General features: G+C 40.5%; 12 protein-coding genes across 27 annotated transcripts; 9 read left to right on the top strand and 3 right to left on the bottom strand.

The window, feature by feature from the left end:
• Positions 1 to 29936: 29936 nt before the first annotated feature.
• Positions 29937 to 31804, bottom strand: her9 (hairy-related 9). Of its 2 annotated transcripts, none has more exons than XM_063886207.1 (4): positions 31481 to 31804; positions 31274 to 31369; positions 31072 to 31159; positions 29937 to 30963 (listed from the first exon to the last, which is right to left on the bottom strand). In XM_063886207.1, the coding sequence occupies exons 1-4, from the start codon at positions 31586 to 31588 to the stop codon at positions 30389 to 30391; spliced, it is 867 nt and encodes a 288-aa protein (XP_063742277.1). In that variant the 5' UTR covers positions 31589 to 31804; the 3' UTR covers positions 29937 to 30388. The 2 variants fall into 2 exon arrangements, with proteins under 2 accessions (XP_063742277.1, XP_063742365.1); XM_063886295.1 differs by having other exon boundaries at positions 29937 to 30960.
• Positions 31805 to 66701: 34897 nt separating this feature from the next.
• On the bottom strand, positions 66702 to 75048 carry LOC134863361 (putative cyclin-dependent serine/threonine-protein kinase DDB_G0272797/DDB_G0274007). Its single transcript, XM_063881849.1, has 3 exons — positions 74739 to 75048; positions 69498 to 69546; positions 66702 to 69407 (listed from the first exon to the last, which is right to left on the bottom strand). Exons 1-3 carry the CDS (start codon positions 74744 to 74746, stop codon positions 68772 to 68774), a joined length of 693 nt encoding a protein of 230 aa, XP_063737919.1. The 5' UTR covers positions 74747 to 75048; the 3' UTR covers positions 66702 to 68771.
• foxl2l (forkhead box L2-like) lies at positions 72891 to 74269 on the top strand. Its single transcript, XM_063881836.1, has one exon. It carries the CDS (start codon positions 72967 to 72969, stop codon positions 73750 to 73752), a length of 786 nt encoding a protein of 261 aa, XP_063737906.1. The 5' UTR covers positions 72891 to 72966; the 3' UTR covers positions 73753 to 74269.
• Positions 74665 to 86600, top strand: tmem201 (transmembrane protein 201). Its single transcript, XM_063881824.1, has 11 exons — positions 74665 to 75404; positions 75984 to 76104; positions 76215 to 76403; positions 76511 to 76690; positions 77486 to 77850; positions 77958 to 78158; positions 81979 to 82199; positions 82935 to 82997; positions 83516 to 83806; positions 84015 to 84143; positions 84802 to 86600. The coding sequence occupies exons 1-11, from the start codon at positions 75295 to 75297 to the stop codon at positions 84897 to 84899; spliced, it is 1968 nt and encodes a 655-aa protein (XP_063737894.1). The 5' UTR covers positions 74665 to 75294; the 3' UTR covers positions 84900 to 86600.
• A 2710-nt stretch (positions 86601 to 89310) lies between these two features.
• pik3cd (phosphatidylinositol-4,5-bisphosphate 3-kinase, catalytic subunit delta) lies at positions 89311 to 109821 on the top strand. Of its 2 annotated transcripts, none has more exons than XM_063881811.1 (23): positions 89311 to 89609; positions 90688 to 90862; positions 91669 to 91897; positions 92787 to 93019; positions 93176 to 93352; positions 94134 to 94286; positions 94875 to 94961; positions 95940 to 96161; positions 98154 to 98250; positions 98641 to 98771; positions 98866 to 98916; positions 99017 to 99184; positions 99658 to 99779; positions 100181 to 100324; positions 100408 to 100507; positions 100600 to 100766; positions 101215 to 101321; positions 101516 to 101594; positions 101694 to 101861; positions 106119 to 106242; positions 106901 to 107046; positions 107133 to 107265; positions 107348 to 109821. In XM_063881811.1, exons 2-23 carry the CDS (start codon positions 90722 to 90724, stop codon positions 107483 to 107485), a joined length of 3117 nt encoding a protein of 1038 aa, XP_063737881.1. In that variant the 5' UTR covers positions 89311 to 89609; positions 90688 to 90721; the 3' UTR covers positions 107486 to 109821. The 2 variants fall into 2 exon arrangements, with proteins under 2 accessions (XP_063737881.1, XP_063737873.1); XM_063881803.1 differs by having other exon boundaries at positions 94872 to 94961.
• Positions 109822 to 122345: 12524 nt separating this feature from the next.
• Positions 122346 to 142534, top strand: ctnnbip1 (catenin, beta interacting protein 1). The gene is made up of 4 exons (XM_063886603.1): positions 122346 to 122551; positions 130128 to 130242; positions 130580 to 130670; positions 139534 to 142534. Exons 2-4 carry the CDS (start codon positions 130147 to 130149, stop codon positions 139590 to 139592), a joined length of 246 nt encoding a protein of 81 aa, XP_063742673.1. The 5' UTR covers positions 122346 to 122551; positions 130128 to 130146; the 3' UTR covers positions 139593 to 142534.
• Positions 142535 to 162442: 19908 nt separating this feature from the next.
• On the top strand, positions 162443 to 196330 carry clstn1 (calsyntenin 1). Of its 4 annotated transcripts, XM_063884075.1 has the most exons (19): positions 162443 to 162705; positions 175207 to 175329; positions 178612 to 178641; positions 180159 to 180354; positions 180809 to 181017; positions 181803 to 181952; positions 182194 to 182379; positions 182489 to 182737; positions 185163 to 185284; positions 185414 to 185576; positions 185936 to 185986; positions 186967 to 187124; positions 187465 to 187613; positions 188317 to 188561; positions 189542 to 189712; positions 190046 to 190191; positions 190735 to 190870; positions 191635 to 191819; positions 193052 to 196330. In XM_063884075.1, exons 1-19 carry the CDS (start codon positions 162624 to 162626, stop codon positions 193244 to 193246), a joined length of 2946 nt encoding a protein of 981 aa, XP_063740145.1. In that variant the 5' UTR covers positions 162443 to 162623; the 3' UTR covers positions 193247 to 196330. The 4 variants fall into 4 exon arrangements, with proteins under 4 accessions (XP_063740145.1, XP_063740154.1, XP_063740162.1 ...); XM_063884084.1 differs by lacking the exon at positions 178612 to 178641; XM_063884092.1 differs by lacking the exon at positions 185936 to 185986.
• Positions 196331 to 197640: 1310 nt separating this feature from the next.
• Positions 197641 to 201186, bottom strand: lzic (leucine zipper and CTNNBIP1 domain containing). Its single transcript, XM_063881939.1, has 7 exons — positions 200945 to 201186; positions 200348 to 200474; positions 200053 to 200188; positions 199798 to 199896; positions 199569 to 199664; positions 199274 to 199355; positions 197641 to 199163 (listed from the first exon to the last, which is right to left on the bottom strand). The coding sequence occupies exons 2-7, from the start codon at positions 200446 to 200448 to the stop codon at positions 199108 to 199110; spliced, it is 570 nt and encodes a 189-aa protein (XP_063738009.1). The 5' UTR covers positions 200449 to 200474; positions 200945 to 201186; the 3' UTR covers positions 197641 to 199107.
• nmnat1 (nicotinamide nucleotide adenylyltransferase 1) lies at positions 201106 to 205462 on the top strand. 2 transcript variants are annotated; one of them, XM_063881919.1, is made up of 5 exons: positions 201106 to 201252; positions 201872 to 202011; positions 202882 to 203065; positions 203801 to 203922; positions 204493 to 205462. In XM_063881919.1, the coding sequence occupies exons 2-5, from the start codon at positions 201897 to 201899 to the stop codon at positions 204891 to 204893; spliced, it is 822 nt and encodes a 273-aa protein (XP_063737989.1). In that variant the 5' UTR covers positions 201106 to 201252; positions 201872 to 201896; the 3' UTR covers positions 204894 to 205462. The 2 variants fall into 2 exon arrangements, with proteins under 2 accessions (XP_063737989.1, XP_063737997.1); XM_063881927.1 differs by lacking the exon at positions 201106 to 201252 and adding an exon at positions 201308 to 201530.
• A 1070-nt stretch (positions 205463 to 206532) lies between these two features.
• On the top strand, positions 206533 to 210241 carry rbp7a (retinol binding protein 7a, cellular). The gene is made up of 5 exons (XM_063881952.1): positions 206533 to 206780; positions 207198 to 207376; positions 207593 to 207694; positions 208034 to 208201; positions 209712 to 210241. The coding sequence occupies exons 1-4, from the start codon at positions 206708 to 206710 to the stop codon at positions 208091 to 208093; spliced, it is 414 nt and encodes a 137-aa protein (XP_063738022.1). The 5' UTR covers positions 206533 to 206707; the 3' UTR covers positions 208094 to 208201; positions 209712 to 210241.
• Positions 210242 to 211063: 822 nt separating this feature from the next.
• On the top strand, positions 211064 to 227853 carry ube4b (ubiquitination factor E4B, UFD2 homolog (S. cerevisiae)). Its single transcript, XM_063886842.1, is given in 28 exon segments — positions 211064 to 211368; positions 212533 to 212746; positions 213745 to 213798; positions 213801 to 213879; positions 214006 to 214093; positions 214443 to 214587; positions 214948 to 215173; positions 217692 to 217833; positions 218216 to 218316; positions 218492 to 218606; positions 218914 to 218997; positions 219197 to 219253; positions 220617 to 220733; positions 220866 to 220964; positions 221049 to 221162; positions 221629 to 221827; positions 222261 to 222399; positions 222518 to 222617; positions 222832 to 222959; positions 223107 to 223205; positions 223391 to 223626; positions 223747 to 223873; positions 224002 to 224146; positions 224445 to 224579; positions 224738 to 224929; positions 225442 to 225616; positions 226429 to 226575; positions 226748 to 227853. Coding segments are annotated over 28 exon segments (3546 nt in total). The 5' UTR covers positions 211064 to 211344; the 3' UTR covers positions 226813 to 227853.
• A 2693-nt stretch (positions 227854 to 230546) lies between these two features.
• kif1b (kinesin family member 1B) lies at positions 230547 to 287669 on the top strand. 10 transcript variants are annotated; one of them, XM_063890335.1, is made up of 50 exons: positions 230547 to 230788; positions 231982 to 232135; positions 246467 to 246543; positions 246671 to 246850; positions 247473 to 247541; positions 247955 to 248133; positions 248823 to 248934; positions 251111 to 251188; positions 251282 to 251347; positions 251529 to 251546; positions 251913 to 251988; positions 252480 to 252558; positions 252671 to 252813; positions 253367 to 253408; positions 255108 to 255241; positions 256575 to 256654; positions 257164 to 257239; positions 258397 to 258476; positions 258917 to 259023; positions 259284 to 259367; positions 259664 to 259844; positions 259961 to 260033; positions 267675 to 267774; positions 267887 to 267904; positions 268649 to 268797; positions 269564 to 269742; positions 270031 to 270168; positions 271239 to 271490; positions 273639 to 273757; positions 274315 to 274400; positions 275422 to 275551; positions 275865 to 276018; positions 276360 to 276450; positions 276547 to 276665; positions 276820 to 276875; positions 278002 to 278110; positions 278613 to 278679; positions 278882 to 278966; positions 279533 to 279638; positions 281100 to 281214; positions 281303 to 281436; positions 281795 to 281856; positions 281943 to 282088; positions 282259 to 282519; positions 282639 to 282710; positions 283281 to 283402; positions 283506 to 283658; positions 283870 to 284062; positions 284203 to 284321; positions 284406 to 287669. In XM_063890335.1, the coding sequence occupies exons 2-50, from the start codon at positions 232030 to 232032 to the stop codon at positions 284446 to 284448; spliced, it is 5418 nt and encodes a 1805-aa protein (XP_063746405.1). In that variant the 5' UTR covers positions 230547 to 230788; positions 231982 to 232029; the 3' UTR covers positions 284449 to 287669. The 10 variants fall into 10 exon arrangements, with proteins under 10 accessions (XP_063746405.1, XP_063746487.1, XP_063746164.1 ...); XM_063890417.1 differs by lacking the exon at positions 253367 to 253408; XM_063890094.1 differs by lacking the exon at positions 253367 to 253408 and having other exon boundaries at positions 255030 to 255241.
• The last annotated feature ends 652 nt before the right edge of the window (positions 287670 to 288321 follow it).

Here is a 288321-nt window from a genome sequence, read left to right as displayed (position 1 = left end):
GACAGCCTTGAACAAATAACACACCTTGAAAGGCACAAGCACAGGCCCTCTCTGCACACCCCTTCTCTTCATCCGCCTCCTTAAGCTCACATTGCTAACACCCCCCCAACCCTCCCAAACCACAAATCTACCTCCCTCACAGCCACCCGCCTGGCTACTGCCACTCTTAAATTTTCCCAGCCTCCCTCTCATGCACAAATAATCACCAACCTGTACTGTGTTACTGTTGTACACTTGCATATATAAACATGCTGACACACCTGTGTATATGTAAATACACACACATGCCTATTATTTCGTGACAGCAGGGCCGTAGCTGTTCTAATTTTGCAGGATTATCTTTACACACAAACAGAGCTATAGGAGAAGTACATGTATGTAATGAAACTACTTTTTTCAATTACATGCATAGACCACTGGTGGATACCATAAATGTGCTAGATAGTTTCTGGTTTGTAGCCCCGTGTTAAGATTTAGATTATATGATTATTATTATATCACCTTTACATTTAGAACAAATTAGGTTCAGTCCCAGGAAGCAGCTTCCTGGCTGGATACATTTAGCAGTGTTCATGAATGGCGAGCCGCTAAATGATGCAGGCAAGTTTCCAAGGAATGATTTCCCATTCATTCCCCATAATGTATATGTAATGCCCACTCTCTCTGCCAATGCAGGATGGAGTGTGCCCTTTAAATGGGAAGGATGAAATTGGATGGGTGGAGGTCAATGTAAAGCAGTTTTGTTGAAAAATTCTGACCAGACGTGATACCCCCATAACATAATAAACTGTAACAATGACCTTTCCTCAACCTCATCTATAAAAAAGTTACCATGAACAGAAAATTAAAAAGATTGTGGCATTGGATAAAAAAACCACGTAAAGCAATTTTAATGTCCTTATATGTTGATATGGTTGGGAGGAACATGTTTGTTTTACAGAGTTGGTGACTCTTACTGGTTGGTCTGTCTACACAAGCCGTAGGCCAAGAGTGGGATTAGCAGGAACAATGATTGCTGCATGAATAACAACCCATTCAAAACAGGTAGAAACAAAATAAGTAAATAAGGTTACATAGGCCCCTCTTCAATAGTTACTATATGGTGCATATGGGTTACTTTGGGCATCTGGACAATGTTTACGTGAGATTTGCGCGAGCGATAAATTGTTCATGGGAAAAAAAATCCCATGAATACGAGTCTGATATAAATTCTAGCGGGAGATTGTGCGCGATCTGATAACAAAACAAATGTTTGAAGTTCAGTGTGCAGATATTTTGATATACACAACCACCCCAACAATCCCTCACACACACACACTCACACGCACACACACACACACACACACACACACACACACACACACACACACACACACACACACACACACACACACACACACACACACACACACACACACACACACACACACACACACACACACACACACAACCACAAACAGATAGTGTTTACATGGCCTCCAAACCACACAAAACTTCCTGCCATAGACGGGCTGAGAACATGATGACAGTTCTCAAGCTTACTTTTAGTGAGCTCCTAATCATAAAGCATAAATGAACTTGGATAATACAAGGATAATGACTTCTCTCTCCCTGAAGTCTTGATAGTAAATTCTGGTGATTAAGACAGTCAAGCTACTGTGAATAAAAACATCCATGTCATTAGGGAAATTTTCTGCATAATATAACCAATTGTCAGCCAAGCTCTCCCTCATACAGTGAACAGCACATTCAGTGAACATCAGGCTTGATGGGCAATAACATGGCCCTTTAATAGCGAGGCTGATCCAGTATGAATTCCCACACAACCACCCACACGTGCAGCCTGATGTCTGCCAGCAGCTGTGGAATCTGGAGTTCCTTGCTCATGGTAAATCCCATGAAACATAACGCAGGACAACTTCCACTGCACTCCTCAGGCAGCAGCCACTCAAACGCAGCTCTGTTTTCATTGTCGGGAGGCCTCAGGGTACATATTTCTGTAATTTGGCTTTTATGCTCAGCAGTTTTGCAGCTGTGATGACATTTGGGTGTCGCCCCCCTGTTTCTCACGGTCCTGCTGCCAACGCTGGTCCGGCCGCTGGTCGTCAGCCAAGACTGAGGTCTGTGTGTCAGCCTCCACTTCTTGTGTACACATGGACACTGAAAGAAGGTACTTTTGAGAAAAAAAGGAGAAATATTCCAGGCAGTCGAGTTAAACCGCAGTGGGCTTTTTTTGTCTGGGTCAGTTTTCCAATCTGTACCTCAATGTTTTCAGGGGGAGGGTGGATGTTAGAATTGCAGCACATGTAACTGATAATGATGATGTTTTCATCCTTGTTATTTCAGCTTCTGTAAGCTTTGAATGTGTTGAAATATGTAGCCTGATGTGGTTTTAACTTTTGCCTTTCATGAACATATAAAATCATTTTACTTTTGTGTTATCCTGTTCTCAAATTAAATTAATTATATCATACTTAAGAGGGTAAAACGTGTACTTGATTAAAAAACTAATGGTAGGCAGTTTTATTTCACACAAACAAACAAAAATACTTTCGAAACACAAGGAAATATTACCGTAGTTTCATCAAGATATTAACATAATTGTATGTTACAATGCATAAACTTATTAAGGCCATTTGAGCTTTATGTGGAGTGAAATGGATGTACATTTTTGCCTTAATTCAAAGTTATGAAATAAAAGAAAAAACACATTTGGACAGTTGAGTTTGAACACTGACATAAGCCAGTGATATCCACCCACAGGAAGACAGGGCTAAGCTTCTCCAAGAATACCCAAGACATAAGCTGCGTTACTCCAAATAATGCCCTCTATGTCTCGTCTTCCTCTATAAACAGGAAATCTGAATTGATTCCTGGTCAGGAGGGACCAGTGGGCAAGCATGAGGCAGGTTTTAGTCTCAGGGGGGTGATAATGGTGGGTGTTCCCCATTGTCGCCCACGCTTGTTCTCAGCTGTCCCCGGAAACCTCGGTCCAGCTGCTGCCCATTACACCAGGAATGCATCCTCGGGTCACATGCCAGGAGTGTGGATGCACATTACGAACACAGTGACCACGGCCCCAGCCACTTGTGAGTTATTAACATGGCACACTCAAATCCTTCCCATGCCCCTCGGCTCCCCCTTCCTTAACTGCCTGCCCTGACAGCAGCTGCCGTAGTCTCCTTTTCCCAGAGTCAGGGAGCAGGGAGTGTGTCAGCATGCGTGTGTGGGTGTCTCAGGGTGGGGACATTATGGGATCATGGAATTTGATTAATTGGTCAGATATGCATACCAACAGTTCCTGTTTTGTCAGTCGCAGTTTAGGCTGATTTGTCTAACCGTTACACACAGCTGGGACGTTATGTGTGAGCAAAACGCTGAACACTTTATCAGTTAACAACAATGTGGGCCACTTCAATCAACCAGTCAGTTCATTGATTATTTTAGACATTGCGTCCATATAAGAGGAAGACACAATGTTAAAATTATCATGAATTACTGATATTTAAGACCATGATTTATCGAAGAGCGAGTCGAGAATGTCAACTGCACAATCTCTTAAGGGATTGCATGATTGAATGCAGTTGTGAATGAAACTAGACATTTGGAGCCATTGTATGTGATTCACTTCCTGGCTCTGCACCATCAAAGGTAACAGAAGCTCTGAAGTGCCTTTGAAATGTCCAAGGAAAAATAATAATTACTCTCATTTTTTAGGACATCTTTTTTTTTAAATGCACTCAGCATGAATGTAGAACACAGAACTGACGTTAGGAGTCCATTACTTTTCTCTGATCACCCAAATGTGAAACATGGTGGACATTGTTTGAATCGGCTTGATAGGCAGGATTTAAGGACTCCCCTTATGTGGCTGTGTATGAGCCACAGAGTGTGTTTCAAGGCCCAAAAGCTTGTGGATGGCAGTTTTTCTTTACATAGTCTCTCAACATATTCAGGCATTGAGCACCTGGGCGGATCATTTTGGCCCTAATGATATGACCTGACAACAAAACAACCTAAAAGGTACTTGAGGAAGTTTTTGGGAGTCTGGGCCTAATTACAACACGGGACAAAAAAATCAAACCGCCCTGCACTTAATTGGCTTCTTTTCTTTCATGGTCCTATACATAGCCATTCAGTCATGAGATGGAGGCAAACAAAACCCTGGCTCTCTTCTTGACCCAAAACACTCCTCTAATTGCTACTGCATGCTCAGCTACAGCTGTAGGAGGACAATCCTATAGTAGAGCACCAGAAAACCGCACACAGCACTCTAAGTTTGAAATACACTTATCATGGGAAATGTCTTTATTTCTGTACTTCAGCATCACAGGTTATAGCTAAAACTTTAATATGCTACAACACTGTATTTAATTAATGTCACATAAACGTGTTGACAACAGAATATGCTTAATGAGAGTCACACTACTTTCCTGATGCAAGTTGTTCTGCATGCCCTTATTTTCTTCCATTTTCTATTTAATACTGGCCATGTCTGCTAAGTTTCACAACAGAGTATCCACTTCAATGCTCATGTTAAAGTAATTCACTTGTATCCGAGCTTACAAATTTACAGTGTGTTGCTCTCTGTTCTCAGAAATATGTGATTTCTGTGCTCTCTTTGGTTGACTCTGTCTTTGGCTTCAGGCGTCTGCTGTTGGGGTCATGACCCATCACATTCACACATGTGGCATCTGCACCATGGCTGCATGCCAGAGCACTCCTCCGCCAGCGAGACGGCCTGCAGGACATTTGCAGACAGACATGGGCGATGAAACAGCATGACGTCCATGTATCAGGTGGCTGATTTCTAGAGTCTTCTTGGGGAGACGACTTGTAGCTATAAGTAAAATCCTCATTCTATTTTACAGGAAATTTGATCATGAGGGAAGAAAACCATAGCAGGTTTTTGATATTCTGTGAAAGAGGACATACAACACTCAATCATGCATTCAGCTTTAGCGTGTGTGTGTGTGTGTGTGTGTGTGTGTGTGTGTGTGTGTGTGTGTGTGTGTGTGTGTGTGTGTGTGTGTGTGTGTGTGTGTGTGTGTGTGTGTGTGTGTGTGTGTGTTGAGGCAGCCATGTGGGACCCTCTTTTCAATCTCTTCCCCTTGCACGGCTGCTTCTAATCTCTGACCCCCATCAATAAGATGCATTCAGAGTCCATCAAACAGACGAGCTGCTGCACAGGCAGTCGAGCACCGCTGGGGGGAGAGCCATGGGAAACACTCTTAATTGTCCCCAAACCTTTTTAAAGAATATTAAGCTGCATTAGCTGACCATGAGCCTTTCTTCGTGGGGCTTTCTTCTAGAGAGGGCTACAGCAGCCCACTCAGCCAACAGGCCATTAAACGTGAAAGGTCTTTGTGAACAACAGAGAGACAAACTCCCATGAAGGTGAAGCTAACAAACCTCTGCTTAAATAAGGGGAGGCTAACAGGTTGGCTACTCTTGCGTCTGGTTTGTATCAAGCCTGCAGTGCTGCCTGACTCGCTCCAGCAGCCTCAGATCTATAAAGCATCCCAGTGGGGCAGGTCTATACTGCTAGCCATAACTCTGGCAGGCCAGATCCAAACAGACATTATATAGGATAATTAGAGGTAAGATTTTCCAGCTTCAGTGATGTCATTACTGCACTGCTTCGCATCCTTTTATTGGCAGTGCAACCAATATGGAAAACATCTTCAGTAACTAAGTCATATGACAAAAGACTTGTTCTCTTCATTGAAGGGTAAGTATTTCCCAAATAATAATAAAGATGTATTCTTGATTATGGTGTTAGCCATCACATAATGGGGATACCATTGTTTACTTGACATGACTTTCAACTAATATAAAAGTAAGAACAAATTGTATTTGTATATACAATGTTGTAAAGTTTTATAGGCTGCAGATTCCAATTAACAGTGTAATTTTGTTGCATGACAGTAGTATTGTCTACATACATAACAATTTTATTAGCAAATTGAAGCCAAAAGTTGCAATTATTAATTTCACTTACTTTCACCTTGCAGTTACAATAAACGTCTTTGCAAATCTTCCCAAATATATTTATTTGTTTAGTTACAAGTTAGTTGTATTATTCCATATCCCTGACCCAGTCGTTATCTAGGGCACAGCTATATTGTCCGTCACATTAGCCACATTAGGAAGACTTTACGAGCTTGGATGGAGTGAGCCATGTGTTAAGGTGGGTGTTAAGCTGCTGCGCCCTTGTTGTGCTCAGGCCTGAACTCGCCTCGTAGCTCTGGTGACACTAGAGGATTTAGAGGGAATGGTCAAGCATTCAGGAAGGTTTTACTCTTATTAGAGGGGTCAAGTCATCTCTGAGGGAAAGCATTTATGTTTGGCAGATGAGTACAATAAAAGACCAAGGGCCAGATGCATTAAACTCTATGCATTTTGACTAAAACTCTCTAGCAAAGCAAGAAAGTTATCTTTACTTTGTTTAGGTTTTGCCAGGGACTGAAAGACAAAACTGAGCTTATGGGATTTAACTTGTTTGCTGAGTAAAGTTGGCTTAATTGAGTTAGTTCTCATGTTTTTATCTTGAGCACATAACCAGCAACTTAAACACATTCACTTCCCAACAGATGTTGAATTAACTGCTCTTTTACAAATGAAAAACTCATTCTGTGTCTAAACAACTCACTGTGACCTTCTGACATCATTACTCAAATGTGGTCCTCTTTTTGGGTCTTAAAAATGGCATATGTTACGGAGAATGGGCCCTTCATTAATCAAAAGCAGTTAGGCACTAAATAGGCACATCAACCCCCCCTCCCCCCCAACCACCACAGTACATATCAGCCCACTGAAGGGGGATTCATCACCTTGTCATCCTTAAATAATAAAAACCTATGAGGCTGAATGTCAGTGTAGGCTGATGGGATGGGGATGAATGTGTGTGTTCTTGTGTGAATGTCTGTGATACAGAGGGAGTGAGTACCGATGGTCAGGAATGGGCGAGGCCTTCTTGTTGGCAACACAAAGCCGTTGCTGTGCAATCAGCTCGGTGTAAAATCGCCGTTCTGTGGCCCACACAAAGGCTCACAAAGGCAGGGGGCTGGTGGCTGGGGCGGGAGTGCGGCGACACAGCTGTGAGCAGGGCCTACACATCCCTGCTCAATATGGGCCCTCCTCATATCTGTAGCAACTTGGCCCCTGCTTCCGCCAGGCCCCATGACAATGGAGGCCCTCGGCAGACCCCTTTGTTGCAAAGTTTTTCAGAGTTCCTTTTTAGCCTAAATCTTAAATATTTCATTAGGCCTCCTTCGCCCCGCTCCCTTTCTTTCACTACCTTTATGAAGAGCATCGCCAGGAGGACCTCTACTCATTACTCCCCCTTCGCTTTAGTAATGCCCAGATGACAACAAAGGGTTTCTGCCAAAACAGTTTTTGGAACCTGCTGTTGCTCATAAACAATCAGTGTTTCAAATTTAAAGGAGGAAAGTCTTGTGCTGTGTTATTTCTGGTACATCTTGAAACACTTTGAACATGTTATATTGTGCCTAAAATTAAAATGCTTTCCTTCTAGTCTTATAAACTTTAAAAAACTTCAATTTGCCCAAACGTTATCATTTGGGTGCTTCTTCCAAACTGAACCAAACTTTTGTGTACATGATTTTATACAAAACCCTCATCAATTGACATATATTAATAATGTATTCTTTTGGGCTACTACTTGTGAATGGTATTTATATTTTGTGTTAAAATATAGGTCATTTAACATGTACTTTCTTCCACAAATAGATCAAATATATAAAATAAATAATAAAAAAATCCATCCTCAAAATTAGGGCTGTTAAATCTGAATACCAGCGTTAGATACTTGATTGTCAGTGAAGTGAATTAACTCTTTTAAAGAGAGTTTGAGTACATTGAATATGATAATAAACGTTGTATAAGGGAACATTTTGAAATTCAAATATATTCATGACATATGGTCACATTAGCAACATTGACTGTCATTATTAAGTGTTAAAGACACAAGCTGTTGGTGTATATGAGGGCCACACATAAATGCCATGTATAGAAGAGGTGACCAAACACTCCCATCTAAATATTAAACACTTGTTAATACCTTTCCGGCCCTGCAGCAGAACTTCTGTCAAGATGGATAAAAAGGTCTGAAAAGGACTTGTCTTTATGCTAAGCTTTAAACCGGCGAGATTGGACAGAGTGACAAAGAGAAGCTTTTGTTAAAAAAAAAGAAGAGAGGGGGGTTGATTTATCCAACACTTTAAGGGATCCTAATGAATTATTCAGTGTTATCATTCAACTTGATGCTCGATAATAATGTTTTTCTTCTCTCTTCACACGTGAGGGACCCCGGCAGATAGGGGGTATCATGCAGGGGCACATAGGGGGAAGTAATGCGCACACAAGGACAAAACAAGAAGGCTGCAGTGCAGTCACTCTGCTGTCAGCTTGATAAATATAATGTGTCACCAATTAAATACTCATTGCTATTCTTTAATTCAGCCGAGGCCTTGTTAACCGCAGCCTGGCAGGGAGGCTGCCAGAGTAGCCACTGCCTCTGCGACCAGCACCACCATAATAGAGGCCCCTCCTTTTAAAACCACAGTCCTTCCCATTGGCATGTAAATGGGATATTCATTTGGCAGCACTTTTCCAATAGAAAAAAAATGACCATCGATGTCTTTGATTTTCATCTTTTTTTCAGGGAAAACAAAGAATTCTATAGTTTCAGATTTTTATTCAAAAAAACCCTTTTTGGGTCTTTCTTTGAGAGCATTCTTATGGTAATCATGTTGACTCAACTTTGTGCAACGTGGCTATACAACGCATATGAACCCTAGCAGGAGTCCATTACAGAAATACCATTTAGCAAGCTGTTTCTGTGAGAAAGTCAACCGTTTAAGGGGCTTTTTTGTGCCAGTTGGGAACAAGTGTCCCACAGGAGCAGCAGGAGTCCTTTGGAAACTTCAGTGAAACTAAAGGCCTCTTAGGTCTGAGATACGTCCCAGCTGAAGTCAAAAGTGTTGCAAATGCAGAGAAGCAGGTTTTCTTAAACAATGTCTAACTCCCTGTCAACCATGACTGCTGCACTATTTAGCAACTTTCTTCTCAGACACGGATGTCGGATGTCAGGATGTTGCTTATCCTTCAAAACACCTCTTCTCAAACACAAACACAAATTATTATAATATTACATTTTTCTGTGAAACATGAGACAAATATTGTTGCTGTACAACAAAAACTACTACTACAAAAGAAACACACAACAGACCATAAGTCCTACAAAAAAACAGAACACGTTGTCTGTCATTTCCTTTTCTAAAAAGCTTATACGCATATAAGAAGGACGACAACATTTGTCTGTGCCTTCTAAAACCATTACAAATCATAGTTTTCTGATCTTACCCCACTATGGTCAAGGTTTTGTTGGTTTTAAAACAAAAATGTTTGTTCGTTTTTGGGAAAGATTCTGGGATGGGTTGACCCTAAAACTTGGTTAAGGGGAGCGTTGATAACTGTTAGGGGAGAACAGGAAATCAGTCAGCATCGGTCTTCTGTGTTATGAAGTCCAACGTTTTTGCTGTCACTCACTACCATAACTTTACATGAAATCCTACAGCCACTTGTGGTATTTGTCAGTAGAACGAAAAACATTTATTGGATTTTAGAATTTGCAGGAAACGGTTAATGCTGTTATTGGGAAGACAGTGTAATAATTGAATAATGTTGTGTGTTTAATCTTAAGGCATTTTAAGGCACTTTTAGAGATCCCCAAAGAGACAGTCTGCTTCTCTCTCCACATGCATACACTGTTTGTTGATTCAGATTTCCTTCTCTCACACACCTTTTGTGTGTAACACTTTCCTCAACAGTGGGAAAGAATCCAGATTTGGAAACATTTCCAAGAGCTCAATTGCAGGAATTCAGAGGTCAGGCTACTTATAATTCTCAAACTCTCAGTGTCCCTCATCAAGCCTTTTGAACAGAAACGTTGGAATGCAAGATATTCTATTGGGTACTAAATGAGCTGGGTCATCCTGGACACATTAAAGCCTCAGTAGAAAATAAAACGAATGAGGTATGAACATTTGAATGAGCGCAAGTCTCCCTCTTCAGCCCACTACAACCCACCCTCCTCCTGTTCTCTGCCCACTCATTATCCCTGTCACACAGGACCAGGGCCCACTTGGCACAGTCTTGTGGACTTAATTGAATTAGACATACCCGCTTGTTTAGGCATTGTGTGGTGGCATGAGAATCTCCCAGCCGTCTCCATGAAGGCAGAAGAAAAGAGAGGCATCAGCAACACTTCATCGGCAAGATCTGAGAGTTGGGGATTCTCAGGAATGGAAGGGCCGCTGCGGAACGAAGGACCAGCGGTCCCCTATTGTGCCCCGGCTCATTGCCAAGTGCAGAGTGGGACTCGACCAAGGGTGTCTCTTCATTTACCCCAGAGTTGTGGCAAATTCCTGGCATCTAAAAAAACTCTTAAACCCTCTTGGAATGGGCATTGCCCATTGAAATGTTATGGGCAATGTGTAGTTAAGGGGAAATATTCATCCAGACATGCTGCACCGTTGTGGTTTAAATTTAGATGTGGCATTCAAATTCATTTGAACTCAAGCTTAATTTTTTTCTTTTAGTTGAAATAAAAAAATGAAAAAAATGTTGGTCAAGACGAACCTAAGTTACAAATGTTTCTTCAATATTAGGCCCAGCTTCAGGGTCTAATCCACTTTTTAACCGTGAAAAATCCAATGCCTAAAGCCCTGCAACAAATAAGGGTAAACTAAGGAGGATTAACTATGCAATAATCAAATCATGAATGCAAATATTTCGGAATGTTTCAGGTGACTAAAACATTGCATTTGCGATGTGTTATTATGTTAAGAAAAAGGCCAAATCAGCCATCTGTTGTTTGTTATTTCTTCTTCTAAAACTATTCTATGCAGCTCTTGACACCAGCGACAGCACTCACTGTGCCAGCTTAACCCTCTGACTTCTACTTTTTCCACCCTCAGTCCTTGAGCTGACTTTTAAGTCAAGAATCAGTTACTTTGTGATCAGAGATTTTTTTTTTCTTTCTTTTTTTTTTAAATGGAAAGAAACCTCTTCTAATGTGATTGCCCTTTTCCATTTATCCAGACGGGATCTAAATGGAGGCGCTACAAGGGGATGCCTAAGCGCTGTCACTACATAACGTCACCTCCCTAACCCCAGGGGTCAGGCCCAGATTGACACCATAACCCACAGCCCTGATCCTCCTTCAGCCCCTTTAGAGGTGCACCCGGCCGGCATTAATACGGCCCGCACTTTATTCATTTGGAGATCAGCCAAGCTGAAAAGATAAGCTCTGAATAATTGGAGCCCAAAGACCACGGAGAATCAGATGGGATCTCTGAGTCTTTAACTTTTTCTCCCTCTCTCTATACCCTCTTATAACTGGAGGACACCCCTTGTTAGATCCAGGCAGCCAGATGGGCTAGAGAGGAGTGGGATGATCTGTGATGCTTTAAAGAGAAGGATGACACTGGCTGTAGGGACCTGTCACTCACGTGCAGGGGGAGTGAATGTGGAGCTTAATGAATCCTCCACAGCCACCAGTGGACAAGACACAGCTCTGTGTGGACACCAGACAGCCAGACAGTACAGCAACCTGCCTCCTTTTCACTCTCTCGCTCTCTATGGCTTTCATTGCCTGTTTCATTCTGGCAAAGTGTTTGGAATATTATTTTGTGCAGTATACCTGAGCAGTTGATTTAATTTGAATGTGATTTGATTGTAAAGCCTTTACCTAATGGCTTTTTATTTTAAAATATGGACCTTTGTTGCATACAAGGAGTTTAAGACAAACTGTTGAGCCGCCATGCTTTCTGAGCATCCCCTCGAGACACAATATAACTCGTTAATAGAGCAGTCAAATCTCTCTGGGAGGTTGGACACTGGAGACAAACACACAACTGTGGATGCTGTAGTTAATCATTCCTCTGTCAAATTAGCATTCCCCCTGCCTTGCATGGAAGACACCATCGCAGATAGACAGGGCATCGTTAGCCTCACTGCACAACAAAGAGCCAGCAATGGGGAGGCTGCAGTTCTACTGGTAATGTCAGGTCCCAGGTCAGCTTGGTCCAGAGCCAGTATAAGCCCACGCTGCGCTCTGCCTGTCCGGTGTTGTCATAACAGAGCAGCTATACAGTATGAGGCCAGAGGGAAGACAAGACCGACTGCAGCCTCCTGAAGACAGGCAGAACAACAGGACCACACACTCGTTTCTCATTAACGTCAGCAGCAGTTGTGGTTTTGTTCTTTTTTTCCTTCCGTTTCACATGTTCTAACATAGACCTCAGAGGAACAACAATAAGTGTACAGTGTATATTATAATACTGCCAGAGGGGCTGGGGAAATTTCTTTGGAAAAGAAGTAACGTCATTTCACATTACACATTGCTTGTATCAGCTTTGTGAATTCATCAATCAATCATCAAATGCATTGTAATAACATTGATAATCCCAGTAAATCAAAGCAATCTATTGCCATTCAACAATTGCAACTTCTTCACTTGTTTTTCTACAACACTGATTGCAAAATCCCTTTAATTATGTGCATTATTATAGATAATTACTGTTGTCTACTGATATGAATCATAGTTAATGTCTTACAGCTATGTGCCTCTAATGTTAATTACAGCATGCTGGAATCCGCCCCTCTTAATGATTGTTAATATCATAATTAAAACTGGGTGAAGTACCCTAAATGCATGTGTTGACAAGCTGTGCAGCAATCAGCAGCACCGTTTAATCTGGACACTTATCCTCCGGCCCTTTTCCCCCTTTGTTGGCCTGGACTTTTGACAGAGGCCAGGCTTTGTGAAACATAATAATCCTGATTAGTACAAAAACATCAAACACTGTACGAGACCTCAAACCGAATCCAATGGCATGACAGGCTCGGACAAATCTCCAGCCATCAAGTCAGGCAAAATATTTTCTCTGCCCAATCGCAAGGGCACATTGCTTCCTGTCCTGTAGGCAGTGTCACCCAATGTCTCCTTGTTTTCCACAAACCGCGTTTCCTGTGTTACAAAACGTTTTTATGGAGAAAAAAAAATCCATTCTCCCATGAAGCACTCACTTGTGCCATGTTTACAGACGTTAAAACAGCTGACAGAGCAGAGAAAATTGGTGTAACTTTGACAGAAAATGTGATTATTGGAAGTCATCAGCTTTCCATCATCAGGTTTATTGGCCGAGAATGAATGCACATTCAAGTTTTACTCTGGATATTGATCTACATTTAACAAGGGGTGTCCACTATACGTATATACATGTAGACAATACAATAGTGAACGGCAGAATACAAAGTCAGTCAGTTTCTGAGAGTATATACAGTAGTGCCATAGTGCAAATATTTTTGAGGCTGTAGTTGAGCTGTAGTGGGCTGTGGTGGAGAGGAGGACTCTGAACTGTTGTCCATCATGGAAAACCCCACCCACCCTCTCCACCTGCAGCTGGAAGGACAGCGGAGCTCCTTCTCCAACAGACTGCTCCAGCTCCGCTGTCACAAGGACAGATACAGGAGAACATTCCTGCCTACTGCAATAACACTTTACAATAATTCCCCTCTGGCTGGCAGACAACTCACTGCTCCATAGCCTCTCTGTTAACTGGACATAACATGCACACCTTGACATTTATATATTTCTTATTTTTCATTTTTAGTTCTAATTATTTGTTATTTGTTATGCTTCTTCTTTTTGTATTTATAAAAAAAATTCCCAGTTTGGGATAAATAAAGTATTTCTGATTCTGATTCTGATATTGTTGTTATTAAGATAAAAAAATACAACATCATTTACTGCTTGTTTATCAAGCAGAGTATAAAACTGGCCTGTCAAATACGTATATTGTTAATGTTGGAATGGGGATACTGATATACTGGTGTAAGAAAGAACACAAAGCAAATAAGAGTACAATTAACTGCACACTGTTACACTACTTAATTTTTTTATTGATTATCTTGTGTGAACATTTTAGTGATTTTAGCCAAAAAAATCTTGTTGGCTCAACTTTTTAACACGGTTTTAAAGGGTCTTTCAACTTCTTTAACCATCTGACTCAGAGTCCGTAATGAATAGATGTGCAGACGGCTGAAGTGGTGCTGTATTATAAATCAATGACGGTTTGTAATTCTCTTCATTTAAACAAAGGACAAACGAATAAAAACCCATTAAGATGACATGTGAATTGGCAAACAAACTGTTTAATTTGTGTCTGCTGTGTGAAGGGGGCTTTCTGTCCGTTGGCCTGGGGGCAGCCCAAATTTACATCTGATTGGAGTTTAATGGTCCATGGCCACTTTTACGGCACAGTCACTATGGCGACCACCTTTTCTCAAGATTTTCAACAGACTAAAATGTCCTTTTTTTTGTCCATTTGAAATGTGTCATGCGAGCCAAATGGGGCTGGGGCTTGTATGTATCAATTTGTTTCTGTTGCGGGGCCCACACTAGACCTGCAATGAATATATGGGCCATTGAATCCCAGCACACAATGGCCACAGCTGATGCGGTTGCCACAGAGACACGCCCACACAAAGGGTAGGAATGATGACATATGGTCCAAACCTGCCCATTCGGTGGACCCCCAATAGGCGGACTGCATTGACAGACAAAACCCCACGTTAGCCATTTATCCGTGCCTACTCATTTCATGGTAAGATACACTTTTTTATAAAGTTTCCACAGCCAAAGCACAAGAAGTAAACGGCTGGTGAAAAAGCCACCATGTAAAGTGGGGGGAATTCCTCATTAAGTCATTAACAAAGGCTTCTTTACCACCTGCTTCTACATTAATACGGGCATTAAAGGCCCCTCTTTTTGTTTAAAGTGAAAAAGAAGAGATGGAGGAATAAAGCATCAACTTAAAGACATAATATAAAGAAGCATATGTCAGTATTTTAAACACACTGAGCAAAAACTTTGCTGCTGGATATTGTACCAACTCAATTGTAAGCAAATTCTTTCGGCTCAAACCTTTTATTTAATACTTGTTTTGACATTTCAACCAAAAGTGCAAAAAAAAGTGTCAACAATAAAAGTAACTATTTATGAGAACCTTGTCCTTTAAAAAAGGAAAAATAAAACCATTATCACGTACTGTATGTTTTAAACTCTATATTATTTGCCTTTAGTAACATTGTACAGTGTTAAAGGTGTGTGTGTTTATACCAACTAGAGTAACTTGTAAAACCTTTACATTGACAATGAAATTAGGCTTAAAAAATGGATGAAGGATTGAAACAGCTCCAGCTAATGTCACTGAAAGAGGTAGTATGAATTCAAACTTAATCAAACCTACTAAAAATAAGACCACACCTAAACATAAACAATTCCAGAAATACAAACTTTAAAATCTAATCAAATAGTGTAATGGTGTACATTTCATATTCAAATAACACAATTATGTGCTAAATTAGTTTAAAATGACAGTGGGCAAAATGAGGCGAAACAAAAAGCATTTGAGACATTGCATTTTCTTGCCTAGTGGGATGTCTTTTATAATCTAAAGAAGATCCAGTGGATCTAAAATACAAGATAATAACTTTATCTTTTATCTGCGGTGACACAGATCTGCCAACTGTTGGAGAGGAAATCCCTCAGAGAACAGCCGTGTGGGTCGAAGAGGCCTAATTCCTTTAGGAAAGATAAGCAGTGTGTGAACAAGACATTTAGTAGTGGACCTGTTTCATTACTCACTACTGAAATATGTGATGAGGTCATTACAGGCTTTGTATGCAGGAGGGCCATATGGGGTCAACCATTCACTTAAAGCGTGCAAATGGTCTACCCTTAACTTGCAGTATAAAACATGAGTGAATTACATTTCATATAAGGGTATGACCCTTATATGAAATGTACACGTAAAATACTCACGTCCAAGTAACTCAATAATATAATGGTACCTCAAATAATAACAATATTAGTTCTGAAATGAAAAAGCAATTTCTTGCAATTAAGTAGAACAGAAACAAAACAATAATCACCGACAATTTAGTTAATTTACCTGTGAAGTGATATTTGGTTCAAGGTTCTCAAAACTTAAAATTCATTTAGCTTTACATTTGTTTCTGGATGGATAGATAAAACAAACAATGTGAGGAGCCTGAGCCCAGGGAAACATTTCACAGACTCCCCATTAACTAACTGTAATGGAAAAAATAAAATAAAAAATGCATTGACCTCGAAATATGTCTTTAGTACCATTAAAAAATTGTACAATACATTTTAGTGATACACTAGCACGGTGCACATGGTAGGCAATCTGCATGTTAACATTAACATGACCATGTTATCATGCTGATGTTAACATTTAGCTCCAAGCACCGCTATGTGTGAGTACAGCCGTATGGTGCAACCTCACAGAGCTGCAGGTGGCTGCACACTCTTCATCTTGTTCTACTGGTTGCAGTACATTAGCAGGAAATCTATTTATGGATGTTGATCCTGGTGGGAAATTTCAGAGCACAGAGTACGTGCGGAGGATGTCACTAATATCAAACCATACAAAGACACACACACACACACACACACACACACACACACACACACACACACACACACACACACACACACACACACACACACACACACACACACACACACACACTCACACACACACACACACTCACACACACACACACACACACACACACACACACACACACACACACACACACACACACACACACACACACACACACACACACACACACACACACACACACACACACACACACACACACACACACACACTCATATATAAACAAGATAGGTCAAGCCAAAGTGTCACTTGATGTCAGCTGAGGTGACGAGTTGGTGAGTGAGACCCGGAAGGAGATCTCACTTGGTTTGAGTCAGAGGTGACAGGTCCTTCTGCATATGACCTGTCTATTCCTGGTTTCACCCCAGCCATCCACCCGCTGTCCCCTGCATGGACGCCTCCATTGACCGCTGTCACACAGGAGAACATTACCCTGGGAGGTCAAAGACCCCCAGGTGACCTGGTGAAGCCCCTTGGAAACACTTCAGCGGCCAGACCAGACCTGTTTTGAACGGACACTCTGCAGGCCAATCTTGAGCTGTCAAACCGGAAACAGAGGCTAAATAGACCATGAAATTTCAAATAAAAAAACAGGCTGAGGATCTGTCTCAATCAACCAGGCTTTTAAGCATGATGCACCAAACTTGTCATATTCCGGGTACACAGCAAAAATGTTCAGCATAGCCACGATGTCTAGGTGAGATTATCTTGCCAAATGTTCTAGTACCGTGATTTGACATCCTATGATCTGCTAGGAGGTCCATCCCGGCGGCAAGGATTTTGAATTGCAAATATCAAAAATGTTTCATATTTATGATCGAGTACACTTTTGTGTATGGGTAACGCCGGGATAATCATTACATGTTATTATGTGTGGGGTCTCGTACATTTGTGGGCCAGCCTTAAGAAGACTATTTCCCTTGATGATACTGATCCTGACGGAAAAAGTACGATTATGCACCCCCTCCCCTCCCCCATACACACAGACATCCTCATTGTGATCACATGAGAAGACACACAGTTTCTCACACATGTGCCCATGAGTGTACAGACTCCACCCTTAGACCCCACACTGCACAGCATTATGCAGAGCTCCCTTGAATTCACACAGTGATCTAAAAATACCCCGAGGGAGGAAATCCCCACATTCCACAGCAATGGACCTGCACTACAAAGACATCCAAACAATAAGTCTCTCCTAACTCAGAATCATCCCAGACAATATAGGAAGACTGAAGCATCAGAGAGTTGTTTTTCCCGGATAAACTGTTGTGTCTAGGAGTGGAAACCTCTGACCACCGCCACTGACTCATGGCAACTGGCCATATGTGAGGGAATGGACCGCACAATGACATAAACACACATGTGGTGGTCGACCTGTTTGCAGAAATATCCATCGACAGAGGAAAGTCAGAGGCTGTGAGAGGTTTGTCGTTGCTGCTTTCAAGACTTAGTTTTATAAATGGAAACCAGCTCATGAGAGCGAAAGCATTCAGCAGGTGTATAATTCATGAGTCAGCTTCTTCCTGTTTATTTTGATGCATCTAACATGGGCCATGGTCACAAAAGATGATCACAAATCTGTTTATAATGGGATGAAGCAGTAGATATGGTGATGCTTGATAGCTATTTCACTTAATAGGAGTGTTGATGTCATACACATTTTGGTTGGTAGAAAGAAGGTACCATTTTGATGAAAATACAGCCTTTTGATACATACAGAACCTTATTGCTGAAAACCTCTGTAGTCTGAAATCCTGTCTTGCAAGACAAAATCTGCTTGTTGCAACAAAAGAATGAAAAATCACTATATGGTTTATTTATGCACTTGCAGCATTTCTTAGAGAAAGATTATGGTCTTGGTTAAATATTTTAAAAAGCCACAAAATAGGACACACTAACTTGCTCCACATTTAAGCAATACAACAATCTTTCCTTAAGTTTAACCAAAGTGCTTCTGTTACCTACAACAAACCACAAGCAAGTCCAAGTCCTTTTTGTACAGTCACTATCCACATCAACCCACACACTTTAGACCATGTTTAGTTAAAAAAAATGTGGTGCCGTTTACAGTTGAAAAAGAAAAACAGCTGGGAATTACCTTCTAAAAATGTAATTGGGAGAACAAATGAGTTGTCTATTTATATCTATATTTCATCCGGCTGACTCATCTGTGCCATGTGCATGTAAGGCTTAACAGTTTGCTAATGTCAGAGGGTGAAGGCTGCAGATCAGATCCCTCTTTGTGGCCAACTTCATTAGGGCTCATCTCACATTCTCAGGAACAGAGATCCTTCATTTAGACAAAGGAGTTTAATGAGTCACAAGACTTTTATCCGCTGACAGCTTGATGGGCGCTGGCATTGTCAGACAGAAAGGATGAAGGTTAATACTACGAGCTATCAATTTGCAGTTAGCTTTGTTACGGAAATGTTAGTTCTTGTAGGCGGGAACCCAAAGTATGTACACTTCTAAAACAGTATCATTAACATCTTTTTTATTTAATGCTTGTCACATGTACATTAAATGATAACTGGTTACTGCTTGTGTCTGGTGTAAGTTTGCATTACTTAGGATAAATAACTTAAAGATGTAGTTACATTTTATAGGACACCCTTATACAGTAGAATCAGACAGTTCCTGCTATTTAGTACTGATTGTACTCTTAGTATGTATGAAACTCTGGACTCAATGAGAATCAAATAAGGCAATACCTTCAGCTTGATTGACAGTTTGACAAAGGCATTGGGGCAGAGTGATTTGTCAATGGGTACAAATCCACACAAAGAGCTATTGATTGGCAGGAGAGAAAGGGGAAGAGGACAATGAGTGTGGCTGTGGGATCTCTCCAAGGTGATCAATACTGGAGTTCTGCATGAGGGAGCCATCCCACTCTGTGTTTATACAGTCAGACACAGAGCAAAGATCAGCCATTGTACACCCGCACTGCTGCTGTCAGTCAGTGCAGGGCAACACTGCAGGGGGCATCTCACCCAGAAAACACACACACACACACACACACACACACACACACACACACACACACACACACACACACACACACACACACACACACACACACACACACACACACCTATACACATGTTAAAGCTCACTTTCACACTTGTCAGAATGTTCCCAGATTTTACTGTGAGTTCTTAGACAAGACACTCAAATGCATTTCTTTGATCACACAGAAAATACAGTGAAGAATTTCTTCTGTGCAATTATGTGGTTGATTCAGTTTCTCTAAAGGGTCAGTTAAAACTATATATACGAGAAATATAATACATATTTAGTTTTTACTGCAATCACACAGTTCAGGTGAACTTCAGGCTTTTGCTATGGTAATTCAAAATTACATTTACAGTGGAGGAAATAAGTATTTGATCCCCTGCCAATTTAGTTAGTTTACCCACTTACAAAAACATGAACAGTCTGTAATTTTTATGGTAGGTTTATTTTAACAGTGAGAGACAGAATATTAAAAAGAAAATCCAGAAATGTACATAAAAAAAAAGATATAAATACATTTGCTTTTAATTGTGGGAAATAAGTATTTGATATTTGAGTACTTGGTGGGCGAAAGCCTTGTTGGACTGCACAGAGGTCAGACGTTTCTTGTAGTTGCTCACCAGGTTTGCACACATCTTAGGAGGGATTTTGGTCCACTCTTCTTTGCAGATCCTCTCCTAATTCTTCAGGTTTCGAGGCTGATGCTTGGCAACACGAAGCTTCAGCTCCCTCCTGGCTAGGCCCCTCCATCACCTTAACGTGCTTCTTCTTTGGCCACTCCTTAGTTGCCTTGGCCGTATGTTTTGGGTCATTGTCATGCTGGAAGACCCATCCAGGTCCAATTTCCAGTGTCCTGGCAGAGTGAAGGAGGTTATCAGCCAATATTTTACGGTACATGGCCCCATCCATCGTCCCCTTGATGCAGTGAAGTCGTCCTCTCCCCTTAGCAGAGAAACCCCCCCAAAGCATAATGTTTCCACCTCCATGCTTGACGCTGGGGATGGTGTTTTTGGGGTCATAGGCAGCATTTCTCTTCCTCCAAACACGACATGTCGAATTGATGCCAACGACCTTTATTTTGGTCTCATCTGACCACATCACCTTCTCCCAAGCCTCCTCTCAATCATTTAGAGGTTCATTGGTAAACTTCAGACGGGCCTTTACATGTGCCATCTTGAGCAGGGGGACCTTGCGGGCGCTGCAGGATTTTAATCCATTACGGCGCAGTGTGTTACCAATAGTTTTCTTGGTGACTGTGGTCCAAGCTGCCTTCAGATCATTAACAAGATCATCCTGTGTAGTTCTTGGCTGATCCCTCACCTTTCTCATGATCCTTGATACCCCACGAGGTGAGATCTTGCGTGGAGCCCCAGACGGAGGGAGATTGGTGGTCATTTTATGCTTCTTCCATTTTCTAATAATGGCACCAACAGTTGTCTCCTTCTCACCATTGCGGATGGTCTTGTAGCCCATTCCAGCCTTGTGCTGGACAACAATTGTATCCCTGATGTCTTTAGACAGCTCTCTGGTCTTGCCCATTGTGGAGAGGATGGAATCTGACTGATTGACTCAGTGGACAGGTGTCTTTTATCCAGGTAACGAGTTGACATCAGGAGTACTTTCTTAAAGTGAGAGGACTTATTTAACTGGTCTGTGGGAGCCAGAATTCTTGTTGGTTGCAAGGGGATCAAATACTTATTTCCCCCAATTAAATACTAATTAATTTATATCTTTTTTTTTTATTTAGATTTCTGTTTTTTTAGATATATATATTCTGTTTCCAATTGTTCAAATAAACCTACCATACAAATTACAGACTGTTCATGTCTTTGTAAGTGGATAAACTAACTAAATTGGCAGGGGATCAAATACTTATTTCCTCCACTGTAAATGTTTTAATTTTTCTTAGAATTAAAGTCCCTGTTGCTCTGGATATACAGAAAATGCGTATATTGAAAGATATCAGGGACCATTTATTTTTGGTATAGTGAAAGGGTAGATAATTTTCGACCATTTCAATTTTGGACAAAATTCAGTACAATGAAACAGATATACCTAATAACATTACTGTTACTGACAAAGCTACTTCTTACTATAAGTGTATATATAGTATAGTATGTAGAAGTATATATATGTATATCATTGCATCAACAACAGGCTGCTTATGATTAAAGGTAACTCAAGACTGTTTTAAATAGTAAAGAAAGGTAACCTGAATGCATGCAAACAAAAGTTGTAGAGAAGCAAAAAGTGAATGCAAGAACAAAATTATGAGATGGATCTTTTTTTTTTCTTTTGGTGAGCTATGTTTCCTGACTTAAGTGTTGATTCTCAAAAAAGAGCTGTTTTTTTCTAAATTAATTAACTATCAAGACCTTTTTTGGTAGAAAGATCCTTACTTCGACAAGTCAGTCACTTAGGAACTAAATGTATAAATGCAGCATCTCTCCTAAGCGCCCCAAATAAAGAAAGAGACATGAAAAGAGTCGGTAAGAGACACATGGCCAGACACTCACAGAGGGAGGGATTCACTCATGAATGGGCTGCGACTGAGAATAACATGCCAGACAGTGCCGTGTGTTTGTGTTTGGCTTTGCTAATCTTATCAAGGCTCCATGTATTCATCATGAGGCCCAGTTACTTCAGCTCTCGAGAGCAGAACACGGCCTGAGATGAGTGGTGATCCATCCTGGAGCGATCACCACCAGCAGACAGAAAGACACACGCAGAGCCACAAGACGGCTGCAGAGCCACTGTTTACCTTCTGTCAGCCCTTTGCTAAGCACCACTAAAAAGCTGTTTGTTATATAGATGAGAGTGTGACAGCAGGATGACTGATGTTTGTAAGGGAGTCTGAAAGTGCTGGTAATGTGTTTTTACATTTCCTGTTATGTCAGTTGTAATATTTAAACAAACATATAATTTTTCACTAGTATTTTTCTTTGATTTTGAAATGATAGCCTATCCACCTTTTCACAATGTACGTACCGAGGCTAGACTTTATTCACCCCTACTAATTATCAATCGCTGGCAGGTTAATTATAATATAAATGCAGAAATTCTAGAATGTCCACCAAACATACATCTGTGTATGTCCCACAGGGATTATAAATAGTTAAAATGGTCACTAAAGTTACTTTATCTGCCACTACTGTCTGAGTGATGGAATGATGTTTGACTAATTCAGGGAGTTGGGCGCCAAGAGAATAAATGCTTTGTGTGTGTGTGTGTGTGTGTGTGTGTGTGTGTGTGTGTGTGTGTGTGTGTGTGTGTGTGTGTGTGTGTGTGTGTGTGTGTGTGTGTGTGTGTGTGTGTGTGTGTGTGTGCATTTGTGCGCGTGCGTGTGTGTACCCAGCTGCATTCTCAGCTTTCATTGCCCATTCTCTGGGCGCATTTGTTTGGAGTCGGCCCATCCACTTATTGACACTTGTCTCTCCTGCCTCTTGCATGACAATCCAAGCAATAAAACCATGAGTGGAGCACACACTGTTCAACAGTTACCATAAGAAAAACAAGGGCAAAGAGGATGAGTGTTTACCTTCCCAGGGCATGAAAAGAGGCAGAGAGGGAAGAAGAAAGAAAAAGAAAAAAAGACAAGTGCTCATCTCATAACTCTAACTCCCTACCACAAGCAGTGCAAATACACAATGACACACACACTCTCTTTGCCTACACTACAGTTTCAGTGTCTGCTTTTTGTCGAATCCATATGATGATAGAGAAGGGGAAAAAACAAGATGATCAAGGACCATGGTAAGGGAAGGAAGAGCCTGACAGTTTGCAAAGGTAATGGCACATTTTCAAATCCTAGTCACATCTGCTTTAAGGATTTGTACACAGATAGACTCACACAAAAGGATAGCACATATGAGATGGGACCAGAAACCAGGACATCCTGCTCAGGGCACAATGCCCTCCTCTCTACTGTGCTAAAGTGATAATGCTCTTGCAACAGTGCGGCTGTCACCACCTAGCTAAGCCAGGATCCAGAAAGGAGCAGGTCTCAGCACCGTGGGATAACTGTTCAGGAAATACAGCTTTCATCACCTCTCGGAGTAGAATATCCTTCTGTCAAAGACGCTTGGATTTCAATGGCTAAATATAACACAGGAATAGAAAGTTCCCTTGATGTTCCAGTAATAATCAAATAGGAAAATGTGTAGAATGTGTAAGAATAATCAATATATTGAAACGGAAAATTAAAGACATAATTCCCTGTCTCCGGATGGACCGGACTTTGTTCTTACGTTACCGGATGTTATTGTTTTAGCCTCACGGTTGCGTGTATCTGATACTGTATCGTATATATGAGTGGAGGGAGAATGATGCGTGGATTTACATACTAAACAAACCGCCTCTAACTCGCACTCATGGACGCTGCAATAACACTAGTACGTGTTTAATAACCAATAAACCTCAGAAAAATTATATAATAAAATATCAAGAGGAAGCATCATGACTACGTCATCAGATAGCGACGGTGACTTCATAAGAGGGCGAAGCAGAACTTGCCCTGGACCCGCCTCCGTCGACGTCAGCTAATGGAAGAAGACTAAAGAAGAGAAGGGGATATGCCCATGTGACGAGAAGAGGCCAATAGGATTCGATCATCGCCGCCAACCAATGGGAGAAGACGAGACCGGAAGGACCTGAGAGAAGAAATACTGATGTGAATAGAAGATCGAGGCCTTTTCGCCACGCTGCTGAAAGACAGCCATCCAGAGCTATATACATACTAATTATTAGTATCTATTATTAGTATCTATACAGCTGTGTTTCCTTTGTAGACTTATCATGCCGTTACGTGAAATAAATATTGTTATAATTTACAGATAAGCTTCTTGGTCTATTTAAGACCAACTCTTGAACAAAGAATATTCTTAACAAATGCTAACTTTGCACTTCTTGTAATCTCAATAGACTCAAATACATAGATAAATAAAGTGTGTGTTTTTTCCAAAAGTAACAAAATATCATATTGCAAATCATTACAAAAATCCAGACCAGGAACAAAATACTTTTTAATAGATTCTGTTTTTTGAACTGGCAAGGTGTTTGATACTGTCTGTCAATGTATTACAAATCGAATACTTAGTATTGCCCTTTCCTTGGCAGGCCTTTTGACATATCAGAAAACACTAATACTATTAGTAATGGCTGCATTCCATTTAAATGTACCAGATCCTGATATTGTGTATGTTGGCTCGCCTGCATGACTTACTGTGACATGAAAACTATGTTAAATCACTGAAATAGGTCAAACACTCTTTCTCACATTGTCTCCCAACCACACAATGCAAATGTGTGCACTCAAGTACACCGCTTTTACCCACACACAGGAGAGGAAGAGGATGAAATACACTCACACACACAAAAAACAACAGGAGGTGGCATCTTTGAGTTAGATCAAAGTGCATGATGTTCACAAGTGTCAAATTAGGGACACGTCTGGGCATGTAGGGAGACTCTGTGTGAGTCTCTCACACACACACACACACACACACACACACACACACTCACGCGCGCGCATACACATACACACACGCGCATACACATACACGTCCTACGGGGGTTTCATACACTAGGTGGTGATGTTGAGTAATGTACTTTAATTGATTTGAGTATTTTGATATTCAGCCATCCACTTAGGCACTTTAGTCGACAATCGACTTTTTTAGATTTAGATCATTTCCAATATCTTTGCTTGTGGCACAACTAGACTGCAAAAATGTCTCTTTGTTCATGAACTTATATCCCTCATTGTGTTTTGTTTTACACCAATTAATGTCTTTATAATTTGAGTGTATATCATAACATTTTAAATATAGTAACAAAAAAAAAGACTTGCAATCACTTGTTTGTCAGTACACTGAGCCATGTGAATCAAGTCTGTTATTTTTGTCCCACAATCCTAAATAAAACATTCTTCCTGTGTTACTTACAAGGGTTTTAGAAGTTTTAAACTTTGTTATATCTGCTACATTGATCTCTTCAATCAATGTAGGGGCCACAATATCCATCCGTTTTCACATCTCCAACATTAGAATATCATTAGTACTAAGTTTTGAGACTCGTGCTGCTGAACTCTTAACCAGTGCTGAAATAGAACAACAGCTGCCAAACATGCAGGGCAAAGGCTGGGATGACCCCCTCGATAGATAAATACATAAATAAAATGTGTCAACATTCAGGGACAGGCTCCATTAATGCCACCTAGGAGTCTGCAGGATGACCTCTAGCTCCATCAGGAGGACCCTTAACTTTCTCTTGTGGAATCTGCACCATTTGTCAGCCACAGGCCTCATGCCTTGAAACAGGAGAAGCTGCTGAAAAGCCAAATCTGTCCTCAGAAATACGTTCTGTAGACAAGCGGTGAGGATCAACGGAGCCCATGCGGCACCCTGACCCTGTGATATTTGATCAGGCTTGACGCGTCCCATTGCGTCTGAGCCACCGGGCCTCACCTCCTCTGTCTGCACACACCCAACACCTCACACCCAGTCCCAGGGATAAGTGGTCTCTTTCTATAAATACCGAGACAGGATGGAAGCTTGGAGGGAGCCAAACAAGTGTGGTGGTGGGAGGAGGAAGGCCTGTGTGGCTAAAGAGACATAAAAAGTAAACACCTGTTAATAAGGTGTCAAGGAGTCAAATGTGGAGTGACTAAAAAATAAGTTCAGCCAACATAATCTCAAGTTTCCTTTAAAACAACCACCTGCGCAGATGTCACCGTGCTCACACATTTCAGGGAAACTTCTGATTTCCAACTCCTACTTTCTGTCTGTGTCTGTCTGTCTGTCTGTCTGTCTGTCTGTCTGTCTGTCTGTCTGTCTGTCTGTCTGTCTGTCTGTCTGTCTGTCTGTCTGTCTCTGTCACTCTCTCTGCTTCTTGAGAAAACAGGTGCAATGAGGAGTGCCCAATACAAATAGAGGCTGACACATTAAACTCATAATGCTTGATACACGCTCCCTGCCCCGCCTTCCCCCTGAGCAGAACCTGTGGCCAAAGCATGCAAAGCATTTCCTTCTGTCCTCGTAGCTGCAGCGTCTTCAGATTGAGGAGCAAATATAGCCTGTCATCTTTGTGAAAGTGAGAGCAGTGGAGAACTCAAACAATCCCGGGGGCAGCAGCTATTGACTATATTCATGTTTAGAATACAAGACAACTGTTACAAGCAAAAATGTTCCTTGTGCTGGAAGTGATCTGCTGCTTGAAAGATATTGAGAATAATCATACATCAATGCAGAACATAGAGGTTTTCAGCCTACAATGAGAAAGAATTAACCAGGAAAATCCATTGTGGTTGCAATAAAAACATTCTGAGCACATTGTCACAGGTTTGAAATAGTTAAAAGCTATATAGGCTAAATCAAGCACAGCTCTCTCATGAGGCTCATCCAGAAAATGCAATCTTGTCCAACTTGCATATATAGCTTTGAAGTTACTTTTTTTTATTATCAGAGTGAAATATTTTTTTTTCTTTTTTAAAAAAATAAATATGTGTGTAGTCAGGCAAAAATTAAAAAGGGATACATTTTCATACAGACCTCAAGATAAAAGAGAAGCAAATAACCAAACGTTTGTTCTATGACTTTCTTAATTCAATTCAGATAAAAAAAAGAAATATATGTATCTGTCCACTTGTGTTAATTCTAACAGCTTAGCTTTTGTCTTCATTAAATTGAGCGAGGGGGGAGGAAACAAAGAGCCTGCCCCTTATCTCCCTGGAGTGTTGCAGCGCACACTTACAGTAAATTGCTTTGATAACAGCTGCATGCAAAAAGAATTAAGGGCTAGCTAAACAAGGCCTAATGCAACAATGGCAATTGTGAATTTGGAGGGAGAACTGATTTTTAAAGTTGGCGGCAACGTTGTGCGCGCGTTCCTCTATTCAGTCGCTAATGAGAATGATAATTTGTGGCTCCTCAGACGACCCCTACCCCCTTCAATAGCGACTTCTCCCAAGGGACTTGATGGTGGAGATCCCCGAGGGAAATTCAGCCCTCTATAGGAATCCTTTTCATCAGAGAGTATTCCCGCCTGTTTCGTTTTAAATAATGTTGATCATCCAAATGTTCAAACTACTACTTCTACTTCTTATAGGCTATAGTTGATCCTGCACACACGCTGCACACACGCTAGCAGAATAACAAAACCAATTGAGGAACCAGGAGCCCACAACTGGATATAGGTCTACAATAATTTCAACTGCAGGCATCTGCAAAATTTCAGATATAAATTCCGCTTCTGCTATCTGCATACATATGGCATTATGTCTGCATATTTATTCCAGTGCAACATTTATCTTAGTATAGTTTTCTCTCTCGTTGTGTCTTTAGCACTTCCCTAAATGTATGTTGTATTTAATGCTGTTGTTTCTTGGTAACCTTAAGTATTCAGTGCACACATTATGAATATGATACACATTTACATTATATTTCCAAACATCATGATAGAAACCACAGGTTTATCCTGATGTGCTAACAGACTGCAACATGTTGCTGTATAAAAATAGGATGGACTCAGTCAACCTCCAACGATCCCGTGTTTACGCCGGACCAGGCTTGCTTCTTGGCGGCCACGCGTGTGTGTTCGCCTCCTCACCTCCGCAGAGCGGCTGCACGACCCGGCCTGCCAGCAGGGATTTACTGACTGGCGCTGTGCCCGGCCACAGGCAGACTAGTTCGCTCGGTTCTCACGACCTCAGCTCCACAAAGGCATCTCTGAACTATTAACTCAGACACGAAGGCAGTATAGGGACGACCGCAGAACCCACACATGCTGCCAACTGGAGTTTCAGTATGCCTCCTCGCAGAAGGAAGCTGCTTCAGCATCACAGGCAGTGGGGTTTCAGTATGCCATTTACCGACGGTGTCATCTGCAGGGCACTGGCACACAGCAGGGTGAAAGTGAGAATGCAACTACACAAATAACAGTCAAACTGTTCAAGTTAGATGAATATCAAGAGTTATCTATACAAAGATAACATTTCAGGTCACGTAGGCCAGGTTATAGTAAAAACAAGGTTTCGTTTTTTCTATTGACAACACTTCCTTTTGTTAACGGGTGCCAGTATGTTGCCATATTTTCATTTCGCCTTGTTGCCTATTTCCTAAATAAACCCATTATCCATATGTTATCATTACCAATAATTGCGTAGACGTGGGGATACCTTCACTCTCTGTTTCTGCCGAACTTTAAGTGTACACTCTCGATATTTTGACACCAGGAATGTTTATTTTGTGTGTGCTGGTGGTCAGGCCTATGAAACACTTTCAAAACGACTTACTTGTGGCCTATGCGAGCTATGTGCACCCACCGCGCGCCGGTGCAGTATTAAATGTTGAGGGGTTTTGACCAGCGGACACCAGGCTGAAACCTAATCCTGAGTAAAGGGGCCCGCTGACTGCAAGTGGCTGACACACGGCTCGCGCATGCAACGCCGCCCTGAACAGAAACACAGGCTGCCTCAGATCCAGACCCCACTCACCGGAGGAAGATTCGTCTACACCCAGGGATAAACAGCAGCAGGAAGACATGGGGAGGGAGACCTTCATACACAGAAACTTTTGAGCCGTCAGGGGAAAGCACCTGGCCAGATAACGCCACGGACTGTATACACAACATTCAAATTCAAATGATTATCCGTGGAAGTGTTTGAGGGAATTTCAGAGTAAGTCAGGGGCAAGATTCGAATGCTTTAAGCTGAGTACGTGTATTTATAGATCTATATGCCCTCATGTTACCGAGCCATCAAACGAAATTCTTCCTCGTTTTCTCCTTTATTGAGGTTTAGAGCCACTGGGAGTGGAATTGAACAATTGATGCACAAAAGGAAGCGAAGATCCTTCCATATTCTTCTTTCACTGAGGCAATCTGTTAGTGACATTAACCCCTGAGAGCATTTCCCAGGCTCATGAATAGGGTTTAAGACTTCTTAAAGCTCCCGCTGCATACAGGATGAGACCCTTTTCAAACTTTTAATTACCTTTATAGCAATAGAAAAATACACCCCCATTGTCCCCTTGGCCAGCAGCAGGCCAGATGTAAGGAACTCCCGCCAAACCGGTGACAAGGTGGCAACTTAAAACTTAGTAGATTAATTGATATAGTATTTAATTTTTGGAGCATAGTCAATAGGGTGCCACTTCGATTAGGCCTTAGTTATAACTGCTGTGAGTCTGTTAAAAGTTTTCTTAAGTTCACAATGTGACTTTTACGCATGAATGTGCCTTTTACGCATGACTTCACAAACTACTGAATGACACTTAAAACTCTTAAATACAGTGTAATAAAACCAACATGGGAAATAACAGAAACAGGATGCCGAGAAGAAAATAATTTCTGAAAAGTTATTTATTAAAACAATGGGCCAACACCCAACTTCAGTTTTTCTTTTCAACACAAAACAATAAAGAATGTAAAACACAGCTTTGGTATAACAGTCAATAACAAATCTGTACAAAACTAAAACCTTTTCATAAAAAGTACTTCATAACAAACTTTCCTATAAATCTTTAACATTTACAGCATGTTTATCACCAAAATCCAAATGTTGGAATCAGACAATAAATTATATAGAAAAACAAACATTGGCCAAGTAAGGCGACACTTGTTCCATAAAACGAAACAATAAGAACTACTGGGAGGCATTAAGTGGTTAGAGTTACCGTCCCGTAGCGGAGTAGTCACAGGTTAAATTCCTGCAACAGTTGTCTGTGCAGTCAGTTAAATGTCTAAACTGGAAAAGTAATGCAAACTGGTTTGACGTGAGTCTCTTTTCTCTGGCGCTACCAAGGCCTCCAAACAGGCTCGTTGCCCTCCGAACCGGTGCTGACTCCGACCGGGCTGACTGCCTGTGACCCCCCGGAGAAGGAAGTCATGCCATGCACCGGAGAAGCAGCAGTTGATGCCGAGCTGCCGTGCACCGGACTCGCGTTGATGGCAACAGGCACTCCTGCGTTTGCGTAAAGTGGTATAACAGGGGATGTGCCGGAGGCAAATGCTGGGTTAGGGATCAAAAATGCAAACTGTCCATCGCTTGCAGGTACAAGCTGAAAGCCACCGAAGAGCTTAGGGGAGATGGCCTCGACAGGACTGAGTTTGGAGCCCATGGTGGCAGCGTTGATGGGCAGAGTAGAGGGGAGCTGCACATGGAGAGGTTGAGCCAGGTGCGCCTGCTGGGACACGGCCTGCTGCGGGTACATCATCTGGCCCATGCAGCCCGAAAGGTGGGTAAGGAGCCTCGACCTCACCTCCGTGTTCACCCCCTCTGAGGTGGACAGGAAGCGGGTGACTTCGTTCATGCACTCGTTGAATCCAGCTCTGTATTTGCTCAGGACGGTGGCATCTGCTGAGAGTGCTGCTGAGGGAAAGAAATAAAGAAAGCGGATATTAGACACGGAGTTGTGACTCTTTTAACAACTTCCTAATGACTTCAAAACGTTTGTCGTAAATTATTAAATTAACTTACCGCTCATTTGAACACGCTGCAGGTTCCTCAAGTGCTTCACAGTCATCTCCAGAATATCTGCCTTTTCCAACTTGGAGTGCCTGGAGCTCTGTAGGATAAAACATGAGAAGTTGAGTATGTATTCAATGCACGTTCAAAACGAAATGATCTATCAACATGAAAAAGCATAATGGTGATGTACATGACATTTATCTCAACTTACATCTTTTTTAAGGGCGTCCAGGATGAGGGTCTTGAGCTGGCCAAGGCTTTCATTTATTCTTGCTCTCCGGCGTTTTTCCATGATCGGTTTGGATGACTGCAAAAAAGAAACAATTCTACATAAATGTCTTGTCCACAATTTATCCAATTGCAAACTGCATGTCATGAAACATAGATATTATATGAAATGTCATCACACAATGTTTACCTTTCTATGCTCGCTGGCATTTTTCGGTTTGTCCGGTGTGTGTGTTCCGTTTGCTGGGGAACCGGCGATAGGGGATGCCGTCTGCTTTTCCATAGTGTCAGCAGGCATTGTTAATCAAACCAGGTAAAAGCGTAAAGAAGTAAATCCTCTGCCGGAGCTCCGAGAAAATGAAAACGTTGAAAGTTCTCCGCTGCAGAGCATAAAAGTATGACAGCCCCACGGAGCAGATATCGTTGTATCGTTTGTTATCACTGAGCTGTCATCTGAAAACAGAAATGTGTGTTGCACCGTGGAGGGCGAGTCTTTGCTTCTGACTCAGACACACGCCGTGGCCGTACTTATAGACGACTCGCGTGCTCCCAGTTCGTGTGAAACCTTCTCTGCATTCTTTCCCACACTCGTCTCAGCCAATAGCAAAGAGGACTCACCCATTGGGCGCGGGGCAGACCGCTGATTGGACAACACCCCCGCGGGCCGTCAGTCACGCGCTGCTCAATCAGCCCTGCAGGGACAAACAACAAAGCGGAGCGAGCAGCAGCGGCCGGGATGTGAAGTGATAAGGGAGGGCTGGATGTTTGCTTCCAACTTTGCCCCGTGCTCGTCAAAAATGTTATACTGCTCTCGGTGTGTGTGTGTGTGCATGTGTGTGTGTGTGTGTGTGTGTGTGTGTGTGTGTGTGTGTGTGTGTGTGTGTGTGGGTGTGTGTGTGTGTGTGTGTGTGTGTGCGTGCATGCGTGTGTGTGTGTGTGTGCGCGCGCGCGTGTGTCTACGTGAAGAATGTAGAGCCTGTGTTGAATAAGACTTTGACAGTACACCTTTAACAGTGTGTGCAGTTCATTTGAAGAGATATCTGTGTAATCATTCAGAAAGGTTTCGGCTGCATATTTATGTATGCTTCTGTGGTTATTATATTAGTTTAAATTGTGTAATTTGTGTGTGTAGGAATTTATGAAAATTCCTATAGAAAATATTATATTTTATGTTTTGGTATGCCCACTTCTCAAAGTTGGAATACCCACTGAGACTTATAGAATTTATATGTATTTATTTCAAGCATTAACATGTTTTTGGCCTCACATGAAAACACATTTTAATCTATTTTTGAAAGACTCTGCATTAAGGAGAAGACATCTGTAATGGCACGCGAGGCGGTTTGCAGTAGCACGCTGCAAGCCAATGGCATGCGGCCACTGTATGCAAATAAAGCAGAGCACACTCTCATTGGCTGTGTGAACAGCTCTGTGTCAATCATGCTGGCGCGGGAGCCGCTCAAAAAGGAAGAGAGGGAAGAGGGGGGCACATCTGTCCGCGTGCCATTCGCTCAAAGTCTCCTCCGGTCTACGCGGAGCACGTGCCATAAATTGCAGATTACATCCTGGAGACCAAGAACTATATAAAGCCAAAACTGAGAATCTGGAGGACTCATATTTAAATAATTAGTATTTCAGTACTCATATTGCCTAATAAAAAGTTCATATTTTTTTCGAGAATCGGCTAGTATCTAGAAAGCACTAGGATACAATAAAACACTCAACTGAAATACCATGTACTGATAAGGCTATTGTGTCAGTGCATCTCACAGGATATATAAGCCTATATTTAATTATAAAGGTAATTAAGTAAAAGTATCCTATGCAATTTGAACTACCAAAATACTCAAATAAACTACCTCCTAACTTTTAAGGTCCTTTCCATCAGATTTAGGCGAGTGTTTGAAACAAAGTATCACAGAGTTTGAAGGAGAATAGCACCACCTAGCGACCACTTTGTAAAAAGTTGGCGAATTTAACAAGACAGATCTCTGGGTATTTTACAAAGTAAATCAGCACATGCACTCAATGTCTAAGCTGAATAATTTGAACCAACCTAAATTATTCCAACCTAATGAAATTTGTATTTATGAAAGGTTTTACATGGGATGTAAAGATTCTATTGTGAATGATCTTCAAAAGATGTACTTATTCACAGAAGTGAATGTCCCTGTTATTTTTAAAACATGTTTTGACGTATATTTTATTTTGTGTTTGCTGTGTTATATAAACTAGAAAGACAGAGACAAATCCTCTTTAAAAACCATAAGGATCTTTTTTTGTTTTATGAACATTGTATTGAGTTGACCACAAGGTGGCACATATGTTGAAAATTAGTAAACAACAAAATAAAGCAAAGCAAATTCTATTTTGTCATACATACAGTAGGCCTAGTTTGCACCTGATGAGAATGTTTTAATAATCTGGTCAAATTAAATAAAAATCAACTTATAGGCCTATCTGACACATGGTTATGAAGTTATGCACACATTTAGGAGCTGTCAAATGTCTTTTATTACTCAGACAGTTAAAGGTAATTTATGAAATGGGAATGGAAAAAATGGGGACAATAAAAAACGTTATAGTTAGCAAATAGTTGTGCATACATTATATCACGTTTAAAAAAATAACAAGTGCAGTAGAATTGTTTATTAACAATATGGGTTTCAAAAAATAAAAGAAACTGATTAACACAGGTCTAAAAAAAAGTTGTATCCATGTCTACCAAGCATTTCTGACATATGTGCAAACATTCATACCATTATATACCCAGTACATACTGCATACATGTGCATCTATGTGAATTGTTATACACGTACCTAATCATACGTGATGTTAATTGCAAAGTATTTAGTTTAACATTAAGAGTTCACTGTTGCCATTTATAAAACAATTTAAAAAATCAGCAGAACAAACCACACAATACCACTTTAAAACACAAGGAAAAAACGAATGTGAAGTATGTTTTGTCAATAAAATGGTACCAACATGCACAAACTCGGAAAGGGTTGTCAGATTAAAATAAGGAAAGTAACACTTTTAAAAACACATGTGACAGTTTTTACATCTCCCTCCATAAATCTGCAACCGTAACACAAATGAAAACTTTTATGTGAGCGAGCAGCAGATTTCCATGTTAAATCAGTGTGTGTAGTCCAACAATAGGAGCATTACAAAGTCTAAGGAGGCGTAGATGTCATAGTAATCTTAAAACTGATGACAAAGTCCATGATCCTCTTTTGGTCAGCAGTCTATTGAAACTGGCCAAATGTAATAACATTTTGCTAAGCCCTGCTTCAGTCCAGTCTCTTGTAGAGTATCAGTCATTGTTCAGTGGCTCATGTCCCCCCCACATACATGGCTGAGCTGTGCTGAGGCATGCTGGACCCTTGTTTACCCAGGATCCTGAGTCTCAAGGGCCAGCTGTGTGTGCTTGGACACACATCGCCTCTATTTGCTTTCGGATCGGCCCAAATGATGCAGATCTAATTCTACAGAGCTCCACACAGATTATACAACTGCTCCCTGGAGTTGATGTGATTTTGGGTTGAATAATTTTGTGTAGGTGAAGTACCACCTGTTACATCTGATCCGAAGTCAGAACAGGTCTGACAACTCTTTAGTATTTCCGAACCCTATCCATCGATAATTCCCCCTCATCATTCCTGCATTTCAAAGATCTCAGGCTCAGACAACAAAGGGAGCAGGAATTCCCCTTCAACTGAAAGAAACTTTTTGAGTGACTCCATCATTAGAGCATCATTAAAGGTGATGCCGACATCCTGAGGAATGTAGAGAAAAGAAATCACTGCTGTTTTATAAGAGATGATCAGCATTCACTAGACAAGAGCCAAAAGTACTTGCTTTTTGACTTAGCTTTATGAGGTGGAGGTCTGCAGGAGGAGATGAAAGGGACCGAAAGGAGGGAGAAGCTGTGTTTGCAGATTTAGCAGAGTTCACTGGTCTGTTGTCCAGATCCGGTGAATGCTCAGCAGCTCCTTTTGACTGCCGCCTGCTTAATTTGTTGTTGTACAATGAGCCTGTGGACTTCTCCAAATCCATGTGCAGAATGCAGAAGCAGAGTCAATTATATCTGTATTAGGTGGTGTTGGCTGCACAATCCCTTTATACACACTCCCCAATCAAGAGCTAGTAGACATGTTTACCGCGATGAATCCCACACACATGGTCACAATGCCAATTTGGGTGGCTTTTGCTTTGTGTCAGATACTGTGGCTGTTTCCGAGCGGCAAAAGTAGAAAAGTGACCAAACCGGATGATACCTGACCTGTGGAAACTTCACTTTGGTGCACGAATCTTATTAAAAAGCTTTCAAATGTGGGTAACACACATTGGTGGAATGTATGTACTTCAGAACAATGATGTGGTACTTTAACCTTACCTGTATGTCTGTTTTATTTGACTTCAAAGGTCTTTCCCATTGAATTGCTGTTTCAAAGGCATTATTGTCATATACACAACAGTTACAGTGTATTTGTTGGCTAAGAAAATGTAAAGTCCCATTCATATTGAGGTCACCATTCTTAGAAACAAATCCTATCTACATTTTGTGTAACTTGCACCATCATGTTCTTAATTCTATTTCAAAGCCTACAGTGCTCATGCAGGATCTCATTATTTGTGAATCTACTCTATGAAAAAAATCAGCCAAATCCAGAGACTAGAGTTTTTTTTCTTTCAGAATACTATTACTTTTGATGAGTTCATTAAGCTAATACTACATATATACTTTTACAGAAGAAACGCTTTCAATGTAGGACACTGATAGTGGAGTTTTACTGTGGTATTGGAACTAAATCTGAATACTTCCTACAACACTGGTGACACAGTAACATCCAGAGACATGATGACTATCAGGGTGCAAGCATGTGCTTTTCTGTTTCCACATCAGAGATGACAGCAGGACTTCAAAGGTTCAGTTTGTACCAGTTAGAGCTGTGAGGTTTCTGAAACAATAAAGCCAGAAACCCAACCCCAGCAGATCTAAGCTTCTGAGTGAAAGCACACCTGTGGCTGCTGCATTCACCTCCCACTTTAAGTAGAGGGATTTGCAGAATACCGCAAACACAGGCTTGATGATTCATTAGGGAGTCTAATTAAACTCAATATTAACAAATATTTGTGTAAAAATATGTGCTCTTTTTACTACAAATATTGGCGAAAGATCTGAAGGGATTTTCCCCTGCCAGGACAGGATATTTCATGTGCGTTGTTGCTGGGGATTTCTTAAATTTGGGAGAGGCCAGACGTGTATTAAACGTTTTTTTACACCCATCATTTCAGCTGGTATTAAAACAGCTATTTTCCAGTTCAACTACTCAGTGTTTGATGTGTAACCAGGACTACAGGGTGCTTTATAAAGGTCAGAATTTGAATAAATTAATATGAATTTGGAAATATTTTCTCATGGCATTACACTGGTGGGTGCATTGAGTTAAAGGCTTCAAAGCTGCATGCTTGCACCACAAACGTGAGGGAAAATTGTATTTTTCATGCACTTTCACATTATTCTTCCTTAATCTCATTACTCCCTTGGCTGTTTTCATACCTGCAGATAAAAACCCTGAGATCAATTATATTTGCTTCACTTTTCAAGCGGCTTGTTGTCATTTTGCCATCTGCAGACCAGCATGTCCAGTACAATGTGGTGCATTCACGGAGCCTCTTTGGCTTTCTGAACAGAGAGGGACCCTTTTTCTCTTGCTTCTCGCCCCAATTCAGGGCTTTCTTCTCCCTTTTAAGTGGGCTGTTGATGAGGTTAGTCTAATCAGATTAAGTCAACTCACATTGGTCTCTGCAGTTTGTTTTCCTTCCAAAGGCGTCCTGACATCTCCTATACTTTTCTTTATCCTCCTCTTTGCACTTTTCATCCAGGCTTCCACCCAAAAAAAACCCTTTCAGCAGAGGTCCCAATGGACTCCTTTATAAACCGCAGTTCCCCAATGATATAGGTTATTTAGAATGGGTCAGTAGACTGCTATGCATGGGAAAGGTCTTTAAAGTTGTGCAATGACGCATTTGGACATTTCCACTGGTGTCTGTGTGAATGCCAGAGATTAGGTAAACACAAAGCACTAAATCAAATTTTGGAAATTGCTGGAACCTTTAATTTGATTTCGAAATAAATGTTTGAGGGAAGTTTTGTAAACTACAACGCTAATGCAATACACACTTTTATCTTGACACTTGGAAGAGAGTAAAGTTTTCACGGCCAACTTGTTAAATACTTTTTAAGTGAAATAAATACATTTATATTAGGTTGATTTCACAAGATCTGACTGCTACACTCATTTGATTAAAACATATCCGTTCTGTTTTAATCCTAAAAATCTATACTGCAAATGAAACAATCACATATTCTGTTGGCATATTTTCTTACTTGCTTTTTGGAACGCATGTTAATAAACAATGACATTAAAATAATTATACAAAAAATGATTACTACGTAGAGAGAGATTAATATTTGATATATAATATTGAAGAATTAGTGGATTCATATCCTAAAAGTTAGTTTTTGTTTTTATGAAATATGAATGTCCTGAACTGTTCTGTCATAATGAAAATAAAGTAAGACAAGAAGATCTTGAAATGTTCAAAGCAATGTAGTAACAATATTACAAAATGTATCATCACATTTAATAATAACTTTGTACATAAAAACCTACAAACTGCTCCACTTCTAAACAGATTTAGTAATTGGAGGGAGCCATTAGAGGAGGCAAAAGTGTGGAAAGTTCTTGACCCCACGGGTAAATAAATGATTTTTCTTCAAATTTGATTTGATTAATACGCACAGATGCCTATTTAAGAATATACCCCCCACCTGTAACTGTAAAATCTCTGAAGTTCTCATCAGTGGTGTGCCGTAACTTGATTCCCCCGCTAATAACAGGCTTACAAAGACAAAGAGCACAATGAGTACAGAGGAGGTCTTTTCAGATGACTTCAGAGCCCCCCCTGAGAAAAGACATGGCAGCCCACTGACTGAATGGAGGCTGTAGAACCATTTCAAGCTAATGGATCTGAGAGACTGTCCACATAATTACATTACAGCATTTCAGCAGCCCTTTGAGCTCCACACTTTCAGCTTGGGCACACCACAGCTCTTCATTCATATCATAGCTCTACACTGGAATGTGCTATGACAGATATGGCCCTCTTGGGCACTCTGGAACAAGGTAGCGCTCCATGGGACGGGCAACCCCCCCATCCCTATGCATACATCTCTTGGATTTAAAACAGAGGGTGGCCACTGCAAAGACAAAGGATCAAACGTGGAGGGCAAAGAAAATCTGAAAAATCGACTTAGTATCAAAGAAATCATGTTTGAGTCATGATTTCTTTGAATCATGAGTGCAAAACTACTCATATTTTCCTGCTAACCTTGTTTTGTCCTGTTCATTCTCCTTACTGCTGTTTCTTAAAAATGACATGCATTGCTTTACAGTTTATTATATAAGGTGAACAAGTGTATGTGTTGCAAAGGATATAAAGGAGCCAAGTAATACATATTAATAAAGACAAATGTAAACATCAATTATCAGTCCATCCTTTATGTTCTGTTTTTTTATTCAGCTTAAATCATCTTTCCATGTTTTCCTAGCCTATTGAGTAAAATAACTTGATGTAATGAAAAAAAAAACTTCTTGTGCAATATACATATTTCTCCTTCATTCAATTTGTCACTTAGGTTGCAAATAACCAAAAGACCAACTGACAATTGGGCAGAAAATCTGCCTTTTTCCAGCCAAACCAAACATGTGTAAAAGGATAACAAGACTTTTCACAGGCTGTGGTGAATGCTGCTGAATAAGTCAAAAAGACCAACACAGAGCAGAAAAGGGAACATTTTTCGGCACATTAACATACCGACTCCTCAATCAGTTTTGATTTATAAAGAACCTCTCCAAAGCTTCACAGGCCAAATTATTTAAATTTAGACTGATGTTTTCTCAATTTGTGACCAAAAGCGTAAATTTCACACAAAAGTTTCAGTCAGTCTATTCCAACAGACCAAGTGGAAAATCTCTCAAACTAATAAAACACAAAGCGTCAGTTTTGAGTTTTCTCTCTTTGAAAGCCATATTGTAAGATACCATTGATCTTTCAGTTGAATTTGTTGGTTGAAGAAATGCTTTGCTCTCAAGTCCTTATGGACAAAAAAAAATATTCCTTTTGTGGAGCAAATCAAGCCTTTATTCATTTCCCTGTGAATAATTCAATTCTTTGCACTTTTGTCTGGGGTCCGTAAGCTAAACAAAATCATAATAAAAGTGGAGAATGTGAACGTTTATTGGCCAGTGGAGGAGAGAGATGACCCCGCTCATCAGAGACAAAGACTCCTTTATGGCTTTGGTGTGAACCCATGACGCGGGCCTATTCCACTCTGACTGACCAGCACCACAGGAGATCCAACACGTGCAAAAATGGTGCCTCAGTAAAACCAACTCTTTTTACACGCATAATGGGTTAGAATCCTGAAAAAAGCCGTAATCTTTGCCCATTATTTAGTGCACGTACAGAGGGACCGGGTAATGGGCTGCAGGCTGTGTGGCAGGTTGTCGAAGACACCAACAGATTTATCACAAACCTTTTATGATCAGCCAAACAATATCTCAGAAAGTTGTAATATTAATCCAGGCGTTCATATATTTTTGACTAAATAAACGTAATGTGGCTAAGTTGCCTTAAAGGGAAACTCCACTGATTTAACACATCAAAGTCTGTTTGTATAAAATCTTTTGTGGCTCTAGAAGGAGATTCATAAAATCCGATAATACTACAAGTTTCATAAGGAAAACAATGGCGAACGAAAGTACTTATTAAATCTTTTTCAACAGTCTGCAAAGTTGACAAAGCTTGAAGCTAAATCATTTAATTGTCAGCAGTTACTGTTGCGTTTTTGACAAATAAAGACGAGATGTCTTGAACTTGTAAAACCCTCACTTCCACAGATCTTGAACCAAGATTAAAAACAAAGGTAATGGAGACTGTGACTGTAATGGCTCTTGAGCTGTGACACACCCCGCAGCATCAGATTGATTAAAATCGTGTCTTATAACCCAGTTTGAACACTCTTACAGTGTTCCTTATTAACATAATAACTCATTTGTAAGGGCAGTACTCGACTAATACAGACAGGTCACTTTACACCACTTAGGGGGCAAGAGATTCGGACTTCGTAAGATGATGGTGTCGATCCCTGGCAACATCCTTTATGTAATTGTTTAATGCTGAGGCTGAGCTCAGCACATTCCTGCACAAGGCCAGAGGTAACAAAGGTCCGGCAGGACTAATTGCTAGGAATATTTTATTTATAGAGAAAATAGCAAATGAAAAACAATTTTGTTCGTTGGTCATTGCAAATGTATCAATGGCCAACCGACTCAGGTTGATCTGAGGATAAAGGGCTTCCATGTTTGTGGTCACTACGAACATCACCCCATCATCAAAGTCCCCTCTAAACCCAAAACACCGCCGCCCTTCCTTTTCCCTCTGATGTGGAGATTCACACACTTCACAGCACGTACCCTCCCTTTAACTTTTATTTTGGGCCAAACATTGCGGAGGAGACGATTTGTGTTTCTGAAAACACCATGTATCAAACACATCAAAAGCCCAGGAAACAAAAGCGGAGGCTGGCAGTATGAGACAAACACTCCCATTAGTCACTGCAGTCTCTTTCACGTGTATCGTATCTCAGAATAAGGAGGGGTTGTTTACTCTGGAATATCTCACACTGTAAAGGCAAAGAGAACCTACCGCCTGGCCTATTCAACGGGCATGGAAACAAGTGGGCTACTGTGTAGTCAATTACAATAAACAAAGATCAAAGAGCACAACATTGACTTTATAATGCACCATGTGGCACAACCTTTTTCCTTACCAAGCCCTCACACTCGATCTTCCCACACTCATATACAAACTCACCATTAATAAGGTCTGAAAAGTGTGATTTTCAGCTCGCCCTGTTGTGTTTCTTTTCCTTGTCCCATCCCCACCCCCCTGCCTGGTGCTGACCCAGCCATCAGACCCCATCTGCCCCCTCAGTGGCCCCCTCCAACCCTGGGAAGAAGAGGCCCATGCTGGAGCTATACTACTGGGGCTCATTAGCAGCGCCCACCTGGAGGCTGGCTGGGGGCTAACAGGGGACCACAGGGGCCGAAGCCTTGATCTGTTGGCTCTGAGCAGCAGTGTGACACACAGCAAGGACAGGCCTGCTGCAGCATACAGCACATAGCACCTTCAGACATACAGTACATGCTCCAACAGCCCTCATCAAGCCTAATCTGTTTAATTGTTCCTTTAGCAAAGGCACACCTCTCCCCCCTTTCAGCAATGCCTTCTCATAAAAGTCAGACACAAGGTTTATAACTGTTTGTGTTGATGGTATCAGCACACAGTACAAACAGTCTGTAAAACAAAACTAGTACCTTTTGTGTGTACCATTCTTTGAAGTCTATCCACCTTATGCAAATGATTCATTTTGACTAACAAATCAAACCCTTTGTTTTGGGAGGGGGGTTATTTGCTATGAATCAGTATTTACTGGTGGGAGTGAGGCGAGGTATGCTGGTGTGTCTGTGGGCAATACTTCGATGGTCTGGAGCCCCTGTGGTCAGATGCCCTGGGTTTTAGACGACACAAAGGGATTCCTCTGAAGTAGCAGCGAGTCTCCTGAGTCAAGGGGCTCCAGTTAAGTCGACTGCATCCAGGGAATCACGTCGCTGTTTGACATCACAGTATCCGAACGACAGACTTTCGGACGGAATTTGGCTTTGGTGTTACATACATAGTGAATTCTTCAAATTGTTTCACATAACGTTGTCGGGAAAGAAAAGGCTGCTGTCATACTGAGGATCCTCAAAACTGATTTACTGATTTCATCTGCTCCTTTTGGTCTTGCCTTGTATCGCCACACTCTATCTGATCTATTATTAGGGACATACATTTCTAATTGTGAAGATATTTTGGTTAAGCCATTGTTATTGATTGCTTAATTATCAATTAACATACATGTATGTTTGGTTGTCCAGCTTGTTTGGGCTTACCCAAAACTAAACCACCACTAACATGGTCACAAAGTAGTTAATTATTCCAAAAATAGATTTACAAAAGATTAAATAGACTTTTCATGGCTGATATAGCTCAACCAAAGAAAACCAGGACTTGAAAGAATAAATAAACATAAAACACACTGTTTTGGTATATCTGCCTTACATACTAGCAACATTAACTGTGGTTCTGTGGAAGTAATGTGCCTGCAGGCAAGGAGGTTTGTTCCATTCATTTATCATTCATTTGCTTTGCAAAATGTGTTTGCATTGAGGATCATGCGCTCTGACATTTGCGTTGAATGAAACAGTAGGGAGGACATCATGGTTTTATTCATCTAGTAAAAACAGCAGCTGTGGGCCTCGGGCACGCGCCTCCTTCCGATCCTCAGTCCTGGGCATGCACTGTGTCAGGTGAAAGAAACCCCAGAGGGTCATCATTGGGACCTATAGATTGAATTTCATATGTTATATCCAATATAAAGATAGAATGGTTGCAGAGTTTGAATGGTTTAAGATCTGTTTGTTCAGTTTTGTGCAAGCAGTTCTTTTAATGAATGCAAACCTTCCTAAAAGTGTGATGGGTTGTAAGGAGTATTTGGTTTATCAGATCAAGGAGGAAGAGTCTGTGTTGCTTCTGCTGGTGAATTTGGACAATGGATTGATCATGATGAGTGGTAAATCTCAGTCACAGGCCACCACATCAAGAACAATTAGCATTAGGTTGACTCTCCAGGCTCACCCCTTAAGCAGGATGAAAAAAGTGACCTGCTGACTAAGCACATTCCACCTGCAGACTGCAGTTCAAAGGGCTCCCATGATGATCACCCTCTGCACCTCGCCGTTCAACTGCTATCCAGGCACAACCTGCCCTGAGGCAAAGCTCACCCTCCTCCACACCGCGGGTGACCCAGTGCTCCGTCATGAGCATCTCAGCCCATTCACAACACATGAAACTGCTTTGACTGCTAGCTGAGGCACTACCTGCCAGCTAAGAGCCTCAGGTGATGTTTGAATGGGTTTCTCTGGAGAATTAACCACACCTCTCCCCCCTCAGAGGGAAGGCACAAGGAGGCAACATATGGCCGACTCGGATGAATTCCCCTACTGTTTCAGAAGACTCCCAGAGGCCTTCAGGGTGATTGGAACGTCACGCTCCTCTTTACTAGATTAAGTCTAATAATCTCCCAGTAACGAGACTTTAAATCCAGGGTGATAAAAACACAGGGCCTGGGGGTTCACTTACACACAGTGAATGCTGTTTTCCCTTTAACACTTTATTTTATGACTGCAAGTAAGAGTTAATGATCCTCATCAACTTTCCCCTTGTATACGAGCAATGAGAGAGATTTTTTTTATATAGCTATAGGAAGAGATTCCCCAGATACAGTAACTTGATTCTGTTTGTATGTTAGAGGATCAAACCACTGCTGACAATGAAAAGTCAACATTAATGAGTTTTTATAATTAAAAGAACCGTTTATCCAACTTTAGAAGATTTAGAAAGTGCTTCTGAAGATTGTGCTCATCACAGTTATCCCTAAGATCTGACAACGTTATTTCACAATCCAAGCATGCAATGAGTATTAACCAAACCACTTCATAAAGAAAAAAAATGACAATGAGTGCACCCAAAGTGTTGGTAATATTTCACTTGTTCACAGAAAATCTGTATGCACCACAGCAACTAATGTCAAGTCCTAGCAGAACTACAAAGTCAGTCTGTTAATGAACTTTTCTTCGAGTAATTCATGCTTTTCCTTAACTTAGCAGTTAAGCTGGTGACCACATTGTCTTTAGTCATGGTCAGAAGGTTGACGTGAGTATTTTTAGAGAAATATCTTGACAACCAATGGATGAATTGCTGAAATGTTTGGTACGGATATTTAAGGTCCTTACAAGATGAGTTGTGCTACTATGGTAATTCTGTAAGTTTTTTTTGTTCTGTGGATTTTTTTTTACAAAAAAAGTCACATTTGATACATTTATCTGCTTGTTTAAATAGAGGGAAAAGAGTAGGCCGAATGGGATAATATTCATTTGATTGGGAGTCCATCCATCCATCTTCTCCTGCTTTTCCGTCAGGGTCGCGGAGGTAACAGGTCCAGCAGAGAGCCCCAAACTTTCCTTTCCCTGATTGGGAGTAAGCTCATGAAAAATACAAGCTTCAAAATAGAAAAACTTTTATGTATCTTGGCAAAATGGCAATGTGAAAGTTATCTATCATCAATTTATACTGACACTAGGACATGAAAGCCCCTGGTTACTTTTCTAAGGAATAACTGTTGAGTTCATAATGAAGCAGGACTCCCGCTGGAGTGTCGATCAGGCAGATGCCTTCACTGGGCTACAGGGCCAAGCGTCAGTCCTGTGTCCTGCCCTCCAAGGATTCAATTCATTCATTCACTGTAATTCATGTCCGACCATGACACAGGATGGGATGCTACACCCTCTTTTCTCTTTACTCATTTAATTGGACCTGGAGGCAGGAAGGAACCCCAGCAATGGGATATATTAAACTTGAATAGGAAATCCAACCTGAAAAGAAGTTTGACATCAGTTGAGAGCGTTCTCGTGATCATCAAGATGCTTCTGGAGCTTCTTCATAAGTTGTCAACTGACAGTATTTTGACAAACCTTTTTTGCATATGACCCCCACTAATCAATCGCTACGTATGACCACATGCTTAATATGTAGAGGAGTCCTGAGCTGTTCAGCTGAAGATTAACTCTCCCATTGAAGTGTGTATCGAGTGTAAACATTTTAGAGGCTTGAAGGGCTTTTTTTTATTAAAAAATGAATTATTTGATGAGTCAGAAGAAAAATAAAACAATGTTCACGCCCGCCTTTAAGGTTACAAAAATGCGCAGCAGCACATCTGAAGGTACACTAACAGTGTCAGTACCACTGACGGTGCCTTTCACTGTCACAAATGTAAGCAGTGCATGATGGCATCCCTTGTCTTTGTGGTTATATGAATAGTTAAGAACTTCAGATGTTAGTTGGGTGGTTGCTCCGTTCTCTGCATCAGGTCAGAATGAGTATGTTTTGGTTTTGCACTGAAAAACATGCCGAAGACAATAGCATTCCAGTCTGGAGACAACCAACACCTCCTCACCAGGAAAAGGGACCAAAACAAGGTTTCTCGGCTTGATGGTGTCTCTTCCGACCTTATGCCAGACAGCCGACTGGAAATGCCAGGAATGCTAGACTGCTGCTCGATAGGAGACCATGTTCCACTTATTGGCTACTGGTGTGAAGAGCCACAGGGACAATGTCCAAGATGAGTTCCCACACAATAGGAACAAGACATTTATGACTCTTCGGCCACAGAAAAAAATTAAAGGTTCACACCCAGGACACTCGCGGCTCTCGTTCTCCCACTGACACTCTGGGAGAGATGCTGCTTCGGGCAGACCCCCCTTGCATATTTGGGTCGTGTCTGAAAGGCTGAAGAAAAGGTCTCCCCTGAATCCAACCAGGCTGTCCCATTTCGGGTGATTTAAATGGCTTGTTATTACCTTTCTCAGACATTGTCTCTCTACTGGTATGCCAGTCTTGAGATGCTTTTAATTATTTGTTTCACCAGCACTCAATGGTGACGAGACAGCAGAATTCTGGCTCAATATTTCACTGGCATGTAAAAATGACTAGTGATAACCCAGGCAACCAAAGTGAGAAATTCAATTACTAAATTCTGGTAGCTAGAGAAGAAAAATGTAACAAAAGGGCCCTTGTATCTACATTTATTACATTTTTAACTCCAAAATAAATGACTGACTCATTGAATAAATCAACGCTAGAGATCAGATTTAGCCCTGATATATCTTAATCACTAAACGCTAAAAAATGTACAATCATTGAAGTTAAAAATCATCACGTTGAATTCAGTATTAAAGTATTAAAACTAAAAGCTTATATTTAAGAATGATCAATATCGTTTGTATTCTATGTAATTATTTTATGTAATTATATTGTGTGCTTATTTAAAGTCCCATAATCCATGACATGTCCTTACCTTACTGGTTGTTTATTATAAAAAGCCTTGTGCAGCAACAAAGAATATTTAGTAAGTAAGGCAGGTATAATTGAATGAAGATATAGTAAGTATCATCATTTTAAACTTGCTGTGTATAATAAAATACATAAGTACAGATGAAACATACAGATGTTAAACGCCTCAAAGCTCAGTTGGGGTTTAACTGTTCCTCTCAACACGTTTGCCTTGTCTTGGGATAGTTTTACATGTTTCAAGGCAAACTTTCAATTAACTCGGTCTACGGCTTAATGCAGATGAATAGCATCCGTTATTTTATTTATTTTATTATAATTGAAAATGATGCATCAATCACAAAATACTGACTCATAACAATAAACAATATATAGTACAACACAAGCTGAAGAAAACATTGAGCATCATTTTTGTTATCCATATTTACATCATAGCGTAAGTGTTTCATTACTTTTGGGCTCATTCAGCCTGCATTTCTGCTTTGAGACAAACTCCCTCATGTAACCTCACAGCCTTCAGACCTGGAGTGCCACCTACTGGTCTCACAACAAAAAACCTGGGTAAACAAACAGATTCTTGATTTAATATAAATAAATATAGGTTTTGGGAGGGGTTTAGTTTTATTCTTTAGTTGTCGGGGTATCAATGCAATTTTTCAGTAAGCATTATTTTGTAATCTGGATTAGATATATTTAAAGTTCACTAAATTCTTCAATAAATAGTATTTTCCAGTTGAGATTTCACTTCTGAATGCTTCTTTTCCATTTAATAGAAAGGTGTGTATTAGTAAAAGCCTCTTTTGATGCTTATTATACATTCATACTGCCAATTAGGAACATGGACGTACCGAAACCTTTTCATGGGTGTCTCATTTCCTCGCTGATATCCATTGTAGCCTTGCACTGTTCCACTGCTATTTGAACCCTCATATCCAGACCTGTCCCAATTAGACCTACCTTCCAGTCTGAGGTTTACTTTCTCCAAGACGAGGAAGAAAACAGAGTCCTTTAACAAGTGGGCCCCTCTCTCTTGTTCACATGGGGAAGTTTACCCACATCTGTTTCAGCACCTAACCCCTGGAAGAGAGGGGGTCAGAACCAAGGCTAGAGGTCAGCACTTGTCCCATTGTGAGCAAGAACCAACATGAACCCCAATCGAACACTGCGGTCAGCGGGAAATAGTGCCGGGTTGGTTTTTAAGGCCACAGAAGTGTGAACTGAACAGCAGTTGTTCATTGAGGTGGGTTGCTGCACGGAAGCATTTGAAAGGGACTCTTACGGTTACTTAATTAAGAAAAGAACAAATAGTTGTCCTGCTTTGTCACATCTTTTCTGCATCATCAATGGCACGGACACAAATAGAAAACAAAGCTGTGGCTTGAGAATTTGCAGGTGTGCATGGATGCGTGTGAATCTACTGGAGGGTGTACTACCATGCAAAAGAAAAAAAAGTTTATGTGGCACTCAAGAGGGAGGTCTGTGTGAGAACAGATCTAGTTAGGAGCGTCACAACAGATCTGACAAAACAGCCGGCCAGGTCAGCCCAGGCATGCTGCTGGGACCCAGTACTATTCAACCAAATGATAAAAAAGCAGCCTTGCTCTCTCTTCCTGTTACTCCCTCTTTCTGTTGCTCGCTTTCTTTCTCTCTTATCAGCAAGCCACCATCCATAATTGACCTGATTCCCAGATTTCTGTCCCCCTGACCACCCTTGCCGCAGCATAAAAGTTGGCAGCATAGGTGGCAGAGGACTGCCGGGCTTAAGGAAAAAGGGATGTAAAAGAAAGTATTCTTCTAATGTCTTGAAAGAGAAAGGGAAATCAGCATAATGACCGTGCTCCCCTACCACACAATCACTCTCTCACGCACACATACACACACACACACACACACACACACTCCTTCTCTGTTCAGGCCCTCCTCCCACTCCCGTCCACATCCAAATCTTGATTAACCTCCTCTCCCACTCCCCCTTTCCCACCCACTCACATTCACACATACACATGGACACAAAGTGCCTCTGAGGCCCCCTGACAGATGGGGAGAGGGGTTTCGGGGGTTCCTCAGAAACAAATGGCACCCTGGTTTAGTGTGGTGTTGTCAGGGTTTGAATTGATCCCCGGGACTACAGAGGCTTCTCTCTGCCAGTGTGTCACAATGGCAACAAGTGTGTAGAGCTGGGAGCAAGCTTGTACAGGCATGGGACCCATACCTCATGAATGATAGCTTAGCAAATGGCCCTCCTTTCACTAGCTTTCATTGTAGGACCATCTCTCGTTCTCTTTCATACCCTACTCAAAAAACTTGCCCAGCTTTGTTAGTTTTATTGGGTTTGATTGGTATGAGATTCTGAAACGTGTTGGTTTTTGTGTGATTTTGTATGTGTGAACCTTCAACTATGGCGGGAAGAGTGTGTGTGTGTGTGTGTGTGTGTGTGTGTGTGTGTGTGTGTGTGTGTGTGTGTGTGTGTGTGTGTGTGTGTGTGTGTGTGTGTGTGTGTGTGTGTGTGTGTGTGACATGTGTGTGTCTGTATGCGTGTGTTTAACATTTTTGCTTGTTAAATTGATGGGTGCTGTGGTCTCACGGTATGGTCTGTGGAATGATGTAAAGCTATCTGTTATTGGCCAAAGCCAGTGAATGTGATTCAGTTTTATATGAAAAGCACTTTCTGGGAGGTCGTGATGTTTTTCACTTGGTGAGATCAACACCAAGTGTGCAATTTTAACAGCTTTCCATAAATTCAACCAGGTACACAGCAATGAGACGTTCACACAGTTATATATCCTTTCTTGTCAAACTTCCTTAAAATGGCATCACTGCTACAAGTGACTTCCTGTTTCTTCAGAAAAGGCATAAAATCCCATCCATTTACTTTTGTTTCTTGTTTGAAAGTCGTATATTTGTCTAATATGGCCTTGTATATCAGCATAATGAGCCCTTGTCTCACCCAAGAGATAAAGCCCGGCTGAAAGTCCACTGTGACCCCTCAGCTGACCCCTGGCAGCACTTTACAGGCTGCAGAACAATCGTCCCATTGGTAGATAACAACGGCATCATCCCTCCAGGCTCATTTCGTCATTGTCACTTCTGCTCAGTCTGGTTAATGTTTCACTAGTCCTCTATTTTTTAGCTCCTTGGCCTGCAGGAGAGGGGGAGAAGGAAAAATAAGGCTTGGTTAATCACAAAAGGAAAACAGAGGATGATCGATTGATTGGTAAACAAACACACTGGACAGGCAACGGTAGAGCAGAAGGGACCCGGTGAGCCGAGCTTCCTTATCTTCCACATGTGACATCTCCATCCGTCATACCTCATTATCATAGATGTATCAAGAGGTGTTGATGGAGGTGCCTGTTATCACATCTCAAAAGATAACATTACAAGGAGGAAGTTTTGGCTCATTTCACATGCTACAATAGCATCTTTAATAATATCATCTTTGTCTAAATGGTTGCTTAACTCAAACCCCTCACCTCTGGGTAGAAATAAGGTCTTTCTTTTAAAATTTGAATTCTCAAGCCAAAGCTGAAATAACCCTGATGATGTGGTCAGTGTTATTCCTTCAAAAGCTGAAATGTAAAAAGTAGTCCTAGTGGTGAGTAAACTGCGCAGCATCAAATTGGTGGAATATTCATTTAGTGTCTTCCTCAAATATGCAACATTACTTCTTAAACCTTGGTTATGTGATGACATGAGGCCCTGTTCGACCTGTTAAAGAATGTATGATGAAATAGTGTGGAAAACGGTAGGATATCTTAAAGCACATCATTTACACATATCTTGGCTGGGGAAAATAATTAACATTAAGTCTTCACTATCCCTTACAGGTAGACTGATTCAGTCTTTTAACTGTTTAACAAGCAGGCCACACCCCAGGCTACGGTCTGGGTCAAAGAGCTAAGGTACACATCTCATACATACCTAGGTGTCGGAATGATGTGCTCCCTTGCTCGCTTTTGTGTTGTCTACTCTGCATAGCAATGGCGAGCACATTGCAATATGTTTGAGATGGAGGGGCAAGTGTGTATTGTTGAAGAGGCAAGGTCTGCATATTAAGAAAACACGGAGGGAGAACAGGCAACTGAAAAGGCTTTTGAATGAGAATCAATTAATTTTCATTTACCTCCATTAGCGATGGGCAGGGATTTGCATCTGTGAACCCATTGCCAAACGGGCAGTGGCCTTTTTAGTTAAGGGAGAGGGCCACATTAAGCTAATGATGGGGGGCAGAGCGAGAGACAAAGGGCTGTATGTGTGGTAGGGGAGTCCTGGCCGTCCTCTTCTCTCATTAGCACCACAGTGCCCTGCACTGCTGTCACACAGCGAGCCCTCACAGGCTGATCATTAACCACTAGCTGCGATGTGAAAAATACACTGACAATTAAAGAAAAATGGGCATGTTTTTTAGTTTGAGTTGCTTTTACCGAGTTTTGGCCCTTGTCTAAAATCCAAATACAGAGTACAGAAGAGCTTTTATGTTGGAAACGCTTCATTTGAACTAACTGTGAGTTACTAAAAGAAATATCTTCCATACCCATTATCTCTGCCAAGTTCCCTTGAGCATGGTACTACGCCCCAAGAGATATACAAAAAGGCTCAGTGCCTTAGAAATATAAATGACTATATACTGCATCAGTGAATAGTGTGTACAACATTTGAATCTAAATCCTTTAAATGCATTGAATATTGTTCAAGTAGAAATGGTTAAGGCTTCCTGCAAACAGTGAAATTTTTACTTAACACCAATTAACTATCTGCATAAGTTAGGAGACTATTACAAGGCTGCTGTGATCACTGAAAATGTATCAATGTGGTAACCCAATAAAAGTAAAACTAGCTATACTCCAACCATCCTTGTGAAACCCTCATCCAGCCTAACCTTAAACATGAATTAAGAAACATGAATCAAAAACAAAGCAGATTAATAACAGGGCAAAGTCACCTAAATCCTTCCTGCTAAAGAGAAGCCACCATGAAAGTACCCATAATCACATTGCCGTATCCACAAAATCTTGTGTCTATTTTCCGCTGTGCAGAAGTCTATGTGGGGTATCATCACATAATAGTTTTTGTAAAAGGAGTTTGATTTATTTTAAGTTAAGCATACAGCAGATCAGGAAAGATTTTTGTTTTTTCCATGAGTCCAAACCCAAATGGCAGAGCTGAGATATTTCAATGCAAAATGCACAAGTTAAACTGTGATCCCATCGCGCTCCAGAACAATGACTCTAAAATCCATACTCCTAATGCATACAGTTTTTTGTGTATTTACAAGATACCAGAGCTACCAGTAAAAAAAAAACTGTTCTACTTCGCATGGATTGTTTCCTGGAGTTATGATCATTCTTGCCCAACAAATTCCCTTATTTTGTAATGTTATGATGGCAGTTGAGAGTTAAAATTCTCCTATAGCTTTATACAAATATGCTGTCCACATAGGCCTTAGTTAACATATGTTAACATTGTTTTATCAAACCACTCAGTTATTTTAATTTCCAGATGGAAGCATCTGTATTCATATTACTTCCCAAATCAGGGGAAGTAATATGAATTCCTATGTTTATAAAAATGTGTCTTCTTCATCTTTGAAACAAAATGTTAGACCCAGTAATAAAGTAACAAAGTTGCACAGATCATTTTTTTCTGTGAGTTTCAAAAGTGCAGTGATGCAACCAGAGATGACTCAACCACTGAGGAAATCCACGTAACACTGTGATCTAAAGTTTTTACTTTATTACAGCATCTAAACATTTTAGGAAAATTTCATTCAGCCTGCTCATATGCACTAGACACATGTATTAAAATCAAGTCTACGTTCCCTGTTTTTCATTGTGGGTAATAACTGCTTGTCAGTGGAGGAGGAACAAATTAAAATGGGATTTGACACAAGGATCTGGTCATCCTATTGCAGCATTAAGGTGCAGAGCCTTGTCTCCATGCGTAGGGAGGAACCCAGACAGTCTGAAATGGAGCGGAAGGTATAAGAAGAGAAGAGGATGAAAGAGAAAACAGGAAAGGGGAGCAGACAGGGTCACAGATGTGACATTACACTAACAAAAGGATCGGTGGGGGTAAAAATGTGCAGACATCCCATCCTGGGCAAAGCTGTCTCCCAGCTGTTTGGTTCACCTGTCTATTAAAAGGGAACATATTTCTTGTTGTCTACGGAAAGAGACAGATTCATTGGGCCTACAAGGGGGAGGCCTTAAAGTGGATTGATTACTTGACAAGGGCTTATAAATCACTTTTCCTCTTTTATTGTCATGTCTGATTCTCCACAAGCTTGTTGATAGGTTAGATATAAAACAAGTTGTAAACTAAGGATCCCGCAAGGATTCATGAGGACATTTTTTATATCAAAAAGAAATGAAGGGGTTATGTTTCATATTTTGTCATGGACCTCTATCTATAGAGTTCTGTGTAATTGAGGACCTCATGGTGTGGGTTATTCATTGATGCACAGACAGATATTGAAGTGACCTCCAGCCCTTTCCTGTACTCAGGAGGCCCCTTTCTAAAACAAAGCGCACATGACAAGAGGACAGGGGAGAAATCCGATGGCTTAATTGTTCCTTGACAATTAGACCATCACTCAAGCGAACATTGAGCAACCCAGCAAAAGTAGCAGAGGGAGGAGACGGCAGAAGAAAGGGATGAAAGAAGAGGGCACTAAAACACCCACTGAGTGAGAGGGAGTGAGAGGGAAAGAGGGAGAGGGCCCTGCTATTGAGGGTCCGACAGGGCAAAAGGAGCAGAGAGCAGCTTACAATACTGTACAGCACTGTTCTGCACCATTAAGTGGCATGGAGGGCAGGGCTGTAACAAAAGGCTTCAGTCCCCCAGGAGAGGGCCAGCAGCTCCAGATGAGTCCTCCTTTTCAGCCCATATGTTTGTGGCCAACTCACAGGATGCTCCTCTCGCCACGGCTGCATGCTCAGCATCTGGACACACGAGGTCCTCCGTCTCTCCGCGGTGACCACTGCAGTGGGAGGAAGGGGGCAACAGGGTCGCCCTGGTAACTGTGTAGGGCTACACAAGGATCCAGGGCTGCATTCAAGATATTAAGAAAAGGAAGTACTTCTGGATTTAGTCAAATCCCAATTTTGTTGGACTTAAAGTCCCAACAAGACTAAAAAGCTGGAAACAGAATTAACCCCATGCAGATAAAAAAACTTTGGTTATTCAAAAGAAACTCACAAATGCATTAAAAACAACTTTTGTAAACTTTACAGGATATAAAACAATTTAACCCTGTGATATTTAAACAATAAATTCATAATTTGCTATGGTAATAGCTTGTACCCAGTTTCAGATTTTGTTGAATTGTACCTTTGCACATTTTTATATACTTTAAATTCTACCACACAAATACTTTCACAAAGGTTTTGTCCCCAAAAACGTTTTTTTCAAGAGACGTCCAAATGTTCCCAAACAAAAGCAGATGCATGTCTAAACCATTTATATAACTTTAGCTATAGTCTATTTTTCTCCATGCTCAGAGCAACTGTGACTGCGGTCCCATTTGGACCAGTGACAAACAGCTGTCTGAATGATGGATTATGAAGCTGCTGCCTGAATCTCAAACAAGGGACCTGCCTTAACTCCTGTCCATCCTTAAACAGACCCACAAAACCCCAAAGGAGAAAAAAATATAAGCCAAGCAACCAAGAGAGAAAAGAAGTTGGGGGTGAGCCTAGAGTAGAAGAATCTTAACAAGTGTTTACCCTCTTTCTGTTGCCAAGCTGTGGAGCAATAACCTACCATAGCGAAAGGCTGTGCCTGATCCAGGAAGAAAGGCCTCAGCCTGCAGGGTCAGGGGTCACTAACTCTGCCATTGTCTCTGACAGGGCAAGCACACTCCAGCTTTTCTCTGGCTTTCAAAGGCCTGTGATGGGGGTGGAAAGATAGGGCTGAAAACACTGGGTCAGGACCAGGGCCTTTATGGTAGTCGGGGAAGAAAGATTTGGACCCCAAAGGTTAAATGAAGACCGAAAGGGCCCTTCTGTCCAATTATTGAGGGACAAATGCTCTCTGTGACCCATCAGGGTCAGAGTTCAGCGAAGCCATTGGTAGCGGCACACTCTGGCTTTTTGTGGCTCAGATGAGATGAACCTCCGCTGTGTTTATTTAAGTGACACCCTGACCAATAGTAAAAGTATAAATAATTTGGGGGCTTGTGTGCTGCCACTTAGCGGAAATAATTTATAGGCCAGGGCTGCGGCAGGTCAGACATTTTTAACACAATACCCTGAGCAAATAAAGAAAAGTAATGTATTCATACTGTTGTTAAGAAGTAAAATGAATAACATGAGGCAAAGATTTGAAATGATTATAACAAAGTAAATAATATTGCTTTGATCGGGTCCAAAATATTTTAAAATTAATAATAATTTATGCAATGATGAATGAAACCCACCGGCAACTCCCACTTCTCAGAGCTTCCAGTCAAGCTGGTCAGAGGGTCTTCTAATCATGTGCCAATCGCAGTCTCAGGCGGCACTTGTGGCGTTAATACCTGCTGATACAAAGGCCCAGTGGAGCGGCGTGGTGAGAGTGTCGCATATCCGGAGATGGCTGGATTAGACTGAGCCACTTCCTCCTGAGTCCATGGGCCGCCAGGGATTATGTCAGTGAATTTAATCATCTGCACTTGTTAGTTTAACAAGCAAAGTGCAATCATGATTCAAGATTAGGCCAAAGTCCTTTCCTTTTCCATACTCTAGCAAGTTAGTGGATGTCAGACTTAGTCCTGAATTTACAGAATTATACTTTTTGATTCTCCCTGTATTTTAAAGGGTTGATTGCATGGGGTGAAATTACAGCTGAACTTTTGAATCAAAGAACGAACTTAAATATTTGTTATGCAAGATCAGCTACACTGCATTCATTTTGCCATTATTTAAAAAACACACCAACAATTAAAAACAGCTTCTCCTCACTCCAGCAAGAAGGTGCATTGAGCTTTAAACCATAAAATCTTCAGCAAACTTTGAAACTGAAAAGTGTCCTTGGCCCCTTGGAGATAACATATAGGACATTCACTTTTAAAACTAAATTGATTCCTGTGTTCGTACAAATCCCAGGGAAACCCTCACAGCACAGGTCCCCACTACAAAATCTCTAAGAAAATCCTGAAATGAACCTGAGAACAATCCATCAAAGCCCTGAGATGCGGCCGCGCGGAACACACTGAGCGCTATGAAAGCTTTAAATCTCTTCCTCTGCAGAATCCATTTAGCATGGCTCTGCCACACTCCATCAGGGGGGTGCTTGGGCTGGATACCAGGCGTGGTACCACAGGGATAAATTATGCATCCAGTGTTTGTGTGTGTATATCTTTGCTTGTGTTTTCTGTGTGTGTGAATGTGAGTCTGTGTGGTGAATGTAGAGGATTTTCCTCTCTCTGGGACTCCTCTCTGCAGGTCCTCTCTGTCCCTCATGAGCTAGCATAAGCCTGTTGGACACACATCGAAAGGGTGAAGGGGAGTCACTGGGAGCGAGCCGGGCTCCCAGGGTCTTACAGGCCCTTAAAAGGAGCAGGATGACCTTTAATCAGGGATCAGAAGCCCGGGCTGCAGCTGGAGGCCCACAGGAACACTGCTTATGCCGGAACCCCCAGGTCACAGTCCCAGTTGGCCATCCACCTTGAGCCAGGACACTGGGCAGCCTAAGGCCGGATGAAGGGCTCAGTGCAGGCATGAGGTGTACATATATGATGGAGTCTTAAAATTGATCTGCAAGCTCTGTCCACAGACACACATTTTGATGTGCAAGAGATCTGATTCTCAAATATTCTGGTAATGGTTTGGTGAATAGCTTTTGGGTGAACTTGCTTTTATTGTTGTCATGATTGAAGGTGATGCCAAGACAATTGGATGCATTGGAGCCCTGAGCTGTCAGAATGAAGTAAATGTGATTCTCCACTACTGAAGACAGCTGCCAGATAAATCATCACTCAATTCGCACATTTTGTTTTTATATATTTTGTTTAAATTGAATGAATTTCACTAGTCTGGTTAAAGGGATAGTCCGGAGATTTAATATTATACATTTTTATACTCACAGAAGACCAAGATTTTAGAAGAGGAGGATTTTAAAAGCAGGGGCAGAGATATCCTTTTAGTCCCAAGTATGGAGGAACTTCTAAAACAATATTGCACAAAATAAGGCGCATTGTTGAACCTCCCTCAAGAAACAAAAAGACATTATTTAGCAGTTAACAGATAAACCAATCACCATGTGTGAAATCAGTGCCATTAAACACACCGAGGTTTGACTTACAAATTGAATCAACACCCCATACATCTGTGTCCAAGTGGGTTTTTTGCTGTTAATCTAATAGCAGACGTGCAAGATGAAGATGTGTGTTCACAATTAATCTTGTTCCTGACTGGTTGCTCCCCGTTAACAAACTATGTTCATAAGGAGGATATTGTTGATTGCTTGCCAGTACTGACATTCTTCTTTCTCTCCCTATTTAAATAGTTCCCATTCGTTATATCTTAAAGAGGTAAAATTGACCGCAAACTTGCCCTGTCAGTGCCAAGCAGCAGCATCCAGGCTTTACACACCTTCACACAACCTTTCCCTATAGACACATTACCACACACATTCCTGCCACCTAAGGGAATGTAACCCCTCCTCTTGCCCTCTCTCCATCACCCATCCAGAGGATTAGCCCCCTACCCCCATCCGTCTTCGCACTACCATCCCCTCTTGCCCTATTATCATATTTGATCCACAACTACCCCCCTTTACTTATTTCACCCTCCCACAGGCACCACCAGCAAGGCATGCCCTCTTTTCTTTGGCCACTCTCAGGGAGAAGAAGAGGAGGATGAAGAGGCAGGGGCTTTCATGGGGAACAATCTGCCAGGGAGATGAAGAATGAGCGGGCACTCAATTAAGGGCTGCCCATTGAGCCTGCAGAGTGAGCCTGAATGTGGGCCCCTCCAAAGGAATGGAGTCCCATGAATAGATTGTGGGCCTTCATGAAATATTAAAGAGCGGACGGATTTCCCACAATATTTGTACACCTCCCTTTGTTGGGATTTCTCCCTCCATTGAGCCTGAAACTGTTAACACATCCGCTCTGAAGCACGGCCCGCAGACTGTGCTAAAGAGCCCCACGGTCCAAGCATCAAACGCTCCCCACCCTCACCTCTCCCTCTCGCTCTCCCTGTTGCCCTGTCCGTCTCCTTCCCTTTGTCTTTCTCTCCCTATCTCTCCATTCCTTCCTTTTCTCTCTCTGTCTCCTTGCCCATGAGCTATTCATGGAAGGGATTACAGCAGTTTTAATGACCACCTGTCCTTGCTCCAGCACTGTATTGTGCCATGCCAGGCCAAGCAGCAAGCATCCGCGTGGTATTAAAGGGTCAGATTGCTAACTGGTGACCCTTGTCTCCACCAACACAGGCCTGACAGCCTTAGCCACCCAGACAGGTAACCAGCACAAACACCACAATCTTTTTAGGTTTAAGCTTGTCTTAATCAACATGTTTTTTTAGATTAAAAAAACTGCATTTCTGTTCTGAAGCATTCTTCTGTAGAAAAAGTGACCCTGTTTAACTTAACACATGCTTTCTTCCTACAAAACCCTCTTTCCACTTTTTCCCTTTTTTATCTCTGCGCCCACCTTTCTGCCCTTTTTCCTTTTCCTCTCTCTTTATTTCTACCTCTCTCCTTCTATCTCACAAACACACACACACACGCTGGGATCAGGATGAGTGGAGTTGTATAGAGTGCGAGGGCTATGTGGTTGAGTAGGTGTTTAAAGCTTCCATTAGCATCAGAATGGCCACATATTCCTGCCATGAATCAACATTAGTTAATGTCAGAATTAAGGGGTTGAGAACGGGACAAAAATTAAAGCTCTTGCTGTAACGACCAAGTGTACTTCGTTCATAGTGTCATTGAGTCTAGATGATGTGTAAATAAGGGAGTTAAAGGTGTTCAGCCTACAGGTTGTGCAGTGCTGGAGAGGGAAAATCCTTTTAGTCTTGACACTGTATATATTTATTTGTTTAAGACTTATTAAACACAAATGTTAGTAATATTTACCTAACATGTTTATTAAAGATGATGCAGCGTGATTATCTTTCACACATAAAAAAGTCCATTATAATCTTCTACATCTGCTTTTTGCTTTGAGACCATATTAAAGTTACATAGAGCAAAATAGTGAAACAAATACATTCATTTGTCTAGTGGAACTTAAAAATCAAATGTAAAAAGTGAGCATTTCAAAGCCCTGTAGGACCCCACAGATTTATCTAGTCCTCATCACTGAAGACTTACACTGAAGTCAGACTTAGACTAACACTAAGAGAATGGATCACATCACTCCAGTTCTGAAGTCTTTACACTGGCTTCCTGTCTGTCAAATAATTGATTTCAAAATTCTGCTGCTGGTTTATAAAGTATTGAATGGTTTAGGCCCAAAATACATTTGTGAACTCCTGGATGAACCATCCAGAACTCTCAGGTCTTCTGGGACGGGTCAGCTTTCTGTCCCCAGAATTAGAACTAAACATAGAGAAGCAGCGTTCAGTTATTATGCTCCAAATATCTGGAACAAACTCCCAGAACCCTGCAGGTCCGCTGCTACTCTTACTACTTTTAAATCCAGGCTGAAAACATTTCTTTTTGCCGCTGCTTTTAATTGAAGTGTTCTTATCTAACATTGCACTTTAACTTTTATTCTGCATTGTAACTTTTATTCATGTATTTTATACCTGTTGTGTTTATTTTATTATCTTTGCTCTTAAATGACTGTTTTTAAATGCCTTTCTATAATGTGTTTATGCTGCACTACTTCTAAATGCTCTTAATGTCTTTCATTTTTGTAAAACACCACTGTTGGAAGGTGCTATATAAATAAACTTGCCTTGCCTTGGCTTGCCTTAGACAGGAAATAAAGTTTTATACTTTTGGAAAACTTTGGATCTTGGGAGCCGAATATAACATAAACTTCCATAGATTTCGACGTTTCTTGAAGCGATAGGTACATTCAACAAAAGGTTGCCGTGGTGGACCTGTTGCTGGTTCGTTTGGTTGGAAGAGGCTTAAAATATGTGCTATGACCAATATACCATGCTACTGAATGTATTTATTGTCTTTATGCAGCCATATCTTAGGTCAGCTTACTCTGTTAAGGTATACTTTCAATCAAAGAAATATCTTCTATGCAAAATGCTCAACAGTGTTTCTTTGGAATCAGGAAATTTGATTTTTTACATTTTACAAACAATCTTCCATTGCCTTTAATTGGCCTAACTCATAGAAGTAATTTTGCTAAATGTCACAAAAGAAAAAACACAGTTGTAAATAATAAAGTAAATGATGGCTGCTGCTTCTTTAGCTTACTGGATAACTGTCACACTCTCATGACTTCGGACTCCTGACTAAAACAAAGCCATCGTTAAACGTGATCAGTAACACCTGTGCTTTTGCTTCTATGACAAGTCATAATGCTTTGAAAGGGGACCATTAGATTTTTTACGGAAAAAAGTACATGATTTTAAGACAACCAAAATCAATGAGCGACCAGGAGTGTAACAGACCCACTCATCCACTATGATAAGTAGAAATGTCTGCAGTAAAAAACAACAACATTTGAACTAGAGAGGTGGCAGAAAGTCTAAACAACAGATATCTCAAAACATGATCAAGTAAAACCAACAGCATCTGCATGGCCTGATATCACTCAATGTAAATAAGATTTGGTTTTCTTTTCATAACTTGGGTGAAGTGACCTTATCAGTCTGCCAATTTTCAGCTTGTCTAAACCAATAAAGAAAACTTAACATTACGGGTGAAGAGAGCATGTGGTTGCATGAAGCTCTGCTGCCCGCTCCAGCAGAGCCCCAGCTGTGGAGCACATTGGAGAGCGGCCTGTTGGTCTGGCCTCCATATGCTGGGGTCTGGAGTCCAGGCTGTCAGCGTAGCCCCAGCACATGGAGGGCAGTCGGGGGGCACATGGGGTGGGGGCTCTGGGGTGGTGGTGGGGGCAGCCGCTCCACCAGCATTGTACCAGGAGGACAAGAGCTGAGCAGGACCCAGCAGGAGAGAGGGGGGCCTTTTCTAAAGAGCGATCAACTGGAGCTCCTTTTCTCACACCCCGCTCACTTTACCCTGCTCTGTATCTCCTCCTCGCCCTCCCTCCTTTCTCTGCACTCCCTTCTTTAACATGGCAGATTGATACACTGACACTGAAATGTGATTTTCTTGTGTCTCTCTTATGAAACTGCATTTTCCCCCTCACTTCCCCGTCCCACCCACTCATCCCACCAACCTTTTCTCCTCTGGAATTAAATCGAACCACAAGGCTTTGTTTTTCCATCATCTTGTCCACATCAAAGTCACTCATGAGAGGATGGTAGAAAGGAGGAAGGGGCCAGGGATGAGACAAATCTCTTTGGCTTTTCCTTTGCACAATGCTTCTCATTTGAATTTCCCCATATATTGCTGATCACCATTCTGAATGGTGCCCCTGATGAAGTGTTGTTTTTGTGCTTCCTCACATGAATTCCAAAGACCCCGGGGATACATTTTCCTTTTTTTTGTCTTTGACTTCAAAGTTATGTAGAACGGGACGTGTCGGAATGACAAGGGGTCACTAGGTCCAACACGGGATGTTGTTTACCAACCTTCTCTCCAACTTATAAGACCATTAAAACTAAAGAGTCACCATGGGGGTTTTCAAAACAATTTCTTAAGCACCAACGATTTCTTACTGCTAATTTAATGTAATGGAAAAACATTCTTTCTACTTTTGCCACAGCTGAAAGAAGGCCCCTTTGTTTTGTTGATCATTTAATTCATGATATACAAACCCCCAGAGTTTCAACATATAAAAGATCATACGGTCCTTGTTTTTAATGTTTAAGGTCATAGTATCAGGTTAAGGAAGGATAAACTCGCAATGGTTTCTTCATAAACATGTTTTGAACATATCTGCCCTATATAGTATGTCTGCTGTGTATCATTTACTGGTTTGATTCGACAAGATAAACCTAGACATTAATAACAAAATGCACCATGATGAGCATTATTGTTAGTTGTGTGTTTGAATGTTTTAATTTTCTTTTATGATAGTTGTTGTAGTTTTTTGGGGGGCGGTAGTGCATACTTTGAGAGCGCACTTTATGCATTAAACTACAGTCATTTTATTTTGTAGTTTATGCATATTAACACATGGTAGTGACAAACCATCTCACATTCAACATCAGGGGGTGTTACAACAATTGAGGAGACGTTTGTTTTGCAGCCTTGAAGACACTGCCCTCTGCTGCAAGTATTTAGACCGACAACTGAGGATGAATAAAAACGTGTTTAACTTTTATCAACACATCACCTTGTTCATTTTTTAAATTATTTTTTTCCATGTGTTGCAAAATAATGTAATGTAAGATATAATCTATGTCATGTGTGATCCTCCATCATACTACACTAGTACACTCTGTTACATATACTTTACTTTGCTCACTTTGCTGCAACCATAGGCTGCAACTAATCATTCATCTATGTCCCTTTGGAGACAGTACTACACTATTTTTTGAGGTGCAACATTGGTTGTGGGTGCTATATCTATTAAGCATGCGTTGTTGTTTGGACCGGAAAGGCCTTTGTTTTCTTAGTTTTTAAGTTAAATGTTATGATTTTAAAGATTGTTTTTGTTAAATCTTAATTTACCAGTCTGTGTTATTGAGATCACAACTATGTGTTACAAGAAAGACTTCACAAAGGAAGCAGCCAAACAAAACCACACCAAATCAAAGTCTGTTCTAATACAGCTTGTTTTAATAAAAAATGATAATACCATTTTTTTTGGTGGTATATCTATGATTTTATTTCGCTTGTCACTCATCAAATGTATTACATTTGTAATTTGGTTTGAGGGTTGTTAAGTTGTGTCTTTTAACTCAATTTAATGACAATTGTGTTTTATTTGCCTCCACAAGATGGCACTGGAGAGTTACAAGTGGCGAACTACTGAGCGTACACAGCATTGATTTGTTTCAAGCATGTGTTAATCATATGCACATCAAACCCAAATTAAGTAAAGAAATTACTAGAGACCCTTTTTTTGTTTAATAATTAAATTGCATCATAGGTCACGCAAGGGTCACCGTTTTTATTTCGTTTATTTTGTGATGTTATCATGTTATTTCCTCATTTTAGGTGAAGCTGATTTTTTGTCTGAGTTTCTAATCATTAACCACAAGTTAATGATAAGACATTATATCCTAAGACCTACTAACAAAAGGAGTCTGCAATATGAGATACAAGGAGCATGGGTGCTGAAGATGTTATTATGCAAAGTAGAAAACAGAGAAATATTCTCATGTGGGAACATAGTTCATAGTGTTTATTCATGCAAGGTTGTATCTGGCAGTGTCTTTATCACACAATCAGATAAGAACTCATTCACATGAGCCAACCCATCTGGGAGAAGCTTCAGCCGGTAGATAAAAATCAAATGTCAAGATGACATGTTTCAGTGCTATCTGACAATCCTTTCTTGCAGTTGTTCTTTGGAAAGAGCCGTCTACAGTAGCAGTACTCTGCATAAAAGAGACATGTGGTAACAAGTGAATATGAATTGAGGAAACAAGTCAAACAGGAAGATCCTTGGGTTTGCTTTTTCCCAGTAATAATTTGATGGAAGTGGAACAGTCTCTTTGGATGAGAACATCAGATGTGCTTCAGATGTGATGTGCACATTAATAAAACACTTTGTTACACTGGCCATTAAATGATGGAGTGATTTCTTTACCATTTGAACCAAGACACTGTTAACATGCAATCATTCACTGAGGAGTCCTTGTTGACTTTACCTTGGCAGAGAAAATATTTTGGAAAAGTACAACAAAATTATTTTGACTTCTACCCTGACACAACCATGAAGGTGGTCAGTGCATAAAGATAACTACATTTGAGTATGTGTTAGCCTTTTCTATGAGTTTGGGGTCTCTGTCAGTGTGAATAACCTCAGTTTTGCAGCCTAACAGTAGACAACTGGAGGTTAGAGCTAAGAGTTGTTACTGTTGATAGGTGGTCTGCAATGTCCGATCAGCTGACAGACTATCATGTGGAACTCTACAAAGAAATGCATTGTTGGAGGAGGCATGGGTCAATGGCATGAACTAAACAGGGAACTAACCTGAGTGAGAGACACACCTAGCATTGGAATCCAGCCAACTAGCAGAGTCAGAGTGAAAGATTTGAAATGTGGTTTATAAAATTGAAAAAGAAAATCACAGCCACACCTTTCTGATGTTGATGCTTTATGTCTGTGTGTCCGTCACATCAGAACATGTCGTTTGTTCTGTCACGTACAGAGGGAGGTCAGGTTACTTGTAATCCGTGGATTAGGGGGTCTGGGAGTGGTTCCTAAAATGACTACTGTGAATTGAAGAGGCTGCTGTGTTCTGCCACATGCACTTATGTTAAAACAGAAGCCACATCACATACTGTCATTTTCTTTTATCACTGCAGCTTGACAGGTGCGATGGTGAGTCAAATTTCATACCTGCTCACACAACTACAATCTAATGTTTATTTTTATGCGTAGTTATCCTTTGTTCTGAGGACATGTTATAAAATATTAAGAAGTTTCACAAAAACTTCCTCAAGTATAATCCTTGTTATTTACATGACACTAATTCAATTGTAACACATAACAGTTCAGTCAGACAACTCAAGTGTTTCATTAACATGTTTATTAGAAACAGTATATAGTTTGAGTTTGGCATCTAGGCTCGGGCCTCATCACTCCACATATTAACATAGAACTTTGAGTGATGATTAGATAACTATCCCTCGAGCCTACAGATGGAAACTGGGGAGGAAGCTGGGGTGGTGGGTGGGCAGGCGAGCATCGCCAACGTGATCGCAGCAGCAACAGGCAGCAGCAGCAGCAGCAGCAGCAGCAGCGAGGTGAACACATTAGCAGCGTGGAAACAGCAGTAGTAGCAGCAGCAGCATTAGCGAGGCAGAGGTAGGCGGATCCAACAGCTTAAATAGAGCGCCAGATTAGGAGACTATGTTTGGTTGGTTGCAAGTGTGACAAGGCGCAATATGTGCGAATGTATCATTGGTGCTCGAGTTGACTGCCTGAACTAGCTTGCAGGCTTCGCCCCATTAATGGCGAGGTAATATAGCACTATTTACATGACTATTGCAAAATTAGTCATTTATGAAAGTAGTTTGACCCGTTTTCATCGTATTTACATATGCTCACTTCACAATTAAATAACTTATCAAGAATAACTTTCCAACAAAATGATTTACCCTTTTTAATTTGGATTCTTTGTCTTTTTGAAAGGGTGAGAGGTAATAAGTCAAGACACGTCAAAGTAGGAAACTGAATACAATGGCGCCATCATTACCATTGTGAGTAACACAACTTTACATTTCCTTCAATGACAAGTCAGAATGTCATTGTATTGACAATCTTTATAGGGCAGAGAAGTAAATGTTTCATAGCCTGGAGCGGAGAAAATGTCTGCAGCTGGATACCACTCATCTCACTTGTAAACATTGTGCTGCCTAGACCTGAACAGCATACACACCCTTTAACTTTTCTACTCATGTCAACATACAAGAAGAGAAAGAAAAGGTGTTGAGCCACCTGATTCTGAGGAATTCTGGACTGGTGCATCTGTGCATAAAAGGTATTTATGGTATGACTGTCAGGAATTCTGGATCATTGCAGGTCAACAGTCAATTTTTTTTTCAAGTGCTCATCTTAACTGCTTAACCCTAATGTTGTGTTCAGGTCTGCCATGACCCGTTTCAAGTTGAGATAATATAATAACTACCCTTTAGTTCTTTTTATTGGAACAAGGCTTCATGATATCCTCCACAACAGCTACAAAACTACACTACAAAACTGATTTTGACAATTTTAGCCAATTCTGAAGGTCTCTAAAAAATGTGTATCATTTGGTGTTCGCGTCTGGGAAGATTTTCAGTGCATTGAAATGTTGTGGTTAACTCAGGGTCAAATTTGGCTTAAGACAAGGCATGGCACGAACAACATTGCACAGATTCTCTCACAATAACATCTATAAATATCTCCGCCAAGTTTATTTGAGTTAAATTCAGAAGTACCTGTTGATTTCACAATGAGCAAAATATTTACTGCTTTGTCATTTATTTTTCCAAATAGATTATTAGTCAAGCTAGTTAGTAACATTTGCATGTCAAATAGTTTTTTTTGTTTGTCAAACACAATTGAAAAACATCATAAAGTAATGTTTTATTCATTTGTTGGTCTTGCTTTAGTCCAAGTAATTGAAACAGTATGGTATTTGTGCGATGGCTCTCCATTATAATTTAATAACCACAGAACATAAAAGTTCATCCTTGAAACTCTAATAATTGAACTTTGAATAGCATCACTTTAAATACAGGGCATTATATCACTTTAAATCATGGCTAGCTATTGTGTGCAGTCAGCAAAAACTGTTTTTCTGTTTATCAGACTTGAGGGATGTTTTGAGAATGTTTGAGGAGTGTAAGTCTTCATTACTTTTCCTTTGTCCAAACCTAGCATTCATGATCTTTGTTTTTGGCAGTTTTGCTGCATTCTTCTTTGGTCTCATATAGCTGAAAGAACAGAGATTGTGTTTAGCCTGGCGCCTCACTTCGCTCATATGACATCAGGAGGTAAATCTAGCTTTCTCTGTGAGAAATTGGAAAGAGGGCTGTCCACTTTCCTTTTGTCGTTTTCATTAGTTACTAAGAATTGAGAAATTTAAAAGAGCATATGAGATATATGAGTCTATCAGGATACATTTTTGCCCAGTCTGTGCAAAGCTTACCTCTGAGTCAGGAGATGGGACTCTTGAATTGATGTGGCTATGACGCCAATATCTTTAGAAGAAGAGACCCAAAACAAAAGAAGGATTGGTTAATACATGATGTTGTTTTTTATGAACAAGGTATAACGTAAGCCATGTGTAATATAGATTAGGATCATATATCTATCACACATTGATATTTTAATACTATTATAAGTGTTACATTCCACTTTGTAATTATGTTGTCTTCTTACTGTTATTTAGATGGAGGTTACTGTCAGAGGACTGGATCACTACATCCAGTATTTTGCAGAATGTACCTATCGTGGCATTAATGTGTCTTGGTGTTCTTTCATTTACTATGACCTTAAAAAATGATATATATATATACAGTGTTTAAATTGGCTTTTGTAAAGTGGGGGAGCCCTTCACTCGCAGTGGTCAATGTCGCGAAACATTTCTACTATATGAATACACTGCTACTAACACACCATTAATTCACATTGTGTTCTTTATTAGTTATTTATCTCATATGCACATATCACAACAATAACATAACCCATTTGTCCTTTGACAAGTCATTTTGTTTGGCAATAGGCAGCAGTTTTAATGAGCAGTTTAGTTGCAATACATACTGTGGCCACCATCCTACACAGTGCACCTTCAATTCATGACATTCCAAATGGCACTCATGTCAAGCTTGTGGTGGCTTTCATGCCTCACTTTACAAGACATATGGTCTGCAGACCGCCGGGTCATAACTCCAGTGGTGGGCCCACTAAGTTAATGAACATTAAATATGACAAATTCTCAACTTTTAGTTGATTGCGAATGGGTGAAATTATGTTGTTCATTAGGGAGAACCCTCTTTCACACTCTGCAGTACTGACGGCCAGTGTGTCTCCTGCATGTTTCAACTGTATCAGTCCTCCTTTCAGTGGCAAGCCACTGTCCTTAAGGTCTCTGAAATCTTGCTTGACATTTGTGAAGTGGATTTTAAGACGGGTACAAAGCAGCCTTAATTCGGCCTCTCCAAATAAGACTGGCACAGTTGGCCAGGTTTCGGGATTAAGAATATTCAGCAGCTCATAAAGTTCTAGTTCACCCTCTGTGACCATCCTGGACAGCATGCTATTACTCAAAGTGTGAAAGAATTTCTGAGGTGGAATCAATGTTTGCCTCCCACCTGTTCTCACTGGCACCCCTTTGAAAACACCTTCTTCAACACCCTGACAAGCAAGTTTATAGTATGCCCCTTTTTCCTCCCCCATTGCTGAAAAAATCTCAGCCTGTCTTTTTATTTTTTTCATCGCTTCAGAGAGACGGATGTCTCTGCATTGTAATGCTTCTGATAAATCTTTAAGTTCCTCCAAAGCATCATACATAAGTCCAAGATTTTTAATGAAGTCTGCAGATGACAGTTTATCTCCCAGGCCTTCATACATACACCTCTCTAAAGAGGTTCTAGCCGAATCTTGACTAGCACTTGTGAAGTGCTTGTGCAGGGCACTATACATGTTCCACACAGCCTCAACAGTTCTGTAGGAGGAAGCTACCCACCTCACACCTAAAACCCGACCTATCCTCCGCAATTGTGTTCCCACTGATGCTGCAGCACTGTTAAGTTCTCTGATGTTTTTGGGTGATTGGCTGTAAAGACTGAACAATTTGTCGAGGAAGCTTGTAAAGTGGTTAGTCTCAACACAGCACTTTACTGCATCACCAACTGAGAGTTCCAACCTATGATTGAGACAGTGCCATCCCACAATGTCAGGGTATTTTGCTTTAAGTTTTGCATATACGCCTGCCTTTTTACCCAGCATCACTGATGCCCCATCTGAGCAAAATCCAACAAAACAGTCCTTCAGAAAGTCATCATCTAGTCCATTGTCCACGAGGCACTGGATCAATGCATCAGTAATGCCATCTGCTGTAGTTTTTTCCAGCTCAATGACATTTAAGAAAAATGTAAGTGGGTCTGCATTTGCCACAGATGCTCGTAAGTATATAACAAGACAGGATTTCTTACTCACTGTAGTGCTTTCATCCATCAGGATAGACCCCTTGGGCTTTGTACGCCTGATACTGGACATTAGGGATTTCTTCATCTCTTCAGCAATAAAATGAACAATGTCAGTGCATACCACATTACTGTGGAGGACTCTGCCCATGTTGAGCCCATTGAGTGTTTGTAAGTCTATGAGGCCCGGGTGATCTGTAAACGGTCGGTTATTTTTGGCAATATAATATGCCGTTCTGAAGACCTTTTCAGTTGTGCTCAACTTTTCTTGCTGTGCTCTGAGAAAACTGTCTTCTAATGAAGCCTCAGGTGTTTTCTGATAAACTGACTGAGCTAGCTTGTGACTGTGGGAGGTTTTGTGGTCATGTAGTTTTTTTCTCAATGATTTCATTTGCTTATCTTTTGTGTTTCCATAAGGAGTTACTCTGGCATTTTGCCATTCAGAAGAAAAGGAATGCCTTATGGGTCCTGACTTAAAAACTCCTGCTGAAGCTGCATCCCTACAAACCTCACATCCTAGGGCTTTATTTGAAACATATATGAAAGGGAATTTGGTCTTGAAGTGTTCATATTGTTTTAAATTCCAGCATATTGGCAAATTGCTGCTGGAGGGGTCTGTAGCTGGGCCTGCTCTGCTGCTGGAGGGGTCTGTAGCTGGGCCTGCTCTGCTGCTGGAGGGGTCTGTAGCTGGGCCTGCTCTGGTTCTGGAGAGGTCTGTAACTGGGCCTGGACTGGTGCTGCTGGAGGGGTCTGTAGCTGGGCCTGCTCTTTTGCTGGAGGGGTCTGCAACTGGGCCTGGACTGGTGCTGCTGCTGCTGGAGGGGTCTGTAGCTTGGCCTGCTCTGGTGCTGGAGAGGTCTATAGCTGGGCCTGGACTGGTGCTGCTGCTGGAGGGGCCAGCTGTAGCTGGGTCTGCTCTGGTGCTGCTGCTGGAGGGGCGAGCTGTAGCTGGACCTGCTCTGGTTCTGGAGAGGTCTGTAACTGGGCCTGCTCTGGAGCTGCTGCTGGAGGGGTCTGTAGCTGGACCTGCTCTGGTTCTGGAGAGGTCTGTAACTGGGCCTGCACTGGTGCTGCTGCTGCTGGAAGGGTCTGTAGCTGGACCTGCTCTGGTTCTGGAGGGGTCTGTAGCTGGACCTGCTCTGGTTCTGGAGGGGTCTGTAGCTGGGCCTGCACTTACTCCTTTGCTGCTCCTGACAGTGGTACTGTTAAATGCATAAAATATGATGGTTACCAATTCTAAACACTGTATTAAATATGGCTGGGTTTTTTGTTGAAAAATGACCTCAACATACCCACTGAAAAAGTCCCTCAGTGTCCGCTTCATTGTCAGAGTTACAGCGTCTGAACAGAAAAATCAAGTTAAATACCAATGTATGTGGGGGTGGTCCACTATGCACAGGCTCACAAACTTGAATGTAGTTAAAATCAACATGAGCTACAGTACAGAATGAAAAAGAATCGAGCTACCTAAAGACATTGTGGCACTGAATCCATCTGATGTTATTACTGTAACAAGCGAAGCAACAATAAGTCTTTCAAAAGCCTACCCTACCAACACTGCCATTTACCATGTGTGCTGAAGTAGGTTACCACTCATCCTTTCCATTAGAAATAACTGATTTGTAACGAATAACGAAGTTTAGCGACCTCATAACTTTGGCCAAACTCATAGGATTGGGAGTCGAGCACGCTATCCAGGCTGGTGGTTGTCTCACTAGCAAGAGAGACGTTTGCTAGTTTCCATACGCAAAGCAACGTTGCAGCAGGCATTCGCTCAATCAGTTAGCCAACTCTTTCTTTTTTAAAACATTCTGATGTGATATTTAACTAGCAGGCTAGAACCCACAGAATAACTAACTTGGTAAATGAACAATCTGACAGAAATACAGCCTGAAATACGAACTTGAGGGTGATTTTTATTTCTCGACTGAGAGACGTCTGTTAATGATACAAAAGGACATTCATTGCCTGAGAAGCTAAAATACACGAAAGAAGCACAATTTACCCCTGTCTTGCTAAAGAATTGTTCCTATGTTGATAATGTATTTGCAAATTCATAGCACGAAGATACAGCACAGACAGCGACCAACTGCAAACTCGTTTCACTCAGAATGACATCTCGCATGTTCTTCTTCTTATTTTTGGGTTTTATGGCGGTTGGCAAACTAACGTGAATGGTGCATTACCGCCAAAAATCTCGCATGTTGCACTGACTGGCTGGATTGAATAATGCTGTGATGTCATGGCTCTGCACAGTGCTGTAATTCACCTAAACTTGCTTTTATTTTCAGCGTTATTATTGACAAACCTTCCTTACAATTTTAATATTTTTTAGAAGACTTGAAAAATTAATTTAATCACATTAAAAAAAATTTTTTTTTTAAATATGATCACTGGAGCAGGCGGAGCGGAGCTCCGTTTGCCGGTCCGTCCGAAGTGAGGAGGCGGAGCTGCGCTCCGGAGCGCTCCGCCCCAATTTAAACCCTGTATATATATGTATATATATATATATATATTAACTTATCGGACCAAACTGTCAACAATTATCAAATCTCTTGTATGTTATGTATATTTTTAATAATGTTTAACCATTTGCAATAAACAAAGAACTTGTCCATAATGGACACACTAGTAAGAATATATCTCTAAAAGTAAAGCATTTCTATAGCATTTTTGTTTAACATTTAACACTAGATTTTCTTTTCTGTGGATAACTAAGAAGTTGCGCCTTTAAGTATTGGTGAATATCTGGTATATTCCTCCTTTATTTTGGCATGTTTATACGTTAATTAAAGCTTAAGTGTTGTGTACCTCCATAGGAGGTACACAACACTCCATACCTCCATTGTTATTTATTTAATTAAATGAGGATCTCCTTCATTAACTATTTTTCAGATATTCAGTAAAGCTCTGTTCCTTGACAGTAATAACAATTGCCAACATAAAATGCTTTTAAGTCCTTTCCAAAGACGTAGTTGTTTTTCCACTTGTTGCTCCCTTTTTTGAGATCTGTGTTTCCCTATCAGTACAGGGGAGACAGACTGTCTGCTGAGAGCAGGTGATCATTATCTTCCACGCTAAGCGGACAGGCCTGCTGTTCATGCCTCACTGTATGTGGGTGGTATGCTGCACTGATACCTGCAAGTCTCAATACTGCTCTGTACATGCTAAGTTTTGGAAATACCCAACTATCACCTTTATGGCTTATGGAGTTAAATGCGTAAAGCAGTGACCAAAAAGCACTTTTATTCAGTATATAGGGGGAAAGTAAATACTGTAAGACTACATTTACTCAAAAATGTAAAGATGGAAATGGAAAAATTTGAATCAAATCAACATTCCATCTTCACATATATTCACACTGAAAGAAAGAGCTTCATTTTACAGGAGCATTGTGCAGCTATAATGTGTGGGGGGGTCTAGTGCCTTGTTCTTCAGTACAAGGCACTAGACGCCTCAGTAAGCAACACTCATCATGGCTCCCAGTCCAAGTCTCCACGGAGTGAGATACTGCCACCCCGTAATAATTTTGTATTGTACTTAACTACAATCTTGAGGTACTTTAATACAATTCAGAGGCAGGTATTGAACTTTTTACACCACTTTATTAGATCATTTTAGTTAGCTAGTGAGATGAAAAGACCAAATTATAATTTAAAGAAGTATGACATATTATTGTAGGCTAAGATATGCATAACTTAATTAAAATAAACACGATGACCCAGAAGTATATGAAGTAGCCTCAATAAAAAGAGTTTCACCCTTAGCAGATATGACATTAAAGGGATATTGATATGATAAGTAACATAATCAAGGGATGCATTATTCTGTATAATAAGTATGTTTTTACTTTTAGTGCTTTTTAAATTAAGTAAAGATTTAAAAGCAGGACTTTTACTTTTCATAAAGTGTGTTTATGTGGTGTTGCTCATTTATTTGAAGATCTGAGTTCCACTCTCTCTTCTGCCTGTGTGTCCTGGGGTACAAACAAAGAGACTGTATATAAAGGAAACAAATGTGTGTGTGTGTACATGTGTGTGCTTGAGTGCATCAATATTGGTTATTTATCGATTCAGTGAGGGGGACGAACACCTCATAATTTACACACAAACAAAGCTTATAGGACAAGAGCTTTAAGATAAGGGTACATAGATCTAAATTCCCATGAATCTACCGGATAAAATGAAAACCAACTAAAAGTTGTTTGGGGGGAGGTTTCCCTTGGTCTTTACTGTTACTTTGAATAATTGTTCAACTCAATAAACATTATTGCATGAACAGACTCACTAAAGGCTTTGAAAAAGGGTATACTTAATTTAAATAATCATTATTTTTGATTATAGACTGAACATACCATGTTTACTACATGTGTTAAAATGCTATACATTGATCCAAAGACTGCAATGTATCCATCTGTTGCCAATGACATTTAAACCATAAACAAGAGTTAATATCAAACACAATGTATCTAAAGATATGGGGCACCTACTCTCTCATCGCTTTACTCCAAAGTGGCAATATTTTGATTACTGTTACAACATAACCCTGTGACCCCAGTTTCAACCATAACTGGCTGCACTGAAGACTCAAAAAGTAGCGTAAACAGTGTGAAAAACCCGCGAGATGAAAGAAGTCGGCAACTGTTGTGCTTTGCACCTGTGGGAGGAGTATGTGCACCTGCAGACACAATCATAGCACTGCTTTGCTTAGCTGATCGCACATTTTTGCCAGCAGCCAGACGCACAAGCGGAAACCTGAGCCATGGATGCCGAGGATAAATCCCCCGCCGACCAGGGAGTGCAGCTCCTGGACATCAGCTCGAACTTGCCCCTGCCTGAGCCCAAATGTGAGAAGGAGACCGGCCAGCAGGAGAAACCTCCGTATTCATACGTGGCTCTCATTGCCATGGCCATCAAGGACAGCCACGACAAGAGACAGACGCTCAGCGGGATATACGACTACATCATCTCCAAGTTTCGCTACTATGAGAAGAACAAAAAAGGGTGGCAAAATAGCATAAGACATAACTTGTCTCTCAACGAGTGTTTCGTCAAGATGCCAAGAGAGAACGGAGGGGACAGGAAAGGTAACTATTGGATGCTCGACCCCGCATTTGAGGACATGTTTGACCAGGGGAACTACCGGCGGCGGAGGAGGGTGAGGAGACCCTACAGACCCCCGAGTGTGCCTTACCTGACCGGGAGCTCCGTGGAATATCCCGAACCGCTCTACATGCCTTATGTGAGCAGCTCCTGGAACCTGTCCCAGCCGGCGGGATACCAAGCACCTCAGGTCATCGCTCACCCCCGCAGCGTGTCGCCCAGCGGCCCCGTGAGTTCATATTGCTTGCCCTCCCACTTCCATCACTCTCACTACCGCTCATACCACCACCACCCGCCGGTGCTTGTGCCCCACAATGGCTATCCCTACGGAGGAGTGACTCAGCCGCTGAGCCCCGGCGGAGGCACCGTGTCAGTGGCGTACCCGCAGCTCAGCGCCTATGCACGGCAAACGGAGGCTCCGTTGGCTTATTCATTTGACCAGTAGGGTTTCCTGTTATTAAATCCACTGACAGCCAGTTCATTGAGGGATATCTGTTTCACCGTTTCAGTTGGACAGCCATCGTTTATAAGGTGAAGTTAACCGGTGAATTGATTGTAAAAAGTTATTGGTTACGTTTTCGGTTACGTTTTTTTCGGTAGGCCACAGTTTCAAATGCCACGGAAGTGTCGTCTAATCGCATTACTTCTGAAATGGCACCGGTCAAGTTAAAGTTGCAGAAAGTGTATGCCTCTTTAGTTAAAGCTCTATTAAGCAACCAAATACAATTGTGTTTTTATATGTTTACACTTGTATTATGCTATTTTCTTCTCTTTTTTTAATATAGGCCTTTACATTTTATATGTTCTGTTATTTATTTTCTCTCGTGCCATCCATTGCTCCAAGCTGCTATGCAAAATTGGTGACACCAAAGCACTGATCAGTTTTCGTATTCAATTGTGAATGTTTGTTTGATGTGAAATACATCATGTTTGTTAAAATAAAATGTTATTTTTGCATTAAATACGATCATTGACTGACTTATAACTTTTTATTATAATTCATACATTTGAATTCAAAAAGGTGTTAACAGTTTTTAGAGAAAGGACTTATGTGTAAGCTTCAGATATCACTTAAACTGATGCATCTTGCAACATACGCTTTGTTGAAATAAAAATATTAACTGTACTAAAATGTCTTGCTATAAGCAGTGAGAAAAGCAGATATACTCGAAATAGGCCATATATACTCTTATAAAAGTATTGCATTAAAAAACCTTCTTACGTCAAATTAGAAGCAACAGATTTACTTAAGTCACCTTAAAGTACCATTAGTGAATTACTAATGACTGAGTAATTTGGTTATTACTCATTTAATTACATAACTACTTTTTGTCTTATTTAATATTATAGTCCTAATATTGACTGAATTGTGGATGAGTAAAGGTATAACACGTGCACACAAAACAGCAACTATTAAGTTAAGAAGCTTACCTCAACATTGTACTGTACCTGGATGAAGGTACGCATAATACGTGGTACGTGAAACGATGCAATAAAATAGGTAACTAGTCATCAGGAGGTAATTATGATAGGACTGAATCAAAATGTGTAAACAGGTTACAGCACAGTACTGTCGTATAAGGCTGCGAGGGAAAAACATAGAAACTGTCACAGCACACATTCCAACACTATCATACTCACCCTCAACTGAAATACGCGGTTTGTGTAACCAAGCAATAGTATGATTGTTTTGGTATAAACAAAAGCAGCCTCGTAGAACAACCCACATATCATAAACCTAATCAGATGTGTGTATTAGTTCAATAATGAATGGCTATATTTAACATTAAAAGTCGACATGAAAGAATTGAAAACTGTATTGGAACTCGTCCGGGCAGTGACGCAGATTCCGTTTCCGGCACATGGGGCGTTAACAAAAGGGGATCGCTTGCCGCGTGCGCTCTCGCGCCGTGTTTTGCGGTACCGAAAACTTAAGTTACATTTCTTGTGTTTTGTTTAACGACTTACTTCTGCATATTTGGTGAAAATGGAGGCGTTTACCCAGCTTCTCCTGGAATATCCGGAATTCATGTACAGTGGAGTAGGAGCTACGGCGTCTGTCGCCGTTGGAGCGCTGATATACAAACTAGCCACCAGGTAACTTGAAGGCTTTTAACTTGTGTGTGTTAGCTTGTCCTGCTGATGTTCGTAGAAATTAGCAAACCATGTTGCATTGTTTTTTATAAATGTACCTTCGAGAAACAATAACATGTCTAAATAGGTTTCCTATATATAAGAGTCGTCTCTTTATCTTTGTTAGCATGAACACCAACTTTGCTAGCAGTTGTGCTAATTATGTTAACTTGAACGTAGTTATGTGCCGCTCTAACGTCTAGATACGCGATGACTTTAAGTGACGTTTTTTTGGATGCACACCTTTTTTTGTTTTGGGTTGTATTCCCTGCATACGTTTGAGACATTTTTATTCAATGTGGACTCATTTACATCAAATTATAACATCATGGCTTTCCAAGCCTTTGCATGTCAAGCACTTTCAATTAAATGGCCATGATCTTTGACGTGTACCCCATTTACTCAGTTTAGGAAGACGATGAGTACCTCATCAATATAGTGATCTTGGGAATAATCGAGCAGCCCTGGGAAAACATTTGTAAATCAGAAAAGCATCAACAGTGTAATGCTACATCATGTAAGATTTCCACCTCTCATTTACAGAAAGAAACCGACCCATGCAGATGTGAACTGCTGGTTCTGTAACCAGAACTATGTGGTACCCTTTGGGAACAGAAACTGTTGGGACTGTCCAAACTGCGACCAATACAATGGCTTTCAGGAGGTACGTTTTAAAAGAACATAATACTTGAGATTTTCTTTATTCCTTGCTGAAGAAAATGTTTTGCCAGTTCTGTAACATGTATTTTTTTTGGTGATCCCACTTTTTTTCAGAATGGGGATTACAACAAACCCATACCAGCTCAGTACATGGAGAATCTAAACCATGGCATATCTGGTAGCCTTCCCTCGACACCGAAGACACAGCAGACGGTCAGCAGTCAGATGCTCCTGTGCAGGAAGTGCAATAAGAACCAGACATTTGTCATCAAACAGTTGGCCTCATTTATCCCAAGGAATGATGTAAGTAATCTTTCTCCCCTATTCGCTGCATCACTGGCTTTATTGTTTCTTTGACTCACATCTGTAAACACTACATTTATTATTTATTACTCATTATGTATTTGTAGGATAACTACGATGAGGAAATTGAAGCCTACAAGCACCACCTGGAGCAGACCTATAAGTTATGCAGGCCATGTCAGACAGCAGTGGAGTACTACATCAAATTTCAAAACCGCCACCTTCGAACGGTGCTCCTAAACCATCCTCTTCAACGCAGCGGAGAATCTGACAAGGGCTTTGTAAAGGTCAGTGCCATCAAACAATGCATTAACATGGATCAAAGTAAGGCTTGATGGGTATGCTGTGCAAGGTGTGTACATTTCAGTAAAAGATTCAACCAAATATTCATTATAACAGATATAAAAACAGTTGGTCACACAAGTACTCCTTACCAATGAACAACCTGTTCATAGAAATTCTGTCAAAATATTTACCTTATTGAACTGTTGCTCATAAGAACTTCTGATGGTCAAATCCTTTTGTATTAACTGAGGTGATATCAATAAAGACAGATTTCTTCACATTGTTTAATTTTGTATTCTCCAGTAAATACACATTCTGAAAGCTTAACATTTCTAAAGTTTTCACTTAAACTTGGGAAGCAGAAACTTCAAAAATGTATGCTGTATATGTGCATTTATCTCACTTGGTTACTTAATTCCACCCCATTAAGTACACTTAATTATCTCATAATAGAAAAACCTACTTCCGATCGGTTTATATTCCATTAACTTGGTTTGTAATTAAAAACGTGCATTTGCCCAGACCCGAACTGATAAACCTGGGGTAACACAGCCAGCTGTCGACCAGCTCCGTAACACCACTAATACAGAACCTCCTGTGTCAAAGCCATTGGCATATTGAGTGACGGTGCAAGAGTGTTTTTAATTGGATCACCGAATATTTAGTCTTCTGTCAAAGGGAAAATGTATTGGCTTAACCCTCCATCATGAATGGTTTCCTGTTCTTATATGTCAACATTAGTGTTTCTTTTGTAAAATGTCATGATTCTCACTGCAAAAATCTCCTCTATCCCGCAGAGCTCCTATTCTGTGTCCTCTCCTACGGAAGTCATACTGTTCCGGGTCCTTACCTTCCTCATATGCACTTTCCTAGTCGCTACATCTTTGTCTGCCTTGCCATACCAGCTTACGTCACTTGGAGACCCACAGATATTAAGTGGTGGGGTTATTCCCCCGAAACCTACTCCAAACAATGAATCAGCTCCCAACAACGACAGCAGTGGAGGCGTGCCCTTGTGGCAGGACCTGCTGGACCTGCTCCCAGAGGAGGCCATAGATAACGCCAAGCTGGTGTGGCAGCATGGGAAGAACAACCAGCTGGCTATAGTCTGTGTTGGCCTGTTGGCGTGTCTTACTGCTATCTTGTTAGCAGGACCTGTAAGGTAAGCAGTCCCGCCTCTTTATTTGCCTTTTAAGAAAGGTTATCTCAGACATGTTTAGTTTAGGCAATAAACAAACAAGACGGCTCATATGTTGCTGCATTTTTCAGGTTGAGGAGAATTGATGCTGTGGCGTCTGTGCTCTGGTTCCTCATCCTATGCCTCCACCTGTCAGAGATCTACCTTACTGATGCCTCAGGCTGGACGGAAATAGCCAAGCTCAGTATCATCTGCCTCTGTTGCCTAGTCAGCTTTGCTGCGGCTGTGGCAACGCGCAAGCCACTGGGTCCAAGGAGAGGCAGATATCGAAGGTCAGAACATGAGCAGTAATTTTTAAATTGTTTAAATCATACGATTTTGTAACAAGGCCTCTTTCCAGGAGTTGTTTGTGTTTATTAGAACCAGGATAAAGCATAAATCTTGAATCTCTTAATGTTCAGTAAAGAAACAACTTTTTTTATTGCTATGTGCGAATGACTGAGGTTATGACGTGAATGGCAAAGTAAAAGCATAGGATGAGTTTGTGGCCCATGATAGGAACTAGATCAGAGCATCTTGCTAAATCACATCAGAACTTCACCCTCAAGCACAGGCTGAAATGAATTTAGTAGTAAAGGATTTTGTTACACTAAAATAAGAAGGTATGATATGAAGAAATCTCTCTGGTTGACCTAATGAGGACTTCCTCAATGCTTCAAAGAGAGAAACGGACTAGTCTTGCAAGAATCATGTCATCAAAATAGAGAATGAAGGGTTTTTAAGACAACAACACTTAAAGACTATTGTACGTTTTCATATGTTTTTGGGAAAATTATGCCAAAATGTCTCTCAAATTCATTGTGTGTATTAACCACCTCCGTAATTCCTTATTAACTACAACATAGGTTTGTGACTACATTTTATCAAGCCAATCATAACGATTTTAACATTAAGCTCTGAACAATTCAACTTAATCTATTTTACACTGTTATAAGCAGAGCATTGGAATGTACTCACTTATTTATATACTCTTTCGTGACTCGTTGGGATTGAAAATCAATACTTTATATACATATATATAAATACTAACAGCTTGTTGCATGAAGTACTACTTTGCGATACACTGCAGGCTTTGATCGATGTGTTTTTTGAATAATCACTTCCCTTCTGTGTTGCTCTACGTCATCTACAATTTCTGGACAAAGTATAAAAAATAGTCCTGGAAATTTCAGAGAAATAGTGTTCATCGTGCGTCATTTGAAGCCACTCTTTATTCATTACTTTGTTGAGAATCTATTCCAACGAAACCTTTTTTTTCTTTAGGGTTCAGCAGGATTTCTTTCTATACTGGCTGCCATTGCATTTTCATCCAGACAGTACCATTTTTACAAACCTTAAATAGTAAATGTAACAAAAAACCCGTTCCCCACCCTTTTTTCTGTTACTATGACAATTCTCCAACATGGTAGTGTCAGGTTCATTTGCATATTGCAATTTGAACATTCAACCATTTGCAAGGAAAAAGCAGTCCCAAGAACGTCGTCGTTAGTTTAAAGGTCTTGTTGTTAGCTGCTCTGCTCCCGTCTCCATTGTTGTGCCGCCTGTAATTCCCATTCGCTTTTTTCTTAAATTAAGCTGAGGTTTTTTCACTTTAAACCAGTTATACCTGCAATAGATATACTGTATTTAAATTCTCTCTGCTGTTACTTTCCTCATTGCTGAAAGCTATTGCTTAGAAAAATAGTGCCTCTAGATGACCATCGGCCAGGTGCTTGTTCTTGGTATTTGCTGTAGGTGATCATGTGTAAATGGTAGTGTCCGGCCTTTGTTACAGTGCTTGAACATACAAACATTTAGGGCATATCATACGAGTAACTAGAAGCTTTTAATAGTGTAAGTTTAAATTTGTTACCTTTAGCAAATACTATGATTAGATTTCTCTAGCGCTTCCCTTCGTCCCTTTGCATGTCGATGTATTTGATGGACTACGAGTTGCATGCTCTAACATTTTGGCTCTTGCTAATTTTTTATAATTTTTTATGTTACTTGTTTTGAATGTATTAAGTGAAGGGAAAACGTATTCGTCTGACCGTAATGTGAAAAGGTTTTACAAGCTAGCTGTTGAAAGTATTTATAAATTGCATTTGGTGGCTTATGTGTGGTATCTGTGGGGTTTGGATTGCATGTGGCGCTGTCCTGTAGTTGGAGTTAAGCTCTCAAACCAACACCTTATGCTGGAAGTAGTTTCTAAGCTTTGCATTTTTTTTGTTTTAGAATAAAAGTGCTGCACATTTTAAGACATCATATTTGTAGGTCATGAGGAAAGTATTGTCTCTGTATTTAGAACAAGTATTCACTCACTATTCATGATGCTGTTTTGTGGTATTTTGAAATTTATGGCTATTAATTCATCATACAATGACATATGAGTATTTGCTCTTTTTACCTTTTTTATAAATGTCATGCGACAAACTGCATGTTAAACTCTTGACACGTATAACCTTAATCTCAAGCAACTCCAAGACGGCCGAAGGATCCGGTTAATTATGTATAGTACCTCCGACACGGTGTGACATTTTGTTTGTATTAACCGTTGATTGACTTGCATTCACACTCACTGTTGTGCATCTCAGTGTATGTGTACGTTCTCAAAGTAAGAAATTCATTATTTAAAAAAAACAGAACTATATTTTTACCTTTCTTCATTTATGTATGGTAAGATGTATTGTCTTTGCCAAAGTTTGACATGCTCTGCTAAAGTTTGTGTTTGCTATACATTTTCTTTGTGCATGTCTGTCATGATATGCATAATATCTAGTATTTGAAGTGAGTGTGAGTATTTGGCTATTTGTGTTTGGTTATTAGAGAATTCATGTATCTGCTTGATGAGCGGTGTGACTGTTAACCTTCATTAATGTTGTGCATTTAGCTTTAAAACACAACAACATGTAAATGTTAATCATAAGTTGAAGCTGCCAAGATCAAGTGCAGCATTAAACCATCGCCACGAGCATGTGGCGATGGTTTAACACTAATAGATTTAGAGCTACTTTTTGTTTCTTCCAATGGCGTTGTGAATGTCATGTTTTTACTGCACTGTTTCACTATGAATATCCAGTATGTATACTACCTAAATGTTTTAGCATAGTGTGTGTTGCAGAAACACTAACTCAGTACTCCAGGCCTAAAATGTAAAAGGTTACTAAACCAAATATTGATACTTGACACTGAAAGCAATCATTTGCCCATTTAATCCAAAGCCTAAATAAGCTAATCAACTATATCTCAATTTGATCGGTTACTATGCGATTTATATCATGTTAAGTAGCCTCAGATATGGAGGTCCGTCCATGATGATGGTTTCCTGCAACATACATGCTCTACCCAATGAAACGTACCGTATTCTACGTGCTTATATGCTGAGTGGAAGTCTTCCTTTCATTTAATGTAAGGCTCCAGTTTGAAGACGTTGTATTGATGCACGATGTACATGGAACGTAATAAACATCTGCTGAAAGGATAAGTGTTCTCTGTTTGTTTCCAACACAAACACCCTGTCCTGTCGACTTTTTTTTGCAGAGTAGCTTTATTACACAACATTGGAGTCAAAGGGGAGTATCCACTTAACGTTCACTGTGCCTATTTTTGATGTTTAAAGACAGCGCTTTAATGCCGAATAAAATAGAAACTACTTTGACACATAACATGTACGGGCCATTGACTGTGAGTTGTTGAAATGAAAGCGATCGGATCTGTATTTCTGGGCAGCATTTGTCCTGTAGGAGCCATCAGCTGCTGCATGTTGTCGGACAGCTGCAGCTGCATCTCAGCCCTTTATAAAGTGTTCGCATTAATGGATAACAGGTGTTTGGTACTTCGACTGATTAGATTGCGGACTCTTCACCAGTTTGTTATTCAGATCTTATAATTAAACATCAATAATGTGCTACATTGGGGATACATCTTATTTCCAGACTACTTTCTTTACACAAGAAATCATAAATGGGAATTGTCTGTAAAGCACTATTTGAATTGTCTTTGTGGGGTCCTTCTTTTTGGAAAAATACACAAATGTATACAACTAGGCTTTTTATTTAGAATCCAAGCAGTTTTATTGTAATTTGGTAGTAGAACGTTGCTCTTGTGTTGCAGATACCTTGCAGGCAGCTCTGCAGTCCCCCCCTTTGGCAGCCAGCCTCCTTTGCTCACTCCGGACCTGGTAGACTCCTTCGTCCCCACCCTGCCACCCAACTTCTCCAAGCTCCTCAACCGCCAACAGAGCCCTCGCGAGCGCAAGGCGTCTCCCTCCTCTCTGCCGGGCCGCCTCAGCAGAGCCCTCCGCCTCGGCACCATCCCATCCCTCACCAGGACGGGTAACATTACAATTACTCCACAACCTTTTAGAAGACGCAGTGCAAAACTACATGCTTGATGCTGGCAAATCTTTGGGACTTGTGTGATTTGGGTCAGTTGAATGTCATTCATTATAGGTCTCGTAACAGACAAACAAATGACTGAAGGGATTGCTGGGAAAACTCAGCTCACTTCTGCCACTTCTTGTTGCCTGGCTCCCCTTTTCTGCTCAGACAAGTTTGATCTTGAGCTGCTTCTTGCAATGTGCTGTTTTGCAGACAAGATTTATTATTGATATGATTCAGTAGCTTTACTTTCAGTTTCTGCTGCTTGGCATAAGATTGGGTCATGCAAACATAATGTATTGGCCAACCTGCAAGTAAATGCAGATATACATGCAGAGAGTTAATTTGGGCTGCTATTAAAGAACGGTCCACTTATCTGCTTAAAGATATCATTGTAATAAAAATGTGCATTTGACATGTTCATGGAGGAAACATGATCTAACACCTACTGAAGTTTAAGCTTTTCAATGCAGCTTTAAATGTCATTATTCAGAGCTGATACCTTTATTCAATAAATGCTCTACAGCAGCTGGTCTTCAGTGACTTTCAATGTCTCAGTTTTGAGTAATTGCTGCTTTATCTTGTGTAACAGTACAACATTAGCTTCTCTTGTTTTAATTGTGTTTCTTCTGCTTGAAGGACAGCCTGAGTTACTGGTTGTATGTATGATGTTTTACATTATGTTTTCAGATTCTGGTTACCTGTTCAGCGGAAGCAGACCAGCCTCACATTACAAAGACTCCCCACCCTCAGGTACTAAACCTCATGTGCTGCAGTCGAATACTCTAAATAATTATGTCCCTTGTCTTTCCTTGTCGTCATGTGGTCAAGCAAAGATGTGAAGGACAATGTATGAGGAATTAGCAAGAGACAGCTGCTGTGCTTAAAAATTCAGACTGCACCTACACCATGCGATGGTTATGTTACTGACAGCCAAACGAGGTGTAGCTTCAAATGTTGTATTGTAAAAGTTATTTTGGGATGCTATCATTTCCTTTCCTTTGGTAAAGTATGGTCTAGTATACCCTATGCTAAAGGAGATGATAAAGGAATCATTAAAGCATCTCTTTAGCATTTATAGAATTCAAACAACTCCTATCATTAGATACTTCTGGGTCATCTCCCTCAGATAGGAACCTTCTTAAGCCCAATAAGATTGCTTGACCACCTCCCTGGCCTTCTGTGTTCTCGCCTCAACCCTGCATAATACCCAATTCCTTACCCTTTCGGAGCACTTCATTGACATGTGTTGCTTTTTTCCTTTTGCACAGACTACTTTTCACTGATATCTGGGAGCCGTCCATCATCCCCGGGGCCCTCTCCAGCTCCCTCAGTCGCCGGGTCAGTTACGTCCAGTTCAGGTTCTGCCAGACTCCGGCGCCCCCTCATCAGCCCCGCCCGCCTCAACATCAGCGGTCGGAAACTCCGGCTTTTCTCAGGGGAGCAAGAAGCCACGCTCATGTCCCCATCTGTGTCTTCTTCACATTTCCATTTCAATTCGGCCTCTTCCATTTACAGTGGCTGCTTCTCCCCTGACGTATCTCCCTTTCAAAGTCAAAATGGTGAGTACAGCTGAAGTTCAAAGGGAAACGTTCCTTGTTTTAACAATTTAGTAAAATGCAGTGCTGTCTCCCTTACTGTCATTCATGATATAACCACCAGATGGCAAACGATATAAAAACGTACATACAGTTAAGTCTCTTTGCTGAGTGAGTATATGAAATGTTTGTGAATATATTTGCGGTTTCATGCTTTACTATTGCTTTGCAGATTTGAGTTCTCTGTTTAGGGACGGCAGTGTGATTGAAGAGGAAGAGAAGCAGGGCAGTTCCTCTGATTCCTCTGCGTGCATTGTTGGCACCACCACACAGGGACCTGAGAACACCCCTCCACCCAAAGGTCAGCAGTCTGATTTAAACAGGCAGTAAACCATCATTCAATTCTGGTTTCATACCTGTTTTTAACTGGATGTCAAACTGGTTTAATTACACTAACATACTGATGTCAGTTCTTACTTTTTTTCCTTTTTAACACATGTTCTAAAACTCAATAAATCCTTTCTTACTGCATGGAGTACTGAATGAAGATTGAGGAAAAATGTATTTCAATTATTTAAGCTTGTGAAGGAGTCTGAATACTTTCTGAATGCATTGTATTTACTTCTAATCAAATAATGAATCCACTTCTCAGATTCAGCCACATTTTGATGCTCTTTATTTTATCCGGGAGCCAAATAATATTTTTGAAAATGACAGAAGTTTGAAATACAAATAAATCCAATAAAACACATGAGCAGCATAACAACAGTAGCCAGCAGGTGGTGCTAGAACAGCAGTTTGTGACCAAGTTAACTGTCCAAATATGTCATTGTAACAAAACTACTCTCATTTAATGGTCTCAACCACATGCTGCCTGAGACCTGTTGATTCTAAAGAAAATGTAACAGCTGACAATAAACCTGTAAAACAGACACGATTTGAAAACATTGATGCCACACTGGGGATACATAATGCCGATGATTCAAATGAAATTAATTTTCTCTCTCTGATTTCTCCAGGTTTCATTAGGCGTCTGATCTGGCCTGGGCTCCTGATGGTGAGCCTGACCTCCAACCTGGTGTTTGCCTCCTTCTACATCTACAACAACTGGAGATGAACTGCTGATGAGTCTATCTTCTTGTTAGTCGGTCTCTGTCCTTTGACAGCCCTGGTGTCTATGGACCAGGAGGTAGGTCAGTGATGCCAGAAAACATTAGATCTTCACCCACGTCACTCCCATTCGATTGGAGTTGGGGGGAAACTGTGGCAGATCAGATATTATGCCTTTTTAATTTATGAGTAATGACTGCATATAACTCTTTTTCTTTTTGAGCAGGTCTTGTTTGTCTTTTGGTTTGTCACTGCTCCTCTTACATGAATGCAGGTGCATGTGTAATTGATATAAAAGGCTCAGTTCTTGCACAGACGCTGTGAAATTGTGAGATAAACATGTCCTGTTGAGTTGATGCTGCTGAAACACAGAGGGTCATGTCTTACCCACTTACTATGAACTGTAATGACTGCATCACCTCTCCCAACTGAGTAACATTTCTGGTCCTGTACAATAGCTACATATGAAACATTAAGCAGCACGTTTGTTTGGTGTAAAATTATAGTTTTAGATTTTGAAATGTAGACACATTTTCACTTGTATGTCATTACTTCACAGCACTGGTGTTTAAAACTTGATCCTTTTTATGTTTTACAAAAGTTTTGTTTTTTCAACGTTTTTTAAATAATGTTGATTTTATATCTCATAGTGACCATCATCACTACTTTTCACCAATCATTTTCTTATATTTTTAAAGATTCACTGTTCAAAGGCTAGTTTAGGCAAAACTCCTCTGGCCAAGTGCAATATCTTTATATGAAAACATTTTTTGTTTGTTTTCAATCTAAAAAAAATAAATCACATTTACATGATGTTTGCATAAAAGTTTACTCCTAACTGAGCGGTGAACCAGTTTATACAGAACCTCTCATTGCGTCAATAATATACTCGATCATTTGGAATGCATTTGCACTTGATTGTTTTCTGAATTGTTTTCCGCATTTTGTGGATTGTTTGGTTGTATTTTGATGTGACTTGAAATTGTTCTCTTATAGCTGAAGAGTGCAGATGTGTGTTTATGTTGAAGTTGAGAAACACAAAGTTGTACATTTGGAACGTGTACAGATTTGTATCTTGTTTATTTCCTCGAGAGTAATTGTATTGTTGAATACATGCACTGAATTTGGGAGGAATCCTTTTTGGGTGAGTTATGTGGATTGTCTCAGACACTTTGAGGTCATTTGAGGTCATTTAAAGTGTTGTCTTGAACCAAAGTAAAAATGTATGTAAAATTAAGTTTCTGAGAAAACTTAAACCTGCTACTGAAAGACCTCTAAATGACTGGTAAACCTATCCTTAACAATGTTTTTACTGAATAATTGTTGTTTAAAGGTGACCTGTCAACATACTGTATACAGACTAGTGCGTTTGTACTGAATGTGTAACCCGGTGTTGTGTTCCTCTCTTAAGGAGGCTCATTCATTGGAAACTGATGTACATGTTGAATTGTAAGTATTATGTCAACCAGCTCGAACTTTCCTGAATGAGAATTGTTTTCAGTAAAATATAAAATGAGTTTATTTTTGAGTTTTTATTTATAAAGTAATGAAAGTACATTGCCCTTTTTTCTTCCGGAAGTCAACACCAAGGTTTTACGGTCCTGAAAAGACTCTTACTAATGGTTATTCAACTGAGTTCATCAGAGCAAATGCTGTTTCTGTGTGAATGTAAGGAACAACCTTTTTTAAATAAAGTATCTGTTCTTTATCCAGGTACATACATCTGCATTCTAGACAATGAGCGAAAATTAAATGTCAGCGTTGTGATAGAAATAAACATTTTTGTTTACATTTCTGTGCATAGATGAAAAATTGAGTCTGACGACTGGCTTTTTAAACTGAAAGTTTGCATTTTTGAGTTTTCATTGATAGGATACCAACATCTAAAATGTTGCATCAGCAATAATGGACTGTTAAGGAAGGGACTCTGTACATTCCTAAAACATACCTATGTAGATTTAGCACAACTGTACAGGTGCAATCGCATATTCTAACATATTTGTGCCAAAAAATGTCCTCCCCACATCTCTGAGCTTTCCAAACACATCACAATCAGATCAATACATGTTATGCTGGGAAATATTTGTATTCAGCTGCTATGAAAGAAGAATGCAAGTGAGCCATATGATCTGCCTGTCAATGAACTCAAGTCATTCAAACTTTCGGTATTGGCATTCAGCCATTAACAAACTTTACTTTTGCTTGATCCCCTTTTCATCCTCTTGTTCAATTAAAGCCTCATTGTGACATTCCCCCCAAAATATGAATAAGGTATATTCCTTGTGTGACTGTAATTAAATACATTTACCTCTGAAGGGGCGAAATCTTATACTCAACCTTATATGAAGGATTTATAATTTGCACAGCACACCGCGTAAACCCAAAGAGGGTAAATGTATCACATCTATTACAAAGCCAACCTATTAATTTTTCTTCTGCTCAGAAAAGGGAAGTGATTCTGGTGATGCCTTTGCTGTTTAAACTGAATCATAATTATTGACATTAACACCCTCAGTTTCCATTTAATTTCCAGCATGATTGTGGGAACTCTGACCCATACAGTATTGTACCAGAGCTCCTGTTAAAGCTGGAAGATTTGAGTCTTTTGTCAGAAACATGACAAAAGACTCAACTCTAGGTTACTGGCGGGGCTTAGAGTTTAAAATAGTTCACTGACTGAAGGGTGGGAAACGGGTTCATACTCTGTCTGCAGTTAAAACCAAAAGTTTCTCTTCTCTACAATCATTTCCTGTTTTCACCAGCTCTACAAGATGTGAAGGATTAACACCTGCAGACCAATCTGACAAATATGACCCATGTTTACATTGACCGTGATGAGTCCTACCCTGACACAGTAAGGCAAACGTATCAAGTTAAAGAAGTATTTGTGACTCAAATGACTGAGATAAAAAAATGGTAATGTCATGCTGTTGATGTTGGCCCCTGCATTTCCCCTTTTCAAGGTAGTACTACTGTGGTTTATGTTCCACTTCCATATAAGTGGTGTCATTGCTTACAGTTTCCTTCAAAACTGACTTTGTGTTACCTTGTTTTACATGGAAATATGAAAGGGGGGGAAGATTTCCCAATGTCTGTTTGCGGACATAACATTTCTTAAAAATGGTATGATTAATGATGGCGGAGGAAAAAAAACAAGGTTTATTGGGTTAACTATGAACATTAGGGAATTTCTGACCACTTTTTTAAATTTCTACTGGCTTGATACTAAGAACAATGTTACATTTTTCATATTTTTTTGTAACAATTCTCAATCAAAAAAGCATAATGTTAAATTGTTTCTTTTCTAAAATGTTCTATCGCTGTTTAAAAATGGGCCGGCTATTCTTAAATGCACATTGACAAGAGTTTGCACAATTTAACCTCAATTGATCAACATAAAAATGTCAGAGTGCTGGATTTTAAAAGTGACACCACAGTACCTGGAAATACTTAACCTCAGTTTGACTTACAATAAATTTGATTGGTATATTTTGGGTCGCACGTTGAACAAGTGAAGCTAGCAAAGGGATAATTGACAAATTAAAGAAGCCTTCCTAAGTTGTTGACAATAAACTTAATGTTTGACTTGATCTTCATTTTTTTTCTTGATTAATCATTCTGTCTATTGAATACATTCAAAGTCTTTTTCTTTATACCCAAAGACAGAGGTGACTTATTTAAATAGTTTGTTTTATCTGACCAACATTCCAAATCCAGAGGAGGAATTAACTGAAGTGCATTTACTCAAGTTTTGCTCTTACACTTTTAATCAAGTAAAAGGAGTGTTTCTATTTGACGCCACTTTGCATTATTCCAACTAATTTCAGCAATAAATATTAACTTTTTACTCCTTTACGTTCATTTGATAACTATTTGATACTTGTACACACATATATTAGATATTAAACATCTCATTGTTTTACAACTGTTTGTGATACATCTTCAAAATAGATTCCATAAATAAAACCAATTACAGCAGTACATTTGTTGGCGTTGAATCCTTTTTGTAATGCTTAAACTACTTTCTGCCCATAATACCTTTGTATTAGTACAAGGTACTTTTAAAGTGTTTTAGAGTGTGTCATTGTCGTAGTTTTGGGTTCTAAAACCCAAACAATAATTCAAACTATCATAAAAAATAACAATGACTATGAGTCGTTTGCTTGCTTTGTTACCTTTGAGTAAAATTAAAGTATTACAAAATATCTCATAGCATAGCATGTTGCAGCAGCTCATTCTCACATGAGAAACTGGAACTGGCAAATATTTGACATTTTTGCTTATGACAATTATAAAAGTAGCTGACAATTTGTTTTGTTTTTTATCAATTGACTTATCGATTAATTGACTTATTTTCTTTCTTTAAAAAAATAATAACTAGGGACGGGGGGCGGGAATTAAAAAGAGAGACGTACTTTCACTTGGCGCCTGAAGTGCTGGTGGACGGTCCCTTGGCCCGCAGGGAGCCGCAGCGGGCGGTGCTCCTACATCACTGCATGAATGACGGCGCACTTGACCGACGCAGGGAAACACTTCGCCGCTTCTCAGGAGCCGTGTGGGTCTGTTTGATCTGGATTTCCAACGCCTCACCTCACTTCAACTTCACAGATACATCGACAGGCTACAACCGTGAGAGAGACATGTCATCGTGAAGAGACAGCGTCCATCTTCGCTGGATTAAAAGCATGGAGAGATGACCGGCGTGTGGAGCTGACAGGCAAGTGTCTGCTAACAGGTTGCCAAGCCTCGCTGTGGTTTCACAAGTTTTACTTAGACAGCGAGATCTCACGTTTTAAATTGGACTGTTTTGTGCATGATCTGTTTAATTTCCACATCGCTGATTTCAAAGGTGTTTCTCATTTAAAATGTGGTAAAATGCACAGTGTAGGTTAGTTCATTCAAATACATCTTTATATACATGCGTACATCAGCCAGTAAGATACTGACAATGCAGCGAGTTCACACAGGGCAAGTTTCCTCTTACTAAAATCAATAGTGTAGAATTACTTTATTGAAACCTATCGAAAATGAAAATGAGTAATACAATAGTTTCAGTCTGCACAGTCAACTGAATACAATTTTTTTTTTAAACGTTGTACCGGAACAACTCAACAACAAAAAAATGTGTAGATGCTTGCATAACTGCACCTGTTGTACATCAGATGTAATCATTCCTGTCCTTGAACATTAGAAGCGCATACAATTTCCTTGATGCCCCCCCCAACATCAACAAGATGACCATACAATACCCAAACTGTTAAGTAGGACATCACATTTCAAATCGGTGCTTTTTGTAGTTTTCTTGAACCAGTGGATTAAAGTTTCTCTGTAGGGAGTCTTCACCTTATTCGACCTTATTCGCCTGAGCACCATTTTCTTTTCGTCCAGTCTGTTAAGGTTGAGCTTTAACAATGAGTTATGTTAACTGAAGGCATTACACTGTGGTTATAAATTGAAAGCAGCACTCTAAAACACACCATTTTCTAATCAATCATGCTTTGATTATCGTTTTAAATCTTGTTTTACTTGTATATACCTGTATATGTGCTTAAATCTGCATTGTGGAGGAAGGGATCAGGTGAACATTTTAATACAAGCCACTGTTTATCACTGTAATTAATGAATTTATGAATTCATGTGCTTGCGTTTCGTGAGTCCATTAAATTGCCTTGTAAAGAGCGATTATCGATGGTTTAAGGAACACACACTGGGCAGTAACATTGATGTTAATAGTGGACATATTAACCATGGCTGTTTCCTCTGTTTGGACGGCTGGTTTCTGTTCCGGTGAGCAGCAGAGTAGCTGACGGTAAATGAGAGGCCGGCACCATGCCCCCAGGGAAGTATGGGATGCAGGAGGAATGGGAGAAGGAGGGAGACCAGGAGGTTGTGATGGACTTCCTGCTGCCGACTGGGATCTTTCTCAAATTCTCTGTGTCTCGAAACGACACCATCAAAACCCTCAAAAAAGTATGTCCCCTCACATCCACATGTTATTTTCAGTATCTTCTCTTAGAAATCAGAAAAACCTTCAGAGAATATTTTAATAATGTAATTGTAACATTTTATCTGTTAGAGGATAGCACTATGTTTTGATAGATTGCAATTGATTGGTTGCAGTACAGCGCTGCAGCTCTGGTGACCACAGTTGTGAAATGCTGTTGTTATTTACTCAATATGCTTTTAGGCAAATTGGTCGACTTAATATTCCCTTTAGACATTAAACTAATTAAAACATGATACAATTTGAACAATGCTTGCTGGTGCTTTTGATTCATCTTGAAGTTTGATGCAACTATTAGAGAGGGAGCTGCAAATTTCCTCCTTGGTGTGCATGGCCGGCTCCAGCAGATCTGCTGCTAAATGTGCCAGTTTCTATGCCAACAGTTCTGCCACTTCAGGCTGTTTGATTAAGCTGTGTGAAGTAATGATACTCTTGGAGGCTGTTAAGATGATTAAAGATTAAATGTCTACCCAACTGGGGGGATTCAAAAGGAATGTAAGAAAATGTTCGGAAACACCCTGAATCAATTTCTTTAGAAAATGTGTTTTTTAAATATCATAGTGCAAATAGCCTTGGTTACTCTTTACCATTGTTTTAATTTACAGTTTAATTTTTTTTAATGATACCTGTCAATTTGTTCTGGATAATTTTTTCTTAACAATTTGTTTTACAAGACCCCTCTAGCATACACTTCACAGAGAACACGCTGTACACTTCAGCTCATCAGCGCTCTGCTCTCAACCTCATGTGTCGCTGCTGTCTCTTGTTTCAGATGGTTTGGAAAAATGCCAGAAGCGAGGCCCTCTTCAGTGCATTGGGTGATCCCGACGCATACGTCTTCACCTGCATCAACCAGACGGCAGAGAGAGAGGAACTGGAGGAAGAATGGAGACGCATAAGCGACATAAGGCCCTTCATGTGTGTCCTGAGGCTGGTGGCGAGGGAGGGCGACCGGGTGGAGAAACTCACCAACACACAGATCAGCTGGTTGATCGGAAAAGGTCAGAAGGTCGTTCTCTAACAGAGTTGTGTAGCTTTGTAAAGATATTAGTGGTTCCCATTATCAAAAAGAAAACAAGGGTTTTGTAGCCTGGTTCCAGTCCTCTGAATCACTGTCAGGGATGCAAACAGATTGGTATTGATCATTTTATTTAATATGATAATGAAGTGAAACTAAATGGCTATTTAAGACTGAACTGCGCTTTTACTTCTTTATTCAGTCCGACTGTAACAAACAGGAGTGACAGCTCTCTTGTTTTGGGAAACGAGGAAGCTTTTGTAGTGTTTGTGTGATGGTTCTACACATTGATGTAGTTTTAAGAATATCTTACCAGAACCGGTACATCAGCTGTGTTTTCATCCACTTTTCCTTTAGCTGCAATTTTTCAGCTACCATTTTTAAGGCTCCAGCAGAGGAAGGTGACGATCCCAATTTTTATCCCTGCACATAAAACTGTGATTGGCTTGGTTGTTTTTCCATTCAGGGAAACAGCCATAGCAACAGCAGCACTTTTAAAATGAATGAATTGAAGATGTGACAGTGATTCAGAGGTCTGGGACGAGACTGAGTTAAAGCTGCTCTGGATGCAGAAATGATCCCATTGGCTGAGGGACAACACAATAACTGCATTTATTTGGAGCAGTTAGAGTTCGAAAACTGTATTCTATTCCATTTCTAACTTTAAACATTTATTTTACTATATTCTGTGTTGCCTTGTTTACTTAGCTTCAGTTCAGTCAGTCATAAAAAAAAATAGTTTTATGCCTCTTAGAGTATCAATCACTAAAACATTGCTGTCTTATATTCAAGTTAACCTTTAACAAATACATCTTTCAAAGTGTTCCTCTCACTGAGTGTTCTTTCTTGCACGGTCTTTATGATTTTTCCAGGTCTACATGAGTTTGAAGCCCAGAAGAACCACGAGGTGAATGAGTTTCGGACAAAAATGCGTGCATTTTGCGAAGAGAAGGCTCAGGAGCGCCAGAATTTGCCATGGCAGCAGTGGATGAAGTACAGCTTCCCATGTGAACTGGAGCCGTGCGTCTCCCCTCCAGAGTGTGGGAGCGTAAAGTCAAAAAACACCAAGAAGATTTTCATCAATGTCATGTTTGAGGCTTCAGATGTGAGTAGATCTGCTGTTGTGTGAGTCGTATTAGTTTGGATTTTAAGTAAATGTGAGCACATTTGGAAAGCCCGCTCTCACACCTCAAACACCAACATGTAGGCTTGATTTTCTGTAAAGCTGGCACCTTTATTTGAATCAATGTGTCTCTTACAGGAAAGCTTCATGCTGCAGCAGGACCCTCAGGACCTCCCGGGGGCTCTGATGAGGAACGCCCTGAAAAAGAAGGCTACGGTCTTTCGCTCAGTGCGACAAGAGCCGGAGGACTTTACCTTGCAGGTCAACGGGAGGTGGGAGTTCATCTACGGGAAACATCCATTGTGCCAGTTCAAAGTGAGTAACCGCAGCAACAGCGTCTTTGAGCAGAGCTGCTTTTTGTGGAAATAAAGCTCATATTCTCAGACAGACTATAGCGGATTTTCCTCCTAAGTTATGTTGTTGTGTTTTTTTCTGATGTGGTTTTGTGATTATGCCGAACACCCTTTAGTGTGAAAAAGCAAAAATTAAGTAAAGAGCCAAATTCTAGTATCATCACATAATGATTCCAGATGCCTCCAGGCAACATTTGACCAGATGTAGTTTTTCACAATTATTTAAAAAAAACACTGAAAGATCTTACTGCACATTTGTTCCAAATCCCTGAGGCTGCCTATGTCTGCATAATGTTGTTTTTAAGGATAATTGTGCTTGATTTTAATACATATGTGGAGAATGATTGAGAGCAATTTTAGGACTATTTCTCAGTGGTTGTAGGTGATTGTATTTTCTGCGTTGTTTGTCTGCATTTCGCCTGAGTTCTGCCCTGTGCAGGTGGTCCATAATAGCAGAAATGATTGTCAGAACAGGAGTGAGGTGAGTCAAGGTTTTGGTGGCACAGGACTCCGCTATTAACTTCAAAACTCCATCAACCTGCAGGGGTGACTCATATCTGTCTCACAGCCCCACAGAAAGGATCTGCATCCATCCACACATAATGAGATTTCAGTTGCATTAACCTACCGCAAATGAACAGCCTGAAGGAGTTAACCAGTGCTATCGGAACACTGGGAAATATCTGTGGGTGAGCTGACTGATGATGGTAAACAATCTCTTCTTCTCTCTGTCTCTTTTACAGTACATCTTCTTCTGTATAAGAAATGGCCAGAACCCTCTTGTCACCATGGTACACCACTCCACCATCCGAAAATATCAGAATGAGCAGGGCCTGTGCAGCCAGATATACAGAAATCGCTCCCTGTCCAGACCTCCTCCACTGCCCCTGAAGAAGGTAAGAGTTTAGAGTATTTCATTAACAGAGCTACAACTTTTCTCGGTCTCTCTCCCCGCCCGTCACAGTTGACAGTTGTAGTCCTCTACAGGACTGGACTTTGACCTACTTGAAACGTGCTGTGCAACACAATGTTGATAATTTACACTTCACTCCACCTTACTGTAGTTTGACATAGAGCACATATTGACTACTTTGAAACTCCACTTGTAGAGTGAATTGTGTGTTTTCAAGCTTTTACTTGCGTTACCAGATAATCGTAATAAGGACCAATACTTTTAAATGAGAGTGAACAAAAGTGTCCAGGAATTGCCTCTTCTCTTGCCCCCTGTTAGAAAAAGATTGAGGTTGAGTTGAGCTGAAGTGATCGATCAAATTTGTTATTTTCAAACTTAGTACTTTAAGAGCTGTTATTTCTACGGTGTTCCCCTTTCTCATTGTTGTTTGTTGTGGTGTTGCAAAACAGGAAATTGTAGAAAGAGTTTTGTGGCTTTAAACTTCTGTGAAAGCTCTATACTGTATGACTTAATGATCAGAATGGGGGATACAAATGAAACATCCCTCTCCTGTGACTCCTTCCTACAGCAGAATACCTCCTCTCTGTGGTCCATCAATGAGCCTTTCTACATTCACCTGCTGCAGGGCAGCCGAGTCAATGCAGACGAAGGAATGAAGGTTGGTGTGGTTTTGCATGGGTTTGTTGCTCAATGAAATGTGGCATTCACTTGTTTACCAATATCTCAATTTCAGTTGTAGGAACAGCAAGTTGACATGTAAATGAAAGACGGTCACATGATCCAGACCACATGTTTCCCATAATTCAACGTGGCGGTTGGTTGAAACTTCAAAACAGGAAGTGGGGAGGGCCTATCTGGTTTTTACATCTCATTCTGAGGCCTAGATTCTAAGAAAAAGAGACCTGTTACCCCTCTCTCGCTTTCAATGCTCTTCTTTTTTTGAAAGCGTTGCACACATTTTGTTACTACTGCAGATTGGCCATGACATAAGTGTCAGTGTTTCTCAAAATGTTAATTAAGGTTATTTCCCTGTATATGTCCAATAATACCCCATATTCACATTTTCCATTTTTAGCCCTGACAAAAAAGGAGAAGAGTGAGAAGGGAACTCTGTTAATGCGTGTCTCTGTGAGTGATTTTCATAACTAACTATGTTACGGTTTAGATGGGTTATTAAGTGTAAGTGCACTTCCGGGCTGTTGCCTTAGAGCACATCATGACTCATGGCTAATTTGCCTGTCACATAATTATCAGTCATGTCTGCATTTGGCAGGCAGAGGTTAGAAAACACGCCCTGGGGGAGAATAGCTACTCATATATTTGGTAATATAGATTTAGACTATTTAGATTTGGCAAAAGGCACAAGCTTAATGGCCGCACAATATTGAATTTTGATTCAGGTGGTTGTTTATCAATTTGGACAGACTCTGCATAGGATTGAATGGCGTTGCGACCTGCTTACTTTATGAATGTGTAGACCCTTTGACTCATAGCGTGACACAGGAAACTCTGAATCATCTCGTGAAGTCTGTAAATCTTCCATAAACAATCTCACTTGCATACATTCTTCAGCATCCAAACTCTATTTCATATGTTCATCTCATGCATGCTGTACGTGTCTGTGTTTCCCCTCTAGCTTGTGGTGCAGGCTGGCCTCTTCAATGGCAGCGAATTCCTCTGTAAGGTGGTGACAACCACGGAGGTGTCGGTGTGCTCTGAGCCGCTGTGGGATCAAAAGCTGGAGTTTGACATAAACGTGGCTGACCTGCCTCGCATGAGCCGCCTGTGCTTTGCACTCTATGCTGTCATTGAGAAGGCCAAGAAACCCCGCGGCACTAAAAAGAAGCATAAGAAAGCGGTGAGTTTGTCTTAAACTCATTATGTTTTCAGACGTTAGTGTAGAACCTGTGATGGAGCAGGCTTGTGCTTTGGGCTGGTGGTCGTGGGTGTGAAGTTGTTAGCAAGCACAAACAGATCTGCTTCCTCTCTGCTGTGTAGTGCATGTAGTCAGTACTGTGCTGCGTGGGTGTGCTGTGCTTCTGCGTCTGGTTGTGCAAGTGTGTTCAGTGGCAAGGCTGCGGTTAACATTTCATCCGCTTCAGCTCTTTTATCTGTACATCACTGCAAGGAAGGAAGGAATTGACTAACATTTTCAAGGAATTCTAAAATCATCCTGTCAGTAGCCTCGCGTGGTAACAGCTCCTCTGCTCGCGGTTAAGGCTTGAACTTTAGTAGTAAAGGTCTAAAAAAACGGTGCAATAATTTGATCATAAAGTAATTGTCCAACCAAATTCCATCTAATACCAAACATTTGCTGCTCTCACTTTTAAATTGCTCTATGAATTCGATATTTTTGAATTTTAGCCTGTTGCTAGGAAAAAAGATGCTATTCAACTGTCATCTCTGGCTTTCTACAATATTTTGTCATTTCATAGAGAACAATTGGCAGATTAAATAAATAATACAAAATTACTACCAGTCCCTTTCCTATTACATAAAAACATGTTTTCCTATTAATATTGGGTACAGATAAACATCGCAGAAGCATTTTCTGATCTACTGTACATGTGTAAATAGCTAAAGCTAATAGCTAAAAGCCAGCCCTTGATGTCCATTGATAGGTCAAATAATCTAAAAATCACATTTTACAAATATTAATTAAATACATGACCGAATAACACGTTAAAAGAACAGACAATTGAACAACAACACTAAACACATTGTAGTGTTGACACTAATAATGACTGGCCTATTTAGTTTAACTATTATAGTTCTAGTCAAATTTAACCAGTGCCACTACTAGTAACACAGATAATATGCCAATAGAGGCACACTGTTTTAAGGTTTTACCATCCTCTTGTCATTTACTTATTTAATTTCAATCCTTTCGAATGCACCAAACTACGACAGCAGTAGCACTATTCTGAAACTTCACACACTGTTCACTGTACACTGACAGTGAACAACAACACAATCCCCTTGTTTTTCTGCATCTGTGGTCCCAGCCTCTCGTGTTTTGAACAGTGTGAGAAACATGTTTCTGAGGTCCGCCCAAACATAGTGCCCAGGTGTGTTTATGTGCATCAAGGCCACTTCTGCTTTCTGAGCCACTTCTCTCTTCGTTTGACGGTAAGAGAAGTCCTGCAGACAGACAGAAGTGGAGCTATTTTAGCTGTTCTTACTATAGGTTAGTGTGCATAGTGCCTGCTGCACTCAGTCTTAATGAGATGGTTTTATTTTAAACACATATTATGGTCATGTTATATTTATGGTAGTCACTGCCTACATCCTATTTCCATTAAATCTAATATTACTGCTATGCAAATGTATTTTTAACCAGAAGGGTCAGAGTCCTTGGCTTGGTGAATCATGAAGCAAAAGCTGCCATGAACACCCTTTAAGAATGTTTTGTCATTAAATATTTATGTTATCTTAATGCTTTTCGATTTAAGTACGAAATAACATCTAACAAAAGGAGTTTTTGAACAAGTTAAAAAATAACTCAATTCATTTTAGAAAGTAGTTAACCTTTAAAGAATCATAAATATATATTATTTTAAGATGGAAAAATGTTTGCCTACAATTACTTATCGACTTCATAAAAGAAGATGGATTTTAGTGTAAATATAAAGGCAAATGAAATAACTATTCTATGTACCACAGATAATAATAAATTCATACAACAAAAAAATCTGCATTCGTAAACTGATCCTCGATTTTTATTGACATTTCAAATTAAAATAAGCGTACCCTCTCTTTATCTCGCTTCTGCTTTTTGCATGATTTTACTGCCTGCAGATGGTCTTCGGAGCCAATAAACAAACCATGTCCTCCCTGTCCCTCTCTTCAGGATTGTCCGATAGCCTGGGTGAACACCATGGTGTTCGACTACAAGGATCAGCTGAAGACTGGGGAGTTCCTCTTGTCCACATGGCCGTCTGTTCCTGGTACTCGCAGGCCTTCCCTTTTTCTGCATTTCCTACTCTTTTAAAACAACTCACATTTTGGCAGTGTCCTCCGCAGCGGCTGGCAGCACTACAGTGAAAATGACGTGGCGCGATCAAAACCCCACACATTAACACCTAGCATCTTTGCACAAAATAGCCTTTTAAGGATGTGGAAATCAGTTGGTATCATAAACCTAAATTATGGATCTATTTGATTTCACTAAAATGATTTTATGTTTCTTTGCTGTGAGCAAACCTCACTGTGGATTTTTGAGAAATGGAAGTGATATGAATATGAAAATGAAGTCACTAGTTGGGAGAAATGATTTATTTTAAAAGATTAACTCATCTACCAAATGGTAACTTTAATAAATGAGATTTCTGTCACAGATGACAAAACCGACCTGTTGAACCCGATGGGAACAGTGGAGAGGAACCCAAATGTGGACAGTGCTGCTGGGCTTCTTATCCGCTTCCCAAACATCCGGCCTCATCCTCTGTATTACCCTCCACTGGACAAGGTACTTTTTCTCATAAGGATTCATATGTGTACATACGAAAATGTCTTATCTGTATGTATCACAGTGAGTCAAAAACATTCGCATCTGCTGTCAGGTTGGGGACATGGAAAAGAATGGTGAAGCCGCCTATTCAACAAAGGAAGAGGTATGACTTTCTACACCTAACATTTTACAATTCTCACTCAAAGGCTGTTTTTTGCTAACCACATATTTGTAATGTCTTTGTGGCATTTTGCTCTCTCCAGCTCTTGAAACTAAAAGAAATAATGGACAACAAAAACTACACAGAGTTCTTTGAGGATGAGAAGGAGCTCTTGTGGAAGCTCCGCACAGAAGTCCGTGACCGTTATCCTGAAAGTCTGTCCAAGCTGCTCCTCATCACCAAGTGGAACCGGCGTGAGGACGTAGTTCAGGTATAAATTGAGATTTTTTTATGTAATCCTTACTATGATGTATTTAGTGACTTTCTACAGGTCTAGTTCTGGAAAATCACTGTCAGGCTGGTCTATCCAACCAAAAGCCCTATGTGCATCAAGGCCACTACAGCAGAAGATGCACATAGAACAGAGAACAGGACTGAGAGTGTACAGCCTGACTAGTGCTATAAGCTAAATGCTAACATGCTCACATAGACGATGCCTAAATTGCAGATACTGTATAGTGTTCATTATTTTCGCCATTTGCTAATTAGCTCTAAATACAACTGACAACTTTTTTTCTAAACCAAAAATATGAACCTCAAGCTGTTGCTAGAGTCAAAATCAGGCGATTACCTTCAGTTGTGCTTTTTTTGTCCAACCATTAGCCCAGAAATATTTAAACTGTTGTTTGATACATGAGTGTTAATTGTTGTCATGGTAAAGATTGTCAATTTTATTCTCCTCAGATGGTGAGCTTACTGAGTAACTGGCGGGACCTCCCTGCCATCAATGCCCTAGAGCTTTTGGACTACAGTTTTCCCGACCCAGCTGTGCGGTCTTTCACCATCAGATGCCTCAGGAAGCTCAGGTACACATACATGTATTTATCCCGCATGCCGTCTGGGATGCAGGCCATATTTTGGCCTTTGTATTGGTTCAAAAGCTGATGTCCGTAGACAAGTTTGGCCTCATTTCTAACCTGAGCATCTGCAGCAAAGATGCAATACCCAATATGTTATGATCCACTAAATTTAGGAACAACACAAGGTATATAAATCCTGTTTTTTATTGTATTTATATTCGCTGGAAATTTGACTGTAAGAGAGCCGGGAGAGTTAATTCAACATTTCTTTGTTTGGAAGGTTTGAGAAGGATACACCATGCAGAAATCTGCAATACACTAAATGCTGCACTTCTCTAGTTATGTTCATGGTTTTGCTCATATCTATGTAGCATCACACATTTTGACTCTAAACGTCGTTCCCACAGTGATGATGAACTGCTTCAGTACCTAATCCAGCTGGTCCAGGTCCTGAAGTACGAGTCCTACTTAGACTGTGACCTCACCACTTTCCTGCTGGAAAGGGCTTTGTCCAACTGGAGGATAGGACACTTCCTGTTTTGGCATCTCAGGTGAGATGCTGTCCTTCAGAGAAACACAAAATTGCTTGCATCTGCTTCTTTTTGTTTGATAAGAGAACTTGTGTTTACTGTAGGTCAGAGATTCACGTGGCATCTGTGAGTTTACGTTTTGGTCTGATTCTGGAGGCCTACTGCAGAGGAAACAACCACCACATCAAGCTTTTAACCAAACAGGTAATCCCATCATACTAAAACAAGCTGACTTCATGTCCAAAAATTGTATGTTTTTTGGATTGTACTAAATCTCAGTTATCTCTCCACCACAGATCGAGGCCCTGGGCAAAATGAAGGCCCTGAGTGACTTTGTCAAGTCAGGCTCCCAGAAGATGACAGCGGATGACCTGAAGTTGTGTATCAGACAGGAGTCGTACATGGAGGCTCTGTCAGACCTGCTGTCACCGCTCAACCCCAGCGTCATCCTCGCTGACATCTGGTTCGTGACATGCACACACACAAATGTTTTGATATCCAGGGGCAGCTTTTGTCAAGACTAGGTTTACTGAATTACAAAATATTACATTTATTTTTTTACTTAAATTAACCCATAGTGGTCACAGTACCAGTTGACTTTGAATTGTACTTAAAGCAATCTTACAGTTTTTTCTCACAGCTGAAATTATTAGGTTTACATTTTTTTACTCTTTCCCAAACCATCTTTATCCCCTTATTGTTAAAGAAAATAATACTTGCTTTTGCTTTATTGTCCTTGAAAGAATGTCCCAATTTCAATCAGTAAAAATGTAACCAGAGTGAGAAACTGAAAAGCATTTGGTAAAACAGGAGTTGTCTAAACTTTACAAAACACATATACGTCTTCAGTCTAGGAGCCTGTCGCTGTTACAATGATAATGTGTTTAAATTGAGTTTGTTTGTTGTTGCAGTGCAGACAAATGTAGGTTTATGGACTCCAAGATGAAGCCGATCTGGCTGATGTATAACCCCAAGGTTCAAGAAGACATGGTTGGCATCATCTTCAAGAGCGGAGATGGTGAGAGACAAGAAAATCTGAACATACAGTAGCCTCATGCACCGGAAACATAAACATACCCAGCAGGTTTGAAAAGGGAAGTTCCCTAACTAAGTCAAACAACACCAGCGTAAAGTCAGAATGAAGTTTAAATTTGATCTTATGTGACAATAAAATCAAGATGTATATTTTCCCCTTTTCCCTTTTTCCCCTAGATCTTCGCCAAGACATGTTGACCCTCCAGATGATCCAACTCATGGAGAATTTATGGAAGAAAGAAGGCCTGGATCTCCGGTAACGTGGGAGCTGCTCTCTGCAGCAGCTGTTGATTTTTTTGCACAAGGAAGTCTTCTTGACCAACCTAATAGTGTTAATTTTACTATACATCTCCAGGATGATCCCATATGGCTGCTTGTCCACCGGGAACAAGATGGGGCTAATTGAAGTTGTGAAGAACTCCGACACGATCGCCAACATCCAGCGTAACAGCAGCAACAGTGCCGCCACCGCTGCCTTCAACAAGGATGCCCTGCTCAACTGGCTGAAATCTAAGAATCCTGAGTGAGTATGATGAGCAACTTTGACATAATGGTTTTGTTTGAAGTCCTATAATGTCATCTTATACTATGAAGATATTGTCTTTATGTCTCTAGAAGTGATGACATGATTAAACTCCCGGAACTCATCACTGGGTCCATTTTATCAACATGAAACGCTGATAAGAACGTCAGAGTTCGATCCAGAGCTAAGGCCGAAATACTTTTTTTTGTTGTTGAGTTTCATTCATTTAATGTCATATAGGTAAAAATAACAGTCATAGCACAACCAAAAAATCAAGTAACCTCCATTACACATGTAATTAAGTTCTTATGTCCCATGATAAAATCTGAAAATAATGGAAGTTTAAAACACTAATGCTTGCGAGCGCGAACTATATTATGTGCTATGCACTGTGCTTAATGAAAGGCAGGTTTTCCTTTTAATAAAATTGCTAAACAGAGGACTCATTTTGATAGATTATTTATCTTTACTGTTATTTCTTTGTATCTCATTATATATTGACTTAATCCAAGAAACGGAAAGTGATCAGTTTACATTACTTTTAAACTTTGATACTCGGATAGTGTAAAAGGCATCACATGCTCATTCCTCTGTACGTTTAAGTTAACTGTTGACGTCTGGGGTCTCATTCATAAAACCGTTCGTAGGATTTGCGTAAAAGAGATCTAAAGATCTAATAAAAAATGTTTACTCCTTCCAAAAAGGCACAGTAAAATGGTAATGGAATTATGATGTTATATATTTCTGTTTTTGTTTCTTTCACACATGTGATACCAACTTATTTTCTGAAAATAATTTATGCAGACAAAAAAAGTCACAAACACGATAAAACAATGTTCTGTTGGGTTTTAGACTTTTCAAGACAAAAAGAATAAGAAAGGAGACATACCACAATAGAAATTCAATATATATTAAGATGTGACACTTACAAAGCTATATATGTTGGACTTTTTATTTATTGCCAAATTAAGAAAGTTGTTGTCAAGGTAGTAGTAGCTTTTATGGAATGTGTTTGACATTACCAAATTAAGAAACTTGGTAAATGCGGGACACATCCGGAGCCGTACCAAAGAGACATGCTGAAATAGAATCTCTATATGTATTTCAATGTGACACTTACAAAGCTGTATATGTTCTACGTTTTATCTATTGCCAAATTAAGAAAGTTGTTGTTAGGGTATTAGTGGCTTTTATGGAATATTTTAGTAATTGCAAAATTAAGAAACTTGGTAAATGCGGGACTAATCCGGAGCACCCGGAGACAACCTGCTGCCACTAATACCTCTAAGTGAGGAGCTGCTGTTGCTTGCTGCCTCATCTCCTAGCCTCACGGGCTCTTCTGTCCACACCCTTAATGACCTCACGGAGGTTTTTCAGAAGGTGGTCACTCTCCTCTCTCTTGGTGCTGTTATCGGCTCTAAGCGAATCGTACAAACTAAGCATGTCTGTCAGAGTTTTGATCTGGTTCCGCTGATCTTGATTCTGGCTTTGGAGAGCCGTGTTGTCTGCCTGAACGGTGCTGATTTTCTCCTGCAGAGGTTGTTCGCTTCTGCACTTTTTCTGCACGGCGTCCAGCTGTTTGCGCAGAGTGTTATTGTGCTTGGAGACTCTCTTTTTCTCCATCTTCATTGACTTGTATTGAACTTTACACTCACTCAGGATTTTAAGCTGATCCTGAAAAAAGTGGATGTCCGCCGCTGCCTTGTCGTTTTCCATCTGCATGTTGTCACTCAGCTCCCTCTGAATGCTGTACTTTTGCTGCCAGTCAACCTCACCGAGAAGTTTTTGCTGGACTTCAGCAAGAGTTTGACTCAGCACTCTTTTCTCTGCCTGGAGGGGTTTCTCAGCGGCATCCAGTTTTTCAAGCTCTCCCTTAAAGTGGTGTCTCAGCCTGATCTGCTCGTTGGCGTCCTCAATCTTCGTCTGTAATTCTTCATTTTTCCGGATGATGGCGTCTGTCTCAGCTTTGGCAAGATTGAAAGATTCTTTCGAATCTTCAACTAGCAGAAGCCTCTGTTCAAGCTCGAACATCTCTACTTCTAAGGCCTTATTTTGACGGCTCTCTTCTTCCTTGGAGGCGTTCATTGCGTCCAACATCTCTTGGATGACATTTTCATTCCCGAGAACTTTGCTGAGCTTCTGAATGTCAATTCGCAAAGTTAGATTCTGCAGGGTTATCCCCTCTTTCTCCACCTTTGCTACATTGCATTGTTTGTCCAGGATCTTGCAATGAGTTTGCCTTGCCTTGAGTAGAACAAGTTCTCCTTTCAGGCTGCCATTTTCCAAGAGAGTGGCCTCTATTTCCTCTTTTAGGATTTTGTGGGTTCTCTTCAAAACATTATAATGTTTGATCGCTCCCTGCGTCTTCTCAATATCTTTTTGGAGCTGCATTTGCTCTTCTAATACAGCCTGATGTTGAACTTCCCTCTTCTTGAATCTAGCATCCTTCTTTTGCAGGTCAATGTATTCTAACCTTAGGGTTTCACCTTGAGCTTCCATAAGGGCAGTTTGTGCCAAGGTGTCTTTAAACATGAGTTCAACAGCAATGTTATTGTTGACCCTATCCCTGAACACCCTGACCTCTCTCTGCAGTTCAGCTAAGTTTTGCTTTGCATCTTGGTGCCCTTCTTGTATGTTGTCATATTTATCCCCCAAAGTCTGAAAGCTGTTAAACTTTGTCTTCATCATGGAGGTTTGGTGGTTCAGAGCCCTTATCTGCTCATTGATACCTCCTAGCGTCCTGCACATTTCAGCGTAGTCGCTTTCGGTGTTGGTTTGCTTCATGTTGGAGGCCATTTTTTCTACAGAATGCATTCTATAAAGAGTATTCTGATAGAAAATACTTGTGTTTTTCTCGCAAATACTAGCCGTGTTGAACAGTGTGTACAGTTCGCCAAGTGATTGTGGAGTGAATAAATCATTGTTTTCAGTTCCCTTTGCAAACTGTTGGAACGTTCAGGTGACTTCAAAGCGAAAACATAGCTGCACGATGACATCACTCAGTTCTAGAATACGATTGGTTGATGTGAGATGTTGCCCCGGCAACGGTGAAGTGGCATTTTTGGTGTGGAGATCTAAAGATTTTCCTTCCTAAATATTTCTGGAATTCTATCTTGCATACTGCCATAACAGGTTTTATTTGTGTAAATAATCTGTAGTTCAAGGATTTTTTCTTATTTTAATAAGAATAGTAAAATAGTAACTTGAAAACAAAAACGTATTGCTGGCATTTTCTTGAATCTTTCTTTTTCTGTTGCTTTTTTTTGTTTTTATAACTTTCTGGGTCGTAACTGAATTCCCTTACAGTTGCATAAAGAAACACGTAATCAGATTACTGTTACAGTTCTTAAAATGGTGGACAACTTGCAGGATGACAATGTTAGTAAAAGCCTAAAAAGAGTAATTCTGTTTGTAGTAAAAGCATCCCATTTTATTTCTTTTTTGTAAACTGTACTGTTCTGTAGGCTAATACTGTAAGTGGGAATCTATACGCATACTGCCTGAATTTGCTTTGTGTTTTTTTACATTCTTTAGTTCATTTGTTATTTTTTTAATTCAGTAGGTTAACTTATGTATATGTTTATAACAACATTACAGAGTGTTCTAAACCATTTAACCTTTTTTTTCATACAGCTTGAAAAGCCTAATTAAAAAGGGGTGTATGATATGCTCATTAAAAAAAAATTGTTCATCTTTAAATTCTTGTCAAAATATAAGGGTACTTGATTTTGTTTTCTTCTTGTAAGTGTTGTATGATAAAGAGCCTTAGTTGGAACACACAGGGTTCATTTAAGTATTTTTTTTGTGTCATGAAAGACCATCACAAAGTGCATAGGTGACTAGAGATTTAGCTACATTAAGTAAGAGTAGGTTTCTATTTGGTGCCAGACTGTCTGAAGGTCTTGTCTTTTATAAAAGCTCCTCGAAAAGTGAGAACCATTCTCTGTAATGAATAAGCCTTTGTACGTCATGGTGGCAAGACAAATTCGACTGAGTGCACGGCAGAACAGAAAGATAATTAGCTGGAGAAGCTGCACGGCCGCATTGGAGCGGATAGTATCAGTGAAATACAGTGAGCCTCCGTGCACGACTAGGCTGTGACAGGACACGGTTGTCAATAATTTGCTCCTGTTGAGAATATTTCATATGACGCTTAGGACATCCTGCTTTATGAGTATTTATGTGGGTTTTTGTGTGGTAGTAGCTATTGCATGTGAGAACAAATCCCAATTGCTCTTTCATCTTTTTTCTCACCAGGGACAAACTGGAGCAGGCAATAGAAGAGTTCACATTGTCCTGCGCTGGCTACTGTGTAGCTACTTACGTCCTGGGCATTGGAGATCGTCACAACGACAATATCATGATCAGGGAAACTGGACAGGTGGGGATCAACTCTGTGATATCTTTCCTCACATTATAAAACTAACATCTACCACAAGGGGGCGATTAGACATAAAGTGTGAAATGTGTGGTAACCTGTCCTCACTTGTGCTCTGCTTTATTTATTTTATTTATTTATAATGTAGTATGAAGCAAAAACCTTAATGCAATTGGTAAAAATATTGGCATAGTAAATGTCTCTGCTCAAAGGGACGTTTCACCCTAAATCAGAAATACATAGTTTAACTATAACCAGTAGTACTTGATATCCAAAAATCAGTGTTTTTTGTTGTAATTTACTGAGATTTGTGCTTACTGGTTGAGGGGTGTAGTTTGGTACGGACAAAAAAGTTGCTACATTGAACTTCTCACAACAAAGTCTTTGGATTATCTTAAGTTTCTGTGTCATCATTTTGTCGCTTTGAGCAACTCAAGCCTAGCGCCATCTATTGTACTTCCATTATATTTGAGAGAAGGCATACAGACAATATCTGCAACCCTCGGCTACTTACAGCTTGACATTCACTACTGGTAAGAGGAAAACTAAAGATAAGGTCACCTTTCACTGAAATCCTTTAGGTCACTCAGCAGTCAGTGAGTCTTTAACAAATGTTCCTGTGGTCAGTGATTCAGAACTCATTTACGCATTTGCTCCTCAGCTGTTTCACATCGACTTTGGTCATTTCCTGGGCAACTTCAAGCGGAAACTGGGGATCAACAGGGAGCGGGTACCATTCATCTTGACCTATGACTTTGTCCATGTGATTCAACAAGGAAGGACAAACAACAGTGAGAAGTTCGAGAGGTACAATATTGTTCGATTCTTTACTGATGTAGCATTCTGTTTGCACATTTAAAAAGCAATTTCTGATTATGTGATCGTATTGTCAGGTTCAGGGAATACTGCGAACGGGCATACAAGATCCTGTGTCGGAACGGGACGCTGTTCGTCAACCTCTTCGCTATGATGAAGGCAGCGGGACTGCCAGAACTCACCTCCTTCAAAGACATCCAGTATCTAAAGGTATGAGACAATAATCATTGATGATAGTTATAAGGGCGATAATAATGTTGACATTGCAATGTTCATTTGTTTTTTTCAAAAGGACTCACTAGCTTTGGGCAAATCAGAGGAAGAGGCACTGAAGAATTTCAAAGTAAAGTTCAACGAGGCTCTGCGGGAAAGCTGGAAGACGAAGATCAACTGGATGATGCACTCCCTGGCCAAAGATAACAGACCCTGACAAGGATGCACCAAGGAGACTTGATGAATGACCAAAAATTGTGGATTTTAACTTATGGAGATAAACAGGAAGAAAACACAATCAAATATTTCACTTTATTGATGGCATTCAAAGACTATCTGCATATGTTTACATCTGACTGGCCAATTTGTGGTAAATAACTACTAAGTGGAAGCATCCAGAGAAAATAAAACCATGGGAATGCATTTGACTCAAGGACATATCCTCAACAATTATAAAGACGCTTTTTGATGTGTTAAATTCGCTACTTGAAAGCCACCTGCACGTGCAAATATGTCCTGAAAGGAAGCAGACACTGAAAATATATCTCAAAAACTGCATCGCACAGCAGGGAGCAAACTTCATGATGACTTTAGACCACACCGTTCAGTCACAGAGTTCAATAACAAAGCGACAGTTTCACCTCAAGTTACCACCCTCAATGGCTGTGTGTCATTTCCTCTCATGTCAGTATACTCAACAATATACGCAATTGTGTCTTGTTTATTTGATTGTATTTTATTTTATTTAACCTGGTAGCTCCGGAGTATTTGTACAAAGCCATGAGGGATATTTTAGAAAAGTTTTTGTCTTTTACTGCTGTATTGTTGTGTATTATTGCCATGAAGTGCAGTATGTGGCCAGTAGACAGAAAGCATTGTAACATTTACAGTTTGTTATATAAAATAAATACTTTAAATGGGATCTTTATTTTGATATTAACCCTGGTTAACAGGCTGTGTAACTCATCAGACCCTGCAGACCAAACAGCTACTACCCATTAAAGAAATAGTTTGACATGTTGGTAATAAACTATTTGCTTTGTAGCTGAGAGTTGGATAAAAAATGTATGCCACTCTTGTGATAGACTCTTGAATGTGAGCTGAAGCTAACAGATTTTAGCATTTCATAACTCCGCTCAGCTTAGTTGAGCTTAAAAACTGAAAACGGGGGAAACGGATAGCCTGGCTCTGTAGAAATGTGACAAAATAAAAAGCATACACAACTTATTAGCTGCTGGTAGAGAAGGACTGTTTTCACCTTATGAAAGGCAGAGGCTAGTTCTTTGCATCTATTTTCAGTGTTAATTCTGGCATCCTAAGGGGAAAAAGGGAATTAAGAACAGTTTTGAAAACATTAGCTGTAAGGACCTGAATACTTTGTGCCTGTAATGTTTTGACATTTAGTTATGCACTGTAATTTCCATTGCTTTTTGAATTCATGAATCCGGGTGCCAAGATAGAGATTTCATACTTGTACTTTCAAACACCTTTTTATACACATTTCTGTGTGATTCAACTATTCATGGTGCGTTCAGGATACTTTACATGCTGTATATCTTGCTGTCAGTCATGCAAAAAGATGATGCGCATTGGTTTTTGCATTACATGTCATATGAAAGCTGCCATTTGTTTAAATCTCTGTACAATAATGATGAACACAAGAGCAAGTGTGGCTGTAGAATACGCAGCAATACATAATATTAATAATATAAGTTACTAAAATATTCCAAATGTATTAGGCTTTACAGATGGCTCATCAATGTCCCCCAGTAAACTGCTGCTTCATAACACGAGTAGTAATTCTTTAAATGATGAGCTCATTTTGCAAGTTGTAAAATATACTGCTGTTGTGTTTTGACTTGATTATTATTCATGAATTCTGTCAAGTGGTACAAACAGATAAAGGTTCAGGCCTTATTTTCACATGTGCAGCTATATATATCTTTATCTGCATCCTGTTTTTAAAGTTGGTTCACTTGCAGTTCGGAGAGTAAGAAACACTTAATAAACAGTTTGCCACAGCAGAGCTAACTGATACTTATTAAGACCCAAGCCATATGTCAGCTTAATTCAATGCAGCTTAAAAAGGCTGATTATGGATGAAGGCCAGACCAACTAAAGTCAACCCTGCTTCCATTTTTTAGAGTTTGTAAGTGTCATGATCTTTGTTTTGTGTCTGTTTCCTGTTTTTATTTTGATATGTTTTCCCCTCTTGTGTCATGTTAAGTTTCACTCCCTGTCTTTAGTTACCCTCCTTTCCCTGATTGTGTCATTGTGTTCACATGTTGCCCCTGTGTTTCTCCTCCCCTCTCCAGCTGTGTGTGGTCTTCTGATTAGCCTTGTATATTTAGTCTTGGTTCCCCTTTTGTCTCTTGTTCAGTCGTCGTCATTTGCTACCTGATCTTGTACATGTTACCTGCGTGTTCCTGCCCGTCCGTCTGTCTGCTCCTGTTCCCAGTGTCCCTGTATCCCCTGGGTAGTGTTGGTGTGGTTATTTTTGGTTGAAAGTACAGCTTTTATTTAAATAAAGCTCGCCTTTTGTTTGGACCCATACCTGCCTCCCTTTTGTTTTACTGCACTTGGGTCCTGTTTCCCCAACCCCCTGACAGTACGACTGAACCCCTCCTGTTTGTTTTACTGCACTTGGGTCCTCTTTCCCCAACCCCCTGACCAGGGGCGTGGCCACGTGGTGGCCAGGGGGGGCCACGGCCACCATTGGTCAGAGTATGGCCACCCTGCCGGCCCCCCCAACCTCACGGCACGAAAAAAAAAAAAAAAATACAACAAACCCTCATGAACAGAAATGGTATAAAGCTGAAATAAATGCATTAGTATTTTTTTTTTATCAAGTCGTTTTATATTGTCATTCGTCACTTCTGCTACAAGCCCCATATTCGCAACATGTTGGGCCACGCCCCCTCCAACGTGCCTGCATTCTGACAGCGCTTCAGTGGAGAGACTAGCACTGGAGACGAACGCGCTGGATATACCACTGTAACTAACAGGTGAGTAAGTTGGTGATACTTGAAAGGATCATTGAAATGATAAGATCATTTAGTTATCTTCACACTCAATTAAATGTGTAATGATGTCTCGACATTAAGGATTTGTGGCAGAGTGAGTTGAGTAAGGCTGCTGTTGTTATTTTTGCAAACTTGTAAAATGATCTATGGCTAGCGAGCTATCGCTAGCTAGTTAGCTTAAGTCCATTCCCAGGTGTCACTAAGTCATAGATAACGCACTGTCGCTAGTTTACACTTGAAATGGAATAAAAGCAATCTAAAGTTAATGTTGTGTAAAACTTTTCTTTAAAAAGGACACAATGAAAAGGATAAGTGCCTCAGGGGGAGACAGAAAAATCAGCGCTTTTTTTGCCAGCACCAGAGACCAGCAAGCTAGCACGACAGAGAATGTTGCAGACAGAGAAAGGGAAACAGAAGGAGCTAGTTGCGAAAGCATGACAAGTACAGAAAGGGAAGCAAGTGGCAGTGAATATTCAGCAGACAAGTTGACAGAGACAGAGCAGGAGGAGGAGACTGATACTAGGAGAAGAGAATTTAATTACAAAGTCTGCCCTCCAGGTGAGTGGTTATCAGTAGCTGAATAATGGGACATGTTCGGTCGGGTTATGGCAAACAACAATAATTTAAAGGCTGGCCATATAATAAACATGTATTTATTAAATCTGTAAAATGTTAATGATTGCATGTTTAGTCTTAAAAAACAACTAAAGAACAACATGTAATTGGAAGTGGATAGCATTTATGTTAAAAGCTGATATTAATGGGATTCTTTGGTGTTTTACAGACATTTCCAAGTCCAGGGGTGAAGCTCCAGCTCAACCTAAAGTTAATTTCCCCAAGACACTCCAGGGAGACAGAAGCAGGAGCTTCAAGGGTGAGTGGTATGAAGTTCACCCCTGGTTGGAGTACTCAATATGTGAAGACTCCACCTTTTGCTTTGCCTGCAGGCATTTCAGCTTACCTGGCCATGAGTCTACGTTTAATTCAGGTTCCGGTTTCAAAAACTGGAAGAAAGCTACCTATACAGACGGAGGGTATGCTGCACATAGTAGATCTGAGCATCACAAGAATGCCATGCTAGCATGGAAAGAATACCAAATTGCAGAAAAAAATCAGGGATCTCTAATGGGGCAATTAAATAAAGAGTACAACAAAACTGTTGAAGAGAACAGGGGGTACATCAAAACTCTTGCTGAAGTGGTTCTTCATTGTGCAACCGAGAACATTGCTCTGCGAGGGTATCGTGAATCTGAGGCCTCAAGCAGGAAAGGGAACTTTTTGGGTATGTTGAATATCATAGCAAACCATGACGACAAGATTTTGAAAAAGATGGATGGTCCCAGGAATGCTAAATATACAAGTCCTGACATACAAAATGAGATTTTGTCATGCTTAGCAGAGATGGTGCGCACATCAATAATCAAAGAAGTCAAGGAAAGTGGTGCTTTTAGCATACTTGTGGATGAGACTAAAGACAAAAAAAAAATGGAACAAATGTCTTTTGTTTTGAGATACTATTACAATGGTGAAATCCTTGAAAGTTTTCTGGAATTCGAGGTAGCAGAGAAGCTAGATGCGGAGAGCTTGACAATAAAAATAATTCACCTCTTGTCCAAATATGGTCTAGAATATAAGACTAACCTTGTTGGGCAGTCTTATGACGGGGCTGCAGTCATGAGTGGCAAGCACAGTGGTGTGCAGGCCCGAATTAAGGAAGTAGCGAAGCTGGCTTTCTACGTTCACTGTAATGCGCATTGCCTTAATCTGGTGCTGGTGGACACTGTGAGAGGGATCCCAGAGGCTGATTGCTTCTTTTCCTTATTAAAACAGCTGTACGTCTACATGTCTGGATCGGCAGTGCATCCCAAATGGTTACAGGTGCAACAGGAGATGTATGCAGGTGCACCCAGAGAGTTGCAAATGTTGAGTGACACACGGTGGGCCTCCAGATATTATGCTTGCCGTAATTTGTGGGATAGGTTGCCAGCAGTTGTGAAAGTTCTTGAGGAACTGGGTGATGAGAACAGTGGCGAGAGGTCAGTAGGTGCCAGAGGCCTTTTGCCTCAGATTGATTTCCAGTTCATTGTGTTTCTTGCCATATTTAAGAAACTTCTGGGAGATGCAAAATTACTGTCAGACATGCTCCAGTCTTCCTCTCTTGATTTGGCCAAAGCAGTGGATCTTGTGGAGGCACTTATTAGTACTTTTGAATCTTACAGGAGTGAGCAGCAGGTGTTTGGTGATTTGTGGGACACTGTTTTGGAGCTTGCAAAGCAATGTGATGTCTCTGTAGACACTGCTCCAAAACGTAAGAGAACACTAAGTTCAAAGCTACAGGGATACCATGTTCTGTCTACTGTGGGCAGACAAGAAACAGGCGATGGCAAAGATTATTACAGGACAGGAATCTTTAATCTGGTATTGGACCGGATGCTCATTGAGCTCAGGAACAGATTCTCCAATCAGAATTGTGACATAATGCGTGGAATACAAGCTTTAAATCCAAGTAGCAGAAGCTTCTGTGACAAAGATAGCCTTTTTGCATTTGCCAAATTGTATGGGTGTGACCTTGTGGACCTTGAGCATGAGCTCTACCAAATTAAAAGAGTTTTAGATCGTAAGATAAAGCAAGGGATGCAGAGACCACCTACAATTGTAGAGCTGGCAGCTTTTATTGAACCATACCAGGATGTCTTTGATGTTTTCTCCAGGCTTTGTAAAATTGCATTGGCAATACCTGTCAGCACAGCTGCTTGTGAACGCAGTTTTTCCTGCTTGAAGCTTGTCAAAACACACCTGAGAACTACAATGGGAGAGGATAGGCTGAGTGATCTAGGGGTGTTGAGCATAGAACACAGGAGGGCAGCGTCTTTAAATTTAGATGAGTTTGTTGATCGATTTGCTAGAAATCATCACAACCGAAGAATACAGCTGCTGTAAACTAACAGCTAAGTAACCAGCATCTGTCTGTTATACCTGCCAATTCTGCATCATTAACAGCCCCAACATTCTTTTGTTTTTCCTAAAGTGTATTATGTGACATGGGTATTGCAATGTTAGTACATGTCTGTTCTATTTAGACTTATCTGGTCAGCTTCCCAGACAGACACTCTCAGATATGTTCTCAAGAATTACAAAAAAGACAATTGTCAAATTATTTACATGGATCTACCTACACTCACTCACTCACTCACTCACTCACTCACTCACTCACTCACTCACTCACTCACTCACTCACTCACTCACTCACACACACACACACACACACACACACACACACACACACACACACACACACACACACACACACACACACACACACACACACACACTGTTTGTAGTGAAACAGTTCAATGTACATGTTCTCACACACACACACACACACACACACACACACACACACACACACACACACACACGCACACACACACACACACACACACACACACACAATTCAATGTACATTTTACACATTGTTGATATTTGTTTTTCTTTATGTTTTATGGGACATGTGTGTGTGTGACGTTTATTTTTTACTCTTTATATATACATATGTTTATTATCACAAATAAAATGAATATTGCACTTAAAAGGCTACAGTTTACTTTAATAAATGATCGCCTAAAATGACAATTCATATCGTGTCTTTCTGTCATTTGCACTAAAAGCTTCCCCTTCTCATGTTAAAGTCCTGAACCCCCTCACATAATCATGACACATCGCACTCGCACATTATCTAAGCACCCATTCCAATAACATGGGATTATCAGTAACAGTAAGACATCATTAGTGTCCATAAGAAGGTTCAATCCATTGTTTATGGCTAGATGAGCTGTTAGAAAAACTGCTGCTCTGAGTGATGCAGTGCGTGAGTTTTAAAATAGTAGTTTTTGACAATCAAGTGCCACCCCAAATAAAAGACTGGCCAGAGCTGGCCCCCCCAGAAATAATGTCCTGGCTACGCCCCTGCCCCTGACAGTACGACTGAACCCAAGATGGACCCAGCAGTATGTTTTGACGACGCTCTTGTGGAGTTTTCGTACCAAAGTTTGTGTATTTTGGGAGAATGGAGGAAAGCAGTGTCTAAAAAGACTCACGAAGCAGCTCTTCTTCGTGCACGCTGGGAATTGGCAGAGAAGCCATGGTTCGAGAGCTCACTGCCAGAATATTTAAGGACATTTGTCACTCCCCAGAAAGCCTGCACCCTATCCTTAAACCACGTGCCACAGCAGTGACGCTTCCGGCTCAAGCTGCAGCCAAGCCTCCTGCAGCCACGCCTCCTGCAGCCAAGCCTCCTGCAGCCACGCCTCCTGCAGCCATGCTTCCGGCTCAAGTCTTGGCCCTAGACGCCATGTTTCCAGCTGCATTCCGGCCTACCCCAGCCACGCCTGTCCTGTCGGCGGCCCGGCCTACTCCAGTCCCGCCTGCCCTGTCGGTGACCCAGCCGACTCCAGCCCCTGCTGTCCTGTCGGCGGCCAGGCCGACTCCAGCCCGGCCTGTCCTGTCAACTCTGGCCCGGCCTGTCCAGTCGACTCCACCCTGGCCGGTCCTGTCAAATCCGGCATCGCCTGTCCTGCTCTTGTTCTGATGGGGGTCCCGCCAACATCTGCTCCTGTTCTGTTGGGGGTCCCTCCGACACCTGTTCCGTTGGTGGTCCCACCAATACATGTCCCTTTCCAGTCAGGGGCCCCGCCGACTCAAGCTCATGTTCTGCTGACGCCAGTACTATTGGGGGCCCCACCGACGCCAGTACGACCCGGGTACCCGCAGAAGCCATCTCCTGCCTCTTCGGGGGTTCCGCAGATGCCAGTACCAACTGGGGTCCCGCCGACTGGTGCTCCTGTCTCCTCAGTGGCCCTGCCGTCACCTGTTCCGATGGGGGGTCCGCCAACACCTGATCGTGTTCCGATGGGGGGTCCGCCAACGTCTGCTCCTGTCCCGTTGGGGGACCTGCCATACCCTGTTCCGATGGGGGTCCCGCCAACACCTTTTCCTGCTCCAGGTCCTCTGGAGTGGTCCCGCAGCCCTCCAGAGGGGTCCCACCGCGGCCTACGCCGACCTCGAGCATGGTCCTGTCGTCTTCCAGCCCGACCTCCAAAGGTATCTCGCTGTCCTCCAGAGGCGTCTCGCCGTGTGGCCAGGCCGACTCCAGCCCTGCCTGTCCTGTCAACTCTGGCCCGGCCTGTCCAGTCGACTCCAACCTGGCCGGTCCTGTCGAATCCGGCATCGCCTGTCCTGCTCTTGTTCTGATGGGGGTCCCGCCAACATCTGCTCCTGTTCTGTTGGGGAACCCTCCGACACCTGTTCCGTTGGTGGTCCCACCAATAGCCTACATGTCCCTTTCCAGTCAGGGGCCCCGCCGACTCAAGCTCATGTTCTGCTGACGCCAGTACTATTGGGGGCCCCACCGACGCCAGTACGACCCGGGTACCCGCAGAAGCCATCTCCTGCCTCTTCGGGGGTTCCGCAGATGCCAGTACCAACTGGGGTCCCGCCGACTGGTGCTCCTGTCTCCTCAGTGGCCCTGCCGTCACCTGTTCCGATGGGGGGTCCGCCAACACCTGATCGTGTTCCGATGGGGGGTCCGCCAACGTCTGCTCCTGTCCCGTTGGGGGACCTGCCATACCCTGTTCCGATGGGGGTCCCGCCAACACCTTTTCCTGCTCCAGGTCCTCTGGAGTGGTCCCGCAGCCCTCCAGGGGGGTCCCACCGCGGCCTACGCCGACCTCGAGCATGGTCCTGTCGTCTTCCAGCCCGACCTCCAAAGGTATCTCGCTGTCCTCCAGAGGCGTCTCGCCGTGTGGCCAGGCCGACTCCAGCCCTGCCTGTCCTGTCAACTCTGGCCCGGCCTGTCCAGTCGACTCCAACCTGGCCGGTCCTGTCGAATCCGGCATCGCCTGTCCTGCTCTTGTTCTGATGGGGGTCCCGCCAACATCTGCTCCTGTTCTGTTGGGGAACCCTCCGACACCTGTTCCGTTGGTGGTCCCACCAATACATGTCCCTTTCCAGTCAGGGGCCCCGCCGACTCAAGCTCATGTTCTGCTGACGCCAGTACTATTGGGGGCCCCACCGACGCCAGTACGACCCGGTACTGCGGGTGCCGCAGACAAGAGCTCATGTCCCATCGGGGGTCCCGCCGACTGGTGCTCCTGTCTCCTCAGTGGCCCTGCCGTCACCTGTTCCGATGGGGGGTCCGCCAACACCTGATCCTGTTCCGATGGGGGGTCCGCCAACGTCTGCTCCTGTCCCTTTGGGGGACCTGCCATACCCTGTTCCGATTGGGGTCCCGCCAACACCTTTTCCTGCTCCAGGTCCTCTGGAGTGGTCCCGCAGCCCTCCAGAGGGGTCCCACTGCTACCTACGCCGACCTCGAGCATGGTCCTGTCGTCTTCCAGCCCGACCTCCAAAGGTATCTCGCTGTCCTCCAGAGGCGTCTCGCCGTCTTCCAGCCTGTCCTCCAGAGGCGTCCCGCCGTCTTCCAGCCCGTCCTCCAGAGGCTTATCGCGTCTTCCAGCCCGTCCTCCAGAGGCGTCTCGCCGTCTTCCAGCCCGTCATCCAGAGGCGTTTTGCCGTCTTCCAGCCCATCCTCCAGAGGCATCTCGCCGTCTTCCAGCCTGTCCTCCAGAGGCGTCTCGCCACTCTCCTGCCCGGCCCCCAGTATGTCCCCGCTGTGGACTCCGGCCCCGTCTTCGGCCCTGCCTACGCCCCCAGAGTTCCCTAGCCTTGGCCTTCACCCCTGTCTCCGGCCCCCAGTGTTCCCTCGCCGTGACCTACGCCCCTGTCCCTGGGGCCTCACGGCCTCTGCCTTGCCACCGGGACGTGGTTCCCTTTTGTCTCTTGTTCAGTTGTCGTCGTTTGCTACCTGATCTTGTACATGTTACCTGCGTGTTCCTGCCCGTCCGTCTGTCTGCTCCTGTTCCCAGTGTCCCTGTATCCCCTGGTTAGTGTTGGTGTGGTTATTTTTGGTTGAAAGTACAGCTTTAATTTAAATAAAGCTCGCCTTTTGTTTGGACCCATACCTGCCTCCCTTTTGTTTTACTGCACTTGGGTCCTGTTCCCCCAACCCCCTGACAGTACGACTGAACCCCTCCTGTCAGTTTACAATTCACATAAGCATTTTGTATTCCTTATCTAACGTGTACAAAGGGCAGTTTTGGAAGATATGATAAAGTCTGTGTACTGTTTGCAAAGTTCTTTCTTTTTTCAGGCACACATTACAAAATCAATAACTTGCATATATTCTTGAGCAAAGATATGTATTATATGCATAGAATATTAAAGGTGGACCAAGACTGTTTGTATTTACAACGCAGCTTAAATGTTTTGATTCCTTTTTGTATTACGAACATGAGAAAAGGCCTACGTGTGGGTTATATCTTTAAATAATTATACATTTTTAAAAAGGGTATAAAAGGTTTGATAATGAAACATTTACAGTTGGGTGGGTCATACTTTCCTTGCAGGGTAGATAGTCTAAAAACTATAAATCTACATTAGTAGTTAGCAGTCCCCCACCACCCACCTCACACACACTATAAAGTTCCAGACCAAATAAGTCTGTTAAGTAAACAAAAGTAAAACTAACTCGTCAGATAAATTAATTGGAATAAAAACCACACATCCATATTGTAGTGTAGTAGCCTAGAAATAGAAAGGTGCATACAAATGAAAAATATTCTAGTAATGCCATTGGTTTGCTAACAGATCCAGCAGCCCTGTATAACATGTGCCTGTGGCGGCCCTGGTAACAGCAGTAGCACTATTCTGAGAATTCACACACTGTTCACTATACACTGTACACTGACAAGTACAGTGAACAACAACAAGATCCCCTTATTTTTCTCCATCTGTGGTCCAAGCCTCTCTTGTTTTGAATCATTATGGGAAACATGTTTCTGAGGTCTGCCCAAACATAGTGCCCAGGTGTGTTTATGTGCATCAAGGCCACTTCTGCTGTAGTGGCCTTGATGCACATAGAGCTGGAGCTAATAATATTGTTAGCTGATTAATAAAAAGAACAGGACTGAGAGTGTACAGCCTGACCGGTGCTATAAGCTAAATGCTGACATGAATACAAAATAATGTATGCCGACAAAAAAAGTCACAAACACGATAAAACAATGTTCTGTGGGGTTTTGGTCTTTTCAAGACAAAAAGATTAAGAAAGGAGACATACCATAATAGAAATTCAATATATCTTAAAATGTGACACTTACAAAGCTATATATGTTGGACTTTTTATTTATTGCCAAATTAAGAAAGTTGTTGTCAAAGTAGTAGTAGCTTTTATGGAATGTGTTTGACATTACCAAATTAAGAAACTTGGTAAATGCGGGACAAATCCGGAGCCGTACCAAAGAGACATGCTAAAATAGAAACTCTATATGTATTTCAATGTGACACTTACAAAGCTGTATATGTTCTACGTTTTATCTATTGCCAAATTAAGAAAGTTGTTGTCAAGGTATTAGTGGCTTTTATGGAATATTTTAGTAATTGCAAAATTAAGAAACTTGGTAAATGCGGGACACATCCGGAGCCGTACCAAAGAGACATGCTGAAATAGAAACTCTATATGTATTTCAATGTGACAATTACAAAGCTGTATATGTTCTACGTTTTATCTATTGCCAAATTAAGAAAGTTGTTGTCAAGGTAGTAGTAGCTTTTATGGAATGTGTTTGACATTACCAAATTAAGAAACTTGGTAAATGCGGGACACATCCGGAGCCGTACCAAAGAGACATGCTGAAATAGAAACTCTATATGTATTTCAATGTGACACTTACAAAGCTGTATATGTTCTACGTTTTATCTATTGCCAAATTAAGAAAGTTGTTGTTAGGGTATTAGTGGCTTTTATGGAATATTTTAGTAATTGCAAAATTAAGAAACTTGGTAAATGCGGGACTAATCCGGAGCACCCGGAGACAACCTGCTGCCACTAATACCTCTAAGTGAGGAGCTGCTGTTGCTTGCTGCCTCATCTCCTAGCCTCACGGGCTCTTCTGTCCACACCCTTAATGACCTCACGGAGGTTTTTCAGAAGGTGGTCACTCTCCTCTCTCTTGGTGCTGTTATCGGCTCTAAGCGAATCGTACAAACTAAGCATGTCTGTCAGAGTTTTGATCTGGTTCCGCTGATCTTGATTCTGGCTTTGGAGAGCCGTGTTGTCTGCCTGAACGGTGCTGATTTTCTCCTGCAGAGGTTGTTCGCTACTGCACTTTTTCTGCAAGGCATCCAGCTGTTTGCGCAGAGTGTTATTGTGCTTGGAGACTCTCTTTTTCTCCATCTTCATTGACTTGTATTGAACTTTACACTCACTCAGGATTTTAAGCTGATCCTGAAAAAAGTGGATGTCCGCCGCTGCCTTGTCGTTTTCCATCTGCATGTTGTCACTCAGCTCCCTCTGAATGCTGTGCTTTTGCTGCCAGTCAACCTCACCGAGAAGTTTTTGCTGGACTTCAGCAAGAGTTTGACTCAGCACTCTTTTCTCTGCCTGGAGGGGTTTCTCAGCGGCATCCAGTTTTTCAAGCTCTCCCTTAAAGTGGTATCTCAGCCTGATCTGCTCGTTGGCGTCCTCAATCTTCGTCTGTAATTCTTCATTTTTCCGGATGATGGCGTCTGTCTCAGCTTTGGCAAGATTGAAAGATTCTTTCGAATCTTCAACTAGCAGAAGCCTCTGTTCAAGCTCGAACATCTCTACTTCTAAGGCCTTATTTTGACGGCTCTCTTCTTCCTTGGAGGCGTTCATTGCGTCCAACATCTCTTGGATGACATTTTCATTCCCGAGCTCTTTGCTGAGCTTCTGAATGTCAATTCGCAAAGTTAGATTCTGCAGGGTTATCCCCTCTTTCTCCACCTTTGCTACATTGCATTGTTTGTCCAGGATCTTGCAATGAGTTTGCCTTGCCTTGAGTAGAACAAGTTCTCCTTTCAGGCTGCCATTTTCCAAGAGAGTGGCCTCTATTTCCTCTTTTAGGATTTTGTGGGTTTTCTTCAAAACATTATAATGTTTGATCGCTCCCTGCGTCTTCTCAATATCTTTTTGGAGCTGCATTTGCTCTTCTAATACAGCCTGATGTTGAATTTCCCTCTTCTTGAATCTAGCATCCTTCTTTTGCAGGTCAATGTATTCTAACCTTAGGGTTTCACCTTGAGCTTCCATAAGGGCAGTTTGTGCCAAGGTGTCTTTAAACATGAGTTCAACAGCAATGTTATTGTTGACCCTATCCCTGAACACCCTGACCTCTCTCTGCAGTTCAGCTAAGTTTTGCTTTGCATCTTGGTGCCCTTCTTGTATGTTGTCATATTTATCCCCCAAAGTCTGAAAGCTGTTAAACTTTGTCTTCATCATGGAGGTTTGGTGGTTCAGAGCCCTTATCTGCTCATTGATACCTCCTAGCGTCCTGCACATTTCAGCGTAGTCGCTTTCGGTGTTGGTTTGCTTCATGTTGGAGGCCATTTTTTCTACAGAATGCATTCTATAAAGAGTATTCTGATAGAAAATACTTGTGTTTTTCTCGCAAATACTAGCCGTGTTGAACAGTGTGTACAGTTCGCCAAGTGATTGTGGAGTGAATAAATCATTGTTTTCAGTTCCCTTTGCAAACTGTTGGAACGTTCAGGTGACTTCAAAGCGAAAACATAGCTGCGCGATGACATCACTCAGTTCTAGAATACGGTTGGTTGATGTGAGATGTTGCCCCGGCAATGGTGAAGTGGCATTTTTGGTGTGGAGATCTAAAGATTTTCCTTCCTAAATATTTCTGGAATTCTATCTTGCATACTGCCATAACAGGTTTTATTTGTGTAAATAATCTGTAGTTCAAGGATTTTTTCTTATTTTAATAAGAATAGTAAAATAGTAACTTGAAAACAAAAACGTATTGCTGGCATTTTCTTGAATCTTTCTTTTTCTGTTGCTTTTTTTTTGTTTTTATAACTTTCTGGGTCGTAACTGAATTCCCTTACAGTTGCATAAAGAAACACGTAATCAGATTACTGTTACAGTTCTTAAAATGGTGGACAACTTGCAGGGTGACAATGTTAGTAAAAGCCTAAAAAGAGCATATTCTGTTTGTAGTAAAAGCATCCCATTTTATTTCTTTTTTGTAAACTGTACTGTTAAATAAGTACATAATAATAATAAATAAATAATAATAAAATAAATAAATAAATAAAGGTTCAGGCCTTATTTTCACATGTGCAGCTATATATATCTTTATCTGCATCCTGTTTTTAAAGTTGGTTCACTTGCAGTTCGGAGAGTAAGAAACACTTAATAAACAGTTTGCCACAGCAGAGCTAACTGATACTTATTAAGACCCAAGCCATATGTCAGCTTAATTCAATGCAGCTTAAAAAGGCTGATTATGGATGAAGGCCAGACCAACTAAAGTCAACCCTGCTTCCATTTTTTTGAGTTTCCCCGAGTGTACGAGTTTGTGAGAGTTTACAATTCGCATAAGTCTTTTGTATTCCTTATCTAATGTGTACAAACGACAGTTTTGGAAGATATGATAAAGTATGTGTACTGTTTGCAAAGTTCTTTCTTTTTTCAGGCACACATTAGTCAATAACTTGCAGATATACTTGAGCAAAGATATGTATTATATGCACAGTATGTTAAAGGTGGACCAAGACTGTTTGTATTTACAACAAAGCTTAAATGTTTTGATTCCTTTTTGTATTATGAACATGAGAAAAAGCATACGTGTGGGTTATATCTTTAAATAATTATACATGTTTAAAAAGGGTATAAAAGGTTTGATAATGAAACATTTACAGTTGGGTGGGTAATACTTTCCTTGCAGGGTAGATAGTCTAAAAACTACAAATCTACATTAGTAGCAGCCCCCCACCACCCACCTCACACACACTATAAAGTTCCAGACCAAATAAGTCGGTAAAGTAAACAAAAGTAAAACTAACTCGTCAGATAAATTAATTGGAATACAAACCACACATCCATATTGTAGTGTAGCAGCCTAAAAGTAGAAAGTTGCATAGAAATGAAAACTATTCTAGTAATGCCACCATTGGTTTGCTAACAGATCCAGCAGCCCTGTACAGCCTGTGCCTGTGGCGGCCCCGGTGGCCGGTGTCGGTACTGAAGCTCCAGCAGGACTCTCGCTGCGTCGAGCCAGTCCGCCGAAGCTCTGCCGACTGGAGGGATGTGACCCCGGAACAGGACGCCCTCGTACAACAACACACCATTCAAACAGAGCAGAGAAGAAAGAAAAGCTGGACCAGGAGGGGTAAGCTCATGTGTTTTCTTCAGGAGGCACACATTGCCAGTGTTTTTGTGAACCGATACGTGTGTTTGATTCCCGGCGTGCACACTTCTGGAGCGCGGCGGCACCTGGATGGTGTTTCACAGGAACTTCATTCAGGCTTTTGTCTCGGGCATGCTAGCGAGCTAGCTTCGGTGGTTAGCATCGGCTGCTTTACGAAAGGTAGCGCGGGTAGTAGTGTAGACCAAATAAAATGATTGTCAGGTTAAAACGTAGGCGACCTGTGAAGCCGCCTAGATAGTCGTCTAAACATGTTTTTACAAGATGGATATTGATTAAAATTCACGTCGAAGATGCACCGAAGGCTTGGTGCTCGCTAGCATGAGCGTTGCTACAGTTAGAATAGTCTACGTCCTGCAACAAGATAACAAGATCCGTTCTTAGTCACAATGTGTTTCATTCGCTTATTAATTAGAAAGACAAACCTTATTGTGTTACAGTTTGTCGTTCAGGCATTTGTTTCCTTTGTGGTTTTTTTCAGTCAGAGTTTGGCTCTTAAAACTGAAAAAACTATTCAAAACTCCAAAATTTCAGCTAACGCGAGTGTAACATTCTGCAGACCACTGAGAGCGTTATAGTTTGGTTCACTTGTAGAAGATATTGTGATGCTAAAACTGTATTAAATGTATCCTAAATACAAAGAGATTTAGCAGACTACATGCTCATGATGCACGCCTACATGTAGCGTTAAATGCAAATTACAGGGCCAATTGTCCCACTCAGTACACACCTACCAGTCAGCCAAGGAAATGCTTAGACAACATTTAAAATTCTGCTTTAGCCACAACAGCTAGTTTAAAATGTGGCCACTTTGCTTAAAATGTTCATCTTCAAGTTTTCTATTCCCATAACTCCTTCTTTAGGTTTCTATTTTTGGATCATGCCACCCATGGATGCATTGTGCCATGCTGCCTTTTACAGTCTCTGCTTTCCCCCACATGTCAGATAGTTGACAACCCTTTGAGTGGTGAAGCTGGCACCATGCCGGCTGCAGGGCATTGATGAGAGCTGCAGTCAGTGGGTATCAGGGCCTGGCCACAGGCGAGTGCTCTGAATTCTCCAGGCAGCTAGCAGAGTTGGTCATGTACCACAGTATGTCAGGACTGCCTTAGTTTGCACATTCCCCTGGATGGATTTTGCTGAGAGATTAGGACCTCACTTCCTCACAGTCAGGGCAGGTGCTCTTCAGCGGCTGCCTGATCCCTAAGGGGAGCTCATCAGCTGCCTGGACTAGAGTTTAGGAGGGAGGGCTCGTTTATCCCACGACCTTGTGCTCCGCGTTTGGCAGCGCACACTTGTCAGCCTGTCAGTATTAACTCAGCCCACGTTGTGGCCTGACACGATGATACCAACGCTACTTGGATCCATTCGTAGTTTACACACAAACACACAGTCCAAATGAAAGGGGCCTTCTGGAGAACGACCAAGTTTTTATGACTGTTGAACCGAATTCAACTAAAAGCATATTGATCTTTTCTGTTCTTTGTTTCGTGCACATTGTATCATGTATATTTTCAATGCATTGTATTGTTTCAAGCATATGGATCCGACAGCTTTCAGAATTTTATTCCCTGCCTTGATGTTGGCGCTTCTGAAATCTTTCAGCCGCTCCCCCAAGGGACCAGCTTAAGGCTGCAGCTTCTGTTTCAGTTCCTTTGTGGGACTGTGAGGAGGGAGCTAAGATCTTCATCTTAGATCATAGACCAAATTTAATTATTCTGTATAGCATGAATAACTGATAGATAACAATTAGGTTTCGTGAAAAAGTTTGCAAGATGTGATTCCCTCAATCTTGTAAAAAATAAATGCAAAAAAATGTAAATACATGTTCCTCATTGAACTGTAGTAGCATTAACAATGTACAAATGATTAAGTGTATCTTAGTAGGAGCTAAAATACGGGGAGAATGAATTATTTTTGCTATCTATAAAAGGTTTCCCTGTGACACAAGATATATATTTGTCAAAATGTTTCGACTTGATTACTGTAACGCACTTTCTGTAGATCCTCGTATCAACGTAATGTAGAAATAGCCAAAGGACAGTTAAGCACACCCAGAAACCCAGCTATGAACTAAGCCAGTACAGTTGAGCAGGATTGTTTGTCTTCATGCCTCACGTGGTGACAACAAGACATGACCTACTTATCAATCATTTTTTTCACAATCCAGTTCATCACCATTGTCCCTAAATACTGTAGCCATTGTTGTGGCACTGTACATGTGAGGATATGGCTTCACACAAAGGCAGCATGCAGACATCCAACCGGGCCTGAGCGTTTCTGGTTTATAATGTCTGCCCGTCTGGCTCACACTGTTTCAGGACCCCAAGCTGCCCCGACCCAGAGTATGTTGCTCTGTGACTGCATGGCTGCCGGTCCAACGGTTTTCATTATGTCTTCCTGCAGGCTGGGCTGGGCAGAATCAGGGTAATTCGTCTAAAACTTGTGCTGAAACATTTAGTCGATGAATCAACTGAAATAGACTGAAAATCAATGACCTAAATGGCTGGCAGTATTTTGGGGGCTAATAGTTGACTATGATTTTGATGAACCCAATTTTTTCTATACTATTAAACAGTGAGACAATATTAGTTAATTTCACAAGATAAACATTTAGATTAATTTTCATTTGGGTGAGTTACAATATTGAATTAGAACACTGTCCTAATTTCAATATGAACTCTAGTTGTTTTATTAGGTTGTGTGCCATCAGTGAAAGATAGCATGTGAGTGTGTGTACCTGCAGCTGCTCTGCTGAACCAGGTCAGGTTGTTGGCATCTCAGCTGGCAGCTCCACCAGCCGACTGAAGTTTCTCACACATTTGCTTGTGGTTGGAGCAGCTCATGATTAAATTATATTTTTCCTTCCTGGTCTCTTGTATCTGTAGTGGCTACTGACCTCTGAGTGTCTTATAGAGTTCAGATGTATATGCTTCAAACCAAACCTAGTTCTTCCGTCAGCTCTGAGGTTTGTTTCTGTTTTTTTTTCTGCTTGCCAGATTAATTTGATTTCCTAAACAATCAGACACTGTGCATCATGTGCGCTGCCGATTCCAGAGCCAACAAAAAGCTGGACAAGTGGACCGGGCCATGTGTGACTGGGCCCGTGCACTTTGGCAGCACCTGCCCTTCATGACCCTTAGCAAATGTGAGGCCCTATCACATTGCATACTGTAATCTCTGGCAGCAGATCCCCGCTGCACTGTGTGGCCCGGTCACAGTGTTGAAATGTTGTGAGAAGCCTTCTCCATGTTTGTGTTTCTCAGAGACACTAATGGAGACTGATACACAAGCATGCATAGGAAATCTGGCATGCAGAGAACAGGCGTGTCTCTATTTTTTTATAGGGGCATTACTGGACATGCCATGCATTGGCTGTATAAGGTGTTGTAGTAAACACTTAAGACATTTTAAAATTACAACGCAATACTTTTTAAACAGGGCATTTGTTGATGCTTATATTTTATTTATCACTGCACTAAAAATAAATCTGCCACTTTGTTATGTATATTTAAACTTGTGTCACTGGTTGAAATCGAGTGGTCTCTTGTAGTGCTGTGATGTACAGCTCCAGAACATTTAGGAGACCACTCCAAATGTTCTTAAATCTCAATCTCTACATGTGATGCAGCCATTATATTCCAGTGTCTGTTGAATTCCAACACAGAGACATGTTGTCAGTAGTTTATAGAATACAAAAATAATTATACTCAAACACATACCTATAAATAGTAAAACCAGAGAAACTGATCATTTTTGCACTGGTCTTTTAATTTTTCCCAGAGCTATATCTCAATATTGTGTCAACACTGTAATATGAGACTAGATATTTTTCTTTACATTATTGTAATATTCCTGGTTTTGAAGGCTACATTACAGTTACGTATTTAAATGTTCAGATTTGACCATACTCTTCTAGCTGTTTTATCATTTGCCCTTGCATGCCGAGTCATCATTTGCACATTACTGATGATTATTCATAAAAATACACTCAATGTGTAAATACTTTGTGAAAGCATCAGGTAAATCCCACAGTAATGTCTTAATATCAGCAGTGCCCACTACCAAAGGTTAGAGATCGGAGTGTGGCCCATTTGTGTTTGTTCTTAGATTTCACAGGTAAGTATCAGCGACGCTGTGCTTCAGCTGTGCTGCCCAGAGGGGCTCAATGTCTCAGCTCAACCCAACATCACAACACTGACACAGGGCGGGGGGGGGGGGGGGGATTAGGCCTCGAATCAGCATTAAAGAAAGCCTTTGATTAAGTCTAGAATATTAGCCGCCTGCGTCTGGGACTGGCTGAGCATCCCTCAAGGGATTAGTGTTGAGCCAGCCCACCTCCAGAACCCAACATCAGACACACACAAAGGACTCTGACAGGAGCCTTATTGTGGTCCTTACAGTTATTACAAGACACAAAACAGCGCACATCAGAATAATGCAGGAATGACCCAAGTCGGCTAAACGTTTTGAGTTTTTAAGCAGAGAATTGCTGCTAATTTTATAGCAGCAATTATTTACTGGATGTGTCGTATCTTCCAGATGTCATCAAAGAAGCGGCTTTGGTCTAAAGTGACAAGTAGTCATCTAGATGGACTCATTTACTGAAGTGGCAAATACAAGGTTTAGACATCTATAAATAGTTTGTCTTTCCAGAACAGGTCAATCAAAATACAGCTTGGAAATTACAGATATTATTTTACTGTTTTATGAAGATCTTTATCTTTTGGACTGAGCAAGCAATTTGAACCTCCGCTTAGGCGCTGGGATCTCTGTATAAAAATGTGTTTAATTTGTCTTTATACCTGAAGCGATTAACATCATAGAGATTTACATCTTTAAATATTTCAAAATACATGCCTCTGATAACACCTGCCAATGAAAACGTGTGTATATGGTTTTTGGCTTTGAAATCGCATTGAGCTGGGCTCCATCTCGACCCTGTGTGTTTAAAATGTTGTAATCCAGCAGTGATACTCAGGAAGCCATTGTTTAGAAGTTAAGTCTTTGGCAGAGAGGCATTGTACGGCAGGCAGCCGAGTACCATCTGGTGCATTGTTGGAATTATAAACATGGTTGGAAAGCTAGTTCGTTCAGCAGGATTGCACGGATGAAGCTGCCCATTACATAATCATATGCACAATGTTAATCACTGTTGTATACATGCTGTCGTCCAGTTCACTGAGTACCAGAGCTGTAATGTTTCCAGGTCTGTGGCTACTCTGCTGCCCAAAATAGTCATCTACATGTTTCTGCCATGTGAAATACACACAAGAATTGGACCTGACAAATTTTCCTTTCTTTTTTTTAAAGTGTCAAACATGTCACAACAATAGAAGAACATATCTGATAACCCAAACCCGCTTTTACATTTCCACGCTGTTCTACCTCCTGCCGAGATTCTCCCTATGGAATTTCCCACGCTACGTTTGTTCTTCTTATAGCAGATATTGCTTTGAAAGTTGGAGAAGATGAGATGCTTTTTTCAGGCTGGTAAGAATACAAATTGCATCTCTCAAACCAGTCAGCATCCCGGGTAGAGATGATACTAAATATGGCCAGTTTTCAAACTTCAAACGCAAACATCAGAGGATCATAAATGCCTCAGTCATGAAAGCAGAAGGCCTATTTATACAGATGATGAATGTGGAATATATTGTGGAGTATATCAGCCTTTGCAGAAGACATTGTCAAAGTTGTCAGGTCCCAAAATAAGCCTTAATATTAAAGATGTTTGTTGTGTTATCCTTGACGTTTAAAAATCTCCTCGACGAAGATGACGCCTTTTGGCTGTCATTTTTGCTTTTTTTCGCTCTTTATCCACTTATACACAGTGACGGTCTTACTCCGAGTCTTTCGAGTCGACTCTCACTGGTGCTCATGTGTTTTTATCATGCTTCATTCTATATCGCCTCACTGGTAGGTGTCTCTGGCTAGAGTCATAGCTCTTCCACGCTAGGAGCTTGGAGACGTGATCAAACGTGTCACTCCCTCCCCCTTCACCCTCGCCACCAACATCCTCCCTGGGGGTGTAGCTAGTAACTGACACCGGCAAGCTCTCTCCATCTTTTCATGTCTGTCTTGCTTTGAGACTTCAGTGTCTCTTTAATAGAACTATGCCCCTAACGCTCAGGTGGAAGTGAATAAATGTGTTCATCTTCCTTCTCTTCTGTGTCCTATGCTCAGTGTGTGTGACTGAGAACTGACCAAAAGCAAAGTGTAATTTGCTGTCGATAAACACCTACCATAGGTTGCTGTCATAATAAGGAATATAGCCAGAAGCATGGTCTCCAGCTGCTCTGATCTTGTTGAATCCACAGTGGCACCCGAACGCCAGCCAATGGCCAACGGTACCCCATTCATCCTTCTCCCCCCTCTGGGATCTGGGAAGTGGGGACGGCGAGCCAGCTCCTCAATTAAATATAACCCCACATCAAACGGCCTGTCAACATGCATTAGAGGTCCTTTGTATAGATAAGAGGCCAAAATAAATTGCCAGAACTATCATAGTCTCTGCGGCTCCCGTAGGATTTTTATGAACGATTCTGAGAGAACAAATCCTGACTTGCATACTGATATTCTCTCCATTACATCTTTTTTTCAGACCACATTCATCCCGTTAAAGATTTATTCCTCTTTTCTCTGAATTATTTCTTCTTTTCACATTTTAAATTAGCATAATTAGGCTGCATTTTAAACCGTGCTGTATGTCTCGTCTTGTTTGTGCCTTATAACGGAGATTTAATGCGACACCATTCAACCTTGGTGTGTGTGTGCTTTCACAACGGAACCTATCCCTTTTCTGTCATCCGCATTAGCTTTAGCAGCTCCTTTTATCGCCTTCTTCTCCCTCCCCCTTTTTTCTTCCCCTTTGCCTATATTTTGCATCTCTGCAGACTGACAGTGAAAATAGGTCATTAGTTAGACAGAGAATATGGGATGGAAGGAGCAGGCAGGGGCGAGATCTGTGAGGGAACTGCCATGCAATATTGATGACAGCCATTCACGCTGTGAAGGGCCAAACTGCACTGTGACTGCAGAGACAAGGCCTCTGACTGTATATATCACCATTGTTTGGACAATACAAATTAGGCAGTTGTCACGTAGACTTTATCCTGCTTTATTTAAGCTTATAAATCTGAATAAGATATGTCAGATTTACATTTGGTAATTTAAATGCAGTTAGTTTTATATGTCGTAATACATTGATGATTGTTAAAGCTAATGCCTTAACCTCATGCCTAAATACTGCCATGGATTATATGAATTATACAATGGTTTATCAACACTCCGTAAAATGCATTTGTCAGGGTTGCATTCAGTGTAATCTTTTTATTTATCTCTTTTCAAGCCTGCAGGGGTGAGTGGTCACATAAAAAAAAAAGGTTTCTAGACAAAGACTGTCAGTTTATGGCCCGTCCGATAGTGTGTCTCAAACAACCCTGTGTTTAAGTATTTCTATCTTCTAATAACCCTTTGAATGTTTGCGTAGCTGTGATTTTTCACAGCTCTTGTGTAACCTGGTTTTGTTTGTGTCCAGAGCTACAGGAGCAGGGGGGATGAACCGCGAGGAGGCCCCGGGGAAGTCTCCTGAAGACATGTACGTCCAACAGAAAGTGCGGGTCCTGCTCATGCTAAAGAAAATGGGATCAAATGTAAGTGCAGTCTTGCCTAACAAAAACTATGGGCATGCAACATTTTGGAAATCAGCAGATTTAAAAAAACTACCACATTTCCTAACAGAATTATTCTTTTTGTAAATCTGTATCTATTAATTCGGATTTTCTACAATAAAGTGTCCTTTCCATGCCAACTAACAACTGTTTTCTAAAGCTACAAACCTCAGTCTAGAAAGAGACACCATGATAAGAGGCACGACTTTCAGTGACTGAAGGACTGACTAACATTTGCATGAGAGAAACATGAATTTCAATCAAGATCACGATAATTGTTTTGTTTTATAACTGGAAACGTTAAATGTTTTCTCTTCAGCTAACACCCAGTGAAGAGGCTTTTCTCCGGAATTACGCAGGTGTGGTCCACAGTCAGATGAGCCAGCTACCACAGCACAACATAGACCAGGGTAAGACCTTGACACACACACACACACACACACACACACACACACACACACTTTATAATTATTATAGTTTGATTTTTTCATTTCTATTGATTGAAAATGTGTATTTGCCCTTACAAGGATTGAAGGCCTTTCCAGATCACATTTACTTCAGCTCACACACCCCCTCCACATGTCACTGAAGTGTTACTTTGGGCAGACGACAACATGCAAAAATCCCTTCACATGCATCACTCCTCTTGAGTGTTTTAACCCCGACAGGCTTAACGGTTTGAGGCTGACTCACTCGCTTTGTGATTATTCACACAGCAAACACTGAGACAGACTGGAACAGTGACTCAGCATCAGTGCTGCGCTGCTTCTCACAAACGGCTTAGACAGGGATATGATAAAGCAAATCACTGTTCATAGTTTGTGTCATAAGACTGTTTACCCAGTGATAGTCATGCTTTTCCAAGCCACCAGATGGCACTGCTGAGCTGTCTTTATCTCATGTAGAGGTCTTACGTTTGTCAATCCGCAAGAGGGCGCTAGATGAAAGTAATCAGTGTGTGTGGTGGCACTGCAGTTACCTGAGAAGACAGCAGCAAATTGTTTCAAAATGGGTTTCATATGTTCTGTAACTAGCCTTATCAGCGGCTTTCCAGGCTCAGTCCAAACACTGCCTTCAGATAGGAGCCCTGCCGTCCTCCTGTGGTGACCCTGCGGGGCCCGTGCCTTGCTTTGTCGCTCATCATATTGGTCTCTCCGGGGAGCTTTGAGTCAGGGAAATTGCCTGCGACATTGCCCGTGTCCTTTCCATCCTAGGAAACAATCAGAGTTGTTTGCATTGATACATTTGTGATTACCTGTGTTGGAGAAGGTTTGGGGCTTATGGTAAAACAGGGTATTAAGAAGTCACAGTGACTTTGTCTTGTTGTCCTTCACTGGTCCTTTAATTATCATTGCTTGAACCTGCAGGGTATTAAACTGCATTGTCGCGTTTTGTTAAAATCAGCCCCAATATGCAAATTGGGGTGCATCATAAGAATGAAGATCATTGGCAGAAGTGTAGATTCCATTATTACAATGTGTTTCTTAATTTAGCAGCAGAACATTACACCAGACAGGAAGGATGGTGCCTAAAAAGTGCAGCACTAAAAACTGAGTCAGCATTGATCTTAAGTCATTCATTTATGAAGGATGTTTCCTGTCTATTTGAAGCAGAGTAGACTAGCTTTCAGTTTGTGCTGCGTGCCCTCGGTCTCCGCGTTCGTGCCCTTTAGTGGATACAGGACTCCATGTCTCTGTGCAGTCAATACTGCTAAGAAGAGCCTCATTAATAATGGACGAAAACGACTGGTGAAAGGTGCTCCGAGTATGCATTATAGATCATAAAAAGTCACATTTAGTGTAATTTGGCAGACTGCCACAATCCTCGGTGTGCCAATAAATTATTTGTGGTCTGCATCATTTCCAAAGTACCGTGATTAGGCTTAATTAAGCTGAGAGTTAATCACTTTTAAATATTCAACGCTGAAGGACAGCAGTTTGTAGGTATCAGCACATTTGGGATCCTTTTGAGGTTGTTTTGAGGAGGGAATCACACACTATTTGATCTCATTTAGACTTGGTAATGGGAGGGAATAGATGAAAGGAATCATTTTATTGCCTAGCAACCTGCACAGTCATTGCCTCTTGAATTGAACACGCACAGCCTTCAAGCAAAGTGTGTAATACAACACAGTAAGATTTTATTTGAGTCATGCTGAAGTATCTTCAATTCTATAATGATTATAAAAAAAAAAGACAAACATTGAGTTTCGATGTTTGACTTGTACCATAGTGGAGGGATCTCAGGTTGTTCCCTCTGTGGTTAGCTCTGTGCTCACTTCATTATAGCGACGGCAGACCTTTCCCCCCGCCTCTCTGTATGCAGCAGCAGTACAGTCTGTCCTGGTTGACCGTCACACAGCAGCAGACAGACTCCCTCTGTGACTAGCCAGCAGATTTCCAGGCAGAAGCTGTTTTTCTGCGTCTCATCTTTTATCATTGATGAATCTTCTCACAGCAGTTTCTCCTTCAGACCTCGTACCGGCTAGAGTAGCTTCAATTTATTTAATTTTGTGTGTACATGTACGCTTGAGCAGTACCATCCAATTGTGAGAAAGACACTTTGAAAGAACAATCTCCCACGTCGTTGTGAGTTAAACATTTTTTTTGAAAAATGTCTACTTTGAGCTGTAGACATCAGGGGTAGGAATAAAATAGATAGAGAGATGCACCAAGTTTCTTTCTCAAAATATAATGCCTTTTTATGTAGAAAAAGCAATAATGGAAAATGTAAAGCCCAATTATGTACATTATGATCGCAACTCATTATTAGATAGGGCTGTTTGTCTATTTCTGATTAATAATTCTCATAAATAACTATTACATGTAAAGCTTTGAAAGTAACAAGCAGCAAAGTAATAATCTATAGAATCTAAATGAAGAATATATTGTGTTAAAGTAAATGCCCTCTGAACATTATAGAATCATAAGGGGCCTAGAGATTTCCACTACTAGTACAAATGAAACCCACATTGCTTTTTCACCTCCCCTGCTTCCCATAAAAATAGCCTAATATTGGTTTGGTAATAAAAAAGAACACTGTTTTCTTTTGTTGCTGCTCAGCCGCTGATGACTCGCCCTTTCAGCTTGTCTGATTATACCTTTTAGTCCGCTCCTCTAAAGGGTTTATAGTAACTCTCATCAACCTCCACACAATACGAGTTGGGTGACTGCTGTTAAATTGAAAAAGCATTCAGGCTGTCAGCACTGGAGCCACCATTAGCAGTGTAATGCTCCAGGCAAAGATTTTTTTAAGCCACAATATCTAGCGGTGTGAAACAGAAGCTGGTTTAAACAAACATGATGCTCCAATACCAGTGTCCTCAGGGCCTGTCGGTATAGAGCTATAGTGTCACGTGTCAGACATGGCTATGTCGATCGAATGGCTTCATGCTCAGAGGGTGCTGGAGGCAGGACATGGAGAAGTGCTCGGTTATTGATTACTCTTAGTCAAGGCTGGGCTGCATTAAAGAAATGCTCAATAGAAGTGCAGGTGTGAGAGCAAACCAAAGCTGATGTGGCGAATGGGTTACACCCTTGCTGTTGTCAGCTCATTCTGATAAGAAAACTAAGGTATAGGTGATTCAGTGTAATCCATCCTGAGGTTTTGTCATCCTTCCTCACAGCCAGTGATCGGACTGATTGGAAACAAGTCTCCTTCAGACTTTGCTCAGCTGTCAAATGTTATACTGCCTCCTTCTTGGAAAAACAAGAGGAGAAACCTACTTGGGGCCCGCCACTCGTGTTTCTTTTAAGTCTGTGGGTCATGGAATTAGCATTTGAGATAGTTTTTAATTGCCTGATTAGCATAGATGCAAATACATTATTTTGTTTTTGCAATTTAATCAGGCCATAGAGGGATTCTCCGCCAAAGGCTATGGAGCTTTTTTCTTATTCAGCTTTTTTAGCAGAAGTACCTTGATGTAGCTTATTTCTGGCAGCGTGAAGAAGGTGGGCGAGTTGAATGCTATGTTAAAATGCTGTTATTGTGATTGGAAATGAAGTGAGAACTCATTAAGTGAGGCTTGGGGTTTTTTGGGGTCCTGTGCTCCAGTTTTGCTTATATTAAATAATAACTGAGTCTCTGTGTTGCAGAGAGCTTTGACTGCTCAATACGAGTAGCAAAGAAGTTTGTCTTTCTTATCAGGCTGTTGTTCTTCCCCCTTTATCTCTCTTATTCCAGGCTTGTTATGGCTGACTACATGTCACTTTAAACAATACAGTTTGTCACAGCTAAACTTGTCTGATTTGACAGGGAAAGTGTACTCCTCCCCCCAGAAGCATGTCTTAGGGCCTCAACAAAAGAGGATAGAGGAGGATAGGGTTTCCATAGCAACCTCTGTTGTCCTGGGAAAGCTGAGGTCCCCTGGTGTTGCTGCAACGTGCTGCATCGGTAGATTGGAGCAGGTGTCATTAGGAGGCAAGCTGGAGTGCTAATTACACAGAGAGAGAGTGTGATGTACCAATCTCTCTCTCTCTCTGTACTTTTCTTACACAAATATGGCCTCTAAATGATAATGCAGCCATGAACCGTCAATGCACCATCTTGTTTTGATTTTTCTGTATTACACTCCTTGTACAACACAATCCTTTAATCCACCTTTTCAAGTGGAAACCTTTATGTGGCAACTCGGCCAGAGTGGTATTGATTCTTCATGTATCCTGTTTGTCACTCAGGCGTGAATCAGAGCCGGATTTATATAAAGATTCTGGAAAAATCCTGATCTAATTTCAGTTCAATCAAACTGATTATGAGTTTAGGGGACCTGCTCCCTAAAAAAACACCTGCAGAAGATGATTGACTTTCTTGATGTGGCCCATAAAATGTGGAATTGACCAGATCTATCTTTTACGGCTCCATTTAAAAGAGATAATGTCTCTGATAATTGTTTGCTGCTGATTGAAACTCATTTCAGAGCTAGATAAATCTCTGTAATAACACCCTGTGAAGTGAAAAACACACATCTGGCATTCCCTGGAAACTTTGTCAATCATTTGCAAAACAAATACAATCAAACTAATAACCAAGCAGCAGTTTGAGTCAGAGGACTGATCTTGCATGTACCTCTTATAGCCTTGTGAAACCTAAATGAATTATTAAAGAAGTAGAAGGTAATAGCAAAATAAAATAAAATGTATGGTGAATTAAAAACAGTCAGATGATTGAAGGCCTTCATACTTCAAGAAGAAGAAGATATACTTTATTGATCCCCTACAGGGAAATTGAACTCAGTGTGTTTATGTGACATACATGTGTTAAATTAGCCCCTCTGCGTGTTTGTTGATGTACACATTTTGAGCTGGTGGGGGGGAGGGGGGTTGCGTGTCTGTATCCTCTGAGCGGACCCTCCACAGATCATGACCTCAAATGATGGCTCTGCTCTGACTAATGCCTCATTCTCTTCCCTGCACACTGGAGTCATCATCTGGCTGCTCCTCCATTATTCAGACTGCAGGAACTCACAGGGCGCAGCGTGGAGCCTTTACTTTCAAACAAACTCCCTCTCGGTTAATTTCACAGCTTTATTACCCACCGAGGCTTCAGAGGAACTTGTGTGGTTTCTTTTGGTATCATTTCAGCCTACCTATGCAACCACATATTGATAAAGTCTAATGTGAAGGAAGACTTTGTTTGTGCTGAATATGAGGATGTTGTTCTGGCTGCTGATAGTGGGCTCAGGATGCAACTAATGATGATTTGTAATATCTCTGTTGCTTTTATATATATTAATCTTTAAAACTAACAGCGTTTCCTCTGCATCCATTTAGCAGTGGTTTCAACAACCTCTGCAGTCACAGTTAAGCCGTCACATTATACAAACACCAGAATTTAACCCTATTGCTATTTACAACTAAGTGCAGATGCTTTGGACTTCATGATTATATAATATTTATTTAACACTACAACTTACATTTTAAACATAACTCAAACATCGGCAGATATAAGACACCAATAGAAAATGATTGCCCAAAGAACCACAGCTGCAGGCTCTTTTCCAACCAACAGAACAACACCTGAAGATAATCTTTTCGGATATTTTCACATGATAAATGACGATGATCCTCCAGTTTTCTATAAAATAATTGCCTAATAACTGGAAAAGTATAACACATGTAAATTTGAGACATGGTTTAATGACTATCTCCTCTGTTTATTCATTTATTTGAGACTATTTAATCAAAACAGTTCTGCTTTAACCCATTTCCCTGGAAAGACCATTAGAAGGGGCTTCTCTTCCTCTCAAAGCATTAATGGAGTACAAATCGGATGACATGCCTGTTGTTGTTGTTATTTATGTAATCCACCATCGCTCTGTTTCCCCCCACTGCCCGGCTGGGTGAGGAGGGGATCAGTGCACAGTGGAGGGAGGGGCCGGACACAGAGCCGCATCCTTACCGAGTAAGAGCTGTTAGCTCATTGGCAGCAGCATCCACTGAGGCAGTCTGATTTCTATCTGTCGCTAGGCAACAGCTTTGAGGGACCTGACGTCCCCATCATGTTGGGTATGTGTATGTGTTAGGGTGAGGTTCACACATGACTCCCAGGCAAAGTAAAGCAGATATAGCCCAGCCGTACACTTCGATGTATTTTGAGAGCCTTTCTACTGGTCATCAGGGTCGTGTTGCTCCCTGTCCTGGCTCTGAACTGCCTGTTACACAATGTGTAACTCCTTCACACAAACGCACAAAGATTCAGACCGGCATTTATTGTGATAAATGTGTGCTAGTTTCTGCACCAAAACATCTTGTGAGTAATGCGTTTCTGCACTCGCTCCAGCTTGTGTGCTATTACATAAGTGTCTCTTGTTTGAACATCGTTATCCCCACCTGCTGTGTCAAAGCAGTGACTTTTACTGAAGTCGAACAGCTTGTGTATGCCAATATTATTTTCAACATTCCCTCTAGTTTCCTTTCCTGCTTCTTCTCTGCCATAACCTAATTTCGGTGGAGCTTTCAAGAGGATCTTGAGAGTTCATATTCAAAAGTCTCCCTCCCCCAAAAGTCTGGATCTTACCAAGTGGATCTGAAGGCAGCAGAGAAAGATGCTAATTATCTTCCCCGTAGAGATAGCCAAATGAAACACACAATTCAGTTTGCAGAGTCTGTGCTGTCTGATGAGGAGGGTCCGCCCTTTGTGCCGTATACATGTGGAAGCTCACAGTCCCTCCCTGGCCTACTTTTATATCTCCACAATAATTAAATCTAACAAGCACTCGAAGGCTGTGGCGCGGAGGTTTTTAATAGCCGACGTGCACGAGGTGCTGTGTGAAATCTGCAACCGTCTGCAGAGGTGTTGAACTCGGTGTTGATGATATTTATGTGATCTTAGCCTCTCGCATGTCTGAATGCATGCTTCCTGTAGGCTGTGGCACATAGTTGTCGTTTGCTCCTCTCGTCTTTAAGAGACTGGTATTAATTAAAGATTTTCGGAGACTAGAGGCGTAGCGGTATGTGCGTTGTGGTCTCACAATCAATTTATTTCCATTACCGAGAAGCAAATGCATTTTCACCAGGCGGCCGAGCATGACAGTGCAGGAGGGATTTTAATACTTCCCCACTTCATCTGGCAGAAGCGATTTAAGCTCTCTATTTTCAGAAGGACTGAATTTTCGAAGTGAAGTACTTGCCAAAAAGTCAGGCCTTTATGACAGAAAAGTTGGACATATGGGTCACTGAAAAAGTATTGTGTATTTAATCTTATTTACTCAAACAGAATTGGAAATGTATATTAGTTTTTCAGAGAGAAGCCGGTGTGGGCCTGTGATGAATCGAAGTCGGCAACAGACCAATGAGTGATTCCTTGTTAAACACCTGCCAGCTGATAAAGTCTCACTGTCTAGCTGGCCGCATCCTTTAGTTAACTCTTCCCCTACGAGCCTGCTGTTATGAGTTTGTCCTCATTAACTTGGTGAAAGGGAAAGAAGAACATGGGGAGAAGCAAGAAATCAAACCCTTGTGCTGTGGATCATTTCAGTCTCTACTGTCGGCCCGGGATTATTTCCCCACAGCTCAGTGAGGTTAATATCATCAGCTGGAATCTAGTATTGTTTACTGATGGACAATCTTGTGCTTATAGCCTGAGCCGCCTCAGCAGAGATTGAATAGCATTGCAGCCTCAGATCTGAGTGTTATCATGGCGGCGCAGGATGCTGCTGTCAGCGGGTCACTGAATGTGTTACAGTATCTCCCGTCGGGGCAATGTGAGGGCAGGTGGCAGCTTTCCACGACAGGTGAACATGGCACTAGATAAAATTACAGGCATGCACCAAAAGGATTTTCACAGGCGTTTTATGCCCCCTCGGATTTATAGTCACAACTGACAGGATTTACAGGCTACTGACAGGATCGTATGACCTGAAGAAAACCCGGCTAGCTTCACACAGAACAAAATCAGTTTTGAGGGATCTGACCACAAGTCGATAAACTCAAGATTCACAAGATTTATTGTCATAAGCACAATACAGCGCTCCTTCTACTGTGTGACAAACAATATACATAAAAAGAAGGAATCAAAATAAGTGCAAGAAAGTGATGCAAGGACACAATGGTGAAGGGAAATGCAGAAATAACGAAACTATTTCATGTTAAATAGAGAAAGATTCTAAAAACGGAATGTGTTGTGAAATACTGTACAAAAATTCCCAAACCATGATTGAGATTTAGTTTTTGTTTTATAGCAGTTGCCACACCTTCCCAGAGTAAATCAACTGGAATAAAGTACTTCTACTCCTGATTGAATCTCTTTGACATATTGAAATTAGAAGGATTTGCACACACTGCATTTCTGGAGGATTTGTTTATTGTGAATCAGATTTTGGCCTTCATAATAAATCAACAGTAACACTTCTAGGGTAAATGTGTCTCAAGGATACATTTTACTCCGTTTGGCTGACTCAGCAGAGTGGCGGAAGTTGCAGCTGCTAAGATTTTGCAGGTTGAGACCCTGCGCTTCAGAAGCCTGTGCACAATGCCTTTTGGTACATGTTGGAACTGCAGCTAGGCTTTGTGCACAGGAAAACTCTGTTTTTAAGGACATTCATTGACTACATTAATCATTGATACTGATTCAAGATGCACAAAAAATGTGGCATATTTTACTTCCCTTGAAATAACGCTGTTCTTGTTTTTTAAATCTGCCTATTTTGTATGCTTTTGTTGCATTGTTTTATGTTGCAGAGAGCCGGTTCTCTTACGATCTCTTTCTGTGTAATTTCATATAAACAGTGTCACTTATTTGCACGACTTGCCTGACATTGTGCTGTTTGTTTTTCAGGCGCAGAGGACGTGGTGATGGCGTTCTCGCGGCAAGAGGCGGAGGATCGGCGACAGTGACCCGTGGCCCCTCAATCTTCCTCCACTGCATCCCCTCTCCGCCCCTGTCCCGCCCCGCACGTGATCCACACAGCAACCCACACTCCACAAATGCGACACTGATGAGCTCAGGAGAGGAGGGGGCCCGGGAGGGACAGAAGAGGAGGGGAAGAGACTCCAGGAGGTCGCTGCCTCGCTCTCCCCCCCAGCCTCTTCATCCCCTCCTCACACAAGCTGGCACAACATGACCTGAGATGCACTCCAGTGCTTCACTGTGTGCTCAAGCCTTGGCAACAAGGCAGTCAGTCAAATCACTCACAGATCGTGTGGATGAATATCAAATGTAGTCTTTTTTTTCTTCCTGTGGGTGGGTTGGTTTTGTTTTGTATTATTTTGTCTGTGTTGAGACATTAGGCAGTGTTACATGATATATCTGCTGCGGTCACTGGGGGAAAGTGACTGGCAGCAGCTGATTGAAGCTAAGAGAAATAGAGTTATGGTCAAGCAGCGAGTGTGATGATTGATCGTGTAAGGGGAGAGATTTTTAATATTTTCTGCTTACCCTGATGGGGCTGAAATTGTTTTTGATTTAGCTGATATGTTATTAAGGCTTGTGTATCCTGTCACACAAGGGGCCTCATTTATAACATTTAAGGTGTATTTAAATTTAAAAAAAGGCCTAACATATGGGAACGCCATCTCCCACGCAGCATTTCTAGAGACTCTGGAAAACGACGAAACCTTTCTGAAACTTCCATGCTGAAGGCAAAGTAGCCAAATAAAGTTAATGTATAAATAACTCTACTCAGACGATTATTTTTTCTTTTATGTATAGTCCTGCATAGCCTGTGAGAAAGGTCAGGCTGCATCCATAAACATTCGGGGAACCAAACCCCTTTTTTTACGTATTTCTGGGGCGGGCCTTAACACAGGATGCAGCACCTGAGCGGCAAAATGGTAACATGCAGAAAGCAGAAGAGGGAAATGTGGAGTGAAAAGGGAGGACAATGACAGGCTTATACCCACAATCTACATCCAGTGGGTCCCGCTATTTTATCAAGTGCAGTGACTCCTGGTCACCTGTGGCTTTTTTTGTTTAATACCTTGCAAAAACAACATGTTTAAACACTTTAAGAATTTGCCTTTCTAATCCTGTGGCGCTCACTGCTGTTATGACGCTAACCTTCTCTTATCGGTGTAATAAGAAACTACCACAACGCGTCTTACTGAATCATTATTTGTGACGTTCAACAAACCTCTCTCTCTGTGGATTTGCAGTCTGATCTTTTTCCTTTGCGTGCAAATATTCGAATGGCACACAGATTGATGTGTGTGTTAACACTCGCAGCAGGCATATCATTAATCATTCATGTTTTATTATTAGGCTAGGGATTGATGTGTGAAAGGAACGCTGCATTACGGTGAAGGAGATTTTTGAGAGCACGCAATTTTCTTTTCAACAAATCTACACATCAGTTTTATAAAAGAGGCCCCTCTTGTTCTTCTGCTGCTTTATTTTGAACCGTAGGCTGTTGAAAGTGCAACAAGACCATTCTCTTGAGGAAAGCGTAAAAATTAAAGACACTAGGAGACATAATCACAAAACAAAGGTGTACACATTCTCCCCAACACTGGTTTGCAGTCGTTATGCCGTGTAACATTTTCTTTTATATTATTGTACAAATATTTGGGAAAATACAATAATTGATTGTGCCAATTGTAATTTGTGGTGTTTTTTTTATCTCTAAGATGACATTAACGTAATGATCTAAGGAAAATTGATAATATACAAGCTGTAGTTGTAATTTATTGTTTACTGAATCGACTTCCTCGAACAAATCATTGAAGAGAGAAGCGGTAGAGAGTTTATCATCAGCGGTGGCTCTTTGTTCACACTAAAATCACACAAACTCTAATTTTTAGCTACCTGTAACTAAACATGTGAAGCCAAACGTAAGAGCTGTGTGCTATTTCTGACTGTACTGTATCTCTTGCACTATGATCAATGGGATATTTGCAAAAAATACATTTTGATATCTAGCGCAGAGAGTTTATGTTTGGTTCAATGGATACAACTTTTTAACCTTGTTGTTATTCCTTCAGTGATTTCTAAAAATACCTTCTCTGTGTTAATTGACTCAACTGGAAAAGCTCAAAGGAATATATGTCAACAACATGTTTTTCTAGGGACATGCTCAATATTTAATGTGTTTTAAATACAGTTTGTTAACTTGTATAACTAAAAAATTATTGTAACGTAATGTTTTAAAGCCAAGCATGTCTGCCTTGTGGTTTATAATGTTCATTCAAGTGGAGCCGGAGACTTTTGAAGCCTCGGCACATTGACCATTGTTTGTACATTCTCGACGTTTGTGGAAGCTACTAGCTCTTTTAAAATGTTTCAGAAAAAAAACAAATCATTTTTTTATGGTTAAAGTGTTATCCATTATTTGTTGTTTGCAATAACTTCATGTGAATGTCTTCAGCAATCGTTGTTCGTGTAATCAGCCAACAGATCTATCGCGCTGTCCGCCTACGACAGACATTTGTCTTTTTACGTTTACTTAAAAAACAAAAACATTCTTTATTTGTCTATGCATTGTTTCTCTCTTTTAAAGGTGTCTTACTGTACATTTTACCTATCAGGTTGTTCTGCAGCCTTTAGTCAAGTTGTGAATGAAGTGTGTGTTTGAGTGTGTGTGTGTGAATGTGTCATCATTCAATTTGCTACCGGTTTTTGTTTTTCAGCATGCGGTTGCGTTTGACTTGGATCGATGTATCTTTTTACTGTGATGACCTTGCCTAATTGTCCTATTTTTTTGCGTTGCTTTTTGTATTTTATTTTCCTCTCAGTCGACATTGATTAGTTGGTTTCGTTTTGTATGGCTGCTGACCATGTCTTGACTTAATGCTTCCAAATCCTATACCAACTGAACCATTAAAGATATTTTAAACAGTGCAAAGTGACCTTCCCTTGTTTTCTCCACAATTGAGTTGAACTTCTTCACATATACAAGCTCCAACATTAGAAACGTATCTTTGCATAAATGCTAGCTTGTCTGATAAGGCCTCACGCTCGCCATAATACGGGTAAAATCATGACTTCTTTGATCCTCTTATCAACCGTATGGGCAGGGGGGAAATTGTACTTTTGTTTGATAAGAGAAAAATGCAGTTTGTCAACAAAGACAAGTCTGCATAGTTGATCAAATCTGAAATCTTAAGTCCAAGGAGGCCAACGATGACAAAACAATTTACTAAAGCTCCACTAACCGGGGATTTCAAACATAATTAGTTTTTTAATTAACTGTCAAAGTTCAAATGTTTCCCTTAATGGGGAAAGCCTGTGAGCTAGTTCAGGCAGTCAACTGGAGCACAATGGTACAGTTACACGTGACGCGCCTCGTCCCTCATACAACCAACCAAGCGCATTCTCCTAAACCTGCCGTCTATTTAAGCTGCCAGATCTGCCTGCCTCTTCCTCGCTAATGCTGCTGCTGCTTCCACGTTGCCTTTGCTTGCCTGCCCATGCTTCCACCCCAGCATCCACCTGTGGAGTGATGATGCCCGAGTTTAACTCAGACTATAAGCTGCTTCTCATAAACATAACAGAGAAACATGTGAGTTGTCTGATTGAATTCTGCTAATCATTCTTTATCTGAGTTACCCACATTGACAATGTCATCATGTACTTTTTATATTAACTGTTTGTTCTCATGCACACTGTGATGGAAACGTCTGAAGCAATGGAGACAAAACTCAGAGAGACACAGGGAGAGCTGGAACTTGATGGCAAACACTGAAGGTTTATTATGAAGTGACGGCCGGAGAATTGACAAGATATCTGCTGCAAGCCACGAGGTGACACAGCAGTTAGCAAACCAGTTCTGAAGATTTCTCACCCAGTCCCATGTATTTAGCTGGTACTGAGAGAATAATCAACATACTGCAAAACTAAATAAAACAGGCAAAGCACTATAACACCTCTATCAGGTGACGCCAACAGGCAGGAATAGGGAGACAAAACACTGAGAGCACAGCACCCCAACATCGCTGTGCTCAGTGAGGGCAGCAGAAACAAAGGGGCCAAGGAAAATATTTCCCCAGCACACATTCTTGGCCTTTCAGCTGCACAAAGACTGACAGTTCCAGCAGCGGCATCATAAGCTGACCGTCTGTGTGAACTTGTGTATATTGTATAAAAACATGTTCCTGTCAGGTGTTTTCAGGCAGATGTTGAAATTAGGTGCTGCCTGGTCATGAAGTTGTGACACAAGGCTCTGTGTTTCTCCTGTGCTAATGATGAACATCTGTTCACTGTTCCCAGGCCTTCTTCCACAGATGCATGAAATCCTGCGATTTAGAGGAAGAAAGCTCTGGGAATAACACGCCAGCTGTCGGCATATTTTTCAATATTCATGCAGCAATTTGCACTCAATTTATGTCTTTACTGACATTAAAGCCTCTTTTTCTCATGAAAACAAATTCCTGCTAAGAGTCTGAACTCCAACCTTTGGTTTTGGATCCTGGAATGATGACTATGTATCAAAGCCTTTTTTTAGTAATACCATAGTTGTGTGAATTCAAGGTAAAATTGTCTTCCTCTTCACAAAACAAAGATCTTTCTGCAAAAACAACAAAAAAGCCTGCTGGCGATTTACATTATAAGAATGTTTTAAACCTTTACCTCTACGACATAGAGAGACACAATGGTGTCCAACCGTCATTTGATTGTCCTCTGCTGGCTGAAATGTGGACTAAGTGCAGCATGTGAGACACATAAGCTCCCTCTCCCTCTCGCTCTTTGTACACGTGAGCCTGCTTGTGTTCATTTGATGTCAGACAGATCAGACCCACAGCACGACACACAGCACCAGCCAGCTGATAACTGCCACCAGCACCATCATGTCACGTTATGTAAGTGTGTGTGTGTGTGTGTGTGTGTGTGTGTGTGTGTGTGTGTGTGTGTGTGTGTGTGTGTGTGTGTGTGTGTGTGTGTGTGTGTGTGTGTGTGTGTGTGTGTGTGTGCCTGGACAGCATACAGCAGTCGCTCTGTGGGTACACGCTGACTGATGAAGGTTGTTTAAAAAACTTCAGGGTGACACATGACCACTTTCACTAAGTGTTTGGAAAGTCAAGTTTAAAGTGTACTTAAAGAGGAGCGAAACCACCCAGTGAAACTTAAAGTGGTTTCATGTGATTTTTATTTTTGGACTATCAAACACCTATACTCTGAAAAGGTGGCAGTAAAGGGATTGCTGCTTTACAGAGAATGGTGTCTGCGGGTTTTATTTCAAATATTCTTCTATTTAGGATTAATAAACCATTGCAAATGCACTGGATCCTGTGAAAAACGCATTAACAAAACAATAAACCTTAACTCCTGAAAAGCTGATGTATGGAGATGCATGATTATTGTCACAAGACAGAAGCACTCATGTTTACCTACAAACTAACTAATTGTTAAATAGGTTGTTTTTTAAGACTTTAGTTCAGGTATGTAGTAACATTTTCTAGGATAATAAAGGCTAGTACTGCTGAACTCAGTATTTCTCAAATCTTGACAGAGTATAATCAACATAATTGGAATAATTGGATATGCCTTTATTTTATAAAGTTAAACCACATGAGTGTCCTGACCCGTTGCTAAAATAACTCCACCCCATACATTTCAGAGGAAGGTTATAGCTTTACAGCCCAAATGAATGTGATCAGCTCCACCTTTCATCTTCAAAGCCTAAAAAAAACCCAGTGTGCAGCAGCTCCAGGAGCGAGGGAGGTGACTCCCCCTCCCATCTTATGACTCAACATTATTAAGTAAAAGCCAAGAGTGATCCACAGAAGAGTAGGGAGAGGCGTGCAGCCTGAAAGGGAACCTGCATTGGAGTAATGCAGCACTGAACGAAACTCTGCAGATACACAGTGGTCCCCCCATACCTCATGACTAATATATGAGCTTTTGTTCCTTCATCTAGCAGCATCTAAAAGAAACATTCCCTTTGATGGTCAGCCTCTTCTGTTTGCTTGGATCCCCCTCTTTTCTGTAATCCTGCTGACGCAACCATCTGCCTTTGGCCTGTGCACAGCTATAGACACAGGAATTTGTATTTTATGGAAATACTGAAAAAGGACAGGATTCTTCCTCTTGCACTGTATAGTTTAACTAAGCTTCATGGCATAAATTCATTAGCCAAAGCAAAGCAAGGACACAGCCAGGCAATTGGTGATTACGGCACAACGTTTAATATAATACCATTTTTTAAAAACAACTTTAATTTGTCCAGCACTTTGGGTTATGACCAAATAGCTGCAAAATAAAGGACTTTTCATTAATCCCATCGAGAGCTCATATTATTATTTTTGTTTCAATGACACCTCTAGGGCTCCAAAAAAACGATATGGTAAACATTATACCTTCAAAAAATCAACACATATGTTGTATGTTGTTGTGAGCAGTCAAGCATGTTACCTTGATATTTTTGGAACAACCTCCACTACATCTGAAGTTGTGTGAGTGTGAACTTGTTAGGCTGCACTGTGTGACTTTGTAACATTTGACCCTGGCAGGTAAGTGGAGTGTAAGAGTTCAACAACAGATTAGTCTCACTGTATTTTTAGAAACTAAGCAACTAGAGGCAAGAATTTTTCACCTACTTTTCAAGCATGCCTCTCTAAGGATTTTAAACCAACAGTGTGTCATTTTTATTTTGCCACCCAGGTTAAAGGCCTTGTTTGATTGACACGAAACCCTTTCAGTTATGAGAAGCACTTTTTAAGCAGATCCCACCTACACCTGTTCGCTCTGAATCTGAGCCATATGTTGTTTAACTCCTGTAAACCACCTGTGTTACATCTCATTTTGTGACTTAAAGAAAACATCCCTTTTCAAACCTATCAACTGCTGGCGGCAAGAGATTTGTTACAACAAAGATTTTTGAAGCTCCCACTGTGTTTCCATCCTGAGTGTTATGCACGCTGCTCCCCTGAAGCCGTTCTGACGCTTGCCATCTGCTCCAGCACTCTATAGCTGGGATATCTCTTTGACAGACTCTCATTTCCCCAATACACTCTCAGGTCCAACATACCTGTCCACCTCCAGGATTCCCACCATGGTGCTTTCACAAAGTAAGACTTATATCCTGTAGATGATACAGTGTGTGGGCAAAACGTATGGAGATGTCATCTGTGTTTTTTTTTACATATGATACATGTGAAGAGGACATTATTGCAGGAAGACAAAAAGTATTCAGTCTCTTAAAGAAATATGACATGTGTCAAACTGCTATTACCTTAAAGGTTCCCTATTATACTTGTCAAAATCTGATCAGCTCTTTTTCAGATTTCAGGGACAAAAAGGAGAGACCATTTTTTTCCCTGAAACTTTGTGAGTCTCTTAACACAGAGGGGACACATATTTCTGTATGAATGACATTACAAAGTGGATCTTGCATAGGTGACATTTAAATAAAGTACATTTCAAACTTACAGTAAGATTTGCCAATATAATGTAGTGCATTTCCACACAGAAAATCTTAAAGCTTCCAAACTCAGATGGTATCATTTTACAGGCGCTGAAATAAGTGTTGTACTCTCTGTGTAAATATAAGCACAACATTTTATGGATGTAATTACTATTTATGAATATATGCTCAAGTTTCCACTCTAGCCTCAAAATAACAAGAAGACTGGCTGTCATAACAAACTTTCTGGCTGTGCCATCAGGCCTGAAGTATGCATCATGCTGACTGAAATAAGCATGAGTGACTGCTGTTGCTGCAGGAACCGCATATACTTAGACAGTGTTCAGAGAATATCCAACTACAACAACAACACAAGTGCTGAAGCCAACTGCTATGCTGTCTGACACTTGAAAGTTAGGAATCCAGAATTCAGTTTCTTTGTCTTATATTTTTTTTTTTTGTGATGTTTTGTCCTTTTCATCACTGAAAGCATCTTTATTTTTTGAGTGGGAGATTAAAGCCACCTGAAAAATGTATCCAAACTTCCTTTCTCATTTTAAATCACCCAATGCGGGAGGAACGAGGTAAAGATTCCTCCCTGAAGAGGTGGGAGAGGGAAGTGAAAGATGCACAGCCAGCAGCAGTCCAGGCAGTGATTAATGAAACAGACACCAAGCTCTAAAGTTCAAAGCTGTATTTATTACTCGCTTTTCTTTTTAGACAGATGAATCTGTAAACCGCAAACATAAACCCCTTTAAATATTTAAGAGGCAGATACATCTTGGTGTATTTGTATGAGTCTTCTTAATCTCTCACATGGTGGGATGATCTGTCGATTAAAGAACCTCTCACACTATGAACCGTATATTCAGTCCATTATAAAGCAGGACAAAGCTTATTGTGACTCTCTGGCGGCTGAGCTATTTGTGGTCTTTGACCCTGGATAAATAATTAGAGCAGTGAAGCTGGTGCAGCATCTCGCTGAACGCTGGGAATGCGTAGAATGACTCAGCGTTCTCGGCCAGAGTTGGCAGAGTGGACATCCATCACGCCATTACTACGGTCTGATGGCAGCCTATAGGAACGCGACGCCTGCTCTGACTATTGTCTCGCCGTGCAGGCAGAGAAAACACTGCTGACTGCTGAGGAAATATCCCCGACCTTGTTCAGCCCTGGGGTCAACCCCATCTGAGGTTGGCTGGAGAGGAATAAGTTGTTAATGGAATCAGACTGAATTTAAACCATGATTATGGCTTTTACTCCAGCCTCATTACCAGCGCCATGTTAGTACAACATGATGGTGTCTGCAGCATCAACACCAAACGTAGAAAAGGAAAGATCCACCTTACAAAGCCACATCATAATGAAATGGTTTTATTTCATAGTATGAGCGAAAGAGAAATCCATTAACAGAGAGAGAGAGAGAGAGAGAGAGAGAGAGAGAGAGAGAGAGAGAGAGAGAGAGAGAGAGAGAGAGAGAGAGAGAGAGAGAGAGACCAGTCTCTCCACTCACTTAACCAAAAATGATGAAGGGAAGGGGGCTTTTACAATTACCATCACAGCAACTGTCCGTCACTATGGTGACTGCTTCCTCTCAATCCAACTCGTAGAGTTGGTGGTCTAAAACAAAGGAAAACAGTACAAATAAATGCAACCCAATCATGACGACAACAAGTGGCTTAAGATAGTTACAATGGGACCCAATGCACCTTAATACGACACACTCATGACTCATATCGTCTCTTCACATGACATTGTACAACATTAACATAGATTTATTTAAAGAAAACACTAATATAATCAAATTGTTTTTTAATCTGTTTTATAGTTTTTGTCAATTATATTGTGATCACTATTTCATATTTTATAAAAAAGCCTTCACATTGTTGTCTCTCTACTCTCTTTTTGATATCACCCCTTTCTGTTTGCTGTCCTCCACAGGCTCCAGAGGTCAGGGTCACCTACAGCAGCGCCAGCTCTTTGTTTAAAGACCCATCATCACAAAGGCTGAGACCGGAACACAGGGTCCTGCACACCAGCCCCAGCATGACCTCCATGTAAGAATTTGCAAATGCATATGTCGATACTAATCCCCAAAGGCTGTATTGGCATGAATGGGGGGAGACCTTACACTGCCAAAGCATTTCAGCACATCAATATGGTGATGGTGATGCACAGTAATGAACCAACTGAACCTTACGCAACACAGTAATTAATGAGTGACAGAGCACAGCTCTAACCAGCAGCACCTGTTATTGTCCAATGATGTTGCAGATATGAGTGACTAAGTTATCTGCAGGGATTATCATATGCATGAAAAACCAAACACAAAAACAAATGTATTTTCTTAACTGATGTCCACCTTAAACACACACATATTTCTCTCACTGCAGAGAGGAGGTGGTTGTGAGGGGCACCGCACGTGCTTCCTCTGTCTGCAGGTGCTGTTGCCACGGCAACAATGGATGAAATTTTCCCAGTGAATCATGAGTTCACTGTAGGTTCACTCTCCGCCCTGAGATCAGGTCCTGACCTCTTCAGGGGGCCCTTGAGAACAGTTTTCAGAGAAAGACAGTGAAATGGGATTCTTCCCTACGCATGCAACATGCAGGTTTTTTATTTTTACCAACTATAACTTCCACTGCTCTCTCCATGACACCCATATCCTTAGGCCCTACAATTAAAATAAGAGGGCAGCTGTCTCTGGATTATCTTATCCTGAGACAGATTCTTAGAATACCTTGGACAGAATTATCCTGAGGGCGATACAGAGAGCAGGAATGGAGGTGGTAGCCATGTTGTGGAGTGGGGGGAATATGTAAAGACCTATTTTGAACTGTCAGTTTCCTGGCAGTGGCCTGGCAGGCATGAACGCTGGTTATTTTGTGTTCTGATGTGGATGTGAGGGCAGAGTACTCAACTTCCATTCTCAAAGCATCTTTGTTTTAAGGTTTAAGTGAGACATTTGGGTATGACTTTAATTAGGGATAAGTGGTAAATTAATCAATGCTGTCTGCTCCTGCATTTTTTCTGTGCGATGGTTGAAACAGAATTTCGATTTAGGGGTTTAATTTAATTTAATTTCTTGGAACATGAAGAAGTTATGTTTATGTTTTTGTACACTTGTCACTGGGAGTGAAGCTGTATTTATCTGTGTGTGTATTGGTTCTCCTAGGTTTCCTAAGCCCAACGAGAGCTGTGACAGCCTATTTACAGTAGCGTCCCACAGGGCTAGGCTGCTGCTCTATGGAAACATGCCCACACCTTTTGTGGGTGTAAACAAGTTGGGGGCTTTTCACAAACTGACGGCAGGAATCACATCTCATCAAGAGGGATGTTACATTATCTCCAGTGTAAAAATAATCAGTCTTCACCTGATAATATGATACATTTACACCTATAAATACAGAGGTGTGCTGTTAGAGGGACTCACATATTACATCTCAATCTATGGTACAACTGTACAAATATGGAAGCACAAGTGTTTAACAAGAGGGTGTGAGGCTGTTGTTAGTGCACAGGGATGTGTTGGTTTATTGATGGCCCAGAGCTCCTCTGCTGGGCTCATTTCTTGTGGTCTCCTCAGGGAAGATGTGTGTTCACTCACCTCCAGCCTGGGTGACAGCCGGGTATGAATTACCGTCCTCATTCCCCCCCTGCTGACACTGCAGCTAGCGGCCAGCAGTTACGCATTTTAATATGGAGACAAGTCAGGGAGAAAGATAGGAGGGAGGTATAGCAAGTGAAAAGACGAGAAGATGTGTGTGTATCTCCTTGTGTGCATGGGGCTGCTGTGAGTGATTTTATGTTGGGAGAAAGAGAGCCAAAAGATAAAAGGACAGTGTGCGGCAGTGAGGTAGACAGGGAAAAGGAGAGAGCTGAGAGGAAAGATGAGGCCTAGAGAGAAAATCAATAATTAAAGGTCATCTGGAGAGAGAAAGAGACACACACACACACACACACACACACACACACCACACACACACACAGAGAGAGAGAGAGAGAGAGAGAGAGAGAGAGAGAGAGAGAGAGAGAGAGAGAGAGAGAGAGAGAGAGAGAGAGAGGAGGTCTTTTAACTATACCTTAATCCACCATTAGCATGCAACAGCAAGAGTCTCCTGAGAACCTAATCACGTCGTCGTCGTCGTCGTCGTCATATAGAGGTGGTAAATACTGATGAAACTGATGGATACTTAGACATTGTTTATCTATAAAGTATCTTTTCACACAAACAAACTTTTCACTGATATTCATTTCTGACTTTTAGAACACATACCATAAATGTACCTATTCAGTGCTGGAATCTAATGAGTTACAATTTTGAGACGCTTGTACTAATGAAGATGTAAGATCATGAGTACCGTAACCTGTGGTTGCGACCGGCTAAAGGGCTAATATGGACTAACTGTATGTGCAGGTATCATGACTTATTTTGTTTAAGTGTTTGCGGTCGGGCATCTTGGATATGTCTGGACTGTGAACTACTTGAAGCTTGGAACAGTTGACTGACACTGACCACATGTTTTGTTCATATGTTCTGGTGGTCACGAGTGTTTTCTTACAGTTTATAACATTGGGGTCTGAAACCACACATGAGACGCTAACTACGCTGGCCCTGACCTAGCTTTTATTTCTGGGTGTTTTTTATTTTATTTTTATGTTTACACCATACTTCCCAACTCTTGCCAACGTTGCATGGCGTATTTAAGTTACAAGCCTGACAGCAATAGCTTTGAATGAGGTTGAGTTAATAAGTGCTATGGAGGCCAGCTCTTATGGGGATTGGTGATTGAAGTTAAGTTTGTCTATGATAATTAGCTATTCAGCTACATTTGTGTTAAGCCCTGCAATGGTTGGTTAACAAAACAGGTATGTGCTGTTTTATGACAGATGGTATGCGGAGCCTTCAGTTTAAAATTGAACAATGAACGCATCTTTTTATTTTGGTACTTTTATCATTTTTAATGTTGCGGCATAACATGTGTTGGCTCCTCCTGAGCTCACTGCCTATTAGATATGTATGGTGGATCTACTTTAGGTGGGATTTCTTACGATTACATGGCGGTTAGCATGTAAAACAAAGGTTAGTATTAGAAGTATAGTCGAGCTGAAGCACGTGCTGTATATGAGTACAGTGACTGTCAGCTATAAGAGGAAGTGTCAACACGAGGAGTGGGGGCTGCCCAGTAGGGTGGACGTGTTCGGAAAAGGGCCTCAAGGTTCACTGGGTTGGATGTGGTTTTGAGCATCCGTGATATGTTTCTTAATGTTTTTTTAAATGTATTTCTTATTCTTATGTTTAGTGGGTAACCTAATCTGTGTCAAAGTCAAAGTCCACTTTATTGTCAAAGTTTCCACATGTGTTATACATACAGAAAATTGAAATACCGTTTCTGGCAGTCCCACAGTGCAAATATAAACAACAACATATAACATAAAAAGATAAGAGCGTAGAAAAAAAAGGGGGGGGGGGGGTAAAGAGGGGTATACAAGGTCATGTCGCAGGGTGTCGCAGGGTGTGGAGGTTAAATTTACTTCCTGGAATTGCAGAGGCTTGCAAAAACTTTCAAAAATAAAACAGGTTATGAAAAGAAAAAAAAAGAAAAAGATGGAAGATCAGATAAGATATACTTTATTAATCCCAAAATTGGAAATAGTTTTGTTGATGCAGCAAAAAAATATTGCACATAATTAGAAATAAATAAGTAAAAATAAACAATTAAACAATATAAACATCTCAAAATAGCAGATAAAACTGAAGTAAATGAGTGAAAATACAAAAGTTGACCGTGAAGAAAATAAAACATGACAAATAAAATACTACTGAAGGGCTAAATTACAGCTAACACAATACAAAAGTGGGATATTATTTACATTTAGTGTGCAAGAATGGCATATTAAATTAAATATAAATGTACAGTGAGAAGTATATGTTCTGAGCAAACACATGTATAGGCTAGATACTATTTTCAGTTGTGGATTGATATACACTTTGACTTTTTGACAATGAGTAATAAACATAAAACAGCACCATATTTATTCTTTAATGTGGTGCTAAATCTTTAAACAACATGAATGAGATCACTAAAGTGCTGTGGATTCTAACAGTGTTGAAAGCAAAATATGGTTTCTTTGTAATACAGTTAAGTAATATTTATAATATCAATGATTAATATTAATTAGAGGGTTTAAAGAGGAAATCCTACCTACTCCTCATTTGAATGTTTGCCTTGAAGTATATCTTGTATCACCCCATATGAAATACACCACAGCCTTCCTCTTACTCTTCGTGTGGTTTGTTGTGCAGAGAGAGTTCGCATTATTTAGTTGTCAAATTAAATATAATCAGTCAATCAATTCCTCCATGATGCCCAGTGAAATGAGTAAGTGCACCAATCGCACTTTTTTAAAACTTGGACAAGAGTCTGACTCCCCGAAATTTATAATGAATGAACATGATTAACCTAATGGGTGCGTTAGGAGCAGCTTCCCACCTTCCCGAGCATCACACAGCGCTAAAGTGTGGACTCTGATAAGCTGAGCCAGAGACTTTCTTAGGATCATGTGTCAGGTTTTATCAAAAGTAATTTCCACTTGTTATAGCTTTTGTCTGCGGGGGGGTCTTGAACTGAGTTTGACTACTGGGGTTTTAATCGCCCCCTGTCTGCGGTGTTGACCTGTTTTGATGATAATCACTGATCTTGGTTAATGGCCGGCTAACAACATAATTATGAGCAGCGAGGGAGCAGGATACTGTAATGAGACCTGAGCCTCTGCAGAGACCCTGCAGTGTCCCTCCTTTAGTGTCTCAACAGCAGATTTAAATGAACTGTCCCACTGGTTAGAGGTCAGCTTTCACTAACATTATACCCCACTGAAGTCACAAACAGGGGAACGTTTTAGCTTGTTTTAAATTTGAGGAAAGCTTGCATTAATACATAAAAGAAAGTGAGTGCAGTTAAAAGAAAGTGAGTGCAGTTAAATATAATATTTCACATGCTGGGCACCCTATTTGAACTGGTTACTTTGTTCAATTTTGCTAAGATATCATTTGTTGTCATATAATTTACCACTTTTCTGTCTGAGCAAATTTCAGGTCAGTGTGCCTTCAACTGTGCTGAACACTCGGTCAGAGGCGATGGAGTACACACTGGCTCTGGGCCATTTTTAACCGCCTGCACTTTAATATCACCCACTCGCCATATGAGCCTCCTTCAAGGGTAATGAGGGAGCAGACTGCTCTCTTCCGCTGTCTGGACAGCAGGTTTTCCCATATACAAACATGGGGACCGATTTTAATCACAGACATGTCTCAACTTGGGGGTTGTTAAATTGGGTGTGCTGTGTGTGTGTTGGGTCTGCTTCTGTGTTGATATCATATCCGGTGTGTGGGTGTACACATGCAAGCTTTTTTGGTACATGTTAACTGTTTGTATAACATTAATGGGAAATAGATTAAGAGAGGATTTGGAGAGAGATCTGACGTCGTCTACAGCAGTGCTCGGTTAGATGAACTAAAAAACCCCTTCATTGACATAACCCATGTCCCTTATGTTCATTTCAATTTGAAACTTTTAAAACATAGGATAGTTTAACGATATCAGTTATTTTATGAAGTGGTCATTTTGATCCAGATTGTGCTTCTACTTTTGCTTTGAGTTACAGGCATTTCACTTTAAAATGTTTCACCATCCACTGCTTTTGCAATATATCTTGTCATTTGTTATTAACTGTAGCAATTATCTACTGATTTTAGTTTTTCCTATGATGTTAAGGTAACCATCAATTTTATTTCATACATTTTTGTTACTTTTGGCTTACTAACCATTTATCCAAAGCTTTAATCTAACTCTTGCACATGTATCGATTACTTTATTGTATTATTACTTTAAGCTAAATAGGAATTTTGTTCAATTACTTTTAGATACATTTTCCGTTGACTATGCTGGCCTGCTATTGCTTTTTTTGACCAAATGTCACACCATTTGAATGTGTTCATTTTGTACAGCTCAACATATTTTTTAATCAAATCAAAACATAATTTCTATTCTCTCAAATTAGATTAGCTCTTCTATCTTAATACCTCTAAGACATCTGTAGTATCCCTCTGTCTTACAACTACCAGCAGTCTACAGTAATATATACTTTATGTACTTGCTATTACTAAATTAACATCTCAACGCAACAACTTAACAATGTCCAACATGTCTATATTCATCAGCTGCTGTCCTCAGGACTTTCAATGTTCAAAATCAGGGTCGCTGGGGTGCCGAAGGACCCTGCCTATTCCGGATGAATGATTGGACTCACTGTGACAGCCATCAGCCAACTCTCCCAGGCAATAAAGCCAAGGAGGGGAGAGTCTGACCCACAGCATGAACCCTCCCCATGGTATGTCAGGGGTGACCTTCTGTGGGGGTCGGGGGTCATTGTCTTAAAATGAGAAGATCAAAATCATGGCACCCACACTCCTCTGAGCAACCTGATGCCCATCTGGAGGAATCAGCCACAAAGGGGTGGCAAATAAAGATGTTTTCAATAATGAAAACTGATTTTATATTCTGTTTCGGACGTACCTGGTGAATACTAATGCAATCAAACATGTTTGACTGCTATCAGTGATAAAACTAAAATATGGCTCTCATAAATATGAATGTTGCTGAAGGTGCTGACTGCAAGCTTAATCTTCGGGTCCTTGAGCCCTATAGAGATGACTGAAGTATTCTTATCAAGCCACCATCTGTCAGGTTCCCACTCACTCCTACCATGTGTGTATGCTGGCCTTATATCAGTAACAATGGGGCCTGACACTGCTGGCTATTGGCAATCAAGAGGGCTTTAGACTACACGCTATTTCCCAAACCAAAGCCATAAAAAACCTATAACATGTTATTACAAATCTTGTTGGAGATATTTATTCATCAAAAAGGGCTTGATAAGGAAGTGCATAGGTATGGAATATGTATCCAGCTGTCAGAAAACATTTCTTCCAACAGCTTCTTTGTTCATTAACCAAAATAGACGAGCACAATTCTGCACAGCATCAATGTTGAAATGAAAGAACAAACTGGGATAAAATAGATCTTTGTCTCATGAGGTGCAAACACTTGCCTGTAGTGCTGACAGGAACTGCAATGTGGCTTCTGATGAGTGAGGGTGGGATTAGAAGAAAAAAAAAGAAGAGGGCATTTTCGGGACAGAGAGAGTGTGTGCACATAGAGGTAGAGCCAGTGGTTAATAAATGACCAAGAGTGACAGCCCAAGCTGTGAGATAAATGAGAGCAACTTAAGTAGAAGGAAATCAATCACAGAGAGCAAGTTTTAAATGTTCCCTGTGGAGAGAGTATGAATTAGACAGCAGAGGCAGCTTAAAGGTGCAGGGCTTCAATCCCCCGTGTGATTTGTTGCCAGACTCCACATATAGACCCACGGGCGAAAAAATTCCTGTGAAAAAACTTGATAACATCTAGAACTTCTACAGTGAGGTTTAATTTCCCCCAGCCAAGGATTTAAAAAAATGTATTCATGAGCGAAGTCAGGCAGACAGGTCTTGCTTTATATGAAATTAATCTTTCAACAAAAAATGAAAATTGAGGCTAATCATTTTCTGAGATGACACACATTCTGGTTTTCACGGGATGTATCTTTGATTATCAGATACAGAAAGTGAACGTGAATAAAAAATGAAGGCAAATTGTCTGCAGAGCTATAATCCTCTTAAATTACTTTTCTGCTCTTTCCTTGGGCAAATTAAATTAAAGAGCTCTTTTTCAAGAGTATGCTGCTCCTTTTATTAAAAAGACACCGATAAACAAATAATTGGGGCTGCAGAAATCTACATAAAACCACATGTAACAAAAAAAGCTTAATGAAATGTGTTGACCTCTCCCAACAATTACCTCCTGAGAAATGATCCCTTGTGAAAATCTGTGCTTGTTATAAGAAAGGTAGGACACAATAGTGGGTACTGCATTAGCTGGGAAGGAAAGGGAAAACTCTGCAGTATTTAAAGGCACAAGCTGCAGTCTAGACACGGGACAGGAAGGAGAACATTGGGAAGCTGAATGGTCACGACCACTTTGATTCTCATGATAGGGAAGTCTTTTTCATGCTCCGTCTGCTGCAAACCACCCACTGTGATTGCAGTGCTGTCTCCAACATCGTGGTTCCTGCAGGCAGTGACTGAATATATTCAACCCCCGATGCATCTACTGACAGGGTGTGTAACTGAGGCAGAAGGATGGAGGCTGACGTGGAAGGATTTAGAATAATGTGAGCAGCCATGAGGCATTCATGACCTTCGACCACCCTAACAATGTGCTCAACCCAATCCCCAAAATCTTGTCCAGGGGCTCAAGAAGTGAGCGCAATCCCTGAGACTAATGGCAAGTCTGGTTCATTATTATGCAGAGCAAAAGAAACAGCGCTGTTAATATGGATTACTCTTATATATCATAACTTTGTATAATTATCTTGTAAGTGGAACTAGATGAAGCAACATGTGACACATATTTATATCAGGCTCATTTTACCAGATAATCATAAAGACAAGACATTTTATGAATTTAGAATATTACAACATACAGATATAGTGGGGAGAACAAGTATTTGATACACTGCCGATTTAGCAGGTTTTCCCACTTAGATAGAATAGAAATAGAAAATCTTTGGAGGGAGCTGAAAGTCCTTATTGCCCAGCTACAGCCCCGAAACCTGAAGGATCTGGAGAAGATCTGTATGGAGGAGTGGGCCAAAATCCCTGCTGCAGTGTGTGCAAACCTGGTCAAGAACTACAGGAAACGTCTGATCTCTGTAATTGCAAACAAAGGTCTCTATACCAAATATTAAGTTCTGTTTTTCTGATGTATCAAATACTTATGTCATGCAGTAAAATGCAAATTAATTACTTAAAAATCATACAATGTGATTTTCTGGATTTTTGTTGAAGAGTACCTATGATAAAAACTACAGACCTCTACATGCTTTGTAAGTGGGAAAACCTGCAAGATCGGCAGTGTATCAAATACTTGTTCTCCCTACAAGTATCAAATACTTGTTGTCCCTCCTCTGCAGTATGTTAGTGAGATCTTGATCAGTTTAATGTTGTGTACGTGTTAGAAAAAGTAGCAAATTTGAATTATTAAAGAATTTCCAAGTAAGGCTGCCCAGGGAGCAGTGTAGGGAATGGTGCCTTGCTCAGGGACACCTCAGTAGCGCAGTCTTTCTGGGAATTGAACCGTTGACTTTCCGGTTCCCAAGCCAAGTCTCTATGGACTTCGAATACAGATATCGACTTTACTATCATGTGAAAAAACTTTTTTGTGCTTGAAAATGTATCCGAATGATTAATCAGTTACATAATAAGTTGCTGCTTAATTTCAGTTTAACAATTTATTAATCAACCAAATGAGTTTGAACCACAAGACTATCTACAAGACAACATAAGAGTTACAGTGGCAGTAAGCTCTAACTTACTGCAACTGCATTTTATGTATTTTTTAAATATAATAACAGTGGGATATTAATTTGTTTATGAATGTATTGCTTGAAGGTTCATTTGCCCCACATACCAAAATAGTCATACTTTTTGACTTACTGCTGGGCACACACATACATTTCACACATCATTTCACAGATTTTTATGTTGATGTTCATTGCTATGGGCAGCATAACCAAAAATTAGATGTTGTCCTAACCCCCAGAGAGATATCTCAAAATCGGTCGAACAAGAACTGAAAATAACTTTTCTAATACATTTCTGTGGCCAAGAAACAAAGAATGTCTCTTTGAAATTAAGGGTGAGCCGACATTTTAAAATGTGGCATTCTCTGTGCAGTAACAAATTGTTGAGGATGACTGCTCCATAGAATACTGAGAAAACAATGGTTTACTCCTATAGCTGCATACCAATGAAATCAACCTGACATTTATAAGTTATAAAGAACAAAGTGGGCCAGTGTCCGCAAACCCTCTCCAGTCGAGGAGATCGCTGAAGAGCAGCAGTCAGTCACAGCAGGGTGAGATGGTCTCGACTAGGAAGTGACACCTTGCTGATCATTCATTTATGTCTATCACCTATCCACCAATAGCCCTCCTATTGCCTGCTATTGTCCCTCAGAGGAATAATAATGGCCACTGTGTCTCTTCCCCTGAGAGCTGGACATCTGTGAGGGAGGGGCAAGGCTTCCACTTTCTCTTGGTCACTTCATGTGTTGCCAAACTGGAAACAAACAAGCATTGTACTTCAGCTTTGCTGCTTCCCTGTTGCCCCTAGACTGTCTGTGTTTATGGACCCAGCACTTAATTGTGGCCTCACACTGTGTCCATTCTCTGGTATTTCTCCAGGATTATTGCAACTATTGAGTCTTCACTGAGATCTGATTGTTGGCTTTTGTTCTCGCAACATTAGTATATGTTTGGGCTGTGTTTTTTTTTGGCCGTCTTTCAAATGTCCTAGTTGTCATTTGCACTGTTATGTGTGAAAAACTGTTGGGGATAGGGCAACACTAAGAACACAAACCAAAGCTTGCGTTCTGTTCTCTATCATCATCAACAATTACAATTTACTCACAATTAGAAAAAGCACTGAAAATCAAAAATCTCACTCTCTCACAATAAATATGTGTAGATAATCATGTTAATAAAAGATGAGAATCTAAGATCTAAAAAATGGTTTAAATGTAGGGCTAAAACATGTACATACAAAGAATAAAGTAATATATTAATGGCAGAGAGTATTGCAAGTGAATCCATGTATTTGCACATTAAGAAAGTACATCTATTTATACAAAGATCTAGGCTAAACACATGTAAAACAGTATTTGAAGGTTAAAGATCATAGGACTTGTGACCTTTTTAAAAGAAACTTTTTGATTAGTACAAAAACGAATTAAATGTCAGACACGTCTGGATTTGCATGAGTAGCAGCCATATTAAGGTTGCTAAGTATTATGCAAAAAAAAAAAATGATGTAAATGTAGTAATTCTCTGATTGCATCGTGTCCTCGTCTCCTCAGGGGTGCTATCCATATTTCAGGGTGTTGATTAGATAGCAGCCCCCACCTACATGACAGGCCCTGATGTTCTCACATCGCATGTGTTGTGTGGTTGTACTTCAAGGCCTGCATAGTTTTGAAGTCATACATGATCAGTAGTAGGCTACAATACTTATTTTTAATCAATTTAAATCAAAAAGTCTCTTTTGTTGGGCTAATTTTTCTTTAAGTGGCTCTGTGTGATAAGCTTGCAGCGAAATTGATGCATGGATGTACTTAAGATATACAACTCTCATTTGGCCTCTGTGGACCAAAGGATTACACTATTGTATAGCTTTAGAGCCACATAAGCATTTTCACGCATTTCAGTTTGTCATATTCTGGTAGTGTCATGTTGTGGAAATATCCATTATACCATGCCTGGATTATCCAACCAGGGCCTCAAGGCAGCATGCTGTCTGAGTCCCTGCTCTGTCAGCAATACCCTCCACCCTGAGCATCTGTCCCGCCTTTTAGATAACTGAAGGGACTGATACCTTATACTATCTGGTCAAGAACTATTTATTGCCACCGGTAGAAATAATCTACAATCTGACAGTGTTGCATTCAGTCGTGCACTTCACATTGTGATGATCACTGGGTGCCTTTTTCCTCACAGGCCCCTTTGTAGCAACAGAAGGCATTTGGCCCCCGCCTTCCGTCTTAGTTTAGCCGGCTGTGCTAAACTAGCTGCATGCGCTCCCACAATAACATTATTGACGTCACAAGCCATCGTTGGACACATGCTGCCTTCAGGTTCTCATTTAAAGCTTCGATTTCTGATCACTTGTATTGTAGAGCTTACTTGAAATGGCTGGTGCTGGTTGACCAAATGAAATAGTTGTCTGAATCATACAATCTAGAAAAAATTATAATGTTATGGTATTGATATTGAATGATGGACTAGGGTCTGAGAGAACACAACTAAATCCCTAAGCATGGGTCACTTTGGGAATTTGTTTAATTACAGCAGTATGTAAACAATGCATTGAAGATCAGTTAAAAATAACATATTCTAAACACTTACATTGAAGGTCGTTAACCTAAGACTGGGCTTCACAATCTAGCATCAAATCCGGCTTTTATGTCATTTGATTCTGTGACGTAGTTGTGCACATGCAGCCCCCCACATGCACAAAGAAAATTGTGCAAAACCTTTGCCCACGTTTTTGTCAATCCATTTTCAATAATATTTAGTATAATATGATATAAAACAGAGAAACACAGAAAATCTCCATACTTGAAAGGTTGAAAACAGCCAAATAGTTGGTGAGTATTTTTTTGTCAACCAGCTGATCTATAAGTCAACTGATTGTTGCTTCTCTACACTTTTCAACATTGCACTACTCTTCTATTATTTAAGATTTAAGAAAACACCAACACTTTAACATTGTAGTTGTTGTGTACATTCAACAATAATTCTATTCATGTGTAAGTACATGAAGAGAAACTTAAAAAACTAACGTCGAATTATTTGCATATGTAGGCCTACTCATACCTGGCCTTAAGCTAATTCTGAAAATGAATCAGTGTGCTTGGGCTTGTGTTCCACAATATCAACAATAGTTTAGCACAAAGAAAATAGTACTCAACTTCCATCCCTAGTTGACGTCATAAGATTTATTTTTTGTCCGTCCATTCTCAAAGATATAGTATAATATGATATAAAACAGAGAAAAAACAGGAAATCTCCATATTTTAAAAACAGCAAAATAGTCAAATATTTTTCTGATGATCGTAGGCACATTAAGAGAAACTTAAAACAAATCTGTAGGACTACTCATATCCAGTGGTGCTGAGTAATGTAGATTTTCTCAGGTACTGTACCTAAGTACAATTTATCAGGGACTTCTACTTTACTTGAGTATTTCAGTTTTGCTAGTTTGTACTTCTACTCCACTAAAATTCAGAGGTATGTGGTGTACTTTTACTCAACTACATTTATTGAATACCTTTAGTTACTTGGCAGATTTTGATTAATGATGATACATATAATCAACAATAATTAATAAGATTTTAGTTACACCTATATTAACTTATACAAGCTACCCTGCAACTTTCAAAGTATAAATAGTATAAACTATACAACTAACTGCACCATTTCAAGTTTTGATAACTTTTTAATTAATCAATGATTACAATAAAGACATATACAATATATTATGTTGAAATGGACCAATCTGCATAATGAGTTTCTTTTAGTACTTTAAGTATATTCTGATGGTTAAACTTGTGTACTTTTACTAGAGTAACATTTTGATTGCAGGACTTTTACTTGTAACAAAGTCTTCCTACACTCAGCAGACAGAATGAATCAATGCGCTCGGGACGTGTATTTCAAATTCCCTACAGTCCCTGAACGCAGCGAGCTGCAAAACTGCGAGAGAAGCGGTGATTGAAGAGCAGAGCGGCGGCGGCGACGACGGCCATCTTAGAGATACCGTGGTAACCTCATCTTTTGGATTTTATTTTTATTGTGGGAGAAACATTCCGCCTGGCTGAATTGGGAAGAAGAAGGTTGTTTTTTTTAATTCGCTGCGGTTGAACTTGAAATCGGGATGCGGGTCCGAGGGAATACACCATTTGCATCCGCTGTCGGACTGGTCCTCGGACTATTATGTGCGGTGGAGGCAGCTAAAGGTAAGCTGGGATTTATCTCCTGTTGTGTTGTGTCTGCCTGTCCGTGACACACTAGGTTCTCTTTGGAAACGGTCAAAATGTAGCAGTTCCACCGGTTGTTGCCAGGCGATAAGGGTTTCAAACGAACGTAAGGCAGTGCGTTGCTTAGGGATGTTCAGGAACCTGCTCAGGGATGGTCATCTCTGGAGCCGCAGCTCCCCGGTGCCAGCAAGTGCATCCCGCGAAACTGCATCAATTGTAACCTTTTACAAACCTTAATGTACACATTGTAATGTCACTGTTACTGTTTTTATTTATATGTGAGATTTATTAATAAAGCATGGAAACTCAAAATAGGCTACTTCAGAGATAAGGCCACGAAACGACCCCCTTCTGTCATTGCATAAAGTCTATTTTTGGTCCATTGAGTTGTTTCACTCGCTACTTAATAAAATGGCATAAGACATACAATCACCCTCAGCAGACTTCGTAAAATTATTTTTGTATACGTTTCTTGTGTCTGGTACTTCCTGTACTCATCTCGGTTTTAAAAAAATATATATTTGAGTACACCTGTTTTTAAAGCGAGTGATGATATGTTCACTTCAAGTGTTTTTATTTAAGATTCTGTGTTATTAAAGCACAAAGGTTCATTCTTCTTTTACTAAGCCTAATTATAGGTTTGGCAACGTTGTGTGGTCGCACCAGGACGGAGCTTGGTTGGCTACGCATTGCAGATCCTCTTCACCAGCCCCTGTTTTGTCGATGGGTTTATTTATGTATGTGGTGGGATCACAGGCTTAACTACAAAAAAAACCTCTCGGTAGGTCTGGGCCTTCTTGTGATCAGAGACTATATAATAGCTCAAAGTGAAACTGCGCTTTGCTATGTCACCGATGGACTTCATCCCACACTGAGGAGAGACATGCCTTTATTTGCTGCAGGGCGGTCCACCTCCCTCCTTACAGCAGCTCGCCCTCACTGCATGGATTTATAGACTGTGTTTTCACATTAAACCCAATCCACTGGCCTCCCAGAGTTTCCTGTTTCAGGGTGTGTAAAGGCAGGTGCATATTAGTCACTGGCCATGTCAGCATGTCTGGGCAGCCACTATTGCTGGAGGCCAGTGTGTTTTTCAAATGTTAAACCCATTTTATTCCCAACGAACAGACCATGAAAAGGAAATGTATACCCATAAAATTTGACTGCATAAGGGCATCCCATCCAGCCATATTTTCCCCAGTTGCCATGTCAGGCAGCTGGGAATGCCCAGCACCGGGAGCCTTCCATTTGTAAAGCAGTACCTTAATTTATATCTTGATCTATCGGGAAAAAAGGCCTAAAGCAGTGAAAATGTGGCTTTGTTAGAGCAAAGTGTGTTTTGAAATGTGCACCTGCTGACTTCCCAGCTCTTATCAGCACTAGAGACTTGGGAATCCACCATCTTGGTGAGGGCTTATCTTTAATAACCAAAGGTCACCGGCTCATTTTGCACGTCACTTTCAGTTTAGGTTAAAGTTTTCATGGCTGGTAGATTCTATTTCTATGATACAGTATTGCAGCAGATGATGAATTGATCTGAATAGTGTGCGCTTCAAGTTATGTTTAGTTTGTAATCTATCTGATCTTATGACTTCAGGAACAGACTGAGCTTAAGCACATTCTGGTGAATTTACCTTCCCAAGAGATGTTTCGCTGCTCAGCTGTTCACCTACAGATATTCATCACTGATGACATGGCTACAACAACCCTTTTGGATCTGTTGAAAAAATGTGTTTTTGATACATGAAAGTTCGTACCTAGCCTTTATGATTCATTACAATGCCTGCCAGGAAATGTCAGTGTGTGTAAAACTGGTGCAAACACATTTTCTGTGGCAGCCTGTTGAATCTCAAAGCATTTTGGGCTTTAATCACTTAACTATAGTTTTTGTTCTTATTTTTGATAACGTTTTATTGTCTCCTTTTCAAGTTCTGGTCCTTGTAATCTTTTTATTTTGCTGTTACAAGCAGCAGCTGCTGGCTGACTTCGTGTTCTAGAGTCAAACATTAAGTCTGCTGAAATGCATGAGCTTCCCTCCAGACAAAGCCAGACAAAGGAAAAGCTGGCTGCTGGGAAGTTGCTTGGCCCATTCATCATTGAATTAGGTAATTCTAGTTGAACAAATTGGATGCCTCGCTTTTTGCGGCGCTGAGTTAACATATGCGTTCCCCTCACATTGCAGTAAAGTACACATTATAGATGCAAGTTTTCTCTTCACGTCTTCCTCATCTTGCATTCATTGGAGAAGCCTAAACTATTGATCCATTTAAAATCACACATCAGTTACGGTCAGAGCAATGTATCAGGTCAATATTTGAAAACCCACCTCAGAGGTTGTGACCATCAGCGACATTCTCGTATACATTATTGATACTGGCCTTCAAAAACCAATATTTGTTGAATCCTTTTGTCTGGCTGATGAAACACATAACACAACACTGCTACATCTATTGATTAGAGGGTTCTAGTAACAAAATGTAGCATTAACCCCATCAAAATGTCTCACATTTTGTATTTGTTATAGACAATCTGAAACCCTATTCTAACCCTTAACCTCCCAGCTGTGTTACGTAAGTCATTTTGCTATGTTATGGCAAACAGAAACTATGTGGATGCACACTGCTGACAATGTCTGCATTGTTCCACTCTCCCATGCAGATCCCATAACTCTGTTGTATTCCATCGTTGAGCGCCAGTTTGCAGACTTGTATCTCCTCAGAAATAACATCTCTAAATATCAACAGGGTGTAGCGGGTGACAGAAATCAGTTTATTTCAGATGCTTCACTTCGAACATGTCTTTTGATATCTGGTTTACAGAAATGTCAGCTGTCAACAGTGCATCACTCTAGGTGGATTTGATAGAAAGGACCCATTTCATTTGATGTTTAGTGATCTGCTCCACATATTCCACAGTGCCTGCCACTACGAGATTTATGGCTTTATCACAAGCAGTCATTGGACAAACCAGAAGGACTCACAGAGCGCATCATTCGCAAGATAACATTTTTGCTTTTTTTGTTCTCATTGATGGCAGTAATAATATTTGAAGAATAGGCCTACCTCAAGATGACCCATATAAGTGGTTTGTTCAGGATGAATTTTGCAGTATTCCCAGTAAGTAGACCCATTGTCAGTAAGTAATGGCCTTTTTATAGCCCTCAACATCTTCTTTGATGCAAGATTTCTGATTCACAATTTGACTGTATTTGATTAAATATTGTTTTGACAAACAGGACTTAGAAATGCATTCATAAATAGGGATTTAAAATTGATCGATCCATTTCCAAACATTTCACCCTGTATTTCCCAGAGTTACAGTTTGCTCGCCCCACACGGGCCCTGTTCCTACTGTTTAACTCTTGCATTATTGCAGTATTTATTCAGAGAATTCTCAGAGGAACAAAGGGCTTTTAGGGCCAGACTTCAGAGGTCGGGATGTTGACTAAGCAAGTCACAATGTGTTCACTGTTCGAAGTATTGCGACTGAAGCCCCTCAAGAATGTCTAAATGAGATAATCCCTGAATGTGCTAATTTGTTGAAGCATTTCATTTTTGGTAATTTGCCACTAAGTGCTGGACAGATGAGGCCATGAGAATAGTGGACTCCATTTGGGTCGCTGGTGACTTTCCTCTCATCGGTGCCTTTAGCGGACTGAATGGAATCAGTGAACTGTCAAGAATGGGTCATTCAGTTGTGAATATTAAGTTGCGCCAGATGACTGGGAAGTTGTGTTAGCCACCAGGAAAGAGTTTAGTGTTCACATGAGCCTCTGGCACTAATTTTATGAATTAGAACTACAGAGCAAAAGTATAATTCAGATAAGTAAAAAAAAACAACAATATGAGAAATAATCAGAATCCAGGATTTTAATAAATTCATCCTCTTTTTCTGTAATTATATGGATCAGTTGAAAAGTCTGCTCAATTAAAGGTGCCATAGAAAGCGTCTATCTGGTATTTTAAATTGTTCTCTGATGTCTACAAAGAAGGTATATAACTTTAGTTGATCTAAAAAATTCCAGATGCGTTTTACAGTCCCATTTACAACCCTATGATTTGGTCCTAGAAGGAAACAAGCTGAATTCTCTTATTTGGGGCTCGTTTAAATAATTATGATGAGCTCTGCTCTGATTGACTGGTTTACAAGGAGCAATCCATGGCTGCCTCAGAGCCCACAGAAGTAAGTGAAGTTTGCAAAACTCTGAGAGATGAACCATGGAGGCTATTGGCATCCAACCTTACATGTTTGAGCCTTTATCGGAGGAGGAAACGGATGAATTTGAAGAACAGCCAGTGGGTCGGAGATTGGAGAGCAACGTTACGGAGTGGTAAGTGTTGGCGTTAGTGTTTCCAGTAGCTGGTGTATGCAAATGTTGGGGCTGGACTACCGTGTGTGACGTCACACACAGGGATTGTTGTAATTCGCCCGTTTTACCGCTGTGATATGCATATTCATGATTTGCACGTGAAGGAGGAAACAATGGTGTTGAGTTCACAGTATGTCAATTCAATGTAACGAACTCTCCTTATTCAACTATGCCAAGGTAAATACAGTTTCCCATTCTATGGAACCTTTAAGTGTCATCAATTTACACAATCAGAATATTTTGAAGATATTGCAATAAACCATCCAAATTCACAAAAAGTACTGGGAAAAACTTCCCCTTTTCGTTGTTAATGTCAATTTTTTAAAGGGATACAATAAAAACTTTATCCATTTTGTATATTATTATTGCAGATTGTTACAAATACTAGAGCAAACCGGTTTTAAACCTGCCTCTGTTACCTGCTCCCATTGTTTCCAGGTAAAAACTGGCACTGTCATGATTCGAATTTGGGTGTTCCCAGATTATTATACAGGCTCCCTGGGAAACGGGTAACCAAAGAGAGCATTACCTGCAGCAGCAGGTCAGCTGCACCCTGCGCAGAGCTCCACCCGTCTCACTCTCTCTGCTTCGCTCTCACTGGCTCTTTTGTGCCGCTCTCACAGAGAGGTGATTGAGTTGCATTCAAGGCTCTGCTTCTCCCAACCCCCCTCTTCAGAGGAGCACTGCTGCCGTAAAGAGGGTGTGTTCGTTCTGTCGGGCATTGGAGACTGCCTATAGAGGACAAACAAATGTTGTTGCCTGGCAGGGAAACTGAGAGGCTCTCCTGTGTGAGCAGGGTGTTCTGGGAGTGAGGGCCCCTGAGGTCTGGGTTTCCTTTAAAAGGTTCCGCAGAACAGTCCCCTGTCTGTGATGGAGGTGGCTTGCGTCAACAAGCTGAGGAGCTTGTAAAGACAAACAGAGAAGTGTGCCGTCTGTTTCAGACCGTGAGCAAATTGTCCATTGATTATTCCCAAGCCACGAGTTAAGAGAGCCACTCGCCAGCATGATTGAAGTCGTTGCGTAACTCGGATTTGCATTCACCTCATACGTTCACCCGCTTGGCTGCAACTTCGGTTGTCTCTGTTTGATACTCCTGAAGCTGCTGGTTGAGGTTGAAAGCTCTTATTCTCACGAGCAGAGCAGTTAGAAATCCATAACTGTAATTGCCTTCTGCTCATACACACTGAGTTGATGTTGGTGCATTTTGGATATTTTTCTGTATTTGGATTTCGTTATGAAGCTGTTCAAATTCTTCACGTTTTTTGTGTCGTCTTCCTGAAACACCTCAAAGTCTGACTATCACCTGAACACACGCACTGCTTTCCCGCTTCTTCACTGTCCTTCTGCCGCTAATGGGACAAATATGAACAAATATCCTGGCAACAGAGAGGCTTTATTTAGTCTCAGACAGAGAGAACAAGTCAGCCGGCACACTGCTTGTAGACCATGCTGCCACTCATGTTACCTGTAATTGGCAGGTTTGGCTAATAATCTTCTAAGTTATTAATTATTTCGGGTAATCACACATTTGCAAACCCATAGCAGTATTACTAATCAAAGTTAAACACATGCACCAGCTGCTCATATTGGGATTTGTGTACACATGCTTACATTTTCACAGTGTTTGCAGGAAGTAGGATAGTTTAGTAGAAAGTACATACTAAAATATAAACCGAAAACACTAAGGACATCTACTCGTAAATCACCAGGTAATAAAATGGTTCCAAATACCGACTTGAATTATTGCACTAAAGAGTTAAGAGTTGCTCGGTAGCGGACCCGCCCTAGAGCGGGCTGCAGCTTACATTTGAATGTATTCAAACATGATAAAGGCTACCAGGCTGTCAGACATTAAAGGTTAGATGTTAGCTGAATCGATGAACGGAGCTCTTCAACGCGTCTCCTGACACTTTGCTGCACCATCATGATTACGCAACATGCCCTCAGAGGTTCCCAGGCCTTATCAGGCTTCATCTGATAATTGCAGCCCGATCATCTGCCGCAGCGAGGTTGCTATACTCTGGACAGCTATGGTTCATTTCTCTGGCTCTCCCAGGGTGACCAGTATCCTGTGAACAGTCTGGTATCATTGTATTTGGTAACGCTCATGGCCGTAGTGAGGGTTTACAGTACACGTGCAATGCTTTTAACCAGCGTAATGGAGGCAGGCTGATTTAATTTTCATCTCCATGAAGAGGAGACATCACAGCAGTAGCAGAGAGGGAGTGTGTACAGGCTTCCTGTTGAATATCAGGATTAGCAGGACCTATTGTGCCACTAAAATTCTCGCAGGAAGTGTTTCATCACGGTTAATAGGTCAAACTGTAAGAGTTAGGTGTCAATAAAAGAGCTAGGCAACCATATAGAGGCTTTGTCTTTGTGTCCACGCTGAATGGTCAGTGGGGTCACCCGGTTCTTTGGGTCATAATGGAAGCATCTATGGTGTATCACTGGGAGCTCTGAAGAAAATATTAACTTGGGAGTTTTATAGTTTTCATTTTGTTGTCGATATATTGTGGTAAGGGGAAAATCCACAAAAAATTCTATGGAAAGAGAAACATTTAGCCCCAACAATACAAGACCATTTATTGTCCCTGTTTGTAAATCAGTGGCAAGACTAGCACAGAAGTTGCTGATTAAACTGATCAAAAAAGCATTATATCAAGAAGACATTATGGCTTGGGGTTGTTTATTGCAGGATATTGTTTAAAGTACAAAAAACAACAACAATCATGATCATAATTGTGGAAATGACATTCAAATATAATGGTAAGATAATAAAGCTAGTAACTTTCCCCTCTTCAACCAACCACACATGCCTGAATTATACAAACCCACTGCGAACAAAATCAAGCTTAAAATAAACCCACACTCAGTTCCCACAATATTAGGTTCACTGTAAATGTATATCAACAAGGGAAGACCAAGCCCTTTCCCTACACAATAATGGGCCTAGAGGCAATTCATGATTTCAGAATCGGTTTTGTTCACCAAGTACCGGTAGGTTTACACATACGAGGGATTTGCTTTGGTAAGGGGTTCATACAGAAACACAAAAAGAAGAATACGTAACCAAAACTAAAAAAATACTTCACATTTCCATCTGGTTATCACGTTTCCATGACTTCCTATCATCAACACAAAAACAGATCTATTGCAGGATAGTTGTATTAGTTAGGTGAACCTGATGAACTGGTATCTTGGTGTTTATTTATCAAGATATCAGGACAGAGGATCACGATCACTTCCTCTATGCTTCATTGGCACAAACAATGGCCCATGCAACAGAAATACATGCCAAAGCACGCATCACATTAAAACCAATTTATTTAAAAGCATTTAATGTCTCTAAAATGTCTCCTGTGGTCTGAAGACACAGAGCTGATCAGTAGATGGCTTGGCACGGCACAACTTGGCAAACACATTCACAGGTCCTACTTTATCCTAAGTGAGCCATGTTTCTGCTCGCTCTCTCTTCTGTTCATCATGTTTATTTAAAGTGGATCCCGGGGTTGGCCGGACATTTGAACTCGTATCGTTGTGACATGCTCATCGTTAGATACGGATAGTAAAAAGTTGGCGGTATCATTTGCTTTGTTTGATGTCTGGCTCGTCGCTTGACCTTGTCATTGAATGAAGTAGACGCATCTCATTATGGGATTAAGTGTCAGTGGCTTTATTTGCTGCGTAACAGGATTTCATACCACATACTGTACTGCGTTGCCAGGCCAGCCATCTGCCGCTGCGGGGCTTGATGTATGTGTGTGTGATTTTTGTCTGTTATCAATCATTTGTTAAAGGCTTCTGAAAGGATTTAGTTGTGACTTGATTTGTTTGGTAGTGGATATATAGAAGGGCTAATTTGCAGTGGGACATTATAGATATGGTTCATCCTACCGGGTTAATATCTGTAACTTATAAAGAGGCAAAACATCCGCCTATTATATCTGTGTTTTTATATCCATACTCTACATGTAATATTTATACAGAGGTCAATGGAACGCTGGGCTAGAAATAGGATGGTGAGTCACTGTAGTGAAGTCACATCTTTAACCCCATAATGAGCGGTGTGTGCTGTGCCATGATCTTTGTAGCGGGCTCCCTTTATCGTTGTTTTTTCGCTTATTCACCCGCACTGTTAGCTCCTGAGGGGGTCTTGCACGTTGAAAATGTATGGCAACAGCATTACTTTCTTCAACACTTATTTTCCATATACATATTTATGAGTTGGCTGATTTTCACAGCATCATTTAGCTGTTTTTATCTTCCATTTTGTTTGCTGAGATGATACAGTTAATCATTCCTTTTTTCTTGCCGTAACATTGACCCACATTGTTCCGACCACCTTAAATTGAACATGTGAGGATAAGGCTAAGCACTGTGATCTCTTTGGCCATTCTTCGTGAGATCAGAGCTGAAACGATAAATCTTTTAGAAAAATAATCTGCAATAACGTATAGCCTACTTCATAAATTCAAACCACTTATCAAGCAAAAGTTGACACCCATTCTCTGCTTCCAGTTGTTTGAATAAAGATTTGTGACTTTTCATCAAACAAATCACCTACATTTGTGACTTCTTCTGTGATGGGGATTTGTCACTATTGAATTTTTTTAAATAAATGAAGCGGGTTATAATAAATATGCATGTGACACTCATCTGTATTAGGCCTATTTCAATACAAAATGAAGACATAATGTAATTTACAGTAGACACAACAAACACATTTTCCCAAGCATCTTCTGCTCTGCGTAAGAAGGGTCCTAATCAGTTTAATGTTGATTATTTATTAGAAGCTAAGAGATCCTCTTGAATGATCTGCTTCTGTGTAAGAGAAGAACTGAGTCTGCGGGTTGTAATTGGGCGAGTAGTGGGTTTGCGATGCATTAGATGAATCGGTTTTCTAATTAAGTTAGATTGAGAAAATGTCAGTCTCTTACACCATGCATCCTCAGTGCTGCAGCAGCGGCTTCCTTCTCAGTCTGCCTCAAACATTTCAAAGCCCCTTTCCTAATCTCATTCCATTTTAGATCCTAAACTAAAGCCTCCCCTCCCGTAAAAAAAGAGATTACAATACAGAGTCTCTCCTTTATAATCGCAGAAATCCTAACTTGTAGGTAGTGTGTAATAAATATCACTTTCCAGGATGGACCAGTATTTCGTGAAAATGATTTCTTTGATGCTCAGTCAAATGTTCACAGGGCAACACACGCTCTTCCCATTCTCAGAGGGCTTGCAGGCAGATGATGAAGCCATCTTGTCAAAAGGGCCTTGTTGGCAATTTCACACAATGTATCAGAGAGTTTGACGCTTTAAATAAAAGTGTGCTTTAGAAGCCATTTCATGAGAGGTTTGTTTGAGTGAGAGGGGCTTTGAATTTAACCGGTGCTATGGCGGTTTGCGTTCAATTTGTCAAAAGCCTGGGTCTGTCTTCTTTTTTCCCATACACCAATGTCGCATTTACAGCTCAGCCGTAATCTGTGGGGGTACCAGCTGTGGGGATATCTGCATTAGCTATGTCATTTTTTTTATTGATCTGTGATGCCCATCTCAGACCATACTTTGGAATTGGTGTGTCTTTGTCAGACAGTTTTTACAGTGTATGAGATGCACATTCTAAACTAAAGCTTTTTTTCTTGCTCTTAGTCCAGGTTGAAAAAGGTGCTAATCAAATTGAAGGACTTTTTAGACTATAGGAAATGATATTAAACTACACCATACAGGAAGGGCACAGGCAGCCAGTATTCCTGGTGAGAATTAGGAGGATATGTTTTGCATAAACCTGCAGGAGCTCTGAGCATGTGGCTTGACATTTTAGCATTCAGTACTGGTCCTGGTTCACTGCTCGTCGGTGCTGAAGGCCATGAGCAACTCATGAGTGGGAGGCACACATGTGACCTGGCGAACAGTCGACTCTGTCGAGGCTAAAGCAGATTATTAGAGTAGTTGGGCAATCTCCCTAAAGTCATCCACTTCTCTTCAGGTCACAAGACGCTCAGTAAAGTCGATTTATTGGGATGGATCAATCCTAAATCTCTGGCAAACAAAGCAACACGTTCTTACTAAGCACTGCTAACGTAGGTCAAGATTATCCCAAAATACTTGTTCTCACCACATGTAGTACATAATATCTATTTCTTGCCAAGACAAGCAATTGTAAAATTGTACAGCCATGGTTTTGAATAATCAATCAACAATTGTAGCGTAATTAAATGATTTAAAGCTGCAGCACGTACGTTGTTTATTAAGCCATAAGAACATATTTACTTCTCATTTAAACAATAAATGGATGGGTAACTAAATCACTGTGTTGCACACATCCCGTCCAATCCTGTGCAAGTAGCTTATCATTATTTTTAGTTGATCGTGTAATAACTGAGAATTATACTAAATGTTCTGAAATTGGATTCGGCAGCCTGACACAAGTCGCCTTAGATCATCCACATAATGTTTTAGTTTTTTTCTGGTTTCTGTTTGAAGCTCCTAATATAATTGTGGCACAGTTTGTGTTATTGAATGCTTTCTATTCGTCAGATGATGAGTGTGTAATGTTGAGGCTTACTGCAGCACAACAATGGATTTACTTAACTATGCAAAATGTATTTTAGTTAGGGTGTTTGGTTACCTCCCCTCAAGGATCATTTAACGATGTCTTTGTCTTCTTCTACTTCTTCTTTTCATCTTCCTCTTACTCTATCTCTTCCTCTTCTTCGTCTTCTTATCTTTTGGGCGAGCATTCTGGGTCAGAGATGAGAAACGACTTACAAAACTTGTAGGTGTTAAATGATGAGTACATTACTTTTATAGACAACATTGCAGACCATATACCGTAATGGAAGCGTTATGAGCGCACGGTTTGGTAGCCTCAGCAAATTCTTGAAGGGCACCGGCCTTTTGAAGTACACTTTTTAATCCACTCGCTATTTAATTTTGCTTGTTGAGATGCATTTTCAAGTGTGTCATTGTGTGAGAATTAGAAAAACATGGGCTGGAGGATGTGCTTCAGTTTGTAATGAAGCTGGTCATACTGTGCATTTCTAAACCTAAAATAAAAATGAGAAGTTACTTTTATTCAAACCACAGTTTAGAAGAGTAGAGTTTGCCACATGACATTATTAATACATAGTAGCTATGATAATTAAAAACTAAGCCCACGTTTAAAAAAAACTGCCTGTTTGTCATTGCTGTATAACTAATTGCTCTTTTTTTATATGTAGTTTAATTTTAAACGTGTGTATACAGCTATACACTTTTTTGCCAGCTCTTTTGTTACTTTCCTGCCTTCAGGAAATGTGCCGGTTCGGGTTACCTATTTCGGTTTCCCACAATGCTCTGTCAGCCAGAGTTAGCATTGCTTTTGCAGATCAGTAGCACAGTAACACCATGATCTCCTCTTTTTCTGGAGTGAGCACATATTGGCTGTAAGAGAGCTGCATATCCCCTGCATCAACGCTGTGTTCTGAGCCAGCCCAAATCTGTCTCTCACTGCAGCTTTTTCTGCAAACGCCAGCTACAACAGAGTCCTGTCTGCAGCTGGGATGCTTCCCAGCCCGACTAGCACACTAAAAGCTGTAAACAGCAAAACTACTGCTCCTTTGATGATCCCGTCAGAAGCCATGAACTGATATGGATGGTGGTTTAGTCTGTTTCCTCTAACTTTACTGCCGTAGAAAGTCCCTGCATAAAATTCTCCTGTCTTCAGGATGGATAAATCAAACCATATATTATCAGTATATTGTAGGATGGAGAATATTGTGCCTTTACAACAATGCAATATAAAATCTTCCAAAACCTCATTAAAAATGTTCTCTCATCTGCATTTCAGAAAAAAAGTTCTCATTCTTTATAATTTTTTACAGGTAATGTCATTGAGGAAGGGGTTTTACTCTCAGACTTGGTTAAGAAATAACGGCAATACAACATCATTTACAGCCCGACAAGACATTCAGACAAAGACTGAATAGGACATTGTTATTAAAAGCGCACAAAAAAAATTCTAATTGCTAAGTAGTTCTGGTGAAAGGAAAATGAAGATGCCCTTTGGAACAGAAATGATTTGTATTGACTTTTTGGAAATAGGCACTGACATTTCCTCTCTTTGTTCCTCACAGTCAATAAGCACAAACCATGGATCGAGACGACGTACCACGGGATCGTAACGGAAAACGATGACAAAGTACTCCTGGACCCTCCTCTAATTGCACTGGACAAGGACGCTCCTCTACGCTACGCAGGTGAGAGAGGAGGTTTAATGCTGCTGCTGCTTTTCATTCACTCTCCGCTTCGCTTCTCTCGGAATGACTCATTTACAGCAGAAGAAGGACACATACTAACTGTGCTGTACCATCAAAGCTTTGAGAATGTGTTACATGTAATGGATGCAGAAAAACTGTTCATCAATGAGTCATATAAGTGTCATTTTAGTTTCACAGTGGACTTTTTATAAACTGTATTTTTAGTATTCAAACAACACCAAAAAAAGCTGAACTTATCAATTCAACACCAGATGTAACCACAGCATCCGCTTTAACATCATGAGTACAGTAGGAGGGCCTCTCTGTATTCATGGTGTTCCAGTCTTTCTGTGGTAGAACTCTTAACAGCAGCAGAGAGGAGTCCTTAAACTCAAAAATGAGTTTGCTATTTTAGTTTACATTAGTTATTTACTTTTGGTTCCTGGTCCCAAAGCAAATGCTGTTTTGTTTTTGGTGAGATAGCTTCAATCAGGTTGATTGTTAACACGACAATAGATGTTCACATTTTGTTCTACGACATAACACATGTCAGTAAATCCTACACGCATGAGACTCAAAATTCATGGAAAACGGTATCCATGAAGTTTGAAATATTTCAGGAGCTTTTTGTCGGGGAACCAGGGGGATGGTAACTTCCTGGTTGGCTTTAAAAAATATGTTATCCCTGCAGCACTCTGTTAGATATGAAATCTTAATTTAAATGAAAAGTTTCACTGAGTAGTGAAGGACAGAATACACTTACTGTTGAATAATCATTGAATGCCCTCAGGGTGGTGAATATGTGACGCGATGGCATTAGGCCTTTAGATTTTTATGAGATGCCTGTCATACGGGCATACATCTGGCTACCACATCCTCCAGATTGGCCCTTTTTGATATTCAGATCAAAAAGCTCTTTCATGTTTTCTCCCTCCGACGGGAGAGGTACAGTTAATGTGCTTTATGTACAAAGGCAACATTTGCTCTGGGTTTTTTTTTTTATCACACCAGGCTTTACTCTGGCCAGGATTCAAAGCACTTCAACTCAGGAAAACTCACATCACATGAGACGTGTGATCTTGTGTCTGCTAGCGCCTCCACACTCACCACTCTCACTCTACTTGATATTATCATTTCTAAAATCTCAGATGAATTCTAGGATTTAGCAAGCGATGCTTTCACATCCACATGCCCCTTTGTCAGAGGCAGATGAATAAATGTAATATTCTTCACAAAGCTGTGTTGAATCAGATTGTTCCCAAGAGCAAGTGGACCTGGCAGCTCACAGTTTCTAAAGATGACAACTTCTGCAAGAGGCCCATCATTTCTGAAGGGGCAGGAAGATGAATTAAAGGCTCATTCTCTGCATGATGTTTGTCTCTTTTCACAGTAAATTAGTGTTGAATACAGAGCGTGGTGTTCCCACTTCTTTTAGCTGGGGCTCCCTTTATGATGAGGCCGGCTTTATGAATACATTGCATGTCCCTGTGAACTCGCTCTCATGACTGAGAGCAATCTGGCTTCACGTGGCAGCAGGGGTGACCAGCTCTGCCTTGCCAGCCTCCTCGTCGTCCCTCCATCTGTGCCAAAAACAAGGTTAACTGTAAAGCTGACCCCCCCCCCCTCCTATGCCAAAGAAACCCAATCTAAAGTCAGATTAGTGGATAAGGTGAATATTTAGCATGTATGAGGATCAACTGTATGAGTTAGTGATGTAATCCTAGCGTAAAGTGTGTCTTTATCTGAATGATGAGTTCAGTCAGGACAATTGGAGAGTCAAACTTGAAAATGAGCTCTGTTCATTGAGGAATGTGCCCTAAACAAGTGAGGAACACAAGGATTCACGTCGGAACATAAGGCAACCTTGTTTCTGTAACACAGCAACTGCAGATGGATGCCAGACCATGTTGATCTATTGGCCAATAATATTCTCAGATTATACTTCACTGTATGTATTTAGTGCTTTTAGTGGTTTAATGATTACTCCAGGTCAAGTCAATACGTAACAATCCTTGTGACGGCTGATCTGAGCGGAGAGGCCTGTGTGAGCAGAGGAAAGCTGAGGAATTCCTGAAGCCCTGGTGTGAGCAGGTCATTAGAGCTGTGGTGAACACGGAGGCTCGTAACTCCCGCTGCATGACTGGCCCTGAACAGCAGCCCCTAATGTGAAATCCATTTCTAATTGTTTAGTAGGTGAAAACAAAATGACCAGGTCCAACCCACTGGAGGCCCTGATGGGGCTTTAAAGCAAACATCTATTGCATAGAAAGCATTAAAACAAAAAAGTCCACTAAAAGCACGCCATGTTCAGCAGCACACACCTTAATGGGCTTACTGATTCAACCCATTTATATACCGCTCCTGAAAAAATGAAGAGACCACTCCAAATTTTCTTAAATCTTTATCTCAACCAGTCCAGTGTCTGTTGAATTCCAACACAGAGAAAAAGTGTCCGATGTTTCTACAATACAATAACATAAAATATTAAACTCAAAGAAATAACTATAAATAACGAAACAAGAGACAACGATAATACTGAAGTGGTCTCTTAATTTTTCCGCGGCTGTATATTTCATATTTCATCTTTAAGACGCATTACTAACACACACTTTAAGAGGAATTGTTTCCAAAGTAAAAGGAATATGTCATGATGAAAAATGGAGTTAATGCCTCAGTTTGCACTTTCATTTACAGTTAAAAATGTCTTGGAACTCTTTGGTTTTTTTTACAAATTATGCAAACTAATGTCCTCAGTAACGCATTGTGGTTTTTAATGAGGTAAATGTATATATATATATGAGCAAGTGATTTACATATTCTTTTCTTCATAAATGTTATCCATGGTTTGCTTTTTTAATATCCTGCTCCTGTACATTAATTTACTATGTTTATGTAGGCAAATGATAGGCAGGCAAGCTAGTAAAATATGGAATGATAAAGATATATTTATATTATGGAGAGGCCACCAAATACGCCTTTTGCTGCTAAAATCTTAATCCAGGTGATCATACTTTTACCCACCGGCTGGTTTCTCCGTATCCTTCTGGAAAGCCCTTTCATACACTTCATCATTTGATTTATCTGTACTCCCAACTTGCTTCTTATCTAACCATTCAATTCTTTTAACTGGCAGAAGACTTTTTGCTTGTGGGAAACTACATATTTTCTGTCGGTCATTTTGTGAGCAAGAGTATGTTTCCTTCCTTTCCTCTCTGTGTTTTCTCTGAGATTCTAACGTGTCTTTTAACTGATCTGGGTTTATCTTCTCTCCCTTCCTTGTAGAGAGTTTTGAGGTGACTCTCACTGAAGAAGGTGATCTTGGGCTCTTTCTTCTGCCTTGTGCTTAGTTTTTACTATTAACCCACTAACTCAAAAAAACCAGCATTCACACTTTGACACAGAACCTCCCGCCATGCTCTGTAATCTCCCCATTTGGTTTTCTCGATTTTCTGTTTTTCTCACCCTTAATTTTTTTGGACTTCCAACAGCTGGATGAAAAGTGTGATGTGGGGCTGACTGTACTTAGAAATATCTGTGCATGAGACATCCATTGCAGTTTGCAGACCCTAACAGTTTTTCAGCTGTCACCAGGAAACAGAAAGCTGCTTTAAAACAGGAGTTTTCAGTCACTTTGCTGCCATTTAGTCCAATCCAATTTTTCAATTAAGAAAAAGGAAGGAAAAGCAAATTTTCTGAGTCATTTGATTACAAAATAGTAAAAAAATGAAAGGACACAGATGATGATTTGACAAACTCCTAACACCCTTGACAATTGAAGTAGAAATTGACACTAAAATTGGTGTTTTTAAAGAGGATAAAAGCTCTGTAAATGTGAGCATCTTGAAGGCATCTATGTTTGCGGTGCCTCTCTGTGACCTATAAGACCTGTGCAGGTACAGTGACTCCTGTGGACTTTTCTGACATTAAAGTCTTACACTGAAAGCTGCTGAGATTGTTAACTAATGCAAACTCTCTCTGCTACAAAGTTTCTGTTGTCGCATCTTTGCCTCAGTGGATCTCTTGAGTTAATTCTCCACCACTAATCTCCACCATTAGCATGGCTGCAGTTGTCATTTGATGTGGATGTCAAGCAAGTTGATATTTCTAACCCCAGTTCTCATCCAGTGCTGATTTTTTTAAAACGGTTACAGTAGAAGTTCTCTTATTATTTAGTTTAATTTGGATTTCATTTGCAGTCGTTTTGGGTGAAAGGCCAAATTACACAGGAAGAAATTACTTGATTTAAAAACACATTTTTATTGTCTAAGAGTCTCGTTTGTTTCCATGACTAAATTGTTGCTTATCATGACGTTTTATTTCAAAATATTTTCATTAACTAGTATGTATTTATCTTCATTATTGTTTATATCCTACAATATTCCAGAGATAAATTAACTTTACTCAAATGTTCTTTATCTTCTTTCTTTTGGGCTTCATGAATTTGATTTCTAATATCTTAAGTACCTTTTGTAAAATGCCTGTCCATATATTTTTGGTTTCTGCCTGCATGACTGGATGCAATGTTTTCTAGTGGCTTGGAAAAGACACTCCGTCTTCTGATACTAAATGTCCCACATCCTCTCCCAACTCCCCCCCCCCCCAAGTACTCACCCATATGACAGTGGTTTTGGGCTTCCTCCACAGACACCACCCACCCCCAATCTACAACTCCCTGGCACCCAAAACCTGTGGCTGATCTTTTTCTCTTTTTTTTTGCGTGAATTTATTGTTTTGTTTTTAACATTTTTTTTTTAAATTTGAAAATGAAAATGTCCCTCTTGATGTCAGTTGATTTGAACAAACTCTCTTTTGGCTCTTGACGTGTTCAGGTGAGATTTGCGGCTTCAGGATTCACGGGCAGAATGTCCCCTTCGAGGCAGTGGTCCTGGACAAGTCCACTGGTGAGGGGGTCCTCCGGGCCAAGGACAAGCTGGACTGTGAGCTGCAGAAGGAGCACACCTTCACCATCCAAGCCTACGACTGTGGAGAGGGTCCCGATGGCACCAACATGAAGAAATCCCACAAGTGAGTCAACCTCTGCCAGTTCAGAAGTGTCTGTACCTGATCCAAACCCTGAGGTGTCCTTTTATTTTGATATCGTTTTGAAGTAATCAGGCTGCAGAGCCAGTTCTGTAAATCATTAAAAAGGGTTCCCAGTCATCACTGAAGAAAGAAAGGATATTAACAGTTTTTGTAGCATCTTTTAGGGTGCTTTCACACCTAACCCTTTTTGGAGTGGTTCAAATAAACTGAGCTTTCACATGAAACCAACTGGAAAATAAAACGGAACATCAACCACAGGATTGTGCAGATGGTAGGATAGTCGATGTGTGATTTACCATTACATATAAAAGCTCAACTATTATCAAATCCCTCTGCTGACTGTGTGGCTGAAGTGGGACAATATTTCACTGTGGTTAAGCAAATGTCTTTAAACACCCCCAGCCAAAAGCATCCTAACATAGCGTGTCTCTTTTAGGGCAACCGTCCACATCCAGGTCAACGACATCAACGAGTATTCACCGGTGTTCAAAGAGAAGTCCTACAAAGCCACCGTTATCGAGGGGAAGAAGTATGACAGCATCCTGAAGGTGGAGGCAGTGGACGCCGACTGCTCTTTCCAGTTCAGTCAAATCTGCAACTACGAGATCGTCACCCCTGATGTGCCCTTCACCGTCGACAAAGATGGTAAGAGCCTGCACTAAGCAGCCTTGTGTTTGTCCATGCCCGAGGGAAAGCTACAGTGCATGCCTGAGAGCCACGATGTTATTGACACGCATCGATCCGTTTAATCAAAGTCACTTGGAATTCAAGGCAGCTTGTTGTCTAGCTGTTCGATGACCGTCTCCTTGAAATATCACCGGGGTCGCTCATTTATGTCAGAATGAAGGATTATTTATCTGAGTCTCTTGTAAAACAAAATGAAAAGATCCAGTTAAAAAGACATCAGATAACCAGGCTCAGAGGATCTGTCACCTGGCTTTGAGAGAAAAGGGAATACAGACGGGTGATAATATGAGCAGAACAAAAGGTGTGGGGTGCATTATGTTGATGAAGGTGCTCAACTGTGACAGCTAATAAGTGCTGGAGGTGGAAAGAGAAAGAACCTGAGATGAGATGTAATCTTATTCAAATAAATTCCATCACTTTATTTTAATCACATGCATGCTAATCAGACTCTGTAAACATTAGCTTGGTGATGAACTCTCAATATGGCATCTTTAGGAACATCCGGCAAGTCAAAAAATATCCTAATGTGGCCCTCAAGAGAAGTCGATAATAAATTGCACTTTCCGGTCAGATTGACAGTACATCTGTTTGAGCAAACATTTGTATTTAGCTTTCTAAATAAAAGTGACTCTGTTTTGGCGTGCTGTTCAGTAGCCCAAATGGTATTTTATAACTTTCCTAGCACAGGTGGTGCTTTGAAATTAAACAAAGGGTGCTCTCTCATTGTTTTCTACCACACACAGGTTTCATCAAGAACACAGAGAAACTGAGCTACGGCAAGGAGCGCATGTACAAGCTGACTGTGACCGCCTACGATTGTGGAAAGAACCGTGCCTCCGAGGATGTTCTGGTCAAGATCAGCGTCAAGCCCACCTGCAAACCCAGCTGGCAAGGTATAACAGATCCTATGATCACTGTAACTCTCCAACCATCAGTGCTTAGGTGGATGTCATTGACAACAAGGCTATTTCACTCATTCAAGCCTCAAGGCCTTTATTATGTTTGTAAGAATGGAAGTGCTTCTTATAAAGTCATTGATTTTGACAGCCCAAGTATGGACTGCTCACACGTTAGCAGTGCTGTGCTGAAAGACATCTTTTCATTCTTCTCTCGCTGTCTGCTTCTACCCAAAAGGCTTCAATAAGAGGACTGAATACGAGCCTGGCACAGGCAGCCTGGCCCTTTTCCCCAGCATGCACTTGGAGACCTGTGATGAGCCAATCACGTCCATCCGAGCCAACATTGAACTGGAAACCAACCACATTGGAAAGGGCTGCGACCGTGATACCTACTCTGAGAAGTCACTGCACAAGCTGTGCGGTAAGTAGCTGCTCCACTGGAAATGGTTACCAGTAATGAATCCCATTTTTTTTTTCTGAACACCAATTCATCTTTCTTACTGCCTTTGTGCTTTTTGCTCGTTTGTTAGGAGCCAGCACCGGCACCGTGGAGCTTCTTCCTGCACCCAGCAGCTCCGCCAACTGGACGGTCGGGCTGCCCACAGACAACGGGCACGACAGCGACCAGGTGTTTGAGTTTAACGGCACCCAGGCCATCAAGGTTCCTGAAGGCATGGTGAGCACCAGCCTGAAAGAGCCCTTCACTATCTCTGTTTGGATGAGACACGGCCCCGGGGCCCACGAGAAGGAGACCATCCTCTGCAACTCTGACAAGACAGGTAACGTCCCCAGTGACGATAGTATTCTGAAAACAAGATTTTAGATGCATTTGAACTGTATCAAACCCCCAGTTAGACTCTGAGGCTGTGAGGGAGTGCAGTCGTCTTTCAATCTCAAGGTTTTTTCAAATTCCCAAAAAATATCGATACACAATCACACACATTAACATAGCCCTGTAAGCTCAAAGGTAAACACATTTTTATTGTTTATTTGTCAAATTAAAATAAAACATTGAACTTCTATGTGAAATATGTATACACTCAAAAACTACTGATTGGAATTTGGACATTAACGCCAGAAACACATTGAAAAAGAACAAAAAAAACACATGAAACAATTGTTAAGACTAGATGGGCGCTCAATTAACGGAACATTTCAGCACCCTGTATCAAATCAAATGCCCGGTATCTACTGTCAATGTAGCATACTTATTTGCAGCACATATGGTGTCTGAAAATGTGCCAATAATATAAATGTTGTAACTTCAGGCTATCATCAGTGTTGATGCTCAGCTGGCTCACATGGAAACTTCCTCACCTCGGCCGGCTGCTTTCTGACCTGTTCCTATTGGTCACCAGTTGGACATTTTGCACGCGGTCACAAGCTTCGTAGTTCTTATTGACTGTAAAGTCTCTGCCATGGACAGCGAGAGGCTATTCATCAGCTACTGTTTGACCGCTTATATAATAAAGGATTACATCACAACCTTTGTGCCCTGAACAGGAAGCTCCCTCACCCGTGAGCGCAGCACCATTCATAACATTCACCGCAGTTCCACAGAGACAGAAATGACTCGACATTCGGCTCATTTCTTCCTCCTTTGAGTCTTGAGCTCTTAATACAGAAACGTATATTAAATACTGAAACTGTGAAGCATGGACATAAGATTTGAGACCATAAATACGACCTCAGAATAGGGATGACATTTATGTTCACTGTCAAATTAAGCTTTTTTGTATAAATGTATTATTCAATTATATCTATAAAAATAGCCAAGCCTGTGAGGTCACCAGAGAGTCTTAATATGCCTCACTGTGTCTGAGTCTGACCAGCCACTTAAATACCCCTAAGTATTGCTTTTATGACCAAAAAGTAAGCAGAATAAAGCATGAACCTTACATTGTGTAATGTAGGGTCCAGCAGATGTTTTATTAAAAATGTTTCATTCATTTTTCAAAATGATAATGTAATTGATTTGCTGTTTGTTGAGAAATTGATTAAATGTCCTAACTCGACAACAGTTAATTCTTCTTAATTAATGTGCTGCATTTCACCCAAGGCAGGGACGTTACTACATAAATTCCCTCTAATATGGATAATTAAAATATCAATATAGCAAACTATTTTCAGGCCAGAGTCCAGAATCCTTCTTCAAATACATGATATGTTATTATGTTCCTAAAATGGTGGTCTTTTGTTGTTGTTGTAGATTATCTCACCTACAGCTAGAGTTGCTTGGATATTATTTATCTAAATGAAAGGAAGATTAAGCCTTTCAATTCTGTTAATGGAGGAACCTCACCGTCTATTTGAAAAATGAACCTATAGCAGACGCTCTCTAATTATAGTGCAGGATATAATCTCAGTGATTTTTGTCAGATATTGTAATACACTAAGCCTATAGATGCATAATGATAAAAGTACTGTACATATCTTATACTCATTTCAAGGTTTAATAGCCAGTTTGTGTTCATGTGCAGATGAGTTGTGACATTTGACTGTTGTTGTTATTGTTGTTCTATTTCCAGTTTAGAGAACAATTTATCTGTAAAATCTGTTGGCCGTGGAAATTGGTTTCTATTGATCTTTTCTGCCACTTTGATAACCTGTTGAGGCATGTTTGTTAGTAAAATAACAAGGAGGGCCATGGCAATAACTGCTTTAATCATTAGACTCACCGCTACAGGTTTGTGCTTGTAACTTACAGCACTCATGACTAATGTCCTGTTCTCATTTGTTTAGTCATCTGTTGTTAACATAATACTAATAACTCATGGCCTTTAAGGACTTTTACCAGTTTTGATTAAAAGGTAATAAGGCCAATAAATGTCACATTTTTACTCTTGCAGTCGGACAGTTAAAAACAATCACTGGCCCTTTTATGAACAGACATTAACATTTAGAATTTAAAGTGGAGCTGCAATTCTTATTTGACTAACCACTTAGTCAGAAAAATTACCTTAAAGTATTTAGATGATCCTATAAATCCTTTTTCATTCAAAACAGCAGAAAACATGGAGATTTCCTGCTTTTCTCTGTTTTATAGTATATTAAACTGAGTATCTTTGGGTATGAGACCGAAAAAACAAGCAGACCATTAATCATTTAATGTAGAATAGAATACGCATATTATATAATGGATAATGAAGATGATCATTTGTGGCAGTCCTTATCTTAATCTCCTCTCTCTATTCTCCCATGCAGAGATGAACAGACACCACTACTCGCTGTACGTCCACAACTGCCGGCTGATCCTGCTCCTCCGCCAGGATCCATCAGAGGCCGAGAACTACAAACCAGCCGAGTTCCACTGGAAGCTGGACCAGGTCAGCTGCTGCTAATAACAAACATTGTCTTCAGAGAAGGATAGCGTCACATGACATTTAGCTAAGAGTAGGCGTACTATTCACAGTCCATCTCACAGTTCTTCATTCCCTCTGTCGTGTTCTTCGCAGGCTTGTGACAAAGAGTGGCATCACTACGTGCTTAATATTGAGTTCCCCACCGTGTCTCTGTTTGTGGATGGGACTACCTTTGAGCCCTTCCTGGTCACAGAGGACTACCCACTGCACTCCACCAAGATCGAATCCCAGCTCACCATCGGTGCCTGCTGGCAAGGTAAACGTCAATATTTCATTTTGGAGGAATGCTTCAACATTAAATGAGCCATAATTCAGTAGTGGGATACAAGTCAGAAGCAAAAATCCATTGTAAAGAAAGCATGAATCTCTCACATATGGTTTCTGTAACACTTTGCCAGTTTTGGTGGCTAGTTAAACATGCTTTAATGTTACCTGATAATCTGTTATTGTTATATTTGTTGATTAGTGCTGGTGTTAAAACTTCTGTGCCCGTTATTTTATAACATCTTTCTCAAATGATGCACCATGGCTTTGTATTTAGCATTTAAGTCTCTGCTACAGATCCTCAACCTTCCTCCCTGTCTCTCCTTGCTCTCTTGTTTCTGTCCTTTACAGACAACTCAGGACATGACAATGACACTGAGTCAGTCTCTGAGCCCACCTCAGGTTGCTCAAATCTTTCCCTTACTCCTTAAAAATGTCCATGTGTCCACACTGTCCCACCACGCTAACTGCATTTCCATACCATTTTGACTAGAGTGACTGTTACACATTCTAGATACAGACAGATGTGTTTGGAGCATGATGCAGTATGGATGAGTGTGATTTTATCTGCCGCCGTATTACTTTTGTTATTTCATTTTCTTAATTCTCCATTTGTTCATTCCGCTCACTGCAGCAGCTTTTTTTAAAAATGTTACAACAACCGGATACACAAGCGGAGGAGAAAATAGATTAAATGAGCACAAAATGTTGACCTGGCTGCAGCATTTTAGTCCTGCAGGCTCTTTTTTTCAGAATATGACCTTTGGGTCAGAAGCAGCAACTCCTCCATATCAGATAACAGAGCTACCGCAGCACACAAATACACACACACACACACACACACACACACACACACACACACACTGGATGGCTGTGTGACCTTGAGATGCAGAGCTCCAGGTTTGTCTGTTACTTTGCAGAGGTGCAGTCTTGAAGTCATTGTGGTTCAGTATTGAGCCACCTCGTATTCAGCAGGATTGATGCACACACAATGACACTAAAATATTCAGTTGTATATAAGGTGACTATAGAGGACTCATTTCACTATTATAGTAATTACGTTTTTAAGTTTCTTTTTTTCCAGACAATTTCATTTTTATTTCACAGTTTGGCAGCGGTTCACCCTGTTAATCCAGATGTTGCATGTTTAAGGAGTGTTTAAACTCATCCATCATTCCCACTGTCTCCTCCTCTTGGCCCCAGGCCTTGTAAGGGCACACATACTAACTTGCATGAACGCCATCCACACCACATTTGCACATTGAGACAGCATGGTTGAATCACCAGCCCAGAAATGGTGAAGTCTGGAATAAACACTTAGTAACTCATGTTTTCTATGTGTGTGTGTTTCCTTTTCCACATCACTGTTATGATATGTCCAGGTGGAAATGCTAAAATGGCTCAGTTTTTCCGGGGCAACCTAGCGGGGCTGATGATTCGCTCTGGCAAGCTGGAGAACAAGAAGGTGATCGACTGTTTGTACACCTGCAAGGAAGGACTGGACGTGCAGCTGCCTGAGGAGGTAGCTTCAGCTGTCAAGGTGAGCAGAACACAGTGATTTAGAGACACAAAACACACTCAGTCAGTCAACCTCTGAGGCTTGAGATCCTAGTGGGGGAAGCAAAGTCTCAACTCCTTTTTATAGATGTAGTGTGACTGTTGAGTCCAACCAAGAGAGGGATTTGAACAGTCTGTAGAGGCCTGAAGAAGTTTGAGAGTCCAGAATTTTACAGAAAAAAAGTAGAGAAAAATCTCCACATTCACAGGTTCAACTCCCAAGATAAGTGTTCTAAAATAAATCAAATAAAAGGTCTTGGTTTGGAACCACTGCTTTAACTGGAAGTGATAAATCTCACAGTTACCTTGACCTCTCCTCTCAGGTTGAGTTTAACCCCAACCAGTCCTCTCTGACCGTGGAGGGAGACGACATCGATGCCTTTGACAAGGTCATGCAGCACATCTCCTACCTGAACTCTCGCCAGTTCCCCACCCCTGGTATCAGGCACCTTCGCATCTCCACCACCGTCAAGTAAGTAGCCAAAAATATCAAAAGAACATATTCATATTCGATGTCACCTCATTTGTCAGTCAGCATCAGCCTAGGTGTATTTGACTGCCTAATAGACATTCAGAGGGGGTTGATATTCCTGCTTTAAAGGTAAGGCTGGTTTCAAGAGAACACGGAGGTCAGGAGTTTTTCATAATTTCCATAACAGAGAACATATAAATGTGTCAGGGTTGGAGAATGACAGAGGAGCTGTAGGATTTTGCATTTAGTTTTTCCGTTCTCTTTGATGTAGATTTTTTAACAACAATGATGTATTCAGAGACTGAAATGTGAATAAAAAATCTGCACAATGTTTACAAATGATGTATGAGAGCTATTTATTCAGACCCAGGTTCCTGCTGAGCCTACAGCAATATCCGATCCACTCATTGTTGCAGAAACGTTGCTTTTTTATTTGCATATGCAGGAATCTGCATCGTGGAATGATAAATTAGGCTACCTGTGAATGCGACTATCCAGCTGATGGCGAACATCTTAACAAACCTGAAGGAACACAGTATAGTGAGCCGTTTATACGTACATGAGTTGCATTTACTGCAAAATGAGAAATGACTCCACTTTTAGTTTAAATGCCCATATTCAAAGCAGAGTGAAAACCAGCAAGTTAATAAACAAGCGTCAAAGATTCAGGTTCCCATGTATTTAAACTTAAATCTTCCCACAGATGCTTCAACGAGGAGTCCTGCGTATCAGTGCCAGATGCCGAAGGTTACGTGATGGTGCTGCAGCCCGAAGAGCCCAAGATCAGCCTGAGCGGCATCGACCATTTTGCCCGCAGCGCCGCAGAATTCGAGAGCCAGGAAGGCGTGGCGCTGTTCCCCGAGCTACGCATCGTGAGCACCATCACCCGCGAGGTGGAGGCTGATGCTGAATCTGAAGCAGCAGAGGGAACTGAGGATGACCCTACAGGTAAGGGAAATGCACTTGTGCCCTTATTTTAAAACCAGATCATGTTATAGGAAATATGGAAGTAAAGCTAACCCAATTTTTACTTCCATATTTGTAATCTTAGTCTCCTGAGGCAGTGTGATTCACATTCATGCTCCATCTATTGCTTTGGTTAATATACCTCGTACAATTGATAGTGGTGTAGATGTACAGTAGCTGGTGATGTGGAGGATTAGGTCTGGAGGCCGGAGGGATTGTGTGGGTAGAGCGAGAGGGAGGGTGCAAAGATAAGTTGTTTACTACTTTATGGGAGGGGCCGTGAGCAGCCAGCCATCTGCTCGTATATGAGCTAAGACGTGCAGAGACAATAACCGTGACACAGATACAGCAAGATGCAATGTCCTGTGGTGAACAGCAGGCATTATGGGACAAAAGGAGTCCCTGAGACCTGATGCTGTTACCAGGTTACCCTGCCCCACCATCCTCAAGAAGCAAGAGATGTCACAGTAGATGGGCAAGAATCAAAGATCTCATCCCATTCTGACTAAAATAGAAAGCAATAAGTACATTTTGTAGGATCTGAAGAAAGCTTGTACACAAAATGGCAGCCTTTTCTTTATTATTTTGCAAACTTTCGGAGTAAACAACAGATGGCGATAAGGGAAGTGTCCTAGTTTTAACCAAACTTTGCTGATTATGTAATCATTTAGTTATACCCTTGCTGTTTTGATTTTTTTTTTTTGATTCGCCTTCTTTCTATTTTGTAAATGTCCATTTTAAAACTAATGTTATGTACGTTTTTTTTGGTTTTTGTTTTGTTTGTTGGAGGAAAATTGTTGATATTTGTTTTTTTGAGTACTGTATTTATCCCTATAATACACGGTTTTAAGTGGCAAACGTTGACCTACAACAAACTTGCATTACAGACCCAATGGACACTCATCAATTTGGGAAGAGCCCCTACTCACAGTCTAAATATTTTCCCTCCATTGTTCATTCAGTCCAAGAGACCGTGGTGTCCGAGGAGATCATGCACAACCTGGACACATGTGAAGTGAGCGTGGTGGGAGACGAGCTGGACGGGGAGCACGAGGGTCTAGAGGTGGACATGTCTCAGCTGCAGCAGCACAGCCTGGAGATGAGCTCCTCTAACCTGGGCCTCGTCATCACTGGTACACACACAGCGCACACAGTACTGATATCAGGACAGCTGTGCAGAACGTATCTGCTTTCTATAAGGAGTAATATTAAGGACTTGCATGTAAAATATAAAAAACTATATAATGTGTAGGTGTTTAGGCACTCACACTGTTAACCACACTGATTTAAGGTCATAGTAACCAAATCTACTGTCTCTCAGATTAGGATTCTTTTTTTAAAGATGCATTTCTAAATCATCCTAGAAACCCAATTATTTTTAGAAACATGATTCCCTGCAACAATTCTCTGCTGAGGACTGTTGATCACATTTCTCTTTGACACAAGCTCTCCTCCGTGTGTTTCAGGCGTGAACACCATGGCCAACTACGAGCAGGTCCTGCATCTCATCCGTTACAAGAACTGGCACACAGAGGCTCTCTTTGACAGGAAATTCAAACTGGTCTGTTCTGAACTCAACGGCCGCTACATCAGCAACGACTTCAAGGTCGAGGTACGACTGAGAATGTGTCAGTTACGTCACAAAACAGTGACACATTCACTGCAGAGGAGTGCAAGCAGCAGTGATGGAAAATTACTACACTTAAGTACTCTAATTAAGTGCCAAGTGAAGGACTTGCACTTGTGTGTGTTTCCATTTTCTACAGTTGGATGCAAATATTGTGTCAGTCAGTCTGTTAGTTAATTTTTCTGCATTGTTTTAAGTATTGAACAGATAAATGTATGAATTATAATTCAGTGTTATCATGTTAAGATGATTCTGAAATGGGCCATTGTGCATCATGAGGGCTTTTACTTTTTGTACTTCATGTATAACTGGATGCAATACAGGAGGATTTTGCAATGCAGGACTTTGAGTTGTCACAGAATATTTTACATTATAGTATTATACTTTTAATAAAGTATAAGTTGAATTAATACTAAATACTTCTTCCACCTCATGCACCACTAATGTTCCCAATAGCAGTTCAGCTACATCTCAAATGGAGATTTGTCGAGAGTTTTTTGTCAAATTTTGTCTTTGTATTCTTTCAAGGTGAATGTAATCCACACAGCCAATCCTGTGGAGAATGCCAACAACGCCATGGTGCAGCCCAACTTCATCAACCCTGTGCATCACGCCTCTGTGGATCTGTCCGGTCACAACCTGGTCAACGCTCACCAGGCCTCAGGTACTGCAACATGTAAAATGTTCTTATGTTCAAGAGAACAAAAACAAATGAATTTCAGTTTCACAAATTCTGCTGCAACACTGACAAATTCTTTACATCTTGACTAAAAACAACAATTTCTTGATAAATAATAGTTGAACTTGGTCCTTATTGCTGACTGAACCTTCACCTTATTGCTGCATTCCAGTCATACGTTTGAATTATTAACAGATATAATAATGAACTCGTAATCTGCTCTCTCTGTTGTTGCTGTAGAGAAACACTTTGGCCTCTGGTGTGACAAGCCTTGCTCAGGGATGGATTATAATCTATTAACCAGAAGTAGGGCACGTAGGAAAGCACTGGTTATTTGCCTTTTTTTTGTGGCACAAGTTAGAGGATTACACTTAAGTGCTGTCTGTGACATCTGCACACGCGGTGGTCTGAACTCAACCTTTTATTTCCCGGCTGCAGTAATCCTCTGGGCTGTCAGGATCACTAAGCCTGCCACGCAGAGAGGCCCCGTCCTGCTAATATGGGGAAAAGTGGAGAAGGTTGGAGGGAGACAGAAAAAAGCTTTTTAATGAAAGATGTACACCTAGAGCTGCCGAAAGCATTCATCTGCAGTTTACTAAGAAGCCATTAACATCAGAGCTGACTCACTGTGAAACCGAAGCCCTTGAAAAGCCCTCAGAGACGTGTCTCCACACATCGAGCCGTAACAGGGTTATTATGTGCAAATAAAAAAATCTAACCTTTTTCATTTTGTGTGTTTGCTTCCTCAGTCGTTCCCAGCGCAGCCACCATTGTCATCGTGGTGTGCGTTAGCTTCCTGGTGTTTATGATCATCCTGGGCGTGTTCCGCATCCGAGCTGCACACCAGAGCACCATGAGGGACCAGGAGACCGGCAAGGAAAACGAGATGGACTGGGATGACTCAGCCCTCACCATCACGGTCAACCCCATGGAGGTACAAACACATAAAACTACATTGTGCTGATTAGCCAGAGCAAAGCAGAAGACAATTTCCCTTCTCAACGAAATGTGGTCAGGTTGCAGATTCTCACCTGCTAATTCTCTGGCTGATGCTGAGACTGTGCCCTGGTTTCAACTGAGCTTTTGTGATTGGCAGCCCTGTGGGCACGGGGGAAGATACTTTGTTAAAGATATTTATGGAGCATTACCTCGCTAATAAAAGTTGCAGTAGAACGTTCTTTGCTTTAACTTATCATTATGAAGTTGACCCTGACGCTCAATGCAATGGATAGAATGATGACACCATTGTCATTTAGATTCCTTCCCATTAACCCTTGTTTTCACTTTGCATTCCTGTCTCCCACCGGGTTCTATATCCTGAGAAAATGAAAGCTTCATTTACAAGCTTGAAGCCGTCGAAAACAAAAAGCGGTATTGCCAGCTATTTTCCAGAAATAGTCATGTTACTCTTTGACTACTGTTTCCTAATCTAGAGAAATGCTGCTGCTTACAGCTGCTGTAGGGAAATTGAACTGTCAGCCTGAATCACATCACCGGTTGCAGTAGAAGAGAGCATCACTTCACTTTTTAGTGAGACTTGCACATTTGTACAAATGAGCCCCAAATTAAACTCAAGCCTTTTTCAACTGCAGTATAGGATCAGAAAAATCTTACCCAGAAATGACCTTAACATCACACAAGTTACGTTGAGACCAAACAAATGTTTTATTAATGATATTTTTATATCTTTCTTAGACAACTAGTTCTAGTAAACAGTTATCAGGTAGTACAAGAGAAACATGGTTGCATTATGACAAACATAACCTCATTTTCTAACCAGTTTCTCTGACAACAAACATTTTTAAAATAACGATGATGTCATATGTCAACGTTAATGCACTGGGGGGGAAATGCTGACATGTCTTTCACTGTCAGAAAGAAATTCTAAACTTTGGACTGCCTGTAATGATTTCACCTCAAATCAAACCTTAATCACAGGTTGAGGGTTTCAATATTTTATAAAATAATGGCCTTATTTACTTTCTAAGAATTACATATTCAGACATATTTGGAGCAGGATGTTGCGATGTTCCTGTTACTGATCACAGTCAGCTGGTACTGGTGTAAATGGGTACACACAGGAAGGAGCGCTTTTGAACTATAAATACACCTACTCTCGTGTGTCTCCACTAACAACCCCACCCTCTCCCTCTGTCTGCAACACAGACGTACGAGGACCAGCACAGCAGCGAGGAGGAGGAGGAAGAGGAGGAGGAGAGCGAGGACGGAGAGGAGGAAGATGACATCACAAGCGCTGAGTCAGAGAGCAGCGAAGACGAGGAGGGCGGAGAGCCCGAAGACCAGCAGGCGGCCAGCAGACAGCAGCAGCTGGAGTGGGACGACTCCACCCTCACCTACTAAACACACACACATATAACACTAAACACAAGCTCACACACACACACACATCACAGAATCACAGTCACTCACATCCACACACACACACACACACCCACCCCCCCTACAAGGAGCCATGATGTAAAAAAAAAGCAAAACAAAAATTCCCTTCTGCGTATATGGTCAAGGCTTTCCTGTTGTTATCTTAGTGGTGGTACTCAGTGTAGTGTAGTCATCACGGATTGCTGATTTTTACTGTTTATTTTTGTATTTATTATATTTTAATTCCAGGAAAACTTGGCCTACATTTGTTCTGAACTGTGTGAGGAAGCCAACCCTGCACTTTTTTTGTTTTCTCTCAGACGTAAAGCGATCATATGGAGACTTTCTTCCCCCCTGATGTATATTCTTTGCGTAATGCTTTTAGATTTGTTCGCCGCTAATCTCACATATAAGCTTGACCTGAGTTTTCTTGACTTGTAGTCCGCAGCGAAACAAAACAATGCTTTCAACGAGTAAACCGTATTCTCTTTTCTTTTTTAAAATTCTTTTAGTGCATGAGCATATTTGAGAAGTCATATGTGTAGAGAAATGCTTTTTAAAGATTTTGTAAATATAAAGAAACCATGTAATTAGTCAATGTGTTAGTGAAGGCCTACTCAACGGGGTCCAATATCTAAAATGACGCAGTTCGTAATGTAGAATATTTGTGTCACACAGGCTGTAGCATGTTGCTAAATTTCCGCGAAAGCTGTTCCATCTTGCTTGTACAAAAATGTCTGCTTCTTGATGAGAAACCCAGGACTGTTGAGCGGAGGTTTCCATGACAAAGTGGTGGCCATTTTGTCTTTTTTTGCAAAAAGGAAAATCATTTATTTCTGTTTCTGGTAGGCAGGACTGGTGGATGGTTTCAGCTTCATACATTGCCCTGCTTTGCTTTGCACAGGTGGCAATGCTCTACTCCGGGCGTCAGTGTATTTCATTCCCAAAAGATCTCACTGTTGTACAGAAGGGATTTTCTTTTTGTTCAGATTAATAATACTTGGAGAAAAGCTAATGTACAAATGGACATGTAGTGTAAAACGGTATAAACACAAAGCCAGCCGGTACTGTGGGCGGTTTGAAATATGGGTACAAACATTTATCTGCCAGTGTATTTGGACTCAGCAACTGTAAAAGCCATGTCTGTAACCCTGTCATGCTGTGCTGACAGAAGTAGGGAGAAAAAAAACCTTTAAACTCCTGAAAGAGCAGAGAGCTTTAGTGCAGCTTGGATGTGAGGTGCAGTCGCTGGCATTCATTTGGAGGAGAGAAATTAAATGAAAGTACATTTCAGGATGTTGCAATTTTATTTTCCACGTCACGGCTTCTTAACCTGATATAATAAAAAATACATTAGATGCATATTTAAACTGGTTTCCTTTAGCAGAACATGTTTTATCTTAGGGATTACACCTGAGGTCTAAGTGCATAAACTACAAAAGGAAAACATTCAAAAATGGATCTTCTTGTTTGAATCTTAAAAGGAATTATTTTGGCCGTAGACTACTAGATTTTGTCGTACATGAAACTGTACTGTAGAGTTGTTTTCAGATATTTGTTTACATTTGGTAAACTTGTTTTCCTTCTGGTATTAGTATAAAGCTTATACAATTGATAGGGAAAATGTGTCTAACCTCTATCTCCTCTGACGCTGTTATCCATCACTGTTGTATAAATCTTTCACACAACCAGATACAAAAGTTCCTTCTTAACTATTTAGTGTTTGTTTTCCAAGTTAAAATGTTAACATTTCCCAAACCTGCTTTAACTAAAGCTGAACAAATTTGGGAGCTTCAAAGTGAATGGGACTTGGCATTATCGAATAATGTTTTTGATTTGAGTCTCGTATTTTCAAAACCACATTCAAGGCTCTTTGTCTTAGACAGTTTCCAGGCTTCTGTGGAGGGTTTGAGTCGCACAGTTGTTTTTCCTTAGGCTAAATGTATTTATAATTTGATAAGGTCTGTGTTGGAAATGTAGTAACAGTCTCCCCTCCATGATGACTTGGACTTTTGATAAAAAGGTTGCCAGGTCAGAGCCGGCTGAGATGGGAGTGCCTTTTTTTCCAATCATAGCGCAATCAGCAGGTCTAACAAAATAAAACACTCATCCGTGCTCTTTTATTTGTGGCAATTTTTTGTTTTTTATTTGTATTTGTTTAATGCTAGATTTCTTACAGAGCTGGGGATTACATTTTGTTTCTGTTTGTTGTAACAATAGTCCACTGCTAGGTTTATTAAAGTGAAAAATGTTTTACATAGATGTCATGTGTCCATGTTGTGTAGAGGAAGTAGATCCATATTGTATCTTCTATAGAAATTGTACTAAATCATTGACGGAGTCCACCTTTTAAAAGATGTACAGTACATTATGAAATTGCTTTGGCAGCATACATGAGTATACTGTAAACTGGCTTATTTGTGTATAGTGGAAGGTAATTTTGAACAGTGTCCTATTGCCTGAATGGTTGGGAAATGATTTTGAGGGCAGCATGAAATTCACAAGAACCAGAGTAATAAGCCTGTCGAAATTCTCTGTCTCATTTCGTCAAACACTTAATGTCCACGTTTCATCTACAATTCTAAAGTACAATACCATGGGTCACTGATATGTGCACACAGACACACGGTGATGCCACCATGTCCAGTTTTCTGGGTTTAACGCTTTCCGATCAGCCCCCGAGTTAAGTGTAAGTTGGTTGACTTGAATGTCACTGCCTAACAAACTGAAATACAGCCATACTGTTATAACACTAAGATTCAAGGGGAATTTACTTTGCATGAACCACAAGTTTGTGTACGTTCCATGTGGGGTTGTGCGACAGGAGACACACTGCTGATTCTCAGATTGTCTGTTTCACACGTCCACAACACTCCAGATATATATATTTTTCTTTTCTTTTAAAAATGTGCTCAAAATGAAAGGTGACAATGTTTTCAGAACGGTTGAATGCTTCCTTTTTGCTTGTTGGAGCTGCTCTCACTTTTCTACACGTTGAAAGGCAAATTGTAGTGAAGTTGATGCTTGCTCGTGAACAAAAATAAAGGATGATGAGATGGGTAATAACTTCTGTCTGCTCTCGTTTTTCTTCAATCATCATACTTTACAGGTCACCTATTATGCAAAATCCACTTTTTCATGTCATACATACATTTGTGTCCCCTCTGTGTTAAGAGATTCATAAAGTTTCAGGAAAAAAGATTCACCGTCTTTTTGTCCTGATCCATTTATACACAGCCCGGCCAAAAAAAAAGGTTGCAAGCCTGTGGGGGGCATTGCTATGATCTGGGGGTGCTGCAGTTGGTCTGGTCTAGGTTCAGCAACATTATGTGCCCAAAGAATGAGGTCAGCTGACTACCTGAATATACTGAAGGACCAGGTTATTCCATCAATGGATTTTTTCTTCCCTGATGGCACGGGCATGTTCCAAGATGACAATGCCAGGATCTATCGGGCTCAAATTGTGAAAGAGTGGTTCAAGGAGCATGAGACATAATTTTCACACATGGATCGGCCCCCACAGAGTCCAGACCTGAACCCGATAGAGAATCTGTGGGATCTGCTGGAGAAGACTTTGCGCAGTGGTCCGAATCTCCCGTCATCAATACAAGATCTTGACGAAAAATTAATGTAAGACAAGAAATAAATGTTGTGACGTTGCAGAAGCTTGTGGAAACGATGCCACAGCGAATGCATGCTGTAATCAAAGATAAAGGCGGTCCAACGAATATTAGAGTGTGTGATCTTTTTTGGGGCCAGGCAGTGTGTAAAAACTTGTCTGAAAATGAGCTGATCAGATTTTGGCCACTTTGTGATGTCACAATGTTTTTTTTTGGTTGTGCCATAAGTAAATAACCAACCCAGGTAACACCCGCCCACCTTACCACCTGAATCAACTCCTAGAGCGCCATTGTGTATTTTTTTAAACCAATCACTTCCCAGAGGAGTGTGATCAGCAGCAGCTCATTTACATTTAAAGCTACAGACACAGAATCAGCACTTTTGGAGCAGGGCTGAAACAGAGGGGTTTATGGCATGCTACACTGATCTGTTTAGAATTTCTAGCCAAACACTTCAGAGACATGTTTTGTATATACTTGAGACCTATAATATATTGCTGAAAAAGAGTACAATAGGGGACCTTTAAGTGTGTCTCACTGCTGCTGGTACACACCCTGTCTGGGCAGTAGTGCTGAAGTGTTTAAATGTGCAGCATTAGTGTCCTCTGGTGGTGGAAATTAAACGATCTTCTTTGGCCTTTTACTTCACTCTTTCACCAAGTTTACTGAAAGTTTGTGTTTCCTGCTGACATCACACAATCTGAATCAAAAGCGTAACCTCTTGGTGGAGCTAATAAAAACAATTCAACAAACAGGTTTGTTTCTTTTTTCTTCATGCTCACATTCAAATAAACATGTCTTCAAAGCTGAATATCAATCATGTCTGACACTGTAAACATTTAAATAGATTCAACTAGTCAAACTTAAAATACAATCCAATAATGAAGTTGATTCCTGCAAACATATAACACTCGTCAATTGAAGCACACGTTAGCATTTTTGATAATCAATGAATACATAGAGGGTGGAGAAAATAATAGAAACTCCTGACACCAAATAAACATCCATAAGCTATCAAAGTTTAGTCATAGATGCATATTCTGAAATGTGTGAACATATCCTATTCTTTCATTTTGCTTTTTGAGATTGTCCTGTAGTATAAACTCTACTCCATTCAGCCCCTTGGTATTTACATCTCAATCACTCATGTTTAGTGATTGAAGAGTTGTTTTGATTTCATTATCCTTTCTTGTTTCTAAACCGTGGATCTCTATCATTTTACCATGACAACAAAAACAAAAGTGCAGGCTTCATCTGGTAGTGTAAATGTTAATGTTGCTGGCCGTTTCTCACAGACTGTTAATCAGACTCAATCACTCTCATGGGTTGGATGCTGAAACCATCACAAGGTCCTCAACAATGGTTCACAGATGGCGACTAATCCAACCGGGGTATTCCAATCACAGAGCAAGCAAACTAGCCAAAGTCTCATCTGATCATATTTTTTCAGTCCAGATTGGTGCTGATTTCACTATGGATGAAATGGATGGATGCAGTTTCCATGCAGACTTATAATAAGTATATTTTACTGACACATGCAAATTTAAATCTGAAGTAGCTACTGCAGTGTTTACTTATTATTCTAACAGGTTTCCAGCTATTTCTGTCAGAGAGCTGTTACTCATTTAAGCCATCAGTCTTTGTTATTATCCTATCTTGCAAGTGTTGTCTGTTATTATGTCATATAAAAATATAAAACCCTTTGTGATTCAGGTACTGACTTGTGGAGGTGATTGTCAGATATGTTTTGGCAGAAAAGTGTTACAGTTACTTTGTTTGTTCCAAATCCCTCTAAACAGCACAGTTTAGTTAAAATAAAATGACACAATGAATAATTGCAGCACTCATAGGAAATCAACACTCTTAAAAACAACAATGCAGAATTTACAGATTTGAGGACGGATAGACTCAACAATAGTGTAAGAAATACAACAAAAATCACAGCAGAGTGTTTTTCTTTGAAGGCCTTGACTATCCTTTACATTCATAAAAACAGAATCAACTCTCGTACCTCAAAAATACAATTTTACACTCCTCTAAAATAAAAGAAAATACATTTAAAAACATTGAGGAGTATAATGCAAAACTGGTTAAAAGTGTTAGCTTCTATAGCAACACCTAAAAGAGGACTGATTGTATACAGAATCAACAATCAATTGGCACTTTTCTTTTTTCTAGTTAAAACAAATTCACTGAGTTAAAAATGAACATTATGTAAAATGACTATGCCTTGGTTTTCACACCAGAGCTAGCTAAAGCCATTATTTTGTCTTCAGAGCCTGAAAGAGAAGACAAAACAAGGTTTAGATATATGAATGTTCATCAATAAACTATGATTTAACATATTAGGGATTGGGTTATATAAATGAAATCAAATGTTTATTCTCACCTAAATTTGCAGTCACTTTTTCAAACTGGCTTAAGGAAGCTGTAGCATTTTCGATGAGAAAAGTCTCATCCTCTGCAGTGAGCTTTAAAGAAACAGAAACAAAAGAGAGATGAATTTTGGTTACAGTGTTCGTTCTCCTTCTAAAATGACATCTAGACCTGTTTTAGCAACTGGTCTGACAGTCTGTTGATGGTTACAAGACTAAAATAAGTTATGTGGACTCATGAGCACAAGCCTTTGAATCAGCCGTGAACCCATGGAAAATCATCACATCTCTGCTGGGAGCGTTCCTCACCTTCTCTCCAAGTTTTCTCAAGGCTGTGAGAATTTCCATTTTCTGCTGCGTGAACACATCCCGCGACAGTTTCCCCACCATAACATCTCGATCCATCTGCACAGAATACCACACACTAGTATCACAATTTCCAGGCCAAGCAACAGCAATCAAACACTAAGGCGTGATTGAGCAGTTGAAATATACATGTACCATTGTGCAGTACACAAACAAATCAATCAATGCAAACCTCTGCTAGTCGGATTCTCAGCTGTCCTGGCTGCTTCTTAGCAAAGAGCCGGATCACCTCTGGGGTTTTGAAAGCTTGGCTGATGGCAGCCTGGGTTGCCTGATTAAGACAGAAACATTTTTGAAATTGTAATGGTTCACAAATGTTTAACATACAGTTTGAGCTGAAATATGTTAAGCTCATTTCTATAACGTTGACATCTTTAAGTGTCTCTTAATACATACTAGTTGCACAGAATCTATTAGTTGTCCATACCAGCTGCATTCCACTGAGCTCATCCACAAGTGTCATGTCTCCTGTCATGATCTTCTTCAGGGAGTCATTAAATTCACTCAACTGTTCCAGGGTTTCTTTTTTTGTCTCTTCATACTCTTCATCATCCAGTTCCTCTCTGGAATAACAAAAAAAGGATAAGAGATAAGACTAAAATGTGTAGAGGTACTTTCTGACATAAATTAGATCAATATTAGACAAATATAAGAGTCACATTGGTAAACCAGTACGCAGCTTGAAGTGAGCTTGAATCATTTTGAATTCCTCTAACTTTCACCTGCATTCCTCCAGATCCTGAAGCTGCTGCATCAATCTGTCAAGTTGCTCTTCCATATTTTGCCTCAACTTTCCAGTTTCGGATTTCCCACGAGAAGCCATGCTTGGCCAAACAACGTTTATCCTACCTATAGAGAATGCAAACAAAGAATAAAACAGTCAACAGATGTCAAACTAACATTTGTATCATTACCACAGTAAGGTAGAACATCTATATTAGTACACTGATGTTATTCTCCTCAATACGCCCTCTAATTTGCCTTGGCTGAACAGACTTTAACTATTTAAATTGCATTTGAAACATAACTCTTTTCATTTTTATACAAAAGGAACTGCGAAGATGATCAAGCATTCTGTACTAATGTAATACCAAAAGATACACTTGCTCTGGGAACTTAGGGAAAGATCGCCTATGTAATCAGAATAGCGATGTTGGAGTCAGCATTTAAACAAAACTGTTGACATTTTAGCGAGACATGACCTATACTGTCAACTGTTGATGAATGGTATTATTGGAATATCAGACCGTTCTATATAACACTCAAAGTTGTTTACTTATCTGAATAGCGAGCTAACATGCTAAAAGAAAACATCTCACCGAAACAGTTGTAAATCAGTCGTGCGATGAGTTAAATATATGCACCAGCTTGATGAATAGACAAGGAAATTGTATCTATTCAATTTCTTCGAAAAATATCTTCTTGGTATTTGATGTTTCAGAATATTTAGTGTTTAACGAGTCGCTTGTTGATGTCTGTGTGTTTGTGCTTGTGAACGCAGCTCGGCAGTGTGGGTGCGGCTGTCTGCTTCCTGGTTGATGGGGCCAATCAGATGTCTCGATGAACAGTCCGTACAGGAAGCTGCTCATACGTCACAGCAGCCCAGCTGTCTGCGCTGTTTCTCCTGGTAATACTATGAATATGTATAATATTTGTCTCTTACACGCCTCCTTTGTTGTCTAAGGTTTGAGTGCATCAGTCGTCTGCTTTAGTACCCTGTAACAAATGGCAGGTTTACGTTGCCTAGTATATGTAATACTTTATAAAGCTTACGAGTTAATGTCGTCGCTAACGTTAAAGCTAACCTAAGTTTACTCAACATATAGGTTTTATTTCACAAATTCTACCATATAACGATAACAGGACGTCCCTTGCTTTGATTACACCTTCATAACCTTCTCCAAAGTGTGTGATGTCTACTTTTTTGATAAAAATGTGACAAGGAAAAACGATGTTTTTAAACCGAAACCACCGAAGCACCTCAACCCATGCTCTTTGGAGGAAAATATAGACAAAATACAGAAGTAGTTTTCTTTCATCTGCAATGTTGTGCTGTTCTTAAAGTGAAAGACATATATGTTAAAATAGTATTATCAATTAACCGTTAGGTTTTTTTCTACACATTATTAATTTGAAGTGCATCCTTCCATTTTTTGTTCCGTCAGAAAGCCAGAGTTGTTTTTTTCAAATGTAGTCCTCGAAAACTAACTACAGTCTTTGTTTTCTTCTCCATATTGTTGTTGTAGTGTAAGTACACTACCAGTATGAGGCATGGACGGCCAGAATTTAACCAAAGTGGTCCTGCTGGCCTGTGGGTCCTTCAACCCCATCACCAACATGCACCTGAGGATGTTTGAACTGGCTCGAGATCATCTGGAGGACACAGGTGGAGTAAAAGGAGGAAAATACATTGAAGAGATATCTAAAGGATAATATCTCAACGTCTGTGCTAAACGTTCTGCCTGGCTAGATACCAGTGGTGGAGAACGTATTTAGAAGAAGAAGAAGATATACTTTATTAATCCCTTGAAGGGAAATTTCTTTCCCCACTCTGTGGTGTTTACACACACATTTAGATCCTTGGTTTAAGCAAAAACAGAAAAGTGTAAGTACTCCTATACCTCCAATACATTATGTCCTGCATTCATGAAATTACCTAAATAAAAAAAAGGTAATTAGCAGCTACAGCTGTCAAAAAAATGTGGTGGATTTTAAAGTAAATTATACACCACTGTAATATAGTTGAATACAAATATTAAGTTGAAGAAAATTAAAATACCCATGTACCTCAAAAATGTTCGCAAGTACAGCACTTATATCTGTTAAGCCATATAGGGATGAACAATTAGTCAGATTGTTATGGAAATTGCATTAAATAAGTGCAATATAAGTAAAACAAAAAAGTCAAAATCCTGTTTTGAAGTAAATATGTTGGTGCTGTTGAAATGTTCTGGTCTACAAATTGTATTCTACAGACCACAAAACATTTATATGGTCCCAAAAAATAGCAAAATATGAACATTTCTCATATTAAAATGAGAAAAGTAATTAAAATATTTTCATTCCCACCAATGTAGTCTATATCTATGAATTCTCAATATCAGCCGAAATAATCGCAATAGGATATATGTTTTACCAATAATTCATCCCATCATCATATTAATTTAGAGTTATTTTTAGATAAAACAAATGAACAGTTTACTACATCTGCTGCGCCCTTTTCTGTAAACCATGTGCCACTTCTTTAATTTGTCAGGTCAGTACAGGGTGATGAAAGGTATCATCTCTCCAGTGGGTGATGCCTATAAGAAGAAGGGTTTGATTGAGGCCCGTCACCGTCTAGAGATGGCCAGATTGTCCACAGATAGCTCGGACTGGATCACATTCGATCCCTGGGAGAGCCTACAACCAGAGTGGGTGGAGACAGCCAAAGTTGTTCGGTAAGTTGACAATGCTTATGTATGGTTATTGACAGTGCCTGTGCCTGTTACGTGTGCATATGTCAGCCAAAAAAGTCACAAACTCACAGAGAGTTTTGATATCCTCAACCAGAGTTTCCTTACTTGCAGTTTTGTGTTTTCCTCTAAATCTTCTTTGTCAGTTCACCTCAAGCCACCCATTCATCAAACCAGTAACAACAATGTAATGACTAATGATTTACAAGCAGCGCCTGTAGCAGTTTAGGATTTGACGTGATCGTTACTCTTGTTTTGTGTTATTTCTGCTGTTCATACATAAAACCCTTGCAATTGTGTTCAGATCACAAAGTTGTTCATGTTCAGTGTCACACAGGGTTTCCTTTCACTCCATGAATGCGTCACGCTTGAAGCTCTCTGTTACTCTTGTGTGGAAAATGACATCTTTACATTTATATGTATTTAAATCAAACTTCAGACCTGTTATGTTTATTATGTTTTATTGTTTATAATGGCCCGATAAATGACATATAATGTACATTAAGCTCTTGTAGAAACAGGAGTAGTGATTCTCACCAACTTCCAAGGTGCATGAAGAAGGGAAAAAGTCTGAAGAGGGAATACTCCAGGGACACTTTAAGAATGCACTGGCTGGATACTAACTGTCAAAATGACTCATATTTCCTGTATTGGAGACTGTATGCAGTTAGCTCCACATATATATTTTCATGTTATATTGTTTTGTCTGTATCCACTTAGGCATTACTATAAAGAAATGCTTGAGGCAGAGCAGAACACCGATGATGTGGACACGGTCAAGCACGCCAAAAAGAGACGTATAGAGGAGAATCGTTTTGGAGGTTCGTCTCATCACAAAAAAGGTAGGACAAGTACGATTGTATAACTTAAATGATGTTCTTCTCAACCCATCCCTTTTCCAAATGTTTATTCCAGACAAGTCTGATCCTGCCCCCCCTTTATTGTATTCAGTGTAACTCATAAGACGGGAACAATGGGGTCGGGGTGTGTGATGGGTGACACCTACCGTAATCACACCCACTACAGTTAAGACAGGCCAGGTGCAAGACAGCCTCAGTGCATCAGAGACACACTTACTGTGTTGTTAGTCACTCATTCTCCAAACTGGTGACAACTCTCATGTTAAGTTATAGAAACATTGCTTCCTCCCTTCTGGTGACTTTTAAAGATTAAATATTTAAAAATTATACTTCACTATATAATATTTTCCGCTGCCTTTATAAACACATGTTTTCAAAGTTTCTATTCTGTTTTATTATGCTTTGTTTGATTATACCATACTTAATTTTATGGTCCCTCATAATTTGTATTTTGTTTATGCTATTTTTACTTTTTTTTACTTTTAAGAACCTAGGTACGACATACAAACAAGATTAATTAAGATAAATTATTATTTCTGTGTTCTAAAAAAGACGGTCTTCAGCTGATGTTGCTGTGTGGGGCCGATGTCCTGGAGTCCTTCGGGGTCCCCAACCTGTGGAAGCAGGAGGATATTGTTGAAATTGTCGGCCGCTATGGTTTGGTTTGCGTCACCCGCAGCGGCAGTGACCCCCACAAGTTCATACACCAGTCGGACATGTTGTGGAAGTATCGCCAGAACATCCACGTGGTCTGCGAGTGGGTGACCAATGAGATCTCAGCCACTCAGGTGCGGCGGTCGCTGCGTCGAGGTCGGAGCGTTAGGTACCTGCTGCCTGACAGCGTGGTTCACTACATACAAGAACATGGGCTGTACAGCACTGAGAGTGAGCAGAAAAATGCTGGCGTAGTACTGGCACCTCTTCAGAGGTACACAGATGTCGCTTCAAGCTGAGGAAGTTTACTACTGCAAAAAAACAAAGAAGAAAAGATAGCTCTCTAAACTAAGTGTTGTATGTTTACTGTGAATCAAAATGAGATCATATGCAAACAGTTTGTTTAACTTCCAACAATGCCTACTGCACAGAACAGCTTTTTTACTAATAGGCATTTTGTTTTCATAAATGTGCATAGACAGAACAGGGTGAGTTGACTAAGTAAATTACTCAAAAACAGAATAACTGAGTTGGCTGGGGGGTCATCTAAATGTCAATGCTGCTGTTGAAAATAGATCAGGTGCGTGGTTATTGAAATAGGGATTCACAATTGTGCGTGAAGTAGTCAGCATACAGTGTGCGGAATTATGATTAAGAACAAATTCATTTAAAAGTTTTACTTGCTTAACCTCAATGCTTCAGTATACTCTCTGAACCTGTCACATGTTGTGTACCTAAAGCAGGATTTGTTCATGCACTCTTTCAGGGAATATGCTTTAAACATGTTTATTTTTCAGTGCTCCCGGTTTTAAATAAAGGTGTGATTTGTATTGACTTGAAATTAAATAAACAACCCTTTTGGATTTTAGACTTGAAGGCTTTTTGTTTCTATCGAGGATCACAATGCTATTGTCACACATATAGACATCCAACACCTTCTTTGTTTTATTAAAATCATGTTTATCAACGGGGGTTAACTTTCAGGTAATATTCAGTGATAGAAGATAAAAGCTGAAATTTCAAATGTGGCCAATTAAAACTCAATGGTTGCGTTGGTATTAAAGTTGGTCCCTTTTATTATTGGATCTATGGAATTAGATTGCATGAAAACTGAATACAGTACTCAAGCCAATGTGATGTAAAGGTTTTTTTATTACATATAAAAAAACTCATGTCTGCTTCAGGTGCCTATGACAGATTTTATTCACATGTAGAGTCATGTTTGGGAAAATAAACATGACAAAGTTTGTCTGTATTACATCATAGCGATGGATTGCTGCTTAATTTGAACACGAGGAGGAAGAACTACCTTAGTGTCTGGACAGGCTCCATGTGGTAAATTCTCTTTCCCACTAAAGGTGCAGCAAATCCTTTCACAATCTTTGCCAGCTCAGCTTAATTATGATTGTTCGTGTTATATATCATTTCCTCATTGCACAAAAAGGTGTGCCAACTTTACAAAGGTCATCGTCATAAGAAACAGCATGTGCACAAATGAAACATCACTCGTCTTACATACATATTGCTAAGCTCAACAAAAAACATAATCATTTTGATTTAAAAAAAAAGTTAAACTAATATTTAGTATTTAAATATTGTGCCTACCTTTTTTTTGTGTAGTTCTCTTTTTTTATGGATAACATTTTTACCCCCAAAAATGTTTTATACCTCTTTGTTGTAATGTGATTTGTTAATGGAAACATAAATATAATTCAGAAAATTTAAGCTCATATATCAAAAATAAGATTTCATATTGCTTTCACTGAAATCGATTGTCTAAATCAATCATAGCTGGAATCTTAAGCGTAAAAGGTTAATATATTTGTTCTTGTGTTTGTTTGCATCTGTGTGAAATTAATGTGTGACACCTGACACAAATTAAGTAAGGTTTGTTATTCAGTGATCTGTGTGGTGGGACCAGTCTGACATGTTGGCCCTGGTGAGAGCACCTCCCTCACCCTCACACGTTGGACAGCGAATAAGATGAAGGCACACCTACCTTAAAATCTCCAGGTCTCTCACCAAACAGCACGGTCTCCTCGTCAGCACGGCAAATTGAAGATCACATTTGATTTACACGCACAGGTCTCAGGAGGAAAAGAAAGTCATCAAAATGCCTGCCAGCCTCTGTGATACATGGGACATCATCAGCAATGTCAACTTGGATGGCTACATGACTGCACTGGGTAAATCCTTTAGAAATGATTTAATCCAAGAATGTTCCCCAATATCAAAAATGTTTTAAATGACTTGATGGTAATCATATAAGGTCAACGAAAATGCACTGCATCATATACATTTTTAGTCCGTAAAAATGTTTAATATTTTACAATCGAAAAGGGCCTTCTAGATTACGTGCATAGCAGTCGCTATAAATGCTGTGCTTGCGTTTTATGATTATTTGATTCTATATGTATATTGAATTCTTGTATAAAATAAGTAAAAAGAAGTGCGATTTTAACATTTCTATTGTTGACTTAACTATGCTTCTGTACACAACAGTGAAATATGCATGGGACTGTGTAGGGGTGATAGTGTGTGCGATTTTATCTTCTTAGATGTTTCTCTGTTTACTTTGCTTAATACTTCCTCTACGCTTTCAGGTATCAGCCCTTGCTTACGAAAGATTGCTCTGAAGGTGAAGATGAAGAAGGTGATTGAGCAGCAAGGGGACCAGTACACCATCAAAACTACCAGCAAGGTCAAAAACTACACCATCTCCTTTAGAGTGGGTCAGGAGTTTGAGGAGTTTACCAAGGGATTGGACAACAGACATGTCAAGGTGAAGATAAATGGCTGATGAATTGTTTGTTCAAAGATAAAACATTATGATTGCAAGAAAGAGAGAGAGAGAGAGAGAGAGAGAGAGAGAGAGAGAGCCTGAGGCAAGAGTCGAAACATGGGAAACTGTAACCCTTGGCTCAGAGTATTTGGTGTGGGCTACCAAACCTGTTCTTTTTTGTGATTTAAACTCTCTTTTTCTCTTCCATCTGTGCAGTCACTGGTGACATGGGAGGGGAATAAACTGGTGTGTGAACAGATTGGAGAGAAGAACAACCGGGGCTGGGCTCACTGGATTGAAGAGGACAAGCTACATCTGGTAAGAAGAATGCACAAGAGGCATAAATGTTGTATTTACATTAGTAGTCAAGTTTCAGAGTTTGGGCAATCATTTTAAAACTTGCTTGTTCTAAAGTTCATATTTTGGTGTAGGAAATGATATGCAAATGATCACACATTAAGTATAACAATAATTGAAATGCATTTTTGGATATGAAACTTCAGAAAACTTTGAATACAAACAGAAACCGTTAGACAGTTTAATTTTATTAAACTAGGGAACTTTAATGGTCATATTTATTAGTTAGGTTTTGAAGCCTATTCATCCATAGTGTGTTCCCTTAAAATCATATTAAATGTATATTTCTGTGACCCTCAGGAGCTGTACTGTGAAGGAGAAGTCTGCAAGCAGATTTTTAAGAAGAATGCAAACGAGTGAAGAGGAATTAAAACGTTTTTTCTTGAGGAGTTACTGTGAGCAGAGGCCTCGCGTGTCAGATACACAACTCTAAACACTGAATATCAATACCACACTAAACGTTCAGTGCAGAGGCGGCTGGCCCATAGGGGGCGCTGGGGCTCTGCCCCACCAGCTGTTGAGGGGAAAAAATATTTTTTGCATATTTTTTTTTAAATCAATGTCAGTTTTACTTAATAGTGTGTGTGCCTACATGCAATTTAAATAATTTAAACAACATTTCCACCAACTAACACTCATTAAACAGTGAATTTCCACTGACAGACAGTGTATCATTCTCTCATGGGGCGATCGGCAAAGTGCCCCTGACCGGCAGCTAAACAGCCAATCCGGTTATGGTTGCTAGGGGGAAATTATGAATAATTGGCCTATCAACGTCGCCAAATTTAACGCCGGTGGGGCGCTGGAAATTTAGCCCCAACTGCTACGTAAAATGCGTGAAGGTTTAGGATTGCTGTAGCTACATAAGGAGCCAGCGATAGTTTTTTTTCGTAGTGCGACTCCCAGACTCTGTCCTACCCTACGTGGGGAAAAAATACGCGCGACGACGAAGAGAGATGATGGCGATGTAATATGTAATAATATTATAGTATGTAATTGTAATATAGTTGTGGAGAATGCTTTGTTGTTTCTCTCAGGCTGTGACATGCAATGACAACTGTATGGCACTGATTCTGTTTTCTCCAAGTAAATGCATTTTTCCTTGAGAGAGGGTATTAAAATAATCTGTTTATGTAAAAAATTTTGAAAATAACTTGGTTCTAAATTCTTTGTATATGTTACATTTTAATAGGAAAGTTCTGTTTCATTCTCTCTTCTCAACCCACACTCACTCATTCACTCACTCACTGTTGATTTGTATAGATTCAGCTGAAATCATACCCTTGTTGTTAATTTATCCCTTGATTGTATTGTATAGTATTTGATAGCATAAAGTCTAATATAGCTGTAAATTGTTACTTTTTCTGTGAAGCTGGAAACTGTGAAATTAAATTATGATTGTGGAACTGTAGTCATTTTCCGACTGTTCATTTGAATGCTTATGCTAGATTAGGCAGGGAAATCTGTTGGCACACTAGCCCCACCAAGATTTTTTTTCACCAGCCGCCACTGCGTCACAGCCTTCTGTCATAAAGTATGTGTATTGTCCATGTTATATATGATATATATCATTTAAATATATAGATATAGAGATATATCTAGAGATAGATAGAGAGATAGATATAGAGATATTTATTATATATGTATATTGGCCCTCTGTATAGTAATAAAGCACATCTGTATATTTGTTCATACTACATCTGTTTATACTATGCCTATTATTCCCACCTCTTTATACTGCCCTTATCTTTACATAATCACTCTTAACTGCATATACTGTACATACTCTATATATCGCACTTGTTTCTCTTTGCACTTCTATCTATCTATCTATAATGTTGTTTTTGTTGTTTTCATTTATGTAAATACACTCGTTTGATACCTTAGTACATGTATGCATGCTTTTTCAAAATGTTTATACATTTTGGAGTTATAGCCCCCCCTGGAGGAAACTCCACCAGCCGCCACTGGTTCAGTGGCATATGAAACGTAACTTCAACGCTCAGTTCTGGAGAAAATGTCTTTCCTGTCAGGGTATTGATTTACACCACTAGATGGCATCAGTGCATTTTTTGTCAGACACTAATGTCAAAACTGATCTGTAGGTAAATGGTGCTTGGTCTAATGAAGAAAAGAGAAATGACTGTGCATCATGCCTGAATTTGGCTCCTTTAAGGACCTTTAAAGACTCAATCCAGGCTCTGTGTGGTGCAAACTTATTGTTTCATTAAATCTTTATTGTCTAATTGGACAAATTAGAAATATTCTTTTTTTGGTGCAATGGCTTGTGCTGGCCATATGACATTTGGTGGAGCTAATTCTAATAAATCAAACCCTTCTCTCTTATAGATACATTAATACCCAATGTACAACTTATAGTGAGGTGTAGGATGTTTGGAAAACTGTTTTATATTCTTTTGTATAATGAAGTGGGTTTTTGAAATCTGAAATGGCATACTCAATGTTCAACATTGTGTGGTAAAATAAAATAAAAACCTATCTTCCTGATTTTATACCATACACATTTCTCCCTTAGCCTATAGATCTGGCCTGTGTCAAACATATTGATTTTATAGAATGTGATGCATTGCTGTAGATTAAGCTACCCAACTGTAGGCTGGGTAAGTGAGCTCAATTTATTTTAGCAGCAGTAGAATGCAACACACACACACACACACACACACACACACACACACACACACACACACACACACACACACACACACACACACACACACACACACACACACACACACACACAGTAACATCAATTTTGAAACATCATAAAAACACTAACAGGTAACATTACTGCAGAATACTTTTCACGTTTGATGAATAAACGTTGTCGATAACACTCACTTTACATTGAGGTGTTGAGTGCAGGACACTTACTAATCAGTTATTTTCTCAGGGTGTTATTTGTAGCCTACTTTATTTCAGTAAGTGATCTGAACACCTCTCCCATCTCTTTCCTCCAATGACGGTTGCTAATCTGCCATAGCCTACCTATTGGTGTCTTGATTGGTAAGCTACAAGCCTCCCAACACCAGTAAAGAGTCACGTAAAACCTCTATGTAGTGACCTTGTTATGCTCCATTCTTGCACATTGATTTTTAACAAAAATAGACAGTATGTGCTGTTTATTTTGAAAGGAAATACAAGTATGGATCTGATTTACATAAATCAGCTAACTGACAGCCACTTCCATGTAAATCACGATAATATTCACATATATAACAGGGAAAAATAACATTTATCTGTGCGACACAGTGAAGCATTACACCTCCCCCAGTAGTCTCTGGGTCACGTGACATTTGTGTAGAACCAAAATGGCTGCAGCTGTATTTTGACGTATAATAGCTAGCTACTTTTCTTTTTGTTTCATTCTTGCTAGAAAAACTAGCAAACGACATACTTTTTGGAGGAACTGTATATTGCCACCCTCCGTATACTGGTGTCCTAGTTTATATCTTGAAGACAATCAAGACTGACACTTATTTGTTGAACTAGTTAGACTATGCATATTTAGTTCTAATAAAGGCTAGCTAGCTGGCTCTGGCTGGCACACATCAAAGCAGTTGTAAGTGTAAAAGCTAGCTAACCTAGCTGCGATGGAGGAGTTGAGCGCAGATGAGGTAAGGTGAAAATGGGCATGAAATGCTTAAATTGTGTTGCTGGAATAAATATCAATTATTTTACCTACGTTACAAATTAAATTAAAACTCCATACTTTTCTTTGGGCCTCATTTGTTCTGCCACTAACGGACTTGCTACTTGAGCTAGCTCAGAGGCTAGCCTAGTCTAACGTTAAACTGAAGACATGTATCCGCGACAAAAATCTCACATTTAACCCTTATTCAACTCAAGCATGCAAAAGTGCGTGGTACCCAACGTGGCTTACAGGATGGTTATTCAGGGGGCCGGTAAAATAACAAAATAAACAAACTAAATTCGTGTAGTTTGTATGTTTATGTCACCGTTGCCAGTAACGTTAATTTAATTTTGCCGGAGAAAATGCTAACTAGCTAACGCTAAAAAGGCTGTGTACAAGCTGCTCTATGGATTACATTGCTTAACATGTTAAGTAATAATTATACATAACATTATTTTCACTTTGCAGGTGTTTACTCCATGATATGGGTTGACAGTCAATGTTATATTTTGTATTCTGGGTGAATTTGGCATATTTTCTTGCCGTAAGCTAGCTGACAGTTGCTAACGTTGTTTTGCTAACAGCCACAAATTAGCCTACGAGACGACTCAGCATAAAAAACACACCGGGCCACCATTGTGCAATAAACTGTGGGTCGGCTGGGAGTAATGTTGCCACTGAGCTGTTACCTGAAACCTCACACAACATTGTATAAAGTGTTAGTTCTTTGTCACATTGTGACCGTTTTTAGCCAACGTAACTCGGATCAACTCGCAATACTGCGTGCTGTTGATTTACAAATGGTCTTGTGCCGTGGTGCTCGATTAACACTCACATCTCACTTTGTTTGTAGTGTAGGATACACTGTGTTTATGTATGTATTGATTCGATAAGGCTTGTATTTTACGTGTGTGTTTTGTCGGGTGTTAATGACTTAATATGAGTAATGAGGGGGAGAAAATTGTCTTACATTTTTTAATTTTACCCGTACTTATTGTGCAATTTATGTAGATCTAAATATATAGATATATATCTATCTAATAATTGCATTGTCAATATACCTATAACGGTCATTTAATATTATGAATGGCTGTATAGTAGTAGGCATACAGTAAATATTTTTAATTTGTTGGTCTATTTATTAAAGATTCGCAGAAGGAGACTGGCAAGACTGGCAGGTGGACAGACATCACAGCCCAGCACCCCTCTCAGCACACCCCTGACATCCCCACAGAGAGAGACCCCCCCTGGACCCCTCCCTGGACCCTCAGGTGTTGCACCCCAGCCACCAGCTGCCTCTCAGTCATTGGGGCTCAATGTCCACAGTTGTACACCTGCCACATCCCCTATGGGCACCTCTGGTAAGATTTAAATAAGATCTTTTTATTAGGATGTTGACAACAACAGGTACGGATCCACTCAGCTTTCTCTTATTATCACTACAGGGGTTATTGTTTTAAACCCGTTTTGTGATCATAAGTCTAACTGTCATCCTACTCATCCAGTGACACATTGTCTCTGCCTTTTATCTCTGAAGATAAACAACCTTGGGTGTTGGAGTTTGAGCACAACACTGAAAGGGTTCTTTTATGTATTTGAAACATTGATTTGAAAAGCAAGATCCAATACATTCTGTTCCTGAATGACAATTACACAAACAGCAGCAGCGTGATGAGATCAGCAGAGTCCTGTGCGAAACAGAGTGAGAATTGATGCTTTTATGCTTTCTCCAGAAAATTCACCAGAATGGCCAGTGCTGCTATTCATAACTATTGAAATGTGTTAATTTGTTCATCGCAGTTGAAAGCTTCAATGCATTTTCTATTAATATTTTCCTGACACAAACGGTGTATACGCTAATTATTTGACCTAATTGTTGATTATGCCTATTATTGGGCTACCAGGAGTGAGTGATTAACTCCAGCTCTTCTCACACAGTAAGATCCTGCTTGTTAATCAGCTTTCTCGCTACCTGTTTGCTGTAATCAGGGCTTATGAAGGTATTGCACACCATGTTGGTCTTAAAAACGCCAATCTGAGCCTTTGCTATCAAGTATGGCCTGAAATAAACCCTTTTAATGTAAACTGGCTGCGTAAAGCATAGTTTATAAATGATGAAAGACGTATTATACCAAAACTAAATCTGAGTAATTGAATGCTTTTAATTAAAACAAGTAAAAGGAAAATAGCATTTTTATTTTTAGAGGAAACCTAGAAGGTGAAACTGTCTTTTGTGAGGCTCATTTCCTCTGATAGATCCATCTGAATGAGGGAGGCTTTGATGGCTGAGATTTGAAAACAGCAATGCAAAGAAATGGTTAACCTAAAGGTGCTCATTTGTCGTACTTTGCTTTTGCAGGGGTGGCATATGGTAGTCAGAGCAGTGAGGGGGTGAGCTCCCTCTCCAGCTCCCCCTCAACAGCCTTGAGACTCAGTCCCAGAGTCTGTCCCGGTCGCAGAGCATGGACATTGACACTGCCTCCTGTGAAAAGAGGTAAGAGTTTTAACCCTAACCCATGGCATATTGAACTATCAGTTCAAAGACCTAAGACATTTTTTAAATTAAAATTATTTTCCAACAAAGACACTTGCTAAGCACTTCTCCTTTGTCTCATTCCAGCATGTCCCAGGTGGATGTGGACTCAGGGATCGAGAACATGGAGGTGGAGGACAGCGATCGCAGGGAGAAGAGGAACTTGACAGACAAGGTAAACAGCAGTAGTGAGCAGTACTCAACCTAGAGGGCCTTAAATCCCTTATTACTTTTTCTGCTTGACCTTGATCATGCGTACTTTGAGATCAAGTGAGTCCGTAAAATCATAAAAGGAGTCTTCGGGTATTTACAGTAGTTTATTCCCAGGGACTTTCCATAGACGCCAATCTTGGTTTCAATTTCATTTTATTTCACTTCATTGATAAACAAATACATACCTGCCTCGTCAAGAGAGATAGTGATCACCAGATCATGAGTGTCATGTGATTTAGAGTAATGCTAGTCAAATGGCTCCACATTTTTGATCCAACCCTTACTGTGTCTTTCTTTTTCCTTGACCTCAGGAAACCTCTGCAAACTCGGATGTCTCAGAAGAACAGGCTCTGCAGCTCATTTGTAAGATCCTCCGCGTATCGTGGAAGGAGCAGGACAGAGATGTCATCTTTCTCCCTTCACTGGCTGCAGAGTTCCACCAGAACCCTAAAGATGGTACGTCTTATCTGTTACCTCTATGACCTTACAGGCATGCTGTTTCTATTGTACTTACTTGCATAGTAGGTACATTTCAACAGGGTAGTATCATCTCAAATATGACTGTTTGGCCCTTATTGTTTTTCTTACATCATTCTACTTTTACACATGTATAATTTACATTTGTATAATGCAGTGTTCACCAGAGCAACATCTGCAGTTTCCTCTTCAGCCATTGTTTAATGCAGAGGATATTTTGACATTTTTCCAATTTGAAGGCTTAAGCTCTCAAAATGACACAGAACAGTGAAAAGTCTTGTTTTGCATTCAACTGAGTATGTACATTTAAAAACATGCCCATTGTCTTCTCTCCTGTAGTGTACTCTGACTTCAAAGACCTGATTGGCCAGATCCTGATGGAAGTCTTAATGATGTCCTCACACTCGCGTGTCCAAAACCCATTTGCCAGCTTGACCGCCACCTCCCAGCCAATTGCTGCAGCCAAATCCCCCGACCACCGCCTGACGCTGGTGCAGCCCTCCAGCCAAGGTGGCAGCCCGATGGGCCCCAGTGCAGGATCCTTTGGGGCCAGCTCTCTGTCGAGGCAAGCACTTTGAGTCTATATAATGAGCCCTCGCAGTGTAACTCCCAGATATCCAGGCTCTGTGTCAGTCCCCTACACTAAACGGGTTCTTTATTGATATGCTAGTGGTGTTCCATGATGGGATTCTCCTATGTGTTTTTTCCCTTGTTTTTATACACTTGCTGTTTTTTTTTTGCTTTGATTATTTCTATTTAAAATCATTGTTAGATGAGTTTTGCCAATGTTCATCTCAATGTTGTCCACAGTCTGTATGGGTGTGGTAGTCCTCACACGATGGCTTTGGATGCAGCCTTGAGGACCTCCCCATCTCTCCCCAGTCCTACTACACCCTCTCTACCTTCCACACCCTCTACCCCACAGTTCATCGTGCCCCCTAGCCCAACCGCTACTACCGCTCTGAGACAAACTCTCAACCCCCACCCCCCATCTGCCCCCATGCCCATCTCCCAGCGCTATCGGCCGTACTCTGTTACCTCTCCCTGGGGGGTTCCTTCCCCATCCAGCCCTGGTCAAAGAGGATTTAGCTTTGGACCCTCTCCTAGCCCAGCAGGGCCCTCTGTTCCTCCGAACACCCCAGTTCCTGTTCCACCAACCTGCCCCCAGTCCCTCACCTTGAGTTCATCTAGGGTTCGCAACCAAGCCTCCTCCACACCCCTTCCCATTGTGCTCCCATCTGCCAGAACGAATGCCCGACAGGCTGCCTTTGCTTCCAGGATCCCACCGTCTAGGTATCCCATCAGTCCTCTGCATGTCAGTGTGCAAACAAACTAAAACCATAACTGAAGTTGGGTGTGAACTGAGATCCTTTTTGTTGTTTACATGCATCTACTACAAATATACAGAAGCTTCATAACAAACAAATGGCTAATATTTAGACTGCTTGTACAAAAGTCAACCTGGTTCAAGCTTTAATTTAAAAATGAGACCATACATATATATGCAGGCGTTTTAACTTGAATTAGTATTAGGTTGGTTTAGCTTGTTGTTAACCTGCGTTACTTCCAAAAGTCTAACACATTTTCAGACTAATAACACACAAAGTTTAACAAACATGTTGTATTTATCCTATATTGCTTGAATTATTTTTTGGGGCAAATTACATGTGTCTGACCCCTCTCTGCTCTGGCTTCCTCAAGACGTGTTGTATGAGTGATGGTGACAGTCAGTTCAGTTATTGGTTGGAAACATTTTTGTGACAGGGTATAAAAGCTGCAGATATTAGGCATTAATGAATATTCAAACCGCAGCACAAGAAGTGGCGAGCATGCAACCCTCCAGCATCCTTTCCTTTTTGCTCCCTTCTTTCAATGTGACTTTTTACCATTTCACATTTGTCTTCATGTTTTTTCAATTCCCTTCTGTTTGCTCACGCTTGCACAACATCCTCTTTTCTACCGACCTTTCACCTTCTGTCTTTTCCCCGTCGTGTCAGCCCCTTGTCGGTCCTGTTCTCTGCCCTCTCTGACATGTCTCAGGACAGCAGTGATGAAGAATCTCAGGAGGAGGAGGATTTTGCAAGGGTTCAGTTTGGGTCCAGGTACACCACTGCATGGTGTGTGTGTGTATGTGTGTTTGTGCTTGCTCTGTTTAGAGTCCATTGCATTTTGCAGTGGGCCCACGAGGCTTACCACTAACGATGCACAAACACACCCGGGTAGAGAAATGAAAAATAAATGCTTGTAGGCCATTTTTTAAGGAGTGTTCTAACTGTCATGACAGGTTAAGCGTATAACGTCCGTTGACTATAACTTTTAATATATTTTATGGTGGTTGGTATTAAATATGCTTTCTACAGAGCTGCAGAAACTCCATATAATATATTGTCTTTATTCTGCAACCTTGGACATTCAATATCCACATTCGCTGGTTTAGTGGTACCAACCAATTATGTATGATAGTTGACCTCATTTTTATTTGAATGTGTATGAAGTATAGTTTTATGTTCAAGACAATCTTGCCCTTCCCAGAAGTTATGCCCGACCGTGATCAAGCATGGACACTTTTTATATCATATAACCCTGATAGTACAGCATTTAAACTTGTCATGGCTACGGTACATTTGAATGGTGTTATTGATTAAATGTGTGGACTGTAGCGTTAGCAGAGAGAGAGGAGTTGCATTTCCCGCTCTATGGACATTTGTTTTGCCATATAATGTGTTGATTTCATTTTGAGAAAACTAAAGGTTTGTCCGGATTTACAGCAACTCGCATTCAGGTTTTGTGGCAACGACTGACCACTAACGGCAATTAGTTACATGTGGCAAGCTGAATCCTAATATCTGCAAACAGCTCTTGGATGTTTAACATGGTGATATTCTCTTTCAAGATCCCATTGCTGCGATGCTGTCACTAATGCTTTGTAGTTTGTTTCTTTCAGGACCCTTGAGAGTGGGTTTGAGTTTGTTTGCTAGACATGCATTAAACGTGTTTGCAGCTAACGATGAATCTCTCTGTGCTCTGATGTTTTCTGTTATTTAATCAACCTCTCTGTGTCCCATTTTGTATTCTGTTTATAGTCTTGGTGCATGTGGAGGGGGGATGTCCTGCGACTCAGCCAGCGACCGCTTCACCATTGAACCATGTAAAGAGACAGAGATGCTGAACTACCTCATTGAGCGTTTCGACAGTGTTGGCATGGAGGAGAGGAAAGCTCCCAAGGTAATTGTCAGCCTATAAGACATAAAAAATGTTATTCAGATAATTGACGCTAATGATTTTGTCCCCTATTTCTTTATTGCTACAGTGGAGAACCTATTAAGAGATTAAATCAAGGCTTCACGATTGTAATGATCCTTTATATAGGACCAACTGCAGAGTTCGTTTCAGATTTTCTCCATGTCTAATTTGGTTACAAAATGTCCTGAGGACAGAAGTACAGTCTGTACTAGCTGCAGGGCAGATGGTCTGGAAACAAGTGAAGGATTTTCCTCGTCAAAGAACACTGTGATTCATCAGTCCGGAGAGAGTTTCTGTGAAATCGGCGGCGCACATTTTGATAAAACCTCTCACCTTTTTCTCTCTTCTCCTACCCTTCTCTCAGATGTGCAGCCAACCAAATGTCAGCCAGCTTCTCAGCAACATTCGCTCTCAATGTATTTCCCATGTTGCCCTGGTGCTGCAGGGCACCATGACACAGCCACGGTAAGAGAGTCAGCAACACAATGACAATCTTTGTTTTTCAAAATAAAATGATCTGTGTACGTTCTGTTCCTTTTTCCATTTTAGTCCGAGTCTCCATGGCAACTACTCCATCACCTTGGCTCCAGAAACCATATTTATTTATTTTCTGCTCAATGCTTCTGTGTTCCTCCTGTAGGAGGCCTCTCCATCAGTCTCTGCTGGTACCTTATCTGCTGTGTCGGAACCTCCCGTACGGCTTTATTCAGGAGCTGGTGCGCATCACTCACCAGGAGGAAGAGGTGTTCAGTCAGGTGGGAAGCATGGCCGTCCATTTTTTAAATACATTTACATGCTTATTAAGGCTCGCTTTTGCTAAAACTCATTCCTGCATACAGTGTGGCAAGAAGGCACGCCAAATACACACATTTTCAATCCTATCAAGTTTCGCAGGAATGACATATTTTTTCAGTTTGGTTCAGTCTATTCAAGTGCATGATGGTTCTATCTGGAAAAATGAACACCACATATATTTTGGAAGCGTTAAATGTTAACTGGACATGCATTGAAAAGTGACATTGCTCTGATGCATGACATTTCTACTATCTTCTTTTTTTACAGATCTTTAGTCCCATCCTCCGTGGGCTTGCTCTTGCAGTAAAAGAATGTTCCTTTGACAGTGACAACTTTAAATTCCCCCTAATGGTAAGAAAATGTTGTTTCTTACGAAGAATGTTTTTGCAATGAGCTTCTAACAAATGTTACAAGTACATCATATCTTGAGAAATGAGCTAATCTCACACTTGATCATGGTGTTCATGGTTGTTAATTGTACTGTTGGCCACACCACGTAACCTGATTTAACTGTAAACCAAACAAACATTGTTCTGTTTTGGTCTTGCAGGCATTAGCTGAGCTTTGTGAAATCAAGTTCGGAAAGACTCACCCCATCTGCAGCTTGGTGAGTGTACCTTCTAATGGCCAAAACTATTTTATGTAGAAGCTCGGCCAGTGGTTCTTAACTGGTCAAGCCTCAGGATCTCCTTTTTTCCTTCGTGAATCAATCACGACCCAAAGTTATAAAATATATATATGCCATGCAAGGCAGATTTGATCCCTTCACAGAACTAAAGTATGCTTTAAAAACAGTTTAAACTACTTTCTAGAATCAGAATTGAACTTTATGAAATTAAAAAAACGCACATATTTTTTGTATTAAATATTAAGACAGACTCCTGAAAACTCAACCCCTGAGGTTTTTTGAAATACTAACATGTAAACTACGCATTCTGGTAAGAACATAAATACATCTTTTATTATCCGACATATTTAATGCCATTTATCTTTTGTTACTTTTTACTGACAGCTGAAGCGGCTGCTGCTCACAGAGAGAAGAGAGAGAGGAGAGCGGCTGTGTGAATTACTTTAAATTGTGGATAAGGGTAGATAGCCCCCATTGTTCTGTGGGTCAAAATGAAAGACAGCCTACATATATTTTTTTCGTTATTATAAAAAAAACCGGTAAATGACATGGATGTATAAAGAGTAGTTCTACCGCAAAGTTATTCTCCGTGGGGACTTGCAGCAACATGCCGTAATCTTGATTCCGATTGGCCAAAAGACTGTAGAAGCCTCAGCAAAGAAGTTTTTTATTGAGAAGATGATCACTACATGACAGCAGTAGAGAATCATTAGAAATTCCGGCCTTCAAAATAAAAGTTTGACTTCTTTCCGTGATTTCTTTTTTTTTCTCCCACTTTCATATCTGCGACCCACTCAAAATGCGTCCACGACCCACTTTTGGGTCGCGACCCACCAGTTGAGAACCACTGATCTAGGCTATTCTTTTCCAAAATAGTGTTGTGAAAAAACACCTTAATGCATTTATGTTATTATTTCTATGAAGTATTTGCAAGTCTGGCTACTGTTGTTTATATATTCATCCTACCAGCATTGACGTCAGCACAGAAGAATGTCCTCTGCTTATTTTATTCATGACACTCGGCCATCTTTACGCTTCACAGAAGAATGGCAAAGCGAAATTCCCCTGTGCAAAGAAAAGGACTGAGTCTATACTTGGAATCAGAGTTCTTTGGGTTCAGATTAAGCTCTATAAAATGCTTATCTATGTTAGTTTATTATTGTGTAAATATCAAGGGCGGTTATGTCATTACATTTGATTCATTTCAGTTCATTTTCTTCCCCAGTTGACTGACACATACTGGCTTTCACTGCAATTTAACTTTTGGGTGATTGGATGGTTCATGATTTTAAAAGCCTGTATGACCCTGTGTAAAATGAGTCTATGTTGGTCATTTGTGCAGGCTACGTCTTTGCCTCTGTGGTGTCCAAAACCTCTGAGCCCTGGTTGTGGCCGAGAGATCCAGAGACTGTCCTTCGTTGGAGCCTTCTTCAGCCTCTCTGTGTTTGCTGAGGATGATGTGAGTAGCATCAGATTGTAGCCAATTTGCCATTTATTTGTGTACTTCAATGTCTTGCCAACAGCTGAATACTATAAGAATAGGAGAACAGACACAAGTTGCTAAATATAAAGATGCTTTGTTATTCTTTAGACGAAAGTAGGAGACAAGTATTTCTCTGGCCCAGCCATCACCATGGAGAACACACGGGTGGTCAGCCAATCATTGCAGCACTACCTGGAGTCAGCAAGGGTGAGTCTCAGCGTCATCATTTATTTAATTGCTGTTCTTTGTATAAAGAATCATTTGTTAAAGTCATTTTTTAACCTTTTTCAGGGTGACTTGTTCAAGATTCTCCATAACATCCTTCTAAATGGGGAGACTCGAGAGTCAGCTCTTAATTACATGGCAGCTCTAGTCAACTACAATGTGAAGAAAGCCCAGATGCAGGTATTTCGCAAAAGTACTTCACATCCAACAGAACTATTATAAACGTCAGCCTGTTCAACAGTTGAGCTATAATGCTTGCAAAAATCTTAGTTTAGTATTTTGCTCTTAGTTTATTTGTATGTTAAAGTAAATTACTTGTATGGAATGTGTTTGATAATGTTCTGTATACTAAACTGTGCTGTATCCACATTTCATACGCAGTATAAGTAGAAGCTGTATACTGATGCTCCGTGTTGTTGCATTATCCCCTTTGCTGCTGCAACAAAGCTCATGTCCCTGAGGTGGGACTAATAAAGGATTATCCTTTTTGATCTAGTGTCCCTTCATTGTGTCGTTAGGACTTATGTACTATACAGTAAACATCCTACTTGGTGTTTGTTTGCTGATTGTCCTCATGTTCAGTTTGTATGTACATCTTCTGAACATACATTTCCAATTGTTCTGAACTCACTCTCTCTTCTCCCAGACCGATGATAAGCTGGTGTCGACAGACGGCTTCATGCTCAACTTCTTATGGGTGCTGCAGCAGCTCAGCATGAAAATAAAGCTGGAGACCGTGGACCCGTACTACATTTTCCACCCACGATGTCGGCTTGTCGTCAGCCTAGAAGAGACGCGTGTGAAGGCCACCATGGAGGAGATCAAAAGCTGGCTGACTGACATGCGTGAGTTGACATAATTAAAAAATAGATTTATAATTTGCACTGTTTTAATAAAATGCAAGTTGACTCTCTTTATGGATTGCTGCCATTGTGAGAATCTGTTAATTGCCCATAGAGGAGTCATTTTAGATGCAATAAGTTTTAAGAGTGATTCATCCACCTGCTATATATGTGATTTCTAAGCATCGTTTTTGATCCAGTTAATTTTTGATGATTCATACTTGTGCGACAGCCTCCGTATTTCTTCTGCCTCTGCTTAACCAAATAAGGCAGAGGCAGGTCGTCTACAAAATATTAGGAGCTAAACATGCTGCACTGTATGCCCTTCATGTCATACATAATGGTGACCTAATTTGGCATCATTCTTTTGAGGCAGTAAAGCTGATGAATGTACTATTAACTAATAATGCTTCAAATGTTTTTTTCTTGTGGACAGATGAAGACCCTAACAAGTTCTCAGAACCTAAGTTCCCCACTGAGTGTTTCTTCTTGACGCTTCATGCCCACCATCTGTCCATCCTGCCTGGCTGCAGACGTTACATCCGCAGGTTGCGGGCTATCCGAGAACTGAACAGGTTTATATTTTATTTTTTGTGACCATGCACTATTTTTAACATCTCTATAAAAGTAAACACACATGTGTTGATAGCATGCTCATCTATGGGTGTTTAATGTTGTTTTCCCCCATGTCAGGACTGTAGAGGAGCTGAAGAACAGTGAGAGCCAGTGGAAAGATTCTCCTCTCGCTAGTCGGCACAGAGAGATGCTCAAGCGATGCAAAACCCAGCTCAAGGTTTGTTTAACATCCTTGTAGATTCTTTCACTGTCTTCTCTTGATTGATTAAACCTTGAGCACTGATTTTAAAGGTACAAACCTAAAAATACTCAGCTCTCAGTTTACTGCATTCGAGGATCCTGGTCTACCCTAACTGCTGAGACGTGCACATCTGTCACAGAACATATTTTCAGAGATGTGATCCTTATCATGTGTGACTTTGTGCTGTCAGAAACTGGTGCGCGCCAAAGCTTGTGCTGACGTGGGCCTTCTGGATGAGAACCTGCTCCGCAGATGTCTGCAGTTCTACAGCACAGTCATCCAGCTCATTCTGCGCATGGTGGATCCCGCCTACCCCAAGTGAGTCACCCTGCCCCTGACAGACTGTTGTGATATTCAAGTAAAAGGAACAGATGCGGCATCACACAAAGCATATTTTTGGGCGTGATTTAATGTATTATGAATCAAAATGTAAGTACCATGTTTGTTCCTTCATCTCTTTCACAGCATTAACCTTCCACTGCACCCTGAGATTCCTAAAAGCTTTGCTGCTCTGCCTGAGTTCTACATTGAAGATGTGGCAGAGTTTCTGCTTTTTGTCGTGCAGTAAGTTTATAGTTCAGTGTTACCCACTCTTTTTCTTTCTTCAACCATGTTTTAACAAATCATATCTTGTGTCTGTGTAAAAAAAAGTTAACAGTGAATCTTGCAAGAATGGGAAAGACAATATAATAATACAAAAAAAAGCCAAGACTGATGTGTAGCCTCTTCCACTTCCTCCCATCATCCAGGTATTCCCCCCAGGTTTTATATGAGCCCTGTGTGCAGGACATTGTCACCTTCTTGGTGGTGTTCATCTGCAGTCAGAACTACATCAGGAACCCTTACCTTATCGCCAAGTTGGTGGAGGTACTGTTCGTCACCAACCCCGCTGTACAGCCTCGTACTCAGCGATTCTCTGAAATGATGGAGAACCACCCGTTGTCTATCAAGCAGCTGGTCCCCGCCCTCATGAAGTTCTACACTGGTGGGTTTCATGAAAACCATGATTCAAGGCTGTTGTAGAAAATGAAATGTAGTGTAGATATTCAACTATATAGCCTTGAGCCTTTCATTCTTTTCTAAAAACAACTGTCTCCTCTGTCAGATGTTGAGCACACCGGAGCCACCAGCGAGTTCTATGATAAGTTCACTATACGGTACCATATAAGCACTATCTTCAAGAGTCTGTGGCAGAACCTCGCCCACCATGGCACCTTCATGGAGGAGTTCAAGTGAGTCTGCTTTGCATAGTTTGTGTCATGTAAAAAATAAAAGGCACAGTTTAGGTTTAATTCGCTGGTTGTCTAACTAGGATCAATTTGTAACCTAATTTTCTTATTTCATGTTTACTCCCCTCCAGCTCTGGCAAGCAGTTTGTGCGCTACATCAACATGCTGATTAATGACACCACCTTCTTGTTAGACGAGAGCCTCGAGTCCCTGAAGCGTATCCACGAAGTTCAAGAAGAAATGAAAAATAAGGAGCAGTGGGACCAGCTGCCTAGGGTTAGTGCCTAATTATAATAATATAATAATACTAATAAAACTTCATGATTAACTTATGAGTTATATATACAGTTATATAATAACCTACATACAGAGCAATGCTGCACTAGTAAGTTATTGGAATTCAAGACAACAAAGACTATAAAAATGATAATATATAAAATGCATAACAAATGCTGGAAAATAACTAGACATGCTGAGTCATTTATTTATTTAGTCATCTGTTTGACTCGTTTATGTAATTTAAAATCGAGGTTCCCAAAAAATAATCAAAGGCATATTTCCCTTCTGTTTAAAGGAACAGCAGCAGAGCCGGCAGTCCCAGCTGACTCAGGATGAGCGTGTGTCTCGCTCCTACCTGGCCCTCGCCACGGAGACTGTTGAAATGTTCCACATCCTCACCAAGCAGGTCCAGAAGCCTTTCCTCAGGCCTGTGAGTGTCGCTGCCCCACTGGACGTGAAATGTCACACTTTGTTTTCTCACAATGTATTCTCAAATAAAGAATAACAATGAATGTAAACGCCACATATTCAGCCTACATTAGGAACTCTGAGCACAACAAGCTTTATTAATATGCCTTTTCTTCACAGGAGCTGGGGCCTCGTTTAGCTGCCATGCTAAACTTCAACCTCCAGCAGCTCTGCGGGCCTAAGTGTCGGGACCTGAAAGTAGAAAACCCTGAGAAGTATGGCTTTGAGCCCAAGAAGCTCTTAGACCAGTTGACTGACATCTACCTGCAGCTAGACTGTGCGCGCTTTGCTAAAGCCATTGCAGATGACCAGGTTTGTACTAAAGTTAATAAAAGATACCCTAATTTCTTTCGCTTGTTGAATCTAATGAGAAAACACAAGTGAGAGGTTGTTATGATGACCCAGGAAGTTGTGGTACATCGTCACAAGCATGGCCATATTGCTTTGAGCAATTTTTCATCTATACCCAATCCTCCCCAGATAATGCAAGAAGTCGCAGACCAAATACTGTAGACTAGATTTCAAAAGCAGTGAGGGCAGTCGCTATAACATGTGTATGTTGCGTTGGGTAGGCTTGATGATATAGCATTTTCTACTTGGAAGTAGCAGAAACTAGAATTCTAACTGCCTTAATACAAGGAGATGTTTGTTTCAATTGTGAATTATTGTTGTGACCTTTCCTGCCTCAGATACTTGATCAAAAGTAATATGTTAGGGTAACTTGAAAGACAATAACAGTCAAGATACGATATACTGACCTCACATTAAAGATGTTTTCCTGCAGCTGAGCTTTAATAATCCCCCCTCCCTTATTTTATCTGCAGCGGTCGTACAGCCGTGAGCTCTTTGAAGAGGTGATTTCAAAGATGAGGAAGGCTGGTATTAAGTCCTCTATTGCCATTGAAAAATTCAAGCTGCTATCGGAGAAGGTGGAGGAAATAGTCGCCAAGAACTCCCAATCTGAAATGGACTACAGTGACGCACCTGATGAGTTCAAAGGTGTGTGTGTGTGTGTGTGTGTGTGTGTGTGTGTGTCTGGAAAAAATGTCACTTGCTCAGCAATCTAGTGTGACCTAAGGTCAGTTGGTGCAGACAGACAAGATCTTCAGCAGCCTCTGTTGCTGTTGAATTCCAGACATTAGCGGGGGCTTTTGCAGCTCATAGGTCACATAGAGAGCTTAGAGCGAGGCTATCCTGTAACCACAGACTTAATATAATCTAGATGAAGAACGTGGCCCACATACCACCTTTGATTCGCAGATATGCCAGCCAACCCACCACAGTTTGCCCAGGAGTGTGCCGTACATGAGGCTTGAGTATCGCCTTTCTCTGTGGTTAAAATCTCCCACGCCAGGTTTTATTTTTGTAACCCACAAGTCCTACTGTAAATCCATGTGACATTTCTATATAGGGAACACTTTATTGAAGGCTCTCATTTAGATTTTATTGGATATTTCTTCTACTGTTGTTTTTGATAGCTGCACCAATATTGTTTCATATAAAACACATTTCTTTACGCAGCTGTGATTCCACATGTCACCACCATTCTTAATTTAAAGACAATTGCCAAAGACAAAGGGTAGAATAACAAGCAACCTGTGCTCACACATGCACAACATTTGAATATGAAGATTCAATAGGCTATGAGGTGTGTTAAGCCTCTTATACTGTATGATAATAGCACTGAATTTCTGCTGATTCATGGAAAACTTTCTCTCCCAAGATAACTAGTTGAAGCTTATTTCTTATCACTACGAAAGTGATAGGTTCTTAATCATATTTTAAATGTACGTTTGACCTTGTTTAACCAGACCCTCTGATGGACACACTGATGACTGACCCTGTGATATTGCCTTCGGGAAACATCATGGACCGATCCATCATCCTGCGCCACCTGCTCAACTCCCCCACTGATCCCTTCAACCGGCAGCCTCTCACAGAGAACATGCTGGAGTCAGGTAACCCACCATGATGCTGTTTAACAGTTATTACGTCTTAAGTTCTATTCAAGGAAGACAAGAGCTCTTTCTTATTAGTTATAGTCCGATAAAATTGAAAGGAAATTACTGCCTACTTCATTTAAATGTTAGATTCGTATACATTCCTCACAATCTGTTTTTTTTTCTACAGTCCCGGAGTTAAAGGAGAGGATCCACACCTGGATGAGAGAGAAACAGGGTGGACGGCCTGTCTGAGGACACCCATGCCCGGCCTGCTAACATGATTAAAAGAGCTGACCATCGGCTGAATTCAGTGTCACGACCACCGACTACAAAAACCCCATTTGAATGGAGAAAAAAAGAGCTGATCTGATTTTATTCGCATTTACCCTTTTTGTCTCAAACCATTATCATGGTCCTAAAAACTAAATATAATAAAGTTAAGACTTTTAAGTTTTTTTTCTCATGAGTTTGTGTATATATATATCAAAATATATACATATATTTAACAAAAGTTAGTTAAGGCATTATAGTGCTGCAAGAATACGTTTCCAACACCAACGGGTTTACCAGCAAGGTGCATAGAGGCTCCTCATTGATCATTTTCCTTTACGGTTCTCATTTTGTTTTGTACTACTCTGTATGTTGGCTTTATTAAAGACTCGTGGTTTTAGGGCGAGGGGAGGGCAATACTTTTGGGAGAGTGTGGGTGGGTTCTGATAAAATTGCTATTTACGAGTTTTCATTATCAAGACTGTGACAATGATAAACTTGAGTCCACATGATGTTTGCTGATGTCCCAGGGCTTGTAGACAGAGTTCAGATCTGGGAATATCCATTATGGATGTAGTTTAACGCAAACTAATCCTAAATGTCAGCTTCTTTTTAAGTACAGTAGGAAGATAAGCAGTGGTTCACGAAATACTGTATGTTCAGTGTTTCCTTTTTAGTCACATTTCCCCTGCTGACTTCAATAGACTGAAATTACTTCTGTGTGCATGGCCTCAAGTCCAGAACCTCCTCAAGCGCCTCATGGACAAATAACCCTCTTTTAGGCGACCTGGAAAGAACATGACAGAATGTAGCATGACCACCAGAAACACCATCGTAGGAGCACACAATTAAGTGTCTGCTCTTCAGAACCACTGACATCCAAAGTCAAGATGGTCTTGTTTAAATGGCACTGTACGTAACATGAACTTGGTGACCTTAACTGTACAGGAACAGATTTCCTTCAACCACAGACCTGTTTTGGAAGCTAGGATTTTGAACTGAAATAAATGATGATGCACATTATTTTACAACTGGTCAGTGTTTTATCTACAGATTGATATTGTAGTGGTTATGATTGGTCTCTTTCTCTGAGCAAAGCTTTTTTTGTTTATTTTGTTCAAACTAATGAAAGAATGGACTCTGCATCAAAATATTAGAGTATACAAAGTCTTTATCTTATCTTTATATATTTATGTAAAACATTTTTATTGAACATGCAGCAGTTCAGGGAAAATAGTAGTACAATAAATACCATGTTTATCAATAGAAACACCCAAAGTCAAATAGCAAAAAACAAGAAAATGCAAGTTATAATGTGATGGTTAACGTACAGTTCTCCTGTTAAACAATGTACTCCAGTTCCTGGCAGCAGAAAAATCTGCTTTTGCAAATGTACTTCCCTAAATGCATAAGCTTAGTCATTCTTCTACTGTAATTGTAAAGTAATGTATTGAACTTGGCAACTATCCCAATGTATTTGATTGGAAAGGTTTCTACATTGTGACTAAGGGGAAACAGAAACAACGTTAGGCTGTTGTATTTGTTGCACAACCTCAAAAACTGCAACAACAAAACATGTACAGTGGGGCAAAAAAGTATTTAGTCAGCCACCAATTGTGCAAGTTCTCCAATTTAAAAAGATGAGAGAGGCCTGTAATTTTTATCATAGGTATACCTCAACTATGAGAGACAAAAGGAGAAAAGAAATCCAGAAAATCACATTGTAGGATTTTTAATGAATTAATTTTCAAATGATTGTGGAAAATAAGTATTTGGTCAATAACAAAAGTTCATCTCAATACTTTGTTATATACCCTTTGTTGGCAATGACAGAGGTCAAACGTTTTCTGTAAGTCTTCACAAGGTTTTCACACACTGTTGCTGGTATTTTGGCCCATTCCTCCATGCAGATCTCCTCTAAAGCAGTGATGTTTTGGGGCTGTCGCTGGGCAACACGGTCTTTCAACTCCCTCCAAAGATTTTCTATGGGGTTGAGATCTGGAGACTGGCTAGGCCACTCCAGGACCTTGAAATGCTTCTTACGAAGCCACTCCTTCGTTGCCCTGGCGGTGTGTTTGGGATCATTGTCATGCTGAAAGACCCAGCCACGCTTCATCTTCAGTGCCCTTGCTGATGGAAGGAGGTTTTCACTCAAAATCTCACGATACATGGCCCCATTCATTCTTTCCTTTACACGGATCAGTCGTCCTGGTCCCTTTGCAGAAAAACAGCCCCAAAGCATGATGTTTCCACCCCCATGCTTCACAGTAGGTATGGTGTTCTTTGGATGCAACTCTGCATTCTTTCTCCTCCAAACACGACGAGTTGAGTTTTTACCAAAAAGTTCTATTTTGGTTTCATCTGACCATATGACATTCTCCCAATCCTCTTCTGGATCATCCAAATGCCCTCTAGCAAACTTCAGACGGAACTGGACATGTACTGGCTTAAGCAGGGGGACACGTCTGGAACTGCAGGATTTAAGTCCCTGGCGGCGTAGTGTGTTACTGATGGTAGCCTCTGTTACTTTGGTCCCAGCTCTCTGCAGGTCATTCACTAGGTCCCCCCGTGTGGTTCTGGGATTTTTGCTCACCGTTCTTCTGATCATTTTGACCCCACGGGGTGAGATCTTGCGTGGAGCCCCAGATCGAGGGAGATTAGCAGTGGTCTTGTATGTCTTCCATTTTCTAATAATTGCTCCCACAGTTGATTTCTTCACACCAAGCTGCTTACCTATTGCAGATTCAGTTTTCCCAGCCTGGTGCAGGTCTACAATTTAGTCTCTGGTCACCTTTGACAGCTCTTTGGTCTTGGCCATAGTGGAGTTTGGAGTATGACTGTTTGAGGTTGTGGACAGGTGTCTTTTATACTGATAACGAGTTCAAAAAGGTGCCATTAATACAGGTAACAAGTGGAGGACAGAGGAGCCTCTTAAAGAAGAAGTTACAGGTCTGTGAGAGCCAGAAATCTTGCTTGTTTGTAGGTGACCAAATACTTATTTTACCGAGGAATTTACCAATTAATTCATTAAAAATCCTACAATGTGATTTCCTGGATTTTTTTTTCTCATTCTGTCTCTCATAGTTGAGGTGTACCTATGATGAAAATTACAGGCCTCTCTCATCTTTTTAAATGGGAGAACTTGCACAATTGGTGGCTGACTAAATACTTTTTTGCCCCACTGTACATACCCTGAAGTAAATGAATTGTGTCCAACAGAAAATTGAGCAAAAAAAATATGTTCGTTTGGGTTTTCATTTAGGTTTGTTTTTGCATAGATATTTACATGGGAAGGCAGCATATATCAAAAATATATGGCACTTAAGTGGGCAAATATATATGTTAACATTTAGAATGGGTAGATGTTTGTGAGTTGGCAAAACCCTTTATTTCTCAAAGCACTGAGATGTGAGACGCTCCCTGCTCGCTGGGCGGCGCTCTTTGCGGTGACCCTTGGTGTTGCGGTGACAGCGGTGCGGGGAGCGGTGGGCAGAAATCCTGCAGTGTGGCGTCACGACAGAAGAAAAAAGAGAAACCCCGCCCACTCTCTTCCTTTCCTATTCTGAGCCTCGTCATTGGCTCTGCGATACATTAGTCACCACGGTCTCCCCGTTCATTGGCCTGTCCGGCTTTCAGTCAGCGTGACCAAGAGGGAGTTGACGTAATCTCATCGGTAAATCAAGGCAACCCATCAATTCTTCTTTTCGACTGTGTGCAGTTCGGACGTCCGCCTTCCCATCTCTACAGGAAAATAAACTCACCAAGGGGTCGCGGGTAGCAATCACAGGTCCAACCGGCGGAGGATACCGCTATAATGGGTGATTTCCACCTGAGTGGACTTTACAACAGTTTTCGTGCTTGCGGATTTTGATAGAAACAACACATCTTGAAACGCCCGCTAGCTAGCGTTAGTTCTCGCCGCCGTCCTGTGGTGTTATCTTGGTGAAAGTCTTCAAACGTGAGTAAAAACGATGGATTAATATATTTATTCATTTCTTTAACGTTTGTAGTGCATGGTGTTGTTATAACAGTGTTATATTTGCAGTTGTCGGTGGCTGGTGAGCAGTTTTAGCTAACGTTAATGTCATAGACGTTAGTGTATTTGCACGGTTATCTTAATAGTCCTGGTTCCGATAACCGTTTTACATCGATGCTTCATTTGCAAAAAGTAAACTATTACTTATTTAAGATCATAGGATTTGCCTTTGGTTGGATACTTGTATCCTTAATACACACACTGGAGGTTACTTCTGTCTCGGCCATAAACAGAAGGTAAAGTCATTAACATTTCATGTTTCATCCCTAGCTTCCAGTTACATATACATAATAGTTCCTGTTAAAAGCATTGCACCCACTGTTAAAATCCTCAAACATGAAGAACATTGTGTCGAGTCTGTGCTGCTTAAATAAGCATGCAACTCCTCCCTGCACTATTCCACAACATACAGCAGCGGAGGATTAGCCTACTTCCTAACATCGGCGAATTTAATTTGAAAAAGGAGGAAATGTAAGCTCTTTGCCTGCACAGAATGAACCCTGTTGGATGGAGCAGACAGGCCCAGCTCACTGCTCGACTGTAGCTCACACAAAATAGGGTAGATAGAATTTCATGGGCGTATGCTTTTTAGCAAGTATGGCTGACTGCAAGGACATGAAAAAAACATTGGCTAATGTAGTCGTCGGCCGCGGGATGTTAAGCTTCAGTAGACTGTTAACACACATTGGAAAGTTGTCTTTAGAATAAGATAAACATTATTGTGTGTATGCATATCAATTATTACATGCATTATTCATATCTTGTATTTGTCCATAACCGTATTTTGTATATGCTTTGGAATACATATTAAATGCACTGCCCTATGTATCATTTATTTGATTGTTAAATGTCTGATGTGCTGCTGTTTACAAAATATTAAAGCCCTTCAGTGGTTTGGAGCCGCCATATTTGTTGTATGCTGTTATAATATAAATTTGCAGTGGGTGGACTTTCATTGTGTTTGATATACATTATGTGGTAATTGGTTCTGCATTATTGCATTTTCTCAGTGTATCTTATTTAAGAAAAGAAAACTAACACAGTATTTGCTTAATTTAAACAGATATTCTCTTTACAAATACGATGCCAACATCTGTTCTCTGTCTTTATTTCAGGAGGGATATAAAAGGAATCTTACTTGTGGACGTTTCTAAACCACAAAGATGTCGGGGGCATCTGTAAAAGTTGCGGTTCGAGTTCGGCCCTTCAACTCCAGGGAGACGGGCAAGGACTCAAAATGTATCATTCAGATGCAAGGCAACACTACAAGTAAGTAGTCTACTGGCATGCACACAACCAAACAACATGTCTTGAATGTATGCAGGCCTGTCTGCTGAGGGTCTATTTGGTATACCCCACATGCACCCACGTGGTCTTCCTTCAGGGCTCTAAGCAGGGAACAGTAGAATGAGCAAACTGAATAGTGGACGGTTGGGGACAAACAGCCTGAAAGAGAATAAAAGGCCTACTGAGGGAAATTCCTCCTCCTCTGAAGGGGGCTGCATGCCTTAGGAGTCGCAGTGTGAGAAATGCTGAGTTGCTCAATACTGGGAGACCCAGGGGTCGCCTCCCAGCCTGTGCCACCAATACCTTCAATTCATCAAGGCTTTATAACAGAGTTGATGTTTTAGAATGGAATATTTTTGTCTTTGTAGTTTATGAGTCTCTTATCTCCTAAACGACTGTAAAGACACTTGTAGAGATGTGTAAAGTGTTATGGCCTTAATGGTTATTTACGTTGTGCTGCTTTTTATTTTGCTGTAAATCTGACACAAAAACAAATGGTGGGGTTAAAATTCAGTGGCATTTGTGTCACCTTGACAACACATTATTGCAATCAGTAAATAAGATGGATGAATCGTAAATTGACCGGATTTGTTTCTGAAGCGTTATTTTTAAACTGAGGCTCTATGCCTCAGTCATTCGTGAATTGAAATAGATAGATGTATTCAAATCAAATATACACTCAAATCTAATTTTATTAATGTGTACTTGCCGTTCAAATAGAGAAGACTTGAATGTGAGTTGTAGTCTTGTGATCAACCTGCCTACTTCTGACTGTGAGTCATCATGTACTGTGAAGTGCTAGCTTCCTCCTTGCTCATGGTAGTGCTGTATTTCTAATTTCTGCTGACAGATGCGCACATTCTCCCTGACGGTAGCATGGAAACATTTTAAAACCAGTAACTAGACAGTATGTGACGGCAGAAACCTGTTCTTCTAGCAGCCTCTGTTATTTGCCTCAACTTTTGTCTGTCAGTCTTACCGGGCTCATTAGACTAAGCCTTTATGAATCTTCCATAAGATCAAGTGTCCCTACTAGCTATGGCTCACTTGCCCTTTATCTCTTAAACTCTACCAAAGAGAAGCTTTGTGTCAAATCCCCAGTACTTTTACTCCATATCCTTGGGTTTTCATTATGCCAAAGTCACTAGGAAGTGCTGAAGGGTGACTCGTGGTTTGTAGCAGAACTGCGGTGGAATATGCAGCTTTTTGGGGCTTTGTGTGTGTATGTGAGTGAGAGAGAGGAAGAGGCTGCAGCACTGCTTACTCTACCTCTATCACACGGGCAGATTGCAGAACAGAAAGGGAGGCTGGCAGGCTGCCATACTCTCCCTTCACCAGGACTTCATTGCAGATGGTACGCTGAGAATGCTGTCCTATTGAGAGGTTGAATGGTACCTTGTGGCTCCAACATGCTCATGTTCATACATGCAGATGAGATTTTGTGATATGAAGTGAGAAAACGTGACCTTTCTTTAGTTGTGGTTCTGCGTTTTTCGAAATATCAGAATCTACCAAAGCAAACGTACCTTTTTATTAATAACTATGCATCAGTAGTTTGTTTTGAAGGTGCTCAATGTTTCTACAATGTTTAAATGTGATGGCACACCCGTTATGACTTTTTATGGCTAGATTATAATCTATAATGGTATATGTTTAATAACATTTCTAAATAATTGTGCATGAGTATGTTTCTTTGATCTTGGCAAGTTTGTGTTTTCCTTCATTACTGGTTTTCAAAACAGATGGCCCATATAAGGCAGTGTATATATAACTTATGAAAATGTTATGTTGTAATCAACAAAAAATGTCTTTCGAGTATCAAATACTCCCCACAGAATTGAAAGGTTTTTTTAGTTTCTACTTTTTGTTCGGCTGTAATTCATCCTTTTAATTTCAATGTTTAATATGTCATGCTGCTTTAATCAGAATTAATGGTGCCATTGTTTTAGCACAAAACAGTATAATTTTATACATTACCTGTGAGGGTTTTTATTATTTTATTCCCTTTGATTGGATAGATCTGAATGTGACTGACAGCTGGGATGTTTTATGGAGTTGCTTGGTCAGCCTGTAGGTGTTTTGCAGATGTGTGGATGAGGCCATGACACACCCCTTATTGTTGTGACTCACTCAAGGGCAAATGTCGGTGTGTGTGTGTCAACAGAGACACAGAGAAAGAGAGGGCCTAGGGGCAAGGGCAGGATATGTTCTCTCTCTCCCTCTCCCTCTCCCTCTCTTTTCACCATGCATGGAGGGTTGTCAGGGATAGTGTGCAGGCAGAGGGGCAGCAAATTGATTATCCAGTGTGCAGGAAATGTGTCCAAGGCCTCTGCAGGCAGGCTGGAAACAAGTAAAGGCCTCTTTCACTGGAAGCTCTTAAACATACCAGAGCTAATGTAATTATAAATGGGTGACGTGATGGGCTGTTGCGTTAGTTATTGTTGGTGTTCCAAATGTTGAATAGCGCCAGAACACCCAAAGCCTGCCTTCACTGGGGCTCTGATGTGTTGTCCACATCGGCCCGTGTTATTTAACCCATGTGTTGTGTTCCCCCTCAACCAGTGAGCAGCATGAATGTATGGCTAAATATGGACGATAGAGAAGCATATCCCCTGATATGTTAGACCATTACATTGGCTTTAGTGGAACAAACCTGCGTTCAGATGCATTACAAAAGATACCAGCCCAGCTACACATGTTTTCCTCAACTGATTGAATGATGCACACTATTATCCCCCTAAGCTAAGGGTAAACTAATGCTAGAACAAACAAAAGGTCACTGTGTCAATTAAATGTTCACCTTTCAGATAAAATTTTGCTGAGTGTCCTCAGTGTGAGCTAAGTGGACAGTGACCTTACAAAAACCCTACAGGGAGGAATCATCCGTAGTGTCAGTTACACCAAAGAGGAGGCTATCACCACAGCAGAAAAGACAGTGAGCCCATATTGTATGAATATCAGCTAGCCGATACCTCACAGGGGAAGTAAGATGGGGATCATGGGGGTCTGGTTGAGTGATGGTCTTCTATCCTGCCGCTGAATCCTTCGCAGACAGGGCCGATTGACCTGATTAGGGCCAGTAATCCGCTCGCTTGCTTCAGGTCGCCACGCCCTGCTGCTGTAATCCCAGTGACCCTTGTAGGTGTACATAAGCAACGCACACCAACTCAGGGTGTTACATTCCTCATTGCCTCATGCTGAGATAGTTTGTGAGCAACATGCATTTGCACACATGCAGCACTTTCACATTCCAAGCTGACCAAAATGAGGAGGGAGGACAGGCAGATGTCCATGTCTGTGATCCGCTCATGCTGTGCCTCAGGAATTTCAGGCCAGACGCGCAAGTGCATGGCTTGCAGCTAAGACCGTTTTCTGTACACATACTGTACCTGTAACAGAAACTGAAAATGTTGCACTTTGTAACACACAGACTTGGACTTTAATCCGATTGATAAATGAGCATGTGGGACCTCGGTTTCCCTTTTTTAAATAATAATAAGGAACAGACAATAATCTTACATCTTACGAGTCATACAGCACTTTCACATCTCAAAACCTATCGCTGTCATATCCTCTGTGGTCATCTTCTTCGCTCTGTAGTCAAGGCAACAGCAACGTTTATTTTCTGCTGCAAAACGCACATCTTGAATGAATGAATAAAAGCTTTTCACTTCCTCCATTTACTTTTTTTTCACAACATCATGTGCTTTTGTTTACTTTGGCTCATTTCCTTCTGCCTGTTCATTTCTGCCCTGATACTGCTACAGGGCAGCTAACTGTGATCAGGTCGCAGTCTGGTAAGATGTGAATGATCTGGAGTTTTGACAGTTAATGATAGATGTTTGGTTTGGTTGTTGTCTATGTCCATTTTGTTCTGGTATTAGGGGGGTTTTTTGAGCAAAATTGAGACCAGCACAAAGCCTGATTTCATATTTATGGTTTGTTTTGGTGAAATTCTGCTCAAGTGAGTTCCGTTTAGTGAGCCATGAATACATGAAATCAAATTGCATTGTTAGTATTGATATTGCTTATTAAAATGTTTCACAAAGCCATGTTGGCATTTCCCATTGGCAAGGAATCATTTTTCATTAAGTGTTGTAAAGTGAAAAAGATACCACAACTTGGCATTGCATAATAGGGATACTCGGTATGTCGGAATGTTCTGAATGTGAACGTCAAAGTGATAAATGCCTATTTCACAAAATTGTGGATTCAGCTAACCAAGCCACTTGTGGTTTGTACTCTTCAAGACCTATTCAGATTGTAGCTTTTGTTTTCCCCTTGTACACACGGTTAAACATAAGAGTCTGGACTTTGCATCCTCTTTGCTTAAGTGCTGCATTGATTTGACAAACAGGAAAGGCTCTTCTTTGTTAAAGACATTTTAATAATGTTAAATTAAGGCCTCAATCTATAGAAACCCTTCTTTTGTGCCAGTCTGGAAACATCTGGGAATACCAAACATGGTAGAAAGCTGTACAGTCACCCTGAGTCTTTGTAACTGGAGAATGTGTTGGCATTGTTCTCCTGTTACCATCTTGGGGCCTGAGGAATCAGCTACAGATGGTTTTAAACAATAGGTATTAAAAGTGACGAAAACATTACATCATGAAAACCAATGAAAAGCCCATGACCTCATGAGTGAGGTGGGTCGTGCCTCGACTGTTGGAGTTCTCTATGGCCCCAAGCTTAAGTAACAAAGTGGAGTTTTAGGGAAGAAATATCTCTTACCCCCTTCAGCAAAGAAGAAACCATTTCATAGATGAAAGAATAATGTTTTAGCAGTATCTTAAAATACTCTTGAGGTATATTCACCTATTCAGTAATTGTGTGGGTTTGACTGCCCTTTGATAATAGCCTTGCTTGATCGACTTAATAAAATGAAGTTGACTTTGCTGGCACATAAATATATAAGCCGTTCATAAAAGCCTTGTCTTTCTTTATCTAACAATAAGCGGATGCAAAATCTTGTCTTAGATCTAAGTAGATCAAGCACAATATTGTTATCAGTGCAAATGCTTAATGTAGAATAAAGTTATGTCAGATCTGTGGCCCAATTGTTTTCTTAGAAGAGGATTTCACGTAGCATATGAAGCTACAGATGAATTTGATGTTTTTCTCAATGTACATGAGTATTTTTTTCACCTCATTTTATTGTAGCACACTCTCCATTTAGCCTGTGATAAAAACGGTGATGCAGAAAATGTGGGATATCAGAGGGGAGGGTGGCATTGAGCTGACTTGAGGGGGAAGGGTGATGTAAACGCAGCCACAGCAGCAAAGTCGTGCACGAGCACTGTTCACGTGTAGGACAGCGTGAGGCAGCATCAAATAGAGAGTCACCCAGCTAGAGATGATGGTGATGCAGATTTCATACATATTGGTGGAGGGGAATACATGGGATTCATGCAATTAAACCAAAACTAAAGAGAAGGCAAATCTGTGTCTTGCATCAGTTAATGTGTTGTCATTGTCCTGCAAGAAATATCATCTTGTTTTATTTTATTTTAAAAAGACATCTGTCAATGGCATTTGAAGATTTCTAAACATGTGATGCTGTTTCACTTGTTTCAGTTATTGTCTCAAAGTTATTGTCTTTGAAATGACATCAAGGCAAATCAGTCAGGGTTACTTTTGATTTCTTCTTTTCAGAACCAATACTAAATTAAATAAGTTGTTCACATAGAATCTTTCAGAAAAACCACAGATATTGTAGAATATTTTGATTCTCAAATGAGGTGTTCCCAGGGGATGCTGCTTCAATTGGCAGCTGGGATCTAGACCACACAAATCCATTAATGCTAGTAATACTACCAGAAATAAAAGGCCAACCACACGCTCACCCTCACATGACAAAGTGCAACAATGCAACGCTGAATTAATCTTCTGAAATACAATTCAGCCAGATCCTAAAAGGGCTAACAGTTTAACAATAGAACCAAATTAGTTAAATGGTTAAAAAGATTGCTTGTTTGAAAAAATATCACAAGCTTATTTTAATTGGATTAGCAGTGTTCCCATTCGGTCTTTTGGGGCAAGTGCACAGGATTATAAAGTTGGATAATAAAGAATGTAGTTTAGCCACAAAATGAAAGGAATACCTGCACTAGGCACATGATATTTATCGTATAGTATATAGCTGTATAATATGCTGTATAATGCCAGGTTCCATTTAGAGGAGGATTCTTTTCAACCACACAGTATCCATCTTCATTTATACTTGGTGATGCATTCAGGGGATGGTGTATTAAAGTTTTGGTACTCCTGTCTTGCTCCTCTTAACCGACTCTTTGGTTCATTGCCTAAGTTGGGTGTAATGGCTGGACTTTCCCACATTCAAGAGAGTGAAGCATTTGAGTTTTTGTGCCCTGACTGAAACCGCTCTTTCTAGCCTATATTGTTTGTTTTCCTCCCACAGTCTGAGGGCTGAATTCAGAGGCAAACTGGAGAGCTTTGCAGTCCAGGCACGGGTAGCTCAGTGGTGGGCATGATGTTCACTTTGTATTATTCATGAGTAGAAAACAGAGGGGTTGGCGGTATATTAATTTTCAAACTTGAGTTGATAAGACAGGAGTCTGGGCTCTTCTGCTTCTCCAAGATGGAGCTGTCTTGTGCTGTGTTTGAATACAATGCAGCTAATTCAGATCAGTACTATACACATATGCACATTACATACGCGTCACATGCAGAACCACTGTTCAACGCATCATTAACGTCCTCCATAGAGAACAAAGGTGGGATAAATGGTGTTAGTCATCTGACATTTGCTTGAGGCAACACTCATGTTGTGCTCATGTTTTCTGGCTTCACAGAAAATGTCAAACAAGTGATGCCTCTTGTATCTTTTTTCCAATTTAAAGATGGGCTTTGAACATTTACTATACAAGATTTTCACAGATCCTTGTGCCATGATGTCATGGAGTTTATATAAAGCCAGAGAACATTTAAAGGGAGACTTCAGTCTCTGAGTGGAGGCTAGTTGAGGAAATCCAGGTCACTGCTCTGTAAAATGGGTGCCTGTTGTAAGCAGTGAATGTAAGGGCCTCTGTATTGTCTGAACTGCCTCGCTGGCACGGTTGTCTACACACAATGCCTGGATCATATGATGGTCTGTGTGTTGTTTTGAGATACATCTGACACAATAAATATGCAACTTTTTTAAATCTACAGATTAACATTTTAGTTAAGTTTTCTGTAGCTTATAATTTTTGTTGGCTAATTTACGTATTTTAAAGTCATAGATTGTTGGAATCAGCATCTCTCTTTGCAGAAAAGTTTCACATTTATATAATGTAGATATAGCTATGGATCAATGCTTTGTTATGAATACAAAGACAGTTTTGTTTCTTCATGCATAATTGTGAAAAGGTTGACAGGCAAGTTTGAATGGTCAATGCATTAAGTGCTATTTTCAAACTGTTAAATAGCAGACGCGTCTCAAGCTGTGTATTACTAGCTTTCCATGACACGGGATGTGTCTGGAAAGTCCCTTGATCTTTCGAGGCAGCACCTGCAAAGAGGAGAATATCCTCCTTGGACCTGATCCATGAGAAGCGTTGCCGCTTCGGGCTGTGAAAACAGCTGAAACTCCTGACTAAGTATCCTGTATCATTTTGTTAATGTTGCCATTGAGGTGCAAACAACAAATATGTTCTTTGGACACGTTGGGGGATGTGTCCAGACAAACCAGGCATTAAACTTGATAGCAATTGGCATGTCAGTTTGGATATTTAGTGTTATTTCAGCTCTGACTTCATGCCAGTTATATGTGCCCTGTGGGTTTAACCCCCCATGTCATCACCTGTGAGGCTGTCTGATATCCCTATCTCTTTGTTGTAGTTCTGTGTTTGTTTAGCTTCTGAATGGAGTCCTGCTGGCTTGGCATGTTTTCTCTGTCTGGTGGCTTCTAGAAGCTTCTCTTTAGTCTCTGTTATCCTCAACTCAGTGCGTCTGCGTGAGAGGATCATATCAAAACGCATTGTCAGTCTCTGTGCTTAGGGACCAATGTATGGTTTGGCCAAGAGTTCGGCAGAAAGGTAGGGCGGCTGAAATCTGTCCATTCCTTCCTGTCACTGACATTCTGTCGGCATGCGAAGCACTAGCTGCCATCTGCTGCTGTATAAATAGGCCGTATTCAGAGCTGGAACAGCTGGCGCATAGGCCAGGACTGCGCCCTTTCCCACTGCTTTCCAGCTAGACGGGCAACCCCACCTAACGCTGCTTTAATGTATTACTTTTCTATCAAAAGTAAAATATAAATAATAATAATAAAAAGCTTTTTTTTTATTTGGGTGTGAGTTCGAAAAAAATATTGTAAAGAATTATATGTGCATAATAAGAAAAATCTAAAACTCTAAAAAATGTTCACTGTTACTCATAATGCTATTAAAGAAAAAATCCATTTCTGCTGCCAGCTGCAGGTCAGTGGACTCATTTATTTCAGTGTGAACACATCATTTTATTTCTTGGCCTTACTGATTTGCAGTGTCTGAATTCAGTCGCTTTCTATCAAACATATTGAAAGTTTCTTTATTCTAAATGTCACATGGAAGGGGGGGAGGAAGTTAGAAAAGGTTCATTGTGATAGGGGACTGTGCACATAAAGCCTTGTCATAACAGATTACGTAACGTGTTTTGCAGACTATGTTGTTAATTGCAATACCCTGCTTTCAGTGCATTGTTCTGGTGTCTTCCTGTGCTTTCTTCCCCCCCTCTCCTCTCTCCTAGTAGGAAGAGACAAATGACGTGATCAGCCTTCTTAGTAGAAACAGAGGATTTGTTAGTATTAGCTCTGTGCCTTCCTGTAGTTGTGCACTAATTATTTTGATGGAGCGGTTCATGTGATAAAATGACAAGGCAGAGTCTAAAAGAAAGTTTGTTGTAGCTTGTTTGTCTGAGTTGACGATGGTGATGTGGATTCTGGGGTGGAAGGTCATAACTCCTGACTCGGACAAACTCATATGCCGACCCGGGAAGCTCCAGTTCTTATTCTGACAGAAGGGCTCAATGGAGGGGCATTATTGAAATCCTGTACAGAGAGATTTTAATTAAAGGCCACAAGGCATCTCCCCAACCAGACGTGAAAGTGCACTGTTTCCGAAGCGGTAATGAAGATACCACATGTTTGTTTCTGTTTTGGAGATGTTGTACGTCCTGTGTTGTGGCTGCAGCAAGCTCAGCTGTGCTCCGACGCTACTTTTAGCCCTCATCTTTGAGCCGAGTCCAGTGACAACTCTGTCATCTGTGCTGCTGCCCTGGCAACTGAGCCATCACACACTCTCTTCCAGAGACACTCACTGGATACAACACCCAGCGCACTTCTGTGGCCACGTTGTCAGAACTAATATTAATGCTGCCTATTTGAGATTGAACAACCATATTAGTGGAACTGTTGCACTGTTGAAACCAGCGACTCATGTCAGCAGATGCTTTGCTTCACCACTCATGCACAAATTCTAACCAAGGCATGCCTTTTTAAAATGAGACAGCAGCATTAGAGCTGTAACATTATTTTTTGTTCTTCTTCACGTAGTGATAGGATATGGGCACATTGAAGATTAGGTGGCTAGTCATCATGATGTAAATGAAGTTCTTATTGTCCAGAAGTTGCCTAAGAATTATAATATGTTACTTTCTTGTCAGTATCAAATGAATCCAGTTGTAGTTATCCAGCCTTTGTACCTCGGTCGCAGCCAGTTGTTAATTCGGCATACTTCAAATTATGCTTATTTGTTAAAATGTCAAACAAATATAGGCTGTAGGCAAGACAAAAAACTAACTCGGTGACTGTTCCTGTTTACATCAACCAAAGCGACATGCCTGAAAGGTGTTGGAGGTGCGGTTTTAGGGTTTCGATCAGACGGCAGAACCACAGTGCAAGACTTTGAAAACCCCTGACCTAAACAAAAAATTCAAAACGTGTCATAGGTTTATTTTAATACATGTTATATGGCATTCACTGTAACAACTTTAAACCACTGAATTTAAATGTGTTTTTGCTTTGGGGGTTCCTTTTATTGTCTTTAGGCTTGCTATGCCAAATATAATCAATACAAAAGAAAATGGTCCAATTATTCGGTATACATGGTGAGGGTTGTAGGTTCTGCTGATGTTACAAAGGCTATTGTTTAGTCAGAAAATGCTGTCTGTAGAACTAAATGATGTGAATTAACTGAATGAAATAATATTTATAGAAGTGAACCGTTACATCACACTGTTGCTCATATGCACACAGACCCCAGGGATGCTATTAAAATTCCTCAGTCTCGCTGAAAGAAGCACACATGGTGTTCTGCACAGAAAATATTCCTGTGAATGCCAGGCTCTCAACCCACCCATTAGTTTTCCTAGTAAATCTTGCATGTGCAATCATGTAATGCCCTTACTCCTTCCTATGATTGCGGACAGGCATCGATCAGCTGGCACTAACAGCTAGTAGCTCCTTAGAGGGTTACTGGAAGGGTGTACATGTGTTCGGCCATTTTAGACTCTGCTTGTCTGCAAGTCTCAGGTGAATGGAGCTAGCTTTTAGTCCCCATCTGGTGCTCGGAGACCTCCTAACAACCTAATTACTGAGGGGTATCTTTGCTTCCCTGGCTGGATTAAAGACCCCATCTCGAACACTGGAGCACAAAATGTCTGCCGGCTACAACCAGCTGAGATATGTTCTTTAGATAGCAGGATGTGGTTAGTTGACTGGTATCTACCCCGCCTTGAAATAGAAAGCTCCTGTGGAGTGCCAGCATCATGCCAGTGTTGTATTCTGCGGAACAGGAACTGAAAATACAGAGCTGTGGCGTTTTGGATAAATAAACATGTGAACTGTTATACCACCCAGCAGCTCGTGTCTGTTCACAGCACATAGGGCTGTGACTGAATTTCTCTATCTTTAGAAATACACAGAGATTCTCCTACATTGTCGTTCCCACGCTGATCCTTTTTATGCAATGGATGTTTAGTTTATGTGATGGCCTCATCGTGACACGGCAGTGATAAAACAAACCTTTGGTGCTCTTTCTGATATTTAGCCAATCAATGCTGTATCACCAAGAGTAATGTCTTTGGTTTTTTTAATAATCCACTTTTCAAAAGGTTTTGATGCAGTAAAAGTTGATTCTGGTATTGCGTTTTAATACCTAAGGGTTTTTAAAGGATTAGAAAATCTGTTTCATGAATAATTGTAATCACCATTTACAGTGCATTTTTTAAAAGTGCATTTTAAGAATTCCATGTAGTTTCTACAGAGCAGTAATAGAGGATGCTCAAGGCGAGAGAAAACAGAGCGCAATGTGCTGCATCCTCTCCTTCTGTGCCAAGTTAAGGTTGTTATGGCAACCAGATTATGGTTCTATACCTGTTGCCATGGTTGAGAAAGACGGAGTGATGACGTTCATTAGGCATCAGAGTGAGTCTGCCATTTTTTGTCCGGTATGTGTCACTGACGGGAATATATACTATTAATGGAACGCAGAGGTATCCCTCATTGACATGTTAATGAGGGACTTTTATACTATCTATGCATCACATAGATTCCGCTTGTAAGTGTGATGTTCAAGAGTGTAAAGGGAACCGAGTGACTGATTTACAGCTGAGATCAATTTGGTGAATCATGCTGGAAAATATTAAGATGAGATACACCATTAATGTCCCCATGGGGTAATCTTCTCGGTCCTGCAGTTCCACAGTTGATCAAATCTTCAATAACACTGCAACAACACAGAGTCCATGTAACTCTGTAGGTTTTACATACCTGTAGTAATGTGGCACTCCTGTTTGCTGTACTTAAATGCACCTCATTTTTCTTCAGTTCGCAACATTTTGTTAATTAAAGTACGTTTTCTTGTCAAATTTGCAAGATAAACGAGTTTTAGTCGCTCAAATAAAGAGATTCTCATGTACTTTTTTTGTAGCTTTTTAAGACATCACCTTTGACTGAAACCGCAATGAACATCTTTTAACTGTTGTCTGATATTATCAAGAACAAAATATGATGCTAGAGAACAGTTGGTTTACTGAAAGTAAAAAAATATTGTTAGTTGCAACGCTAGTGCACACATGGGCCATTGCCAGCTCCATTTCTTATTGAATTCTTTCTTTTTAATACATACTTATAGCATCTTACATGAGAGACACCCTCTAATGACGCACTGACAGGACCACTTAGATGAGGCATCTATCTGCTCTGAGAGCAACGGAGTGGGCAATTGAAGAAGACATTCATGCCACATCGTGAGCATCATTCACCTTTAATGGACGAGCACTCTCCCACTAGCTGCTAAACAACTACATCCACCAAGTTCTCTGATGAGAGACTATGACTGAACCTGGGAAGAATCTGAGACAAGAAAGCTTTAGAAATTAGTTTAGCTCTGTTATTTGTTTTAAACAGCGGATTCCCAGTAAAGCCAGTTCTTCAATGTCAGTCCACTGGCCTGTCATTGGCATCCAACTATCTCATCATCGTTCTGTTTTTACTGCGTCATTAAAAGTGAATTTGACTGACACTGAATGACTCCAAACTATACGACCTCTTCATTAATAGCCACTGTAGAATAGATTGTTCCAGGAAAGTAGAAGAGGCGCACTGGTAACTTAAACCCTGCCTTCGTTACTTCATTCCTTGGCTCCAATTTCACATTGGAGGCCAGTTGAAGGTGAAAATGGGCTTTATTTAGCCACCTGCCTTGCTATATCCTCTTCCAGTGCCCAATATGGAAGCTGTGGACCCGCACCTTAACCTGTGTGAAGATTGTAGGGGGTTCACAGTCATGCATTGTTTTTACCTGTGCAAGGTTGTAGCTACCCAATTTTTAGTGCAGTGGTAGCTGCTACAATCATCACATATTTAGCATGAAGCAATTAGTGTTCTGGTTTCTGAGGACACGCTGTGCTTTTTCTAACAGCATGGGACCTGTGGAGGGTGATATGCAATCCCTGTCTCTCCACATCTCCTGCATAATTGATAAGTTAGCTGAAATCCTCTGAACACATAAGGCACTCTGCCTAGGACATCTTGATGCTTAAGCCTCTCAAGCGCCCTCATGTCGATGAGGCAGACTTGGCTTTTTTTTGCCCATTAGCAAAGAGCCAAATTTTCATTAAACAAAGACAGTTAATGCTTTCTGGCCCACATTGTAGATTTGGTTGACAATAGACAAAAGACACTATAAATGTATAGTTTAAATATGTTTTTCTTTTTAGAAACTGGTTTCTATTTTTGCTCTGTTTGGAGTGTTGCTATGCCATTGAGCTCACCCATCAGTCCTGAATATTATTTTTTTCACTATACTCTTTATTACCCCTTTCTTTTCACCTCCCCCTCTTTACTGGTGCTGGAGGTATGCATGTGTCTGTATGAGTGAACTCTCTGCACTGGCCTCTGGTGCAAGGCAGCTACAGTCAATAGGTGCAGTTTGAACAACTTGAGTATGGGTATCTTTAAATATCCTTCAGTAATTGCCTTAATCCCCTCCTGTACATATTCAGTGCAGAGTGTATCAAGCGTGCACACTACTCCCAGGGGTAACAGCATGCGAGGTTGAGAGGGATGACATGCCAGGCATGGCTGCAGATTCTTGTTCATTAAGAAATGTGTGTATGGCCATAGGGACCGGCTGGGGGTAGTGCAGACGTAGTGTCAGTCATCATGCCTCTAGCAGATACAACAGCTGACGGTGCTAAAGTGACAGTAGGATACATGTTTTTGTTATTTAAACTATGCATTTGTCTTCGGACACTGGTTAAAGATGGCGTGTTTGGAAAGGTTGACACAACAGTTGCAGTTCTCAAAAAAGCCAATGGCTCATAATTCGACACTGGTTCATGTGACTTTCTGTTTAGAATATATAATAGTAATGTGAACATCTGATCTGAGCAGTGTCTATGAAGACCCACTTTTTGCCAACCAGGATAACAATACATACAATTGTGGTCCATTTAAACTGAATAGTAACATTTTTTGGTTTTGATTAATGATCAGAATGAAAACCCTAATAATCACTTTAAATGAGGAATGGGAGTTTGATTGGATGTTTGAATTTTAAGTTACCGGTGAGGGTATTAGGCTTAGGGTTAGGGTTTGACAAAGAAAGTTTATTGGCAATAGCAACTGAGTGTGCCAGAACAACACAACAAAACAAATAAAAACTAAATTGAAATATATTTGATTTGATGCTCTCAATCAGAACTAGAAAAAAAATACTTAATTGAATCAAAATCCTAATTGAGTCATTTAAAGGATCACGTGATATATTAATTAACATTAAAGCCAGATGTTATCAACCTCATTACTAACTTTGTTCTCCCCCTTCACAGCTATTCTCAACCCCAAACAGCCAAAGGAACCAGCAAAGACCTTCAGTTTTGATTACTCATACTGGTCGCACACTACGGTAAGTTTTCTTTGTTCGTTAGTCTAGATAAACAAACACCAACCGTTATTGATATGTTGTCTCTTTAAAATAACACAAGCGTATTGAAATTCTATACATTTAAGCCCCCTCTCTGTCTTTCCCACAGCCGGAAGACCCCAGCTTTGCATCACAGAACCTTGTGTACAATGATATTGGCAAAGAAATGCTGGCCCACGCGTTTGAGGGCTACAACGTCTGCATCTTTGCTTATGGCCAGACAGGAGCTGGCAAATCCTACACCATGATGGGCCGGCAGGAGGAGGGGCAGGAAGGAATCATTCCCATGGTGTGTTCTACAATACATCATACAATACATGGCAGATATTAGGAGACTTTGCCTGCTGTGTTTTATTTCTAAGACATAGCTCTTCGTCTCTGAACATGTTATATCCTTATCCTTATGTATGTAGGAGGCGATATTAGCAAATATATGCCTTTAAGTCAACAAGTTGGACATGACATAATTTTACCCTGAAATTTTACTTCAAGCTATTTATTTGCTGTAATGAATATTGATTATTTTTTACATAATTAAATTACAGTTTTTTTCTGATAGACAATATAATGGCATTGGCATTACCTGTGGTTCACACCAGTAGCTCTGTCAGCACTGTTTTTCCGCTGTTAGCCCCACTAGCTGCTAGCCCCACTAGCTGCTAGCCGACAGCTCAGCTACCACCATATTGAGAGCCATGGGCAGTGCTTTGCTCTGAATTTGGCGTTGAAAACCTTAAAGTATTTTATCTGCTGAGGCTCTCTAGATATGATGGTGTGATGTTTAATTGCTAAATGATCTGATATCCAAATAAGTTGTTGGTTAGTATGTGTTGGCTCTTGGATCTCTCATCCCTTTCACCTCCCCACATCCTGTTAATTTGCACTTAACATCTTCTTTCTCTTCCCATCAGCTTTGTGAAGATCTATTTGAGAAAATCAATGAGGACAACAACAAAGACCAGCTCGCCTACTCAGTAGAGGTGAGTCTCGGACTGCTTTGACATCTGTGATCTGTGCTTTTAGCCCCTGCCTCTGACTCTGGGTTGTGTTGGCGTGCCAGCCATTCCTAGCCTTCTCATCACAGTATATCAGGTTAAAGGCAGACACTTAATCACATATTGAAAAACGCTTGGTTACCTCAGCACATTCCTTCGGATAATTTAGTTAAATAGTACACTTTTTACTTTTAGGTTTTAAGTCTCAAAAAAGTCAATGATTCTGATGTAAAATAATTATAACTAAAGAAATAAATGACTGTGAGGCCGAAAATAAATATAGATATATATATATAACTGCAGTTTAATAGATTATTAGCTTCATTTGACTTTTCTAATGTAATTTAATGTTCTGTGGCACCTGAACGAATATTCTGTTACTTTTGTTCAATTTACAGGTCAGTTACATGGAGATTTACTGTGAGCGGGTGCGAGACTTGCTTAACCCCAAGAACAAGGGGAATTTACGAGTGCGAGAGCACCCTTTACTGGGTCCCTACGTGGAGGACCTGTCCAAGCTAGCTGTCACCTCCTACACAGACATCGCTGACCTCATGGATGCAGGCAACAAGGCCAGGTGAGCTGAGCCCTGGGATCATAATGAGATCATGGGGAGAAGGGGCAGTTATAGTGGTGAAGATGTGATCAACCACATCATCACAAGGATTTAACACGATAAAAATTGCTGGAAAGACAACAAAAATGTGGAAGCAGGAAATGTTCTTATCACAGATTTTTATAGCGTGAGCGTCAGTGTTGATCAAAAAATAGCTAGTTATATTTGGGAGTATAGCATGACCTGGATGACTGAGATTCTACACAGAGCTAGTGAGTGTTTCTCATTGAAATTAGTGCATGTGAAGTATATGTGTGTGTCGGTTTTAGTGTGTGTGTTTGTGTGTTACGAGAGCTCCTGTGGGGAGGAGTGAACTCTCCCTTAATCTTCCTGTGCTGAGTCAGACAGCTTATTTTGGAACATGGTGTGAAAAGCCTGTATCTCCCCTGTGCCTGTCCCTCTCAATGCGCCTTGTGAATTTGTGTTTGGTGTCCATATAGTATTATCCACCTCCGCCATACAAAGTAATCCCTTGGACTCAATTCCCCCTAATAGGCGTAAAACCCTGTGATGATAGCTCCATTAATAAAGCTATCAAGACCATGAATGTAGCATTATTGTCATTGAATAATTCCTATTAAAGTGCTCAGAAAAATGTGTTGCACCCATGGTTGTTATTTCCTAACTATGGCCTGTGTGCTAACCTACAGAACCGTTGCTGCAACCAACATGAATGAGACCAGCAGTAGGTCCCACGCTGTTTTCACCATCGTCTTCACACAGAAGAAACACGACAGTGAAACAGATTCCTCCACAGAAAAGGTCAGAGGGGACTGGAAAGACAGACATCTACTGATCATTAACTGTTGTCGCTTTACCATGTTTGTAAACTATATCTGATCCTGTGCTGTTCGAAGTGCCTTTCTTTATAATGTTTTTTACCTGCAGCCCTGTTATTTAGTCTGCGCATCTGATTTACCGTAGTCTTAAGATGTCTCCTATGGTGCTCTTTATCGCCATTTTAGATTTGACTCCTGGCATTTCCTCTGAGAGACAAAGACCAGTTTGTTATTGTTAACACAATGCCCATTGTGTTTAGCCACTCCATCAGAGTGTACTGCCTGGTTACATCCCACGTGACAGTTATGTCTAAAAGTTTAGAATTGTATATACTGTACATTATATATAACTACTTGAACATTTTTCAAACATATGAGCTTTGTAATTGGTAGCCAGCGCTACATAATATTATATATATATATATATACAGTGGTATGCAAAAGTTTGGGCACCCCTTAGGAAAACCACTGCATCAGTTTGTCACTTGCTGAGCTTTTGAAGCAGCAACTTCATTTTAACATATGTTATACCTTATGGTAACAGAAACATCTCAGTAGTGAAATAACTTTTATTGGTCAAACAGAAACATGTTTATGTGCATTCAAACAAAAATAGGCATGTGCATAAATTTGGGCACCCCTAAGAAATAATTCCATTAATATTTAGTATTGCCTCCTTTTGCTGCAATAATGGCCTGTAGACGCCTCCTGTAGCCACAGACAAGTCCCTTAAGCCTGGCAGGTGGTATTTTGGCCCATTCTTCCACACAAAACGTCTCCAGTTCAGTCAGGTTTCTTGGCCTCCGTGCATGGACAGCCTTCTTCAAATAAATCCATACATTTTCAATGATGTTAAGGTCTGGGGACTGGGATGGCCATTCCAGAACATTGTACCTGTGCTTCTGCATGAATTCCTTGGTGGATTTTGATCGGTGCTTAGGATCATTGTCCTGCTGAAAAATCCAACCCCGGCGTAGCTTCAACTTTGTGACTGACTCTAGAACATTCTTGTCAAGAATCTCCTGGTACTGTAAGGAATTCATGTGGCCCTCAACTTTAACAAGTTTTCCAGTACCTGTGCTAGCCACACAGCCCCATAACATGATAGATCCTCCACCAAATTTTACAGTGGGCAACAAGTTCTTTTCATTGAATGCAGTGTGTTTTTTTCGCCATGCATACCTGTTCATGTTATGACCAAATAACTCAATCTTGGTCTCATCTGACCACAGTATTTTGTTCCAAAATGCTTCTGGCTTGTCCAGATGTGCTTTTGCATACCTCATGCGACTCTTCTTGTGATTAACACTCAGGAAAGGCTTTTTGCACATCACCCTTCCAATGAGCTCTTCCTGGTGCAAAGTACGCTGGATTGTGGAACGGTGAACAACTACACCATCAGCAGCCAGATGTTGTTGTAGTTCTCTGGAGGTGGTCTGTGGCTTCTCTGTGACCATTTTCACCATCCTTCGCCTGTGCCTTTCCCCTATTTTTGTCGGCCTACCACATCTTTCCTTCACACGGACTGTTCCTGTGGCCTTCCATTTCACAACTACGTTTCTGACTGTGGAGACAGACAGTTTAAACCTGTCAGATAATTTTTTGTACCCTTCTCCTAATTTATAATGTTGGATTATCTTAGCTTTCAGGTCAGTGGAGAGTTGTTTTGAGGTCCCCATCTTGCCACTCCCTAAGAAAGAACCTAGGCCAGGCACAGCCAGCTATTACCTATGTTAAATAGCCTTTTTCATGATTGGTTCCACCTGTCTTTGTAATTGAAGGTCTAATGAGCTAATCAAAGCAATTTTGTGCAGCAACCTGTCAGCTATAAATCCGTACAGGTGTTGAAATGAATGCTATTTATAAGGGTGCCCAAACTTTTGCACATCCCATTTTTTGCATTTTATTTTATTATAATAAAACTATGTAATGCTACCCTAAGAATTTTGGTCTGGAAAACACTAAAACGTCTACATCTTTGTAGGAAAACAAATGTTGTTGCTGTGATCTTCTATTATAAAGGAAAAGCAAATTGTCATGAAATCTCAGAGGGGTGCCCAAACTTTTGCATACCACTGTACCTCTCACACTTAGTCATAATTCCAATGTCAATTATTAATAAGCTTGATTCATCTAAAATGTATCTACTTCCTTTTCAGGTCAGTAAAATCAGTCTGGTAGACTTGGCTGGAAGTGAACGAGCAGATTCCACTGGCGCTAAAGGTACCAGGCTAAAGGTGAGACTCCCATCATCAGAAAACCTTTAGCAAACAGTTGGCTAGTATTTCCCTGATGGCTGTTAAATCATATTTTTTTATCTCTGGTTCCAGGAGGGAGCAAACATCAACAAATCTCTCACCACGTTAGGAAAGGTTATCTCCGCCCTGGCTGAAGTGGTGAGAGTTTTATGCCTGTTTCTGTTATTTTTTTTTACTTTTCTTACCTTTTTCCTACGTTCAGCCTTTCCTCTACAACTCCACCCTGTCTTTTTAAGGACTTAATGTATGAGCCTGGCATGCTGTAATGTCTGCCCTTCTGTTTTCTCTTCTCCTGTCCTTGTAATGCTTGCTCAAAAAGGATCACTGTACCATCAAGGTAAACCCTTCGACAGCTTAACCACTAACCTGTGAATCCTCCCATTGAGTCAGATTTGACAGCCTTTTGCCATGTGCAGTACAGAAGTTGTCGCACAGTGTTCTGTCAAAACCATTTTATTAAGGGTTTTAGAAATGCTTTGCGTTTAGGCGCAACGCAGAGATACATCCATAAACCTTTCACCAGAGCAAAAGCTAATCAAATCAGGCCTAAGCTCGATTTACCCAACCTCTTTTCCATCGCATATGAGGTGTTTATTATGTTACAACATAATACTGTTCAGTCTTAACAGCCGTCCATCATTCTCATCATAAGTCTTAGATCAGTTTTCTTTCTGCCTACCAACTTAATATTTGTTCACCGCAGAGCAAGAAGAAGAAGAAGACTGACTTCATCCCGTACAGAGACTCTGTTTTGACATGGCTGCTGAGGGAGAACCTTGGTATGGAACATTAATATCACCTGCTAAATATCCTTTACCGATGGAGTGTGATGGAATTTATGTATGTAAACTGTGAAGCAAATTCTTTATTCCTGGACAGCAAGACAAATTGTACCATCTGTATCCCAGACTGGAGTAAGTGTACATTACTCTCTACCAATTTAAGAAGAACACTGTCAGCAGGCTGTAATTCAACCTAACTAGACAAGCACACTCATCTCTTTGGCTCAGTTCAATCTTAGCACACATGGCACATACAGTACTTGGCATTTTAGTCTAATTAGACTGCAGTTTTTTATTCGGGGAGTAAGTATTCAGCATTTATTCTTTCTAGAGCAGTGTTTCTTCTATTCAGAGCATTTGTACTTTACAGTGCATTGGAAATCATGCTGCATTTGGAAATACATCCTATACTTATCTTGTTTGGTCAGTGGGAAAAGGTCCTTTTACATTTTCCACTTAATTTACTTTTCACTTGTGTTTGTTATCAGGTGGAAACTCAAGAACGGCCATGGTAGCTGCCCTCAGTCCTGCAGATATTAACTATGATGAAACTCTCAGCACTCTCCGGTAAGGTTACCATCATGGACAATAACTTACCAAATAATTCCAGTATAGGTTCATATTTGTAAGCATTTAATCCCTTACTACAAATACAGTGTATTTCTTCTACAATTTCTAGCTATGCCGACCGAGCTAAGAACATCAAGTGCAATGCTGTCATCAATGAGGATCCCAACAACAAGCTGGTTCGTGACCTCAAGGACGAAGTGTCTCGACTGAAGGAGCTGCTCCGGGCCCAGGGCCTAGGAGACATCCTAGACAGTGAGTTTAATGCGGCCAACGCTTATAGAGTCAGACAGCGTCTACTTTTCTCTCTCCGGGTCTACCACACTCTGGCAACATCTTCTTTTTACTTCACTGTCCTCTAACTTTGTTTTCATTTCTCAATTACTTAACGTTCTTGTTCTAGCTTTAACATCTATTTTACAGTAATACAGTTCTGGTTTATTTTTCCTGCTTATAAAGTGTATTTTGTGCTATTTATAAATGCTTAATGCAATTTCTTTCATATTTGGCTAATCATGACTGACTATACAAATGGTTTTAAAGCTGCATTAAACTATCCCACACTCTTTTTGCTGTACACAAGACTAATGGCTCCTAGCCTAGTAAATTAGAGACATAAGACACCCATTAATAATTTCTAATATGTGGGCTGATTAATAACCTGCCTGCCTAGATAATGCCTAATGACATGGCACTTAACAAATCATTCTTTCAGCTCATCCAGTTCACTCAAGAATGTGTGTAACCCTTTCCTATCATTCACCGGTGCTGACCTCTGACCCTCTCATCTTCTCCTGCTTCCCCTCAGTTGATCCTATGGGGGATGATTGCCCAGGAAGTGGAATCAAATGTGTGTATATGTGTGGAAGTCATGAATTGTCTTTCTCTATTTGCCTAGCTAACATTGCTTTTGACCCCCTTTTATCTATATTTTAAATCTGCTAGCAGGCTTTGCATGTTGATGCTTCAAAAAGCAAATGCTCAATAGAAGTAGACTCAGAAATGAAAGGCTTCTGTAGAACTGCTGATCTAGCATGCTTTGCGCTTGAATGATGACGAGTGGGGCGGGGGGCAGATATTTGCAGGCTCCAATCCAACTGTATCACAAGTTGTTCTTGGAATATCCCTTTTGGTAACATTACTTTTAGAATAGCTTGTCTGACTTCCCTACCCCCAAGCACCCACACTTTTCTCTTACCATATCTGTCTTTGGCTTCTCTTCTTGACTGTGTTCCTCCTGCTTTTGATTTTGTTTTCTTTTACTAACCATTCGCTGCAGCTGATAATGCTCAAATCTTTGAAATGGCACATCTCAGTTCTCAACCTGAGGCTCAGAGTGACAGATGGAAAGGTGCTTGATTTTTAAACTTCTCAGTAGCCACACCAGAGTTGACTAGCTTGATGTAATAATTTGTACTGAATAGTTGGTGTACCCTCTGCTGTATTCTCAGACCTCCCTGATAACTCCACCTTCTTTCCCTTTCACGCTAATAACCTTTATAAATGTTTTAACCTGATTTCCGGCCCTAAACAGGTGTTCTGTTTGACTAATCTTCATAGTAAACACTTGATTTTGTATTGCTCAGTACTTACTCAGTTCTTCAGTACTTAGGTCTTGATGTATTCCCTATTTTTCTGGAATATGAGAAGCCTTTATTGCCGGTGACAGCTGGACACAAATGTCAGCACCTCAAAAAACATTTAAACATTTTTAGTTTTTATCTAGTTCTTAGAAGACACACTCCGAATTTTTGAGGTCATTATATTGACATTAGTGTCCTGACCTTTAGTGAGGCTGCTGTGACTCTGATAAAGTGTATGAGCAAGTGCACGCGTGTGTGTGTGTGTGTGTGTAAGTGTGTGTGTGTGAGCGATGAATCGAACTGCTGGACTGCAGGCTGAACTTTGGCAGCATGTGTCAATGACTCTCATCTGTCCTCCCTCTGGACCCCTACAGTCTCCATCGCCCTCCCATCCTGTAGTTGATACATTGATAGCAGTTTTCACGCAATATTTTTTTCATTCAAGACAACAAAGTGACAGCAGCGTATTCCTTAGAATTGTACACAATTAAAATTAATTGCTGGGAGTTAATTGCTCTGCTCTGTAATTCTAGCCCACATACAATCAGGCACTTTGGAAACTCTCTATCAAAGTACAAACTAAAATGTTTAATGAAGAGTTGGTGCAGACCTTTGCAAACCACCTGGAGTGAAAACTGCTTCTCTCTGACTATTATGCTAGGTGTTTGTCTTAACCCTTTGACGTACAACGTGTGTCTTACATTGGTCTTCCCTTCCTTTTGTCCTTTCTCCCCCTCCCCCACCTATTTCTATCCTCTTTCTCCTCCTATTTGGTTTAACGTTCCATTTTATGTGGTTTATTCCCCCTCCCCTGCCCTGGGCCTATCCATCTTTTCTCTTCGTGTTCTCTTTTTCTCTCCACTCCTTTCTCTCCTGCTGTTGGCTCAGACCTGAAAGACATTCAGAACAATAAGCATAGATACTTGATAGCCTCAGAGAATCAACGCCCTGGCCATTTCTCCACAGCCCCTATTGGTTCCCTGACAGCCTCACCGTCCTCTGGCTCACTGTGCAACCAGGGGGGCCTTCAGTCTGTCACCAGCATCCAGGAACGCATCATGTCCACCCCTGGAGGAGAGGAGGCTATCGAAAGACTCAAGGTACAGTTGGCCTATGTAGACTGTTGCAGTAAAATCACACCTATGTTTTGTGTTCAAAGTCCCACAGCTATTTTTCCACTCTGCTAAGACCCTCACCTTTGGATACTTTTAACATTACCTTAATTCCATTTTTAGAACCTTTTCGTTTGTCCTTTATGCCATTCAAATAAGCTCGTAGTTTGACTCGAAGTTGCCCAAACTTGTTTTGGACGACAGGATGGCTTTTAAAATGTTTATGTAAAGCATGTTCTTAAATTAAAGCATATATTTGTCTATCGCTATCTGAGTTTTTGACAAATAAAAGTCATCAAACAGCATTGAAACTTCTCTAAGTGATCAAACTGTTAAAACACACTGTTCTGTATCTCTCTATGTAAAATGTCTCTCATAATAAAACAATATCCACATCCTACAACTGTTATGACTAACATTTTGCATAACATAAGAAAATGTAGGTTTTATTAAGCATTTGAAAAGAAATCTCAGTTAATAAAGGCTTTAATATTAAGAGTAATACGTGATTTATAGGAACTGGGGAAGGTGCATCTTTCCTAATCACTGAAATATCTGTGAATAAATTATTAAACCAAATAAAATACCAACTTAAATAAACCTCACACTGTAATATTTGAACAGTAAATTAAAGTTCTTATGTTAATGTGAAGATAGCTGTTTAATCTTTGTTTAGCCCACACACAACCTTAAAATGAAACATCTTCTTCCCTTCAGTCCTCATATGGCCTCTGAGCTTTACTTCTCACACTCGCACTGTTGATAAGAAAGCACATCACAAACACCAACCATGAGGAGCTGCAGTTTCCATGGCAACTATGGTACCCAGTCACGTCTGTCATCCAATGACGTCAAGCACCAACGCAGACAGGGACAAAATTGGACCAAAAATAGATCCACGTCTCTTTGGCTTTTAGATTTAATAGTGATCTTTAGTAAATGTGTCACAGCTGTGTTAGTGAGACAGAGGCACCTTTACAATTTGTCCTAAAGCTCAGTACTGCCCAACATAAAAATTCACTATAGTATTAAACTAAGATGACTATATACTAGAACATTAAACATTATCAGAAGGGGAACTCATAAAGATATGTTTTTACGTCATAATAGAGATCATTTTGTTAGACTGCCCTTCTCTGTTGTAATGACTGATTCAAAATGTTCTTTAATGAAAGAAAGCATATAAACATGGTAAAACAATAATTATTTAAATCTTCTGAATCCAGACTTGGTGTTTCTGAGCTTAACTTCCTGTAACTACTCTAGTGATTATAGGTAATACTACATTGTGTTTTCCTCACACTTTGCCTCTGTTGTTCAGGAATCAGAAAAGATTATTGCCGAGCTCAATGAAACCTGGGAAGAGAAACTGCGAAAGACTGAAGCAATCCGCATGGAGAGGTCAGTATTATCGTCATACATGTGCATCCATCCCTTCCCTCAATTTGTCTGTGTCTTGTCAGTTCTAGAAAACTCCCCCATAGCTCTGTATCTGTTTTCTCACCCCTCTGTGCCACCTGTCTCCCTTTCTTCACCTATCTGCCACATTTCTGCTGCACTTCTTCTGTCCATTTCCCTTCCCTTCTCTGTTGTCACACTCAGCTGCACAAATACCCCTCTCGCACCCTTTTCTCCCCCTTTATCCACTCATCTGTGCCTGCAGGCATCAACCATGTTACTGTCTGTCAATTGAGTCTCACTGGTGCCATTCTCTGTCTGTTGTCACTCCACAAATCACACACTGTGATGCTGCTCACCATCACTTTTCATCCTGTTTGTCTGATCGATGCAAAAAATAAATGTACCATGTGTGTTACTCTATTGCAGAAAGTCTTTGCAAGACAATATGTGCCATTCTCTACCTGTACAGTTTTTCCTGAGGGTCTAACAAATGTTTTCCTTCCCTACAGGGAGGCATTGCTTGCAGAGATGGGTGTGGCAATCCGTGAAGATGGAGGCACTTTGGGGGTCTTCTCTCCTAAAAAGGTAGAACAAACATGAGACACATGCACTGAGGGTGATGACGGGTGCCTGTTTCGTTTTTCCCTTGGGTGGTGATGCACACCCTTCCACCATCACTTCCTCACATCTGTTTCCTTTGTTATCTTTTTTTCCATGAGAACCCTCCCTGTACCGTCACTGGTTTTTCTCCTCTGCTCACTTTATCATTCTGTCTGTGTCTCCACTCTGTTATTTGCTTCCTTCACACACTCAGCTTAGCCAGGAAATGCCATTTGACGAGCAGTTTGATTGTTTTGCCACCAAGAAGGTTTGTTATCATTAGAATTAGTAGACAAAGCACCCTCCCCGCACTAGATGAGTTTTAAGTGTTGAGTAGTGCTTTAACATCCAAAATCATCTGGTCAAAGTTGTCCCTATGGTTACCACACTGTTGCACAGATTTACATTTATTGAAACTCCTGTGTGGAGCATCTACGGTTAATTTTCCCCTCCATATTTAAGGTATGAACCTTATATTTATGGGGTTTCATTAAGGTTCTTTGAACTGCAATTTTACACGGAGCACTTAGTCAAGGTTTATGTTTAAATATAATACTTGGCTCTGAGTAGATCATTTTAAATGTGTCCTTAAGCGCTTATTAGCACTGTCATGGGGCTTATTAAGTTACAGGCAATGGTATATTTCTGTATATTATGGTTTTAGCACTAGTTGTCCCTAGATCAGACCAGTGGTTTCAGAAAATGTCCCTATATGAATCCTTCTTTAGGCCTGTTAAGACCCCACTCCTCTACTGCATATTGATTTTCTTTCTTCCTTTCATTTTTTCTCTCTCCTTTCACTCACTGCTGCTCTATGGGTTAGCATTTCGTTGAGAAGCCTTGTGATCTTTATACAGACTTTAATGGGGTGTTTTCCCCTAAAAAGGTTGGTGGTTTAGCGCAGTAGCTGATAGCATAGTGATACTGTGATGTTTCAGACTCTAGGAGTGTCAGCACTGTGTCAATGTGACCCTTTCTGTCCGTGTATCATGTATCACTGACAGCAGAGTGTGATTTAAGACTATGCTCACTTTTTTATTTTTAGTGTTGGTATAGATCGAGCCCTAAATACATGATGCAACTAGAGAAATTCTAGAAATGTTTTTGTGGTAAACTGTCTACGTCTTGTGTTTCACGTGTAGACTCCACACCTGGTTAACCTGAATGAGGATCCTCTCATGTCAGAGTGCCTGCTCTACTACATCAAAGACGGAATTACAAGGTAACCCAAACCTGCATGATGACACTGAAATGTAGCAGAAGATGTAGAAATAGTTGAATTTCTTCCAGGCAGTGGAAGTTCCTCTTGCTTAACATCAAAAGAGTAACATTTAAAAAGAGTCAGAGAAAACTGGCCTAAAATCTGCCACGGCTCACCAAAAGTTTTGCAGTCCAAAGTTACTTTCCTCCCCTCTTTGTCCTTGTGATCCCCTTAGAAGACTATTCCTTTTGAGCATTTTGTTACAATCACGCCTCAGGGGGACAATAATGGATGACCGAGTCAAAGACGAAAACACCTATTGTCCTTTGGGAGTCTTGCTCTCTTAAAAAAATGGTCGTAAGGTTCCGTTTAACTTCTGCTGCTGCCTTTTATATGAAATGGCAGCCAATACAATGACACTTCACTTCACACTCTCATAATTGCCTCTCTTATTGTTTCAGGGTGGGTCAGGCTGATGCTGAAAGACGACAGGACATTGTTTTAAGTGGTGCTCATATCAGGGAAGAGCACTGCATCTTCCGCAGCGAGAGGAATCTCAATGGAAATGGTGAGGCACTATATTATGAGGTGCTTGCTTACATTTTCCTTGGCATATGTGTTTTGAATATCCGGATTATCATCAGAGTTGAAGCAAACCAACGAGTATGGATGTCATTGGTGGATATATATATATATATATATATATATAAAATCAACAATTATATTCTGTTGCTAATGGAAACATCTGCCCTGTCAGTAATGTGTACATACACTCAATTAGATCTTTTGAGAAAGAGTCACTGATGAATTGTTGTTGTTTGAATAAAGTTGTCGTCATGCTGGTGCCATGCGAGGGATCTGAAACTTATGTCAATGGCAAGCGTGTTGAGGATTCGATCCAGCTGCGTTCAGGTAAATATCTAATTTATTGTTAATAAAGTTTTAAATAATCAGTAAAAGTGATGTTTTTGTTAATTCTGTTCAGCCGTAATGAGATGACTGATATCCTAATAAAAAGACAATTTCAATTGTATAATGGGTTTTTCCTGATCATAAATAACAGTTGTACAACGTGCTTTATAGCATCCATTCTGAGGTTTTAACCCCCAAAAAAACATTTACATTTACACTGTTCTCTCAGAACTGAAATAATAATGTCTTTGCTAAGTTAATGATCCCTGCCCTGTTTTCTGCCCGTCTTCTTTCAGGTAACCGTATCATTATGGGAAAGAACCATGTGTTCCGGTTCAACCATCCAGAGCAGGCTCGAGCTGAAAGGGAAAAGACGCCAACGGCAGAAACCCCCGTGGAGCCCGTGGATTGGACCTTTGCTCAGAGAGAGCTTCTGGAGAAACAGGGCATCGACATGAAGCAGGAGATGGAGAAAAGGTAAGCAATCCATCCTGTTGGCCTTTATTTATATGTACTTATTTGAATATATGTCACATATATGTAAAGTCATCATTTCTGTGTAGTATTTCACAATATATATTTCATTTACATAGGCTCACTGAGATGGAAATCTTGTACAAAAAGGAAAAGGAGGAAGCAGACCAACTTCTGGAGCAGCAACGACTGGTGAGTTCAAAGGAATTAAATCAAACCCACTTTGTAAATGTTATGGATTACAGTTTTCTGTATTTGTAATGTTAGAAGTTGTAGACAAGTTAGTAGTAGCTGCATTGTGGGTTTATTAGATATTAAGTCATTATTTATTTCATGTCTTTTGGGAGTTAGTTATAACTCAAGGCAGCTTCTCTTGATTGAGATAGTTTGTGATATTTTGAGTATAAACTTTGTTGAAATGCGTGGAGTTCAAAGTTAAAGCATGGTTTTTCTATGGTCAATTAAATTTGGAAAGCTAGTGTCTGTTTTTTTAGGATGATAGCTTCACTTGGTCCTTTTAAAATCTGACAAGTACTAATTCTCACTCTGTGCTCTGACACTTTTGAGATGTCTGTGTGCGTGATTCACACTTTTACTGCTAGCGCATGTGTGTTCTTCTTGCATGGTTGGTTTTCTGGTTTGAGAAAGATTGCCTATCTCTCGGGTTTTTCTATAGTGATTTGATTGAGCGAGAATTAGACTGGAAGCTTTCCCCTTTCCAAATCCCTGTTTTCATTTTTCTTGTGTCTTCTATAGTGGATCTGAATCTTGCAAAACAGCAACTTACTGCTAAAGTATTCTGATATTATATTCAAAATGAATCTTCAACTTCAATATTGGTCATTAACCAATTGAAACATATTGCCTTGTTTTTTTATAAAGTGACGCTGCTTTTGCATGGTTCATGTTAATAGCATGTTTTTCTAATTCATTCAGTACTGGTTCTGGACTAAGTTGCAGTGTTTGCTGTTGAGCTGGTCAGCTTTGAAGTGGCTGTTGATTTGCTTGGATTACATTTCTACTCTAGTTTTCTTGCTCTGTTTTTATCCTGAGTTTCATCTCTCCAATGCAGTTGCTGACATGTCCAATGCATTGAGATAACAACAAAAATCCTGCTGTAGTTTTTTTGACAGATAGTGACAATGTGGTTTCTCATTGACTTCTTTTGCTACCTCTCTTTGCTAGCCTTACATGGCACCTGCGTAGCACACTGAGGGCACGGCTCAACAACAGAGTTATCGCTGCTTACAATCAGTGAATCACAGACCTCTTTCATACTCATACGACTGGAATTATGTGCAGAGCTAAAGGCACAGGGGTTCAGACTCCCAGCAACATAACGTATTCAATTCTAGCCATAGATACAGTACATACACCAAACATGAATTATTTGTACCAAATGGTTGTGATCTGTAATGTACTTTGTCTACAAAAAATGAGAAACTGCATTTTTTTCCAACTAACATCTTTCTTGTAGTGGATTAACACTTACCCTCTCGCCTGCCTCTCCTCTCTCTACTGGCTTTCTGATCAACCGCAAGAACACTTTGTCTTCTAACTCACTGCTAACACAAAAGCCTTTCAAACCTGCTGGACTAAAGGGAGAAAGCTCCAAAATGCATCTACATGCATGCCGCTGTAGCATGTTTGGGATCCAGCTTTCAAATCCAAAGAAATGTAATTAAGAAGAGGAACATGACAAAAGAATACAGAAGTGCTCCAATCAGCAACTATCCTCTATTGATATTTCTTTTCTAATCATGATAAACATGCTTTATCTTTACTTTTAATATCAATGTGCAACATCGGGAACAATATTGTTAAAGCTGATAAGCCCATTTCCTATATCTGAAAAAGTTAGCTTTTAAAACTATGAATACTTATAGTACTTTCCCTTTATTTGTATCAATATCACCATTTCACTAGAGACAATATCAGAAGGACATACTGACAGGCAAGAAAGTCAATGGAAGCCACTGATTGTTCGATATTTATTTGTATTTCTATCTTTATTTTGAAAATAATTCTGAATGGATGTATACTGCATGTTGCCATACATCGTACGATAATGATGTATGCGCAATATTGACTAAACATTACAGTGTAATAGTCATCTTTGGTAAATATCCTAAATCTCAAAATTCTGAAGCACAAAGGTGTGTCTAATTGGATTTAAATTCTGATTAAGCTTTAACTTTACTCATAGTTGAAGTTCCCATGTTGCATATTCATAACCTTTTAATCATTCTTTTATTTTAAAAGTCGCCCCTTCATCTTCTCTTTGATTTCTCATTTTAATTTCTCCTTTTTTTGGGAACCTTTTGGTTTGTGTCCTGTTGTTTTCTCAAGGATGGAGACTCTGATAGTGGGGATGACTCAGATAAGAGGTCTTGTGAAGAGAGCTGGAGACTGATCACTTCCTTGAGGGAAAAGCTGCCACCCAGCAAGCTACAGTCCATAGTGAGAAAGTGTGGATTACCCAGCAGTGGGAAGATAAGAGAGCCAGTTAAAATGTACCAGATCCCTCAGAAGCGTCGCATCACCAAGGACTCCAAGTGGGTGACCATCTCCGACCTGAAGATCCAGGCAGTCAAAGAAATTTGTTATGAAGTAGCACTCAATGACTTCCGCCAAACACGGCAGGAAATTGAAGCACTGGCCATAGTAAAAATGAAGGAGCTTTGTGCTAGCTACAGCAAGAAGGACCCCAACGAGCGGGACTCGTGGAGGGCGGTGGCTCGGGATGTTTGGGACACTGTGGGGGTTGGTGATGAGCGCATTGAGGATGTCATTACCAATGGGCCACGACCAGGAGTGGTTGTAATGGATGATCTGAAGGTGCACATTGATAAACTTGAAGACATCTTACACGAAGTAAAGAAGCAAAACAATATGAAGGACGAGGAGATCCGTGCCCTCAGAAACAAGATGGTTAAAATGGAAAAGGTTCTTCCACTCATCACCCCAGAGAGCCAAGAAAAGCCTGCTGTAGTCACTTCCACTACCTCTGCCACGACCCCAAGAGAAGCAAAACCTCCCTTGCCAGAAAAGCCTGATGTTGAGGATGTAGATTCACAAACGGGCCAAAGTGCAGGAGATGACTCTACCCTAAAGCGAGGCCAAATGCGCTGGATGCGTCAAGAGCAGGTGCGCCTCAAGAACCTTCAGCAACAGGAGATCTCAAAACAGCTCCGCCGGCAGACCGGACCACACCGCTTCATACCCCCAGAAGATCGCAAGCTGCGCTTCCCCTTCAAAAGCAACCCCAAGCACCGCAACTCATGGAGCCCAGGCACTCATATTATAATCACAGATCAGCAAGTCATTGAGCTAAAGGTGCCCAAAGAAGCTGTAGAGGAAGAAGAGGGTGAAAGCCAGCATGGAGAAGGACTGCTGTCTAAAGAAAGGATGGCTGCTTCACTGATCCAAGTCTGTCCTCCATTACCAAGCCCACCAGTCCAGCTCAGGAGCAAAGACTTGGAGCAAGGTTTAGGCCAGGGTCACAGACATAACTATAGGAACAACCAGAACCACCAGCCCCATGAACGAAGCCGCAGCAACTCTTTTAATTACCGCCAGCGGCCGTCTGGCTCCATGGAGTCACTGCAGCAGGCTGAAAGCAACAGGAGGCACACACAAGCTTTCTACCTGCCCCGCCATAATCAGGGCCAGCAAGCACATCCCCAGCAACACCATCAACAACAGCCTTTCCACTACGATAGCATGATGTATACAGATGGCAGATACAATGGCTATCAGCAGTACCAGCACACTGACCACGCTAACCATCCAATCAACTTTCAGGCACCTCCGAGAATGCGCAGGCAGATGTCTGCTCCAAATCTAAAAGCCAGCAGAGAGACGGCAGTCTGAGTGGGGCATGTGGAATGAGGAACTAGTTTTAATATACTTTGAGTAGGCAAACGCATTACAGATCACAACAGCTCAGAATCATGTGTGTCGAACAGCTCAAACCGACTGTGACTTTTGCACTTGATCAGTGTGTTATTGGTTGATCCAAAAGTATTGTATGTATTATAAGAAGACGTTTTATCATCATCATCATCATCACCATAATATATGCCGTTTTATGAGTTTTTGCTGCATTGTGTGCCGTTATCACTAGCATTGAGAGAGCTGTCATAAGGAAATGAAGCCAACAGATGATAAAGGGACTTTTTTTTCTTTTTCTGAAGAGACACGCCATGCCTACTCTACTCATTTTTTAGCATGTGACAATTCATCAATCATGCTTTGATTTGTCAAAATGATCATCATGGTTGAATTTCTGAGTTTACATATTTGCCATTTTATCATTGATCTATCTTGAATGTTTTTAGCCACTACAATATAAACACACTGAAGCTTCTACACTTTGGTTGTGATGTTCCCTAAACACCCTATATTTCTTTTATTTCATGTACCATGTAACTGAATTTCAGGATGGAAGAATCAGTTCTCTTTGCAGTTTTACTTTTTTTTTTGCTGTACTTCATAAAACATTTACTGTCATGAATCACCATTGGCCTAGAATCAAAAGACCAGCCTGCTGGACATTTTAAATAAGGGAATAACTTGATGCACGAGTCAATTGTGTGACTTTTAAACAGGCTGAAATAGTGGTTTAAAGAAAGTGGTATTCAAAAGGTGCCTTTTTATGCCTTAACATAATAATCCTGCTGTGCATTATAAATGTAATGTTTTCTTTCTTTCCTTTTTGATTCAGTTTTCATGCACAAGTCTTTAGCTCAAATGTGCAAAGGAATCTTCATAACTTGCCTAACCAAACTAACTTTTTTAAGGTAAAAACAAACTGATTTATTTTAAAGTTCTGAGTTTAACAACTTGATTGCTGGATCCCAACCCTTTTTAGGTGTATTTCATATATATAACATCCACATACTTGTATTTCAGTATTTGCGCTTCCTCATGAATAATGAATTAGTTGGTAAAGACACATATTTTACTGAAGTCATAAATTACCCTGTTCTTTAAACTGTATTTAAAAATAACCACTATGCTAAAATGCTAGGAGGATGGACCTTACTTTAAGATAAGTTCCACCAAATCTTTTTTTTTTGTCTCCCACAAATCCAGAAACTTCAAGAAAAACTTGAGTTTCTTCCTCTATGAACCACACTTCATCAACTGAGCTCTGATTTCAGTTCTTAAAATTACATTCTGGGTTTGTGGTTCACTGAGTAAGCACAGCACAGAGTTCTAGGTATTTCAATTTGATGGCCTACAGGGTGTTGTCATGGCTCCCAAAGACTTGGCTTAAAAAATGTTGGAGGGAGGACAAAGACTTGAAGTGTTTGAATAATGTTATTTGGGAGAACTATCCACGTCAAAGGAGATCTTGAAGACTGCCTTGATTTAGCTGCTTCAAACGCCACTACTTAGATAGATCTATCAGAGTGATCGCTTATGAAGTTCAGTCAGTGTGTTGCCTCTGATATAGCTGATGCTTATTTGAATTAGGAACAAGCCTGCCTGTCAATCTGCCTTTCGTTGCTGAATTCATTTCTTTAAAAAAAAGAGTACAAGATGGCCTTCAAATCACCTTTCCGAATCCGTGACAATGAGCAGCACGGAAGAGGCCTTCTGAGGTTTATAAAAATGTTACATTGGTTCACAATGATGAAATTATTTCCTGTGTTTTATACTATGCATTTTGACAGGATATACTCTGCCTTTCTATGCTATAACAAAAACCAAATGATATAACAACATATGCAAGTCTAGTCTCTCCACCTTACACATCATGTCTTTGACTATCTTTGCATGCGATAGCTTACATTTCTTCAACCCTAATAAGTGCTCCATTTAAAGAACGTTATTTAACGTATGCACTGGTGTCAATGGCGACCAGGGAAGCTGGAAAGTAAACCACATCAAATGAACAGTGTGCTGTTCTTTTGAAATATACATATACTGTATGTCTGTGTTCGGTCTCAACTCAAAGTGTCTGTTGAGTGTTGTGCGTCTGCTTTTTGAATCTGCAATATCAAGTGCCTCAGTGTGGCTGTGTACCAAGTTTTGTTGCTCCTTAATCAAGCACTTTGTGAAAACATGCATATGTGAACAAGGTAAGAATATACTGAGTCTCTGTGTTGCTGGAGGATTTTGAAAATATGACCTGAAATAAAACAACATGCTCAAAGTGAAGTTATTTGTTCTATATGGGTAGTATTTGATTTCACTGCCGTTAAACCAGTTTAGGGATAGAATCTCATGTGTCCATTAGCTCTGTCACAATAACTACTTTAGTTAGAGAATATATAGTCCCATGAATTACTTTCAAAATCAATAGTCATTCAAAAACGATTTATTAGTTATAATAGCAAAATGATGCAAGAGCACCCTTTTATAGAGCGTTATACTTCTTATCCTTAAGAGTTCAATCACTGTAATTGTAATACAAAGTCAGATTAAAGTGTCTTTGGTAAATAAATTATAAATACAATGTAACAAAACCTTACAATCAAAACAACAAAATGGACTCTCAGGTCTTGTTAACAAAATGTCTTAAAAGTAGGCAAAACCCTGCTGTTCATTCTGGCCTCATGATGGCTTAAATGGTGGTGCTTAATTGGTGACATCCTAATTGAAACACACACATATGTAAACTCAAAGAGCAATATTGAGGTCAGCCGATATGGTCGAGGTCATGTCCATAAATATTTACCATAATGTAATTATCGTGGCAGGCCATTTTGCATGAATGCGCTAAACAGGAGTAACTGTGAGACTACCTGACGTCAGAATGAGGCTTTTTTTTTTTTTTAGCAATTTCTTTTCAGGTTTTAATTTATATTTTGAAAACATTTCATTTGATTTTGTTACATTTCTATATTCTTATATCTATATACTGTACATTACTAGTGGTTTGATTAGGTATTTGTTATTACTGAAATCATCAAACATCATAACCATGTGCTTTCAACATGGGATGGAGATATAAGTTTGATCACTTCACTCCATCAACATAAATTGAGGCATTAAATGTAGTCTTCGTCATGTTGCAACATAATTTTTTACTTTAATATACATTTTTTGAATGGGCTTGAAATACTGAGTTCACATGAACCCTTTAGGTGCACATAGTTGAAAAAGTAGCTTCATGCACATTTCTAAATGTTCTTCAATGAAGAGAATTCAGCTTGTTGGTGGGATTTCAGCAGGGAGGAGGTTAATGACGAATGAAAAGGCTTCATTGTCTTCCCAGAAGACACTGAACAAACAGGATGAGGTCATCGGGACCACGGCCTGTCCCGCTCTGATGAGGATGGCGCCCCTCATTGGATTACAGTTGACTCAGCTCCCAACCGCAGTTCTGCTCTTCCATTCCAGCCTTTCTCTCAGACTATAACAAGATATTTGTTATTAGCACAACATTTTCCAATTTTCATTCATTGCTTGGGCTCAAGAATTCAAATACTTTTTTTATATATAGAAACTAGACATTTTGAGCTTTTTTGGACCAGAACTATTCCTTTTGATGTTATTGTTTATTGTGTAATATATTTTAACATCACAGATCTTCGAGTTATCAATTACACATTTAATGTATTTGGAAACCCTTATCTTGCATATCATTGCATAGTTCTTACATCCAGCTGAATGCTCCTTGTATCTTTTGGATAAGTAACCAAAGTGTTCAGTATATGTATTTAATATAGTAATAAAACTCTGGAAGTATTGAGTATTCCCAACATATCACTGTATTTCGGGTTGAATGTGGTACAGATGGCGGTCTAATTCCACATTTTTTTCTCGGCTGATGGAGATTGTTCATGTTCTCTCTCCTCGTCCCTGTGTGTTGGTGTCCAGGTTTACGAGAGCAAATTGCAGGAGCTTCAAAAACAGGTGGAGACTATTACTGTTCCTGAGACACCTGATGAAGAAGATTTGGAGGAGGAGGAAGAGGAAGGTGTGTATTGTTAATGTTCAGCCCTGCAGATTTTTCTTTAGCACATGTATTTAGGGCCTAAAAGTATAAATATTTAAATGCAATGTTTGTTTTCTTTCAAATTTCTATCCAGAGCCTAAACTTCTGGGATGTGCGTATAGTATTTCCCGTTTCATAATCAGAAGAATATAATATCAACCATTCAGATTAATTAAAATGTCTTAATAGTAACTAATTATACATTCAAGTTCTTAAGACAAACTTTTTCATGAATAAAATATCCTCTAATTTCTCTACTAATAATGCAAAACACATTTTACTTTGACCATATGTACAGTTTTCCATGTTTTGGCCCACTACAAGTTTCTTGTACATTACTGGCTATATTTTACAAAGCAAGCAGTGAAAATAAACTAAAAATACAGTTGTTAATCAAGTTGAGAGCGATAACAGGTTCTGCTCCAATGTTCTGAATTATGATAACTTACCATGTTCTTGTATTTGGATGACAGACTGTGGCCTATATAAGAAAAAACACTAAATGTCTGTATTTCCTCTCAATTTATCTTCTGTTTAAAAAAAAAAAAGATTGCTTCATGATTTAAAGCTTTTCTAAATTTGACAGTAATTTCTGATCTTGGCTGTCCCTTAACAAATCCTTAAGGAAAAGTGAACAGCACAGTGCTTGCAAGAAATATTGAGTAAAATAAAGAACACAACATATTCTACATGATGGATTTTGTTGATTTAAAGGCAGTAATGTAAAGTACACCGGGCTAAAACGAGTAAAACCACTGGTATGGTCCTTTTTAGTTTTTTGTGCATTACAATTGTGTGTGTGTGTGTGTGTGTGTGTTTATTTGTGCGATGTTAACATCACATGATTCCCCTGCAGTGCCGTGGACTCAGCACGAGTTTGACTTAGCTCAGTGGGCTTTCAGGAAGTGGAGGTACCATCAGTTCACCTCCCTCCGCGACCAGCTGTGGGGAAACGCAGTCTACCTGAAGGAGGCCAACGCCATCAGTGTGGAGCTAAAGAAGAAAGTAAGCAAAACATATATTACACTTTACTTTATTGTACTTAAGCAGTGATTTTTTAAATCAAGGCAGAGACATTTTAAATCAAAATTGCTTTTAAAAAAAATGGGGGCAAAAGCAGTTAAACGGTAAACATTTAAAATAAATCTAAACCAAAACTTGTTAAAATAAGTTATTGGAGAGCCACAGTAACATTTATGTTTTCATGCCCTAATTTAAGTCAGTTGACAACTTCAGCCTGTTGAACTGGACATCGATCTTAAAACATAAGGTGTGTTCGTGCAGAAAGCAATCTTTCACATCAGCCCAAGCGAGGTGTCCACCTTCCTCATCTGGAGTGGGTGTGATTTATACGCTCGTCCAGTTCCAGGCGCTTCTGGATTGATAATGGAGATGGGATCGTCTGTCACCTAGACATTTTCACAGGAGTTTTATTTATCTTTGGTTTTCTTTCTGTAGGTTATTTATATCCAGTGATGTTAATTGGTTTAGCATTTTGCCCCAGAGGATGCTGGGAAGAGTAAGACCACAAAATGGAGGCCTTTATGGATTTTGTTTGACCTTTCAATCATATCTGCATTTAAATAGAAAAAGACCTAACCCTAGACGTTTCCTGAGTCTTTTTATTGAAAATGATCTTGATGGTTCAGAGCTTAGAGTCTGACTCCTTTAGGTCAGATAGGATTCCCATGTTTGTTGAATGTTTTTTATTTGACTTGCCTTGAAACTCTCCAATTATTCTTCATTTCCAACTACCTCTCCCACTCTACAGGTCCAGTTCCAGTTTGTCTTGCTGACGGATACTCTGTACTCTCCACTGCCCCCTGAGCTTGTGTCGCCAGAGCCTGAGAAAGAGCGCGATGCCCGGCCTTTCCCCCGCACCGTGGTGGCAGTAGAGGTTCAGGATCTGAAGAATGGAGCCACACACTACTGGTCCCTTGAAAAACTCAAGTAATGCCCATACCTTAAATTAACTATTCCTATTTTTAGTTGAATATATTTCAAATGTTAATACTTAGCCAGCACAAGTGCAACATCTTGTATTGTGCACATTCAGCCTCTTCAGTCTGCTTTTGCTCAGGTTTTCTCTGTTGTCAGATCATTTCTCATGCCTTTAGTAACAGATAAAAAGTACAATCAATTATAAGACTGACATCTCCGCCCTCCATCCATTAGATGAGCTGTGTTTTCGCTTTCTGCTTCCCCTTAATGTTGATTGCCCTGTGTCGTCATTTGCAGGCAGAGGCTGGAGCAGATGAGGGAGATGTACGACCGTGCTGGAGAAATGGCCTCAGCAAACCAGGAGGACGGAGAGGGCTCTCTGACAGGAAATGATCCCTTCTATGATCGCTTCCATTGGTTTAAACTTGTTGGGAGGTACGTAACAGAAGAGACATACAATACTGCACATCTTGTGACTCCCTTAATGTTATGCTTGAATGCAGTTTGTGGTGCTGCCTGTTTGCTGTTTGAGTTCTAAGCAATAGGTTTTGTTTTTGTGGCGTCACTCAATCAGCTTTTGGTATCCATTTATTTAAAATGGATCTTTGTGTTAACTTACATTCCGTTATTTCATTTTCATGTTCAAATTCTGTTAAACAGATTACATTTCTGTCATCGGAGTCATGTGTATAAGTGGTATCACATGTTAAGCATCATTGATGTCTGGTTTTTGATTTTGTTTTGTTATTTCTTTTTGTATCATTCATTATTAATTTTTTTTGTCATGTGTATAATTTGGTGCATTTGTAATTTCATTTTGTGTTTGTAATTCCATGTCTATTGTAAAATATTCCTTTGTGTTTTTATACATTTTATTTAACATCAGTTTTTTGTTGTTTTTATTTTGTTTTTCTTTGTTTCAAATGATGTTATTTTTATTTACCCATTGTGAAAAGTTTCTGTCTGTTGCCATCCTCATGTTGATATGCCTTCCAGTTCATACAAAAGCTTGTTCATAACATAGTGGATTTGGATAAGGTGGAAGCATTGTGTATTTGAACCAGCATGCATGAGAAGATGTGTATGTTAATCCTTTTGAAGTGGCATTTCATTTTGGTATAAAACTTTGACACCTAGCAGCTTCTTGTAATAACTGCTCTTTATTAGATAAATCCTTATGTTTCATTTCCAATGTCTTCCAAATACTAGTATTAATAAATATGATCTCAATAGATTTGGTTTAGTTGATCATCAAATACCTACACATTACCATACATGTACAGATACTGTTACATTGCAATTTCAATAATACAATTTATTTTTATTTTAGAACATGGATTTGTATTATTTCTTTGTAATCAACATACCATCTATTGGAACACAATGCCAGAGTGAAATGTCACATCAAAGCTATACTGGATAAAGCCGCCTCTTTAATTCTTTTTATTGCTCCATTGTACGTTTCCTTGGTTCTTGCCCCTATTTCCAAACTACCATCCCGTCAGCTCTCCGATCTTCAACGGTTGTGTAAATGAGCGCCTGGCCGACCGCACGCCCTCTCCGACCTTCTCCACCACGGACTCGGAGATCACCGAGCTGGCGGACGAGCGCCAGAGCGAGATGTCTGACCTGATTGACGATGAGGCTTTTGTGGACGACACCAGCTCAGATGCCGGCACCGAGGAGGGCTCGGACATCTTCAGCGACGGCCAGGATCCCTTCTATGACCGCTCCCCCTGGTTCATCCTGGTGGGAAGGTTGGTGACCGGCTGCGGCATTCCCACGTCCTTCACACATAAAGGCTGGGACAGGAGTTTGGGGGGGGGATGATGGCTTGGTTTAATGATGTTTACCTTTAAATATAAAGATCTCCATAGAGTAAAGTGACACACATGGTGGAATACATAAAAATGAATGAGGGCAGGTTATATAGAAACAGAATAAAATGCAGATGAATGATAATTAAAGTCATTCTTCTCCCTCAAAATATTAATTTCTATATCAATAACCCTCATGTTACCTTGAATACTTGGAGAATTTCCTATTTTTCTCTCAGGCCTCCAGGGGGAACAAAGAATACGTTTAAAAAAAGAAATCTTGATTAATTGAATACAATGGGGGCTGCAGTCAACATAAGCAGAACTGTCAATCATCTGAACAAACTCTCCCACAACTCTTAGAATATTATAGTAAGTCTTATTTATTCGTATGCTTATTACTTACCAAACACATTTTTCTCTAAAACCTTGCAAGTACTATTCATGCATTGATATAGTTTGGCTGTTGTTAAACACATCCCCGATTTACTTCAATTCATTAATAATCATCTCCATTTTTCGATTTGTATTTTGCGCTGGAGGCATAAGAAAATAAATACTCATGAATTCAGGATAACAAGGGGTGAGTAAGTGATAAACAAATGGTCATTTTGGGAATTAATGAAGTATTCAGGTTTCATGCTTGCATTCACGTTCAGTGTCTAGGGAGATGTTGCAACCACAATAGTGTTCAGGAGATGTTAAGGATACAAGTTATTAGTTTATGTATTGTTTTGGTAGATGGCAAAGCAGATTCTTAAAACATTTCAGCGAATCAATAAGCATATCTTTTATTATTTATCACTAAATCCCACCACGGTTAGAGCATAATTTCAGAAACAGATCAAGTATTCATAGCAGCTTTGCGGAGATAAATTGGACCATTTTGGAATTTAACATGATTAGTCGTGCTGCTGTGCTCACAGGCCCACTTTGTATGATTTACTTTTAATTTAGACTCCGTTTCCAAAAATTGAAAAGCCACCATCCTGTTCTCTTCACCTCATCCCAGCGTGATGTCTCATCCCCCGCCACCATCACCGCGCTGACTGTATTAACTCCATCTGTGTATTTGCTGTGTGTCATTTAATGTTTTAATCCTTCAGCCGTTGTTTGATTTATTTGTTTATATTATTTATAACATTACATGAATTTGTTTTATTAACCTTGTATTTGTTTTTTTAACATTGCTCTTGAAGTGTATTGTAGATATTATGAACTCACTGTTAGTGGTTGTCATGCTTATTTGGGTTTAATTCATTGTGAAGAGGAAGTTATGTGCTGCAGCAGCATTTGAAATCAGAGCACACGCTGTACCGAGGCTGTTGCCTAAGCACCGGTAACGTCATAGCTGAGTCATACACATCGTTTGGCAAGCCATGCACGCTACCAGACTGAGCACCAGACGTAGCTCAGCCTCTTCGTCACTGTGACTTCAGAAATTTTCCAGACTGATATTCCTCCTACCCGGCCTTGAGTCTCCCATCAGAGGGAGAGGAGGAGGGAGGGGCGACACAAAGAGTAGGTCACCAGGGGTGCAGCAAACCTAATCAAGCCCTACAAAACAAAACGTCAGCTAGGGTTTGAGTTGGAGACCAACATCTCTATATCTATATTACGACCCAACAAACAAGTCTTTTACAGCCTTTACTGCTGCATCCCAGGCGATCTGTCATCTCCCTGTCAGTTTAAAAGTAAAGGGGATGCTTTAACTGCTGCTGATTACAGTGAGCTGGAGCACTTAGAATTCATCAGTATAATGTTCCCTTGTTTTTTCTTTGTTTGGATTTTGCTCAATCCTTCACATAATTGTTTCTAATGCTTTACTGTATGTTATAGTAGTAATTAATATATACTTTATCTGCACATTATGATATTTAAATCATTGTAAAGACCTGTTTGTCAGTAATGTATAGCCTTTAGAAAGTAGGGAGATATTTCATTTGTTTTAATAAGCTTTATTAGTTGCCGTTATAGAACAAAAACTAAAATAAATCCTCATTAATATGATTAAATGTGTCTCCTAGATCCAAAGACTTCAATTGTTCCACACTGCACCAAAATTTCACTTCTCTCTCTTCCTTTTAGAGCTTTCGTGTACTTGAGCAACCTGCTGTACCCTGTGCCACTGGTGCACCGTGTTGCCATAGTAACAGAGAAGGGCGAGGTGCGTGGTTTCCTGCGTGTGGGGGTCCAGGCTATAGCTGGTGAGTAATTAATGAGATTTTCTATTGAGCACGACTGCTAGCATCTCTATGCAAAGGTTATGCCTGCTAATCACTCATTCAAAATTCACTTTATACTTGGGCTTTCACCCACACTGCATCCATATAAAACAATCCACGTTTACATAAATAGACGAGGGTAAAGGATAAAAAAAATAAAATAAGATGCACATCTAAGAATATAGAAAAAAAACATAAGCTAATGATAATTTCAGTTGTGCGATATCCATGTGAAACTTTAGTTTAACTATAGTTTAAAAACCTACATCCTTCCCTGATACTGGGTTTCAATTTCATATATTGGTGCTATATTTTTATATTTAGACAGCAAAATATATTTAACTCAAACCAATTAGCTATATAACTGTTTTTGACTTCTATTTTGATATCAGTGTGAGACCGTTTTGAAAAGCCACATATCTGGTGGCAGAGAGACGACTCACTCAGATTTTCTGTGTGTTCCTTAAAAGTGCTCTGTGGGTTTGAGTCAGCCATGTCGGCTTTGGATCCTGATAAAAGTATCGTTTGTCTCTTTGTAGCTGACGAGGAGGCCCCAGACTACGGGTCAGGAGTTAGACAGTCAGGAACCGCCAAGATTTCCTTTGATGACGAGTACTTCAAAAAGGTGAGCCCTGAGTCAGATGAAAGAAGTTTCAAACCTAAGACACTTGTTTTTTTTAGCAAGAGAGTGGGTGTTAAATATTTAGGATCAAACATGAAGTCGACAGAGGAGTTTCTGTTGTTTTAGTTTTGCAACAAAGTCACAGAGGCTGGAGATGTATTTTTTTTCTTGCTACCAACAATTGAGAGGTTCCTCCAACACGTTTATTTAATACCTGTCAATACTAGTCAATACTACCTTGCAGATTCAGAGTAATAATACAATATTTGTTAATAATTGTATTGGAGGAGGCCCATGAGAAGAAGAGGATGAAGTGTGAAGAGTTGGTCATTGACTGTCGCAAGCAGGGCTGCAAATTGTATGCCCATAGAGGTTGGCTTCTGGGGGCTTTGTGAGGCAATCACTCTACAAAGCCTTTAGTCCAGTGGGCATCACAGGTGCAAAGAGGAGGAGAGCCATCAATACCATCACTGAGGCAGCAGAGAGAGCCTCGAGATGGCTCTGGATCAGGAGAGGAGGCCCATGGGGAGGAGCTAATGCCACCTGAACACAAGTCATGGTCTGATCAACCCTGGCTGGGTCGTTAGGGCGAGGGTGTATGATGTTGAAAGACCCGAAACGTCCGTTGACCCCTGGTTACATCACTGATGATGTGTTCAAGAGAATCAAAAGATGTATTTTATCAATCACTTAAATACCTGTAACTACTACTTACTTTGCAGATTCAGGTTGATAATACAATGCTTGTTAATCATTTATATTTAGGATAAAGTAAAACAGTTCGCATTCAGTAATATATTATATAGGTTTTTCTGAAATTGGCCACATTTTATTATGAGTGCTTTTACTTTATTTCATTATATTTTATTGCTAATACTTTTGTCCTTTTACTCAAGTTTAATGCAGGACCTTTACTTAATTTTTTTTACACCTTGGTAATAATTCTTTAAAGTAAAAGATCAGAGTACTTCTTCCACCACTTCTAACAGCTATATACTAATGTCTTGTTCATTCTCCTCCTCAGAATGACTTTCCCTCCACGGTTATGACCCGCTCTGGCATGTCCCTGGAAGAGCTGCGCATTGTGGAGGGTCAGGGCCAGAGTTCAGAGGTCACTACACCCTCAGAGGAGCTCAACAGAATCAATGACATGGGTAAGACTGCAAGACTTTCACCTCTCCACTGGTAAATCTCAACATCTCAGCCCACCCGGAAACATAGTCGGCAGATGGTCCTGTTGAATGCAAAGGAGGGCGGCACATGCATAGTCATGGAAATGAGACTCATGCCGTTTTTCATACTTTGTGAAGGAATGTCTCTACAAATCACATAAAGTGCAGAAACTAGTCTGATTGTATCGTGCAGAGCTTAGAATTCATATGCAGATTACAACGGACAGGTGCAGCTGCATTTTCAGTTAATCGGAGCTCAAGTCCTGCTCTAACTTTCCCCTGTGGCTTTCTCCAGACCTCAAGCTGGGTAACATCCCTGACCCCAAGCTGAGCTGTGGTGAGGGTCTGGCCGGCCAGCTGGAGGTGGGCAGCATCTTTACCTTCCGTGTCACTGTGCTCCAGGCCAGCGGCGTCCCACCGGAGTACGCAGACATTTTCTGCCAGTTCAAGTGAGTCATCAATCCTCATAAATATGCTGTGAATATTAAATCCTAAAATCAAAGCTATTCAGTTGAAAACGGCTTTGATGAGGGAGAAACTCATAAATACAACAATAATACTAAGATAATATACATTCTTTTATCACCCTGTAGGTTTTAAAGGCATTTAATTTTAGTTTAAAACGGCTTTATATTTAAAAATGTTAGAAGAAATGTACCTTGCCCATAAAAATTAAAAGAACAATGACAAGCTTAATGCTGAAAGATGTGTTTTGTGTGATGACAGAACAAGCCTGTCTTGTTCATGTTGTCAAAGTGACACTGACATCCATTTATGTTCCTGTTCTTAGTTTCCTACACCGTCATGACGAGGCATTCTCCACTGAGCCTCTGAAGAACACCGGCAAAGGAGCTCCTCTCGGTTTTTACCATGTCCAGAACGTAAGTCCACACACCCACACACACATCAACTTTAGTTTAACAGCTTTCCGTAACTGACCTTCATTTTAACAAAACCTTTTTTTACTGTTGGATCAGGTTTCTGTTGAAGTAACAGAGTCCTTTATCGAGTACATAAAGACCAAGCCCATCGTGTTCGAAGTGTTCGGCCACTACCAGCAGCACCCGCTGCACCTTCATGGCCAGGACCTGATTAGGTTTGTGCAGTTGGAACAAATATTCCTCTTAAAATGTTTTCCCTTTATGCACGGCAAACATACTCTAACACTACTAGAATACAATTGACACATTTTGTTAGAATGTTCCAATTGCTTTCTGTGTTATAAGTTAAGTCTACATTTTTTTCAACAGTCCTCCTACACAGTCCAGGAAGTACTACCCTATTCCCATGCCTCTTTCTAGACCAGGTAAGGATTATATTGTCATTACCATCACATACTGAAACAGCAATTTGTCACCCTAAATTCAGCATGTCTCTTCTGTTCGTTATGGTTCTGTCATCATGCCTCATATTTTCTTCCACTTTTCTTTCATTTCTCGCTTCCTTTGGAATTTTTGTTCTTATTTAATCACTCTCACACCAACCCTAATCCTCTTACCCAACTCCATCCTCCTATTCCCAAATCCCCTCATTCACACGTCCTCTCCAATCTTCCTCGCTATTCGTAAAATATCTCACAATAAAATCCCAGACCACTACCGTAAGATAGAGTTAGTGCGCTACTTAATGAGTGGCTATATGAACGACAAAGTGCTGGACACGCTGTCCGAGCACGCCAACGCCCTGGCCTCCACTGCTGTGGCCAGTCTGGAGGATGAGGCTGACCAGCTCTCTCACTTCATCTTCCTCCCTGTGCCCAATGACCCGGTGCTTATTGTGCCCAGGCACCATGGTTGGTACAGCGGACACTGTAGTAGCTAAGGCATTAGATGTTCCATTGTTGTAATTAGCTGTGTTTCTCTCTTGTGCTGTGTGACTGCAGGAAGTAGCTCCACAAAAGCTCTGCAGTGGTGAGGTGTGCTCTGCTGCGCCTCAATGCTGCAGGTCTGTTTAGAATAAGTCAATCAGCCAAACCCTCCGCTGTCACTTTCAAAATGGCATCAGCCGACACCTTCAGGTGCATTATAAAACTAGTCTTTATCAGAAGCATACAGGAATCAGCAACATAGCATTCACAGCATAAATCCAGAGGCTTAAGCCTTTATTTGTTCAGCTACTGTCCAATTATGGTAGTTGTCATGTGCAATCATGTTCTTTTTAACCATATTGAACACAAATAGTTGTAGCCGTGTGTCTCAGAGATTAGCCCGTTTCAACAGGAACATAATCCTGACGTGTCAGAGAGCAGGGTGTGGTGTAATCTGTGATTTAGCTCCTTATAGCATCTCAGTATATCCAACAGTTGAGTGTAATGTAGGCTGATTGCTTGGGGCCCAGCAGAGTATTCTATAGAGTTTACATCTATCACTTATTTTCATATATCCCTTCTGAAATTAACATACAACTTACACAACTGTGTGTTTGTGTTTCAGTTCCAGCCACCAAGTTGAACACCATCACCAAGTCCAACCTGGGTCAGTGTGTCAGCAAATATGACCTGCTGGTTTGGTTTGAGATCAGCGAGCTGGAGCCCACCGGAGAGTAAGTGTCTATACATTCTTCTTATATTCACATACAGAAGAAAATAATAATTTGTTGTTTGGCTGGACATTTAAAATAACATGATGTGAGGTCTAAGAGTAATTCCTCAAGTGCTCCACTAACTCCTATAAATATGTTTCTAAATGTCAGAACCTTCCCGTTCTACTCCATATGACGCATGACCACAAACATCGTAAAAACCTGATACGACAGGTTCTTAAAATAGTTATGGGATTTCTAAGTGTCAGTATAGGTTATAGAGTCCGAGGAAATCATGGCTTTACTTTGACATATTCCAGCAACATATGAGTAAGTATGAACTCCATGAACTAAGAGCTTTGGGAAATAACCTGTGTGCCATTTTTTAATTGGAAGATATATTTTTTTGATGCAATTAATCAATTACTCAGAATACTTCGAACTGAGAATACCAGAGATATGTTATGTATGATCAGATATGTTACGTAGGATCAGGCTGAGTATTTCCTCGCTCTTCCCACAGGTACATCCCGGCTGTAGTGGATCACAGCGGAGGACTGCCATGCAACGGCACCTATCTGCTGCACCAGGTGCTGGATCTCTACAAATCGTACATTAATCACTCATACTATGAAGTCAGATTTATCTCACACTATATTAACTTACAAAAGTTAAGCGAACAACATCCTAGTAAATAAAATGTCTACTTGAAAATAAATATTTACAGATTAAATTTCATTTAGCTCTAGATGTCTATACTCCGATCCTAAGCTCCTGTCATGTGTGCTGCAGGGGATTCAGCGCAGGATCACGGTGACTCTCATCCATGAGAAGGGAAGCGAGCTCCACTGGAAGGACGTTCGGGAGCTGGTCGTGGGTGAGCAGTGTTCCTTAGGGGATTTCTACTTCTATCTTTCTACAGGAAACAGGCTCAAGACCAAAACACAGCTGTTTCACAGTAGAAGAGAAAAAACAGGATGTTACTACATGATTATTTCTTCATTCACTAAACAGAGTCAGTGACAACTTGGTGCAGCACCTTCTATTGTCTTAAAGGAAGCTTGGTTTGTGAGGCTGTACTAAATGATACTCCTCAGTCATATTTCCAGTCTGGGGATTTGTTTCAGTTTCCGACCTCAGGTTGCCTCTTTCTTTAAGTAGTTTATACTGTCGCTGATGAACTAAATAACTACATTTTAAAATGTTACACTCGGAGATTCTGACATTTCTATCCAGAGAGACTCATAAGTAAGCAGGCATGTGTGCTGCTTTAAATCCATTATGCTCACACCTGAACATTTTCATTTCTATGGAAGTGCTGTCTGATGTTTTCCTCATTTTCAAATAATCATGCTTTCAAAAGATGAATTTCTGATTTACTGTATTCTTCCTTTGTAATCCTGGACAAGATGTTGATGAGTGGTGCTGCTCTGTGTCCATCAGGTCGTATCAGGAGCAAGGCTGAGGTGGACGATAGCGCTGCTGATGCTGTCCTGTCCCTCAACATTATTTCTGCCAAAAACATCAAGTCATCTCACAACTCCAACAGGTATCTTGAGATTCACACCAAATGTACAAACCTAACACGTTTTAAACCCATATATTTTGGTGCTACTATAAGAACAGGTTTGATGATGATATTACGTTAGTTTTCAGTTCATTTATAAGTCCAAGCCAAATCTAAATAACAGTTTTATATTTTTTTATAACCAGAACATCTCAACTCAGTTATGTTGTCATTACCATGTCATTGTTGATTTATTTTTCCTAAAAAACAGTTAAGAAACAACATCTGTGTATGTGTTCTTGTCTTTACATTTGTTGAAGCCTTGGTGGATTCATTGCATGACCATTTCCATTTTCACTGCTGTTAATTTTCCTGATAATTTGCTCCTTTGTTTCTGTTTGCCTGACTCTGTTTTTGTGTGTGCACTCTCTCTCTCCTCCTGCTGCGGCTGGACTCTTGATTGTGCTCAGGCTTTCTATTGATAAGGATATTGATAGGTACCAGTGAGCAGAGAACATAAGGCTCCTTCTGTGAAAGACCCTTATGCTTCTCTTTAGTCCTATAGATTAATAGAAATAAGTTCTCCACAGTCTGTGTTTATTGTTGGCATTTTGCATTAGGTCTGCCTTTATTCCAATCAATATATAGGATCTGAATATACAAATCCAATTTTAAATCATTTATGGAAAGTAAAGGCAAGCTTACATGCAAATGCAAAACCCTTTTTGTGTTATTTTGTATCATGTAATGTTGGTCTTCTGTTGCACCCAGATTCCAAATGAATGCTTTTCTCTCAGCTGTTATTCACTGTTTGAGCCACAGCTCAATAACAACCAAGGCCATATAGGCACCAACCGGGCTGGCTGGCTCTCTGTCTGTAGGTCACAGCGCCCCCTGCTGCCAAGTACAGGAACTGTGTAAATCCTAATAGTGTCAACAGTCATTTCTATTAAACAATGTGCAAAACATTACTCATTATTAACTGTGAATGCTCTGACAATCTACACATTGATTATAAGTAGGTTTAATGTTTATATCATAACCTAAACATGACATGCATAACATTTAAACCTTATATTCTGCTTCCCACGTTTGGTTTGTGCCAACTGTGACACACGGCTCACTGCACTTGCCACATTTTCTAACACTGAACACGTTGTGTCTGTAGTTAAAGTCTCACCTCTGTGTGTTCCTCACATCATGTTGTGCCTTAGGATAAGTGTGAGGTTCACTTCAGTCACTGCGGAGCATTCACTGTCATAGTTTTACTCACCACATCGGTGCCAGTATATGTGACTTCATGTGGTTACAACCAAAATCAGACTAGTTGGTTTGCTTGTAGTTTAATCACTGCTGCACACATGGCACACATCCCACACACTCTGTTGTTTAACAAAGCACTGACTAGGACTTCTAATAGGGCTATTATAAGATAACATTAGGTAAGTTAATTTCTCTGTCATGTTGTTGATGATTAAAGATATTTCTGGTTTTCTCCTTCAGGACTTTCTACCGTTTCGAGGCAGTGTGGGACAGCTCCCTGCACAACTCCCTTCTGCTCAACCGAGTCACTCCTTATGGAGAGAAAATCTACATGACCCTGTCTGCATATCTTGAGGTCAGTCATTTCTCTGAATGTGTTAGCCATTTTCTGCATTGCGCTCTAGGTCAACATATCAAACATACTCGTTGTCTCCTCTTCACAGCTCGACCACTGCATCCAGCCTGCTATCATTACCAAAGACATCTGCATGGTCTTCTACTCCCGAGACGCAAAGATCTCCCCTCCACGTTCCCTCAGGAACCTCTTTGGGAGCGGTTACTCCAAAACACCTGACTGGTAAGATTTAAGACTGCATTTTGTGTCAGTGGGATTAAATATATCTAGGGCTGTTCCAAATGTTGTTGTTTTTTTATATATACTTGATCCTCAATTTGAATAAAGTGAACCATCTGTCTTTTAAAAAATGTTCTGACTATAGATGGTAGGTGCTTGGCTCCCTTTTTTACATTAAGGAGGACGTTTTCTTTTACCAGAATCTTTAATGCATAGTAATAATGTTTTATAATGCAATCATAATGTTATTTTGGGAAAAAACATATGGATTTAAGCAAATGATTTGTAAGATAATTATGTAGTGAATTTTCAAAGATGGTAACATCGATATTTTCAATAAATCTGCTTTGTTTCATTACAGCAATCGCGTCACTGGCATCTACGAGCTGAGCTTGTGTAAGATGTCCGACACAGGAAGCCCAGGTGAGCAGACAAAACCAAGAGAGGCTGCTGCTTTTTCATGTTTCCTTTCAGAGTTTTGTCCTAAAGAGTGTGTTTTTCCTGAACAGGGATGCAGCGGAGGAGGAGGAAGATCCTGGACACATCGGTGGCTTATGTGCGTGGAGAGGAGAACCTGGCCGGCTGGAGGCCCAGAGGAGACAGCCTTATCCTGGAACACCAATGGGAGCTGGAGAAAATGGAGCAGCTGCATGAGGTAGGTCCTCAAAGGTCACTGTCATCAGCAGTCTTGCGGACCTTCCAAAGCTTTCACTCATCTTCCTGCTCTGCCCTTGTCTTATAACCCACAAAGACAAAAATCCCAACTTTCCTCTTACAAAGTTTCTTCCCATGATGTAAACCTGAATGCCTGTGTCATTTGTCCAGGTGGAGAAAACCCGTCACCTGCTCCTGCTGAGGGAGAGGCTGGGAGACGATGCTCCAGTGGGAACAGCCCCTACCACCAAGTCCCTGAGCGAGTTGCTGTCCCCGAGCATGAGCACAGGCAGCCTGTCCACCTCCACCTCCATCTCCTCGCAGATCTCCAGCACCACCTTTGAAAGCGCCATCACGCCCAGCGAGAGCAGTGGCTACGACTCGGCCGACATCGAGAGCCTGGTGGATCGTGAGAAGGAGCTGGCTACTAAGGTGAGTGTGACTATGGTATTATGGGATACTGACATGTGAAATATTTACTGTGTGCTGCATAGTCATCACCTCTACTCCTCTGCTGTGTACAAATCAGTCTCATCTTTGTTCGGTTGTAGTGCTTGCGCCTCCTGACACATACCTTCAACAGTGAATACAACCAAGTGGTCAACAGCATCAGTGACTGCAAGGTGAGTAATGACTGAATTAAACGTTTACTTTAAATGTACTTTAAACGTCTACATGGTCCGGTTTAGCTATAAGTCATATTCTGTAGAGAATAACCAAAGAGGCAAGAGACCCCTAAATATACATCTACTTTTTGTCCCCTCATATTTACTTTAGTATCAGCAGTGCACTCTCCAAATAATAAACTTGATTTGATTTAGCGCTGTACTACTACGTGCTGTGCCGGGGGGTTTTGCATGTTTATTCATTGCATTTTAACTTGGTGTTTCTGAACATTTGCAGCTAAAGGGCTACAAGCTAACGTAATATTAAAAGTCGTATAGCCTACTATTTAATTAGAGTCCAGTGGTGGCTGCTAAGGATGGTTTCCAATTTGTGTGATTCAAACATTTGAAATACCTGAGTGCTGTCAATGGTCTATCACATGTTTTTATGGTGGATTGTATAAAAGACAGAAATATAAGCTAAGAAACAAAACATTTGCTAACAGCCATAGTATTTATCCACTTGCGGTGTTAGTCTTGGAAACAGAAAACTGTGTTTGACATATATTTCATCCTCTTTCCTCCCAGCTGTCTGACATCTCCCCAATGGGACGGGACCCATCAGTCCAGAGCTTCAGCAGCGCCACGCTCACCCCCTCTTCCACCTGCCCCTCTCTGTCCGACTCACGCTGTGGATCCATGGACCAGAAGTAAAACTATACCTTTATACTAAACCTAAAGAACTTAATTCCTCTTTGTTAACTGAATTATTGCAATGATCAAGATGCTGACTGAGCGTGCTTTGTTCCTAAGGACCCCAGAGAACAGCTCCCGTGCCTCCAGTCCCTCCTGCTCGGACTATGAAAACTTCCCGATGGTCCCCAGTCTGGAGACATCCTACTTAGCACGGGCTGGAAAGAAAGAGTTCCTCAACCTTGTGCCTGATATTGAAGAAATGAGGCCAGGGTGAGTGCTGCAGTGAAGTCATTTCAAAAAGTCAATATGTGATGCATCTTGTAGCCCAAACAAAAAAAGATAATCCTGTTTTACATTCCAAGCAGATATTATTTGAATTGATGCATGAGCCTGGGTGACCTCAATTTTCTTCCACAGAAAAAAAGCACTGCATCAAACAAAGAGTTATCCCTGACTGGTCTTTTTTCCTTCTCCTTTTTAGATCTGTAGTTTCCAAAAAAGGTTTCCTAAGCTTCATGGAGCCGCGCTCCAACTCGTGGGTGAAGCACTTTGTGGTTGTGCGCCGCCCCTATGTCTTTATCTACAACAGCGACAAGGACCCGGTGGAGCGGGGTGTCCTCAACCTCTCCACAGCACAGGTGGAGTACAGTGAAGACCAGCAGGCCATGCTCAAGGTAGAGTGAACCCACCAAGTGTATTGCTGCTTCTAAATAATTGAACACTCATGTTTATAATCTCTTCTCCTTCAGCAACCTCAAACTACATAGAAAAAAAGACATGTTTAGCATGACCAATACTGTTGATTACTTTTCAGACTCCCAACACATTTGCCGTGTGCACCAAACACAGAGGAATCCTCCTGCAGGCCAACAACGAGAAAGACATGAACGACTGGCTGTACGCTTTTAACCCCCTGCTGGCAGGAACAATAAGGTACGCACTGACACTTATCTTGCTCTTCCCTTAGTAGGAAGTTTTGTTGCCATATTGTCATAACACACAACTCTGTTCCCACAGATCTAAGCTGGCGAGGAGGCGTGGCGGCCCGATTAAGAACTGAGTGGGTCGAGCAGCACGCTGAAAAACAACGGCTTCCTCTCTTTCTGGAAAGCCTTTTGAACAAACCAAGTGTTAACACTTATTAATCATTGTGATTCTTGACAGTTTTCTCTTGTAAGTAGACTTGTGGCTTGAGTCTCCTTTCATGCGACTAAAATGTTCAGTTCCAGAGAAATTTGCCTCCCCCGCTCCCTCCCACAACCCTATGCCAATTTAGCCTTCCTCCTCTCTATTTCTCTTCCCCTCCAACTCCTTCGCTTTTTGTGTTTTTGTTTTTATAACAATGTTTGGGTCTAATTTGATTTGCTTTGTTGTCATTCCCTAACTCCCTAACTAGTAGCATGTTGTAATAGTCTACTTGTGTGTGCACGATTCTTCAGAAACAGTTCTTTCTGGCCACTAAATTTCAGTTTGCCAATCATCTGTAAAGAAATTGTCAATATCAGTGTTATCTGTCTCCACAGAAGAGTTTTAACTTTTTTTTAAAATTAATATGCCCGCATGATAACTGCAGCAGTCCTCAGGAGAAAAACCAGTTTTGCTTACTTTAAAAAAATGTAAATCAGATAACTTAAAGTTTAAACCATGAAGGGAAAATATACAAATATCTCCTAAAGTGACGTATCTGTTCACGTTCTGCTACAGACGGCAAGGCTACTTCAAGATCTATTGCTGCTTATGAATTCATAGGTTTTTCTTTTCTTATTGAGATTAGCAGTATGATGCCCCTTGTAGCTCCCCTCTGCCGTCTCCTAAACAACCTTTAGAAGCAAAATGTCTGAAAATTGTGTCTAAGCAAGACCTTAGGGCAGAGCTGGGTTCCTACTGTCATCCATGTGATATATAGACTCCGCTCAGTCCGTGCAAATTCACCATCGCCAACCCCTATAGTGCCGTCAGCCAGTGATTTCTTACAATCATTCATTTGTGTCAACATCAAAAATACACGCAAACATGTGTAAAGAATATTTCATATTTCAGCAGTGAAAATGTGACAATGGATTGTTCCTGCTAGAAGTAGATATTTGTCCCTGTCCTTTTGCTATTTCATCTCAAGAAAACAGGGTTTGTAGAGGAGGAGGAAGACGGACAGTACTCTAAAGTGAGAATATGATTTGTACATAATGTCTGTACTGGAATCAATGTGGTAGTTAACTCACATTTTAGGCATTCCTCTAGGCTCCTCAAGCTCTTTTTCCATACACTAAGATGTTGAGAGTATTTAATTAACCATGCCGTACTGTACTTGTGATACCAGAGACAAAACAACACCTGGTGAAAAGCGGGGAAGAAAGAGAATGAAGTTGCAATGCTCTAGCCTTGAGGCCAGAAGATAACTGTTGAAGCTGCTAGCACATAGCCTGCAGGACAGATTCTGAACGGTCTATCCCATGACTCCCCTCACTGTCATGATAGTGAAGTACTTACTGTTCAGCAGCAACACAGGTTACCACATGTTCATTTTCTATTTGTGTTCTTGAATTTAAACTCCTCTAACTCACTGGGTTGACATTTCTTTCTTTTTTAAATTATTAACATTGTTTTTTTTCTATTATGCTTTTAACCATTCCACGGTGAAGTTTTATACGAGATGTAACAGAGGGCATTTATTTCTTGAGTTGTAACCAGCTTTACTTGTGTTTAACCTTTTTTTGCACATTAACACATATCTATAGCAAGACAAGGGCAGATCACACATGGTAAGTCCAAGATTATTTCTGAGTATCAGGAACACTGATTAGAGCACATATTGAGGCTACACTGGATAGCTATTTATGAGAAAGAAAGAAGTGATATTTAAAGGGACGACATATACACAAAGATTTTATTTCTGATATTGTTTGTGGAAATATTTGCTCCGTACAAAAGCTGCTACAATTGGCTCATAAATAAAGTATGCCACTGTTTCTTCAAATGGTACAAGGGTGATACAGAAGGGCAATAAAAACTCTGGCCAACTAACCAGTAGTAGCCCAGTGTATATTATGTAGGGACATTAGGGTTGAGTGGAAGGAAACAGAGGTAGTCATCGCCTGTTACAGGTATTAGTGGAATTATTAGGTACATATCCTCAAAACATTTGCCTCAGAAGTCAAAATGTGTGACCATTTTAGAGCGTCCCTGCCCTCAGGTCGGCCAACCTGCTAGTCAGAGAAACAAAACTTCTGAAATTGGAGAAAATATTTTGTCTGTCAAGGAAAAAAATAGTGAAGAACCATCTATGCACAGATCAGGCTCTAAGTGCAACGCACCTCATATTAACCTCAGAGTACTGTGGGCGATATCAACATGAAGACCTGTCAGAGCAAACATTTTCACTTTGCTGAGGTATATTATTTTGGATTGTGTATTTATTGTTTGCAATGTAAATATTAGTTTGCAGCTCTTTGCACATATTAATAAAAGGTTCAACTAACTGATCAAATAAAGTCTGTGCGGTTTAGTTGTTCTACTGAGTGAACCAAATGATGGTGTGGCAGCCTCTTCTGGTCTGAACTGGGAGAGCGTTGAATGTACTATGAAGTGTTTTTCCAGCGTTTGAAGAAAAAAAAAAAGTTGAAAAGAGAACTACTATGTAACTCATTGCCTCATTTTCAGGGGAGGTGAGTTACATTAGTGCTTCCTCTTTATAAGAAAGTGGTTTGATTGAAAGTTTGCTTTGGACTTTAATATTTACTCTACTCGTACTAGCCAGCCACTTGAATCATAACAAAACAAGAGTGGTTTTAACTCATTTTATTGTTTTCTAATATCAGGGAATATAATACAAAGTAGCTAGACATCTTAAATGACAGTTTAGTAATGTTGTGCTGGTGTCTTTCTTCACAACACTGTTTTTTTTTTTTCTTCCGTTGATGCCTTGCAAAACAAAACTATCCATGATATTTTCCATCTCCCCCCTCTGACTTTATAATATTAGTTAACTGCGTTCCCTTTGGATTAGTTCACAAAAGAAAAAAGACAAACCACGACATTAACACTGTACATTATTTGTCAGACTGGTTTCATTTTCATACTTATTTTGTAAATATCCGTGTTGTATGGAGCTTGAATTAAAATGTAAATATGTTTACTGTATTTGTAATAATTATAATCCATTCGCTGTATAGCATAGATGTGTCATGCAGATATCCTAATTCTGTGTATGGTAATCTTGCACCATTGAACTGTTTAGTGAATGAGGCAACAATAAAAAGTGCAAACTGTGCATTAGCAGAACAAGTGCTGTGTGTTTGTCTTATCCTTTATGCAGGTTGACTCTCAGCTGTTTGTGTTTTTACATGGTACAAATTCCTAATACGTGCGCTACAATAGCATCTTTACCAGGAACACAAATGTGGTTTGTCGTAATTTTGTAGAAGTATCTTATAGACATGTGGACTGGTCTTTTATTTCTATAGTATAACAAAACTTGATAAAATGGTAATCATTTTGACTTTATCATTTCTTAGTTTGGGCAAAAACAATCTTGTCTCTTATTTATTACTTTGTAGCTCGTGAGTTGGTGTTTTTATGTCAACATCTTGAAATGAATAGCCTCTTATTCTGGAAGGGAAAAATTACCCCTGATTTTAGGTGAAAATAAATATTGTACTCTGTTGACTGCAATATATTTCACCGCAAAATAGACAAAACTATATGAAATAGACATGAAGATATTTATAAATGTACTAGTATTACAATCTTCAACTATCACCATATCTCCGTCTTTAGAAATAAAAATAAGAAGTTATTTATTAGATTTGAGGAAGTTAACATTGTAGTTGTACCAACAGTAGCTTAATATCATGATTATTATTTAATTCCATTTGTTATCTTTTTTAAATAATATAAGTATTATAAGTGTCAGTGGCGGTTCTTCCATTAGGCAAAC

This window comes from Eleginops maclovinus, chromosome 1 (assembly GCF_036324505.1).
Source record: "Eleginops maclovinus isolate JMC-PN-2008 ecotype Puerto Natales chromosome 1, JC_Emac_rtc_rv5, whole genome shotgun sequence".
Classification (NCBI taxonomy): Eukaryota; Metazoa; Chordata; class Actinopteri; order Perciformes; family Eleginopidae; genus Eleginops; species Eleginops maclovinus.
The sequence above is the reverse complement of the archived record's forward strand: the minus strand, read 5'-3'. Positions and strand labels throughout refer to the sequence as shown.

What these genes read in the sequence shown, in the direction of transcription:
- her9 (XM_063886207.1), bottom strand. Translation starts at nt 31,588, where the DNA reads ATGCCTGCTGACACTATGGAAAAGCAGACGGCATCCCCTATCGCCGGT. An exon ending in ATGCCAGCGAGCATAGAAAG is followed by an intron (nt 31,370 to 31,480) that starts GTAAACATTGTG and finishes TCTTTTTTGCAG; the next exon opens with TCATCCAAACCGATCATGGA. An exon ending in GCAGCGTGTTCAAATGAGCG is followed by an intron (nt 30,964 to 31,071) that starts GTAAGTTAATTT and finishes TCTTTCCCTCAG; the next exon opens with CAGCACTCTCAGCAGATGCC.
- foxl2l (XM_063881836.1), top strand. Translation starts at nt 72,967, where the DNA reads ATGGATGCCGAGGATAAATCCCCCGCCGACCAGGGAGTGCAGCTCCTG.
- LOC134863361 (XM_063881849.1), bottom strand. An exon ending in CTGAGGGACTTTTTCAGTGG is followed by an intron (nt 69,408 to 69,497) that starts GTATGTTGAGGT and finishes TGCATTTAACAG; the next exon opens with TACCACTGTCAGGAGCAGCA.
- tmem201 (XM_063881824.1), top strand. Translation starts at nt 75,295, where the DNA reads ATGGAGGCGTTTACCCAGCTTCTCCTGGAATATCCGGAATTCATGTAC. An exon ending in ATATACAAACTAGCCACCAG is followed by an intron (nt 75,405 to 75,983) that starts GTAACTTGAAGG and finishes TCTCATTTACAG; the next exon opens with AAAGAAACCGACCCATGCAG. An exon ending in GAACACCCCTCCACCCAAAG is followed by an intron (nt 84,144 to 84,801) that starts GTCAGCAGTCTG and finishes TGATTTCTCCAG; the next exon opens with GTTTCATTAGGCGTCTGATC.
- pik3cd (XM_063881803.1), top strand. Translation starts at nt 90,722, where the DNA reads ATGCCCCCAGGGAAGTATGGGATGCAGGAGGAATGGGAGAAGGAGGGA. An exon ending in CACATGGCCGTCTGTTCCTG is followed by an intron (nt 98,251 to 98,640) that starts GTACTCGCAGGC and finishes TTTCTGTCACAG; the next exon opens with ATGACAAAACCGACCTGTTG. An exon ending in AGATGCCTCAGGAAGCTCAG is followed by an intron (nt 99,780 to 100,180) that starts GTACACATACAT and finishes TCGTTCCCACAG; the next exon opens with TGATGATGAACTGCTTCAGT.
- ctnnbip1 (XM_063886603.1), top strand. Translation starts at nt 130,147, where the DNA reads ATGAACCGCGAGGAGGCCCCGGGGAAGTCTCCTGAAGACATGTACGTC. An exon ending in TAAAGAAAATGGGATCAAAT is followed by an intron (nt 130,243 to 130,579) that starts GTAAGTGCAGTC and finishes TTTTCTCTTCAG; the next exon opens with CTAACACCCAGTGAAGAGGC. An exon ending in ACAGCACAACATAGACCAGG is followed by an intron (nt 130,671 to 139,533) that starts GTAAGACCTTGA and finishes TTTGTTTTTCAG; the next exon opens with GCGCAGAGGACGTGGTGATG.
- clstn1 (XM_063884075.1), top strand. Translation starts at nt 162,624, where the DNA reads ATGCGGGTCCGAGGGAATACACCATTTGCATCCGCTGTCGGACTGGTC. An exon ending in CTGCAAACCCAGCTGGCAAG is followed by an intron (nt 181,953 to 182,193) that starts GTATAACAGATC and finishes TCTACCCAAAAG; the next exon opens with GCTTCAATAAGAGGACTGAA. An exon ending in CGCATCTCCACCACCGTCAA is followed by an intron (nt 187,614 to 188,316) that starts GTAAGTAGCCAA and finishes ATCTTCCCACAG; the next exon opens with ATGCTTCAACGAGGAGTCCT.
- lzic (XM_063881939.1), bottom strand. Translation starts at nt 200,448, where the DNA reads ATGGCTTCTCGTGGGAAATCCGAAACTGGAAAGTTGAGGCAAAATATG. An exon ending in TGAGAATCCGACTAGCAGAG is followed by an intron (nt 199,665 to 199,797) that starts GTTTGCATTGAT and finishes TATTCTGTGCAG; the next exon opens with ATGGATCGAGATGTTATGGT. An exon ending in AAAAGTGACTGCAAATTTAG is followed by an intron (nt 199,164 to 199,273) that starts GTGAGAATAAAC and finishes CTTCTCTTTCAG; the next exon opens with GCTCTGAAGACAAAATAATG.
- nmnat1 (XM_063881919.1), top strand. Translation starts at nt 201,897, where the DNA reads ATGGACGGCCAGAATTTAACCAAAGTGGTCCTGCTGGCCTGTGGGTCC. An exon ending in AGATCATCTGGAGGACACAG is followed by an intron (nt 202,012 to 202,881) that starts GTGGAGTAAAAG and finishes TTAATTTGTCAG; the next exon opens with GTCAGTACAGGGTGATGAAA. An exon ending in GAGACAGCCAAAGTTGTTCG is followed by an intron (nt 203,066 to 203,800) that starts GTAAGTTGACAA and finishes GTATCCACTTAG; the next exon opens with GCATTACTATAAAGAAATGC.
- rbp7a (XM_063881952.1), top strand. Translation starts at nt 206,708, where the DNA reads ATGCCTGCCAGCCTCTGTGATACATGGGACATCATCAGCAATGTCAAC. An exon ending in TGGCTACATGACTGCACTGG is followed by an intron (nt 206,781 to 207,197) that starts GTAAATCCTTTA and finishes CTACGCTTTCAG; the next exon opens with GTATCAGCCCTTGCTTACGA. An exon ending in TGGACAACAGACATGTCAAG is followed by an intron (nt 207,377 to 207,592) that starts GTGAAGATAAAT and finishes CCATCTGTGCAG; the next exon opens with TCACTGGTGACATGGGAGGG.
- kif1b (XM_063890094.1), top strand. Translation starts at nt 232,030, where the DNA reads ATGTCGGGGGCATCTGTAAAAGTTGCGGTTCGAGTTCGGCCCTTCAAC. An exon ending in AGGAAGGAATCATTCCCATG is followed by an intron (nt 246,851 to 247,472) that starts GTGTGTTCTACA and finishes TCTTCCCATCAG; the next exon opens with CTTTGTGAAGATCTATTTGA. An exon ending in CCTAGGAGACATCCTAGACA is followed by an intron (nt 252,814 to 255,029) that starts GTGAGTTTAATG and finishes CTGTTGGCTCAG; the next exon opens with ACCTGAAAGACATTCAGAAC.